The sequence below is a fragment of the Pongo abelii genome, chromosome 10 (assembly GCF_028885655.2).
Source record: "Pongo abelii isolate AG06213 chromosome 10, NHGRI_mPonAbe1-v2.0_pri, whole genome shotgun sequence".
NCBI lineage: Eukaryota > Metazoa > Chordata > Mammalia > Primates > Hominidae > Pongo > Pongo abelii.
The window spans coordinates 36,847,609-37,135,966 of record NC_071995.2 but is presented as its reverse complement, the minus strand read 5'-3'; the positions used below and the strand labels follow the sequence as shown (position 1 = coordinate 37,135,966).

General features: G+C 37.3%; 1 protein-coding gene and 2 pseudogenes across 12 annotated transcripts; all 3 read left to right on the top strand.

Annotated features, from left to right (window-relative positions):
- The first annotated feature begins 56,905 nt into the window (after positions 1-56,905).
- Positions 56,906-57,634, top strand: LOC100938219 (U1 small nuclear ribonucleoprotein C-like; annotated as a pseudogene).
- A 2,911-nt stretch (positions 57,635-60,545) lies between these two features.
- On the top strand, positions 60,546-61,319 carry LOC100432928 (large ribosomal subunit protein eL8-like; annotated as a pseudogene).
- Positions 61,320-84,612: 23,293 nt separating this feature from the next.
- On the top strand, positions 84,613-239,999 carry KIF21A (kinesin family member 21A). 12 transcript variants are annotated; one of them, XM_054527104.2, is made up of 37 exons: positions 84,613-85,344; positions 157,618-157,840; positions 157,968-158,150; positions 159,853-160,002; positions 160,722-160,856; positions 161,369-161,536; positions 164,665-164,780; positions 169,492-169,687; positions 170,403-170,592; positions 170,942-171,005; positions 175,845-176,048; positions 181,340-181,378; positions 185,715-185,805; positions 186,217-186,334; positions 186,745-186,933; positions 187,474-187,673; positions 196,683-196,790; positions 200,596-200,664; positions 200,767-200,981; positions 201,130-201,283; positions 201,466-201,660; positions 202,088-202,189; positions 202,963-203,128; positions 203,612-203,632; positions 207,624-207,684; positions 208,055-208,109; positions 211,051-211,265; positions 213,910-214,017; positions 215,734-215,862; positions 217,965-218,003; positions 222,385-222,521; positions 224,198-224,378; positions 226,249-226,413; positions 229,041-229,158; positions 230,844-231,014; positions 232,298-232,497; positions 238,716-239,999. In XM_054527104.2, exons 1-37 carry the CDS (start codon positions 85,301-85,303, stop codon positions 238,807-238,809), a joined length of 5,013 nt encoding a protein of 1,670 aa, XP_054383079.1. In that variant the 5' UTR covers positions 84,613-85,300; the 3' UTR covers positions 238,810-239,999. The 12 variants fall into 12 exon arrangements, with proteins under 12 accessions (XP_054383079.1, XP_054383080.1, XP_054383085.1 ...); XM_054527106.1 differs by lacking the exon at positions 84,613-85,344 and adding an exon at positions 115,221-115,350; XM_054527105.2 differs by lacking the exon at positions 203,612-203,632.
- The last annotated feature ends 48,359 nt before the right edge of the window (positions 240,000-288,358 follow it).

Genomic DNA, 288,358 nt, shown 5'->3' with positions numbered 1-288,358 from the left:
CAATGGTAAAAGTAATAAGCATACTTAAAACAGGTTTTAAAAAAGTCAAGATGTATAAGGAAAGCACTCATAATCTCTCTTCTCTTCAATCTTATATCCCATGTGAACAAATTGGTAAGCATTCATACCTTTCTCTATTTTCTTTTTTTTTTTTTTTTTGAGACAGAGTTGTGCTCTTGTCACCCAGGCTGGAGTGCAATGACACGATCTTGGCTCACTGCAACCTCCGCCTCCCAGGTTCAAGCGATTCTCCTGCCTCAGCCTCCCGAATAGCTGTGATTACAGGCGCCTGCCACCACCCCTGGCTAATTTTTGTATTTTTTTTTTTCAGTAGAGTTGGGGATTTGCCATGTTGGCCAGGTTGGTGTCAAATTCCTGACCTCGTGATCCACCCACCTCGGCTTCCCAAAGTGCTGGGATTACAGGTGTGAGCCACTGCATATGGCCCTTTTTCTATTTACATACAAACATGTATAGAATTTATTTACTTCTGTTTACTCCACATAATTCTGTAACTTAAAAACATTTTACCTAATATATTATAGATATTTTCTTTTAAAACATTTGTTTCTAACTTGTTCTTTTTGTAAGTGCCTACTACTTTATAAGGTGGTGCACTGTTCCACTGTTGATCGGTATCTTAATTGTTTCTAGTTTTTTGTAATACTGCTATCAAGACTGCAATAGACAGCTTTGTCTATGTGGCTTCCATGCTGCTAAGTGTATTTCTGCAGAATAGCTTCTCAAAAGTGGGATGGAAGAATTAATACACATTGCCAGATCTTCTTCCAAAAAGATCGTAGCATTTCCTACAGTAATGCATGAGTGTCAATTTGTCTCCTTTGTCCCCAGTAGGTAATATATATTATCAATCTTTTAAGTTTATCAAACTGGCAAAAAAAATAGAACCCAATTATTCTTTACTTTGTATTTTTGTGATTATTGGAGATGTTGAACAGCTTTTCAAATATCAGATGTCAGCTTCACGTTTTAAAGTTCTATTACCTAGCACAATTCTCTTTCATTTCAAGCCCTGCCACTATTCTGAGTCTTTTCAATCCACATATGAATAACTCATCTAACTACATGGGTCGTTTTATGCCTTGACCTTTTCATCTCTAATGATATTCGTCTCCACCCACATGAGCCATTCACTTCCATGGCCACAGTTGAACTTTGTCATCCTCTAGAACTGCTTGAACTTCTGAACTTAAAGTCAGATACCTCATTTTGATGCCTTCTTTCTACACTTCTCTTTCTCAGGTACTCCCACAATACCTGTTAATCCACCTAATTGAGGTTTCCAGTCCCATCCATCTATTCTCTGTAAGTAGATCATCCTATAAGCAAGAAAAAAATCTTTCAACACTGTGGCAGTCAAAGCTTTAGAAAACAGTGCTCTCCTCAATCTTCTTTGGGAATATGTAACCTTCAGCAATTTTTCAATCCAAGCACCCCGGGCGGCATTTATGAATATGTGGGTTGTTTGGGGTTGTCACAAAGACAAGAGGTTACTACTTGCATTTAAATATTGTACAGAATTCCAAAGATGCTACATGTCTTGCAAAACCTGGGATAGCCCTTCACAAAAAAGCATGATTCCACCCAAAATAGCAACAATGGCCTTAGCTAAGAAAGACTGAACTCCCTTAATAATCTGATCAAAGAGAGGAATGCAGATGTATATAAAATTTTCTTTATAATGTAAAAGGTTCTACTGATCCCTGAAGCCCAGCCAGAGAGAGCAGATTAAAAACTCCTGCCTAAACTGTGTACTGTATAAAAATATGGTTGGCAGCATTTACCTGTTTCAAAACTTCCTCCCATTAGTCTTTCTGTCATATAAGAAGCTGCAAAATAAACTGCTCCTCCTTTTCTGGTAGAAGGTCAAAACAGTCTAACAAGTTCCTTCAAGCCTCCTTCCTAAGGGCATTAATCCCATTCATGAGGTCTCTGCTCTCATGATTTAATCACCTCCCAAAGACCCTCATCTTTTAATACCATCACTTGGGTGATTAGGTTTTAACACAGGAATTTTAGAGGAACATAAACATTCAAACCATAGCAGAAACTAACTCATTTTATTAATGGACACCAAAGACAGAGCTGACCACTCTCCTGATGACAGAAAAATCCTATAAAATGCAACCCTCCTACCCGCACTAGAATGTAAGCTCAACAGGGCAGGTTTTGTTCATGGCGGTATCCCTATATATAGAAAAGTGCCTGGAATTGAAGCTTGATAAATATTTGTTGAATAATTTGATAATATATGTGATTAAGATGCTGCTTGAATCTATGTGTTGCAAAAGTAAGTTTTTATTTCACATTCAGAAGTCACTGAATTGTAGATATTAAACTAACTGTTAACCTGGCTGGGTGCAGTGGTTCACTCCTGTAATTCCAGTACTTTGGGAGGCCAAGGCAGGTGGATCACTTGAGGTCAAGAGTTTGAGACCAGCCTGGCCAACACAGTGAAACCCCCATCTCTACAAAAAATACAAAAAATTAGCTGGGCGCCTGTAATCCCAGCTACTTGGGAGGCTGAGGCAGGAGAATCACTTGAACCTGGGAGGCAGAGGTTGCAGTGAGCCAAGATCGCACCATTGCACTCCAGCCTGGGCAACAGCAGTGAAATTTCATTTCAAAAAATTAATAAATAAGTAAGTAAGTAAACGAACTACTAAACAGCCCAATAAAACTTTGCTTTAGCTTGGCAGCATGATAAAATTATTTTGACCAGGGTTTTAAAAGAACTAGGAAGGACAGTAAATTAAGGGCTTCAACAAATCTTAAAAATCTTATTTTAAAGGTTAATGTGGATTTTTTTCTGATGCAAGAAAACCATTTGCTATACAGAACAGTGAGGTATTATGGAAATTCTTAAATCTTAACTCTTAAATCCACTATTTGAATTATACAAAAACACTTACAATAACACACTTGCTATTGAATAACACTGCGAAGCCCATAAGAGAATGCATACCTTGAAAGAAGATAACTGAATCAAGGAGTTTATTATGATGATGTATTGTGAAAAAAATCAGGCAGTATTGGTTATGAATCCCATCCAGTACTGTCCATATTTTTTCCTTCAGTTAAAGGTAAATGTCTGATGAAGAATACATTTTTTAGCAAAATTTGCAACATGTTAGCATTTTAAAATATCTGACCCATAATTCAACTTTTAAAAATCATATTTTCTCATACACTTGTAGGATTTTCAGGCATGAATTTTCAAAGACACACTGTGCCACTGTTGAAAAACTAATGCTTTCCTGACTAATGTTGGCTCATTGGAAATGCTCTATTAAGAACAATGGGTTCAGGAAGGGGCACAAAGTATGGGTCAACTGGCTCTGTTCTGTTTATAATCTTGCCACCATCCAAAGAAGAAAGTAATCTGGGCTGAGTGCGGTGGCTCATGCCTGTAATCCCAGCACCTTGGGAGACCAAGGAGGGTGGATCACCTGAGATCAGGTGTTCAACATCAGCCTGGTCAACATGGTGAAACCCGGTCTCTACTAAAAATGCAAAAATTAGCCAGGCGTGGTGGCTCATACCGGTAATCCCAGCTACTCGGGAGGCTCAGGCAGGAGAATCTCTTGAACCCGGGAGGCAGAGGTTTCATTGTGCCGCCACACTCCAGTCTGGGTAACGGAGTGAGACTCCGTCTCAAAAAAAAAAAAAAAAAAAAGGAAAGAAAGAAAGAAAGTAATCTGCTTCTAATATGCCAAATGTTAACATCTATCAGATTTGGAGGGTTATGTTATCTTTGTACAAAGTGATGGAATCATGAAGCACTTAAGAACCCAAACTAGGCCAGGTGCGGTGGCTCATGCCTTTAATCCCAGCACTTTGGGAGGCCAAGGTGGGCGGGTCACAAGGTCAGGAGATCGAGACCATCCTGGCTAACACAGTGAAACCCTGTCTCTACTAAAAATAAAAAATAAAAAAATTAGCCGGGCGTGGTGGCAGGCGCCTGTAGTCCCAGCTACTTGGTAGGCTGAGGCAGGAGAATGGCATGAACCCAGGAGGCGGAGCTTGCAGTGAGCCGAGATCGTGCCACTGCACTCCAGCCTGGGTGACAGAGCAAGACTCTGTCTCAAAAAAAAAAAAAAAAGTACCCAAACTAGAGCCAAACAAGCTGCATTCAAATTCCAGTTCTGCCACTTACTAGCTGTGTAACTTTAGGCTTCACTTTCTCACCTGTAAAATGAGGAAAATTGGTGTATTAAAATGGTTATTGTAAAAATGCAGTGGCTTAAAAGAACAAAACTGGAGGCATCACACTACCTGACTTCAAGCTATACTACAAGGCTACCGTAACCAAAACAGCATGGTACTGGTACCAACACAGAGATATAGATCAATGGAACAGAACAGAGCCATCAGAAATAATGCCACATATCTACAACTATCTGATCTTTGACAAACCTGACAAAAACAAGAAATGGAGAAAGGATTCCCTATTTAATAAATGGTGCTGGGAAAACTGGCTAGCCATAAGTAGAAAGCTGAAACTGGATCCCTTCCTTACACCTTATACAAAAATCAATTCAAGATGGATTAAAGACTTAAATGTTAGACCTAAAACCATAAAAACCCTAGAAGAAAACCTAGGCAATACCATTCAGGACATAGGCATGGGCAACGACTTCATGTCTAAAACACCAAAAGCAATGGCAACAAAAGCCAAAATTGACAAATGGGATCTAATTAAACTAAAGAGCTTCTGCACAGCAAAGGAAACTACCATCAGAGTGAACAGGCAACCTACAAAATGGGAGAAAATTTTCGCAACCTACTAATCTGACAAAGGGCTAATATCCAGAATCTACAATGAACTCCAACAAATTTACAGGAAAAAAACAAACAACCCCATCAAAAAGTGGGCGAAGGACATGAACAGACACTTCTCAAAAGAAGACATTTATGCAGCCAAAAAACACATGAAAAAATGCTCACCATCACTGGCCATCAGAGAAATGCAAATCAAAACCACAATGAGATACCATCTCACACCAGTTAGAATGGCAATCATTAAAAAGTCAGGAAACAACAGGTGCTGGAGAGGATGTGGAGAAATAGGAACACTTTTACACTGTTGGTGGGACTCTAAACTAGTTCAACCCTTGTGGAAGTCAGTGTGGCGATTCCTCAGGGATCTAGAACTAGAAATTCCATTTGACCCAGCCATCCCATTACTGGGTATATACCCAAAGGACTATAAATCATGCTGCTATAAAGACACATGCACACGTATGTTTATTGCGGCATTATTCATAATAGCAAAGACTTGGAACCAACCCAAATGTCCAACAATGATAGACTGGATTAAGAAAATGTGGCACATATACACCATGGAATACTATGCAGCCATAAAAAATGATGAGTTCATGTCCTTTGTAGGGACATGGATGAAATTGGAAATCATCATTCTCAGTAAACTATCGCAAGAACAAAAAACCAAACACCGCATATTCTCACTCATAGGTGGGAATTGAACAATGAGAACACATGGACACAGGAAGGGGAACATCACACTTCGGGGACTGTTGTGGGGTGGGGGGAGGGGGGAGGGATAGCATTGGGAGATATACCTAATGCTAGATGACGAGTTGGTGGGTGCAGTGCACCAGCATGGCACATGTATACATATGTAACTTACCTGCACGTTGCGCACATGTACCATAGAGCCTAAAGTATAATAATAATAATAATAATAATAATAAAAAGAAAAAAAAATGCAGTGGCTTGATACATGTAAAGTGCCTAGGACAAAACCTGGCACACATACTGGTATGAGTATTTGCTATTATTATTATTTTACTATAAGTTTAAAATCTCTCATAACTTGAAAAATAAAAGGAAAGGAAATGCCATGTAAAGTTAAACTTTCTCCACTGACTCTGATAATTGAAGGCGAAGTTAAGTTTTCTGAGAGGAAATTTTGTGGTTATAGATGAGCACTCAAAACACATCTTGCCCTTATTGCTAGAGGTTTTAAACAAGATATAATGGATTTTTTAAAACTCAGTAAAATAATTTGTGTCCTGCATATGGAAAATGCACATGTCTACTAGGGGCTTAATATATTACAACTAAATTACATCGAAGTTTACTCAAAATATATGCTTCATCTTAGAAGCCACAAGAATTTCGGTGGTTGCATAAAAGTTTCTTATTGGCTATCATGGGCATAACTTTGTACCCCTTTTTGGTTTTGACATACCACTTCACCTTTGGTAACAACAAATATTTACATCCTATCCCCTGCAGCCCCACTTAGATTTATAAAGAATTCCTGTGCATTATCCTATAGGATCCTCAGACCACATGATGTAATAAGAGGGAAGCTTCATGGTGGATGAAAGAGTAGGGGAATTGGGTTGAAGGAAGGGGCCCAGTAATTCAACAGGGCCCCCAGTGCCAACTATGTTATGTATCAGTAAATAGCTTACGTGCAGATATTTAGCAGGACATATCTTGTTGTGATCTTTAACCTACTTACTGCAACATTTGAGGAAAATGAATGGTTAAGGAGGCTCTCCAATCTTACACAGTGAAGCTGGGCCTTAAACAGCAGTTCTTGGACTCTGAAACCAGTGCTCTTTGGCCATGTCCCCCACCCAAATCTCATCTTGAATTGTAGCTCCCATAATTCCCATGTGTTGTGAGAGGGACCCGGTGGGAGATAATTGAATCATGGAGGGTGGTTCCCCCATCCTGTTCTCATGGTAGTGAATAAGCCTCACGAGATCTGATGGTTTTATAAGGGGAAACCCCTTTCACTTGGTTCTCATTCTGTCTTGTCTGCCTCCATGTAAGACAAACCTTTCACCTTCCACCATGATTGTGAGGCCTTCCCAGCCACCCGAAACTGTGAGTCCATTAAACCTTTTTTTCTCTGTAAATTACTCAGTCTTGGGCATGTCTTTATCGGCAGCATGAGAACAAACTAATACAATGAATTGGTACTGGGTAGTGGGGCACTGCTGTAAAAATACTTAAAAACATAGAAATGACTTTGGAACTGCATACAGACAGAGGCTGGAACAGTTTGGAGGGCTCAGAAGAAGACAGGAAAATGTGGGGAAGTTTGTAACTTCCTAGAGACTCTTTGACTTGCTTTGACTAAAATGCTGATAATGATATAGACAATGAAATCCAGGCTGAGGTGGTCTCAGATGGAGATGAGAAACTTGTTGGGAACTGAAGTAAAGGTGACTCTTGCTGTGTTTTAGCAAAGAGGCTGGTGGCATTTTGCCCCTGCCCTAGAACTTTGTGGAACTTTGAACTTGAGGGAGATGATTTAAAGTATCTGGCAGAAGAAATTTCTAAGCAGCAGAGCATTCAAGAGGTCACTTAGGTGCTATTTAAAGCATTCAGTTTTAAAAGGGAAACAGCATAAAAGTTCAGAAAATTGGCAGCCTGACAATGAGATAGAAAAGAAAAATTCATTTTCTGAGGAGAAATTCAAGCCGGCTGCCGAACTTTGCATAAGTAACGAGAAACCAAATGTTAATCGCCAAGACAATGGGGAAAATGTCTCCAGGGCATGTCAGAGGTCTTCACAGCAGCCCTTCCCATCACAGGCCCAGAGGCATAAGAGGGAAACATGGTTTCATGGGCCAGGCCCAGGGACTCCTGCTACATGCAGCCTAGCGACTTGGTGCCCTGCATCCCAGCACTCTAGCCATGGCTAAAATGGGTCAAGGTGTAGCTCAGGCTGTGGCTTCAGAGAGTGCAAGCCACAAGGCTTGGCAGCTTCCACATGGTGTTGAGCCTGTGGGTGCACAGAAGTCAAGAATTGAGGTTTGGGAAGGTCTGCCTAGATTTAAGAGGACATATGGAAATGTCTGGATGCCCAGGCAGAAGTTTGCTGCAGGGGTGGGGCCCTTATGGAGAACCTCTGCTAGGGCAGTGTGAAAGGGAAATGTGGGGTGGGAGCCCCCACAGAGATTCCCCACTGGGGCACTGCCTAGTAAAACTCTGAGAAGAGGACCACCATCCTCCAGACCCCAGAATGGTAGATTCATCAACAGCTTGCGCTGTGCACATGGAAAAGCCACAGACACTCAATATCAGCCCATGAAAGCAGCCAGTAGGGAGGCTGTACCCTCCAAAGCCACAGGGCTGGAGCTGCCCAAGACCATGGGAGCCCACCTCTTGCATCAGCATGACTTGGATATGAGACATGGAGTTGAAGGAGATCATTTTGGAGCTTTATGATTTGACTTCCCTGCTGGATTTTGGACTTGCATGGGGCCTTTAGCCCCTTCATTTTGGCCAATTTCTCCCATTGGAATGGGTGTATTTATCCAATGCCTGTCCCCCATTGTATCTAAGAAGTAGCTAACCTGCTTTTGATTTTACTGGCTCACAGGCAGAAGGGACTTGCCTTGTCTCAGATGAGACTTTGGACTGTGGACTTTTGAGTTAATGCTGAAATGAGTTAAGAATTTGGGGGACTGTTGGGAAGGCATGATTGGTTTTGAAATGTGAGGACATGAGATTTGGGAGGGGCCAGGGGTGGAATGATATGGTTTGGCTTTGTCCCCACCCAAATCTCATTTTGAATTGTAGCTCCCATAATTCCCACGTGTTGTAGGAGGTACCCAGTGAGAGATAATTGAATCATGGGGGTAGTTTTCTCCATACTGTTCTTGTGGTAGTGAATAAGTCTCAAGAGATCTGATGGTTTTATAAGGGGAAGCCTCTTTCACTTGGCATTCATTCACTCTTGTCTGCCTCCATGTAAGATGTGCCTTTCGCCTTCTGCCATGGTTGTGAGGCCTTCCCAGCCATGTGGAACTGTGAGTCCATTAAACTTCTTTTTCTTTATAAATTACCCAGTCTCAGGTGTGTCTTTATCAGCACCATGAGAATCTACTAGTACAACAATATTTACTTCTCTGGTTAGATATCATCCAAAAGATAATTGGGTTAAAGGAATATGTCAACAATGGAACCAGAATGAAAATAGTTTTTCTATTATATCTGGTTCAGGCTAAGATAGCTGGTAGCTCTTGTCTAATTTATTTCCACAAATATTTTTGGGTAGCGTTATTTCATTCCCCAGTAATTTCAGTTCAAAATAGTCATTAGTACATTCTGAGAGACTTTATGGGTCACATAGAATATACATGTGTAGGTATGTGTGTTTTTACAATCTAAGATGTGTGCAAACATACCCATGTATTTGTATATGTATGCATACCTTACAATGTAAATCTCATTATTTTCTCTACACCTCTCCTGTCATCTCCTTTATTCCCCTCCATACGTATCAGAAAATAGATACATAGTCATAGAATCATGACAGTCTAGTGAATGTCTAGCAAGTTCTTAAATTAGACAGAAGAAAGGAGCTCTACATACAATGGGGTGGCATTTAAAAAAAATCAGAAATAATAATAATTATAAAACATAAAAAACAATATTTTAGCCCAAAAACTGGGATAAAGAAGATTAATGATTTCTAGGAATAACACAATCAGAGCTGTGGATTCTAATCTCAATTTTCCATAACTCACTTGTATGACTTTGGGCATGTCATGGAACCACTCTGCATTTTATTTTCTTATTGACAAAACAAGATTGACAATACTCACCCTACTTCATAGGAAAGATATTTGGATTATTTAATTAGTGATTGTAGAGTGTTATTAAGACACACTATGTAATTATTATTGAACTGGTATCTCTTCCTATGTATTCAGTGGAAATTTTATTATTACCTCTCTAATTATGGTTGAAGATTTCATATAAAGCTTTCCACTTGCTCTTCTTTCTCATGAAAGAGACTTTGCAATATGATCTTTGTGTTAAATATAGTAGTTTATTTTTTCTAACTACACCTTGAGAAAGAATTGTTGAAACCAATAAATAATACCTCTGTGTGGACACATTAAGATCTGTAATAAGATGTTCCCTCCTACTTCAGGCCTCAATTAATTAGCACCTCCACCCAATTCAGTAAAACCTTCTGTAAAGGAGCTATCACATTTGATTTTGGAAAAACATGAAAAGGTTTCAGTCAGATAATATTTCCCTACTACATACAAATTGTGATCAAATCACCTTACAGTGAAAATATTAGACTTAAAATTATGAAGTGAATTGAGAATTGGAAATCAAAATCTAACTTCAATAGTTGATATCTGTATATTTAGGTAAGTAATTTCTTAATGTTGTCCTTTTTGTTTTATTTTTGATTATAGATATCAAACTAAATAAAATAAGGTTTCTCAAAACTCGAACTTTAAGTCCACATTTGCAATTTTTTTTTTTTGAGTCGGAGTCTTGTACTATCACCAGGCTATATAGTGCAATGGCACCATCTCAGCTCACCGCAACTTGCACCTCCCAGGTTCAAGTGATTCTCCTGCCTCAGCTTCCCGAGTAGCTGGGGTTACAGGCACCCACCACCACGCCTGGCTAATTTTCTGTATTTTTAGTAGAAACAGGGTTTCACTATGCCGGCCAGGCTAGTCTCAAACTCCTGACGTTGTTGTGATCCACCCACCTTTGCCTCCCAAAATGCTGGGATTACAGGTGTGAACCACTGCACCAGGTGTGCAGTGCTTTTTATAAATTATAAAGTTTTGCATAAAGGTCACATTATTATTATTATTGTTATTGTCTTGTCATTGCTGTGCCCCAAAAAATCCTGCTAAGGGGTATAGTCTATTTCCCTCTGTCAGTCTCCCAGAGATCAATTGACTTTTTAAAATTGTGCATCATATAATGCAATGTCTTGCTCTGAATGGTAATCTGGAGTCTATCAAAGGAGGTGATGCTCCTTTATAGAATACATCTCAGAATGTGTGACCAACATTGAGTCCAGAGAATACAAGCATTACAAAAGTACCTAAAATAAATACATTACATGGACTTGGGAAGGGCTTCAGGAATCTTCACTGCCATTTCTTACAAGTGAAGCAATTTCATTTGTTTTCTCTACTTTACAATCCAATTCACGTTCATTGACACCCCAGAGCTGAGTCTTATCCAATTAAGGATGCAGGGAAGTGTCCATGAATCCACCTTGCCTGCCAGAGCAGAAAACTGCAGAGTCAGGATTAGGGTTGTGGCCTCTTGGTGGCATATAGCTCTCCAGAATAGGATTAGAGAACCACTAACGGGAACATGAAGGTAAGTGGAGTTTGCAAGTTGTGCCTCAGGTTGCACTGAGTCTCAGTTCGCTCATAGCCTGGTGATATTTTCAGAGGTTAGACATATTGTTTATGAATCAACATAGGCTTAGTTATTTGCTTTTTCAATGTGTTTATAAGTCTTACAGAGAATGTTAACACCTGTCTATTTTTTCATTAAAGAGATTATTTAAATTAGCATACTAGCTTTGTGTATAGCTGGAGGGTAACCTCTATACCAGGTCTAGAGATGCACACAGGTGTAAAGAAGGAGCTCAGGTAATGATTCACCCACAAGTTCTTTACTTGGTTACTTTGAGACATTTTGCAGTCGTGGTGTCTTTCACGTCACAAAAGTTAGTAGAACGCCAGCAACCTATACAAAATTCTAATGGCCTCAAAATTAGCCTATTAACACAGTCACCAGGACCTTTTAAAAAAAATGTACATTTCTAGGTTCCACTCCCTGGAGTTCTATCTTAATAGGTAGAGGGTGAAGCCTGAGAACTGATGAGCCAGTTGTAGAAAACACTGCTCTATTCTTGCCTTGCTTTCTCCGAAATAGTATCATCATCATCACCAAGATCAGCACCATTTATTGACAGTTTATTATATGCAATATACTATGTAAAGTACTTTTCATTTAAATACGTGAAATCCTGACTGGTATTAACACATATTTTATCCATTTAATAATAAGAAAACTGAAGAACAAAGATTAAATAATACAGAAGCCAAATGATGGACCTAGAATTAAAACTCTAGTTTGTTCAACTTCAGAGCTTTTGTTCTTTAATGCCACTTCATACTTGACTCTGAACAGAAGTTTTTATTTCATCAGTCTTGCTACTGCTCTTTTTTTTTCCAGCTTCTTTCTTTCTTAGGAAATTTTAGCTTAGCTTTTCCAAGCAGTTTTGCAAACATTTCAAATAAGTTTGTTAAAATAATTTTCTTTATATTATACTTTCTTTAAGTTCTGGGATACGTGTGCAAAACAGGAAGGTTTGTTACATAGGTATACATGTGCCACATGGTTTGCTGCACCCATCAACCCATCATCTACATTAGGTATTTCTCCTAATGCTATCCCTCCCATAGGTCCCCCACCCCTTGACAGGCCCCAGTGTGTGATGTTCCCCTCCCTGTGTCCATGTTTTCTCATTGTTCAGCTCCCACTTATGAGTGAGAACATGTGGTGTTTGGTTTTCTATTCCTATGTTAATTTGCTGAGAATGATGGTTTCCAGCTTCATCCATGTCCCTGCAAATGACATGAATTCATCCTTTTTTATGGCTGCATAGTATTCCATGGTGTATATGTGCCACATTTTCTTTATCCAGTCTATCATTGATGGGCATTTGGGTTGTTTCCAAGTCTTTGCTATTGTCAATAGTGCGGCAATAAACATACATGTGCACGTGTCTTTATAGTAGAATGATTTATAATCCTTTGGGTATATACCCAGTAATGGGATTGCTGGGTCAAATGGTATTTCTGGTTCTAGATCCTTGAGGAATCACCACACTGTCTTCCACAATGGTTGAAGTAATTTACACCCCCACCAACAGTGTAAAAGCTGTTCCTATTTCTCCACATCCTCTCCAGCATCTGTTGTTTCCTGACTTTTTAATGATTGCCATTGTAACTGGCATGAGATGGTATCTCACTGTGGTTTTGATTTGCATTTCTCTAATGACCAGTGATGATGAGCTTTTTTTCATATGTTTGTTGGCCACATAAATGTCTTCTTTTGAGAAGTGTCTGTTCATATCCTTCACCCACTTTTTGATGGCATTGTTTTTTTCTCATAAATTTGTTTAAGTTCTTTGTAGATTCTGGATATTAGCCATTTGTCAGATGGATAGATTATAAAAATTTTCTGCCATTCTGTAGGTTGCCTGTTCACCCTGATGATAGTTTCTTTTGCTGTGCAGGAGCTCTTTAGTTTAATTAGATCCCATTTGTCAATGTTGACTTCTGTTGCCATTGCTTTTGGTGTTTCAGTCATGAAGTCTTTGCCCATGCCTATGTGCTGAATGGTATTGCCTAGGTTTTCTTCTCTACTCCAGAAAACTGGTCACAAAACCTTGAAAATAGGTATTTTTTGAGTTGATGAGATGTATTCTAGGTCAGAGTTTTTTTATGCTTACTTTCCCCCAATTTTCTCCTTTGAAAGTAGTTATTATGCTAATCTCATATATATCTTAAAAGTCTCGGCCAGGCGCAGTGGCTCACACCTGTAATCCCAGCACTTTGGGAGGCCGAGGTGGGTGGATCACGATGTCAGGAGATCGAGACCATGCTGGCTAACATGGTGAAATCCCGTCTCTACTGAAAATACAAAAAAATTAGCTGGGCGTGGTGGTGGTCGCCTGTAGTCCCAGCTACTCAGGAGGCTTAGGCAGGAGAATGTTGTGAATCCGGGAGGTGGAGCTTGCAGTGAGCCAAGATCACACCACTGCATTCCAGCCTGGGCAACAGAGTGAGACTCTGTCTCAAAAAAAAAAAAAAAAGTCTCATGGCACACACAATACTTCTCTTCTGTGTATTGCATGGCACACACAATACTTCTATTCTGTGTGTTGCAATGTTAAAGCCAAAAGAAAACATTTCTGTTCATAAGTGGTACCAAAACTCAGGTTCTTTTCTGGTGAGATTTATAGTAGAGGTAGCTAATAAAAATGTGTCTTAAATTGTTATGATCATGATTAAAGTACAAATGTTAGTTACTGATATTTAACTGTGTGTTCTACTGGGCCTTGGAAGGCTTAAGCCTGTTCTCAAAAACTCCTCCCCACATAACAAATTGTATTAAGAGCAAAAGATAATAAGATAATTCTTTTTTTAATTTTTTTTATTTTTTTGAGGTGGAGTCTCACTCTGTTGCCCAGGCTGGAGTGCAGTGGCACAGTCTCGGCTCACTGCAACCTCCACCTCCCAAGTTCAAGCAATTCTCCTGCCTCAGCCTCCTGAGTAGCTGGGACTACAGGCACACGCCGGCATGCCTGGATAATTTTTTGTATTTTAGTAGAGATGGGGTTGCACCATGTTGCCCAGGCTGGTTGTGAACTCCTGAGTTCAGGCAGTCCACCTGCCTCGTCCTTCCAAAGTGCTGGGATTACAGGCGTGAGCCACTGCGCCCAGCCGGTAATAAGACAATTGTTAAACTTTTTGCTACATCTTTGAGAATTAAAAAACCAAAATACTGGTTCCAGCTTTTTGAAAAAGAAAAATAACACACACACACACACATATTGATGCATACAGAATAAGGATTTTAAACTTGTCTTTGTTGCGTAATTTTTGTTAATACATATATTCATACATATTTATGTAGTATATGTGATATTTTGTTACATGCAAGCAATGTGTAAGAATTAAGTCAGTTTTAAAAATATGTATCACTTGAATATTTATCATTTCTGTGTGCATTTACCAATTTATGGAATAAATTAGGAAGAATTCCTTCCTCTTCAATTTTGTGGAATAGTTTTGAGAATTGGTCTTAGATATTGTTCATAAGTTTGATAGAATTCAGCAATAAAGCCATTTCGTCCTGGGCTTCACTTTGTTGGGAGACTCTATTACTGATTCAATCTTGTTACTTCTTATTGATTTGTTCAGGTTTTCTCTTTCTTTCTGATTCAATCTTTGTAGGTTGTATATGTCCATAAATAGAATTTAGCCATTTCCTCTGGGTTTTCCAGTTTGTTAGCATCTAGCTGTTCATGGTAGTCTTTGATGACCTTTTGTATTTCTGTGGTATCTGTTGTAATGTATCCTTTTTTGTTTCTGATTTTGTATATTTGGGTCTTCCCTCCTTTTTTCGTGGTGGGTGTAGCTAGCAGTCTATTGATTTTCTTTTCATCTTTTCACAAAACAGCCTTTCATTTCATTGATACTTTGTATGTTTTTTAGTCTCAATTTTGTTTAGTTTTACTCTGATCTTTATTATTTCTTTCCTTGTACTAATTTTGTGTTTGGTTTTTTCTTGCTTTTCTAGTTCCTTGAGGTGCATTGTTAGGTTGTTTATTTGAAATTTTTCCCTTTTTTTTTTAAATATAGGCATGTATTACTATAAACTTCCCTGTTGGCACTGCTTTTGATGTATCCCATAGGTTTTGGTATGTTGTGTCTTCATTTTCATTTGTTCAAGAATGTTTTTAAAATTTCCTTCTTAATTTCTTCACTGACCCAATGGTCATTCAGGAGTATGTTGTTTAATTTACATATTTTACAGTTTTCAAAGTTCTTCTGTTATTGATTTCTCCTTTTATTCCATTGTGGTCTGAAAAGATATTTGATATTATTTTAATTGTTTAAAATGTGTTCAGACTAGTTTTGTGGCATAACATATGTTCTGTCCTAGAGAATGTTCCATGTGCTGATGAGAAGAATCTTTATTCAGGATATTACGGATAAAATGTTCTGTAAATATCTGTTAGGTTCATTTGGCCTAAAGTGCCATTTAAACACCATGTTTCTTTGTTGATTCTTTGTCAAGGTCATCTGTCTAATGCTGAAAGTGGGGTCTTGAAGTCCCCAACTATTATTGTATTGAAGTCTTTTCCTTTAGATCGGATAACATTAACTATATGAATCTGGGTGCTCTGGTGTTGGGTGCATATATATTTAGAATTGTTATATCCTTCTGTTGAATTAATTTCTTTTTTTTTTTTTGAAATGGGGTTTCTGTCTTGTTGCCAAGGTAGGAGTGCAACGGGAGAATCCTGACTCACTGCAACCTCCGCCTCCCAGTTTTAAGCAATTCTCCTGCCTCCGCTTCCCAAGTAGCTGGGATTACAGGCATGTGCCACGATACCCTGTTAATTTTGTATTTTTAGTAGAGATGGGGTTTCTCCATGTTGGTCAGGCTGGTCTCAAACTCCCGACCTCAGGTGATCCACCAGCCTCGGCCTCCCAAAGTGCTGGGATTACAGGCATAAACCACCGCACCCAGCTGAATTAATTTCTTTATCATTATATAATGACCTTATTTGCCTCTTTTCACTGTTTTTAACTTAAAGTCTGTTTTATCTGATATAATTATAACTACTACTGCTCATTTTTGAGTTTCATTAATGTGGATTAACTTTTTCCATCTTTAAATTTATATGTGTTTTATAGGTAAATTAAGTTTCTTGTAGGCAGCATGTAGTTCAGTCATTTAAAAAATTTTTTTAAGCCAGTTTATATCTTTTAAGTGGAATTTTTATTTACATTCAAGATTACTGATATGGGAGAACTTGTTCCTGTGATTTTGTTCATTATTTTCTAGTTGTTTTGTATGTGCTTTGTTCCTTTGTTTCTCTCTTACTGTTTATCATTGCAGGTTGGTGGTTTTCTATAGTGGTAATGGTTGAGTCCTTTCTCTTTTTCATATGTGTGTTTGTTCTACCAGTGACTTTATATTTTTGTGTGTTTTCATGATGGTAGATATCATCCTTTCACTTCCAGATATAGGATTCCCTTGAGCATTTCTTGTAGAGCTGATCTAGTGGTGATGAGTTCCCTCTGTTTTGATTGTCTGGCAAATATTTTTTTCTCCTTTATTTTTGCAGGATAGTTTTGCTGGGGATCATATTCTTGGCTAATAGTTTTTTTAATTTTAATTTTTTTTCTTTTAGCACATTGAATATATCATCCATTCTCTTCTGACCTACAAGGTTTCTAATGACAAATCCACTTTTAGTCTGATGGAGTTCCTTTATATGTGACTACTGTCTTACTGTCTTTAGAATTATCTGTCTTTGACTTCTGACAGTTTTACTATAATGTGCCTTGAAGACCTTTTTGGGTTGTTTCCATTTGGGGGATCAGATATCTGGATGTCTAAATCCCTTTTGATTGCTTTTTGGCATCCCATGTGTCACATAGGCTTTCTTCAATTTTGTAGAACCACATCTTCAATTTTGTAGAACCACATTTTCTTCATCATTTCTTCAATGTTGTATGAACCACATTTTCTTCATCTATTCATCTGTTGATGGACACTTAAGTTGCTTCCAAATCTTAGCTATTGTGAACAGTGCTGCAACAAACAGGAGTGCACATATCTCTTCAATATCCTGATTTCCTTTCTTTTTTCTTTTTTTTTCTCTTTTTTTTTTTTTTTTTTTTTGAGACAGAGTCTCACCCTGTCGCCCAGGCTGGAGTGCAATGGTGTGATCTCAGCTCACTGCAACCTCTGCCTCCCGGGTTCAAGTGATTCTCTTGCCTCAGCCTCCTGAGTAGCTGGGATTACAGGCTCATGCCACCATGCCTGGCTAATTTTTTCTGTCTTTAGTAGAGACAGGGTTTCACCATGTTGGCTAGGCTGGTCTCGAACTCCTGACCTCGTGATCTGCCCACCTCAGCCTCCCATAGTACTAGAATTACAGGTGCGAGCTACTGCGTCTGGCCCTGATTTCCTTTCTTTTGGGTATATAATCAGCAGTGGGATTGCTGGATCACATGGTAGCTATATTTTTAGTTTCTCAAGGAACCTCCGAACTGTTCTCCATAGTGGTTATACTAATTTACTTTCCCACCAACAGTGTACAAGGCTTCACTTTTCTCCATATCCTCAGTAGCATTTGTTATTGCCTCTCTTTTGGATATAAGCCATTTTAAATGTGGTGAGATGATATCTCATTGTACTTTTGACTTGCATTTCTCTGATGATCAATGATGTTGAGCATCTTTTCATATGCCTGTTTGCCATTTGTATGTCTTCTTTTGAGAAATGTGTATTCAAATGTTTTGCTTATTTTTTTAAATCAGAATATTACATTTTTTTCCTATAGAGTTCTTTGAGCTCCTTATATATTCTGGTTATTAACCCCTTGTTAGATGAGTAGTTTGCAAATATTTTCTCCCATTCTGTGGTTTGTCTCTCCACTTTGTTGATTGTTTTCTTTGCTGCACAGAAGCTTTTAAACTTGATGTGATCCCGCTAGGCCATGTTTGCTTTGGTTGCCTGTGCTTGTGGAGTGTTGTTCAAGAAATTTTTGCCCATCCAATGTGTTGGAGATTTTCCCCAGTGTTTTCTTGTAGTAGTTGCATAGTTCAAGGTCTTATATTTAAGCCTTTAATTAATTTTGATTTGATTTTTGTATATGGTAAGAGACAGATATCTAGATGCATTTTTCTGCACATGGATGTCCTGTTTTTCTGGTATCATTTATTGAAAAGGCTGTCTTTCCCCAGTGTATATTCTTGGCAACTTTGTGGAAAATGGGTTTTCTGTAAGTGTGTTGATTTGTTTCTGGGTTCTCTATTCTGTTTCATTGGTGTATGTGTCTTTTTTTATGCCATTACCATACTGTTTTGATTACTATAGCTCTGTAGTATAATTCGAAGTCAGGTAATGTGATTCCTCCAGTTTTGTTCTTTTTGCTTAGAATAGCCTTAGCTATTCAGGGTCTTTTGCAGTTCCATATGAAGTTTAGGATTGGTTTTCTATATCTGTGAAGAATATCATTGGTATTTTGATGGCAATTGCATTAAATTTGTAGATTGCTTTGGGTAGTACAGACATCTTAACAATATTGAATATTGATTAGTCCAATCCATGAACACAGAACATTTTTTCATTTTGGTGTCCTCTTCAATTTCCTTCACCAGTGTTTTATAGTTTTCATTATAGAGAGATCTTTCACTTCTTTGGTTAATTCCTAGCTATGTAATTATATTTGTGGTGATTGTAAATGAGATTACAGTTTAAATTTTTTTCAGATTGTTCACTGTTGGCATATAGAAATGCTACTGATTTTTGTATGTTGATCTTGTATCCTGCAGCTTTACTAAATTTATCAGTTCTAATAGTTTTTTGGTGGTGTCTTTAGGTTTTAACAAATATAAGATTATATCACCTGCAAACAAGGACAATGTAACTTCTTCCTTTCCAATTTGGATGCCATTTATTTATTTCTCTTGTCTCACTGCTGTAGCTAGGACTTTCCATACTGTGTTGATGTAACAGTGGCGGCATTGGACATCTTTGTCATGCTCCAAATCTTCGGGGAAAGATTTCCAGTGTTTCTCCATCCATTATGATACTAGCTGTGGGTCTGTTGTATATGGCTTTTATTATGTTGAAGTATGTTCCTTCTAGCCCCAGTTTTTTAACAGGTTTTATCATGAAGGGATGTTGAATTTTATCAAATGCTTTTATCAGCATCAACTGAAATGATTTTTATCATATGGGTTTTATCCTTCATTCTGTTTATATAATGTATCACATTGATTGATTTGCATATGTTGATCCACATTTGCATCCCAGGGATAAATCCCACTTGGTCATAATGAATGATATTTTTAATATATTGTTGAATTCAGTTTGCTAGTATTTTGTTGAGGATTTTTGTATCAATATTTATCAGGGATATTGGCCTGTAGTTTACCTTTTTTTAAATGTGTCTTTGTCTGGTTTTCGTGTCAGGGTAATAATGGCCGCATACAATGAGTTTGGAAATATCCCCTCCTTCTCTATTTTTTGGAATAGTATGAGTAGGATTAATAGTCGTTCTTTAAATGTTTTGTAGAATTCAGCAGTGAAGCCATAGGGTCTCAGGCTTTTCTTTGCTGAGGGACTTTTTATGACAGCTTTGATCTCAGTTATTGGTCTGCTCAGGTTTTGGATTTCTTCCTGGTTCAGTCTTGGTAGATGGTATGTATCTAACGATTTGTCCATCTCTTCTCAATTTTCCAATTTATGGGCATATAGTTGCTCATAGTAGCAACTAATAATTCTTTGAATTTCTGCAGCATCAGTTGTAATGTCTCCTTTTTCATTTCTGATTTTTTAAATCTTCTCTTTTTTTTTCTTAGTCTAGCTAAAGGTTTGCCAATTTTAACTTTCCAGAAAACCAAACTTTTGTTTCATTGATCTTTTATATTGTTTTCTTCATTTCAATTTCATTTATTTTTGCTCTCATCTTTATTATTTCTTTTCTTCTACTAATTTTGGGTTTAGTTTGCTCTTGCTTTTTTAATTCTGTAAGATACATTGTTAGATTTTTTATTTGCAGTTTTTCTTCTTCTTTGATGTAGGCACTTTTAGCTACAAACTTCCCTCTTAGTACTGCTTTCACTGTATCTCATAGGTTTTGGTATGTTGTGTTTCTCTTACCATTTGTTTCAAGAAATTTTTCAATTTCCTTTTTAATTTCTTCATTGACTCACTGGACATTCAGGAACATATTGTTTAATATCTATATATCTCTATGGTTTCCAAAATTTCTCTTGTTATTAATTTCTAGTTTTATTCTATTGTAGTCAGAGAAGATGCTTGATATTATTTCAAATTTTTTGAATGTTTTAAAATTTGTTTTGTGACCTAACATATGGTCTATCCTTGAGAGTGATCCATGTACTGAGGAAAGGAATGTGTATTCTACAGTCATTGGATGAAATGTTCTGTAATTATCTATTAGATCCATTTGGTCTATAAGTGCAGATTAAGTCCATTGTTTCTTCACTGATTTCCTGTCTGGGACATATGTCCAATGTCGAAAGTGGAGTGTTGAAGTCTACAGCTATCACTGTGTTGGGGCCTATCTCTCTCTCTTTAGCTCTAATAATATTTACTTTATATGTCTGGGTGCTCCAGTGCTGGGTGCATATATATTTAAAATTGTTATATCCTCTTGCTGAATTGACCCATTTACCATTGTATGGTGACTTTTTTTTTTTTTTTTGCCTCTTCTTTTAGTTTTTGTTGTGAAATCTATTTGGTCTGATATAAGTATAGCTACTACTGCTCTTTTTGGTTCCCATTTGTATGGAATATCTTTTTTCATCCTTCTCTTTTCAGTCTATGTGTGTCTTTATAGGTGAAGTGTTTTTCATGTAGGTAATACATCAATGAGTCTTGATTTTCATCCATTCAGTCACTCTCCGTCTTTTGATTGGAGAGTTTAGTACATTTACATTCAATGTTATTATTGATAAGTAAGGACCTACTTCTGGCCATTTTGTTGTTTTCTGGTTGTTTTGTGGTGTTCCCTCCATCCTTCCTTCCTTCCCTCCCTCCTTCCCTCCCTTCCTTCCTTCCCTTCTTCCTTCTCTTTTCTTTCCTTCCTTTCTTTCTTTTACTTTCCTTCCTTCCTTTTTCTTTCCTTCCTTCCTCCCTCCCTCTTTCTTTTTTCTGTTCTTTTCTTTTCTTTTCTCTCTCTCTTTCTTTCTTTCTCTCTCTCTTTTTCTTTCCTTCCTGTCTTCCTTTAGTGAAAGTGATTTTCTCTGGTGACATGGTTTAGTTTCTTGCTTTTTACTTTTTGTGTATCCATTGTATGTTTTTTGGTTTGAGATTACCATGAGGCTTGCAAACACTATCTTATAACCTATTATTTTAACCTGATAGGAACTTAACATAGTTTGCATAAAAAGACAAACAAGTAAAAAGAAAATAATAAAAATTCTACACTTTAACTTTATCCCCTCACTTTTAAACTTTGTTTTTTCTATTTATATTTTATTGTATGCACTATGTCTTAAAACCTGTAGTTATTATTTTTTATTGGTTCATCGTTTAGTCTTTCTACTTAGGATAAAAGTAGTTTACATTGACAATTACAGTGTTATAATATTCTGTGTTTTTCTGTTTATTTACAATTATCACTGAGTTTTGTATCTTCAAGTGATTCCTTATTGCTCACTAATGTCCTTTTCTTTCTGATTGAAGTACTCCCTTTAGCATTTTTTGTAGAACAGGTCTGGTGTTGATAAAACCCCTCAGCTTTTCTTTGGGAATCTCTTTATTTCTCCTTCGTGTTTGAAGGTTATTTTCACTGGATATACTATTCTAGTGTAAAACTTTTTTTTTTCCTTCAGCACTTTAAATATGGCATGTAACTTCCTCCTGGCTTATAATGTTTCCACTGAAAAGACTCCTGCCAGATGTTTTGGAGCTCCATTGTATGTTGTTTCTTTTCCCTTGCTGCTTTTAGGATCTTTTTTTCTATACTTGACCTTTGGAAGTTTGATTATTAAATGACTTGAGGTAGTCTTCTTTGGGTTAAATCTGCTTGGTGTTCTGCAACCTTCTTGTATTTGGATACTGATACATTTTTCAAGATTTTGGAAGTTCTCTGTTATTATCCCTTTGATTAAACTTTCTACCCCTATCTCTTTCTCTACCTCCTTTTCAAGGTCAATAACTCTTAGATTTGCGTGAGGCTGTTTTTTAGATGCTGTAGGTGTGCTTCATTGGTTTTTATTATTTTTTATTTTGTCCCCTCTGACTGTGTATTTTCAAATAGCCCGCCTTCAAGCTCACTAATTCTTTCTCTTTTTTTTAAATTTTACTTTAAGTTCTGGGATACGTGTGCAGAATGTACAGGTTTGTTACATAGGTATACATGTGCCATGGTGGTTTGCTGCACCTATCAACCTGTCATCTAGGTTTTAAGCCCCACAAGCATTAGGTATTTGTCCTAATGCTCTCCCTACCCTTTCCTGCAAACCCCCAACAGGCTCTGGTGTAGGAGATCTGTCAGAGTAGTGGGAAAAATTGCAGAAAGATGCAAACCTTCTCGGAAGGCCAGAAGGTTTTACAAAAGCTTCGGAAAAGGATTTGGCTGAAGGCAGCCAGATTCTCTTATCAGAAGCCTAAAAGCTTAGGGCATAGACACAAGGGAATGTAGAGGAGTTTTTCAAAAAAGGTTGTTTACTCATGTTGTCTCTACTTTGGGGGTCGGCAATGTTATTAACCCACAAAGAGTGTTGACTCAAGCCTTTGTCATTAAATCTGTACTAAATAAATGCCCACAGCACCAGCTAGTCAGGGCTGCTGCTGCTGAGTCTTTACAGCACCCTTCTCGGTGTCTGTAGGTGGCCCGGTCCCCTAGCCCGCTCTTTCACTAGGTCTGTGTCTGAGTGCATTTGTTCATCTGTCATTTGGCCAGGGTCTGCTGGTCGGACCTGGCACTCCAGTGTGTGATGTTCCCCCCTTGTGTCCAATTGTTCTCATTGTTCAACTCCCACTTATGAGTGAGAACATGTGGTATTTGGTTTTCTGTTCCTAGTTCTTTCTTAAGTTAATAAATTCTGCTATTAAAAGACTCTGATGCATTCTTCAGTATGGCAATTGCATTTTTCAGCTCCAGAATTTGTGCTTGATTCTTTTTAATTATTTCAGTTTCTTTGTTAAATTTATCTGGTAGATTTCTGAATTCCTCCTCTGTGTTATCTTCAATTTCTTTGAGTTTCCTCAACACAGCTATTTTGAATTATCTGTCTGAAAGGTCCCATATCTCTGTTTCTCCAGGATTGTTTTCTAGTGCCTTATTTAATTCATCTGGTGAGGTCATGTTTTTCTGGATGGTGTTGATGCTAGTAGATGTTCTTTGTTGTCTCAGCATTGAGGAGTTTGGTATTTATTTTAGTCTGCACTATCTGGGCTTCTTTGTGCCCATCCTTCTTGGGAAGGCTTTCCAGATATTGTCAAGAAGTTGGGTGTTGTGATCTAAGCTGTACCTGCTTTAGGGGTCACCCCGAGCCCAGTAATGGTATGTTTCTTTCAGACTCATAAAAGTACCACCTTTATGGTCTTGGACAAGGTCCAGAAGAATTTTCTGGATTACCAGGCAGAAACTCTTGTTCTCTTTTGGTATTTTTTTGTTGATATCTGCACATGTTGTGTAATAGTGGCTTCTTTCAATTTTTTGAAGTGGCTTTCATAGGGAATGATTTTTTCCTGAAGATCTATCTATGGTGTTAGTTAGTAGGACACTTTAACTTTGATTCTGTGTCTATATAGTCATGTAGTCTCCACACTATTTCTTCAGCTGTAAATATCATTAGTGGTGTCTGTGATTTCCTCAGTGGCTTAGGCTGCAGTTGTTAGCAGAGGCTGTAGTGAGTCTTTGCTGGGGACAGGGATACCAGGTGGGTCAGTCCTCAAGACTCAGTGGTGACAGGGCCAAGTGTACCTGTCATTGGGCCTCCAAGTGGTGTATGCAGGCACCAGTGTTAATGGGTTCAAGCAGACTAATTCTTGGGCCTCCAGACAGCTTGCTTGGATTCCAACAGTCATATTGGTGGGTTTGGCATGTGGGTGGGTCCTTGGGTACCTGGACAGCAGGTATGGCATGGGCAATGGCAGTAACAGTAGCAAGACAATACTAAGGCTCCCAGGCAGCATATGCTGATGTTATCAATGGCTGCAATCAAATGGGCAGGCCAATGTTCAACCCCCCCAGGTAATGTGTATGGTGGCAACAGGCTGGGTGAACCCATCCTCAGGTCCCTGGAAAGAGTGCACTGATGCCAGAGGTGGTAGATGGGGTGGGGAGATCTCCAGGCCTCCAGACAGCAGGCTTGGGTCTCAGCAGTTGTTCTGGGCCTGTTGTAAGGTTTCCTGGTGGTCTGCGCACACACCTGACTCAACCAATGGAATTGGGAGATCCCCAGGTGGCATGCCTGGGCACTGAGGGGTGGTGCCAGGCTGAGAGGGCTTATTCTCAGGTCCCCTAGTGGTGCACATGGGTTGTGTTGTGCAGAATGGGGCTGTCCCCAGGTTCTTGGGCAGCAAGTTCAGGAGGCGATGGGTAGAGGGAGCCTGTCCTCAGGGCATGTACAAGTATACTGCAGCTGTCTCCTGTGGGAGGTGAGGGGCAGTGTTACTGTCAATGGCAGTGGTCCTAGGCAGGTGGCTTTCAAGCTCTGGAGAGCAGGTACTTCTGCTTCCAGTGGCTGTGATGGCAGCAGCAGCAGTGGGTAGGGCAACCCTGTCCTTGGCTCTCTTTGTCCCAGGAGCAGCCACAAGGTGTGCTGCATCACCCATTTCCCAGAATGTAGGACACTGTGTGGGAGAGAGTGCTGGGGACCAGGCCACACTACTGGGTCCAAACAGCATCATGCTACTGCAGCCCTCCAGGTAGACACAAGGGGATGTCAGTGGGGCTCCAAGGATTAGTACATGCAGGAGATGCTGGGCCTCAGGGGAGATGCAGCCTGGTGGGAGCTGGGCTCTCAAAATGTTGGTGTGCTGCAGCTGTTTGGGTCTCAAGGCATGTGTGGGACCTAATGTGAACTCTCTATCTGGAGCAATGCTGTCATGCAGACTCCAGGCAGCTTCCTATACTAGCCTCAGACTCCCCAAAGGTCAAGGAGCTCTCCCATGGCTAGAAGTGCAAGAGTCCATAGTGGGAATGTAGACCACTGGGGATCACTCACTTACCCTTTCCCTGTACTGAAAAGTCTCTCTGGATCCCAGCTGATCTTGCCCCAGCAGACTTCCTTACTTCCCTCTCCTTCCTGGTGTCAAGTGTTTCCTCTGCTAAATTCCAGTGTTCTCCCTTAGATTCTCCATTTGAAGCATAGTTATTTTAGTTCTTATTTGTGCAGGAGGTGAGTGTCAGGTACCTCTAGTCAGCCATTTTCTATGTAAAATTTAAATGACTGGATTGTTTGTTTGTATTATGGCTCGTATAATATGTGAATGTAATAGAACTCTTGAAGCAATGGCCCAGAAAAATTGGCTGTTATGACAGAAGAGCCATTGAATCAATGAAAATTTCTTTTAAATGGGAAGACATCTTTTCCATTCTGGCTTTCATGACCCTGAACTGTCCTTATAAGCCATTTTTTTTTTTTTGGTTAAGAAGTATTTATTAATCTCTATGTATGAAGCTTTACCATAAATTCTGCTTAAATTAACTAGGTCAGTAAAAAAAGGAACAAAACTTTGCAATTCTTATGTTGTTTTTAATATTAATCTAAAGCACAATGACATGGTTAAAGGAATGTCTTTTTTTTCTATCTACTTATCCTACTTATTTTTTTCTATATACTTATCTACTTTATAGCTTTTTAATTTTTTTGTACAAGGACAAAGAATTCATTGATTAGTGTAAATCTAGTAATAAAATATCATTTCAGTAGAACAAAGAATTTTAAAAGTAGTCATTTCAGCAAATGGCAAAGAAAGAGTTGCTGTACCTGTCAAGGCTTCCATCTTATTTCTCAATGTTTTTACCTTTAAGACCCCAAAGCAAATATCACTTATTCGAATAACTGAAAATTAAACAATAAATTTTCATCAGATGTTTTCTGTTTTAGGTGAGCACTAGATAACATGTATGGAAGAACTATCTGACATTATTACTAGATAATTTCTCCATAGTTTGCCCACTTTTGTCTACATAGTATAATTTGAAGGAAGGAGCCTGTATTAATTGGGGTTCTTTGTCACAAACAACAAAGCTCATTTTAACCATTTTTTTTTTTTTTTTGAGACAGAGTCTTGCTCTGTGGCCCAGGCTAAAGTGCAGTGGCACAATCTCAACTAACTGCAACCTTGGCCTCCCAGGTTCAAGCAGTTCTCGTGACTGAGCCACCTGAATAGCTGGGATTACAGGCGTGTGCCACCATGCCTGGCTAATTGTGTATTTTTAATAGAGACAGGGTTTTGCCATGTTGGCCAGGCTGGTCTCAAACTCCTGACCTCAGGTAATCCACCTGCCTTGGCCTCCCAAAGTGCTGGGATTACAGGGTGAGCCACTGCGCCAGGCCCATTCTAACCAAATTTAAATAGCAAGAAATATATTAACATATCTTAGAAAGGGCATAGAATCTCTATGACAGTCAGAGAGCCTAAATCACATTGTAGAGTTACGCCAATAAAGATCCCATGGCTCTCTTATTGGGCATAGACAACCCCAACTTACACTACTGACCTTGGACACCATATACCCGAAATTCTATAATTGCTAGCCCCAAAAACCACATGCTTCTGCAACCATCTTCTCTAGAAAATGTATTTTAAGTGGTGCCTGCCACTTCACATTATTCTTTTCCAACTGAGAGTTTCACATAAGTACACATGATTAGCAAAGCCAAGGTGGCTTGGCTGTGACCTAGATTTCTAACTTGAGGAAGGATGTCAAAAATAATGAAGGTCAAAACATGGGAAGTATATATTATAGACCTTTTCCTGACCTGCCTGTCATAGGCTGCATTTATTGCTTTGTGTTGAATATCTTCTTGACATTGTTAGGTCCTCTTTCCAAAGCAAACACCCATTGAAGAGGTAACATAAAATCATGTATAACTTAGTGCATTTTTTTCTCAGTTTCCTTTGCTTGAATGAGAAATTCTGGATGGTATGGGAACAAAGAATATATGAGAAAGAATGAAAACCCATCCACTGGTACAGAATAGTAAGGCAGGATAAATTTTGATTTCCCAAATTGTTTAGAATCTTGGATCCTAGAAGGGTGAAGGAAGCCCTATAATCTTTCTCCCCATATCATTTGAAAATGTATCAATGTATTTGTGCATTCAGTTGTTAGAAAATATTCTTCCAGTGGCTTGTAAAGGTTATACCACTTTCACATCACAGAGCAAGTAGCTGGTTTTTTGTTTAGGTAACAACAGATAGTAAGATCTTGAGGAGCCCACTGAGTTACAGTGATCTTATAGTCCTAAACTTTACTAACTATAAAAATTCTATTCATAGGCTGGGTGCAGTGGCTCACACCTGTAATCCCAGCAGTTTGGGAGGCTGAGGGAGGAGGATCACTTGAACCCAGGAGTTTAAGACCAGCCTGGGCAAAATAGAGAGACCCCCGTCTCTACAAAAAAATTTTAAAATTAGCCATTCATGGTGGCCCTCAGCTGAAGTCCTGGATACTTGGGAAGCTGAGGTGGGAGGATTACTTGAGCCCAGGAGTGAGAGGTTACAGTGAGTTTTAATCACATCACTGCACTCCAGCCTGAGTGACAGAGTGAGACCTTATCTCAAAAAAAAAAAAAAATTCATCCACTATGACTGTAATAGCAGCAGAATATCCATTTTTCCAGGAAACTGCTGAGTAGAGCTCTGTGCCACAGTTCAGGCTCCCCAAGGAAGCCAAGGACAGCCAAGAATAGCCACAGAACAAATTGTGTCCTCTGATGCCTTCATCTCCCTTTCTGCATCCTTAAAACCCAGAGATTTCTCTTTTATCCATCGGAAGCACCCGGTGGTCTTTCACAGATATGTCCACCACAATCAAAAACACATTTTCAGGGCAGGATCTAGTGTTCATTCTATGGCAGTGACCTCCAAACTTTTTGACTGTGTTCTTCAATAAAGAATATATTTTACCTCATGTCCCAGTATATACATATGTAATTTAAATTAAAATATCATTAAATAATACCTTCCCTTACTAAGAAGGAAAAACACAAATATTTTCCATTCCATTTTATTTCATTTATTTTGTGTTTAAGCCAAGACCCAATAAATTGATTTCATAAACTTGTAGCTTAAAAACACTTGTCTCTGATGGTATAAATGCTTAATAGAATTAATGTTTCCCCATTTAGTTATATTTTCATTTTAGCAAAAGATGCAAAGTAAGGACAAAGAAATGTATCTCGGCCACATGGTGGTTCACGCGTGTAATTCCACATTTTGGAAGGCCAAGGTGGATGGATCACCTGAGGTCAGGAGTTCGAGACCAGCCTGAACAACTTGGTGAAATCACCTCTCTACTAAAAATACAAAAATTAGCCAGGTATGGTGGTGGGCACCTGTAATCTCAGCTACTTGGGAGGCTGAGGCAGGGAGAATTGCTTGAACCCAGGAGGTGGAGGTTGCAGTGAGCCAAGATGGCGCCACTGCACTGCAGCCTGGGTGACAGAGGACAGAGCCAGACTCCATCTCAAAAAAAAAAAAAAAGAAAAAGAAAAAGAAAAAAGAAATATATCTCTAACTGTGAAATTTTAGATACCAATAAACTTATTCCAAAGGTAGTTTTGGAGAAGCAGGAAAAAAATTTCACTATTTCTGAATTCCCAGCATATAAGTTATCTCTTTTGCCTGTTCTATTTTTTATTAAAGTTTTTAGTTACAAAAGTAATATATTTTTAAATAAGAAACCTAGAAAATACCAAATAACTACAAAGTTATAAAACAAAGTTCACCATAATCTTACCACCCAAAATAACCACTGTCAACATTTTGCTTTCATCTGTCTAGTTATTTGTTATATATGTACTTACATATAAAATAAAAAGTTTAAATAGCATGCATTTTAAAAGAGTATATAATAAATGTTTACGTGTTAATAATAATGATGCTAATATCCCATTACAATTTAATTTTTAGCTGATAACAGTCTATCGTATGGATATATAATGTTAATTAAGATTGTTCCCAGTTTTTGAATTTTACAAAAAATAAGCCATCAGTGTGAGCATGTTTCTGAATACTTCCTTGGGTTAAATTCCTAGAAGAGGTGCTTAGGGGTGAAGGATCCATACATTTAAAGTCTCTGACTTGGATATTGTCCTTGGGTTTGTGAGGTCAATAACACAAAATTCTTTATAGCAACTGGACCATCTTGAGTAGTGCTCAGCTTTCAAAACAAATAGTCCATTTGTTGACATTTGGATTGTTATTAATAACTGAATCTCAAAGGCAGTTCTAAAAGGTAAAAGAAAAAAATGAGAAACCACAAATCCTTAATAAGCAACTGAGATAGGCATGTGGAAAGGAGTGTGGTTGCTGAGCAACCATCAACAATGCAGAGCTCATTACAGGGGATTGGGGCTGGGAAGGTATGAGCTGCCTCTGTGGTTGTGTTTAGAAGCTCACATCAACTTTAACACCATCTAGTATTATACCTCTTAGTTTTCTTCCAGTTCCTTTCCTCACTGATTTCCATTCTAGCCCCTGCAACTTTGAAATGATGTGCCCCCCTCAATGTTCTGGCCATAGTTAATCAATTGAATTATGTCAGTTTTGCTTGCAAATTGCAACCTGATCATTGCCTCCCAATAAACATCTAATAATTTATTGGGGCATGTCAACCAGTACCTTATTATTATGACATGTTAGAAGACCAGCATCTTCTACGAGCCTAACAATTCCCCATAATCTTGGACCATAGCAGAAAAGGGATGGTTTATTTTGAGGCAAAGATGAAGGGAGCTGCAGTTAGGGAAAGGGCAAGTAATTATCAAAGAAGAGAAAAATGGGCATAATTAAGATATAGTGTCAGTAGGATTATCTTTGTATGGGAGAGATTTGAAACAGTCATTCATTTCTTATTTATTTATTTATTCATTCACTTATTGATTCACATTTATCAAATCCCCATCATAAGGCTGTCAGTCACTGGAAAGTCAAAGTTAAATATCTCATAGTCATTTTCCTTAAGGAGCTCATTGTCTGAAAGATGAGCATCCAATATTTTTAGTTAGATCAAAACTTAGAAGGGAGGGGAAATGATAGAATGTTTCTCAGTGTAAAGTTCAGGTTGAGATAGAAGAAGTAGCATGATTGGCCGGGGTATAGGTTGGAGCTGAGTACAGTAGCATGCTGTGGTGCCTGTTGGGTACCTGGACACTGGAGATCCTGGAATTGTATCCTAGAGCTGCAATTTGGGATATAGTTATCACATGCATTTACAGAGTTAACACTCAATGGCATGTCATTGATATGCCATTAAGTTAAGTGCTGCCAAGTAAGAACAATTATGCCTTGACTTCATGACATTTACATCATCGGAGCACCCAAAGGAGAGAAGTGATTTGTTTGATATTTCACAAAAGAATTATAAATAAAGCAGATGACAGATCTCTTTTTTTTTTTTTCTTTTTGAAAGGGTCACCCATTGTTTTGTCACCCAGACTGGAGTGCAATAGCACGATCATGGTTCACTGCAGCCTCAACCTCCTGGACTCAAGCAATCCTCTTGCCTCAGCCTCCCGAGTAGCTGAGAATACAGGTGCACACCACCATGCCCCACTAATTTTTTTATTTTTGTTTTTTTTGTAGAGATGTATGTTGCCCAGGCTGGTCTTGAACTCTGAGCAATTCTCCTGCCTCAGCCTCTCAAAGTGCTGGGATTACAGATGTGAGCCATCTTGCCCAGCCAGATCTTTTAAGAAAGGTTATCAAAATGGATTAGGCACAATTGGGTTTATTCTAGAAGGCATCTTCCTGGGCTAAGGAGAACTGCATAAAACACCACGAGTTAAGACTCAACTACCTTAGGTAAACAGTTAGTCTCCCTCCTTAAGTTACTCAGTTGTTCCTCTAGAGGAGCTGTACCATCTTCTTTGAAAACACATAGTGCAATGGTTAGTCTTACTGGAAAGAATAATAGTGAACACATAGTGCAATGGTTAGTCTTACTGGAAAGAATAATAGTGACAAATCAAAGGAAAATGCAATAGTTGAAATAACATTGCAAAATTATGATACGACATAAATAATCCAGATTGTGCCACCAAAACCCAGATATTGAAAAAAAATGATATCGGTAAAGTTTGTAAAGAAGCGCAGTATAAAATTAATTTAAAAAATTATACTAAATACTCGTGCTTCTTTTTGGCTGTGCTCTACCCCTAGTTTTGTGATAACCAAGGTGTCACTACCTATCTCAAAAGGTGTTATGAAATTCTGTAAGCAAAATTAGTTTACTAAAATAAATATTAGGAGCAGGAAAATATGCTTGACTGGAACTCATGAGATCTGGATCCTATTCTAGTTTGCCAGTAACTAGTGTGAATTTGAACAAATGAATTCCCTTTCTGACTCTTGATTTCTTCATATTTAAGTTAGGGATCTGACTGATTTACACAGTTCCATCCAATGATATAATTTTTTCTTTTTGCCCACCTTGGCCTCGTGTGTGTGTGTGTGTGTGGTGGGGCTTGGGGCTGGTATTAGTGACTTGGAAATCAGAGTTTGGTGTCTCTCCAATACTGGCACCTCATTATAACATGCTGAATAACCTCACACTTTCTTTGGGAAGAAAGGGAATGAAAAACTGTCTTGTAGCTGGGAAGGCCCAGAGAGTACTCAATAGAATGCAAGGAGGGGAGGATTAATATTTATTCAAGGCCTGGGGGCAGTGAAGACAGGCTAGACCAAAGAAAATCAGGGAGCTTTTCCTGCATACCTTATTGTTTACTGAGGACCCCTGTGGATTTTTTTCCCCCTTTCACACTGCTATCTGGCTTAAGAAAGTTCCAAAATATTGCTTTTTTGGGATCTTGTGACCCCTCAAGTCATGATGCTAATTGCTTTACTTCAGCCTTGGCAGGAGCAGGTACCATACCTCTGCTTTTACGGTTTACAGCTAAACAAGGCCTTTTGTTCCCCCACCTGCCCCCTGCTCAGTTCTTCATAGGGCAGAACAATTTTTTTGTTGTTTTTTTGTTTTTAATTTGAATAAATCATTTTGAGCTGCCATGAACACCCATTCCAAGCATACAGAGTCAATACATTAGCCAGTCAACACTTCAGCTGATAGTTTGGGTCAGGTATTAACCATGAAGAGGTATTCCAATATTTCATCTGTTGGATTTACATGTTATGAAATACTTAAATATGGGACACTGTGGTGAGAAGTGTGCAAATGTTTAGGTTGCCACCACTTCAAGCGGTTGCTCACAACACAAACAAGGTGTGGCACTTGTACCACACAGGTCCTATCTTGCTAATTATTTATGGTAATTACACCAGAGGAAAACACACAGAACAAGCTGGAAAATAGAGATGTGAGTTTAAGGGAGAGGTGGGGAGGGGTGGAGAGAGAAGGCAGTAGTGAATGAAAAGGGTGTGGTATATGTTCTGGTTCTGAAACCTTAATGTCTGCCAACCATGCAGTAGATATAGAGGTATCTGTAGCAAAAAAAAAAAAAAAGTTCTAGAAATCCTGTTCGAGTTTTTGTTCCTAACTATTGATTTGAAATGCACCCTCTTAAGTATACATTAAAGAATAAATAACTGCTTTTCAATTTAAAGCAAAATAAGCTCATCCATAGTTTCTGTTCTTTGAATCTTTGTGTGCTTATCAGAAACACTGGTACATCTCATAACATCATTAGTTGTTATTTCCAACATTTTTATTTATTTTTCTTCTGCTATCCTGCTGAACAGTTCTTTCCATAGCATCAGAAATTTTAAAAATATACATTAAAAAAGGTTTCTTGTTTAAAAGATTTCAAGGCTTACATTTACAATACTCTGATTTTTTAAAAATCTGATGAATATACTTTGGGTTTTTAAAAATTCATATAGGGGCCAGGCCCAGTGGCTCACGCCTGTGATCCCAGCACTTTGGGAGGCTGAGGCAGGCAGATCACAAGGTCAAGAGATCAAGACCATGCTGGCCAACATGGTGAAACCCCATCTCTACTAAAAATACAAAAATTAGCTGGGCGTGGTGGGATACTCCTGTAGTCCCAGCTACTCCAGAGGCTGAGGCAGGAGAATCACTTGAACCTGGGAGGCAGAGGTTGCAGTGAGCCGAGATCACACCACTGCACTCCAGACTGGGCAACAAGAGTGAAACTCCATCTCAAAAAAAAAAAAAAAAATCATATAGTTATCTAAGTTATCTATCCTGTAGCTTCAGTATGTATTTGGGAAATTTGTTAAACTGTCCAAACTTCAGTTTTCTCAGCAGTAAAATGGGATTTGAATACCTCCTAATGATTGTTAAAAGGATTAAATGAGATCATGTAGACAATTCACCCAGCACTGTTACAGTAGGTAGTAAGGCAGACAGGAGCAGGACAGGAGAGGGCCCCCTCACCAGAAATGTCAGGTAGCCATCAGGTGATGGTCAGATGCTGTTGAACTGCCTCTCTAAAACAATAATTTGTCGCAGCCAGCACCAGGAAAAGGAAGTCTCCCAATAGATAGAAAAAAACCTGATGCTGGTGACCAGCAGCTTCCTAATAAGATCTCAGGAGTTGGGCTAGTGAGCTCCAGTATGTGCACTAAGAGGCAAAACAGTGGAGTTTAACTGGTATATGACCTTCCTCTAGGAACACTGGACTGGTAAGGGAAAAACACCTCAAGTGAGCATGCGCACAACTTTAGTGAACACATTGTGCATGCAGCCCCTCCCAAGTGCTGGCAGGCCACTCTGCATGCAGACAGCTCACCCCAAGGAAAGAATCATGGGAGACGTAATGCAACCCCGGAAGCATGCCAACATAGAAGACCCCGAGTCAAGGGTCAAAATGTGCACTTGAACCTCTCAAGTCGCTTGCTTGGCCCTCCTCCAAATGTACTTTACTTCCTTTCACTCCTGCTTTAAACTTTTTAATAAACTTCCACTTCTGCTCTAAAACTTTGCCTCGGTCTCTCACTCTGCCTTGTGCCCCTCAGTCTAATTCTTTTTTTCTGAGGAGGCAAGAATTGAGGTTGTTGCAGACCCATATGGATTTGCCACCACTAATAGTACAAACCCCAACAGTGGTAGTTAACTCATAAATATAAGGGTATTATTAGCCTGACAAACACAATGGAGTCTTCAAAATGTTTATTACTTCAAATGGCTCAAAAAATAATTTATGAACATGAATTTAAAGATTTGTGAGAGTTCCGTTGTTCAAAACTCTACGTCTGTTCACATAACCTATTCTCTGTGGTCAAAAGGCCACAGTATAAGTGGGTTGTAAGATGAGATTTGTAGGGTAAGTAGATACTAGGCAGCTTGCAGGAGATGTGAGGATCTAAGAATAAACAAAGGTGGAGGTGCAGATTTGGTCAGGGAGAGAAAGTAAACATATGCACAGAATTGCAAAAGTCCCCGAATTGGGCTGCACATCAGAATCATCTTGGAGCTTTAAAAACTTACTGATGCCTGGGTCCTCCCCAAGAGGGTCTGATTTAATTGGTTTGGGATGGCCTCGGCAGTGGGATATTTTAAAGTCTCTATGTGATTTTAATGTCTAGTCAAGGTTCAGAACCAGCACTCTACAAACAAGAAATCAGGGAGTTAGAAGAAAATAGAGAGAAAGGTTACTGAGGGAGGAGAATAGAAAGACTAGAATGGAAGAAGCAGACAATTCGTGAAATGCCTTTCAGGCTATGCAATGTCATCCTATGCTGTGCTATGCTAAGGACTTTAGGCTTTATTCTGAAGAGAAATTAGTTGCAAAATAAGGAGTGAAGTGATCAGTTTTGCTAGCACTGGCTGCAGGGTCAAGAATTGATTATAGGGAACAAGACTAAAGGCAGGAGCTGAGTTAGATGAGTAAGAGGTTGTAATTGTCTAGGCTAAACAAGGGCAGTTATAATGGGTTGGAGAAAAGTGAAGCGATTTGAGATGCCTTAAGGAGGAAGAGCTGACAGAAGTTGGTGACTTGATTGGAAGCAAGGATGAGAAAGGAATTGGCCGGAGATGCTGTTAGTTGAGGTAACCCAGAAAAAGTGAAGTCTGTGAGAAGGAGATAAATTCAGTTGGAAATGCTGATTCGAAGTGTGTGATGCTGAGGTTTGGGCTTCTATTGATCCTGTCACCCAGATAGTGAACATAGTATTCATTAGGAAGTTTCCAGCCGTTCCCTTGCTCCCTCTCTCCTCCTTTTGGAGTTCTCAGGGACTGTTGTTCCCATCTGCTTTTTTGTTTCGTTTTTGAGACAGGGTTTCAGGTGGTTCGCCCAGGCTGGAGTCAGTGACATAATTATGGCTCACCACAGCCTTGACCTCCTGGGCTCAAGTGATCCTCCTGTCTCAGCCTCCGAATAGCTGGGACCACAGGCATGCACCACCATACCCAGCTATTTTTTTATTTTTTGTAGAGACAGGATCTCACTATGTTGCTCAGGCTTATAAGTAAGGACATGTTATATTTGGTTTTCTGTTTCTGTGCATTTTTATACAAATTTTTATAGTAGTTACTTCTATGAATTTGGAATTGCCAATTGAGTATATAATATGTTTCTATTTTTATTTTTAAAGTTTTTTTAAAAATTCCTTTCCTCTTAACCTAGTTTGAATTGATTTTTCTAACTCATAATCAAAAGAGTCTTCACACAACAGCTGAAGGCATGGAAATAAAAAACATCAAGCAGTTTAATATTCATCAACTATGGGATGTGGAAGGTAACAGGCATTAAGTTGAAAGGGCATTAATTAGGAAGGGTAATCACATTCTAGATTATGGTGGGTTTGGTATGTATCCAGGTCCACCTCCTTATGTATATTATCTTATGATATATATATATATATATATATATATATATATCTCAGGTTTTAGAAATAATTGAGTGGGAATCATCCTTCTTGCTGTACAAGTATCTGATTGTTAAGCCTCTAAAACCTTCCAATTTATAACAGCACAAAAGATTGTTTTGAGTATCTGAAGCATTTTCTGCTTAAATTTTTAAACCTGGTTTGAATTTAGTGCTGGTAGGAGAATGTTTGTGCTAACTTGTCCTTAATAAGTGCTTCCAAATGATCAGTATCAGCCTCCAAATCTACAAACACCTCCATTAATCGTTTATTTGACATGACATGTAGAAGGAAATGACAGCACACTCAGAAAAGATATTTAAAGCATCTAAGCCCTTATGGAATGTCATCTAGTTTATGCAAACCCTCAGGGAATAAGTGATTTTGTTTTTAAGTTTGTTTACCATAAACTACCGCCAACATTTTAAAATTAAGGACTTCCTCTCATCACTAAAAGGTAACACCCTAGTTTCCTCACTAAAAATCTGCACCTTCACATCTAGATTCCATGCATTTATGAACAGTCTCAATTGTAACAGTTTTAAAATAATTTGATATTTTCAAAAAAGTAGGTACCTGCAATTAACTACGACAGTTATTTTTAGCACGTTTACTGCAAAATAAAATACATTCAGAAATGTTTAAAGAACAATGCGAGATAAAATGAAAAGTTACAGAGTAAACACTGATTGTCACCACCATACAGGTTAGGAAATAGAGCGCTGCTAGCAACCTAAGAGCCTCCCATCCTGTAGGAGGCTTCGAGACTCATTCTCCTCCCCTAAACTTAACCGCTATTGTGACTACATGATAGCCACTTTCTTGGTTTTGTTATGGTATTTTTTACCACCTACATACATGCCTCTTGTATTAGTCTGTTCTCACGCTGCTAATAAAGACATACCCGAGACTGGGTAATTTATAAAGGAAAGAGGTTTAATGGACTCACAGTTCCACATGGCTGGGGAAGCCTCACAATCATGGCAGAAGGCAAAGGAAAAGCAAAGGCACATCTTACATGGCAGCAGGCAAGAGGGCATGTGCATGTGCAGGGGAACTCCCCTTTACAAAACCATCAGATCTCATGAGACTTATTCACTATCACGAGAACAGCATGGGAAAAACCCGCCCTCATGATTCGATTACCTCCCATCGGGTGTCTCCCATGACATATGGGAATTATGGGAGCTACTATTCAAGATGAGGTCTGGGAGGGGACACCATATCACCCCTGTTTCTGAACTATATAATGAGCTATATAATGTTCTATATAGTTCATTATATATAATTCTATATTATATATAATGAACTATATAACGTATATAGTTCTATATACTATATAACATATATAGTTCTATATAGTTCATTATATATAATGAACTATATATAATGAACTATATATAATGAATTATATATAATGAACTATATAAAGTATACTAATAGTTTTCTTTGGTGTCTTAATACTTTTGCTCAACATTGTGGTTATGAGGTTTATCCATGTTTATATGTACTTGTGCTTTCTTTGTTTGCAATGCTGAGTAATAGTCCAGTATAAGAAGACACTACTTTAAAAAATTATCCTTTTGATAATTATCATTCTGTGAGATTTTATAAGTTTTTCTGCCTTTAGAAATCGGCTACTTTTTATTACTTTACACAAATTTTAAAAGATGGCAGGCAGGATCGAGTCTCTCACTAAAAAGTTCACTGAAGATATTGTTAGGCCTGATACTTTGCAGAGGAATTCTTGAACCAGCAGAGCATGTACACCTTATGTACAGCAAGTAATTGCTGGGCATAATTTCTGCATGCTTTGTCCCTGTTAAACCGTCACTACAGCTGTGCAACAGGTGCACAAATGTATTTTTCTTCCTTAAACCGTTGAAAATAATATTCCTGCATTCCCCCACTTCTCAGTAGGTGGTCCTGAGACTTAAAACACTGCCACAAGTAAATTGTCTCCTTCTCACTGAATTCTACTCATTAGAAATGGCTCCTTTCCAGAATTAATGCACAAAACAATTGCCATTTTCTAGCATTGCGGAGTTGAATGATCTACTGCTTGGTACTTGGGCAAAAGTGAGTGAATAAAACCATAAGAGAATTTGTTTGACATACTACTGAGAACACTAATCAAACTCTGGAACAAAGAAATTTTACAAACTTAGGAGCAAAGGCATAAAACATGTTTGACTACCTAAAAATGTTAAATTCCATATTGTATATATAAGGTGCATCTGCAACGATAGGTTATACTGTATATTATGTAAGGAGAAATTTTTAAATCAATTCATAAAAACACTAAATATGCCAGGAACAGTGGCTCATGCCTGTAATCCCAATGCTTTGAAAGGCCAAGGCAGAAGGATCACTTGAAGCCAGGAGTTCAAGACCAGCCTGGGCAGCATAGTGAGACCACATCTCTACAAAAGAAAAATTTAAAAATTAGCCAGGCATGGTGGCAGTAACCTGGTAGTCCTAGCTACTTGAGAGGCTGAGGCAGGAGGATCACTTGAGCCCAGGGGTTCGAGGTTGCAGTGAGGAAAAGAGCAAAAATGTTTTATATTTACATTTATATTTATAAATGTCTTACAAACTGAGCTTTAATCCCACCTAAATATCTGGAAAGCATTTTCACTCTGAGCTGGCCAATTCCCTCTGCAAAGGCTGAACAGACCCATCTCAGGCCTGATTGACTGAGCAAAGTGATTTCCAAAGCAGGAAACAATCTGACTGAGACATATCAACATCTGACACGGAAATTTCCTTTTCTGAATGCATGTATTTGTATTAAACTGGGGAACATTTCTGTACCTGGTTTGTTAGCTAGAAAACTGCTCTTTGGTGGTGTTTTCACAGTTGGATAGCATTAAACGAGTGCAAGTATGAGCTGTACACAGCACTATTTCAACTTGTTCTTTTTTCTCATCTCAGTATTTTTGAATAATCAAAAAATGTTTATGTATAATCAAAATTGAATTTCATCCCAAGGAATAAATAACCACAGAAATTCTTACAGGCTTGTCATTAAACATATACCCAAACAGTGAAATGAAATTGATTATATATTAGAATAGGTAGTTCAGAAACTCCAAACCACTAAGCATGAATGGTGTTATTTTTAGATTAAATTCTCCTTTTTATTCCTAGACTGAAGATAAACATAGTATAGTGTTTGAAGGATTTTGTAAGATAAGTAAGCTGAAGATTAAGATAAGTAATAATAGCAGAACAGCACCATCTCTTCCTTTTTAAAAATACATATTTAACAACTGAGCTTATACCAGAAGCAAAAATATTTTGAATTATTGAAGAGCTCAAATTCAAAGTGCCAAGATAATGATATGTAAACCCTCATAGGTATGATATCTTCATAAGCAACCTAAATCATAGGATTAAATTTTGCCTTAATCCAAAATTTACCTTAACCGTTTATTTTACACATACACACACACACTCACTCATATAACAGTATAGAATAATGCATATGATGTATATATTAAACTTGGTAGATGAGAATTTTTCTTTATTTAAATATTTCTCTCACTCTGATTAATAACTTTCAAATATTAAAACATTACATTGGCCAGGTGTGGTGGCTCACACCTATAATCCCAGCACTTTGGGAGGCCTAGTTTGGAAGATTGCTTGAGCTCAGGAGTTCAACACCAGCCTAAGCAACAAAGTGAGACCTCATCTCTACAAAAACTAAGAAAATTAGATGGGCATGGTGGTGCATACCTGTGGTCCCAGCTACATGGGAGACTGAAGCAGGAGGATCACTTGAGCCTAGGAGGTAGCTGCAGTCGACTGTGATCATGCCACTGCATTCCAGCCTGGGTGACAGAATGAGGCCCTGTCTCAAAAAAAAAAAAAAAAAAAGAACTTTAAAACATTATATTTGTAATTTCAGTGAATGATTTATAAGGGATAATTCGTTCTGGACTTTTGCACAAAACTGTATCACTAAAGTAAAAGACAAAATCATTTATTAATAAAAGGATATATTTTATCTCCCTCTCAGCCTCCATGAGGAAACAAAAACAATAAGTCACCGTGTACTGAAGAATATGGAGATATTTTTATTCATATGAGAAAAAGCAAACTGTGAGCCAGATAACTTTTGCTAATGATGTGGGAAAATAGGCAAAATTAGGTCATCTAATGAAGTTAAATTCAGTTGGATAATTATTACCTCGTTTATTTCTGAGCAGGCAACCCACTCCGTAAATATGAAATGGTTAAGCAACATGGACGCAGTGCTGTTTCTGTAGGAAAGCTAGGAGTGAGGGCAGTTGTTGGTTGACTTGCCCTTCTTAAGCAGCATGCCAGGCTTCCCTTTTCTACAGTTAAAGTCAATGGAGAATTGTCTGAGTGTGCGGACGCATCATATCTCAGTACAGGAAGGTGTTCTCGTCTCTGGTCAAATTCTCACTAAGGTATTGTTGAAACCCCAAAGAAGAGGAACTCAATCAATGGAAGTCTTCTTTCAGTGTCACAAAGAGCTGGTAATCTAGCTTGTTGGCTTGCACATCCACATTTGCCAATTATTTGCTCTGTGATAAAACGCTTAGCCCTCATTTCAGCAGTCTAAAATAAGGAAGCTCTGCTGCAAGGATGGTAGTAGGTTTAACTCATCTTAAGGAGCTCTGAAATCCCTGTCTACATGGTTAAAGAAATAATACATTAAGGATTCTGGTCTTCTAGAAAGCGAAAAATAGGCTGGAAAAGTCTTACTGTAATGAACACATGCCACAAATGTGATTAACTAAGGGTTACTTGCAAAAATTAAAAAGGAAGGTAAATTAGCTTAGAAAGTAATCCTGACAAAATATAACCACCTAATGGTCAGCATTGTTTTGGTCATTTGAAATGTGAAAAACTGTCAGTACCTGAAGAATTGGAAGGAGGGAGTAACATGTTGTTTGAAGGGAAATAATGTAAGTAATGCCACTTATTCAGAACTTACTATATTTTAGGCATTTTCTGGGACCAGTGTATACATATTATTTTATGTAATCGTTAACAACACCCTTGAAAGCTAGGTGCTACTTTCTGAACCAATGAGCACTACGAGTTTCCCTAACTTGCCCAAGTTGATGAGCTATTAAGGGGCAGAGTCAGCATTTAAACCCAGGTGTACTGTGACTCTGAACCTATAGTTATCACTCTAGGTTACAGGGGGATGAGCTAGACTGAGTTTCAGTACTATTCCAACAGGAGGACTTGCCTGATAGTGGCTATGCACAAAGAAGATAATTAATTCCCTGGAAGCTTTATCCAGTGAGATTTTGCTTGTCTCTTAGGATGAATTAATAAGAAGCTGTTCATAAGTGGAGAGCCCTAGAAAATTCCAAAAGACAGAGAGTCATTTCGGGGAAAATACTGGACTTTATATGAACAATCCTAAGAAATAAGATGGAACTGATTTGACGGCTAATGTTGCACAAACTGCTTATGAGGAACAAAATTATATTTACCACAGTCACTGGAAGAAGAAGGTTGTTAGTTTACTGTACAATAAAAAAGTTACCAGTGATGATTTAAAAACATATAGGTATTTCTTAGTGTCCATATGTTTCATGCTATGTCCTACTTTACAGTAGGGGTCTTAAGCTATAGTCCCAAAATGAGTAACTGACATTTCATTGAGTGAAATTAATTCCACTTTGTTGTAGTATTTTTAAAAACTTAAGTGCAATAAATTTTTACCAAATGACAATTTTCCTAGAAGAAATTCTGAAAACTTTTTTTACATATTTTTTTAAAATGGATAAATATTATAATATCAAAAAAGAAATATGAAACTGAAGAACTTTCTGGCATGAGAGCAATTGTTTGGAAAGCACATCCTTTATTATATTACAGATGGAGGAGGAAAGTGTTCTTAAATAAAAGTCATTTTTTGATGTTAAATAATTAACAATCAGTGTCAGGCAGTAGAAAGAGCAGGATACCTGGTTTTTAGTTCCAGTTCTTTCACCAACTACATCTTGGATTAGCTGCAAAAACAAAGGGGTTGAACTTAATGATCTCAAGTGTCTTGTGCAGCTCAAAATTCAATATGTCTATATTGCCTAAGAGCAAGATGAATAGCTCACAAAATATTTTCTCAAGCAAGGGTAGAATCATTATGGCTTTGAGTCATTGAAATGTTCCCTGGACAAGCTACTCTGGAGGTACCATATGAGAACATCTTTCGTTGGCTCAGTGTGTAGAGATGATGTAATGTTTTAAAAGGCCCCACCTTGTTTGGTGAAATCACTGTATCAGTGGAGTACTGGCCGGACAGCTCTGAGAAGAGTTGCCAAAGTGGGCTGCAATGTGAGGTTTTAAAGTTCTATTATCATGCTGCATGAGGAATTTGGAAAAATCAACATTCCAATATATTTAGAATGAAAAATATTACTGTCTACCCCCATTTACGGCACTTACTATGGCAGGGTCTGTTCTGTGTAAAACATGCAATCGAGCAGATAAAGTTATATAAGCTTATGAAGGAACTTCATCAAGGAAGAGAGAAGTCCCAACAATCTCACTACCCTTATCATCTGGATTTACACAATGGGTTTCTTTAGGGAAACCATCTTGAAGCTTCTTCCAAGTAATGTGGAAAGGTTGGCACTTAGCCATGGTTAAAGAATCACCAAGTTTTTCTATGTGGGTGGGGGAAATTGCTTTGCTACACAGAAAACAGGAATATTCTCTCAATGTAATAATAGGGTAAACAGAAGTAAATAAGCTTCTCACTTCTCTGGCACTCCCTCTGTTTCTTCCCGATCATCTCTTTTTCTTACTTGTATTCTTTTGAAAACCAAGAGGTATATGAAAGAGCAACAGATCAAAGAGACACATAAGTGTCCTTGCTTAGCTTTTGCTCAAACTTTGATTTTTTCTCTTTGAAGTCATAAGCCAGTTTTTTCCCTTTTAAGGATTTGGGCAGTTAATTTTTAGTTTAGAAATCTAGATCAGGTAATCATCATTTATGGTTCACAGGCCAAATATATTGTGTATTTCCTAACTTCACCACCCCCAATAAATCAGAAAAAAAATGAGGCATATTTATCCTTGCAATATCTATCTGTAGATCATAAACACAGTTCATATACAAAGTACTATGCTAGGTACTGGGGGTACAAAGCCTAGAAAAATGATTATGGATCTTATAGTTAAATCAAAATCAATGAATAATGGATGTGGATATAAGGCTGATTTTTCTTCAACAACCCAATCAAAACATAAACATTCAAATATACATTATTCTCTTTCACATGATCACTGTATATCATCAGGCTCAATTACTTAATCTATTGAGGTCACTGCTACAAATAATTTTCAAAAAGCTGTTTTGATAATAGCCTTCAAAATTGGCATTACATTTTAAAATGTTTACGATTCATCAAAACTTCACCCTTTGAATGTAAGTCTAATTTTGGGGGTAAAGCTGAAGCCATTCAGCCAAGTCTTATAAATAAGCACTGCTTGTAATAAGGATTGTAGTAAGTCAAACTGAGCTATGTCTCTAAAGTAATAAGACTAATTCTGATATGAGACTTGTGGAAAGTAGAGGAGTGATGATAGGGGAGGCATGTTGCAACGATAATTTGCTTGGTTAACTATCCTGAAAGGCTGATCAACTAGATTGCTAACTGAGGGTACAGGTGATTTGAGTAATTTGCTCATTGTGAACTCAGTAGAACAAATAGTAGAATCCATAGTACAGCTTTTATGTGAGGATGTACTCACTGAGATGGAGCAATCACAGCTTGTCTAGGCTGAACTAACCAAAATGGCAGGTTTTTAAAAAAAATTTTATTATTATTATACTTTAAGTTTTAGGGTACACGTGCACAACGTGCAGGTTTGTTACATACGTACACATGTGCCATGTTGGTGTGCTGCACCCATTAACTTGTCATTTAGCATTAGGTATATCTCCTAATGGTATCCCTCCCCACTCCCCCCACCACACAACAGTCCCCAGAGTGTGATGTTCCCCTTCCTGTGTCCATGTGTTCTCATTGTTCAATTCCCACCTATGAGTGAGAACATGCGGTGTTTGGTTTTTTGTCCTTGCGATAGTTTGCTGAGAATGATGGTTTCCAGCTTCATCCACGTCCCTACAAAGGACATGAACTCATCATTTTTTATGGCTGCATAGTATTCCATGGTGGATATGTGCCACATTTTCTTTATCCAGTCTATCATTGTTGGACATTTGGGTTGGTTCCAAGTCTTTGCTATTGTGAATAGTGCCGCTATTCACATATGTCATTATAGCAGCATGATTTATAATCCTTTGGGTATATACCCAGTAATGGGATTGCTGGGTCAAATGGTATTTCTAGTTCTAGATCCCTGAGGAATCACCACACTGTCTTCCACAATGGTTGAACTAGTTTACAGTCCCACCAACAGTGTGAAAGTGTTCCTATTTCTCCACATCCTCTCCAGCATCTGTTGTTTCCTGACTTTTTAATGATCGCCATTCTAACTGGTGTGAGATGGTATCTCATTGTGGTTTTGATTTGCATTTCTCTGATGGCCAGTGATGATAAGCATTTTTTAATGTGTTTTTTGGCTGCATAAATGTCTTATTTTGAGAAGTGTCTGTTCATATCCTTCTCCCACTTTTTGATGGGGTTGTTTGTTTTTTTCTTGTAAATTTGTTTGAGTTCATTGTAGATTCTGGATATTAGCCCTTTGTCAGATAAGTAGGTTGCAAAAATTTTCTCCCATTCTGTAGGTTGCCTGTTCACTCTGATGGTAGTTTTTTTTTTTGCTGTGCAGAAGCTCTCTAGTTTAATTAGATCCCATTTGTCAATGTTGGCTTTTGTTGACATTGCTTTTGGTGTTTTAGACATGAAGTCCTTGCCCATGCCTATGTCCTGAATGGTATTGCCTAGGTTTTCTTCTAGGGTTTTTGTGGTTTTAGGTCTAACATGTAAGTCTTTAATCCATCTTGAATTAATTTTTGTATAAGGTGTAAGGAAGGGATCCAGTTTCAGCTTTCTACTTATGGCTAGCCAGTTTTCCCAGCACCATTTATTAAATAGGGAATCTTTTCTCCATTGCTTGTTTTTGTCAGGTTTGTCAAAGATAAGATAGTTGTAGATATGCAGCATTATTTCTGAGGGCTCTGTTCTGTTCCATTGGTCTATATCTCTGTTTTGGTACTAGTACCATGCTGTTTTGGTTACGGTAGCCTTGTAGTATAGTTTGAAGTCAGGTAGCATGATGCCTCCAGCTTTGTTCTTTTGGCTTAGGATTGACTTGGCAATGCGGGCTCTTTTTTGGTTCCATATGAACTTTAAAGTAGTTTTCTCCAATTCTGTGAAGAAAGTCATTGGTAGCTTGACGGAGATGGCATTGAATCTATAAATTACCTTGGGCAGTATGGCCATTTTCACGATATTGATTCTTCCTACCCATGAGCATGGAATGTTCTTCCATTTGTTTGTATCCTCTTTTATTTCATTGAACAGTGGTTTGTAGTTCTCCTTGAAGAGGTCCTTCACAACCCTTGTAAGTTGGATTCCTAAGTATTTTATTGTCTTTGAAGCAATTGTGAATGGGAGTTCACTCACGATTTGGCTCTCTGTTTGTCTGTTATTGGTGTATAAGGATGCTTGTGATTTTTGCACATTGATTTTGTATCCTGAGACTTTGCTGAAGTTGCTTATCAGCTTAAGGAGATTTTGGGCTGAGACAATGGGGTTTTCTAGATGTACAATCACGTCATCTGCAAACCGGGACAATTTGACTTCCTCTTTTCCTAATTGAATTCCCTTTATTTCCTTCTCTTGCCCGATTGCCCTGGCCAGAACTTCCAACACTATGTTGTATAGGAGTGGTGAGAGAGGGCATCCCTGTCTTGTGCCAGTTTTCAAAGGGAATGCTTCCAGTTTTTGCCCATTCAGTATGATATTGGCTGTGGGTTTGTCATAGATAGCTCTTATTATTTTGAGATATGTCCCATCAATACCTAATTTATTGAGAGTTTTTAGCATGAAGAGTTGTTGAATTTTGTCAAAGGCCTTTTCTGCATCTATTGAGATAATCATGTGGTTTTGTCTTTGGTTGTGTTTATATGCTGGATTACATTTATTGAACCAGAAAATGGCAGGTTTTATAGTGAAATAAAGATGAAAGACTAAAAGATGGATTATGTTAATGAAGGGGAAGGTTCTGTGTATCGTTAAACGAATATTATACAATTTCAGTTTTACTGAAAGGGTTGACAACAAAAGCATTTTGCTAAAATCAAAATAAGCAATGTATTCTAATTATATTAAATGATAAAGAGAAATAGAGGTTGGCACTATTCTCTTTCACCTCTGTTGCAAAATTAGTATTCATAAAGTAATTAAAAGCAACTGTTCATAAACATCATTCAACTTTTCCTCACTATCGTCCCTTTTGAAAACTGGCATTTCTGGGCAATGTATTATTTACAGAGTCCTTTTATAAGAAGGATTTTATTAAATTGTGTAATAGATACATTTACACTCATCAATCCAAATTAAATACTTGAGATACTTTTGGGATGATACAACTTAAGTTGGCATGGCATTTTTTCAGTTTTCAAATAACTTTCATAGTAATTTGAAATAGAGACAGGAAGGTGTATTATTCAGGGTTCTCCAGAGAGACAGAAACAATAGGGGAGATATATATATATCTATATATATAGGAATATATATATAATATGGAATATATATATATACATATATATATAGAGAGAGAGAGATTGAGAGAGAGAGAGAGAATATTGGCTCATGCAATTGTTGGGGCTGGCAAGTCTGAAGTTTGTAGGGTAGGCTTGCAGGCTGGAAACCCAGGCAGAATTTCTGTGTCTTAAGGCAGAATTCCTTCTTCTCAGGGAAATCTTGGTTTATGCTCTTAAGGCCTTCAATGGATTGGATGAAGCCCGCACATATTATCAATGGTAATCTTTTTTACTTAAAGCCCACTGAAGAAAAATCTTAATCATGTCTATAAAATACCCTCACAGGTTTTTTGCCTCCATTTTTCAAATGAGGAAACAGAGGCTCAGTAAAGTTAAGAAATTCGATTAAGTGACCCATCTAGGAATCGACAGAAGCCAGGTTGGAGTTCATATTCTGCCTCCCAGATTAGGATTTCACCAATTCCATTCTATCACCCCTCTTAAATGTTTGCAGTGGGGCCTATGGCTCTTAGTTTTAAATTGGTTAATTATTTCCTTAATTACAATGAATTTTTAAAAAATGTTTTATGATTATTTAGCTAGCATAAATTTTTGCTCTTGATCAAAAAGGTTATCTTCTTCGTTTGTGTCATTTATTCTTTCATTTAGTCATTTCACCTAAGCTATATGAATCCAAATGGTTCAATAGAGCCTATTGCTCTACTTGTCACATAGAGAATTACTTTGGTGCAATGGTATCCTCCAAGTATACTATCAGGCAAGACAGCCCAGAGGTCATAGAACAGAAATGTTCACAGGCACAATAAAGATGCTCAAATTACAGTTTATTAAATCATACAGTGTGACGAAACCCGGGAAAAGAGATGGAGTGGGTTAACACACTTAGAACAGGTTATAAGCGGGGGTACCACACTACCTGAATCCCTTATGCAGAGTTCATATGTCCTGCCTCTCTCTTTGCTGCATCAGGTTTCCCAACTTTTGACGTGACTATGAGAATCATAGTTCAGACTTGAGTAAGCAGCCCGCCAGTGGGAGATGTCCAGGGCCAATACACACTTGCTCTATTAGAAAATGCAGGGGCAAGTACACCAGACCTATTAGCCTGCTGAGCCACTCTGGTTTTTATTTGTATTTCTTGGGTTAAGAGCATGTGGGGCCGGGCGCGGTGGCTCACGCCTGTAATCCCAGCACTTTGGGAGGCCGAGGCAGGTGGATCACGAGGTCAGGAGATCGAGACCATCCTGGCCAACATGGTGAAACCCCGTCTCTACTAAAAATACAAAAATTAGCCAGGTGTGGTGGCACGCACCTGTAACCCAGCTACTCGGGAGGCTGAGGCAGAAGAATCACTTGAACCAGGGAGGCAGAGATTGCAGTGAGCCGAGATTGTGCCACTGCACTCCAGCCTGGGTGACAGACCAAGACTCCATCGCAAAATAAAAAAAAAAGAGCATGTGGGACAAGAATAGGATCATATGTTCTCATGGCCCAGCTCTATCATGATTATGAATTGGTCTTTACATGTCTTTCTATCTTTAAGTAACATTTTCCCACCATATTTTTATTAACTATCTTTGGCAGTTCTTAGGGATTATTAATTTACTCTTAATATTTTCATGTTCTGATTTTTCCTGTCTTTACATGCTACTTGTTTACTCGTTATCTATCCTTAACACATTCTGTGAGCATCACCTCTAAATCATAAGCTCATAGTTTAATTACTGTGTATACTCTGCTTTTTATGAGTTTCACCCATACCACTTGTTCTCTTGTCTTTTATAGCATAATTAAATATTCTCAAATAATTTACACATTACAGTATTGGAAGAAATAGTAACAACTTTTATAAAGCTGAAGATCAGTAGAGAGTCTTAAGAATAAATCATAAATTACAATGTCACTATCAAATTTTACTGATAGCATCAAATCAAATTAGATTTTTATAATAAGGAGGGCATGCACCACTAGACTAGCAGAGGACATGAAGGCCTGCCTTTGAGATTTACTTCTAGAGAATCCAAATGATAAATATAGCTTCTCATGGATTAATCCAATTTCTCAGATCCTTAGTTTTTAAAGTGAAGTATTATGACTGTAAATACAGAGACCTTTCTATCATATGACTTGAAACCAAACACAAATATAAATGTGAATTAGATATGGTCTTTGAGTTTGAGTAGCTCCAAGTAGAGAGGGAAGGGGACCCATAAATAAGTAATTACTATCAGAATGAACAATGTCACAAAATCATGGAAGAGGAAATGCCACTCCTAGCCGAATAGCATAAACTTCCTAAGTGGAGTCATTGAAGTTGGATTTGATAAATAGAAGTTTGCAAGGTGGTTAGCTGAGAAGGAGAAAAAGGCAGTACAAACTATGCAAGACAGATATGAAGGAATAAAAGAACATAGCATGGAAAAGGCATTGGGCAAGTTTGGAATAGCTGCAGTGTAGGTTTTCTTAAAATTAGAAGAAGAATATATATGGAAAGGAAACGTGTGTCCGTGACATAGAGGGCCCCACAGGACTTTGTTAAGGGGTTTGTACTTTATCTTAAGATAGTGATGAATTATAAAAGAAGTTTAGGCTTGGGTATGACATAATCAGATTTGTCTCCCCAGATATCATCCAATTTGGGTCAGACAGTTCAGATTCTAATACTGGTTTTGACCTCAAGGCTTTGGGTAACTATTGTTTCCTGTCGGCCTCTCCTGTTCTGTCTAACAAGCACCCATGATTCATCAATAACTTTTTTTTTTTTGAGATGAAGTCTCGCCCTGTCGCCCAGGCTGGAGTGCAATGGCGTGATCTCGGCTCAATGCAATCTCTACCTCCCAGTTTCAAGAGATTCTTCTGCCTCCGCCTCCTGAGTAGCTGGGATTACAGGCACGCACCACCACACCCAGCTAATTCTTGCATTTTTAGTAGAGACAGGGTTTTACCATGTTTGTCAGGATGGTCTCGATTTCCTGACCTCAGAATCTGCCCACCTCGGCCTCCCAAAGTGCTGGGATTACAGGCATGAGCCACTGCCCCCAGCCTAATAACATTTTTTTATAGTTCCCAGCCAGCATTCCTCTTCCTCCTTCAATCACACATAAAGCATCACACTTTGTACTTTTTGGTTATACTCCAGGTTGAAGTTTTCCCTTGTATCTATGTGCACAAATGTCAACTATCCCTTTACATAGACTGAGTCCTATTCTTTCCATGAAGTCCTCTTGAATTGAAAAATATTTTGTAGAGCATCGGCTTAGAAATCATAGTTCCACTTCCTCATTCAGTTCTACACTGATTCCCTATAACAATTTGGAAAATGTCTTTCATTATTTAGTTTTTAGTTATATCTTAGGCACAGTTCCCTTATAGTTTTACTTGTAAGTCTTATTGCCTGGAAGATATTTTTTATAACTACATGCATTTAGTGTATCACTTAATTTTAACAGCAAAACTCTAAGAAATAATATCACTAACTTCTTATGCAGCTGAGAATAGCAAACCACGGATTTTTATAAGAGTAATTGTAGGAATTAAGACATACACTGAAGGATACAGAAAAAAATGGCTGACTTTAGTTATTGTTGTCAAAATTGTTACGGAATATGGCTTAAAATAGAAAACAAGAAAGAAAGCAGACTTCTGGTAACAGATTAAATTAATTGACCTCCAAATTGTAGGCACTTCTGTTCATTTCTGAAAAGGCTGTTTAATCTCCTGCCTGAACACATTGAAACTCTCCTTTTGTTATGAATGACACGTATTCAGCTGTCATTCAGGGATGGAAAACACCCCTTTTGATTGGTACCTGGAAACTTTAGAGCTTCTGGACTGAACAAAAGAGTTTTTTTCAAGTACAAAGGTTCAAATGTCTGTTGTTATCTCTCAACTTTTCAGGAAGCAACTGCTACTCTACCAGTGACTTATTTTTAATGCTTGAAACCTGCTAATGAAATGTTAAGAATTATATAAAATTTGTTATGATTAAAACTTCATTCTGCATTAGCTTTATTCACTAGTGAGATGCGCCAAAGCAAATTTGATTTTAAGTTTTGAGTTAAAAAAAATATTCAGACAACCTCAAATGGAAAAGAGTAAAACTGGAATATGAATTTGAAAGAGTTTTTTTTTCAGTAATACTCAGTGCCTTATGTACATGACACTATTCTAGGCAATATACACAATTAAATTTTCAAAGAATCATGTGCAGTGGTTTTATAATTAAATCAATGAAAAGAACAGCCAACAATTCCAGACTCAACAATTTGAAGTATAAGGGAAAAATGCTTAGAGAAAATAAAGAAAAAAGAGTGGTAAATTCAAGTACATAAACATCATTTTTTTTTTTTTCCTTGAGATGGAGTCTTGCACTGTCACCCAGGCTGGAGTGCAGTGGTGTGACCTGTGTTTACTGTAACCTCCACCTCCCGTGTTCAAGCGATTCTCCTGCCTCAGCCTCCCAAAGTGCTGGGATTACAGGCCTGAGCCACCGCGCCTGGCCGTACATAAACATCTTAACTTCTATACAACATAAAGTCCATGAGGAAATTCAAAAACAACAAAATAAGAAAAATATTTACTGACAAAAACTCTGAGTGTATTTTACCATAACATTATATTTTTTAAATTAACATCATTTTTTGAAACTTTTACTCATACCTAAGGCTGTAGCTCATTTTTAAAAATTTCCCTACAACATCCTAGTGTACCGTAATTTATTTATTTGAGTCTCAATTAATATTTAAGATGTTTCCAGATTGATGTTATATAAGACTTACTCATATCTTTTGATCATTTTTCTATGTATAATTTTCCGGCTTTTTCTAGGTAATTTGTAAGAATATGTTTTCTGCATTCTAATCTATTGTCAGTTTTATGTATACAAATAACTTTCTCCAAGGTTTTTCTTATCTTCACTCTTGATATTGTGGGGTTTTTTTTAATTTAACTCAGCAAAACTTTAAACATTTTATTTTGAGATAAAGGTAGATAAACTGATGGTGTGTTTTGATGAACAGAAGTTAATAATTGTAATGTAGCTTAATTTATCAGCCTTTTCCTTTCTGATTACTACTTTTTAGTCTTATTTTAAAAATCTTCTCTATTTGATGTCATGAATACTATCTCTTATCACCTAAAATGTTCATAATTTTGCCTTTTATATTTAGATATTTAATCCACCTGGATTTGTTATTATTTTTTAGTATGATGTGAAATAGGGGTCCAATTTCATGGGTTTTTTTAACGTTTTCTTCTCATTCACAGTTTTTCTAGAGCCATTTATGGGAAAGTTCCTCTGTTCTTCACTTAGCTCCTGGACCATCTCTGTCACAGATAAATGTCTATAAACTGTGAGTCTTTCTTTGAGGCCATATATTTCTTTCTCCTTAGTAAAGATTTTTATCTGTTTTATCATACATGTTGCCAGCATGTAGAAAGGCAATTGACTATTTAACAATTATTTCTAGCTGATAACCTTGTTAATATTAATACTTCGTCTAAAGATTACCTTATGTTTTCAGTATCAACAATCAGCTCCAAGTAATGAGAGTTTTATTTTTTTCTTTCCAATCTTGCTAGGTTTTCTTTCTTTTTATGTCCTGATTACAGTGGCTAGGACCTTCAGAATAATGTTGAAAAGAAATGCCATTCATGGGCATCCTTTCTTATTTCTAACTTTAAAGGGAATGCTTCCAATGTATCACTGTTGAGTATGATACTTGCTGTATTTTGTGTTTGTCTGTGTGAAGATACCTTTAACAAAATTAAGGGAAGTTTCTTTCTATTTCATGGAAAGCATTTCTCAAGAATGTTTGCTAATTGTAATAAAATGCTTTTTCTGCATCTATCATGATAATAGTAAGTTTTCCTACAGATATTCGAATCAAACAAAGCTATTCTTGTCTAAACCAACTTTAACTTGATATATTACCCTTAATTATACATCATAGGGCTCAGTTTGCTATCTCATTTAGGAATTATTCTTTAGTCAGAAGGGAGATTCAGCCTATCAATTCTCTCTCTCTTTTTTTTTTTTTGGTATTCACATCTGAATTTGCTATCAAGCTCATACCAATTTTATTAAAGAAGTTGGGGAGTGTTCCTCCTTTTTATACTATCTGAAAATATGTATTTGTAAATCAAAATTGTATGTTCCTTAAATGATCGGTAGAACTTATAAAACTGTTTGGGCCTGAAGTTTTCTTTATGGGACTATTTCAATCTAGTGATTTGATTTTTTTTATTGCTACATTGCCATACAGATATTCTATTTCTTGCCATGTAATTTTATAGAGTTCTATTTTAGATTGGTAACTTGTATTTTTCTAAAGATTAATCTGTCTTACCTATATTTCAATATTTCAAATTTCACACCATAAAGTTGTTTACAATATTTTAGAAATATCTGCTATATTTTTTGTTAATTTATTAATTCCCAATTTTTTAAGTTGTGTCCTGTATCTTCTCTATTAGAAGTTATCAATAATATTAATCAAGCCAGGCGCGGTGGCTCACGCCTGTAATCCCAGCACTTTGGGAGGCTGAGGTGGGTGGATCACCTGAGGTCAGGAGTTTGAGACCAGCGTGGCCAACATGGTGAAACTACATCTCTACTAAAAACACAAAAAATTAGCCGGGCATGGTGTTGCACGCCTGTAGTCCCAGGTACTCAGGAGGCTGAGGCAAGAGAATTGCTAGAACCCAGGAGGCAGAGGTTTCAGGGAGCCAAGATCGCACCCCTATACTCCAGCCTGGGTGACAGAGTGAGACTCTATTTCTAAAAAAAAAAAAAAAAAATGTTAATCATTCCAATTTTGTCTTTGTTAAAATTCTCCATTTTCTCTTCTATTTTCATCTATGTCTTGTCTTACATTGATCATATTTTTTCTGTTACTTCTTTGAGTTTATTGTGTTGTTCTTTTTCTAATTTGTTAGATGCATATGTCATTTTCAACTTTCCTTCACTATAATAAACATTAAAATTTAAAATAAATTTACTTGTATTAATTCTGATATTATATCAGAATTATACTATAATATAAATATAGTATTTATATTACTTATATTATTATTCTAAGTATAATGTTTTCAAATTTCTATTAGAAGTGTTTTAAAATTTCTCAATATTTGAAAATATTTTAATTATATTTTTAATATTATTTTCTACTTAATTGCATTATAATTAGAGAATGTGGTACAAGAATTTAATTCTATCCTGGCTTTTGAAATTCCAACAATTAGACATTTGATTTTTTTTACTGTAATTATGTTTACTTTTTTCTTTGCTCACCATTCCTCTCACAACACAGAAATTTCTGAGATCACTTTCCTCCCGTTTCTTTAGTGAGTTTCTTTTGTAATATCATCACCAAAATATGATATTGAAAGTAGAGGAAAGAAAGCCAAGCTCACCTACAAATGAGTGACACTTAGACTAGCAGCTGCTCCAAAGAGCAATAATGGAAACGAGATACTGGAATGACATCTACAAAATGCTAAGAAGAAATAACTGTTGTATTAATCCATTTTCATACTGCTATGAAGAAATACCTGAGACTGGGTAATTTACAAAAAAAAGATTTAATGAACTCGCAGTTCCACATAGCTGGGGAGGCCTCACAATCATGGCGGAAGGTGAAGGAGGAGCAAAGACATGTCTTACATGGCGGGAGGCAAGAGAGTGTGTGCAGGGAACTGCCCTTTATAAATCCATCAGATCTCATGAGACTTATTCACTATCATAAGAACAGTATGGAAAAACCTGCCTCCATAATTCAATTACCTCCCATGACATGTGGGGATTATGGGAACCACAACTCAACATGAGATTTGGGTGGGGACACAGCCAAACCATATCAACTGTCAAATGTTGAATTTTATATTTCAGTGAAACTGTCTTTCAAGGGAAAGGGAAAAGAAAAAAGAAGAACATATTTCCAACAAATAAACACCGGAGAAAATTACTACCAACAGAGGCAATATTTGAAAAGACAATGGATGATAATTTCCATGAATTATTGCAAGACATACAATGCTTAGATTCAGGAAGCCAAAAGATCATAAGGAAGATAAATAAAAATCAATCCACAACTTTCTCATTCTCCCTAATCATTCTGGACCCTTGAATGAAACATACACAAGGTCTTCTCACTCTATCCTTCACATCTCTTAAGATCTCTTTAACTATATTTCATGTCTTTGTCTTTTTTGTGCTATATTGTATGTTATTCTTCTAGATCTATTTTCTAGGTCCATCCCTCTTTCCTCAGCTAGGTATAATTTACTATTTAATCCATACACTGGGTTTTTAATATTAATTATTATATCTACATTTCTAAATCTCTATTTGTTTCCTTTCGAAATCTGATTGGCCACTTTCAATTGTCTTTTTTTCTGTCCTCCTATTTTCATTTCCATTCCACCAAGGTGTTGAGAATGGGAAAAACTGGGAGTGTGGCTGTGATTTCCAATAAGAAACTGTCTGTTCTGCCCCGGTAAACCTATTCTATTCCACTGGTAAACCTCTTGCATCATGAAGATATTGAAAGGCACTTTCCATAACAAAATGGAAATCTCTCCACTAATGGCATAGATTTCTGTGATAGCAAAATAAAATTGTCAAGCCTTTCTCTATCATATATGTGCCATACAGATGTCAATATTTGCTTTGTTTTCTGCACATAAGTAATTTCATTCAATACTCTCCACATCAGTAGTTTCACTTACTGCTCTTTGCGATGATATTGATATTAAGTGACATCTCCCTTTTACTATTTATAAAGTGAATTTCCTAAATTTCAGTGTTTTTTGTTTGTTTGTAGTAGCTGGCTACATGGGTTTCTCAACAAAGATGTGATTTACAGATATTTTGCTTCTAAAAATCTAACTTTCTGGACAAGGCAAAACTATAGACAGTTTAAAAAGATGAGTGGTTAACAGGGGTTCAGGGAAAAGTAGGGAAGGATAACGAGATGGAGTACAATGGATTTTTAAGGCAGTAGAACTGTACCATATGACACTGTGAACCCCGAATATCTGAGACAAGTCTTAGTTAATTTAGAAAGTTTATTTTGCCAAGGTTGAGGACGTGCACCTTTGACACCAGCCTCAGGAGGTCCTGAGGACATGTACCCAAGGTGGTCAGAGCACAGTCTGGTTTTATACATTTTAGGGAGACATGAGACGTAAATCAACATATGTAAGAGGAACTTGTCTGAGAAAGGCAAGACAACTTGAAGCAAAGGCGGGACAACTCAAAGCCAGGAGGGGACTTCCAGGTCATAGGTAGATAAGAAACAAAAGGTTACATTCTTTTGAGTTTCTGATTAGCCTCTCCAAAGGAGGCAATCAGATATGCATTTATCTCAATGAGCAGAGGGGTGACTTTGAATAGAATGGGAAGCACGTTGGCTCTAAGCAGTTCCCAGCTTGACTTTTCCCTTTAGCTTAGTGATTTTTGGACCCCAAGATTTGTTTTCCTTTCACACACTGTAATGTGGATACATGCAACTGGACATTGTCAAAGCTCATACAAGGTACAGGCATACCTCAGAGATATTGTGGGTTAGGTTCCAGAGCACTACAATAAGGTGAATATTGTAATAAAGTAAGTCACACAAATAGTTTGGTTTTCCAATGCATATAAGTGTTATATTTGGGCTGGGCATGGTGGCTCATACTTGTAATCCCAGAACTTTGGGAGGCCGAGGCGGGCGGACCACTTGAAGCCAGGAGTTTGAGACCAGCCTGGCCAACATGGTGAAACCCTGTCTCTACTAAAAAATACAAAAAATTAGCCAGGCATGGTGGCATGTGCCTGTAATCCCAGCTACTCGGGAGGCTGAGGCAGGAGAATCACTTGAACCCTGGAGGTGGAGGTTGCAGTGAGCCGAGGTCACGCCATTGCACTCCAGCCTAGGCAACAAGAGTGAGACTCCGTCATAAAAAAAAAAAAAAAAAAAAAAAAAAGCTATATTTGGCTGGGTGCAGTGGCTCACGCCTATAATCTCAGCACTTTGGGAGGCTGAGGTGGGTGTATTACTTGAGCTCAGGAGTTTGAGACCACCCTGGGCAACATGGCAAAAACCCATCTCTAATGGAGTGGCCAATGGCTTGCAGAGCAACATGCCCAAGTTTTATTGTGACTACTGTGATACATACCTCACCCATGACTCTTCATCTGTGAGAAAGACACACTGCAGTGGAAGGAAACACAAAGAGAATGTGAAAGACTATTATCAGAAATGGATGGAAGAGCAGGCTCAGAGCCTGACTGACAAAACAACGGCTGCATTTCAACAAGGAAAGATACCTCCTACTCCATTCTCTGCTCCTCCTCCTGCAGGGGCAATGATACCACCTCCTGCCAGCCTTCCGGGTCCTCCTCGCCCTGGTATGATGCCAGCACCCCATATGGGGGCCCTTCCATGATGCCAATGATGGGCCCTCCTCCTCTGGGATGATGCCAGTGGGACCTGCTCCTGGAATGAGGCACCCATGGGAAGCCACATGCCAATGATGCCTGGGCCCCCAATGATGAGACCTCCTGCCCATCCCATGATGGTGCCCACTCGGCCTGGAATGACTTGACCAGACAGATAAGGATAGAGGGGAGGCCTCATTGTATCAGTTTTATATTACCTATTCTGCTTCACCAGGAGATCATGCTGCTGTGATATTGAGTTTTCTAAACAGCATAAGGAAGACTTGCTCCCCTGTCCTATCAAAGATAATAGTTTTGGAGGGGAGAAGTGGGACAAAAAAGATGCAGTTTTCATTTGTATTGGGAAATGTGAAAATAAAATTATCAACTCTTTCAGTTAAAAAAAAAAACCCATCTCTAAAAAATAAAAATAAAAATTACCAGGGCATGGTGACACATGCCTGCAGTCCCACCTATAGAGGGATGGCTGCAAGGGGCGCTGAAGTGGAAAAACTGCTTGAGCCTGGGAGTTTGAGGCTGCAGTGAGCCATGATCACACCACTCCAACTTGGGTGACAGTAAATCAATGAATAAATAAATAAATAAATAAATTTTATGTTTATCTGGGTGTGGTGGCATGTGTCTGTACTCCCACTCCTACTTGAGAGGCTGAGGCGGGAGGATCACTTGAGTCTAGGGGTTTGAGGTCAACAAAGTGAGTTGGTCTCTAAAAAAAATTATTTTTACACTATACTATTGTCGATTAAATGTGTAATAGCATTATGTCTAAAAAATGTACATACCTTACTTTTAAAATATTTTATTGCTGGGCATAGTGATACATACCTGTAATCTCAGTTGCTCCAGAAAATTGCTTGAAGTCAAGGAATTCAAGGATGCAATGTGCTATGATTGCACCTGTGAATAGCCACTGCACCAGCCTGGGCAACATAGTAAGACTTCATCTGTAAAGCAAAAACAATAACAAACAAATAAAGAAATAAAACTCTATTGCTAAAAAATGTCAACAATCCCCTGACCCTTCAGTATGTTATGATCCTTCTGCTGGTGGAGGGTCTTGCCTTCATGTTGAGGGCTGCCAACTGATCACACTGCTGGCTGCTGAAGTTTAGGGTGGCTGTAGCAATTTCTTAAAATAAGACAAAAATGAAGTTTGCCACAATGACTTTTCCTTTCATGAAAGATTTATCTGTACTTTGTAATGCCATTCAATAGTTTTTTATCCACAGTAGAACTTCTTTCAAAATTGAAGTCAATTATCTCAACCCTGCTGCTGCTTTATCAACTAAGTTTATGTAGTATTATAAATCCTTCGTTGTCTTTTCAACAGTACTCACAGCTTCTTCACTGTCTTTACTTATCCATAAGAAGCAACTCTTCATCCATTAAATTTTTATCATGAGATTGCAGCAATTCAGTCACATCTTCAGGCTCCACTTCAAATTTTAGTTCTTTTGCTATTTCCACCTTATCTGCAGTAACCTCCCCCACTGAAAACTTAAACCCCTGAAAATCAACCAAAGTCCTGTCGATGTTAATATTTTGACCTCCTCCCATGAGTCATGAATATCCTTAATGGCATCTAGAATGGTGAATCCTTTCCAGAAGATTTTCAATTTATTTTGCCTAGATTCATCTGAGGAATTACTATCTATGGCAGCTATAGCCTTACAAAATGTATTTCTTAAATAATAAGACTTAAAAGTCAAAATTACTCCTTGATCCAGGGCTTCAGAATGAATCTTGTGTTAACGGGCATAAAAACATTAATCTCCTTGTATATCTTCACCAGTGCTTTTGGGTGATCAGGTGCATTATCAATGAGCAGTAATATTGTGTAAAGAACCTTTCTTCTGACTAGTAGGTCTCAACAGTGGGCTAAAATATTCAGTAAACCGTGCTATAAACCAATGTGCTGTCATCCAGGCTTTCTTGTCCCATTTGCAGAACACAGGCAGAGTCAATTTAGTATAATTTTTAAGGGCCCTAGGATTTTTGAAATGGTAGATGAATGTTGACTCCAACTTAAAGCCACCAGCTGCATTAGTCCCTAACAAGAGAGTCAGCCTGTCCTTTGAAGTCTTGAAGCTAGGGATTGACTTCTCCTCTCTGGCTATGAAAGTCCTAGATGACATCTTCTTCCAATAGAGAGCTGTTTCGTCTACATTGAAAATCTGTTGGCCGGGCGCGGTGGCTCATGCCTGTAATCCCAGCACTTTGGGAGGCTGAGGTGGGTGGATCACGAGGTCAAGAGATCGAGACAATCCTGGCCAACATGGTGAAACCCCATCTCTACTAAATATACAAAAAATTAGCCGGGCGTGGTAGTGGGTGCCTGTAGTCCCAGCTACTCGGGAGGCTGAGGCAGGAGAATGGCATGAACCCAGGAGGCAGAGGTTGCAGTGAGCCAAGATTGCACCACTGCACTCCAGCTTGGGCGACAGAGCGAGACTCCGTCTCAAAAGAAAAAAAAAGAAAGAGAGAAAATCATCCATTGTTTAGTGTAGCCACCTTTATCAATTATCTTAGCTAAATCTGGATAACCTGCTGTGGCTTCTACATCAACACTTGCTGCTTTGCCTTGCACTTTTACATTATAGAGATGGTTTCGTTCCTTAAACCTCATGAACCAACCTCTGCCAGCCTCCAGCTTTTCCTCTGCAGCTTCCTCACCTCTCTCAGCCTTCATAGAATTAAAAAGGAATTTGTGTCTTGCTCTGGATTAGGCTTTGGCTTAAGATAGTGTTACGGCTGGTTTGATTTTTTAGCCAGACCATTAAAACTTTCTCTATATAAGCAATAAGGCTTATATGAAGCAATAAGACTGTTTCACTTTCTATTTGTGTGTTCACTGGAGTAGTGCTTTCAATTTCCTTCAGGAACTTTTTCTTTGCATTAATAACTTGGCTAACCATTTGGTGCAGGAGGCTTAACATTTGGCCTGTCTTCGCTTCTAACATGCCTTCCTCACTAAACTTAAGCATTTTTAGCTCTTGATTTAAAATGAGAGATATGTGACTCATTCTTTCACTTGAATGCTTAGAAGCCATTTTAGGGTTATCAACTGGGCTAATTTCAATATTGTTGTGTCTCAGGGAATAGCGAGGTCTGAAGAGAGGGACAGACATGGTGGAATGACCAGTCAGTGGAACTGTCAGAACACACATTTACCGATTGAATCTGCAGTCTTATATTGATGTGGTTTGTGGCAGCCCCCAAACAACAATAATAACATCAAAGATCACTGATCACAGATTGCTGTAACACACATAATAATAATGACTCCTTCCAGTGCTCAAGATGCCGGAATGAAAGATGGCCAAGGGGAGGAAGGTGGCTCCAGACCCTGCTGTTGGGAAGAAGCAGGAGGCCGAGAAAGGTGTGAATCTTTGGACAGGACATCCAGCCTAAAAGGCATTGGACAGGACATCCAGCCTAAAAGGGACCTCACCCCCTTTGTCAAATGGCCCGGCTGTATCAGTTTGCGGTGGCAAAGAGCTATCCTCTATAACCCACTAAAAGTGCCTCCTGTGATTAACCAGTTCACCCAGTCCTTGGACTGCCAAACAGCTACACAACAGCTTAAGCTAGCCCATGGGTACAGACCAGAGGCAAAGCAAGAGAAAAAACAGAGGCTGTTGGCCCAGGCTAAGAAGAAAGCTGCGGCAAAGGGGACGTCCCCACTAAGAGACCACCTGTCCTTTGAGCAGGAGTTAAGACCATCACTACCTTGGTGGAGAACAAGAAGGTTCAGCTGGTGGTGACTGCAAACGACTTGGATCCCATTGAGCTGGTTGTCTTCTGGGGGTCCCTGACTGCATTATCAAGTGGAAGGCAAGACTTGGATGTTTAGTCCATGGGAAGACCTGCACCACTGTCGCCTTCACACATGTTAACTCGGAAGACAAAGGAGCTTTGGCTCAGCTGGTGGAAGCTATCAGGACCAATTACAATGACAAATATGATGAGAGTCACCATCGCGGGGAAGGCAATGTGCTGGGTCCCAAATCTGTGGTTCACATTGCCATGCTAGAAAAGGCAAAGGCTAAAGAACTTGCCACCAAACTGGATTAAATGTATGCTGTTGAGTTTTCTGTATGTGAAAATAATTAAAATAATACAAACTCTCAAAAAAAATAATGAAAAAGCTTTAAAATATTGGAAGAATTACCAAAACCTGACACAGAGACATGAAGTAAGCACATGCTATTGGAAAAATGGTTCCAATAGACTTGCTTGACACAGGGTGGCCAGAAACCCTCAATTTGTAAAAAATGCAGTATCTGTGAAGCACAATAAAGCAAAGTACAAAAAATGATGTATGCCTGTACAATACAAAGAATTAACACTAATGTAAATTATGGACTTAAGTTAAAAATAATGTATTAATATTGCTTTATCAGTTGTAACAAATGTACCACTAATGAAAGGTATTAATAATAGGAGGAACTAGAACGTTGAGGGGGTATATGGGAACTTGGTCCTTTCCAATTTTTCTGTAAACCTAAAATTGCTCAAAAAATAAAGTCAATTAGTTTTTTTTAAAAGGCAACTTTGAATTTAAGTTGCTCTGAAGTTCTGCTTGCTGCTTTACCTCTAGATAGAAAATACTTCAATTTAATAGTAGAAAGCATCCATGTTGCCTTTTCTGTGAAAATCTGATTTTTTTTTAAATCAGAGAGGTTATCATTCTTTTTTGAAAGTGTGATGAATTTTATAACATTATGCACTGGTATGTAGATATAAATTGATAGCTGAAACAGTGCAACTTACTTTTCCTATATTCATTATCAAAAATCCTATTCTTTTTAAATTTTGGCTACTGGTGTGGTTACCACACTCTCGGATTAATTTGTCCCAGCATATAAAGACTCCCATGCTAAAAGCAAGTATTTTGGAAAACGTCATTTCTTCTTTTTCTCTTTTAAGGCCTGTGTGAAACATATTTCTTTTAGAAAATGTTTTCTCACACTACACTTTACTAAATTACTGCCTGATGTTCTGAACTGTGCTCACTCTTCTCTCTGACTTCTCTTTGCAGCCAATAATAGCAGAAGCTCTTAACTTTATGGCAGACACTGTATGTGTTAACCATTTTATTTACACTAATTTGATTTTGAGGATAATCCTTCCTGGTAGGTAGTGTAATTTCTAGTTTATGAAACTGAAGAAGCCAGGATTATGAATTAGGTCTTATTGGACACCAAAAGCCTTCTGCTTTCAAGGACTTTGCTGTATGTGTTTTGTTCGCACTGAACCCCCACAGCATCTCTACTATTTTGTAAGTGTTAAGCTCTTGCCTGTGTGCATGTTGTGTAACCACAAGGAAATGGTAAACTCGGAAGGGAAAGCACTATGAGTCCTATTTCTTTGTCATCTGCCACTCCCAGTGCCTGCTGAATTCTTAGTCTAGTATTTCATCCTGAAAATGCTGATGACCAACTCCAAAACTGATTTTTTAATTTTTTTAAATTACAGGCTCATCAAATTAAGAAAGACTGGCTGGGCGCAGTGGCTTACGCCTGTAATCCCAGCACTTTGGGAGGCCAAGGTGGGCAGATCATTTGAGGTCAGGAGTTCAAGAGCAGCCTGGCTAACATGGTGAAATCCCATTTCTACTAAAAATGCAACAAAACAAAACAAAACAAATTAGCTGGGCGTGGCAGCGCATGCCTGTAATCCTAGCTACTCTGGAGGCTAAGGCAGGAGAATTACTTGAACCAGGGAGGCAGAGGTTGCAGTGAGCTGAGATCACACCACTGCACTCCAGCCTCCATAACAGAGCAAGACTTTGTCTCAAAAAAAAAAAAAAATTCAGAAAGACTACTAGCTTTCCACTGAAATATTTTTATTCAGTAAATTCAAAAACTCAAGCACCAGTGCTTTCTTAAAGTACAAAAATTCAGTAAGATGAGAGAATGTCTTAAAGTGTTTTTGATTTGCAAAGTGTTTCTAATATATAATCTCTTAATTTTCACAATGCAACCATATAGAATTTTCATTTTAAAATGAAAATTATTATGCAAATATCTAAGTAACAAACCTGTACTTGTACTCACTAAATCTGTAAAAATAAATACTATAAAAATTCTGAAACTCAGAGAAGTGAAGTGACTTGTTTGCACTTGGCAGTAATTAGGTGGATTCATACTCCAACCTAAGTCCTCTGATTCCAGAGAGCAGAACTGTCAATTCTTAAGAATTGACAGTTCATGTGTCTGAGTGTGTATTTACTTAAAAGTTTTTATTACAGCCAAATTATCATCCAGAAAGGTTGCTACCAGTTGATACACAATGTAATGAAATGGTTAGAGCATTGACTCTCGAGCCACTTATTAGCTGTGAGACCTCAATATAAGTTACTAAACCATATTGTGCCTCAGTTCAACTGTAAAATGTGGATGACAATATAGCACCTAATCATAGGGTTACTGTGAGGATTAAATGAGTTAATATATTTAAAATGTGGATGACAATATAGCACCTAATCATAGGGTTACTGTGAGGATTAAATGAGTTAATATACGGAAAACACTGAGAAGTGTCAAGCGTTGCCAACATTTGTGATTCTATCAGAAAGCCGTTATTAGTAACAATCTAAAGAGTCAAAAATGCCGTTGACTTTTTGCCTTATTTTGCATTTTCCTAATTACTACTAAGGTGAGCACCATTTTGTGTTGTTGTTTGGTATGATCTCTTCTCTGAATGGTCAGCCCATATCTTTTGCTCATTCTGTAAACTTTTTTTGGTCTCTTCATTTTGATTTGTAGGAGCTTTATAACATATTCTGGGACTGGGTGCGGTAGTTTACATCTGTAATCCCAGTACTCTGGGAGGCCAAGGTGAGAGGATCGCTTGAGCCCAGGAATTCAAGACAAGCCTGAGCAATATAGGGAGACCCCTTCTCTACAGAAAATTTAAATATTGGCTGGATGCGTGGTCCTAGTTACTCAGGAGGCTGAGGTTGGAGGATCCCTTGAGCCGGTGAGGTGGAGACTGCAGTGAGCCATGATTGCACCACTGCACTCTAGACTGGACTACAGAGTGAGAGTCTGTCTCAAAAACAAAACAAAACAAAACATATTTTGGATGTGAATCCTTTGTAATACATATATAGCAATCTTTTGCTTTGTCACTTATTTTTAACTTTGTTCAAGTTGTCTTTTTTTGTAGCAGTTTAAAACTTTTATGTACTCAACTTGTCAAGCTTTTCTTTTATAAAACTTTTGATTTGTATCATATATTTTGTATTTACTTCTAACACTTGCATAGTTTTGGTTTTTATATGTGGGTATTTTATACCCTAAAAATTAATTTTTGTGTATGGAGGGAGGGATCTCCCTCTTTCCCTCCCAAATGAGTAGGCATCATCACATGAATAATTTGGAGTTTGATAATCTGTTCAAGCTTTAGCACTTGCAGTCCTCACCCCTCAAATCTGCTCTCTGGTTTCCCCTCTGACCTGTTTCTAAAAGATAGGGATATTTTAATATCCTGATGATATTTTCTATCATCAGAGAGGGAGAGTGAGAGAGAGAGAGAGAGCTGGTCTTCCTTCCTTTTTTTTATAAGGGCACTAATCTCATTATGAGGGCCACATACTCATGACATCATCTAACGCTAATTATCTCCCAAGGGCCCCATCTTGAAATATTATCATATTGGGGGTTAGGGCATTAACATGTGAATCTGGGGGGGGGGCACAAATATTCAGTCCCTAAATTCCATCCTTGGTCCCCCAAAATACATGTCTTTCTTCCATGCAAAATACATTCATTCCATCCCAGTAGCCTCAAAAGATTTAACTAATTCCAGCATCAACTCTAAAGTCTAAAGTTCAAAGTCTCATCTAAATATCATCTAAATAAAATATGGGTGAAACTGGATGTATGATATATAGTGAGGCAAAATTCATCTCCAGCTGTGAACCTGTAAAATCAAAAAAGTTACATGCTTTCAAAATACCATGGTAGAACAGGCATAAGATAAACATTTCCATTCAAAAAGGGTCATTTCAGAAGAAAGAAAGGAGTGACAGGTCCCAAGCAAATCCAAGTCCTGGTAAGGCCAATTTCATTAGACCTTAAGGCTTGAGGATAATCCTCTTTTGCTTGATGTTCTGCTCTCTGGATACACTGTGGTGGCTGCATTGCTCCTTGGTTCCAGGTCAGGGTCCCACCCCAACAGCTTCAGGCAGAGGCTGTTTGGCTGGTTAAAACTAAGGTGGTGGCCTTGATCACCTTCTTAATCACCTTCAGGGTCATTGTTGCCTCTTAATGAACAGTGCATGTTCTCAGCCAAATGGCACTATCATCCCATCCTATCAAATCCAAGAGATCTAAAAGCCTTCCTTTATTTCATCCCATCTCAATCCCCTTCAGCTCAAACTTGCAGTGTTTCTCGTTGTATAATTCCATAAACTCTTTAACAAGTGACAGTCTAGCAACACCTCTGGTGTGCTTTTCAGAATATGCTCTCTTATTTTTGCAATATGGTCAGCTGAGAACTTCCTAAATCTTCAAGTTTTGGGTTTTTTTGTGTGTAACAATTCCTTCTTTAATTCCTCTCTCTCCATTCACGTTTTACTATAAGCAATCCGGAAGAACTAAGCCACTCGTTCAACACTTTGCTTATATATCTCCTTAGCTAAATACCTAGTTTCATTGCAAGCAAGTTCTACCTTCCACAAAACACTAGTACACAATTTAGTCAAGTGTTTGTCACTTTATAACAAGGATTGCCTCTCCTCTAGTTCTGATAACAGGTTATTCACTTCCATCTTAGACCTCAAAAGAATCACTAATGCCCATATTTCTAATATGTGCCTCAAAACCCTTCCAGCCTCTACCCAGTACGCAGTTCCAAAGCCACTTGCATAAATATGTTTAGATATTTGTTACAGTGGTACCCCACTTTTTGGTACCTAAATCTGTTTTAGTCTGCTTGGGCTGCCATAGCAAATACCTTAGATTGGGTGTTTTAAACAATGGAAATTTGTTTCTCATTATTATGGAGGCTGGAAAATGCAAGATCAAAGTGCTGGCCTATTCATTTCCTGGTGAGGGCTTGCTTTCTGCCTTGCAAATGGCCACCATCTCACTATGTCCTTACATACCTTTTTGTGCATGTGCAGGGAGACAGAGACAGAGAGAGGGAGAGCAAGCTCTCTAGTGTCGCTTTTTACAAAGGCAATAATCCCATCATGAGGGCCTCAACCTCATGACCTCATCTAACCCTAATTATCTCCCAAGGACCCTGTCCCTTCATACTATCACACTGGGTGTTAGGACTTCAACATATTAATTGGGGAGGTGGGGGAGACACAAACATTTAGTCCGTAACAGTTACTATTACAGGGCATCAGGTCACATGTTGCTCGTGCCTTTCCAACTCAGACAGCCTTAGGACTGGTCTGAGTTTCAAAGGAGAGAACAAAGGTCTTCTTGACCCTTCAAAGCAACATTGTGCAGTCTGGAGAATTTGTCATCATCTTCCCCCTTGAAGTTAAGCCTATGAGAAAGCAAAAGCTTTCTCATAGTGTACCTGGTGTAGGCAGTAGCACTTTGTGGATTTGGGAATACCAGTAAGTAGCACTTTGTGGATTTGGGAATACCAGTAACTTGGCTCTACTTTCCAGCAAGAACGGCACATAGAGTAGTACCCATTGTGGCTGGGAGAGTAAGGAACATTGTAACCATTCTTCTTCATGGTTACCAAGTGGATTTCCCTCTCAAAGTCCATCTCCTTCAGTGTCTGATGCATGCCACATTCTAGAGATAGCACCAGAGACCTCATGTACAGGGCCTGGGCACTGCCATCCGGGCCTTGGCCTCTATCTCAGGCTTAGAGTCCCAGGTGGGAGGTAGGAGGCCCCAGCCTGTCAAGACATGACATTTTTAAAGCACTCCACCCACCCACCAGTAAAAACAAAACAAAATAATTAGGTGTTTAGATTAACTAGGAAATTAAAATAATTAGAGAATATCATTATTGATGCATGATGTTGCCAAATAAAAACATCAAATATGCATTAATGAGGAGTATAAGAAGCTGTGACAAGCAATAAAAAATAATAATGCATCATGGTTCACATGTTTGCATACTCTTCTATGTAAATCCATAGAATTTTATTTATAAATTTAGAATTTTATTTATATTATATTTATTTATATTTAGACTTTTTCTGAGTCTAATATGTCACTCCAGAATATGATAGATATTTGGTATGGTGAAACTTGCCTTTTTTTTTGTATGTTACTCTGAACTGCTTCACAGGTTTAAAATAAGCAGGAACAAAATAAAACCTATGGGCACGTCTACATACCCTGGATGTGCAGTAAAACGTGCTGCCACTTAATTGATAAAACTGTGTTCCAAGAGTAGCTAGTGTTTCCTTAACTAATATTCATGTTAGTTAATGTTTGGGCTTGAAGATGTTGCCATTTATTCATCCTTTTGTTCAGTAAACAGTTATCGAGCATCCTCTTTGTGCTGCTGCTTTATGGTAAGCACTGGACATGAAGTAGAAAACAGGATGTGGAATCCATACTTTGCTAGAGGTTATAGTCAAGTGAGTGGACTTTACTGCCAAGTAGGACAGAAAAAAATAATACATTGAGGAGACATGAATTTAATAAAGAACAAGAATTATGAAAGTGATCCAAGTAGGGGTAAGTTTAAACAGGAGGCTCAAACTGTTACGAGGATAGGGAAACTGTGAAAATAGCATGGAAATTTCAGGTATGGAGATGGCAAATACAGTGTCTTAAAAACATAGGTAGCAAACTATACTTAAACTATACTTTTTTTTTTTTTTTTAGAGATGGGGTTTCACCATGTTAGTCAGGCTGGTCTCAAACTTCTGACCTTGTGATCCGCCCGCCTCGGCCTCCCAAAGTGCTGGGATTACAGGCGTGAGCCACTGCGCCCAGCCTTGCAAACTATACTTTCGTTTCAATTTTGAAACTACACTATTCTATGGATTCCTTATCAAGTTAGTAGGAGTAGTAAGGAATGGATATTTGTGGAAGTGTTTTAGGGAAATGCGTGTGTATATAGCAATGACACCATTATAGTAGGTAATCAAGCAGACATGAGCAAGGCAGGAGAGAGCACCACCCGCCCCACCAGGAATGTCAGGCGACCATCAGGTGATGGTCAGGTGGTGGTTAAACTGCCTCTAAAATAATAATTGGTTGCAGCCAGCAACAGGGAAAGGCAGTCTCCCAACAGACAGAAACAACTGAAACTGGTAATCCACAGCTTCCCGATAAGATCTCAGGAGGTGGGTGAGTGACCTCATGCATACACACTAAGAGGCAAAATGGCAGAGTTTAACTAGCATATGACCTTATAGGAACACTCAACTGGTAAGGGAAAAACGCCTCAATGAGCATGTGCACAATGTCAGTAAGCACACTGTGCATGTGGCCCCTCCCAAGAGTTGGCAGCCCACTGCACATGTGGACAGCCACTCCAAAAAAAGAATCAGGGAGAACAGATGAGGGAAGAACCCGAAAGAATACCAATGTATAAAACCCCAAGTCAATGGTCAGACTATTCACATGAATCTCTCAAGTCACTGGTTTGGCCCTCTTCCAAGTGTACTTTATTTTTATTCCTGCTCTGAAACTTTTTTTTTTTTTGTATTTTAGTAGAAACAGGGTTTCACCATGTTGCCCAGGCTGATCTTGAACTCCTGAGCTCGGGCAATTCACCCACCCTGGCCTCCCAAAGTGCTAGGATTACAGGCGTGAGCCACTGCACCTGGCCCTGCTCTGAAACTTTTTAATAAACTTTCACTCCTGCTCTAAAACTTGCCTTGGTTTCTCACTCTGCCTTATACCCCTCGGTTGAATTCTTTCTTCCAAGGAGACAAGAATTGAGGTCGCTGCAGACTCGTGTGGATTTTTCACTACTAACAACACTACTAGTATTTTGTTTTTTTTGAGACAGAGTCTCGCTCTGTCACCCAGGCTGGAGTGCAACAACACTGCTAGTATTTCGATTTTATACAGTCACTAAATCGTTTTTTTTAAAACCAAATACTCAGATAAATATTTCCAAAATCTTGATGATAGAAAAAGAATTCACAGATAACTTGATAGTTCTTCTGGTATACAGATGCTAATGTGTGGGATGAATTAAGGATAGGACAGGCTGGAGTCAGGCATTTCCTGGGAAGGTAATGCATTAGTTTTGGCAACAGCTTAAGGTTTGAGTTAATAGTTCTTTTTATGTCCTACAAAAATAAAATTTCTATCTTTATATTTTAATATTGAATAACCAAAATATGTAAGTACTATTTAAAAACTTACCATAGTTTTATGTTCTTTCTAAAATTCTAACATATTTTATCATAGTACAATACTTTTCATGAATAGTTTTCTGAGTTTACAATATTACTAGTATGACCTTTGGACCATATTAGTAATATTCTGAGGAAAGACTAGCATTGTCTTTCTTCACTCTCCTTTTCCCTCCTTCTTTGCTTTTTCTTTTCTAATGCCTTATAACCAATAAAACAAATTAATATCCATGAGCCCATACTAATATAAATAAATCATGGAAGAAATAAATAAATGAGGGAGAAAGGGTAGCTATTTCTTCGAATAAGAGTATACCAATTAATAAATATAGAAGGTATGATGGAAATAGAAAATCACTATTAGGTGAACATCCCAGTAATAATTGTTATAGACAAGAAATAATTGACAAATATTACAATTAGTGGATGAAAGTATGATGAGAAAAAAGATTATCATACTGTCAACATATCTTCCCTGAGATGTTTCAATGAGCCCAGATCAAAAAAATAATTTTCCAGTGGAGAAACCTGGCAGACATCTCAGGTATGAGATCAAAGTTAGTATCATTGGTGATGTGATAAGACATATGAGCATCATGTGCCTCTTAATAGGATGCACTTTGAAGGATACAACATCACTTCTCTGATATTCTTGCAAAAAAATGCATAACCTCAAACAAATCTTGAGAAAACATCAGAAAAGCTCAAACTAACAGACCTTCCACAAAATAAATGGTCAGTACTCTTAAAAGTGCCAAGGTCTTGAAAGACAAAGAAACAGCCACAGATAGAAAATTAAGAGGACATGACAGCTAAATGCAAAGGGGGATCCCAGATTGGGTCCCCTGGAACAGAACAAGGACATTTTGTAAACAAATGCTAATATTCTGGTTTGATAATTGTGGTATACTTACATAAACTGTTATATAAGGGATCCTGGGCATATGGGAACTGTGTGTTCTATTTTACAACTTTTTGAAAGTCTTTTTTTTTTTTTTAATAAGTTAAGACTGGGTGCAGTCACTCATGTCTGTAATCCCAGCACTTAGGGAAGATGAGGTAGGAGGATTGTTTGAGGCCAGGAGTTTGAGACCAGCCTGGGCATCATAGGGAGACCCAGGACCCCCGCCCCCCCCGTCCCTCCCTCCCTCCTTCCCTTCCTCCCTTCTCCCTTCCTTCATCTTGCTCTGTCACCCAAGCTGGAGTGCAGTGGCCCAATCTCTGCTCATTGCAGCCTTAACTCCCAGGATCAAGCCATCTTCTCACCTCAGCCTCCAGAGTAGCTGGGACTACAGGCATGTACCACCACATGCAACCATTTTTTTGTTTGTTTGTTTGTTTGGAGAGAAAGGGTTTTGCCATGTTGCCCAGGCTGATCTCGAACTCCTGAGCTTAAGCAATCCACCTGTCTTAACCTCCCAAAGTACTGGGACTACAAGTATAAGCCACTGCACCTAGCCAATACAAAAAATTTATAAAAAATTAACTGGACATGGTGGGGTGCACATGTAGTCCCAACTACATAGGAGGCTGGGGAGGGAAAATTGCTTGAGCCCAAGTATTTGAGGCTGCTATGAGCTGTAACTGTGCCACTGCATTCCACATTCCACCCTAGGTGACAGAGTGAGACTCTGTCTTTAAAACAAACAAAAAAATAATAAACTAATGTACACACCTACACTTGTGTGTGTATGTGTGTGTGTATACACAGTCATGTGTCACTTAATGATGGAGATACATTCTAAAAAATGCATCTTCAGGTGACTTTGTCATTGTACAAACATTACACCATGTACTTACATAAACCTAGACCATACAGCCTACTACACATCTAGGTTGTGTAGTGTAGCCTATTACTCTTAGGCTACAAACTTTTTTAAAAAAATTTTTTAATTTTATTATTATTATACTTTAAGTTTTAGGGTACATGTGCACAATGTGCGGGTTAGTTACATATGTATACATGTGCCATGCTGGTGTGCTGCACCCATTAACTCGTCATTTAGCATTAGGTATATCTTCTAAAGCTATCCCTCCCCACTCCCCCCACCCCACAGCAGTCCCCAGAGTGTGATGTTCCCTTTCCTGTGTCCATGTGTTCTCATTGTTCAATTCCCACCTATGAGTGAGAACATGTGGTGTTTGGTTTTTTGTTCTTGCGATAGTTTACTAAGAATGATGATTTCCAATTTCATCCATGTCCCTACAAAGGACATAAACTCATCATTTTTTATGGCTGCATAGTATTCCATGGTGTATATGTGCCACATTTTCTTAATCCAGTCTATCATTATTGGACATTTGGGTTGGTTCCAAGTCTTTGCTATTGTGAATAGTGCCGCAATAAACATACGTGTGCATGTGTCTTTATAGCAGCATGATTTATAGTCCTTTGGGTATATAAGCTACAAACTTGTATAGCATGTTACTATACTGAATGCTGCAGGCAATTGTAACAAAATGGTAAGCATTTGTATATCTAAACACATCTAAACGTAGAAAATATACAGTAAAAATATGGTATAAAAGATAAAAAATGGTACACTTGTGTAGGGCACTTACCATGAATGGAGCTTGCAGGACTATAAGTGAGTTGCTCTGGGTGAGTCAGTGGGTGGTGAGGGAATGTGAAGGCCTAGGACATTACTGCAGAATACTGTAGACTTTATAAACATTGTATTCTTAGGCAACCATAAATAAAATTTTTTCTTCAATAAATTAACATTAGCTTATTGTAACTTTTAACCTTATAAATGTTTTAATTTTTTAGAACTTTTTGACTCTTTTGTAATAGCATTTAGCTTAAACAACAAACACATTGTACAGCCATACAAAAATATTTTTCTTTCTTTATGTTTTTATTTGAGCAGCTTTCTGTTCTTAAATATTTATTTCTTACTTTTAAGCTTTTTGTTTAAATAGAAATATGAATGACTGGTAACCCCCATACAGACTGAATTTGAGCTATGGGAGAAAATGTAAAAAGGAAAAGAAAGAAAACTTTGGACAAGACCTGGGAGTTTCAAAATTTAGAAACTGGGAAGGGAAGACCTACAAAGAAGTCCAAGATATAGTTATCTAAATTGGTGGTCTAAAACTAGAGAGTATCTTGGGAAAATCAAGCACAGTCAACTCTTTTTGTTCCGTTTTTGTTTTTTTGAGACAGAGTCTTGCTCTGTCACACAGGCTGGAGTGCAATGGCACAATCTTGGCTCACTGCAACCTTCACCTCCCGGGTTCAAACGATTCTTCTGCCTCAGCCTCGGGTGTACCTGGGATTAGAGGCGCACACCACCACATCTGGCTAATTTTTGTATTTTTAGTAGAGATTGGGTTTCACCATGTTGACCAGGCTGGTCTTGAACTCCTGGCCTCAAGTGATCTGCCCGCCTTGGCCTCCCAAAGTGCTGGGATTACAGGTGTGAGCCACTGCGCCAGGCTACAGTCAACTTTTAATAGCTATTTGTACTTCAAAGACAACGTTGCCAGAAGAGGGATTTTTAGGTCATCCATAAAGATTTGATACTGAGTATCAAATGATATGCATTGTATTTGGAATTGTAAGTACAATGTATCAGGCATGGTATCTACTTTAAAAGTTTACAATCTAGCACAGAAGCCATGTTTAAACAAATAAATTTAAAATAAATTAATACTTTAATTATGCCCATATACAATGTGAGTATCCAAAATGTGTCCTTGGTCTAGCATAACAAGAGAGGAGTCTAAGAATACTTTCAAGATTGTGTAGAATTTGCCCAAAGAAACAGGGGGTAGAATGGAGACAAGCCGATGAAAGTAGTTTTAAATATGGGATCGTTTATGCGCTAAAACACTTAAATTGATTTAGTAATTTACAAATGGAAGTGGAATTTAGACTGATACCTTTTGTACATTCATTAGTGAGCTTCCTGAAATTGTGAACTGTCTCCTTGCCTTCCTACTACCAATTCTTAGTTCCCTGGACACCTGGCTTTTCTTTTTCTTCTTTTTTTTTGAGACAAGAGCCTCGCTCTGTCACCCAGGCTGGAGTGCAGTAGTGCAATCTTGGCTCACCGCAACCTCTGCCTCCTGGGTTCAAGCTATTCTCCTGCCTCAGCCTCCCAAGTAGCTGGGACTACAGGCACGCACCACTATGCCCAGCTAATTTTTTTTTGCATTTTTAGTAGAGGCGGGGTTTCACCATGTTGGACAGGCTGGTCTCGATCTACTGACCTCGTGATCTGCCCGCCTTGGCCTCCCAAAGTGTTGGAATTTCAGGCATGAGCCACCACGCCCGGCCAGACATCTGGCTTTTCTTTCCCCTGTCCTATTCAAACTACTCTCTCACAGTTATAATTAGCTTTGCTGATGTGATAGATTCATTGATTCCTTCCCTGTCTTCATTCCTTTGGGTTCGTCTAGTGCCTTGATGCTCTTGTTCTGCCTTTATTTTTGTCATGTTACTTCCAACCCAAGTGTTCTTTCTACCATGTAGTTTCTGTTTCCTATCAGATGAGCTTTCCTTTCTTCCCACTCAACTTGCCTGTTTCTGCTAATAATATCGTTATTCTCTCAATTGCCTAGATTTAGGAATATTTTTTAAAACCACTCATAAATTCGTAATCTCCGATTGGCAGGACTTCAAGAGGCCCTTTAGTTCACATTTCCCCCTCATTCTTCCTAGTTGATGCTTTCATCTTTTTGATGATATCTTCAGGGAGTGTTTTTCTAGCCTATGACTGAGCATTTTCAATGGCAGGAAGTTTAATACCTTAACCTCCTATTATTCTTCTCCTGTGTTGCTAATTCCTGTTCATTTTTCCTTTTAGAATGTCTTTCATTTATAAGTTCTACTTCTCCATTTTTACCATATTCACTATTAAGATGCCTAGTTCAGGCCGAGCGTGGTGGCTCATTTCTGTAATCCCAGGACTTTAGGAGATGGAGGAGGGCAGATCACTTGAGGTCAGGAGTTTGAGACCAGCCTGGCCAACGTGGCGAAACCCCATCTCTATTAAAAATACAAAAATTACCTGGGTATGGTGGCGCACACCTGTAATCCCAGCTACTTGGGAGGCTGAGGCAGGAGAATTGCTTGAACCCGGGAGGTGAAAGTTGCAGTGAGCTGAGACTGTGCCACTGCACTTCAGTCTGGGAGACAGAGTGAGACTCCATCTCAAAAAAAAAAAAAGGAAAGAAAAAGAAAAAGCCTAGTTCAGGCCTTACCATATCATAACTAAAAAAGTATGACAGTATGATCTGGTGACCTGACTGAGTGTCCCCAGTCCATCTCATAGACTTGGACCAGATTCATAATATTTTTAAAAATCTTATTTTACTTTACACAGTTAAAAAATCCTGCCTTTATCTTATCACTCTTCCACTCACAAAGTTTAAAGCATTTCCTGTATTTTCTATTAAATTCCTGTACTATCCTGTACTATGAACACTGTACCTACACCCCTGACTTCTCGTTGACATCAGAAAAAACACCTTTTTGTTGTTGTGGTGGTGGTGGTGGTGCATGCATAAGCAAGTGTGTTCAGGTGCTGCCATGATCTTGTTAATTTATTGTCCATCAACATCTTACTGTGTCCGTATCTTTTTTTAATCCCTATTGTTAACATCAGATTTAGAAACAAGTCCTTTAAAGAGTCATTTGGGCCAAAAAGGGAGTTTAACAACAATTTTTCTATCAGAAATGGTTTTTCACTTTGCACTACTGCAAAAATTAGAGGAGTAGTTTAGCATTATAAAATCAATACAAATGTCATCAGTTTCTCCCGTCTGGGAAGTCTTCCTTGGTAGAGCCTACTGTGAAATAACTGGTCTCTGAACCAATCAAGGAGATTAAAGCAGAGTTTTACTTTGATTTAGGTAAAGCATCTTAGAAAGGTAACATGCATATTTTTGCTTAAAAAGCATCAATTCTACCAAATGAGCATCTGCATAGGGAATACTTAGGTATCTAGATGTTAGGGCTTTGTTACTCTACTGTAGCTTTAAAAAAAATTTTTTTTTTGAGGGGAGGTAAATCTAAGCACATGTTCAGTGAAGAAGTTAGTGAAATATATATTATCCCCAACTTAAAAAGACAACTTCATATTTTTAATTGATAGAGGTTTATGGAAAGAGAATATGGATGAAAAATTCAGGGCTTTATTAATCTTTTGGCTCAGGGTGTCCAGAACCATGAGAATTTGAAAAGTCTCCATGTGGTGGTAACAAGAAAAGAAAATGGTTAGAAAAAAAAAAAAAAAGGCAGGAACTCCAATCAACAGATGGGGGAAAAGAATGGTGGCATTGATGAATAAATAAAAGATGAGGGGGTGTTAAATGGTGAAATGTTGTCTCTTAAAAATGGCTAATAAAATTATCTTTCAGTGATTCAGTTCTATAATACTCTAAAATAAAATTTAAAAAAACACACACACACAAAGAATGAGGTTCTAATGAATGACTATCCCAAACTGCCTATCAAGTTTGGTCCTGCACAGTTAGGAAAAAACATACTCCTCTTACAAATTTGGCTCCAGATTTTGGCTCAGAACCAGCATGACTTAATAGCTGTAATTTGCATTTGAATGCAATTAACTGGGCCAGTACTTTGAGGGTAATCAAGCTGTCTGCAATACGCATATGCTGCAAACTCAACAAATGTCCAAAGCACTGGAGGGGAGGCTTTATTCTTTGAATTTCCCTTATGCAGGGAACTCAGGTCCAGGTCCTTAAATTCAGTTAGATTTCAAACTCTGATCTTAAATGTGAACGATGAAATCTAAATTTTATCTAATTGTTTATTCTTAACGAATAAAAGTTGAGCTTCTTGTCTTTTTTTCTTAGAATTTCACTGCTTTTCAGAAGTGATTTATATCATTTAAAAAATTTCAACTAGTATAAAAAGATACAAAGAAGGAAAATAAATTTCCTCAAACCCTTACTTCCCACCCAGAAATAACTCACACCCTATTCAAAATAAATAAAAATAAAAAGAGAAAATATGCATATAGTTAAAAGTTTGATTTTTCAGTAATGTTATGAGTCATTAAAATGAGTTTATAAACTGTTAAACTGCTTTTATTATAAGATAAATTACTACTATTAGAATTTAAGATCATCTCATTATTTCAGCACATATTCTTCACATGCAAACACTTGTTGTAGCGCAGGCTGAGATTTTTTTCTAAGTCCCAAAAATAAAATGATAGTGAAACTAACAGTGAAGGACTAAGAGCTCAGAAAAGGGAGTCAAGATACCTGAATTTTAATTTATCTCTACCATTAACTTACAGTGGTGGTGGTGGTGGTGGTGGTGGTGGTGTGTGTGTTGGGAAGTAGGTGGAACTGGTGTGGTGGTGAATTCTCCTCTTCACAAAATTAATAAACTTCCTAACCTGCAAAATTAATAGGATGGAGTAGAATTGTAAAATATCTTTTATCTCCAAAATTACAGGAGCATTGCTTACATTTGCTGGTTTACAGAAACTCAAGTGGTGCTCTACTTTTCTTCCTGAGTGTTTGAAAGCCAATTTTAATAGACATTATGGTCTGGAAATAGTCTATCTGAGAACTATAACCAGTAGGCTATACTAGTTATCTACACTGAAAACTTGCTTTGTGTGGAAACCAAAGCATAGCATGCCCTTCTGCTGGTAATCACCAATTTATTTATTCAACAAGTAAGTATTGGCTGCCCTTCTGGGTTTTCCACAAATACTGCCTTTTAGGAATTTGCAGTCTAGTTACTAGAGTCAGAAAGTGATTGTCACCACAACAAAAACATAAGCAAGATGCACTGGAGTTTTGGCAGAAGGAAAAGAAACATTCGGTCCAGGAGAGGAGTAAACTCAGGAAAAGGCTGAAGAAAGAGGTGGTTTTGAATTGGGCTTGAAATGTACATAACATTTTATCAGAGATTATTGGGAAGGCTTCTAGTTCCTCTTATGTAAAATGGAAATAAAAATCCTACCAATGCTGGGTGCAGAGGCTTCCATCTGTAATCCTAGCACTTCGGGAGGTGAAGGCAGGCAGAACGTTTGAGCCCAGGAGTTTGAGACCAGCCTGGGCAACATGGCAAGACCCGGATCTAAAAACCTTAAAAAATTAGCTGGGCATGGTGGTGCACACCTGTGATTCCAGCTACTAGGAGGCTGAGGCGGGAGGCTCACCAAACCTGGGATGTTGAGGCTGCAGTGAGCTGTGATCATGCCACTGGACTCTACCCTGGGCAATAAAGCCAGAACCTGTCATAAATAAATAAATAAATAAATAAATAAATAAATAAATGTACCCACCTTCTAGGCTGTTGAGAGAATTAAGTGAAATAACACTTGTTGGGCACTTAACTCCATGCACTGGCATGATGAAAGAGCCCTATGCATGTAAATACTTTTCATTATTATTGCGGAAAATGTACACACACACACACACACACACTCATAAATAATCACTGCAGGAAAACTGATATTTCTGATTGTGGCATTAAGGGTTAGCTTTCTAAAGATTTTTCCAAAAATATTTCTGAAGGGATGGTTGTCTAGGCATGCTTTTCCAAAGCCAGCTGTTTGCATACAAAATTATAATCAGATCTTTTTCTTTTCATCTTTTTGCTAGCAGCCAAAAGGAAGAGTCAAATAACTTTTAATGACTGATTAGAATGTGGAAACTAGAAAACATAGGGTAGATGGCCTAGAGGGAGAAAACCAGTGAGATAGTTACACTAATGCATGCTGTAACTTCTTTTCGGCTGCCTCTTTTTGGCTTCCTTACAGTAGGTGCTGTAATGAATCTTTCTTCCAAATGTACCTTAGACAGGTGCAGCTGCAGCATCAGTACCTGCTTTAAAAAACAATGTATTTATACAAATATTTATTTATTTATTTATTTATTTTAAGATGGAGTTTTGCTCTTGTTGCCCAGGCTGGAGTGCAATGGCGCGATCTCAGCTCACTGCAACCCCTGCCTCCCAGGTTCAAGCAGTTCTCCTGCCTCAGCCTCCGAAGTAGCTGGGATTATAGGCATGCGCCACCATCCCCGGCTATTTTTTTGTATTTTTAGTAGAGATGGGGTTTCTCCATGTTGGTCAGGCTGGTCTCGAACTCCCGACCTCAGGTGATCCACCTGCCTTGGCCTCCCAAACTGCAGGAATTACAGGCATGAGCCACCATGCTGGGAAAAATAATTATTATAAAATTAGTTTTGATGTGCACTTACTGGGAGCTGGTGCTGTGATTTACATACGATAAGCAAAGCTCTTTAAACCCCTAAACAACTCAATAAGCTTGGAAGTACATTACTTACTTATAAAAAACTGAGACTAGAAAGGGCTCATATTTGTCCAAAGACATATAGTCATTCAGCTAATATTTAATGACCCCTAATATGTGTCAGACATTAAATTACATGTCAGACTGTTGAGGGAACTACAGAAATATCTGTGAATAAAGCAGAAATGTTCTCTGCTATCTTGGATCTCATATTCAAATGCAGGGAGGCAGACAATAAACAAAAAATAAGACAATATCAGCTAGTGATAAGGGCTATGAAGAAATAAAATACTGATATGATAGTTCGTAACTGAGCGTACAGGGTCAGAGATCAGTACAGTTACACAGAGCCTTCTGTTCAGAAGGGCCACACTCTTGGTTTAATAATGTTCTGCTGTCATTGTCTTGAAATTCTTAATTTTATCTTCTGACTTGTGTTTTATAAGTGTGGTTTGATAAGGCACTGTGACATATGAATAAGCAGAAGACAGATGTGTGACATATGAATAAGCAGAAGACATATGTGCAACATGCATGTCCTCTGTACCTTGCATGCCATTCTTATGTAGCATTTGTGATCTCTCATGAGCATGGAATTCAGGTTGAATCACCACCCTGGAGAATTCAGTGAGATTCAAAGCCAGTGTGAGATAAATGTTCTATGTCTTCCATGGAGGAAGCAGGGATGCTGATATGTTTAGAAGCCATGCTTCTCTCAAACCAGAACTTGCTTCTGATGAAAGAAAAACTTCAGCCGAATTAAATTTAAAGGAGTTTAATTGGGCATTGAACAACTTGCGAATTGAGCAGCCCTCAGAATCACAGCAGATTAACAGAGACTCCAGGGATGCCTCATGTTCAGAACAAATTTATAGACAAAAAAGGTAAAGTGATGTACAGGAATCAGAAGTGAGGTACAGAAACAGTGAAATGGGTTACTACTCGGTGTTTGCCTTATTTGAATGCAGTTTGCACATTCTGCTGTCTATGAGTGGTTGAAGTATGGCTGCTGGGATTGGCCAACACTCAGCTATTGTTACAGGTACATGCTACTAAGTTAGGTTTTCAATTTTGTCTATTAAGCTAGGTTACAGTTCATCCACAAGGACTCAAATATAGAAGTACAGAGTCCTTCTCAGACCATAGTTTACTTTAACACTTCCAATGCAAAAAGAAGGCAATGACATTCTGAAAGATGACCAAAGAACCCAGTCTTATTCTTTTCTTCTTTCATTACTTCCTGTAGCAGCCAGCCATTAACTCCAAAGTGATGATGTAATGTATTAGTCCCTTATCATGCTGCTATGAAGAAATACCAAAGACTGGGAAGATCACAAAGGAAAGAGGTTTGACTCACAGGTTTGCATGGTTGGTGAGGCCTCAGGAAACTTAAAATCATGGTGGAAGGCACCTCATCACAGGGTAGCAAGAGAGAGAATGAGTGCCAAGTGAAGGGATAAGCCCCTTACAAAACCATCAGATCTCATGAGAACTCACTCACTATCAGAACAGCATGGTGGAAACTGCCCCTGCAATTCAACTATCTCCACCTAGTCCTGTCCTTGATGCATGGGGATTATTATAAACAAGGTGAGATTTGCGTGGGCACACAGAGTCAAACCACGTCAGTAAAAGGAAAGGGAAAGACGGGACAGAGTAGTTTCCTTTCTTTTCAGTTCTTCCTTATTAATCTGTAAGCCAGAGGTAGGAAATGTTATTAGCATATGTGTGTATGAAATAAAAACAGTTGAGTTAGTTTTGTGCAATGTTTCTACCGTTAAGAATAAAATGCATGTATGAACTATGAAATAAGTTGTATAATTTTTATAATCCCATGTAAGAGTTAAATGCTCTTCTATTGATACTTAAAACCAGCGTTGCACACTATAAAGATGAATGGAGAAAGTCATGGAAATAATCTTAAACTTTAACTTTTCTTTCTGGAGAATGACATTAAATAGCAAATAAAAAACACTGTGACATGAGACAGCTTAAAGGAAGGGGAAAAACTTGCTATTTTCATACCTTTCATATCATTTTTATCCTCCTTTTCTTACAAGATCCCTCACATCTTCATTTTGTACCGGGTGGTGCAAATCAGGTAGCTGGTCTTTGTGAGGGTGCTATTTTAGACCTGGGTGATCAGGAGAGGCCTCTTTGAGAAAACAGCATTTAAACTGATAACGTAGAAATTAAAAAAAAAAAAAAAAGCCAACGATGGGAAGGTCTGGGGAAAGAACATTCCAGGGAGACGGTATAGCTAGTGCAAAGACCCGAAGGCAGGAAAGAACTTTATGAGTTCCAGAAATAGAAAGAAGACCAATCTCACCAAAAAGTAGTTGTTAGGGTATAGAGCGGCAAAAGGTGAGGTCAGAGTTGGGGGCAGGGACAGCATGTGAAGGTCTTAAAGTCTAGAATAATTTATTCTATTTGTGTTAGTAGCCATTGGAAGATTTCAGGCAGAGAAATGACATAAATGACTTATGTTTAAAAGGACATTATTCTGGCCAGGCACAGTGGCTCACACCTGTAATCACAGCACTTTGAGAGGCCAAGGCAGGAGCATCACCTGAGGTCAGGAGTTCGAGACCAGCCTGGCCAACATGGCGAAACCCTGTCTCTACTAAAAATAAAAAAATTAGCCAGGCATGGTGGTGGGTGCCTGTAATCTCAGCTACTCGGGAGGCTGACACAGGAGAATCATTTGAACCCAGGAGGCAGAGGTTGCAGTGAGCCAAGATTGCCCCACTGTACTTCAGCCTGGGCAACAGTGAGACTGTCTCAAAAAAAAAAAAAAAATTATTCCTGCAATATGAAGGCAAGAGTGGACTCAGGGAGACCATCCTGTGCAGTTTATATCTGAAGAATTCCTTACCCATCCAGGTAAAATTCATCATATTTCTCTCGTAATTTCTGTTATTCCATTTATGTATTTTCAAATATATCTTCCTGTGCTAGACAGTAAACTCCTTGTAAGCACTGACATTGTCTTATTCTTCTCTAAATCACTGTTGTCCCTCACTTTGTTTGCATATAATCACTTAAAATATTTATTGAGTCAATGATTGGAATAGGACTTAAACCACTCTTGCAGTAAAAGCTCTGCCCTTGGAACTTTCTTGAAATTAAGATTATTTAGAGGAGTCATGGCCAGGCGCGGTCGCTCACACCTGTAATCCCAGCACTTTGGGAGGCCGAGGTGGGTGGATCGCGAGGTCAAGAGATCGAGACCATCCTGGCCAACATGGTGAAACCCCGTCTCTACTAAAAATACAAAAAATTAGCCAGGCGTGGTAGCGGGCACCTGTAGTCCCAGCTACTCGGGAGGCTGAGGCAGGAGAATGGCATGAACCCAGGAGGCAGAGGTTGCAGTGAGCCAAGATTGCACCACTGCACTCCAGCTTGGGCGACAGAGCGAGACTCCAGAGCGAGACTCAGTTTCAGAAAAAAAAAAAAGAGGAGTCATAAAGAAAGGTGTTATAGCAGCTATAAATGAATTGGAACTAAATACAAAATAGTATGTTAATTTTAAAACTTTAGAGATTTGGGGAAAAATTACTGACTAGGTCATTAATGAGAATTTGAATTAATACACTACCTCTTCCTGAAACCGTGTGCAATATGAACCCAAAGCCACAGCTGTTATTGGTGCTAATATTTTGTCCAGAAGTTCCAGCCTGGTGTCTTGGGACTAAAGTTGGCCTGAGACATATTTTGACTGGTTTGCAGCATATGTAAATATTGTGCTGAATTAGTTGTTGGTGTTTAAAACTAAGGAGTTTTTGCATAAAGATCTGTTTTTCTCTTTTTCTTGAGAAGCAACATACATACAAGAAACAAAAATCTTGGCAGCATTGGATTTGCATTTCATCAAGGCAATATTCAGCCAGAGCTGAGGATGGCCACCGCCTTTGGAAGGGGCCTGTGTCTCTATTTTATCATAGTCCTCACCTTTATCATAGTATTCATCTTGCTCTGCTCTTTTGAGCTACCTGCCTGGCTCCTGTAGGCATTTGTGCTTGTGACTCCCCTTACTGAGACATATATGTATACTATTGTTATTTAAAATGACAACTTTTTTTTGGCCAGGTGAGGTAGCTCATGCCTGTAATCCCAGCACTTTGGGAGGCTGAGTTGGGCAGATCACTTGAGGTCAGGAGTTTGAGACTAGCCCGGTAAACACGATGAAATCCCATCTCTACTAAAAATACAAAAATTACCTGGATGTGTTGGCACATGCCTGAAATCCCAGCTACTCTGGAGGCTGAGGCACGAGAATCCCTTGAACCCCGGAGGAGGATGTCGATGTCGCAGTGAGCTGAGATCACACCATTGCATTCCAGCCTGGACGACAGAGCGAGACGCTGTCTCAAAAAATAAAATAGGCTGGGTGCGGTGGCTCATGCCTGTAATCCCAGCACTTTGGGAGACCGAGGCGGGTGGATCACAAGGTCAGGAGTTCGAGACCAGCCTGGCCAATATGGTGAAACCCTGTCTCTACTAAAAATACAAAAATTAGCTGGGCATGGTGGCGCATGCCTGTAGTCCCAGCTACTCAGGAGGCTGAGGCAGAAGAATCGCTTCAACCTGGGAGGCAGAGGTTGCAGAGAGCCAAGATCACACCACTGCACTCCAGCCTGGCGACAGAGCAAGACTTTGTCTCAAAATAAAATAAAATAAAAAAGAACTTTTTTTAAAAAAGAGGGTCTTGAATTATACAAATTTCTCTTTAGTTTTCTTGCTAAATGTGCTGGGCCATTCTTGCTTTCATTGCAGCTTTCATCAACAAAAGAAGCAAGGTGGCCAGCCCAGATCCACCCAGATATGGGCTTGCCAGGGCAGGGTGAAATGCAGCTCTGATTTGTTGATGGATAAATTTTGAGGCTAGGAAAGGCCCTCCAAAGAGCAGCCAGAGGAGAGCTTTCCCACCAATTTGATCTATAGAAGGATACTCAGCATCTCTGCCCTCTTTACCTCCCAGTTACATGTCTGTTAAGATTTAGGGGTAGTGAGATTAAGGGACAGAATAAATTTAAAACTATAATTATATACCCCATCGGCCTTCCCATGGGTTTAAATCATCAAACACTTCTTGTTTTTCCCAAAGTGTTGCAGCCTTCTCTGAGCCACACTGCTGTATCACTGCTGAACAAGATGATTAGGTATGTGATTGTAGATTGCAGGCATTTGAGGTAGTGCCTTTATTTGGATAGTGCCATTTAATTTGTGATACTATTTTGTATGAAGCCACATGTTTGTTTATAGAGATGTATGGAGCAGTCCACAAAAGATACTCTGTGGCAAAGCTAATAAAGGCTGTTTCCACAGAGCTATCTGAAGGCATGTGGAAGCACAATAGTGACAAACAGAAACCACAATGGGTCAATGTTGAGACAATCCTGGGATTGGGAGGTGCTTTTTAAAGGCCAGAAGGGAAAGAAAATCAGTTTGGAAGGATTTACTACACAGCAGGTCTTGGTGGCTATATTCAGTTCTGGGAACACTTGGCAGTACCAGGGTGCAGTTCATTTACCAGTGTACAAATGATTGAACAGAAACGCATTCAGGAGTCTCGAGTAAATCATTTCCATATCTCACCCGAGCTGGTAAACGGGCGATGAACTGTAGAACAGCCCAGCTGTCCAGAGACAGTGGACAAACCCGGGAGTCCGTTTAACATGAATGACCGACTCCGGGGAGGGAGGAGAGAGGGCGTTCAGCTGGGGGCTAGGGAAGGGGGTCAAAGTCCAAGCTGCAGAGAGGACAATAAAGCTATGCGTGGGACACAAAGCCGAACCGCAGCAGCAGCTGGCTGGCTCCCGGCGCGCCGCTGAATCAAGCTTCGATTTGAGAAGGGACCTGGCAGCAGCGCGTGCACTGGCTGCTTCCTTCTCCCAGAAGAGCCTGGAAGGGCGCACAGGCTGGTCGCCCTCGGGCGAGGGCAGCCGGCGGCAGGCATCCCTCCCCCTCGCCTCCCTGCCCAGCAGCGCCAGGCAGTGTCCCGACGAGGGCAGGGCGGGGCGCAGGCTGGGGGAGGGCGAAGTGGGGCCGAGCCGCGCGGCCGCGGCTGACGCAGTGCGGGGCGAGGAGCCCGGAGCGCCCTGGCGGGCGTGGAGTCCCCAGCCCGGCCGCTGGGAGGCCGCGTCCCCACCGGAGGGGGCAGGGCGCACTCACCCGGCCGCCCTGAGGCCGCCGGCGGCCTGTTGGCTTCTCCACAGGCGCGCTCGCCGTTCAAGCGCGCTTCGTCCCCGCCCCAGATCCTGGGGGGTGAGCGGGGGAGAAGGGGCGGGCGCCCGTGAGCCGTGAATCACCTCCTCCTCTTGCTGCCTCAGCGCCGCCGCCACCTTTCCATTCAGTCGCCCAACATGGCTGGAGCGCGGCGGAGGTGAGCCGGCCGCCTGCAGACGCCCCAGCCTACTGCGCCCGAGTCCCGCGGCCCCAGCGGCGCCTCAGCTCTGCGGTGCCGAGGCCCAACGGCCCGGTCGCTGCCCGCCGCCAGCATGTTGGGCGCCCCGGACGAGAGCTCCGTGCGGGTGGCTGTCAGGTGAGGACGGTCTGCCGGCGGCGGGTGGCGGGCGGCGGGTTGAGGGCGCGGCAAGGACCTGGCTGTGGCCCGGAGCACCGGCTACCGGAGTGGAGCGAACTGAGGGGCGTCCCGGCCGGGGTCTGCGGCTGAGGAAACTGAGGCAGTGAGTCCCCGCCGGCCTGGCACGCGCGGCCGGGTGCGGGCAGGGCGACTGTGCCGCCCTCACGCCGTCTGTGTTTGCAGGTGGCTGGCGGCTGCGCGGCGCCGGGTCCCTGGGGGGCGTCTTGACTTCTCTGGGGGAAAAGCTCTCGTCACTCCCCTCCGTCCCCTCGCCGGATCTGTCGCCTCAGTTCTGGCAGCCTTGGGCTATCGCCTGTCCGGGAGGAGCTGCCTGTGCGCGGGGCTGTGGTGTTCTTTTTTATTAGTTCTAGAATGTCTGTCATACATGTCCATGCAGCTCCGGCCTTCCCAGGCGGGAGACAAAGCATCTGACTGTCAGCGCCGGCGACCGCAGGGCCCGCCGCGCGCCCACTCGGGTTCTGATGTCTGTGCAAATGGGACATCTTTTTCAGCATCACGGGGAGCTAGACATGCCCCCGCGTGTGGGTAGAGGAGACAGATCTGGCCTCTTGGGTGTTGGAATGGGAGAGGTCCACTGGGGAGAGGTCTACAGAAGGAAGAAAACTCTTTAGCCAGAGGAAGGGTGAAATGGGTGACTGTGTGAAACATACTGACGTTAGGCAGGGTGGATACAATGTAATCGTAACGTTACACAGGCCAGGGTGTGAGTCTGGAAATACTAGGTACATCAAAATTATATTTCGGCCAATGACAGGCACGAGTATTCGATGTAATTTCGGCTGTTTTGATACTTATCAAGAAGGAAAGCTCTGATAGTTGCTCATGGAAAATTGCAACATCATCACACTGTGTGAAAAATTAATGAAGCATTCATCCTAGAGTAAGTGCGTGGCTTTCACAGCTCTGAGAGTCTACTGTTAATTCACTTCTCTTTATTTATGCTTTAAGGATTATAAAAATAATCTACACTCCAAGAAATTAGAAACTATGAACAATCTCCCAGTCTTGTAGTCTTCCCAGAAAATTATTCTAAAAGTTCTCCCCTCTAAGCATTTCTATAGTTACTATTTTAGTGACACATCTTGGGTCAGGCATAGTAATGGCTGTTTTGTATACTTTGTATCTTTAATTAACTTAAATAATAAAATGAGTTTTTAAGTTTTTTTTTTTTGTTTCTTTGTTTTTACCACCCAGGGAGGTGACAGTTTTATGACTGGTTAGAATCACCTGTTATAAGGCTTTTGAAGTTTTAATTAGGCCTTCTTCGTTATTCTGGGGCTACTTATCCAATTGTTAGATTAATCTGTTTCTCCTATTCACTGCTACTACCTCTCTTTTGGCCCTTTAATACCAGTTAATGACTGCACCAGGGCGGAGAAAGGGGAAGGAAAAAGACAGAAAACCCAATAAGAGGCAATTTTGTTAGGAGATCTGATCAAGGAAAGTGAAGAAGGTGCATAAAATATTACTGAAAACAGAAAATTTGTCTGTTTTTAGACATTTGAGATTTTTATATGTGAATTCTCTAGACTATCACAAGGCAGTTTGTTGACCATTCTGTTAAATCCTATGCTTCTTTGCCTGTAGAGCCATGGATGACCCTAAAGTGATGTTGACTGATAAATAACTTGTATTTTGTTTTGGTGTGAGTGTTAGGACTTTTTAGGTGAATGAATGTGGGTTTGAATTTTGGGGAAAGGCTTTATAAAAACTTCAACATAACTTAGTAAGCCACATTGTAAAGATTCAATTTGTTGAATTCAGGATTCCTTCCTTCCTTCCTTCTTTCCTTCCTTCCTTCCTTTCTCTTTCTCTCTTCTTTCCTTTCTTCTTTCTTTTTTTGAGATAGGGTTTTGCTGTGTCACCCAGGCTAGAGTGTCGTGGTGCCATCATAGCTCATTGCAGCCTCAACCTCTTGGGCTCAAGCAATCCTCTAATCTCAGCCTGCTGAGTAGGTGAGATCACAGCCGTGTGCCACCCTGCTTGGCTAATTTTTATACATTTTTGTAGATATGGGGCCTCCCTATGTTTCCCAGGGTGGTCTTGAACTCCTGGGCTCAAACCGTCCTTCCCAAATTGCTGGGATTACAGGCATTAGCCACTGCGCCTGGATAAATCGGGGATTTCTTTCATTAAATACATTGTTCTCTGAACAGAGCTACCTTGTAAACTTACTTTATATAGGATAAAACTAGCTTATACTCGTATAGCACTTTAGTATTTATAAAGTGTTTGGACTTATATTGTTCATTTATAACCATTATTTATTGAAGATATATCCCCATCTCTGTTATCCTGATTTCTGGGCTAAAAGTAGTGATAATTGTTTGACTTATACTGTGTGCCAGGATTAGTGCTGTGTTAAGATGGTTTATCTCATGTAAAGTCTTATTTATTCCTCATAACAATCTGTGACTTAGGTCCTGTTATTATTATGGCCATTTACAGATGAGGCACAGAAAGATTAAGTAAACCATCCAAAGTTAGATTGGTAACAAATGAGAGAGCCAGGGTTCCAACCCAGATAGCTTGACTCAGTAGCCCAAGTTCTTAACCATTAACCCTGCAGAAGTGAGAGGCAAGAACATGGCTTTGCAAAGTTTCACTTAGCTTTGGGTCAGTTGCCTGTTCTTAATTTTGTATTAGTTCATTTACAAATGAATGGCTTTCACAGGTTATTCATATTTTGATATTGCTAGAAAAGATAGAGCTAAGACAGGACCTGAACTTACTAAAATATTTCCTCAAATTGTTTAATCTTTCCAGTTTCCTGTTACCCTACCCTTCAGTTTGAGAAGGGTTCCTCAGCAGAATAAATAAATCAATACAAAATTGTGTGTCTATATTCAAAATCAACAAAAGCATTTGACCTGCTTTTTTCCTTTAATGAATAATATAATTGTGGAAATGCATCCTAGAGGTGCTTATGTTTTATTAGAGGCTTATCAGTATGTTAAAGCTGATGACTCTATTGTAGATTTCTCAAGATAAGTGAATGGGTCATTTAAGGCTTTGGGAGAAAGATGTTAAACAGAAAGATTCTCATTTAGGGAGAACAATTTTTATTCAATTTCCAAAAATACCTTTTTACAGTATATTTGAGATGTTCTGTGGGGTTTCTTTCATTGAGATAGATATGGATTTGGATAACAGCCCTTGGTATCCAACCCCATGTGGCTGTTAAGCGCTTGAATTATGATTAATGCTACTGAGAAACTAAATTTTTAATTTAATTTAAATGAGTTAAAATTTAAATTTAAAAACTGGTCTTTCATCCAGTTATCATAAACTTTTAAGTATGTTTCGAACAACTTGGATCTACTTTTTCAGCTGTAAAGTTTTGAAATCGAAATAGTGATACAGGTATTTCTGATGAAAATTTAGTGTACGTATTGAGTAGAACTGTAAGTGTAATAGATATACATTGGCTTTCAAAGACTTACTCTGAAGAAACAAATGTAAATATTTCAATTCTTATATTGACTGTATGTTGAAATGATAATACTTTGCTTACATTGAGTTAAATAAAATATAATTAAAATTAATTTTCACATTATATGTGTCCATTGGATAACTTAAAAATGTGAGGAATACATTTAGAATAAAACTTTTCACAGACACCCCATCATGGACTAATCACATCCTTAGATTAAGAAAATACTAAAATATTGGGTATCTGGTTTTAGAGTGGACATGCATGTACGCACACAAGTATATATATACATGTAAGATGTAAGATGTGATTCAACAGCAACACTTTTTTTCCTCTGAGTGTGTGGGTGTAGGAAGGTATGGATTTTGACTCAATAATCAGGTAGCTGATTTCCTAGGAAATGTGGTAAGTTGAATGGATGGCTTAGATAGATGTCGCCAACAAAAATGAACAATAAAGTACAATGTAGAATCTATTCTATCTAAGTATACTGAATTGAACCAAACAGTTAACTCAAAATGATGAAGTCAAACATTTCACATTCTAAATCTAATACATTATGAGAGGATGTGTCCCTTTCTCTTCCCTATCTCTGCTGACACGATAACTTTGAAATGTTTTTCCTTTCCAAGAACTTTAGCTTGCAAAATATGTCAAGAGTTTGGTGAAAATGGGAGATACAGAAAGGACCTTTGTGTTTTTATGTTATTCTCTGTATATAGAAACTAAAATTTCCTTGCCTGGCTTTATCAGAGAACTGTACCTATCCTTGACAGTGAGTTTGGATTAGTGTGTAATGTGGTCTAATTTGTGTTTTGGTTTGCTAAGTTTTCACCTTACCAAAGCACTTTAAGGAGTGGCATTGCTCAGCAGGCTTAGGGGCTATTTGGACATTCAGAAGCTCAGTTTTAGGTCTGTTACTGGCACTTATTTGCAATGTGAGCTCACTATACTTTTCTTTTTCCCAATGCTGGTTTGTCAACCTAAAGATATTAAAAGTTGTAAGAACTTTTCATGTGCAGTCTGTTAAATATGATTTTAGTTGTCATTAGTCAAACTGCAGGCACTAATGATGCCTCTATATTAACTGGAAGGAACTGTTTTAATATTTCAAACTTGACTTTCCTAATAATATAATTTCTTTAGGTGTCCTTATTACTGAAGAAGAAACATGTAGGCTGTAATGGTCTCTTTGTCCCATTCTGGTTATAATACAAATGAACAATATTTTATTGGCTCTACATTAAAATCCTATGAGATAGCCTGGGCAGCTATTATTATCTCTGTTTTACAGAGGAGAAAAATGTGTCTCAAGGTTTATTCACCACTAAGTAACAGAATTGGAACTCAAACTCAGGTTTCTGATATGTATTGCTGTGCTCTGAAACATATTTCCAAATATTTTAAAAATTTTTACTTAATATTTTCAATGTAATAAGGATCTTTTAAGTTGAAACTCTAGATATACATGTGAGGTAAATTATTTGAAACAGTTTAATGTTAAAAAAATATGGGAGCAAATGAGTAAGACCTCTGAGAAACATTTATTTTATGGAAATAGATGGTTATTAGGTGTTTGGTTATTTATTCCTTTCATCCTTAATACAACAAATCTTTAAGTGCCTATTACATGCCAGACGCTTTCCTACCACAACACACATGACATATGTTGTCCTTGCTTTCATGGAGCTTAGATCTAGCAGTACAATGCTTTTTAAACACAAGAAATATGTGGGAATGAACACACAACAGAATCAATAGCGCATACCAGAAATGAAAGATAATTGTTAGATTTGAGTTTTTGTTTCTCTCTTATTTTTCTCAATGACATTTTTTAGTTCATACATTTCTCATAGACAATGATACAAAATGCCCATGCATTAGGAGGATATTCCTTATATCATGCCCGACTTATATGTCTTTGTATTTGGATGAGGAGTAATGGAAATGAAAGAGAGTAGACTGAAAAGCCAGCAGATAATGCAAGTAGAAAGTCAATGAAATAATTTCATTTACAAAATGTGGGTTGATAGTCATTCTTCAGATATAGTTTATTAAGTAGTGGACCTGTTTGTTATTTGAGACTCAATGGAACTTCAGGTTTCATGTCTAATTATTACTACCCCTTGAGCTCTTGCCGTCTTACCTGCTAATTGGTTAATATTTTGATGCCTAATTACGGGGTAGTGAATAATGCACTAGAAATTCCAGTTTAGTGAAACCATGAAAGCAGAAATGATCGTTAGCAGTTAATACTATAATATGCCCAATCTTCCAATTCTCATCAATTTCTCCTCAAATAAATTGACTTGGAATATGCATTATTTTAAGTGTTTTTCCCCAAGACATGTTATAGCTGAAAGATGAGTCTTGGAGTTATAAATAGTTGCTTTCTGTCAAAATCACATGTGGCCTGACATAATCTGAATTTCAGATTAGGAAGAAAAACATATCAATAAAAATGCATGGCAGATGATAGTATTTGTTTACTGTATATCATTAGAACAATTTTATTCAAAATAAAACAAAGTTGTTTGTTGTTATTTTCACTGCTTCTCTTTGGAAAGGGGATTTGTGGATTCAACTTGGTTTCCCAATGGATTAACTATTTAATCTTCTCAGAGTGTTAAAATAGTTTTCCTGTGGCTCAGGCATTATTTGAAGCAAATGACAGCCAAGCCAAAGGGACAGTTTTCATGATACCATACAATTATTATGAGATCTTTCTGAAGGTTTCAGAATAATTTTTGAGGTTACCTTGTTCTTTTTTTTTTTTTTTTTTTGCAATTATTAAAAATGTTTAAAGCTGGCATTGTGGTGTGTGTCTGTAGTCCCTGCCACTTGGGAGGCTGAGGTGGGAAGATTGCTTGGGGCTAGAAATTCAAGGCTGCAGTGTGCTGTGATCACTCCTGTCAATAGCCACAGCACTCCAGCCTGGGTAACAGTGAAACCCTGTCTAAAAATACATATATATATATATATATAAAATATAGTAAACCCTTATAATTATTGACGAGATAGGTTTTAAAGTTGAAAGGGATCTTGAAGGGATTAATTGGTTGACGCCCCTTCTTTGAGATAGTTGAGGTGTTAGAGGCCCAGAAAAGTTAAAAGGAATTGATTGAGGTCACATGACTAGTAGCTCAAGTCTTCTTGATTAGTGCTGTGGATTTTCTAGGACTTCGTGTTTTGCTAACATACATCCAAGAAATAATTTTTATATTAAAATAACCTACAATTTTAATCCCTTAAGCATTCCTTATATAATTTTAGTTTGACATTTAGATAAGGTCGCTCAGTGTCAACCCATTATTTTGACTTTAGAAGCACCTCAGTAGTAGGAACTTGATCAGTGATTCTAACAAAGACCTCTCAGAAGTAAAGGGAGAGGAACCACAGGGGTGGAAACCCAGGTCTAAATTTTGAGGTTTCTGGTATATTAAAATATAAAGAAATGCCAGAACTGAGTTATAAAAAAAGTAAACTGTTTTTAACATTTGCAAGTAGCACATTAATGCTTTCACAACAACCACAGAAATAAAATTCATATGTAGTCTAATTTGAAATAATTTTAAACATGTAAATAGAAATTCTTTTGTGAATTCCAGGCCTGAGACATGTGGCTTCCCTGCTTCCTCCCACTTTGGTTCTTAATACTTTACTCCAACAGACTAAAGGATTATGGCACATTGCAGTAATAACAACCTCACTAAAGGGAAGGTGGCTGGAGTGTGGGGTGGGGGTGGGGTGGAGTGAGGCGTATTTTTTGGCATCTGGAATGGAAGATGGAGGCAGAAATCTGAGGGGTTTAAAAAGACCTCCTTTTGAGTGTTACTTTACTAATTAGGTGGTTCTTAACCAGACCCATTTCAGAAGGAAATACAGAGTACATTTTGATTGTAATGGAGGCCTGTCACCCCAAAAGCATCCTAAATCCCACATCTACACAAAGCTTTTCTAGACTGGTGTCATGCAGAAAAATTTCTGCCATTTGGGGTCTTAGACCTGCCATATATGATTCTTCTTTCTCTCCCTCTGAAATTCCAATAGGAAATGGCTTGAAATGTTCAAAAACTCAAAGAATATTTAAGCACGATTACAATAGAACGTTTGAAGGACATTGGATTATTGACTTGAGACAAGTAGATATCTGAGTTCCCAGACTGTAATAAAGGTCATTCAGGATTTAACCCCAGGGTCAATCTACTTGGGTACATCCATCTGCTTCTTCATTAAGAGGAAAGAACCAAGAAAAATGTTCAAACTTAGTTGTGGAATGGTGGGGATCATGGACTCACCCAGAGGCTAAAAACATCAAGGACAGCTCAAGGTTTATTCCCCAGTTTTTGGGGTATCTTAGTGTGTAGTAAGATGTTACCTTTTGAGACTGGATTTGAATTACTCTCAACTTTGGAGAGTTGTGTCTGTCACGTAGGCCTGATAATATCATAGATCTCTCAATATGATGAAGGAATTACATTTTTTTCAGAATAGATATCCGCATTATTTGATACAACTACTAAGTCAGCTAGGAGTTGTTCTAAATAAGTCTTTATCTTTCAGCAAATGGAGCAAGAGACCTTGGAGAGTCATGCTGTAGTTTATTATGATGTGGCATATTGATCACATGGTACTAATGAGGCACAGGGCATCTCTAGCCTCAATTGTATTCCTTCTTATTTACTTTTTTGGATCAAAATTCATTCATATAATATATAATTAATGAGTGTTCATTGTGTACTGGAATCACATAAGCTGGAGACATTAAAGTAATTGAAGGCAATGTGCTGTAATAGAATGAGCATTGCATGGTTAGAAAACTGTTTTGGTTTAGACTCTTAACCCCTGATAAATTTGGTTTTCCCTCAGTAATTCTCCCCTGGATTTGAGAAAGGATCATGAGTCAACCGTGTGAAAGCACTTGAAAAATGGTTTTTATACAAACATAGGTAGTAATATTATTAGATAAAGTTGGTATAACCAACTGTTATGGTTTGAATGTGTCCCTCCGAAAGATCATGTGTCGGAAACTAATCCCCTATGCAGCGATGTTGGGAAGTGGAGCCTAAGAAGGACTGATTAGTTTATGAGGGCTCTGCCTTCATTAATGGATTAATGTCATTATTGAGGGAGTAGTTTCATTTTTTTGAGAGGGGCTTTGTTATAAAAGAGTCTAGTCCCCTCTTGTTCTCTTGTGCATTCTCTCTTTCCTTCTGCCTTCCGCCTTAGGATGAGGCAGCAAGAAAGACCATGCCAGATGCAGGCCTCTTGACCTTGGAGTTGCCAGCCTCCAGAACTGTAAGAAATACATCTCTGTTCATTATAAATAACCCAGTCTGTGGTATTTTGTTATAGCACCACAAAATGGACTAGGTCACCAACAACGATGGGCATGTTGATTATATTCCAAACTCTAGCAATTGGATTAGTTATTCTCTGATGTACAGCCTATAACTTGAATTTGTAAAGTGCTTTAAAGATGTCTGTATCTGGTATCTGTTCTTTTGCTTTTTGAGTATCTCTTACTTACACCACTATAAGTGATATAACAGTATATATAAATACTTCCAAGATCCTTATTCTATCTAGTCTCCCCGTTTTCTTTCGCTTTCAATATATAAATTACATGCCATACTGTTCTACTCTATCAAATTCATCCTTTTATAGTTTATTAGAATTCACTACTTTTATTCTTTCTTTTTCCACAAAGCCTTTTAATTAGTATAGTTCTTAGTGTTTGTAAAGTTACTAGCATATACTTTGTGAGATTAACAGTAGTTTTGAGTTATATTTTTTACTAGTTGCTTAACCTAATGTAAGAGAATGGTAACTAAAGTGGATAGTAAAAATGGTTGCACCAGATTTTTGGAAATATTGCTAATGCTTCCCTTTTACTTCCTTTCATCAACCTTGGCAAGAAGTTATTACACTAGGCTGTGGATTAAAGAGCACTGTAAGGGGTAAACTGACTAAAAGGAACAGAAGTAATAATATAAAAATTTGAATTATACATTAACTTTTTTGATAAATATTTTTTTTTCTGGGACCTGGAGCTAATGGGGCAATGTTCTTGCAATACTCATTAATAGAACTTATATAAAGACTTGCCTGAAGGCATTTTAGAACAAGACTGATATTTAGAACCAGAAAGTATATCTTGTAAGCCTGTCTGAAAGTATATCTTGTAAGCCTGTCTAATGATCTCAAAATCAGTTTATAATTCCATAAGAAAGTTTTTTTTATTCAGTTTTTTCCTATTATTGAAATAGGTTAATCACATTAGAAAAATTATCAGGAAAAGATAAGAAAAACAATCAATCATAATTCCCTAATACAATTACTACTAGCATTTTGCTATATTTCTTTTTAGTCTGTTTTAATATGTGTACCTACAGTTTTTTGAAATTGTTGTAATAATCAGTATGTTGATACCCTTTAGTAGCTTGATATTTACCCCTCTAACACATAGCATAAGAATTTGTCCATCTTGGTCCTGGTGTGGTGGCTCACGCCTGTAATCCCAGCACTTTGGGAGGCTGAGGTGGGCGGATCACTTGAGGTCAGAAGTCTGAGATGAGCCCGGCCAGCATGGTGAAACCCTATCTCTACTGAAAATACAAAAATCAGCTGAGCATAGCAGCAGGCACCTGTAATCCCAGCTACTTGGGAGGCTGGGGGAAGAGAATCACTTGAACCCGGAAGGCCAAGGTTGCAGTGAGCTGAGATGATACCACTGCACTCCAGCCTGTGTGATAGAGCGAAGACTGTTTAAAAAAAAAACAAAAACAAAGCATTTGTCCGTCTTCGTATTAAGGAAGGGCATTTTGAGTAACATGCTAAATAAATATACACCATCTGCTTTATTTCAATAACTCAGTACAATGTGCATTAAATTCAGTATATCAAACAGTGATTTAATTGACATGACTTTATTGTTTAATAAGGGCATTAATTTCATTTTTATAGGAACTATGCTGTCTCCTTTGATTCTTTATAATGTTTCATTTCTACTGATGAACACTGACTTTACCAAAGAGTATTTATTGGAATTGATGAGAGCGAATAGTGCTGCTCACCCAGAATATATGGGTAAGCATTATGGTACTGAGGATGCTTTCCAGAAAAAGATATATTGGTATTTAATTTTAACTTTTCACCTATATCTATGTAAAGACACAATGTATTAGGATGAAGTAGATATTTTCCCAGCACATTATTCCAAGCCAATGATGGTAAATCAAACACAAGACCATAACTAGTTCATATTTCTTGAAAATAAGTGAGTTTCTAAGGTGTTTATTTTGCTTGCTTTCACCTCAGTTCAACACAAAACACTTCTCTTTGAGTAGCCTGTTGGTCTGTTAGTCTTCACCTGTCCTGTCCTAAAGTGGAGGTTGTCAACTGCTAATTAAACATGAGATTGCAGATTTCATTCCTGGTTATTTGACCTGCCATTTGAAGTTCCTTAATTCCAGTGTGACATCTGTGACATTTTCAAGTGTCAATTTAGGCAATACAATATGAGGCTTTTGAATTTTAGTTTGCTAGCTTGCCCTTAGATTGACAACAGATTCCATCTGTCCTTGATAATATTCTTATCTATTTTGTTACATGAGCGGAATTGGATCTTCTGTTGCCTCTGTAGCAGATTTGGTTTTGGTTTCTTTAGTTGGCTTTGGCTCTACATTTTTTATTAACTTTATATAACCTAATCATAATTTTTCACAAGTGTGTGTTCTATGACATCAGGCTTCCTTTGAATTCCTGTCTTGCTTAACTTTTTTCAGATGAAGTTCTTCATGCCCCAAGTGGATAAACTCAGCCTTTCCTGAGTTTCTGGGTCAGTCCTCAATAAAGCCACGAGTAAATCACAGCAGTAGTTTTGTTCCACCAACCCATTAGTGTGAAATTTTTTGGCTGCTACTCCAGACTTATTATTAATTATTACTGTGTTTTTAGGATCATAGCCTTCCCTTTAACCTCCTATTTTACTTGTCCAAACTTGGCTTTTGTCTTGGTTTCCTGATTTAGATCTCTTTCCCCGTATCTTGAATTCAAACCCACTTGACAAAGTGAAATTATTGAAAGCCCCCTCTCTGTGGAGAGGGAAACTTGTCCCCTTTTGTCCCAACTGGGGTCTCCTTCAACTCATGTGGGCTGCACAGAACTGGCAGCTGCCGCCAGAGTTATTCCACTTGTATACGTAGGCTGGCACTGATCTGTTCTAGGTCATCTCTGGACATTACTTCACTTCCATGCCATCCAGTTTAGTTGTCCAGCTTTCTACTTTACCCCATTCAACCTGGAGGCCCTAGAATGTTTTGAGACTAAAATCACATGGGATCTAGAAGCTGTGATTTCCGTGTGTGTCTTAGTCCATTTTCTGTTGCTATAACAGAATACCAACAGGGATGACTTACACAGAAAATAAATTTATTTAGCTCCTGGTTCTGGGTGCTGACATCTGATGAGGGCTTTCTTGCAGCATAGTACCATGGTGAAGGACATCACATGGCAAGAGGGAGGGTGCATGTCTGCTCAAGTCTTCTTCTTCTTACAAAGCCACTAGTTTCATCATGGGGGCCCTCCTCTATCACCTTATTTAATCCTTATTATCTCCCAAAGGCCCTACCCTCAAACAACATAATGAATTTGGGGATTAAGTTTCTAATACATGAAATTTGGGGACACATTCAAATCATAGCAGTATGGGATTGACATGAAACACACACACACACCAAAACATAAAATCCACTAAGGAGTTGAATTAATCTGCCCAATATGGTATAAAATATATTAATGTTCAAAAAAAAATAAATTGATATGTTTCTTTCTTTTTTTTTTTTTTGAGACAAAGTCTTGCTCTTGTTCCCCAGGCTGGAGTGCAATGGTGCCATCTTGGCTCACTGCAACCTCTGACTCCCAGGTCCAAGTGATTCTCCTGCCTCAGCCTCCCGAGTAGCTGGGATTACAGGCGCCTGCCACCAAGCCCGGCTAATTTTTATATTTTTAGTAGAGACAGGGTTTCACTATGTTGGCCAGGCTGGTTTCGAACTCTTGACCTCAGGTGATCCGCCCACCTTGGCCTCCCAAAGTGTTGGCATGACAGGCATGAGCCACCGCGCCCGGCCCTTAATTTTATTTTCTTTTGCAGCATGACTTATGGAAAAAAGCATGGACTTCATTTATTTACATTTTTATTTTTTTAAGGGTTTTTTTTTTTTTTTTCAGGGTCTTAGGGTTTTGCTATGTTGACCAGGCTGGTCTGAAACTCCTGAGCTCAAGTGATCCTCCTCCCTCAGTTTCCCAAAGTGCTGGGATTGTAAGCATGAGCCACCGTGCCCAGCCAAGCATGGACTTTAGAATCACAAATATTTGCGTTCAGAATTTCGGATGGCCACTTAACTTTTATGAGCCTTAGTTTTCTCAGGTATAAAATAGGGTTAATCTCTTAATCCCTATCTCACAGGGTTGTTAAGATTGTTAGAATGTTCTTTAGAAATGTTTGTGAGATGTTAGATTCTTTTTTCTTTTTTAGTTTTATTCATCTTCTTTTTTCTCCTCCTTCTATCTCCTGTTTTCCTCTTCCCCTCTCCATCTACCTGAAACTCTATTTTTCCTCTTCTAGGTAATATCTAATAACTAACCATAATTTCTTTCAAAATCACCTGAAGATAGGGTTAATTTCTTTGGTGAGTTCCTGTTTATAAAACCCCACTTTCATCTTGGTTGGTTTCTTTATCCGTGAAGTGGAAGTAATAAGAGTACTAACATAATAGGATCGTTATGAGAATTAATTGACATAAAGCACTCAGAATAATGTCTGGCACATAGTAATCCTGAAATGTTAGTTGGGATTAACTTGCAAAAATCTATTTCTTTAACAGAGATTCTTTCTAGTCTTCACTTGGGCCCCCTTTTTACAATTTATTATGTCTGCCTTTAATGATGAAGAAAAGGGATGATAATAGTGCATTTATATTTGATAATATGTGGCCATGATAATACCAGTCAAAGCTATCAGCATTGTATTTATATGATAGAATGGATATCTTGATTTATCTTTAATGAATATGTTGAGTTGTGAAAGTTAAGTCTGAGTTGATTAAATCCTCTAGAGCAGTTTGAATAAAATGTTTTCTTAATCTTTGTTCTCTGTTGGTATGTATGTTAATGGAAATTCATTCCTTTTCTGTTTATCTTTGACATGGGGGATACTTATTTATTTCCAGTTGGTTAGCAGGCGAGGTGAGCCCTTTGGCATGTTAATCCTTAAACCTCTTAAATATATTGCTTAGTATATCATTAATCTGAGCACACCTCTACTTACACCAACAAGGTTTTTACTAAGACCGCATAATTGATCACACACGCATACTTTATATTTAAACTATAAGTGAACATCTTATTTCCATGTGTCATGTCTAATTGAAGTCTTTTTTTTTTTTTTTTTTTTGAGACGGAGTCTCTCTCTGTTGCCAGGCTGGAGTGCAGTGACAACATCCTGGCTTACTGCAACCTCTGACTCCCTGGTTCAAGTGATTCTCCTGCCTCAGCCTCCCGAGTAGCTAGGATTACAGGCATACGCCACCACGTCCAGCTAATTTTTGTATTTTTAGTAGAGCCAGTGTTTCACCATGTTGGCTAGGATGGTTTTGATCTCCTGACCTCGTGATCCGCCCACCTCGGCCTCCCAAAGTGCTGGGATTACAGGTGTGAGCCACGGTAATTTGAAGTCGTTTTTAAAGATTGACTGAAGTGACAGTTCCTTTGCTAACTTAGCAAAGACATTTGATTAATTTTACTTTTCCTCTTTGTAGTTACGAGACAAGTCATATTGCATATTATAAAAATTTTAATTACCGTGGTTAAATAAGAAAAAAATCAATTAACAATTATTTGTGACCCTGTTTTTTCTAAGGACCTTACTCAATAATTGGGTCTTGATTGTTGACACAATAATAGCCACTGAAACCTTTGATTAGATAACTAGTTTTGTTTGGGTTGAAAAACAAGTTTCTAAGAGATAAGGTATCAACAAATGAGGTCTGAAACTTAAATGATCCTGAAAACAACCTTCACTTTTTAAGACAAACCTTTTTTAGAAAACAAACTTGATTGAATTGTTAAAACAAACACCTTTTGAGTCCTTCACAAAAGTTGGTTTACTGTGAAATGAAATACTGTGATGACAGATATGGACCTAGAATATTTGTGGTAGACAGTTAAGTGGACTATTGAGGATGACTAAGAAAGCCCTATTTGCTGTCTTTGACAAGGAAGAATCATCCACATATAAGCTATTAGGATAATGAACACAATAGTAGGACTAGGCTAAGAATGAATATTCTTCAAAATCATCCCTACCCATACTGCACAACAGAGGCTTATATATTTAAATTGTTTTCTGTACCTTGTGATGAGAACCATGTTCTCTGTTTACCTTTAGAAAGAAAAAGATATGGCTGGGCGCAGGTGGCTCATGCTTGTAATCTCAGCACTTTGGGAGGCCAAGGCAGCTGGATCATCTGAGGTCAGGAGCTTGAGATCAGCCTGGCCAACATGGTGAAACCCCATCTCTATTAACAATACAAAAATTAGCTGGGTGTGGTGGCGGGCTCCTGTAATCTCAGCTGCTCGGGAGGCTGAGACAGGAGAATTGCTGGAACCCAGGAAGTAGAGGTTGCAGTGAACCCAGGCTGTGCCACTGCACTCCAGACTGGGCAACAGAGAGAGACTGTCTCAAACAAACAAAAAAGATGCAATAGCAGTCATCTTTGTGGTTTGTGGTTTTCTTTTCTTTTGGACTATCAAATATATTTATTTGCACATTGCATAATTTTCTTTTTACTACTGAATATTTTTAAATGAACTTTGATGATGAAAAGTAATGCTGTTGGACTTTGAGTTCAAATCCCTTCTGTTTCACTGACTCCCTTTGAGGTAGTAGTGGTGTAAAAGTAACCCTGTGAAAAATAACGTTACCCCTCTCTATGAGTCAGGTCCTTTTGTGTGTAAAGTAGATAATACTACTGTTGAGTATATTACAGGCATTTTGGAAAGTACAGCTAGTAAAAATGTAAAAAGAAAGCTATTTGCTCCAAGTTCATTGTAGGCACAGCAGAAGTTACTAAAGTATTCCGATATCTAAAGAAACAAAATTTTTAAGGATAATAAGTAACTTCCATCCCTGACCATTCCAATTTATTTCAGCTCAGATCCATTCCATGTGTTTTAATTTAGTTCAGTTCAGTTTATTAGTTACTGAGCCCCACTAGATCAAGTGCACTCAACATAGTTTGATGCGGAAATGCAAGATGATTCAGTTAGGGGTTTTGCCCTCAGTCCAGTTGGGAGGGCCTTGCATGTCTACACAAGACCTGATGGCTCTCCCATGAAACATGCCAAAAATGAAATATGAACACATTATGTGCAAGCTATTAGTTTGCCCCTCCAGCCACTATAATCACATTAGCTACTTTCTCAGACAGTAAAATGATTTCTTAATTTTCTTTTCTTTTTTTTTTTTTTTTTTAAACAGAGTCTCACTCTGTCACCCAGGCTGGAATGCAGTGGTGTGATCTCACCTCACTGTAATCTGTGCCTCCTGGGTTCAGGCAATCCTTGTGCCTCAGCCTCCCAAGTAGCTGGGATTACCAGCATCCACCACCATGCCCAGCTAATTTTTTTTTTGTATTTTTAGTAGGGATGGGGTTTCACCATGTTGGCCAGGCTGGTCTCAAACTCCTGGCTTCAAGTGATCTGCCCACCTCAGCCTCACAAAGTGCTGGGATTACAGGTGTGAGCCACCGTGCCCGGCCTTAATTTCCAAAATAGTAATGTAAATGCTTCTTAATAATAATATAAGTCCCATGACATCTGGTCTTTACAATCTCCTTATCTTTGACATAGCCTCCTTGGTTTATTTGCTTTCTCTTCTCTAATGCTTTTTTAATTTCCATGCTCATTCCATTTTTAAAAATACCTCTCCATGAATTTATTCCTATTTTCATCACATATGTTAAATGCAAATATTTATTGACGACTGTTCATCCACACGTACAAGGACATGAGTACACGCATACATGCGTGTACATGTGTGTATACTCACACATATTCGCAACATCCTTTTCTCACACAGTTAGTTAATAACATCCATTTAGAGTGGACAGCTTGGATTTTAGTGAGGTAGAAAGCTTTTATGGAAATTTCTTAAAATATTCCAATTGTAAAAATATTTTGAATACAATTTAAGACTCCTTTGTTAACTGCTTATTTTTTTTCATATGTTTCCATTTCATCAATCTCAGTGTCTTGTGGGTACCAGCCAGTTTTGTCTTGGTAGACCGATTACCTGTTTTATCATTCAAAGACCCAAAGACCCAAGGCAGGGTAAACATTTATTATTGGTGGAGTTTTGCTGTTGAATCTTGCATAGACTTCTAGATGTCCTTGACAGCTCCATTTTTTTTTTTATTTTTTATTTTTTTTAGTTTCTAATCTTACTTCTGTTAGATGTATCTTTCAGAGTAGCTAGCTCTTGTTACAAGGAAGTGGCAGAAACATGATTTCCTGAGGAAAATGGGCTCTGACATTAGGAGACTTGCTTGAACCTGACTCCTTTCCTAGTTTTTAACCTTGGGTGGATTCTTTAATCTGCCTAAGCCTCTGTTCCCTCATCTGTAAAAGGATATTGATAATATAAGCCTCAAAAAATTATTCTCTTTTAAGGACGCCTTTCCTAATTCTATCATATTCTCAACACCCTCCATATATATAATTTATATTATATGACAGTAAGTTTATTCATAGATTGCTTTGTAAACAGTTGTCTTTTGTATCTTGGGCTTATGTTGGTTTTTTATTCCTCCTCCAATTCATTGTGAATTACTCGAAAGCAAGGATAGGCTCTTTTATTTCTTGTTTATCCTCTGTCTGGATGCTTAATACATCAGCAGGCACATCAGCTCTGGTCTTTAACACCAGAGGTGAAAAATATAATTTGCTTCGGATTTTTCTTACGGAGACTTTATTCAGTCTGTCAAAAACTATTTGACTACCACTGGTGTGCCTGGAAGGGAGTTCTGGGTATTGTGGGTACAGATGTGAGCAAGACAAGAGCTTTAATTCTCAAGGAGCTAAGCATTGGGTGAGGATAGAGACAATAAATATTTTTTTAAAATCCAGATATTCATATATACTATGGAGAGGATAAAACAATATGCATGATAGTAGTTGTCCTTGGTTGGGAGGAGTCATTTGAGTTGAGACCTGAATATTGGAAAATGAGCCATGAGAAGACCTGAGAGAACGGCATTCCCAGCAAAAGCAAGTGAAAAAGGGCTGAGAAATAAACTGGCCTGTTAGTGGACAGGTGAGAAGGACAGTATAGCCAGATATAGAAAATAGAACCGAGGGTGAAGATAGGTAAGATCGGAGAGGTAGGTAGAGAGGTAAGATCATTAAGGGCCTTATAGTTCAGGGTGGAAATTTTAGACTTCACTTTTAGTGAGAAATCTTTAGAGAGCTTCAAGTAGAGATGTGACATGATCTAATGTGCATTTCAGAAAGATAACTCTTGTCACTCGGTACAAGGTGGACTGTATTATAAGAGGTGAAAATGTAGGAGATGAGTGAGAAAGCAGTTATTATGTTCCAGGAGTGACATAAAGGTGGCTTGGGCTAAAAAAATAACAGTACAAATGATGAAAAGTAGATTTGGGGAGATAGAGCTGTTAGGACTTGCTGGCAAAGGGTGTGATGAAAAGAAAAGGATCAAGTAGATTCTTAGGCTTGGGGCTTTGAGGTGAAATTGATTTTTTGGGGGGTGAGATTAATAGTTTTATATTGTCTATTGAATGTTATGCATATTGGACATTCTAATAAAGATGTCAAGTTAGTTATTTAATATATGAATTTGGATCACAGGGAAGATGTCTGGTCTGAAGATAAACTTTTGAGAGTCAACAGCATTTAGATGTTTGAAGCCATGGCTTTGGATGCATTCATCCATGAAGAGGGAAAATTTAGAGAAGACTTATGGGGAAAGAGCTCTGGAACACTAACATTTAGAGGCCAAGAAGAGAAGATCTAGTCAAGGATACTGGAGAAGAGTGGTTAGTAGTGGTGAGGTAAGAGAAAGCAGTGAGAGTATGTCATCCTAAAAGTTGACTTTAAATGTTGCTGAGAAGTCAAGTAAGATGTGAGCAAAAGTTGGCCATTGCCTTTGGTTGGAGTTAAGTTATTGATGACTCAAATATGAGCTACTTTAGTGGAGTGCTTGATTACAGTAGGTTAATGAGACAATGCTAGGCAAGGAAGCAGAAACAGTAGTATCAAATAATGCATGTAAGTTGTTGGATATGAGAGTGGGAAGATGAAGTAGTTCTCTTCTGACTGCTTTTTTTTTTTTTTTTGAGAGAGTCTTGCTGTGTCCCCCAGGCTGGAGTGCAGTGGCGCAATCTCGGCTCACTGCAACCTCCGCCCCCCAGGTTCAAGTGATTCTCCTGCCTCAGCCTCCTGAGTAGCCGGGACTACAGGCATGCACCACCACGCCCAGCTAATTTTTGTATTTTTTTTAGTAGAGATGGGGTTTCACTGTGTTGGCCAGGGTGGTCTCGATCTCTTGACATCGTGATCCACCTGCCTTGCCTTCCCAAAGTGCTGGGATTACAGGCATGAGCCACCATGCCCGGCCTAATTTTGTATTTTTAGTAGAGACGGGGTTTCTCCATGTTGGTCAGGCTGGTCTCAAACTTCTGACCTCAGGTGATCCACTCGCCTCGGCCTCCCAAAGTGCTGAGACTACAGCGTGAGCCACCGCGCCCAGCCTGCATTTTTTTTTAACAAAAATGAGAATTATTTTAAGGAGGGTAAGAAGCTGTGGAATTGTGTTGTTGAATGTAGCACCTATGGGGATTTGAAGTTGCCAAGAATGCTGATAGGACTATCCGTGGCAAGGAGAAGACTGTGGATCTTGAGATCAGTGGATGAGGCAGTGTGTCCAGGTACAGCAATAAAGGGTTTTGAAGGGTAGTAAGGTCTACCCTTACATGTGCTTCAAAGAATATGGGATCTTTGGAGGAAAAAAGAGAAGAGAGATATTGGAAACTACATTAGGGAGCAAGAAAAAAACTCATCTCTGGGCACTGACTTATATGTGGTGTAGAAGAAAAAATAGCCTTACTTGAGAGCCCTTCAGCAGAAGCCATGTCCTCGGCGGATGAGCAGGTGAAATTTTAGGTTGAGGGTATAGATGAGTGTTCTAATAAAAAATAGTTCATTTTAATACATTTGTCAAGCACTTACTATTTGCCAGAAGCAAAACTGTCCCCAACTCTAAACACATATTAACTCATGTGATCCTCACAATAATCCTATAATATTGGTACTATTATTAGTCTCACCTTATGAATGAGGAAACTGAGAAGTTAAGAAACTTGCCCTTGGTCACAGAGTTGGAAGTGGCAGTGCTAGATTTGATTCCTTCTAGTGTTCCAGGCAATAACCACACTATACTGCTGATGGCAGATGATGATTTTCAACACACAGTGGAAGTATTTAGGAAGGAAATGAAAGATAGACGATGGGGCCAAATTAGAGGATATTTAGAGCAGTGTTGAATGAACATTTTTATATTGAAGGATGATCTTGGAAGCTTGCACTTCTGGTGGAGACTTTGGTGAACAGCAGTTTGATGAACTTTTGGCATATTTCAGACCAAAGAACAACTTGAAGGCCTTAGATGGCTAGTTTTGCTAGGGGTGGAGATGTTTTGGTAACTGGGAAAAAGTGGCTAATTAAAGTTTTGAGGTGTCCCATGATACCACGGAGAGGAGGTGGGAGGGTAATTGATGATTTATATTTTCATAGCAGTGGCCTACCGTTTTATTGTCTTGTCTTATTGACAGTCTTGGGTGAATAACATATTGACTAGTTATCTTTCTGGCCCTGAAATTCAAGGATTGTAGTCTTATCATCTGATATTATTAGCACAGCTGCTTTTGGCAGCAAAATTTAGAACAATACTAGTCACACTGAAAAGAAGATGAAAAGACTTTGTAGGAAAAATTTTTCTATTTTTTTCACAAGACTACTTGCAAGGGTTAATTATTTTTCTCTGATTGTAGAAGTACTGTTTGCAGCTGGGCATGGTGGCTCATGCATGTAATTGTAGCACTTTGAGAGGCCACAGTAGGTGGATCACTTGAGCTCAGAAGTTTGAGATCAGCCTGGGCAACATAGTGAAACCTTCTCTATAAAAAAAATACAAAAATTAGCTGGATGTGGTGGTACGTACCTGTAATCCCAGCTACTTGGGAGGCTGAGGTGGGAGAATCGCTTGAGCTAGGGGAGGCTGAGGCTGCAGTGAGCTATGATGGCGCCATGCACGCAGGCCTGGGTGATAAAGTGAGAGTTTGCCCCCCACCCCCCCAAAAAGGTACTATTTGTCCATTTTGGAAAATTTATAACAATTTCACCACTCAGATAAATTTAAAAAATGTTATTTTATTTCTGCCATATATATGTTTATTATTTATATATAAATTATATATATAATTATATAATATATAAAATTATATATATTTTATTTATATATAAATAAATATATATGTGTATATATATAAATTATATATATATATTTATTTATTTATTTTGAGATGGACTCTTGGCCTGTCACCCAGGTTGGAGTGCAGTGGCACACCCTGGCTTACTGCAACCTCCACCTCCTGGGTTTAAGCAATTCTCCTGCCTCAGCTTCCTGAGTAGCTGGGACTACAGGCATGCACCATCACACCCGGCTAATTTGTGTATTTTTAGTAGAGAAAGGGTTTTTACCATGTTGGCCAGGCTGGTCTTGAACTCCTGCCCTCAGGTTATCCACCTGCCTTGGCCAACCAAAGTGCTGGGATTACAGGCTTGAGCCCCTGCGCTTGGCCATCTGCCTATCATATTTTTAATATAATCTTATATTACAGTCATGTTTTGCTTAAACAGGGTATGTTCTTAACAACACAGAGAAATGTGTCGTTAGGCAATTTTGTGGTTGTGTGAACATAATAGAGTATACTTATACCTTGATGGTATAGCCTATTACACACTTAGGGTATATGATAGAGCGTATTGCTCCTATTACACACTTAGGGTATATGATAGAGCGTATTGCTCCTAAGCTACAAACCTGTGTAGCATGTTATGCTACTGAACATTGTACAGTAGGCAATTGTAACACAATGGTAAGCATTTGTGTATCTAAACAGATCTGAACATAGAAAATGTATGGTAAAAACACAGTATTATAATCTTAAGGGACCATTGTTGTATATGTGGTCAGTCATTGACTAAAATGTCACTATGTGACACGTGTCTTTAACCCTAAATTGAATCCTATTGTATGTACAGTTTTCCTTCATTTTTCACTTCATTTTTTTGTTGTTGTTAAATGAAGAGCGTTTCCCTAGATCATAAAGTTGTTCTTTCAAACCTGATTCCTGAAGACTGTATAACTGGTTTGTTGGGTGGGTTGAATTTGGTGGGTCACAGCTAGGAAATTTGGGTTTATGCTTCATTCAGGATTTGTCTGATTTTTTTTTTTCTTTTCAGCCTCATGGGTAGATCTCATTACTTTCAACTTACTTTTAGCTGTAAGAATGGTGTCATTTTCAGGAATTAGAGTACTGCCTAATCTAAACCAAAAACATCCAATTTGCTGTTCTTTTCTTTCCATCTAGCTCCATCCTGACTGAAGACTCAATGGCCTACAGTGGGAAAGGGGGACTCGCCTTACTGCCTCAACTTGCTCTTTCATTCCTCCTTCCATACTCACTTTGCTGTTTCTGGGTCTTCAAAACAGGGAGTGGAGACACATTTGAGGAAGAAGAGCAGATTTTTTTTTTTAAACTTAGTGTTCTTTGTAGTTCTTTGCTTGATGTTCTTTATAGTTCTCTTTTGCTTTCATTAGCTGGCCATTACACCCTTAGGTTCTTTGTAAAGCCTCCTGAGGGCAGCTTCCTTGCTACATCTGTGATGAGAGTTCTACTCTCTGTCTGACCTCTTGGGAATCCCCTGGCTCCTGTTACCTCTTTACTCTCCTCATATACCCATAGCCTCTTACAGCAAATGTACCTTTGCCCCTGTAGTCAACTTTCCTTAGCAAAATTCCAGTGAAATGGCATATTCTCGGGCCATTCTCATTTTGTCCAGTTGGGCAATGAGAAGTATCATATATCTATGACTCGTCAAACAGCAAAAGTGCAGCTTGCTTGTTGAGTTACTGCCCTCTCATTTTTTTTTTTTTTTTTTACTTTCTGTCTTCAGACTTTTCCAGGTGAGAAGCAGTTGCCATTTCTCTGTGTTTATATATACATCTGGTCTCCAGAGGACACATCAGATTTTCCCAGAACTCTCACCTCTCCTCTCCGGGTGGACACTCTGAGATGGGCCTGTCTTCTATGAGACGGACATACTGAGATGGGATGTGCTTGAGTTCTGCGGAATGGAGATGCCAGAATTCTCTTCTTTTAGGTCTTCAATTTCTGAAAGTAAAATCTTGGGCCACCCCCTCATTTGTCTTGACACAGGAGAGGTATTCTACTTCCTTATACTTTGGAGAGGAAGAGAGAAAACAATGTTCTCTATAACTTGGAATTTCTTCAAAATATCCCCACCATGAATCTTTAGCCTTATCTTATATAGCCTGAAGATGAATGATAAAGGGCTTATGGTTGAAGGGCCAGTTTGGCTACCTTTTGGTAAGTCATGTGAGACTGTGTCTAGCAACTTTCCTTGAGACTTTCATTTAAATTATGAGGCAGTAAGAAAAATCCTTTCCCTATCTTGATGTAAATGCGAGTATTTTATATATACTGATAGTTCAAGTGATTTCATAGTAAACATTACTGGTCAATATGGTTCCTTCACATAGGAGCTTCAATCAACCCTCAAGGGAGTAGCAAAAAGGAACTGTTTACACTATAGGAATGGAAATTATAGGACCCAGGGCTGAGCCTTGCATCTTACAGTAACTAGATAAGTTAACTTTAGGCAAATCACTTGCTTTCTCTTGGCATCATCTTTAAAATGAGAGAGTTAGACTAAAGGATCTCCTCCAAGATTCCTTGTGGCTCTAAAGTTTATGAATCTGTTTCCAAGGCATTTCTACTGTTAGAAATACACCTAGGAATTTGTCAACAGAGTACTCCTGTAAGTGGAGCTTTCAGAATAGAGCCACTACTAAACCATACCCTTCCATGTCATACCATTTCATGCCATTCATTCATTTCTTCAGCATTTATTCATTCACTTAACAAATACCGTATTTACTTGTATGAATCCAGCCATTGAACCAAATTCACATGCAAGTTAGATACTGTGCCTTTTCCGCTTAAGAGAAAACCAAACCAAACAAAACAAAACCACTGTTTGAGAAATTGTAATTGAACAAATAGCAAATATTAATAAAATAACAAATGTAGATTCTAAGTACAGCTCCTGGCACATAGTAGTTGCTTAGCAAATGTTAATTCCTCCCTGAAACAAAGGGCAATTAAGCCAATGGAACATGTTCTGGGGGCTGCACTAATTGTATCACATAAATGCTACATTTTTGGTAATTTGTGGGTGTTCTTATAACACAATGGTGTAACATCATCATTTGTCATAGTCATTTAGCAACTTTCTCTTATTGTAAAACCAGACTTTCCTTTAACTTATTAATGGTGAATTCTCACTGATGCTACTGTAGAAGCTTGAGTGCTCACCATTCATAGAGGAACATTCTGAATTAAATGGCTTCCGTTCTTGATTTCTGTTGCGTCTATACTTTTCTAGTATTTCCCAAACACTCTGATGTTTATGTGCCCAGGTAAAGTATCATAATCAGATATTAGGAACAACAGATAATGAACTCAGAAAATTCTAGGAAGTCGTATATTGTTTTCATGTATCAGTTACCCAAGTAACAAGAGAGGTGTTTGCATTTTTGGAGGGGATTGAACAATGTTTGCTATGTTTTCATCACTTAACATATTACTTCATGTATGTGGGTCATTCCTACCGAATTACTAACTGGGCAGGTCTCAAAAGTGTTACTAATCACCTCAGTCCAGATATAGATTAGACCTTACAAAATCAATGTTTTCTGGATGTTTTTCTGTCTATAGCTACTCTTTCCTCTTTTTTTTTTTTTTGAGTCAGGGTCTTGTTTTGTCGCCCAGGCTGGAATGCAGTGGTGCAATCTCCTCACCTGTTAGGCTCAAGGGATCCTCCTGCCTTAGCACCATGAGTAGCTGAGACTAGAGGCACACACCACCATGCTTGGCTAATTTTTGTATTTTTTGTAGAGATGGGGTTGCACCATGTTGCCTGGGCTGATCTCCAACTCCTGAGCCCAAGAGATCCACCTGCCTTAGCCTTCCAAAGTGCTGGGATTTCAGGCATGAGCCACTGCACCCAGCCAATTCTTTGCTTATTTAAATGACAGAATTAGACATTGCCCAGAAGTTGGACCAAATTGGATTCCCACTAGTAAAATTTAAGTGGTAGAGCTTCTTGTCATACTGTCATACTTGTCATACTGTCTTTTATATTAATAATATATATATTTTCCATTCCCTTTGTCGCGCCCTAGTTCAGGTTTTAAATTATTCAATACCTGACTGAATATAATAGTGTCATAATGATGTAGACCAGTAAAGTATGAGCATTCCTTGGAGCAAATCTTTCCAGGGTGATCTGACCACAGATTAAGTGTTATTGGTATTGCTTTGTTGGTTGTATAGCCTTTCTAGAACTCAATAGGTAAGAAGATGAAGGAAGCCATATCTTTTCCTTGTATGCTACATTTGCTAAGTGATACAAAGAAGCCTCACATGACTGTTCCCTTACTGGTTAAAAAGTAGCCGGCTATATATTTTCATTTCTTGTGTGTTTCATAACATGATATAAATAGTGGAAAATTTGGTAAAATCTAAAAGCTATAATTGTCAGTATCATTGATATTGGAAAATATAATCATGACTGAACAAAATTGTATCTACTTGAGAATTTTCTGTTCTCCTCACGTGATTCTGGCATTTTTAGATGTTGTATTCATACTTAATGTTTTTCAAAGTTCTTCCCCACCCCCAATTTAGTACTGCCATATTTTTCTATCATTCTCTCCCATAACACTGTGTCTTCTGATACATTTTTAAAATTTCTTTTTTTTATGTACCCCTTGTTGTAGCCAAATCCTGTTTCCTTCTCATTAATGTCTTATATACTGCACTTTTCTTCTGGCCCCACTCCTAGCCATTCACACACATGGCCTTCATGCTAGTTCTGGTGTTTACTATTTAATGATTGAGTTAATGCTATAGTCTGTTAATGAATGATAGTAATAGCTAACATTTGTATGGCTCCTTGCAGATTAGAGAGTGAATCCTCAAGGTTTTTTTTTTTTATTTATATGTATGTGTATACATATATATATATATATATATATATATATATATATATATATATTTAAGACAGATCTCACTCTGTCACCCAGGCTGGAGTGCAGTGGTGCTATCTTGGCTCACTGCAACCTCCACCTCCCGGGTTCAAGCGATTCTCCTGCCTCGGCCTCCTGAGTAGCTGGGATTACAGTCACCTGCTACTACACCTGGCTAATTTTTGTATTTTTAGTGGAGACGGGGTTTCGCCGTGTTGGCCAAGCTGGTCTTGAACTCCTGACCTCAGGTGATGCGCCCTTCTTGGCCTCCCAAAGTGTTGGGATTACAGGCATGAACCACCACGCCTGGCTGTCAAGTTTTTTTACTTGAGCATTTTAATCAGCTTATTGTTATTCCTGTTTTAAAGATGACAAACCAGAGACTTTGAGAGTATCAGAGAATATTAATTAAAAGAGCAGTGACTAGGGCCGGGTCTTGCCTTTTTGATTTTTTTCATCTCTAGTACTTGGTATAGGTATAAACTTTTTTTTTCTTTCTGAATGAATTAAAACTTTATTATTGGCTCTTCAATAGCTTGATTCCAGGAACTGAATTTTGGCCATGACTTATATCACTATTCCAGTAATTTGTACCCTGGCTTGTTGCTCCCTGCACCTTAGTTACCAGCTTTGTTTACTGGTTAGTTCATCATTAAGCTTTCCTTGAACTAATATCAACAACCAAATAACACTTGTACTTGAAAGAAGTGGTCAAAGGATGTGATGCCTGTATTTAGAGGAAGAGCTGTCTAAGCAGAGGGAATCCAAATACAATAGCCCTGGAGTGGGAAATTCCCCAGCATGTTTCAGAAATAGAAAGCAGGCCAACATTGTTGGAATAGAGAGTAGGTGGGGAGAGGGAAAGGTGGGAGGAGTTAAAGTCAAGTCAAAGAGGTAACAAAATGTGAAGCTGAGATGTGAAGCTTGAAATATCTCCTGCAGATTGGGAGGGACACTAATAAAGTGTCTTTTCTAATGACCTGCCAGGTTACAGAAGTGGAAGATGAGGTCATGGAAAGCTTCTCAGATATAAGGGAGCTAAAATCGTTTATGTTTTAAAGAAGCATTCTCAGCCGGGCGCGGTGGCTCATGCCTGTAATCCCAGCACTTTGGGAGGCCGAGGCGGGCGGATCACGAGTTCAGGAGATCGAGACCATCCTGGCTAATGCGGTGAAACCCCGTCTCTATTAAAAATACAAAAAAATTAGCCGGGCATGGTGGCGGGCGTCTGTACTCCCAGCTACTCCGGAGGCTGAGGTAGGAGAATGGCGTGAACCCGGGAGGCGGAGCTTGCAGTGAGCCAAGATCGCGCCACTGCACTCCAGCCTGGGCGACAGAGCAAGACTCCATCTCAACAAGAAAAAAAAAAAAAGAAAAAGAAAAAAAAAAAAGAAGCATTCTCTACCAGACTTTAAAAAAAATTTCCGTCCTGATTTTGAATTTAACTATAGGAACAAAACAAAACAAAAAAAACTGACTTAAGGAAAGGCCAGGAACTCAATTCTGTTGAACAGCCTTCCTAAGAAAGATTTGCAATGTTTCTCAGGTACGTTTAGACTGACTTCATTAGGCTTGTCCACAGTGACCTTTAACAGTTACTTGCCGTGTTTTGATGGTGTTTTCCCAGTCCTAGGCTGATTTTGCTTTGCTTTTTTTTTCTCTCTGATAAACCCATTCCACTAAAAAAAAACCCCAAAAAACAAAACACTTGTAATCACAGAATGTTTAGCACAGAACCTTGTATATAGTAAGTAATCTTCATCATTTTATTAATATCTAGATCTCCAGTATTCAGAACAGTGACTAATTCGTGAGGCCTTCAATAAACATTTGTTGATTGACTCTCTAAATTTTTGTTATAAATCAAAGTAAATCTTTGTGATTGGGTCTCTTATACCTGCTGACATTATTTTCCTGAGGCCGACTGCATATCTGCTTAGACTTCACTGCCTGCTGCTTAACCTTATTTTCCTAATGTTCTCTGCCTACTGCTAGACCTACCTGTTTTTACCAGCTTGCATGCATGGATTTCTTCCCAGAGTTATGGTGCTTCTGGGACTCCCTAATTGTCAACAGCTAGTGTGTCTGTTTGATCTTTAGGTCTTACGTTTAACTGGATGAGATGCTTACCAAGACTGTGTAGAATTCTTTAAGAGCCATTTAGAGCTTTAAATTCTTTCTTAAAGATGATTTTCAGACTATGTTTGTAGTACATGGTTGTCAGCCAAGTATCAGCTAGATCTTTTGATAATAAAGTATTAGAGACAGTAATGTAATAGCCATTAATGGTTTCATAGTGAGCATTTTTGGTTTGCTTTCTGCACAGCTGCCCTTTTGTCATTGAATAAATTGTGGGAGAGGAGAGAGTAAAAAGGACAATTGGGTAAAACATAATCTTTATATGACCATTCCTGATAACAGCAAGAATAATTATGCCTAATTCCTTGAGTGAAACATGTTAAGTATATAGAATGATTTTGAATATTTCTGCTAATATATAAAGGAAAAGAAAGAATCAAGTGAGATTTCCAAGCTTTTAAACTAGAGTACATCTGAACCCTTTGTGAAACCGAAACATATGTTTATGCCCATTTTGTGGGTGTTGGTGCAAAACTTTCACTAGCTGCAACAACTAAATTTTTTAAAATGGTATTTTGTTGATCTTATCTGTCAGGACTGTAGGCCTCAAATATTACATTTTTTGTGGGAAAACAACTTTATGAGATAACTATTTACACTTAAAATAGCTTTAATTCCATATGTTAAATTTGATGGTCATCTTATTATGGCAAAAAAAGAGGAGGCTACCTGAATACATTTTTATTTTATTTTTATTTTTAGAGATAAGTTCTTGTTCTGTCACCCTGGCTGGAGTACAGTGGCACAATCATAGTGTACTGCAGCCTCCAACTGCTGGGTTCAAGCGATCTTCCTCAGCTGGGTTACAGACATTAGTCACTGTGCCTGGCCCTGAGTACATTTTTGTATTCTATGATGTGTGTATCATTTTTTAGTTCCTATTTCACAGTTTTGAAGTAATTTGAATTAGTGATTCATTGTAGAACTTCAAAGTTATTATCTGTCAGAATTAATTTTGTTCTTTTAGAATAAAGAAGTGAGATATGACAGTAGGCATCTATCTGACACACTTTCTTGTTGTCCCCAAGGAACCTCTTTTAAGTATTTCACCTGGTCAAGGAACGCAAAGGAGTAGGTGTTGATGTTTTGTTTAAGTGGAATAGCATTCAATAGGTAGGGGCAGGAGGGAAGAATTGACCAATTGTTTCCAAAATGGATGTAAGAACCTAGGCATGCAATATAAGCTACTAATTTATCTGTTTAAACTGGAAACAAAGATTTTTAGATACTACAGGGTCAAGATAACAAAATTTTAGTTATTCTTAATGGCACCTTCTCCAGTGCTGTATTCTTTTTTTATAAAGAAGAAGTTCAGTTAGGTAATTAAAATTAAGTGGATGTTTGACCTGAAAAAATAGAGGAGGCATTCCTAAAAGATTTGCTGTGTTAATGGTTTCAAAACAAAAAAGAAATACACTAAAACAGGTGCTTTCAAATTCAAATTTCAAAATCACTGGGATAGGTCCTCCAGAATGATTGAAGGCTGAATTCATATTTGTTTGTTTTAAATGAGATTGTTAAAAATTTCATAAATGCATGAGAGATTTTTGGTACTCTGGAAAACTGTATAACATTTATTAAAATCTAGAAGTAGTTTCAGTGCAGCATTTTGAAGCAAAATTAAGTATCATATCTTTGAGGGCTTGACGTGGGACTCAGGTAGTTCAAAAGTAGGTATTTGTAAAGAGTTATTGCTCTAATTATGGAGATGCATTAATTGTAATAGATATATTGCTAATTAATTTTTTTTCTATTTTTTTGAGACAGGATCTGGCTCTGTCACCCAGGCTGGAGTGCAGTGGTGCAACCTCAGCTCACTGCAACCTCCATTTTCTAGGTTCAAGCAATCCTCCCACCTCAGTCTTCTGAGGAGCTGAGACTACAGACACATGCCCGGGTAATTTTTGTATTTTTGTAGAGACAGGGTTTCACCATGTTGCCCAGGCTGGTCTTGAACTCCTGAGCTCAAGCGATCTGCCCACCTTAGCCTTCTGAAGTGCTGGGATGAAAGGCATGAGCCACCAAACCTGGGCGCTAATTACTTTTCAACAAGTCCTTTCATCCACTTGATGGTAGAGTAGGCATAAACAACCATTCAGTTTGTTATTCATCATGGGTCATTATTCTTAGTGACTAGTCAAACATTTAAATATCTTTTGCATCATAATGTCTAGACAACAGGCAGGAGAAACATCATGTTGCCATGTGCTTGGATTTTACAAGTGTCTATTAAAATACCATTAATCATTGTACTTATTGAGAATATACATTTTTTTTACCTTAAATTTATTATGTGTTCTTTGGATGTTAAAAATATAGCAGCATGCAGGGAACTGGGGCTCACGCCCCCGTGTAATCTCAGCACTTTGGGAGGCTGAGGCGGGTGGATCACCTGAGGTCAGGAGTTCGAGACCAGCATGGCCAATATGGTAAAAACCCTGTCTCTACAAAAAAAAAATTACAAAAATTAGCTGGGTGCAGTGGCATGCACCTGTAGTCCCAGCTACTCAGCAGGCTGAGGCAGGAGAATCTCTTGAACCCAGGAGGTGGAGGTTGCAGTGAGCTGAGATCGTGGCAGTGCACTCCAGCCTGGGTGACAGAAGGAGACTGTTTAAAAAAAAAAATTAGCAGCAGGCCAGGTACAGTGGCTCATACCTATAATCCCAGCACTTTGAGAAGCTGAAGAGGGAGGATTGCTTGAGGCCAGGAGTTCAAGATCAGCCTGGGCAACATAGCAAAACCCCATCTCTAAAAATAAAAATAAAATACATAAAAATTAGCTGGGCATGGTGGTGCATGCCTGTAGTCCCAGCTTCTTGGGAGGCTGAGGCAGGAGGGCCACTTGAGCCCAGGAGATTGATGCTGCAGTGAGCCATGATCACGCCACTGCACTCTAGCTGGGGTAACAGAGGAAGACCCTGTCTTTAAAAGAATAAAAAATAAATGTATACGTGTTATATTTTTAAAACAATTTGAATGGTATTTATTAAATTGCTTACAATGTGCAATATATTGTGGTGGATTAAAGAGAAGCACTATAAGGCATAACATTTCAAACTTAAATATGTATTCCGGTCACCTATGGATCTTGTTAAAATGCAGATTTTAATTTATTAGGTCTGTGGTGGGGTCTCAGACCACCGTTTCTAACAAACTCCTTGGCTGATGCTCCTGTTTCTGGTCTGTGTATCAAGGCTATAAGGTATAGATTATATCATTAAACAGTTGGCATTCTTATTAAAGAATTAGTGTTTACCCACATAAAATATTTAAATAAGACTTTAGGATAAGAGGTGGTTGAGAGCTAAAAGAGGCATGGACAATATCTAGTTTAAAAGTTGAGGGGAAGCTGAGATCATTATGGACAAAAAGCAATTAGGGCCTGCTTTATGGCAAAGGCAAGGTTTAAGTTAGGCCTTGAAGAGAGGCAGGAATTGGTGGAAGGGCAAAAGGAAAAACTTTACAGAGAAGGCGAGCAGTGGTAAACACCAAGATGAATCTGAATGAGGGTGGTGACATTTTAGGACAGGGAGAATTCTCTCTCTTTCCCTCCCTCCCTCCATTCCTCCAGGGTATGAGAACATTGCAGGGGAGAATTTTGCAGGGGAGGAGGAAGAGAGAGAGAGAGCTGTCTTATTTTCCAGTATATAGAGGTTTTTTGTTGTTGTTTTTTAAAATTTATTATTATTATTATTTAGATGTTTCTATTTTTATTTCTAGTTTAATTCCTCTGTGGGCAGCAAAAAAACTTGGTATAATTTCAGTTCTCTGAATTTGTAAGACTTGCTTTATGGCTCAGCATATGGTCTGTTTCAGTAAATGTTACTTGTGTGCTTGAAAAGAATGTGTGTTCTACAGTGGTTGTGTGTAGTGTCTTATAAAAGTCAAATAGGTCAAGATAGTTAATAGTATTGCTTAAATCTTTCATATCTCTTCTAATTTGTTTTTTGGTCTGCTTTATTAGTTACTAAGAGTAGTGAGTTAACATTATGCAACTATGATAATGGACTTACCAGTTTCTTTTGTTCTGTCAAATTTTGCTTTTTAGATTTGATATTATTAGGTGGAGATAAACTCAGTTTCATTATATTTTCTTCTTTTATTGATCCTTGTATTAGTTTCCTACTGTTGTTGTAACAAGTTACCACAAACTTAGTGACTTAACACAAATTTATCTTATAGTTCTAGAGGTCAGAAGTTCAAAATTGGTTTTACTGGGCCAAAACTAAGGTTCTCCAAGGGCTCTATGGGAGAATTCCTTTCCTTTCCTTTTCTAGCTTCTAGTGCTGCAATTCTTGCATTCCTGGGCTCATGGCCCTTCTTGCATCTTGAAAGTCAGCAGAGGATGAGCGCGGTAGCTCACGCCTGTAATCCCAGCACTTTGGGAGGATAAGGCGGGCAGATCACCTGAGGTCAGGAGTTCAAGACCAGCCTGGCCAACATGGTGAAACCCTGTCTGTATAAAAATACAAAAATTAGCCGGGCATGATGGTAGCCTGTAATCCCAGCTGCTTGGGAGGCTGACGTGGGACAGTCACTTGAACCTGGGAGGCGAAGGTTGCAGTGAGCCAGGACCGCGCCATTGCACTCCAGCCTAGGCAACAGAGCGAGACTCTGTCTAAAAAAAAAAAAGCCAGCTTCTTCAATTTTTCTCTATTTCCAGATTCACATTGCCTTGTCTTTTATAAGGACTCTTGTGATTAGATCAGGCCTACAGAGATAATGCACGATAATCTCTCCATCTCAAGATCCCTAATGTAGTCATATCTGCAAAGTCGCCTTTGTCATATAAATTAACATATTCACAGGCTCCAAGTATCAAGGCATGGCCATTTTGGGGCTGGGATGAGATGATAGACATTATTATCACAATTCTGTTATCATTATGAAATATTCCTCTCTATCTTTGGTAATATTTAATACTACTTCTTCTTCTTTTTTTTTTTTTTTCTGAGACATGGTCTCACTTCATCGCTCAAGCTGGAGTTCAGTGGTGCAGTCATGGCTCACTGCAGCCTCAGCTTCCCAGGCTCAAACAGTCCTCTCACTTCAGCCTCTTGAGTAGCTATTTTTTTCTGTTTTTTATTTTTATTTATTTATTTATTTATTTATTATTTTTTTTGTGTGTAGAAACGAGGTCTCACCATATTGCCTAGGCTGGTCTTGAACTCCTGGGCTCAAGCGATCCTCCCAACTCAGCCTCCTAAGGTGCTGGGATTACAGATGTGAACCACCAAACCTGGATCTTTCTTATTTGCTTAAGGTTCATTGATTCTTACATCTGTAAGCTTGTCTTTCGTTAGTTTTGGAAAATTATTGGCCATTGTACTTTCAAATACCGCTTTTGGGCTGTATTTTGGGCTGTGATTCATACCTGTAATCCCAACACTTTGAGAGGCCAAGGCAGGAGGATTGCTTGAGACCAGGAGTTAGAGACCAGCCTGGGCAACATAGGGAGACCCTTAAGACAACAACAACAACAACAACAAAAAATAAAAATAAAAAAGATTAGCTGGGTGTGGTGGCACACACCTGTAGTCCCAGCTACTCAATAAGTTGAGGTGGGAGGATCACTTGAGCCCAGAAGGTTGAGGCTGCAGTGAGCCATGATCATGCCACTGTACTCCAGCCTGAGTGACAGAGTGGGACCCTGTCTCCAAAAAAAAAAAAAAAAAAAAAACCAACAAAAGCCCCCACAACTATTGCTTCTGCCACATTCTCTTGTTCTGGGACTCTAATTATACATGTGTTATATGTTGAGAGCATGCCACTTCTCCCTTATGCTCTGTTCTTCTTCTTTCTCTCTGTGCTTCATATTGGATATTTTCTATTGATCTGTTTTTGAGCTAACCAAACACATCTTCTTTGTCCAAGCTGCTATTAAACCTATTCAATGAGTTCCTGATTTCAGATACTTTATTTTTTATTTTGAGAATATGCATTTAACTATTTTTATAGGTTCAAATTTTCTCTTGAAATTCTGTATCTCTTTATCAGGGGTTCCTCAATCCCTGGACCACAGACTGGTAACAGTCTGTGGCCTGCTAGGAACTGTTACCAGTCTGTGGCCTGCTAGGAACCAGGTGCACAGCAGGAAGTGAGCAGCGGTTGAGCCAGCATTGCCCCCTGAGTTCTGCCTCCTGTCAGAACAGTGGTGGCATTAAATTATCATAGGAGTATGAACCTTATTGCAAACTGCACATGTGAGGGATCTAGGTTGTGTGCTCCTTGAGAATCTAATGCCTGATGATCTGAGGTGGAACAGTTTTATCCCAAAACCATCATCCCCCTCCACCCAACCCCCCGACCATCCCTGGAAAAATTGTCTTCCACAAAACCAGTCCTTGGTGCCAAAAGTTCGGGGACTGCTGTTTTAATAAACTTTTTATATTTTTTTCTTCTCCATTCTTTAATGTATTTGTAAGTTTTTTTAAAATCCTCACTAGCTAACTACAGCATCTTGATCATCTGGAGATTTTTTTTCCATTATCTGTTTTTTTCTCTTGATTATTTGTCACGTTTTCCTTTCTCTATTCATATGCCTTGATGCTACTGATTTTATGCTAAATATAATATGTAAAAGGCCAATTGAGAGAGATTTTTGTTTGTTTTTTGGAATGGGCATGGGTTAAGAGAGATTGAGAGTCATTGTGAATAGGAACATGAGGATAGCACCTTGTTGCTTGTGAAGAAATTGAGTAGGGGAATATTTGTTAAAATGATAATGGGATTTTCTGTAGGACTTTCTGAGAGATTGAGCAAACTATATGATCTTGAGCAAGTTACTTAACCCCTAGAAGCCTTGGTTTTATCTTCTGTAAAATGAGATAATTATAGTATTTATCTCACAGAGTTACTGAAAGGAATAAATGAATATTTCTGGTAGCATAGTAAGGGTTTGATATATTACTTATTGAGGATTGAGAGTAGACTATTGGATTTGGTTATATGATAAGTTGTTAATGTCTTTGACAGTGGGTTTTCAGGGATGGGTAGAGACAAAGGCCTGAGTAAAGGAGGTACAGGAGAGAATGAGGAATTCAAAACAGCAAGAATAAGCCATTGTTTTGAGATTGTCAAAAAGGATATTAGAGAAATCTGGTAGCCAGAGAGAGACATGAAGTTCAAGGATAAGTTTGAAACATTGTAATAATTGTAATTACAATAAACTTCACAGTAATTTTATATAGTAGTACTATTTTGACCCCCACTGTAAAAATGAGAAATCTCTAGCATAAAGAGAGGAATGCAATTCTAAAATGTTTGTGTGCTGAGAATGATCTACTGGGATGGGAAGAATCGACAATGCAGGAGCTGGAAGGAATAATTCTAGGAGCAAAATATCAAATAAGTGGGAAATTATGGAATGCAGTTCACAAGTGGGGAGAGAGTGACCTTTAACAGGAGCAGGGAGTGTGCATTCATTTTAACAATATTGAAAGCAAAGTATATGAGTAGATTTTGGAGTGGGAAGATGAAGTTTTATTCTGGTAGTTTGTATTTGCTCACTGAAGTAAGAAACAAGGGAATGAGCTGAGCATGAGTTTGGAGGTATTGTAGAAGAAGCAGTAAATTAGTTATTTTGGAGAGTGGGTTGATTTGAGATGATGAATGAGTCTTTCAATAGTGCTGAGGGCCCATTCAAGTTTGTGGTCATACACGTAAAGTGGAGATTGTGGAGGCAGGAGAGAAAAGGGAGGCAGGAAGCTTGACATCTTTGAGAAAGAACAAAAGATGAATTAACATGGTGAAGCCAAGAAAGGAAGAAAACAGTCCTTCCCTTGAAAAGGTTAAAGTATACCTGCCAAGTTAGACGATACACAGGGAAAAGGATACATAAGTAAGCAAATGATAAATGCCAAATCACCTAGAACACAGGCTTTGTTCCTTCACAGGAGGGAGTGAACATTTTGGGTGACATGGATGGCTTTAGTGGGAGGTAAGCATTAATTGGACATTAAAGTATGTGCAGATGCCAAAAGAATAGAGAATCATTTACCAACTCCCTGGTTCCAATACTGTGCTTTCTTTTATTTAGAGCCTTTGAATTTCCTATCTGTTGATTCTACTTCTTGTGGCATTGGGCAGATAGAGACACTGATGCGTCCGTTTCTGTCTGAAGATAATACAATGTTATGGTTACCCACAAAGGAGGTATAATCACACTGTAATGACCTTGAAATGTTTTCACTTTTAAATAATGTATCAAATATATTGCTTGAAAATTTGTTAAAACTTGAAAGTATTATTTTGTGTTTGTTTGGCTTTTTTTTGGAGGAAGTGGGGTGCTGTTAGAGAATAGAATAATATTTTTTGGTTTGTTTGTTTTCAGACTCTGTTCTGTTACTTCAAATTTTAGTTGAAATTTACAGATGTGTTTTGAATGTTCTAAGCTTTCTTTGACTTGAACATGAAGGGTGGGAAGGAAGGAAATCTGCAAAGACATGCTTTATATATAAGCTAAAGGGGAAATTTTCTTCTACACAAAATAAAATGTTAGTCACACATATAATGATGGGTTTGTAACTGTCTTGTTACTATTTTGTCCACTACTGAGTGACTTTATTATTTTTCTTATTGCATTTTTTTTTCTTACGGCCTAGTTAAGAATGACCAACTTCGTGTTTTTAGTCATTTCAGTGAACAGGCAGTCTTCTGTTTCAAACAGAGAAATGTCTGTTAGTAAGAAACTTGCAACAATAATGTAGGGCTTTTTTTAGTGGTTTGTTTTGGAACTTTATATACACTTTTTAAAAGCAGCTGCAAGGAAAAGTGTGTGTAGGTTTTTGTTTCTTAAATGTTAATGTAAGGGATATTTAAAGAACTATATGAAGCTTTTTAACAGTGCTTTATTTGACTTTTACTAGTTAAATATTTCCTGCACTGTAGTTTTACTGTAAGATGGCAACAATTTTACATAAACAAAATTTTTCTTACAAATACTTTTTTTAATGTTGCAATTATTTTGGCAAAGATACATTTTTGAAAAATAAATTGCATTTATTTTTCTAGTTAATCTCTTACTTTAAAAATAGCATTTAATATTAAATTTAAAAAATAAATTCTCTCTTTTTTTTTTTTTTTTTTTTTCTGATGGAGTTTTGCTCTTGTCATCCAGGCTGGAGTGTAATGGCGCCGTCTTGGCTCACTGCTACCTCTGCCTCCTGGGTCCAAGAGATTCTCCTGCCTCAGCCACCCAAGTAGCTGGGATTACAGGCGCCCGCCACCACGCCCAGCTAATTTTTGTATTTTTAGTAGAGACCTGGTTTCACCATGTTGGCCAGGCTGCTCTCGAACTCCTGACCTCAGGTGATCCATCTGCCTTAGCCTCCCAAAGTGCTAGGATTATATGCATGAGCCAGTGCCTGGCCTTCAAATATATTTTTACCACATGAATAGCTTTAAATTCTCCATTATACACTTTAATGGCTATTCTACTATATATTTTTTTAGTTTGAAAAAAAAAGCCTTAGGAAAATTTACTTTCCATAGACAGAATTTGTTTAACATTGTGCATTTGAAATTTGTATTAGTTCAGCAAGGAATGTATACTATTTGAAATATTATTGATACTGCTGAAATAGTATGAAGGTATCACTAATTTTATATTTAATTTGCCAAGACAAAGAACTCTTAAAATTCCATTATTTTCTTGATATAGTATTTATATAAAATTCTGTTTTGGAACATGTTAGAAGTCTCATTTACTATTAAGTTGTAGAAAGCATATTTGCATTGATTATGATTACGTGTTTTTACATTGCTACCTATATAATGAAACAGGATGGTAGTATTACATTGCAAGTAGATGGCATTTATGCTAAATAGCGTTATCTCAAGGGAAAAGAGGATTTTTATATTTAATGTCCCCAAATTCTTACTGTATATTTCTCAACTGCTTGTGGATGTGTTTTTTACTTATGAAAAAGAGTAACAACTCAGATTATCTTAAGCACTACTTACAGTAGTGAAATGAATACCCCAAATATGTTACTGTTTCTTATTAAAAAATATTTTGAGAGGAGCTGGAAAATGCAGTAATTATTCCACATTATTTTTATTTCTAATCAAGTTACCATTATTTTCTCATCTTATTTGTTAATAAGGTCAGTTGGAAAAGGTAGTCTTTCACCATATGTCAGTGGCGCCTACATTTTAGTGTGTCTAAGAATCTCCTGGACCTAGGCATGGCAACGCATGCCTCTTACCTCAGCTACTTGGGAGGCTGAGTCAGGACCATTGCTTGAGTCTGGGAGTCAGTAGTGCACTTGGAGGTAGTAGAGTAGCATGATTTTGTCTGTGGATAGCCACTGCACTCTAGCCTGGGCAACATAGTGAGACCCTGTCTATAAAATGAATGAATAAAAATAAAAAAGAATCTCCTGGGTGCTTGATAAATATGTGGATTCCTAAACCCACTAGAAATTCAGAATTACCAGTCTATATGATTAGCAAGCTCGCAGGTGATTAAGATGCATTTGGTCCTTTGAGAAACTTTTGACAGGTAGCAGTTCTTTAACATTAATTCAGTTCTCATTCATATTAACTCAACATTAATTTCAACATTAACTTAATTTTCATTAAGTCTTCAACATAGTCTTAAAGAAGTAAGACTTTGCTACTAAGCTGAGATTGTTTCACTTAAAAACTTACATGAAAGTATTCTAGCTACTTTAATAGCTTTGAAAGTTAAAATAATGAGTTCTCATGTTTTAGATTATAATAACATGTTTGTGTAGAGTTCTACAGTTTAATAGTCACTATTACATCTATTGCCATTTTATCTTCATAAAAAGCCTGTAAGGTAGGTAAAACAGGTATTATTACTTTCATTTCATGTACTGGGAAACAGGCTAATGAAAGTTAAGTAACCTGCCCTAGGTCATGTAGCTAATAAACAGCTGAGATTCACTAGAACATAAGTCTTGACTCCTAGACCCGTGCTCTTTCCATATCAAACCATATTAAGTTATCTAAAATTGAAGCATTGAAAAAATGTGTGTGCATGTTTAAATATGTATGTGTATATGTATCACACTCACATGTATATACAAATGTATCATCAGAAATGATTAAACTTTTTGTAATTAAAAACTTAGTATGCTGATTAGATTTTGACATTTTTAGACAGTAAACATGCTTTGTCTTACAAACTGTAGACTGTGAGTTCCATAAGGGCATGTACCGTGTATTGTATATCTTGGTATTCTCATTGCCTAGCCTAGTGTCTTGCATAGAGCCCCCAGGTGTTCAACGGTTTGATGAATGAACAAATGGGTAAATGAATGACTGTTAGGTTTTTTTTGTCAAGGGGTGTTTAAAGGTTTTTGATGTGTATTTTTGTCTCAAAGTGGGAAAGGTTCATTACTGAGCTCTTGACTTTTAAAAAGTGGGGATGACACACATTCTTGAATTATGAGGACATGTAGTGCCAGTTCTCACAAGCAGATGCCAAACACTGCTTCATGAACCAGCACAACAATCATATGATGGTAGTAATTTCTTCTCTTGCAATGTGTTATGACATATTTTACAGTTTTTAGTTATATACAGGTACTTTTTTTTTCAGTAAATATAATGCAAGGGTGTCCAGTCTTTTGGCTTCCCTGGGTCACATTGGAAGAAGAAGAATTGTCTTGGGCCACACGTAAAATACACTAACACTAATGATAGTTGATGAGCTAAAAAAAAAATTGCCAAAAAAACTAATAATGTTTTCAGAAAGTTTATGAATTTGTGTTGGGCCACATACAAAGTCATCCTGGGCTGCATGCGGCCTACATGTTGGACAAGTTTGATATAATGTATGTTACTGGGTAAAATTAAATTCTGAGTAGAGGAGAAAGGGGCTCCTCTTATTTTATTATTTTAAAATTATTTATTTATTTGTATAGGTATGTATAATACAGGTGTCTTGCTATGTTGCCTGCCTAGGCTGGTCTCATACTCCTGTCCTCAAGCAATCCTCCCACTTCGGCCTCCTGAGTAGTTGGAATTATAGGCATAAGCCACCAAGGCTAGTGTACTATTTATTGTAGAAATACTTTAGAACCCTTTAGAGGACATCTTAAAAAATGTTTCTAAACCTAACAAACTTTTAAACTACCATTACGGCTTTCTCCTTGCCTTTCTTTCTAGAAATACATTGATCCAACTCCTGTTCTACCCAAGTTGTGGTGGTGGCTCAGAAAGATTTTCATTATTCTGTTATCTGTTTAGAAGATATCCTTTCATGTAACACAAAATAAATCTGTTGGTGTCTCTTCCTAATTGTATAAAATTTCCTAAGAGGCACAGTCACCCTTTTTATCTTAGAGCCAGATTATCCCTTTTTCAATTACCCAGAATGTCCAAATATACAGTTTTGATAGGCCATAGTTTTGTTTGATTTTGTTTTTGTTTTATCAATATATTTAATTTTCCTGTCTGGTAGGAGTAGGAAGAATGCATGAATGCAGTCTAATTTAGTCTATTTCTCTGCATACTTGCAACTTGTAACTAGTTTGGTAAGGAATTATATTGAATCAGTGGTTCAAATGAAGTTTTGGATAAGCTGTGGTTTTCATGTATTTCTACAGTTCTTCTTTTTTAAAAAATATTACATATAGTTGTTAAGTGCATTCATTACCAATCCTGAAATCCCATTTCTAAAAGGCAAATGTCTAGCAAAATACTTTTTCTTGAAAAGATTGGAGAAGAATTTAAGTGGAGGCAACATTAAACACTCCTCATGAAGACATGCCTTTGATAGATGTTCTGGGTACTGGTTTTGATTCAGTTTTTGGTGCTTAGCCAAGCATTCCTCCCATGTACTTTCAAGTTCTTTCTGGCCACACTGTGATTTTGCCTCAGTAAGTATCTGTAGAATCATGGGAACTTGGCCTTTACTGTTGTTGATAACATTTTATTGTGAACACCCTTTAATCTTTGGCATACTAAAATTTCATCTAAAGCATTTTTCAGCCTAGAAATGTTTTTTGTTTTTCCCCCAAATATTGTCTTTTTAAAAGACAAGACAATTGGGTAAAAAATTTACTTTGAGAATTTTGTTTCCTTACTGCTCCATTTTCCCATTCATTATTTTTGTTGCTTTTGACCCGGAAACAAGTTCTTTTTCCTGTATCCTTCTCTAATCGTTTAGCTCTTTTGAAAACTGAAGCTTTCTACTGTTACTATTCCTTATGAATGTCTATTTTTCCCTGCTTACTATATACTGTCTGGCCTTTACCCCATTTCCTTTTGGTTCCTAGAGCACTTATGATTCTCTTTTGTGGTACTTATTTTATCTTGCATTTTTAAAGGAACATGTCTGTATTCTCTGAAATGCAGACTCTGTGAGAGTAAACTCTTAGCTTATTTACATTTGTGTCTTACAATTGTCAAGCATGGGGTTTTTCAATGAGTGGATGCTCAATCAATATTTATTCTCTTGGATTAAATTAATCTTCTAGTTTGGCTTCCATGAGTATAATTATATAAAAATCACTTGTCTCTAGGATCCTTTGTGAAACCTGAGCAGAAGATAGTTTTCTCCTTTGGTATAATTGGTCATTTTCTGCTTTAGGTTTTTTTTGTCCTGATTTCTGATGCATTATCAGAACTACACATCTTGGCAGTACATGTCTCTTTTTTGTGTTGGTTAGAAATAAGATAGTCACGTTCTAGAACTTCAGCCTAAATCAGCCTTTCTCTATTTCTGGACCTAGTGATAGTTCTTGACTCTATCAGCACATTGCTGGAATTAGCAAGAAAGAGCAGCAGTTAAAGACCCTTCGCTTTCTTTTTATGGCTGCATAGTATTCTATGGTGTATGTGTACCACATTTTCTTTATCCAGTCTGTCATTAAGCTGGAAGCCGTTATCCTCAGCAAAGTAATGCAGGAACAGAAAACCAAACACCTTATGTTTTCACTCATAAGTGAGAGTTGAATGACGAGAACAAATGGATACATGGAGGGGAGCAACACACACTGGGGCCTGTCGGGGGTTGGGGTGAGGGGAGGGAGAGCATCAGGAAGAATAGCTAATGGATGCTGGGCTTAATACCTAGGTGATGGGTTGATCTGTGCAGCAAACCACCATGGCACATGTTTACCTTGTAATAATCCAGCACATCCTGCACATGTACCCCAGAATGTAAAATAGAAGTTGAAGGAAAAAAAGAGACTCTCCCCTTCTGGTATTTAAAAGATCTTGGACTCTCAGCTCTCCTTCTCATCACCTAAAGTAGAGGCTGAGCATTAATAACTTTCAACCATAAGTAAAGAAAATTGTAAACAGTGGAAAATAGCTTTAAAGCCTTGGGACTAGGGATTTTCACTAAACCAGGAAGAATTTTTTGTGTAGCATTCTCTCGGGTTTGTTTCCGTATTAGTGTTTTCACTTATTAGCAAAGAGCTTTGCGTCAATGTTATACACATGAGGTACATGTGGTAAATGGAATAAATATATAAATGATAAATGATGGCAATTTATTCCCCTTCTTTCCCTTTAATCTCAGTAAGATGTAAAATAAATTAATTGGGGTGGAGTCACATAAAAATATATTTTAATTCCTTCAACTTCTGGTAAATAAATGCTTTCTGCCTCTGGTTGTCAGAAGTGTGAAATCCATCTTTTCAGCAGGGCCAATTATCAGCAGAGAGGATCAGAATTGAGGTGAGTGAGAGGCCCAATCACATGGAAGATGCCTAGGGGCCTATCAGAGAGGCACAGGGGCAAGTATGCCTGGCCTCAGCTGTAGCTTGCCAATTAGCCTGCTGAGCAGCTGTGGGTTTTATTTGTTACTTGGGGAGAGAAGATGTAGGATAACCAAATTAAGACCTCGTGCATACAGAGTGCCTCATATGTCTCATGTTTATATAATGTATTATGAATGTTAAATGCATCAGATACCTCATTATATTTACAACTTCATGAATATTAGGTGCTTTTTGCATATTTAGTGCCTCATCTATGTAGATTTCTCTTGGTCCTTCCATTCTGTCTCTATTTAGGGATAGATACTAGACTTATTAACTACAAATGTCCCAAGGTATCCCTGAGGAATTGGTTCCAGCCCCACCTCATTGCCCCCTGTGGGTACCAAAATCTGTGGATGCTCAAATCCCTTACATAAAATGGCATAATATTTGCATATATACTCACACATCCTCACATATACTTTAAATCATCTCTAGGTTACTTATAATACAAAATATAATATAAATGCTATGTAAATAATTGTTATACTATATTTTATTTTGATGGAATCTTGCTGTGATCTTGGCTCACTGTAGCCTCAACATCCTTGATTCAAGTGATGCTGCAGCCTCAGCCTCCAGAGTAGCTGGGACTACAGGTGCATGCCACCATGTCCACTTTGTATTTTTTTGTAGAGATGGGGTTTCTCTATGTTGCCTAGGCTGGTCTTGAACTCTTGTGCTTAAGTGATTCTCCTGCCTAAGCCTCCCAAAGTGTGGGGAGTACAGGCATGAGTCACTGCTCTCAGACATTATACTGTATTTTTAAAATTTGTATTTTTATTGTTTTTGTTGTGTCATTTTTAATTATTTTGAGTATTTTTGATCCTTGATTGGTTGAATCCGCAGATGTGGAACCTGGGGATATAGAGGGCTGACTGAATTTTCCTTTATACTCAATGCATCTTACGAATTCTGCCTGTCTCACAAGCTACTTATTTACTGATTACTTTTCTATGGTAAAGTGTTACCTAGGTCTTGTAAACTATATACTTATTCATCTTCTATAGCAGAATTACATATTTTCAAAACCAAATTCACATTATAGGGCCTTTGAAGTTGTGGTTCCCTCTCTTTCTGTAACCCTCTTACTCCAAGGATTACTTCTGTAATCCTCTCACTTGGGCTCTTCACCTACCTTCTATTGATCTCCTTTTTGATTTCCCAGCCTAAAACAATTCTCCCCCCTCACCCTCCTGAGTAGCTGGGACTACAGGCGCATGCCACTATGCCTGTTTAATTTTTAAAATTTTTAGTAGAGAAGAGATCTTGCCGTGTTGCCCAGGCTGGTCTCAAACTCCTGAGCTCAAGCGATCCTCTTGCCTCAGCCTCCCAAAATGCTGGGATTACAGGCATGAACCACCATGTCCGGCCTATTTTTTGTGTGTTTATATCTTTGGCATGAGTTCATGTAAAATAACTTCTTCATGAAGTATCATTCAGTGCGAAAGATGGCCACTTGAAACCAAGATTCAATGACGTTTCTCCCTATGATGGTTTTTAAAATGTAGAGTGTAAATTTCCTAGAACACTCAAGTACATATTTAGCATAGTGTATACAACATTGTTGTACCATAGATAATAAGAGTGTGTCAATTACTTTGAATTTGCAGACAGAATTACAGTTAGAACAATCATTTTTGATGTCAATTTTACTTGTGGTTATAGAAGAGGCCCTGGGGATACAATTTAAAAGTCTGGCTAAGAATATTGTGTCAGATTTGTGTGGCTGGCTGTGGTTGAGGCAAAACTTTGTAAGTCATACTCAAAATCTGAGGAACACAATCTACCATTGTGTTAAGTCTGTAAGCTCTGAATTCAGCTATTTACATGTTTCTGGATAGTGCCTGTCATTAGATTATTTTTGCCACCACTTGAGTTGCTATGACCATGTGTGAAGAGCTAGACTCTTTGTAGGCCAGTGGATCCAAACGTTAGTGTTATTATTTGGGGGAATTGGTGAAGATGTAGATCCTAGGACCCTGCTACTCCAACAGTCTGGCTTCCTTCAGTGAGGCTCAGGAACCTGGATTTCCCTCATTCAGCAAATGCTTGAGTACCTACAGTATGTGCCAGGAACTGTTCTGGGTCATAGGAATATGTCAGTACCACTGTCTTGGAGCCTTGGGAGTCGCTGCTGAGAAAAGGGCAATCACATATTAAATAAGTTAATTACATAATATATTAGAGGGTGATAAGTACTGTGGAAAAAAATAGAGTTGGTTAAGGCGAATCAGCACTATGGGGGGTGGTTTGGATGGGAGCTAAGAATGAACGTGGAAGTGGGAGTGTAGTTTTACCTAGCTCTCAATATTATTCTGATATGTGTTTCACTATATTTTGAAAAACACTGCTGTAGACATTATAATTTAAAATGATAATTTAGTATGATTTCCCATCAATTGTGGTTCTTCAAATAAAAAAAGTATTGAACACAAACATTATGCTATGCATTATGAAGAACCAAAGCAAGTATTTTAGCAGTTTTACTGGGGTATAATTTATAGACCATAAAATTCACCCAATGCAAGTATATAGTTCAGTAATTTAGTACATTGATGCAGTTGTGTGACCATCATCACGATCCAGTTTTAAAACACTTCTCAAGAAGTTCTGTTGTATTTACTAATAAATAGTCGGTCTCAGGCAACTACGGATCCTGTTTTCTATCTATGTAATTTTGCTTTTTCTAGAAATTTTTTAAATAAATAAAATCATACACTATTTATTTAGTCTTTTGAGTTTGGTGTGTTTCACTTAGCATTATGTTTTTGAGGTTTATTCACGTTGTTGCATGTGTCAGTAGTTTATTCCTTTTTATTGCAGAGCAGTGTTGGATTGTATGGTTATACCGCACTTTATTCATTCACCAATTGATAAATATTTGCATTGTGCCTAGTTTTTGGTTATTTTTGAATAATGCTGCAAATATTTACATATTTCTATGTCTACCCAAAGACATTACATATGTCTTCCCCAGTTTTGGGAACTTGGGCAAATTACTTTGTTTCTCCTGGCTTGACTTTTCTTCTCTATAAAATGAGGGAGTTACAGTAAGTATTCTTTCAGACCCCCTCAATTTCTATTATATAATAATTTAGTGCACAAGTATATATACGTGTGTACCCATATAATTATTTCTTAACCATTTTAATTCATTATCTGAGGAAAACATTATGCTTCCTGCTTAGAGATGTAAAAATATAACGTTTTGTTTAGTAAGATCAATTGTTGAATTGTTCATTCATTTACTTTCACATTTATTAAGTTTTGGCTGTTGCTTTGTACTGAAGATAAAAGATGAAAACCCTTGGGGACCTTAGGGATCTCATGGTGTAACTGAATCCAGATTTGACTGCTCACTGCTTAAAAACCAAACACAAGAGGTGAGGGTTGGGAAGAAAAGCAGGTTTTAATTAGAGAGCCAGCAAACCAAAAAGCATTTTAAAGTACAATCTTACATTTTAAAATTTACCATAGGATTTTTAAAGGGCAACTTGGTATGGGATATATGTGGGTGTGGTACAGGGCCGGGGGTCTCTGTGTCTTGTTCTGATGGCTATCTTAGGTAATCACTGGTCTGGAGGTCAGGTTGGCCTTATGTTGACTTTGTCCCGATGATGGTGGACTAATTGTTCGTGACTACCCCTAAGCGGGAGGATTCCACAGGGGCCCTGTGCCTGGTTTGTTTCAAGATTAGCCTCTGGAATTTTTTAAGAGCATAATTAGATAAGCATGTATTGCTGGAGTGGGGTGTTTAGAGACAGAAGGAATGAAGAGGAGAGGCGGGGGGAAGGAAGAAAAAGAAAGTGGGTGATTTTTCGTCTTCTTCTTCTTCTTTTTTTTTTTTTTTTTTTTGAGACGGAGTCTCGCTCTCATCACCCAGGCTGGAGTGCAATGGTGCCATCTTGGGTCACTGCAACCTCCACCTCCCGGTTTCAAGCAATTATCCTGCCTCAGCCTCCCGAGTAGCTGGGACTACAGGCGCCCGCAACCACGCCTGGCTAATTTTTATATTTTTAGTAGAGATGGGGTTTCCCCATGTTGGTTAGGCTGGTCTCCAACTCCTGACCTCAGGAGACCCGCCCGCCTTGGCCTCCCAAAGTGCGGGGATTACAGGCGTCAGCCACTGCCCCCAGCTGAAAGTGGGTGATTTTTATAACTGAGGACATAGGTTATGGTCGTATAACACAGAAAATACACAGCTAGATAGATAAATGAAAATGCTATGGAAATATGGCGGTACGAAAACATGGCAGAAGAAGCCTTAACCTTAGGAGATGAGAATTGGCCTCCTAACGGAAGTAATGTGGTGAAGAAGGGGGTGGGTGGGATGAGCGGGGTGGGGATGGGCATTTCAGGCAGAGGATAGAACAGTTCTAGAGCAATGGAAGGAGAAAGAGCTTGAAGTATTTGAGGGCAGAAATGAGTCAGCCTAGCTCTAAAGGTAATGGGGAGCCACTAAGAGAATTAAATAGGAAAATTAGAATTTTTACTAAATTTGATGTATTTAAAAGGTTGCTCTAGCAGGTTTATGGAAAACACTTTAAAATATATGTATGGTAGTGGACAGGGAAATGGGCTGAGCGGAGGTAGTGAGAACAGTGAGAAGATTATTGCTATTATCTAGGTGAGACATGGCTTTGAACTGAGCTAATAGTTGGGATGGGGAAGATGGTTTGAGAGATTTTACACAGACTCAACGAGATCTTCATAATGGATTAGGTGTGAGATAGGTAAGAGAGAAGAAGGCTAGGAAGACTGGCATTTCTCGTTAATGGAGCTAGGGATTGGTGTGGGAAGAGCAGAGATGTGTTGTTGTCTTTTGATATATATGGGGGTTTCAGGAACTCCCCCGCCCCCCATCCCTTCTTTAGAAAAGAGATTGGGATGGAGATGAAGATTTCAGAGCTGTAACTATATATAAGGTCGCTGTGAGAATCAAACGCAATGACACCTGAAATTGCCATGCCAATATTACATAATCATCTGACAAAAAGTGGTAGATCTGGGTTTTCTGACTTCAGTGCGGGAGCTCTTCTACTCAGTGAAATATATTCTTGTGACGTTATCATGGAGGGGATTTAAGCAGTCACTGGGGTTGTATTCCAAGATCTTTAAGATCTTTTCAAGTCTTGAGATTGTAACTAATTAGTTCCAATCTTGAGATTGGAACTAATGTAAACTATGTAAATCAGTGCCTGGTACATAGCATGTGCTATGTCAGTGTTTGTGATTATTCTGTAAATCTACAGCAAAATTAACAAAAATGCAAGCCAATGTTTTATTTATGTCTAATTATTTATAAAGAAGTTTGCCGAAAGCAGTAAGACGGATTGCTTGGATAGAGCCACATGCAGTTTCTTTAAAGATTTGGTTAATGAAAATGAAGTTTAAATTAGGTGAAGTTCAACAGGTTTTCTGCTTCAAAACGGTAAATAGACAAAGACTGCAGCATTTGATGTGAAGATGACCTATGTATTGCATGCTCTGCAAAGCTTTAAGAAGAATTGGCTTAGAAAAAGCGCTGCCTGGCTGCTGCAGAGCTTTGATTAGCATCTGAATGGAGGAATGAAAAAGAGATGAAACCAAGCATTCAAAATGAGGAGGACTAATGGATTTCCTGCAGATTGGTTTAGTAGTATAGATACTTGAGTTCCGGAATATGCCTGACCTGGTCTGGCTGACTACAACACTGAATCCAAGCTGCAATGCTTGTATTGCTATGCTGAGCTCAGCGTTCCAAGTTAAAAGCCCACCTACTTCTATTTATATTTCCTTGTTCTTCATCAATAAAATTGGATGGTTTATTGTGAGGGTTAAATGACATTACATGAAATTACATGAAAACCCAATTGTGATTTTCATGTTATTTCATGTCATGTTATTACCCTCAGTGCCAGGCACATTGTGAATGTCCAACCTGTGTTAGTTCCCTTTCTCCTCACTCCACTGCAAGCACAGAAATAGTTAAAAATTTATTCCTTTTCTCTTAATACTTTTGGGAAAGCATTAAAAAATTGCCTCAGTTGGTTTAATACTGCCTATCTTAGGCTGGGTTTCCTACACAACAGTGCCTAGAAACTTGTGCTCTACCAAGTGGGGAAATAACAGTGTAACAGGAGTGAGGGAAAAACGAAGCAAGGCAGAGAAGACGGAATGGCAAATACAAGGTGACATATAATGGAGTTGCGAACACAGCCAAGTCACCAGGGGTGTCTCTGGACAACCCATATGGAAACACTCATTAGGGATTAGTCCATTGGAGGGAGGAAACGGAGATAATTTATCTGTGCCTTTTTCTTATCTCTTGCCTTCCATTGGTTAGCATTTGCCTGCTGCCCTGCTGGGTTCTGCTACTCATTCCAGAAGCTACTGCGAAGCCAGATACTGCAACCCCATGGAACAGCCTTCATTTGTGTCTAGAAATGGTGGGAAGTGCAAGGGCTTTTGTGAGTCTAGTCAGACCAGGTCTGGTGCTATACTGCTGCAGGTCTTGCACAGTGCCAGGAGCTCAGCCCTCCCTCCAGGCGAGGCTGAGACAGCTGACAAGGTTAGGAGGTGGTGCAGGTGGGGCTGAAGGATCTGCAGAAGACCAAAAACTGGGTTCCCTACACAGCAGTTTCCTTAGAATGCTATTTATTTCAGAAACATTTTCTTTTAAAATGTGGATCCTTGTTTTATGTAAACATCTAGTATGGCTCATTGATAGTATATATTTTCCCACAATCTGAATTTTATTTTATTGTCTTTATTTTATTTTATTTATTTATCTTTTTATTTTATTTTATTATCTTTTTATTTTATTGTCTTTTTCTTTTAAAAAGACAATAAAAATTTGTAATTGTCTTTTTCTTTTAAAATTTCTTTTAAAATGTTGATCCTTGTTTTATGTAAACATCTAGTATGGCTCATTAATAGTACATATTTTCCCACAATCTGAGTTTTATTTTATTGTCTTACCAGTGACAGCCAGTGTAACACATGGTGCTGAATTCTCTCAGCCCTTGGACATATGAGTGCACAGTGCTGCAAATGCTCTCAGCCAACAAGAGCACCAACTACCTCCTTGTCCTGAACTGAAGAAGTTTTTCTAACTTGCATGCACTTCACTTTGGCCTTTCCATTTATTTTACTGCCATTTATTTCACTTTCTGGCAAACATAAGTGGTTGACAAAAGGTATGCAAGAGCTGGGTTTGCCACAAAGAAACAAAGGAATGACCACTGGATTATAAAAGAAAATGTTCTTGTGAAAGCTCCTTCAAGGAAACGCTGAGCAAACAGAGTAATCTCCCTTATGTGCAGCAAAAAGCACCACACACATCACTGCAGCCTGATAGGACTGGCTGGTGGTTATACAAACAGGTGTTGGGAGAATGATGGTTGAGGCATGCTGTGGCTGCAGGCGGTGTGAAGAGCCAGACATATATTTATGTCACAATCTTCTTGTCACTCTTTCTTTCATTCTTCATGTCACACTCTTCTTGTCACTCTTTCATGAAAAGCCAGGCAGCACTTTTTCTAAGCTCTATTAATTAGCTCTAACTAATGTTGCTCTCTCTTCGCTGGAAATATCCTTTTAATACCCAGGTCCTGCTGATTTTTCCTTCCGCATTTACTGTGTCTTATCCCCTGACTTGTGCTTTTGTGATTATTTCCATCTTTATCAATCGCTTCTTTTAAAAAATTGCAGTTTAAGGCTGGGCGCGGTGGTTCACTCCTGTAATCCCAGCATGTTGGGAGGCCGAGGTGGGTGGATCATGAGATCAGGAGTTCAAGACCAGCTTGGCCAAGATGGTGAAACCCCATCTCTACTAAAAATACAAAAAATTAGCCGGGCATAATGGCGGGTGCCTGTAATCCCAGCTACTCAGGAGGCTGGGGCAGAAAATTGCTTGAACCCAGGAGGCAGAGGTTGCAGTGAGCCGAGATTGTGCCACTGCACTCCAGCCTGGGTGACAGAGCAAGACTCCATCTCAACAACAACAACAACAACAACAACAACAACGACAACAAAAATTGCAGTCTTTAGCATTTGACTTAGCTTTTACTTCATACACTATTGTAGATTTAATATATGTGATTACATATACATAGGTGTGATAGAGTTGTTTCTCCAAGTAGATTGTAACTCTTTGGAACCAAATTCTTTTTTATATTTTTATTTTTTATATTTGAGACAGGGTCTTCCTATGTTGCCCAGGTTGGTCTCAAACTCCTGGGCTGAGGCAATTCTTCCATCTTGGCCTCTCAAAGTTCTGGGATTACAGACGTGAGCCACCATGCCCAGCTATGAACCAAATGTCTTAAACCTCCTCTGTATACACCACTAAATTTAGTTCAGGATGCATAGGGAGCACACTATAAAACCCATTTAGATAGATAGTATCGCTTGTGAACTGAACTCTAGCTATCTGAACTCAGGAAGTGAAAAAAAAATTTTTTTTATTGAATCCTTCAGTATCCAAACTTGCTATTTGCTACCTAAAACTTAAGAACCAAATAGATTTGGAATTTCTTGCTATTAGAGCTTGTTATTGAAACTCTATCTAAGCTCAGGAACCAAATAGATTTGCACAGCATAGGATACTTGTCCTTCCAGATTTATGTTGTGTTTCAGTGATGGAATCAGCATGTGTTACACTGAGACTCTAGCTATGGCTCCTTCTATCCTGACTTCAGTATAATAATTACACTCAATTATTTTAATCATAATTACTCAAGTATAATAATCATACTGTTACCACTATTGTGAGGGCTGTGGCTAGGCAGGAAGTGTGACCTAGAGAATACTCACAGGGTTTGGAATAAGACATGCATTGGCTTGAATTCTGGCTCTCTCTGGCACTTACTTGTCTATGTTTTACTTTTGTCACATGTAAACTTGTAAAATTAATACCTACTTCTTAGGATTATTGTACAGAATAAAAATAATGCATATAAAATGACTGGCATGTATGGTAGGCACTTGTTGAATGACATATATTGTTGTTTTTTTCCAACAGTGCTATTAATCATCTCTTTCAATTCTGACAAATATATATATATATTTTTCCTTCTTTAAAGCAATCAGTCAAGTAGTTTTTGTTGAATATCTTTTGTAGGTTATACATTACAGTGTATATATGACTTTATATATAATACTTTTTAAAATATATTTTGGTATAACATAAATGAAGTTTATCCCACAATGTTGTGGTGGAGCAAGGTTTAGATCTTAGGTTTTCATTGTTTTTAATTTTTTTTTCTTTTGAATAAAGTTTAGTCTCCTAAATAAAGAGTACCTTCAAGGAAACAAAATCTAACATCCAGTAATCCTGTTTGTCTCTACTTTTCCTCGTAAACCTGAATCATTCATCTCTTATTAGCATAAATTGAGTGCTATTGTCTTTTTAAACCAGAATTTTCTCCTTCCGTTAAAAATTCTTATTTAAATCATTCACTTCTATGAAAATATAATGGGAATGATCTGAATACTCATACTTTGTAAAGGTTTTACAGTGTGTGGATTGCACAAGTGAGAAAAAACCTAGGTGTTTTTTTGTTGTTGTTGTTGCCATTTTGAATAGTTTCCATAGTCTTACTTCTCTCATTTTCCTAAGAACCTGCCAGATGGGAAGCATAGTGCTATATATAGGAGGTTAGGTGTATAGGAGAAGAGATACAAAGATGAATCAGGATGCAAGTAGTGTCCCTAAAACACAATTTGGTTGAAAGTGTGTGTGGGAGACAGACAAATGTACAGAATGAAGGGAAGGTGTATAGTGTGTGGGGTAGTATGGGGAGAAGAGGAAGATGTGAACATCTCACATCCCACATTGCTTGACATCCCAGCAGATCTGGAGCAGAGGGATAGGCTGTTGGGTTGACACCATTTAAAAATCTTCAAAATATGTAGTCATTAATGGAACCTGAATTAAATTATTGAAACTACTGTGAATTAACATTTTAAAAGATATCCATCTTCATAACAATAGATACCTCAGAAAAAAAATGCCCTGCACTCCAAAAGAGTAATGGATAGGGATATATTGTACTGCTCCTAGAAGAAGGTGGTCATTCTCTCAGTTGGTCCCAAAATCTTGGCATGCCTTGGAGCTTAATGGAAAAGATATCTGATTACGGTAAATGTGTCTTATCTTCCAAAGTTCTTTTATGGTTTAAATTGCTCACAAATTTGATTTGGGTTTTGGGTATTATGGACTGGTGGCAGTGGCAAGCAGACTCCATTGAAAATAGATGCATGGGAGCCTATATTTTAATTGCCAATTAGGGCATCTAGCAAGTTCACCATGGTGCACATTATTTATCAATTTATACCACATGTTGTTCCTTTGAACAAATTTGTATTATGGATGATTCCATATTGCCCTTTATTGATTTCAGACTCTTAAATGGACAAAGCAGGTGTTCGTATATTAGAGGTACATAAAAGCATATGTGAACTGTGAAACATCAAGGATATATACAATATTATTTTATTAACTATTTTTCTTTGTTCTTAGGCTTTCAGGAGACATCATGTATGTATATATGTGTGTGTGTGTGTGTGTGTGTGTATTTACTGAATAAATATTAAGTAACCAAATACCTGTATTGAGTAAATATTACTCTGTATGACAGGTATTTACATTTAAAGTTTTTTTTTTAAATAGTGGAAAATTAACTGATGAAAAGTTTCAGTTCTAACAAACTCTAAAACACATATGTACTAATACAAAATTTACATATTAAGAAGTGCTACATTAAAATTGGACAATTCCCAGATTTTAGAATTCAAGGCATTTTTACCTGTGTTTACAAATTTCTATTAGAGAATGGATTTCTTTCAGTGAGGTTTCAGTATGTTTAGAGCTTTCCTATTTTTTAAAATAAGGGGTAATTTAGCACTGTATCTGGTAGTAAATGGTTTTACAAAACACTGATTTTTGCGTAGTGAGTCACAATCTAAACCAGAAGTTTAGTTGGAATAGGATTTTAAAGCCATTCTAGAGATATATCTTTACAACAAATTTAAAAGTTTCTTGTCATAGTTTTATAAGCATAAGTGAGATTATAGACTTAGCTGCTCTGAGATCCAGAACAACAGATGTGTAAATAAGAGAAATTATTATTGCAGTCCAGGGCTAGTAAGGAATCTGCAGTGTTGGGGACTAAGGCTCCTTCTATCTTGTGGCTTTGTTGTCCCTAGGATATTGATATAATGTGTATGGATGGAGACTGCCATGTTTACAGCCTAGCAGGAAGAGGAACAGAGAGAATGTCTTTGTCCATTTCTGTTGCTATAAACAAATACCTGAAGATGAGTAACGTATGAAGAAAAGAGATTTATTTGGTCATGGTTCTGCACGCTGTAAGAAGCATTGCTTCTGGTGAGGGCTTCAGACTGCTTCCACTTATGATGGAAGGTGAAGGGGAGCAGCATTATGCAGAGATTATAGAGTGAGAGAGGAAGCAAGAAGGGAGGAGATTCCAAGCTCTTTTTAACAATCAGCTCTTATAGGAACAAATAGAGAACTCACTCACACTGCCTCCGGTCCCCGCCACGGAGGGTATTAATCTATTCATGAGGGATCCACCTCCATGACCCAAACATCTCCTATTAAGCCTCACCTCCAACACTGGGGATCAAACTTCAACCAGAAGTTTGTGGGGGACAAACATGCAAATTCCAATAGAGGACATGCTGTTTTCTTCAAAAGAACTGACCTGGAAGTAGCACACATCACTTTTCTTGCAGCCTTTTAGTCAGAACTCACTCATGTCACACATGTTACAACCTATAGCAAAAGAGAGTACCATATACCTAGCTAAGACCCCTATTACTGTGGAGGAAAAAGAATATGCATTTGGGGAGACATCTAGCAGTTACTCCATGTGCACTCTCTTTTCCATCCATGGAGCATCTCTACTCCCTCACCACGTTTCATCCATCTCATAATTTGTTGTATTTAGGAGATGGGAAGTCAGCTCTCTCCCCAAGTTCTGATGTGGATTCTTGTGGTTGGAACATCCAATCTGAAAGCTAATTTGTTTGCCATCTACTAATGGCCCACATACGGATCCAATATACAATGGATACTGTATCCATTGTATAAGTAGGGGTGGGATAACACATCCAAAAGATAGCGGCAGAGGAGAAGCAAGATAGACACTCCATTTGGAAAGGGGAAGATAGGAAACCTAGCAGTTACTTGTCCTTAGCAACTGTCAAATCCTGTATGTGGGAATCATGATGATTTTTATCCTGGCAGTAGAAAAAGGTCTTTGTTAGCCTCCTGGCAAGCTTGCCCCACTGTCTTTGGGGAGGAGAAAATCACTTGTTCTCCATGGTTCTGGTTATGTCCTTTGGGAGGTTCTTTATTGTCTGTTGTTCTCCATGGCCAAATTTAAAGTGGACATTGGAAAGTGTACTGTTTTCTTGGGGTTGGATAGCTTTCAAAGCTGGCCTCCTGCTGATACATGTAAGGGGGCCTGAGAGGTTGTCTTTGAGTTGAACAGTCATAGGCTTTTACAGTCCAAGCTTGTGTGTGTGTGTGTGTAACTACTGCACGCTTTCAAAAACTCATTGAGTTTTCTGCCTATTTGTGCAGATTAACTCCAAATGCAAGTAACCATGGCCAAAGATAGTTTTTTTTCTTCCAAGCTAAAAATTCTGGATTTAAATTGTTGGACTTTGTGTTGTGCAAATTCTCCAGTGTCTTAATCAATGACAGTTACCTCCATGCTTAGGTGAGAAGGTAATACCTTTACCATTTTGATTTCTGGGCAGGCTTCCATTGTCTGGCTAGAAACTGTTAGGGTCCCAGGATTATATCAGTTTAGGCTGTGTCTTCTGAACCTCTTGCTTTAACTGTGTTAGTAAGGAATATAGAAGAACCTGGCTTTTAAACCCTATAATGCCTCACAGTGAAGTCAACCTAGATTTCAAGCTGTATGTGGTGTGGACTTTCCTCAGTAGAGCTGAATTCACTTCTACATCTGCCTAAGACTGCTTTATTTAGGCTGAGGTTATTTCTCTTGAAGGACTTTGTTGAGAACAGCAAGAAGTAGCCAATCCATACTAAGTGTTTTGGTGTGGCTTAGAAAGGGTCAGTAGCTTTTCATCTTACTGTTTGTTTTGTCAGCACCTGCCGTTCAACTTCCAAGTCAATGTCACATATTACAGGTTCTGTTAGGTGGCAACTACTTCTGGCTGTCAAATTTTGTTAGGACATGAGTTGAGCTATTCTAACAAAGACCCAACTTTACAAGGGCTTAATAGAAAAGTTTACATTTCTTCCACATTACAACCAGACTATAAGCAGCCCAGAACTGGTAAGTACCATTGTGTTGGTGTCCCGGGATCTTTCTATCTTATTGATTCACCATCCCTCAGGTATTACCCCCATTCACATGATCCGGAATAGTGCACCCTGACCGCCCTGCATTCCAGCCAGTGAGAAAAGAAGAAAAAAAGAGGAGGCCCATCCTTTCCGTTTAAGGACTCTACTGTTGACATTGACCGGAAGTTGGACACATGACCACATCTAGCTGCAAGGAAGCTTAGAATGTGCAGGGTGTCCAGGCAAAGATTTTGTTAATAAGGAAAAAAGAGAGAATGGATTTTGGAGTACCATTAGCAGTTTATTCCACAAAACATAGGATACACATTGGAGCTTAAAGGACAAGAACAAAAACAAAACCCAGAACAAATAAACAGAAAGCCTTTGTCACCACCCTGAAAATTAATTATTGGATGGGATAATTGTAAAGTACAGTAACCTAGGCATCAATACCTGACTGCACATATATGTATATATGTATTTAAACTGCCTTTATAATAATTTAGTCTGCAGTTTGCCTTTCAGAGACTACAGTGAAATGCTTATGTGCATTACATTTGATACAATGTGTTTAAAAATTTATGTCTTCACCTGTGAGTTTTTTCCCTCATTAATACTTAATGAGGTATAAAGTACAGAGTAGACTCAAAATAGCATAGTCTCAAGCCTTTCTAGCACAGCTTCCCTAACTACAGTGAGAGAAATGTGTAATGTACTCTCAAACTGGAAATTTCTTTAAGTCTTCAAGTCTTATCTAAAAAATTTGTATAAATGTTGTATTCTTCATTTGTATACACATTCTATAAATATATTTGTTTTTAAAATAAGGATATTTAAATTACTTATTAATTTTACCACATATAAACTTGACACTCCAGGAAGATATACAGTATTTTTTTGTCTTTCTTTCACACTGATGCATACCTCTTTGGGTATGGATGAAATGGTTGAGAAATTTGGGTAATTGGGCTTATAAAACTTATGTGATGTATTTTGTTCATATCCATTAACATCGAGTGATGAATTAAAAGATATCTGATATTGGTCCTGGTGGCAGGCATTTTAAGGGCTACCTCCTTCCCTATTTTCTCTGCCCTTCCTTCTTTCTCAGTGGTTGCTTCCTCAGTCCACTGCCTTCACATAACTGATTCTTCATTCTACCAGTCTCCAATCAAATGTCACAGTTCTTGAGAAAGAAACTGTCTTGACTATGGCAGACGGACCCCAAGGTGACACCCAATGATCCCTGCCTCCTGGTTACTTCCTTTGCTTGAGTTAAATAGTACCTGTGAATTGCTTCTAATTCATAGAAAACAGCAAAGGTGATGGGATATCACTCCTATGATTACATTATATGAGACCAGATTTTAGCAAACTGGAGAAAGAGATTCTCCTGGTAGTTTTCAAATAGTAAGCTGACACACTATGAGAGGGTCACATGGCTAGGCCCTGAGAGTGGCATTTAGGAGCTGAGAGCTAGCATTTTGCCAGCAAGAAAAAAGGGCCTTAGTCCAGAACTGCAAGGAACTGAATTCTTCCAACAACTTAAATGAGCTTGGGTGAGGACCCTGAATTCCAACTGAGAATGCCACCCAGCTCTTGCATTGATTTTAGCCTGGTAAGACTTTGAGTGGAAGCCCTAGCTGTGCCATGCCTGGATTTCTGACTTACAGACACTGTGAGATAGTAAAATGTGTATTATCTAAGGTTCCAAGTTTATAGTAAGTTGTTTCGCAGCAATAGAAAAAATGTAGAGATTAAGAGTTCTTTGCTGCTTAAGGGGGAAAAAAGCCCTATATTCCTATATTCTATGTCCTGCCTCCCTTCTTCATGGATGTGGCTGCCAACATTTGGAGCAGCCTTGTCCAAGGATGGGGGAGTGGGAGACATGATCCAGAATCAGGGATATAATCCAGAATCGGGTCTACAAGATTCAGCTTCCGTTGAGCTTTCTTGTCTGAGCTCATGCTGTGAACCACTGATTTAAAAATTGTAGTTGTGTGAAGATATTTGACTTTGCAAAGTCTAGAAACCACCTAAGTTATTAGAAATGGCATATTAATAAAATTCTATTCTCTCTGTACAGATAATGTTAAGATAGCTCTTTTAAAACAATAGACTTAATAATCATTATTAAGATTTACCTTAAGTGAAAAAACTCCATGAGTTTAAAAGAAAAAAAGCAAAGCACATTTCTTTGGTTGATTTATTTTACATTTTATTTCCTTTTCCTCAAAAATCCCACCTATTCAAGAGTCCTCTGAAATACCATGTTACCTCTTCTTGTCATGACTATACTTTTCTTCCCTGTTCTTACTTGGGCTGATGTCTTCCATCTATTTTACCTTAAGGCTTTGAAACTCAGAATTCAGCGTCAGCATCATCACCTGTAATGTATTAGAAATGTAGAATCTCGGCTCCTAGACCACTCAGACCCTTAATATCAAAATCTATGTTTTTAAAACTGTCTATTTACAGTAATTCATGTACACATTAAAGTTTAAAAAGTACTGCTCTAAGCCTCTTCATGGTGTTTTAATAATATACATTTTTAATTACAGTTATTTATTTTTTATTTTTTTGAGATGTCTCATTCTGTCACCCAGGCTGGAGTGCAGTGGCACCATTCTAGCTCACTGCAGCCTTGAACTGAGCTCAAGCGATCCTCTCGCTTCAGCCTCCGCGGTAGCTGGGACTATAGGTGTGACCCACCAAGGCTGGCTCATACAGCTATTTTTGTATTTGCCTCCTTTTTTATTATTAGATTATAAATTCCCAGTTGTCAGGAGCTTAAGGTTTATTCTTTATTTCTCCTGCAGTGGCTAGCCTGGTTAACTTACATATAGGGGTACAATAAATTATTTGTTAAATTGAATTGACTCTAGAAGGATTTCTTCCTATTTTCTGGAAACAATTTTTATAGTTAGTCTCAAATATCTGTCATTTAGGATATCATTTTGTTGATATAGCAGGAACCTTTATAATCTACTTACAGACATTAGGCCTTTGCCGGAAGGGGAAAGCTAGTGGCTTAGACAACTCATTAAGGTTCAAAAATCTCTAATGACATTTTTATTCAATTCCTAATACTCAAATTGTTCTTTCAGAATGTACAAATGTAGTTCCTAACTCTATTAGTATTCATGCTAATGGATCACATTTATCTATTTCCTTTGACCTTCAATTCAAGAAGAGGATTAAGTGCATTTTGCACATTTGTCAAAGATACTTTGTCCTCTAATGTTTCTCTAGTACATTCATGCATTAAAATGTCTAGAAGAGCAAGCCAAATTTCCTAAATACCTGCTCTTGCCCACTTGCTAAGGATCTTTTCACTTCCCTCTGATTTTGTCCTAAAAGTAATAGACCAAATTAAACTGGCCAGAATTGTATGAGAAATGCTGTTTGTATTCTCCATTTCTGATACTTCATGCAGTAATGTAACGCTCCATGGATGACATTCAGCTAGCTTTCTAAAAGGCAAACAATCTGTAAAAAAAATGTTGAAGCAAATGTATGCAAGTTTATTAGAAAGGTAATTTCATTGACAGGTAAGTTCACTCCACATGCTGTTTTGTGTGCATTTAGGAAAATATGCCTTGTTAATTGTTTATTTGGGAGGGGGGTTTGTTAATTGTTCATTTGGATTTTAAATACAAAAAATCTATTTGTATCCTGAGTCTTATGGAGATTCTTCAGTTTGCCTTAGTAAGCATGACAGTAAGATACCAGAGTTGTTTCATATAGCAAATTCAAATACACTATAAAGATAATTTAAAAAGTCTAAGTCTGCTGAAACTATTGAAAATGCCCCATTGGAGTAGATTATTTTTTTCTAAATTAAATTCATGTTGACCTGAGAAATTAAGACACATATGCAACGTTGCCCTTTCAAACATGACTCATGTTTTTATTTTATTGGCAACCAGATTACCTGTAATTGTTCTTAGAATCATCACAATATAAAATTTTCATAATTTTAGAGTTGATGCTTAAGAGAACCTTAGGATCATCTTATTTCATCTTATCATGTGCAGGAATTTTTTCTATGGCAATGGTTTTCAGTCATCTTTTTTGAACACCAAATTATCTTTTCTTAATATAAAATCTTACAAATATATAAGAGCTGAATCTTCTGTGTTTTAAGAGAATGATGAAAGACAGATTGATTCTCTATCTCCCACCTCCTGACCCCACAACTTGAGGTAACTTTTGGCAGAGAAACTGAAAATCAAAGAAAGGTAATTTTTTACAAAGTTGGTTGACAAGGTCAGACATCTATTAATTGAAACAATCTCCAAATACATAATTTTAAAAGATGGTTGCTGCACTGGGTGGAATTCAGTTTCTTGTGCTCATATGACTGAGGTCCCCATTTTCTTGCTTGCTATTGTCTGGGGATTGTACTCAGCTCTTAAACATAGTCTTCTCTGTAAGTAGTTCACAACATCACTTGCCTAATTACATCAGGCCCACCCAGGATGATTTCTCTTTGATTAACTCTAACTGGTTAGTAACTAAATTGGAAGTGGTATCTCCTCATAATTACAGGTTCCACCACACTTATGGGGCAGGAATTGTATGAGGGTGTGGATCATTGGGGATCATCTTCAAATTCTGCCTACCACATTTTCCTTACAAAAATAAAATGTTCCTTATAGTCTAATGTCTTGGCTTTGAGCTGTCACTTGTAGTTATTGGGAGATGACAGAATTATGGCTTATTTTAATGTTTGTGGTAGGAGTTTTTTTTCCTTGATGGTAAAAATTGGTATCAATAACATGTTTGTTACTTTAGGACCAGATTCTTAATCTGCACAATATCATCCGTATTTTTAAAATGTTATTTTGATTTCTAGGAAGCAAGATGAAATAACAAGTATTTTTTTCCTTCCCAGAGTGATTGTAAACAAAAATAATATACATCGGGTCAAGGATGTATTACTATCATTATAGAGTCAGAATGCTAGCTTTCCCCATAATGAAATAGTTTTGTTTGTTTGTTTGTTTGTTTGTTTGTTTTTGAGACAGAGTCTCGCTCAGTCACCCAGGCTGGAGTACAGTGGCTCGATCTCGCTCACTGCAAGCTCTGCCTCCTGGGTTCACGCCATTCTCCTGCCTCAGCCTCCCGAGTAGCTGAGACTACAGGCACCTGCCACCACGCCCAGCTAATTTTTTTGTATTTTTTTAGTAGAGACGGGGTTTCACCGTGTTAGCCAGGATGGTTGCGATCTCCTGACCTCGTGATCCACCCTCCTTAGCCTCCCAAAGTGCTGGGATTACAGGCGTGAGCCACCACGCCCGGCCATGAAATAGTTTTAATAAAACATATACTATTATGAAGAGTATAATGAGACCCTTCCCTTTCCCCAAAGAACATATGTAAATTTAGAAAGAACTTCACAGGAGAGTTTTGAAAATTCTGTATATAATTGGTATAGGAATGTAATAAGAAAAAAACAGAAGGTGCTAGAAACTAATCTGAGAATGAGAGTTGAAATATCATCTAGTTATTACTTTTATTCTGAGATTACATTTTCCCTTTTACTCCTCCTTTCTTGAATTTTCTCCTGCCCTTCCTTCAACCAACCTTCCTTCCTTCCTTCTTTCTTCTTTCTTCTTTCTTTTCTTTTTTATAAAAGATGGAATCTCAGTATGTTGCCCAAGCTAGCTTCAAACTTCTGGGATCAAGAGGTCCTCTCCTCTCCAGCCTCCTGAGTAGCTGGGGCTACAGGCTTGAGCCACCACACTCAGTTTCCTTTCAGTTTTAAAAATGAAACTGAAGTGTTAATTAAACCTTTTTTATTATAAGAATTTATAAAAGTCATTCGATTGACAACAAAGATGATACTTTATAAACTTTGTATTATCATTTATTACATATTTAACAACGAAAATCTATTGAAAACTCCCGCTGTATCCAGGAAAGAGACTGGGTCAATGACTTGTTTGTGAAAGGCTGGAGAATTGTAGGGACCTATATTCTAGGTCGATATTGACTTCAGGAATAGGAGTGAAAGGAATGATGACACAGTGGTAGTGCTTTAAAAAAGTGTTGTTAGGCCGGGGGCAGTGGCTCACGCCTGTAATCCGAGTATTTTGGGAGGCCTAGGCAGGTGGATTGCCTGAGCAGAGGAGTTCAAGACCAGCCTGGGCAACACAGTGAAACCCTGTCTCTACTAAAATACAAAAAATTAGCCAGGCATGGCGGTGTGCTCCTGTAATCCCAGCTACTCAGGAGGCTGAGGCAGGAGAATTGCCTGAACCTGGGAGGCGGAGGTTGCAGTGAGCAGAGATAGCGCCACTGCACTCCAGCCTGGGCAACAGAGGGAGACTCCGTCTCTTAAAAAAAAAAACAAAACAAAACAAAGTGTTGTTACCATTTCCTGAGACTAACCCTGATTTGATCAGGATCTCGATAGGAAACATGATATATCGAAACAACATAATTTAGGAGAGTTTGGGGGAGAACAGGCAGCCTCAAGGCAGGCAACAAGAGATGAGGCAGTGCTCTGGTGTTAGTAACAGAAGGTGGACTACTATACCACTGGCTATGGTATAAGAAGTGGCTGCCTAATAGGAGCTGTGGCCTTTGGGAGAGGGGCAGAGCCCACCAATGGGACCTGGCAGGGAAGGAATCAGGACAGTAAACTTTCTGACCTTATTCCTCTCCTCCCCTTAATGTCCTACTGATACCTCCCATTGCTGAGCTTTGTTGGAAGCCTGAGGGCAAGGGAGCCCATTTTTGACGCCCATGAACATCAGTCTCCCAGGGTACAGGGTAAGTTGAAGATGGGTGAAGGATCAATCAGAAGGAAGAAACTAAGAAATATTTGGCAGAGATCTCTAGTATGCCTTTTGTGAGACTTTTGGTAGCATCTTTCATCATGTGGAGACCAGAGTGAGTGTTCATTTTAAAGGATAATGTGTTAGCTGGTATGCCTAATTAGGTGGTGTCATAACATTCACAAAACTTCCCTAAAGTCTAACAAGGTTTTTTTTTTTTGAGACGGAGTCTTGCTTTGTTGCTCAGGCTGGAGTGCAGTGGCATGATCTCGGCTCACTGCAACCTCTGCCTCCTAGGTTCAAGCAATTCTCAAGCGATTGTCCTGAGTAGCTGGGACTACAGGCGCCCACCACTATGCCCGGCTAATTTTTGTATTTTTAGTAGAGATGGGGTTTCACCATATTGGCCAGGCTGGTCTCGAACTCCTGGCCTTGTGATCCGCCTGCCTCAGCCTCCCAAAGCGCTGGGATTACAGGCATGAGTCACCACACCCGGCCAATTCTAACAACTTTTATGCTAGTGCTTCTGCCCCTGAGGACTGTGTCATAACCAGGGAACAAATGCACCTCAAGAAGTTTTGACTTGTTTTCTCCGAACTGACTTTTTCTCCCTTCTCAGTCTCGAAAATTTTAATCACCCTCCAAAACCCAGGTCAGATATAGTTTCCTGTATGCAGTTTTTCCTGTTTCTCCCCCATTACCCTCTGGCTACTCTTTATTCCGTTTATCCTTTGTATACAATATTTCATTGACCATATGTTTAATTTACTTATTGTTCCCCTACCTCTGACTATGGTTACACTCAAGTTTTTGTTTTTATTTAAAACATTTTTTGCCTTACACACTGTTTGACATTTAGTAGGTGCTCCACAGGGCACTGTTGACCAAATGAAATTTTCTGTGGGCCTTGGGTTATCAATAGGCCACCACATACAGCCACCAGCATCAACAGAAATTTTATGAGCACTTTGGAAAATAGGCAGATGGTTCCTGTTGTCATTTAAAGTACTCCCTCCCCTCACTCCCTCAGTTTTGTGGGAGTAGAGGCTTTCTATTTCCGGGAGAAAGGCTAAAAAAGCTCCGGAGTTTCCAGAAGAATTAATTACAGTGAGGCATAGGATTGGACTTTTATAAAAACCCAGAATTTGACTATTTTTTTATTTTGTCAGCCCATGTGCATTATTTCAATGTAGTTCTTTGAACATCTGCTATTCAACAGAGAGAGTGGCACAATGTTACCCCTCTGTGAATGATACTGGTTTCCTCAATTGAGAGAACTTTTATCAGTGTTCTGTGTCCTTAGGTGAACTGTGGGATAAAAAGTAGGAGACGCTAGAGTGGAAGTCAGAGGAAGATGGCCCAATAGCTCATCATCCTATTTTTCCTGCTTTCTTTTTCTGGTTAGCCACTACAGAACTGTACTTGAGGGAAATAAATTTTTATTTTTCCAAGGGGTGTTGTAAACCAGAGACTGAGTAGTGTAGTCTAGAATTGCAGCCAGAAGCATTAGCTATGTATGCTGTATATTAGGGATTTTAATTGAAAATATATAGTTTATGAATATCTGTTTATTAAGAATAAACTTCATAAAGTTTATGAGTCCAGTGGACCACACAGAGATGAGACAGTAGAATACAGAGCTAATTGTATAGATTAGGATAAGATTTCTGGATTGCTTTTAACAGCTGTTCATCATTAATGGATTAAAAACAGGTTCTTTTCTTCATCTTTGTCATTCATAAAAGTGTGTACTCCCTAGTCCCTGGAACATGTTACTGCGCTTTATTGTCTTTAGGCTTTTCACTCAATTAATAATCTCTTTAATGGAGTTACTGAGGTGTGTTTCTTTCTTGAATGTCTTGAAGAAATACCTTTCTTCTCATCACCCATCATTGTAATTAAAGATCCATTTTAGGGAGAGGAATTTCTTTTTATGGACTTGAGTTACTTATTATTTATGCGGTGCCCGATCTCTTAGGAAACAATTCAGCAAGTCCACAAATGGCCTAACAAGTTCTTATGGTGTGTCAGAAACTCTTTTCTAGAACAGAAGGTGGAGAGTTAAAGTAGGGCAGATGCTTCCTTAATGTGGTATCTACTAACTGGAATGAACTAGAGGAGGATTTAAAAAGGGACCAGAAACCCCAGTGGCTCAGTTGTGATGACAAAATGATAGCTGTCCTAATTTTGGGGAAATGGAAGGAAGGAATTTAGTAAGAAATAATTAACATCAAGAAATGAAATTGAACACCAGTAAGTAGCTTCCAACATAATGATCATCCAAAACACCAACAAATGAGAGAAAGAAAGGCAAAAGACCTGTACAGAGAATAGATTTATTGGTGTTCTCTAGGAAGAACAAAGGTATTACCAAGGTGCCAAGTGGGCTAGTTACAGATAGGTTTAAGTAAAAGAACTACACAAAGTGGAAATCAGGTCAGATTATTGAATAAATTGGAGAACTACCACAATCTTGTGGGGATGAGATCAGAATAACTCAAGCAAAAGAGGAGAGACAGTTTACAAAGACATTTAGGTAATGGAAAAATTTGTCACATGTATGAAACCATTGATTAAGGACAATAGTACTTTCTAACAGGACAACAAATCAGCAATGGCCAGTGGCAAAAAGGAAGACTTGTTATATGTTATTCCTCTTCTATTTGTAGGAAGAAATAACTTGACCAATAAATGAGCAAAAGAAAGGCTTATCCCTTGTGATGTTTTTAATAAAATGGGGAACAGAGGAATAGAAGGAGTGGGAGTATAAGAGAGAGTCTGAAAAGTACCAAAAAACCACATGCATTTAAAAATTTAAGTTTGATCGTTTGCATCATTGGATTGAGTGATGTTGGTGCTAGTCTTATAATTTTGAAAAAAAAGTATGGGTTCCTGCACACATAAGTTATAGAAAGTTGTAAACTATAATAGCATAGACTTATTTATTTTTCTTAGGTCAGCATTCCTTCAGTAGCTCATTTGTCAACATTCTAGTCACTAGCATTTAATTCAGTATAATTCAGTATAAGGACAAATTGTACCATAACAATTTAATCCCCAGCTTTGAACAGACTTGTTACTCAGGACCTTAGTTCTATTCCTTTCTGAATGAAATTTCCTTACTGGTTACATGTCTATAAAAAATGATAATAATATTAAATTATAAGAATTCTTATTTTGGCTCCTATTGTATCCTATACTGATAAAAGTAGAAGGATGATTGTGACTTGATTATTTGTTACTGTGAAAAGGCTAATTTTGGGATTATGACTTTTTATGAATGGAGGTGTAAAGATATCCAGCTTTATTGTCTTTGCATAATATATGTATGTATATCTGTAAGTATATGCATACATGTATGCAGGAATGTTAATTGTTGTATTACACTTCTATTGATGATGCAGGGGTTCTATATTTAATTTTCTTTGGGACTCAAGGTATCCAAAGGGCAATTTAAAAAATACAGCAACAGTTTGGGGAGTCAAAGAGTAAATTATGCATTCTTTAACACATTGGAAGGCCCAAGCTGAGATGTTAGGGTGCCTCATGAGGGAAACGACTTAGAGAATTTTCAGGTGGTGTTGTAACAACACTTTATAGCTAGGTAGGCTCTCATTGTCACATATTATCTCCTTTCTGCAAGATGCTATCATGTGGATATGGCAATAATATTATAATATTTAATAGATATTTTATAGATAAGGAAATCAAGGCTGAGAGAGTGACTTGCCAAAGGTCACTAGTATGTATTAAGGCCTGTGAAGGGACTGAGTTTTCACTCTATTTACAAGCTAACAAGCTAACCCATTACTGTATCATGAATAGTGACAGAAGACACAAAACTCCCGATTGGAGACTAAGGACTTTTATTGCTTATGGTACAATAAGTAATGTGAGCTTCATGTTGATTTGACCTGGTGCTCTGTTCCTTTTCAATCCATTGCAGGCAGTGCTGATACCCCTATTATATGGGTGCTGTGCAAGCAGGTGGGCATTGAGAAACATTGAGCTTATGGATTAACCACTTTTATAGTAAGCAGAAGCAAGCCAGGTCTGTCATGAAGACATTACCTTATCCTTAAAGTTTGCTTGTTCCCAACACAACCCTGAGAAATGATCCATGAAAAGAGCAGCCTGGGTCTTGCTTCTTGGCATACCCAGCAAGAATGTGCAGGAACTCTAAGGTTGTGGTGAATTGCCTCTTAATAGCAGTATGTGACAGAACTAATGTATAAACTCAGTTTTGCTAAGTTTCATGACTAAAACTCTAGTTGAAAAGGTAGCAAGTATAAGCCTTTCCCCTAAAATACTTTATTTTAAAATTTTTGTTTTATTTAGGACATCTCAAAACATGTCCTCTTGGCTTATTTAAATATATTCAATCACTAAAACCAGTTTTGGTTATTACAAAGGCAAAGAGCAGAAGGCAGGGCCCACTTTTAAGACATTTCCTGAATTTAGTCTCAGAATCTCCCCTAATCTTCACTAGTTCCTTCCACAGCAATGAGCCCATGATAATGTTTTCATAAATGAAGTAGTCCCTTGCCCTATGTCCACAGCAGCATTTGTTATACAATAGGAATCATGAAGAAATAAGGAACAAACAATAAGAAGTACTGGTGCATAGTGTATGGCAGGGGAAAAAAATTAGTTTATTTCAACCTTTTAAAAGCCAGCATAGGGAAACTTTGTTTTTCTATGCTGGCTTTTAAAAGGTTGAAATAAACTAATTTTTTTGTTTTTCCTTGAAGGATTAATTAAAATAGAATTTAAACTTGGAATTAGTAAAGCCAGGCTCCTTATAGATTAGAAAACAGACATGTAGCATGGGTAAATGCTTGTTCAAGAACGAGTTTCCAGTGACAGAGTAAAGTGATGTTATATTATTGTAATTATCATATATCTTGCATTAAAATACTCTTTTTTTTACCTAGTGTAGTTTATAGGGGCAAGTCAGTAAACATTTCTGGATTACTTTGCTTTAGGAATGAATAAGATATATTCTCTGTCTTCAAAGAATCATTTGCTAATGGAGAAATAATAATTCAATTTTTGTCCATAATTGTTTATCTTTAAGAAGCAGTTTTAAATAAATCTAGTTGTAGAATAATACATTTTTAAAAATCTACTTGGCTTTGTTATTTATTAGTGTTAGTCAGTTTGATTAACATTAGTTAATCCAAACGTTAAGACTGATGATTTCTTAGTGTTGGGATTAGATGCATGTGTTTAATGATCTTATTTTTTACATAAAAATACTGAGAAAGAAGATATTTCAAAATATCCAAAGTTGTAAATGTTATATTTCTAATTTTCTCTTTTACAGAAGGATAGGTATATTTTATCTATATAGAACCTCAAGTAATAGTTTTGGAAATTGAGGTTTGTAGCTAGGTTTCAAATTCATCAATTATAAGGCAGGTGAATTGGCTTGGGTTGGGTGTTCCTGTGAGAATTATTGACTTGAGTATTAATTTAGGGATTTGGAGATTTTAAAATACTAGTTTTTTCAAGAGGAATTAAAAAGGTGAACCTATCCCTAGTCTTTGAAGTGTAGTCAGCTTCCAATTAATCTGCATGTGTGGGACACCATCCCCTCCTAGGTGTGACTTTCTCAGACCTGCTGGAAAATTGCCATTGCTTGGATCCAGTGGAAAAGTTTTCACCCATCTTGTTGGCTTTTAAAACCACTCTCTCTCCTCCACCCATGCAAATGGATGAAATTGGGTGTCATCCATGTTTCAAACAGAATCCTCCTTGCCATTAGCAAGAATAATAACCAGATGAGTAGAGGTTAAGAGAATAAGTTAAAGACATTCTGAGTGACATTAGCATTCTAAAATTGGCTATCATATCTGCAATTCAAATGGCACCTAGTTTTTCTTTGTTATGTTGAAATGAAATTTAAAGTATCTTAACAGCCAAATAAGTTAGCCTATGGTTATAATCATTTACCTAAAATTAATGGCACACTGATATTAAGTAGTAGCCCAGTACTCATTTTCATTAGAGTGTTGCATTTATTATTTTTATCTTTTTTATTAGATGGGATTTGTTAAGTTTCACAGAGTACTATAGCAGCCATAAAGCTGGTAGAAAAAGCAGAGACTTGGAGTTAATGAGGTAGCTTTCAGGAGAGAGAACAGCCTGAGCGCAGACAGGACTTTATGTTGAAATGCAGAGTTTGTGTGAGCTCCCAAAACAAGTGATACTGAAAGAAAAATGTTCAGGCAGGTAAAGGAGTTGGGAATTGAAAGGGTGGAGAAGAGTGTCTAGGAAAAGGGAATAATGTAAGTTGGAGGCATAGAAACAAGAGAGAGCATAGCTGGTAGTGAAACTGCCTAAAATAAACCATCACCACGGCTACTAGTGAAAATCCTTTAATGCAAAGATGTAGCATGGCAAAACAGAGGGATTTAGAGATGCACTGAAGGGTTTTATGCAGGGTAGTGAGCTGACCAACATCCTGTTTTACAAATTACTCATATTACAGTGTGTGGAACAGGTTGGTGAGGGCAAGAGTTGACACAGGAAGACTGGTTAGAAGACTTTTGCAGTATTCTAAGTAAGAGATAATGATGGCCTTCATTAGGGTGGTGTTGATGGGGGAGGAAATAACTTGGTGGGCTAAAGTATTTCAGAGAGAATAGCTCTTAGATTAGATAGGTGGAATAGGGAAGAGGGAGGAATTGACATGGAATTGAGGTTGTTTCTGACTCTCCTATTTCTGGCATGGCAACAAACAAGATGGTGATTTTTCCTAAAGAGGATTGGGGTTTTTGCTGTGGTAAAAGGTAATGTGGTAGGAGAAGAGGAGTTTGGAAACAAAAAATTATTAATTTAGAGAAACACCACTCATCTAGGTTATGTGGAACCAGAAAGCGAAAGCTGCTACTACCACGGGCTGTTTTTGTAGTCTATGTGCATAGCTACAAGAAATTACAAGAAATTCTTTGTTTGTTATAATATCATTTAATATGTATTACAGTATACAATATGATTTCCATCTTTCCCTTTTCTATAATACGGTATCTACAGTTAAGTAGTATTAGATCTAAAAGGAATCTTGGAAATTATAGTTTTCCGCCACAGTTGAGGAAGCTGGTGCTCTGAGAGAAGACCACATAATACTTATGGAGTGACAAGTAGTAAAACTCAGGTCTGCTACTGGCCATTCCATTGCTCTTGCCTCATTACCTGGACAGCTCCACATTGATTAGTACATGCCATTACAGCAAACAAACAAAGCTGAAGACTTTATTAAAGAAAAATACCAGTATCATAGAGGAGAAAAAATAGTTGCGTATTCTTAACTTGACATATTATTTACATGACATATTTTTGAGGCATACAAAATTCTACTTTAGAAAACCACGTTTGCAGAAATTCAATCCTTTCTCTCTATTGTCATTCCTGTTCTTCCTGTTGACCTTTTATTTTAATGAACTGGAAAGAGTTAGACTTGGGGGATCTAGACTTGGGCTTGGCTTTATCTCTAATAAATAGATGAACTTGTTTTACCTCTATTTTACCTCTATTGACCTAAGGTTTTTTTTTTTTAATTTCAGAAAATAAGGCTATGAGACCAGATTCCTTTAAAATCTGTTCCTTGACCTGTCTTGATCATTTTATATTTTTCTCTTTTTTTTTTTTGAGACGGATTCTCACTCTGTCGCCCAGGCTGGAGTGCAGTGGTGCTGTGTTGGCTCACTGGAACCTTCACCTCCTGGGTTCAAGCGATTCTCCTGCCTCTGCCTCTCGAGTAGCTGGGATTACAGGCTGCACCACCATGTTGGGCTAATTTTTGTATTTTTAGCAGAGACCAGGTTTCACCATGTTGGCCAAGCTGGACTGAAACTCCTGACCTCAAGCTATCGGCTTCCCAAAGTCCTGGAATTACAGGCGTGTCACTGTGCCTGGCCTCATTTTATATTTTTCATCTGTGGTTGTCTTGCCTTTCTTCCTTAAACTGCTTCTCTTTCTCCATGGCAAGTAGGGAATCTCTTTAAAAACTTTGGTACAGTAAGTGAGTGGTGTATATTCCAGAATAGTCTGTCCTGTTTATAGAGCCTATAGAATAGGACTAGATTTTGGGTTGTTCTGTTATGAACATATCTTCTTATTTACTTTTCTTCTTTGAAAATAGGTTTTGGAATTTGAGAGAGAAGACAGATAGGATGGTGCTGGATTCAAGTGGATGTGTGAGGATGTGGGGTGGGTGTAGTGCAGTGGTCTTCTAATGGAGGAAAGGCAACTCATAATAATTCACTAAGTTTTGGAGAGAAGATATTAGAACTTTCACTTATATTTATTTTTAATTTATTTCTTTTTAAAATTCTGCTTTTCTATACACAGTCGACTCTCCATATTCAGGGGTTCCACAACCATAGATTCAACTGACTGTGGATTGAAAATATTCAGAAAAAATAATGGATTGTTACATCTGTACTGGATATGTACAGACTTTCTTTTCTTATTATTCTCTAAATAATGCAGTATAACAACTATTTACATAGCATTAACATTGTATTAGGTATTATAAGTGATCTGGAGATGATTTAAAGTATACAGGAGAATAAGTATGTAAGTTATATGCAAATACTACATAATTTTATGTCAGGGACTTGAACATCTGTGGATTTTGGTATCCATGGGGAGTTGTGAAACCAATCTTTCATGGATACTGAGAGATGACAGTATTTCAATATATGACAAATCAATATAGTAGAACATGAATATTATTTATAAGTGAATATATATATACATATATATTGTGGGAATATGCTTAACATGTTACGCTGATAGAACATAATGGTCAAATAGGTTCAGAAACCACTGGTGAAGAATTAGCAAAAAAGACGAGTCAAGGGCATCAAGACATTAAGATAAATAAATGTCCTTGCTTTTTTATTTTTCCATACTATCATCACTGGAAATAAAGAGAAAAAAATCTAAAACAATAATAATAGCAAATAGCATTTTGGTAGCAGAATTTATTGGACTGAGTGTCTGCCTCTTACAGAGTAGAGGAAAAGTATCCACTTGGGTAAGTATCTAATTTTAAGATGGATTTTACTTTGTTCATGATTTTGGGGGATTGTTAAGTAACTCATTGGGATTAAGAAAGTCATCTCATATGCTGAAATTGATTCATTATAATTCAATTTATTTAAACTTTTCAACTGAATAAGCATTAGGTAATTACATTAGAGTTTTAAAAAAGATTTGGCCAAGAGTTTTTGAGTCCTATTTTTTGAGAGTTTTTTTTTGCCATTTATTTTATTTTTTTCTTTTCTGATTATTTCTCACAGAATAAGACCACAGCTTGCCAAAGAGAAGATTGAAGGATGCCATATTTGTACATCTGTCACACCAGGAGAGCCTCAGGTCTTCCTAGGGAAAGATAAGGCTTTTACTTTTGACTATGTATTTGACATTGACTCTCAGCAAGAGCAGATCTACATTCAATGTATAGAAAAACTAATTGAAGGTTGCTTTGAAGGATACAATGCTACAGTTTTTGCTTATGGACAAGTAAGTGCCATATTATTTTCATAGGAGTTGAAACTTTTCAGAAATGTTAATTCAGTTGCGCTTTCATTTTTGTTTCTTAAGGTTATGTTAAGGTTGAACACTAATCTTTCTCTGTTCTTTTGTTTAGACTGGAGCTGGTAAAACATACACAATGGGAACAGGATTTGATGTTAACATTATTGAGGAAGAACAGGGTATTATTTCTCGAGCTGTTAAACACCTTTTTAAGAGTATTGAAGAAAAAAAACACATAGCAATTAAAAATGGGCTTCCTCCTCCAGATTTTAAAGTGAATGCCCAATTCTTAGAGGTAATAATCCAACTTTGGCATTAATTTCTTTTAAATTTTGTTCTTATAGACCGTGTTTATGATTTTATACCGTTGGCTTCAAGTACAGTGCTTTGAAGATAGTACTCAATAAATGTTGTTTGAGTAAATTAACATTAGATAATAGAAATAAGTTTTCCTTACTTGTAGGAAGTGATATTTGAGTTTAAGATTATAAACACTTGACCGATGTCCATAGAATAAAAGAACAATTAATGTTGTTTATTTAAGAACCCCCCTTTTTTTTTTTTTGGAGATAGAGTCTCATTCTGTCACCCAGGTTGGAGTGTAATGGCACCATTTCGGCTCACTGCAGCCTCTGCCTCCTGGGTTCAAGTGATTCTTGTGCCTCAGCCTCCTGAGTACCTGGGACTATAGGCATACATCACCACACCTGGCAAATTTTTTGTAATTTTAGTAGAGATGGGGTTTCGCCATGTTGCCCAGGCTGGTCTCGAACTCCTGGCCTCAAGCTATTCACTCGCCTCTGCCTCCCAAAGTGCTGGGGTTACAGGTATGAGCCCATCCAGGAACTTATTTTTATCAACAGATAAAGGTTAATTTCTGTTGTAATTTAGACAGGCTTACAAAGTGGTGGGAACTTAATGACTAAGTCCAAAAGTAGGGGAAGTATGTGAGAAATAATAGGTCTGAGGTTGTAGCACTTATCTGGCTGAAGAAATTGTTATCCTTGAATAGGTAGACAGATGTTTTGATATAATGTCCAAAGGTTGTGGTGGATTTGGATTAATTTAGGCTGTGTAGCATAGTAGAAGGAAAGTAACACTAAGAGGACATCTAGGATTTGAGCAATATTGCACTTTGGTGGACAGTGGCATAATTCTAGGTTCTTGGTGCAAAGAGAATTTAGTCTAAATTACCTGATCCATGAGCTAATCATTTTCATCATTGATGAAACATTTTCCTCAGCCTTATGTAGCACAACATAGAAAAATTAATATCAGTTTTGTTTTTACTGCTGGTTTTAATGGATATTCTTATTTAGTAAAAACCAAAGAGAATGTAACTATGTATTCCTAAGGAAAGTAAATGATGGTAGAAAAAGAAAAGAAACAGTGTTATTCCATCTTCCCTTTCACCCTCCAAAATGTTGTTAGGCATTGTAACTTTAAAACATATTGATAGAAAAATAGGTGTGTGTATTCTCTTCTATGGAGGTATCTGGATTTTTTCAGCCACTATTGATGCAGGAACACTAGAATTGTTGCTGACCTTGCAAACATGCTAAGTGTTAATTTTTCAACATGTTAAGAAAGGTTTCAGGGCAACAGGAAATATGTTTTTAGCTCAAGTAGTAAAAATTATTTAAATATTCTGAAGCTTAAGATTTGTCTACATTTGGCACATGTTTCTAGGGTTTGCTTGTATTTATTTGTAAATATTTGATTATCTCTTGCAAAGGATTAGTAGATCATTTTAGCTAGTCCTCAACACATTGGTCATGATTAAGTCACTTACTGTTTTTACTTTTGTAAATAAATCTGGCATTTACTTATAATTGTTATAATAATAGCCTCATTCATTTTTATGTGTTATTTTGAAAAAATATGTCATTTTGAAATACTTTAAAAATCTGTATGAAGGAATCATTATGTAATGTGTTGTTATGACAACTACCCAGACAATTTCTGCTAAAATTAGATTTCTAATATTTTTTTGATAGCTCTATAACGAAGAGGTCCTTGACTTATTTGATACCACTCGTGATATTGATGCAAAAAGTAAAAAATCAAATATAAGAATTCATGAAGATTCAACTGGAGGAATTTATACTGTGGGAGTTACAACACGTACTGTGAATACAGAATCAGAGGTAATATTTATATTGTAGTTAAAACAGAGCATGGTTGGCTTTATTTAAATAGTGAGCTTTGCTGATAGTCTGCTTAAGATCAAGATATGAAATTTATATCCTGAAGCATGACATGGAATTAAGATCTTGTCTTCTTTCCTCACATTTTAAGAATCAGAATATTAGTATAAAAATATCAGGATTATTATAAAGTCAGCATATTTGTCATAGCATCAAAAGAATCTAAGGCAATTTATGAATAGTTTTCATTCACAGCTAGAGAAAGAGGGTTAGACGATTGATGGTGAAGAATGATACCACAATCCTTTTGTACTTTTTGCTTTAACCTATATAGAACTGTATCACGGCTCCTAGAAGGAGATTGTTGAGAAAAATTACAAAAAATAATTTTAATGGAATATAGAGAAGAGTCTGAATAATTCAAGTTATTGCTCAGTTTGTACCAAAGTGTTCTACTATAACAGTTTTGGAATGGAAGTTGCAAATGTCAGCAAATGGCAAACAATGGAATCTCAGTGTTTTCTTCTATTTAAAAAATAATACACTATTATACTGAGAAGTCCATCTCAAAATGTGCCTGTTACTAAACTAATAATGTGAAATTCCACATCTTTTATATCCCTTAACATGGTGGGTTTTAGCCATTACCTCAGACTTTGGATTGTACAGTATCTTGTTTATTGTTCAAGTAAAGTCCTTTGTTTCTTCCCCTTTTTCAGATGATGCAGTGTTTGAAGTTGGGTGCTTTATCCCGGACAACTGCCAGTACCCAGATGAATGTTCAGAGCTCTCGTTCACATGCCATTTTTACCATTCATGTGTGTCAAACCAGAGTGTGTCCCCAAATAGATGCTGTGAGTTATTAATTCTAATTTCTTAAACTTTCAATTTTTGTCTCCCTAAAACCACATGAATTCTGTGAGAATATATTTGAGCCAAATTCAGTTCATTTAGTCATTCCTTTTTCTAATTTCCTCTTCTGATCCTAGTTAAGTTGAAGCTGGTCAGCCGTGTAAGATTTTGAAATAAAAAATTGTATAAATGGCTGAAAAACCAAAAAGCATGCTGTGGCCATATGTTGTTGGATGTCATCCCCTGAGACCCTTTGCTTTTGAGGATTATATGCTGTAGGTTTCCCTTCATTAGCATAAGCAAAGCCTCAGTTGATAATAGTTGAGTTCTGACCATCAAGGCTTTTTCTGACTTTAAATTTCTAATTGCCAGCAGACATTTTTGAATTTATTTGGTTTTATGCCTGTTTCTTTGGTTGTGCCTATATGTGTACATGGGATAAGTGCAAGGTAGGTTAGGAGGATATTTAATGTTACATTAATAAAATATTTTCAATTATTTTTCCTAATTTCAGGACAATGCAACTGATAATAAAATTATTTCTGAATCAGCACAGATGAATGAATTTGAAACCCTGACTGCAAAGTTCCATTTTGTTGATCTCGCAGGATCAGAAAGACTGAAGCGTACTGGAGCTACAGGCGAGAGGGCAAAAGAAGGCATTTCTATCAACTGTGGACTTGTAAGATTAAGTCTTTGTACTGAGAATATATCAGAGCTTTTCTATTGTCCTTTTGTCTTTTGTAATTTATAATATCCATATGGAAATCCTTCAGACACTGAACTGAGAAATGAAAATTATAGAACAGTTATTAGTAATGCACTGAATCTCCAATCTCCTCACGTTGTAGGCTTTTTTCTGTTTTTATATATTACAGATTTTCTTCATGTGTATAAATTTAGTTGTACTAAAATTTATATGTGCAGAAAATTATAGATACACAAACTATTTGAAAAATTCTTTCCACATTTAACAATATACTGTCAAAATCAACTTATTTATTTATTTTTATCTTTTATTTTTTTAAAACAGAGTCTTACTCTGTCACCCACTCTGGAGTACAGTGGTGCGATCGTGGCTCACTGCAGCCTTGACCTCATGGGCTCAATTGATCTTCCCACTTCACAGAAGCTGGGACCACAGGCGAATGCCACCACACCCAGATAATTTTTGTATTTTTTGTAGAGATGGGGTTTTGCAACATGGCCCAGGCTAGTCTCAAACTTCTGGGCTCATGCGATTCACTCACCTCAGCCTCCCAAAGTGCTGGGATTACAGGCGTGAGCCACTGCACTTGGCCCAAAATTTAATATTAAGTTATTTAATGGGTGAAGACCTTCAAAGTAGCCTTTTGATAACATTTTGTGACAGTCATTTTATTGACTTTGGAAATTGTAATTTTTTTTGTAATGATTGTTTCAAAATGATAATTTTTCTAGATTATATTAAGAATTAACTTCAATACCATGCCACCTAGTGGCATTTTGATTGGAAAACTCCTTGTGATTTAGTTAGCATAAAGCTTCATTACATGGAAGGAAATATTTTAGAGCAAAGTTTTGTGTATTAAATTTGTTCTTATTATCTTCATTACAAAACTGGATATTTGTACCTTCACAAATGTAATGACTTCCCTAAATTTCTGTGACACCAATAGCATCAGAGTTGTAACCACCCAAGGGATTCTTTTTGCCTGCTGCCCAGATAGAGCTGATTTATCAAGACAGGGGAATTGCAATAGAGAAAAAGTTTAATGCACACAGAGCCAGCTAAATGGAAGACTGGAATTTTATTACTCAAATTAGTCTCTCCAAAAATTCAGAGACTGCGGTTTTTAAAGTATAATTTGGTGAATGAGGGGGCTAAGGGAGTGGGGAGTGGAGGTGAAATCATGTGGGGTCTGAGTGGATTCTTCTTGCTGTCTTCTGTTCCTGGGTGGGATTACAGAACTGCTTGAGCCAGATTACCAGTCTGCATGGTGCCAGCTGTTGCATCGGAATGCAGGGTCTGAAAAAATATCCAAACACCAATCTTAGGTTTTACAATAATGATCTTATCCATAGGAGCAACTGGGGAGGTTAGGAATCTCGTGGCCTCTGGCTGCATGACTCTTAAATCATAATTTCTAATAATCTTGTGGCTAATTTGTTAGTTTTACAAAGGCATGCTGGTCCCCAGGGAAGAAGAAGGTTTGTTTCAGGAAAAGGTTGTTATCATCTTTTCAAAATTCTTTAAACTATAAATTCCTCCTTTAGTTAGCTCAGCATAGGAATGAACAGGGCAGTTTAGAGATTAAAGGCAAGATGGAGTGGATTAGGTCAGATCTCCCTCACTGTCATGCTTTTCTCACTGATATGAATTTTGCAAAGGCAGTTTCAGAGTGTGTGGTGTCTGCTTTCCTCCCATTAATCACCCCCCAATATTTGCTCCTGTATGGTTATGACCCTTCTATGGGGAAATTATCAACCAAGGCTGATTAGAGAGAGCCAGAGCTTCCAACTCCAATACTCATCTTGATGGTCCAACATGTGGGTGAATGTTGTATAAAACGGCATGCCTGGATTCTGGACTTCTTGTATTGTTTTGAGTTTCTTAAGAGATATAGTCATGGTGGTATTTACATTTATGTTGTCAGGAAAAGACAAAAGCCATTGCTTTGTTTTCCTCTTTAGGCTCTTGAAGCATGTTGAGACATATCTAGTAGAGTTTCAGTATTACCATTGTTTATGACAGCTGCTCTGGAAAGGGGGAATGATGAAAAAGTGTGATCCTGTTGCCACTCCCTGCATGATCTATTTTTCCTAACAAAGTCATGGTTATAGGTGTTTGCATTACTGATGGCTAGTGTGAACAACATTTTGGATAATGTTTATCTTGTAGGTGATAATTCAGTGACAGTAGGAAAAACAGCAGGGTGGCAGGAGTGACTACAGAGTTCTGTAATTTGACTAGTTTTTAAATAATTGGATGCTGACACATATATTATTGTATTTATTTATTTATTTTGAGTCATGGTCTCACTCTGTTGCCCAGGCTGGAATGCAATGGTGTAATCCCGGCTCACTGCAACCTCCACCTCCCAGGTTCAAGCTATTCTCCTGCCTCAACCTCCCAAGTAACTGGGACTACAGGCACACACCACCACGCTTAGCTGATTTTTGTATTTTCAGTAGAGATGGGGTTTCCCCATGTTGGTCAGGTTGGTCTCAAACTCCTGACCTCAGGTGATACCCCTGCCTTGGCCTCCCAAAGTGCTGGGATTATAGGAGTGAGCCACCACACCCAGCCCATCTTATTGTATGTCTAAGGAGAGATATACTTGCATAGGAATACCTTGTTCAGAGAAATAATACTGATTTTTTTGTTGTAATTAAAGAAGGTTTTCTTTTCCCGTGGGAACTGTATTGCAAAACGAAAATTTGCATCAAACCGTTAAACTAACTAAACATTTTATTTTTTCATTGAGTTGAGAAGAAGAATGTGTAACATGAATGGACAATTTTTTGGGGCCATAACCTGATGCTCTGATAATTCTAAGGATAACTGAAGTTGTCAATCTTATTTCTGTTTCAAAGAATTAGTACTATTAGTACTATAGTGCTAATACATACATATGGTATTATATATAGTACTAATATATATGTACTAAATTTTCAGTGGCGTTGGTTACAAATGTAAAACAAAACCAAACACAAATATTCTTAATTATATTATGTCTCTATATTATTCTCTGTAAACTTTCTTTATTTAAAATTGTTATAATTAGTAAATTTGTATCATTTTGCTGTCTTTCTTTCTCTTTCTTTTAGTTGGCACTTGGCAATGTAATAAGTGCCTTGGGAGACAAGAGCAAGAGGGCCACACATGTCCCCTATAGAGATTCCAAGCTAACAAGACTACTACAGGATTCCCTCGGGGGTAATAGGTATGCATAGATGATTATCCTCTACTCAGACTTTTGATTATTCATTATTAAGTAAGCTTGTAAGATGATTTATAAGAACTACTTTTATTATAAAGCAAACTAATAGGATGAGGAACTAATCCTTATACTGTTAAGGATCTCAAATGTGTGAATAATTTTGTATGTTATTTCACATAATCCTTCTAGCATCCCTTGAGGTGTAGGTGTTATTATTCTATTTTCTAGATAAGGGAAATGAATCTAGAGAGGTTAAGTATTTTATTCAAGGCCACTTAGCTTGCATATGAAGTCAATAGTATGTGGACTTTCTCTCTTATCGTAGCTTCTGTTTTAAGTACTTAACACAGAGTAGATACCTAATAAAATTTTGTTGAAAAAGTAAATACTGTTTCCTAAGTAATTACAAAGTAATTTAAATATTATTGGTACTTTTTTTTTTTACAAAGTCTTCTAAAAATTCAAATTTTTTTTATATGTGGAAGAATCTTCTTAATGTCCACTGAATGAAATACAGAGTGTTGGCTGGTTATTAACTTTGCCAATATCACTGACATTCTTGCTTTCTCATACTTTGCATCATTCTGATATGTTTTTTCAGCTTTTTTTTTTATGGTAATGTATTCCCCTCTGTAAACATGTTGGCTTTACAAATGGAAACATTTTTGGCATTTAAATTCAATCATAGCACAATTCAACAAGTTACCAACAACCACAGTGAATCTATTTTACAGTGTTTGCAATAATGTAACATCATATTTACTGAAAAGATTATTAGATGCTATACAACAAATCTAGTATTTAAACTAACAAGCTTTCTTTTTGAACAACTGTGTTCATTCTTGCACTGCCATAAATACCTGAGACTGGGTAATTTATACAGAAAAGAGGTTTAATTGTCTTACAGTTCTGTAGGCTCTACAGGAAGCATGATTCTGGCAGCTGCTTGGCTTCTAGGGAGGCCACAGGAAACTTACAGTCATGACAGAAGGCAAAGGGGGAGTGAGCACTTTATAGGGCTGGAGCAGGAGGAAGGAGAGGGAGGTGCCAAACACTTTTAAACAACCAGATCCCCTGAGAACTCTATCATGAGAACAGTCCCAAGAGGGAAATTTGCCCCCAACATCTAATCACCTCCCACCAAGGCCCCACCTCCGACATTGGGGATTACAGTTTGACATGAGATTTGTGTGAGGGCACAGATCCAAACCGTATCAACAACTATTATCCAAATAATTTTGGATAATATTAAATCCTTTTAAGTTTATAATCCATTTGGTTTAGAAATAAAGTTCTGTTTTGGCCGGGCGTGGTGGCTCACATCTGTAATGCCAGCACTTTGGGAGGCCAAGGCGGGCAGATCATGAGGTCAGGAGATCAAGACCATCCTGGCTAACATGGTGAAACCCTGTCTCCACTAAAAATACAAAAAACTTAGCCAGGCGTGGTGGCGGGTGCCTGTAGTCCCAGCTACTCGGGAGGCTGAGGCAGGAGAATGGCGTGAACCCGGGAGGCGGAGCTTGCAGTGAGCGGAGATCGTGCCACTGCACTCCAGCCTGGGAGACAGAGCGAGACTCTGTCTGAAAAAAAAAAGAAAGTTCTGTTTTGTAGAATACAACATTGTCATTTTTATGTTTCTTCCTTTTATGTACTATTAGCATTTGTCTTAACTCATGTCTCTTCCAGCACATCCTATGTATGGATGCAGTTTTCCTTCCACTATCATGTATTTCTTGTGTTCTATATTTTCAGTTTGATCTTCAGTATCAAGAGGGGTCTTATTATAACAGAATAAAAATTTTCATTTTTTCAGCCAAGTGTAAATTTTTTCAGATTTTCTAAATTGTAGCTTTTTCCTGTATTTATTTCTTAACTATAAAACAAAACAGAGATGATATATGTCCTCCCCTTACAAGTTTAACTCTTGAAAACTTCAATACTTTTGAAAGTTTGCTTACCTTATAAGTGGTCTAAGATATTTTCACTGTGGATCTTGAATTTCTGTTGAGTTTTAGGCTACAGCTAAATAGTCTCATGTTCCTCACCCATTTCCTTAATGGGTGGTAACCCCTCAAAGGAGATGACCCCTTCTAATTCCTTTCTTCGTGTGCCTCAATTTTTGCTTAAAATTTTAGGATTGCATTCCTAGTGCAAAAGCACTGTACTTTGTGTAAGCCTTGGAGAGCAAAATATCTTCATTTTTTGAAGTTTATACAAATTAAACTTAAAAGAAAAATTAGACCAAGGATATTTTTGAAAATAAGCTCCATATGTTTATGTGCATAATTTAGCATCTTTTAAAAAAATCGAGCCGACTTTTTTACATTTACAGTGTTTAATAAATATCATAACCAGTTTATGGCAAAAATTCTGGAAAATACAGGAAAGTATAAAGCATGAATAAAAATCAGTTATATTTATAGCTGGGCACAGTGGCTCAAACCTGTAATCCCAGTACTTTGAGGCCTAGGTGGGCGGATCACCTGAGGTCACAAGTTCAAGACCAGCCTGGCCAACATGGCAAAACCCCGTTTCTACTAACAGAAACACAAAAATTAGCTGGGCATGGTGGCGGGCACCTGTAATCACAGCTACTTGGGAGGCTGAGGCAGGAGAATCGCTTGAACCCAGGAGGCGAAGGTTGCAGTAAGCTGAGATTGTGCCACTGCACTCCAGTCTGGGTGACAGAGTGAGACTCCATCTCAAAAAAAAAAAAAAAATCATATTTCTAATACCTAGAAGTAACTACTGCTAACATCGTGATACATTTTCTTTAAGATGTGTAGTATAACTTAATTTGTAAGAAATATAATATACAATATAATAAAATATTTAATGATACAGTTCTCTTTAAAACAGAATTGTGGTTTTTATATGAACTTTTAAAATAAATAGCTTTAATATTTTCTTTGAGTTTTTCATAAATAGAATCATTCTTGAAATTTATATATTTTGGGTTTTGTTTAATATATGATGTTTTCCCTATACAGTTGATCCTTGCCAGTTACTCTTATTCCTGACTTTCACTATTCTTCTTAAGCCCTTGATCCCAGCACTTCTCAAAATATTTGTTAAAGGCGAGTCCTTCCCTTCTTTCCAATTTGTGGTGGGTTAATATTGTGCATGACCATACAGAGCTTGCCCCATTTGTGACTCACAATGGGAGTTTGAAAACACTTGAACTGATCTATATTCAGTGAGAGGGGGTCATTGATTACAGGAAGTTCAAGTGTTGTGGAAGTTTCTAAAGTGCTTACTTGCAATTTCTGCATTACTTTAAACATTTTTTGTAAATAAGTAAGAAATGGATGTATGTACCTGTGCTTACTCAAGGTGTTATGGGTCAAAGAAGGCTAATATAAATTTATTTTCCCCAATTTTACGTAAGTAAAAATAATCTGCAGACTGGCGCTAGACTGGGGACCACACTTCAAGTTGCTCTATTCTCTAATCAGCATCCATAATCCTCACGCTTACTGAATTACCTTATTTTCTTTATCAAAAGAGAAAACTAAAATGGCATGAATTATTTTAACTTTCTGACCCCCAGTAAATATTATGTACACATGACACACATCACAATTGTTAATGACCTAATATTTGTTCAAATGTTGTGTTATATATTTAGAAGTACGCTGATAAATACAACTTGATAATCCCTGTCCTTTAGGAATCTAAAGTCTAAGAGTTTTGGGGTCTATAAAATTTCAATATAATAATAATATAATGAATGCAAAAGAGATATCCAAAAGGTGTGAGGAGGCAGAAAGGGTACAGACAAACTGAGGATTTGGTTCTTGGATTAGGTGATACCTTAGTTGATTGTTGAATAATAGTAACAGTAAGGGTAAGCAAGAGTTGTAGGAAAAAGGTGTGGAATGGGACAAGGGGTACCTACGAGTACTGTGTTGAGATTATCGTAGAAAGAAAAGATTGGAAGCAGGAGACTAGGAGGCTAAGATTATGATTGATAGGCATTGATTTTTCTACCAGGATAAGTAGACTGCTCCTTAATTGCAGTTCCTGCACATTTTTTAGTTAGTTTGTGAGTGTCTATTAGAATCTCCATGTCTGCTTTGTTTACAAACATAATAATTGGGGCATACTTAGCATTTCACTATCCTAATCTTTGGTGGCTAAATCAATTTATCATGACCGTAAAGTAATGTTTCCCACTTTTCCTATATAATCTGGCCAGAAACTGTAATTCTGATCATTCAATCACAAATGACAGTTTATATGATGAAACACAAGAATATACTAAGTACTCTTCTTGTTTCAATGTGATTGGATTTTGTGTACAATTCTTTGCTGGCATCAAAAGTCAGGATACAGGTGATTAAGAATAAATTTTTAAAATACTGAAAGAAGAAATAATGAAGTGGTTTTTGATTTTCAATGTAATGTATTGTAGTCAGTTTAATTTTAGAATTGCTGTGTGCACTGCTTCAAATCTTTTTAGCAAAGAGGTAAGAAATAAATGTATGTGCTTATGCTTTCTTAAGGTCAAAGGTGAATAATATCAATTTATTTCCCCAAAGTAAACAAAAGCTTTTTCTTAAGATAGTCTTAAAGTACAGGGGCTTTTAAATTTGCTCAATGTTTTGGTATCTTGAAGAGAAGATACTATTCAAATGTCAGGAGTTTAAAAATGATTATTTTAGCATTTTAGGTGCTTTTATGTGTAAGCCTAACTATTATTTGTAACTTTCAGCCAAACAATCATGATAGCGTGTGTCAGCCCTTCAGACAGAGACTTTATGGAAACGTTAAACACCCTGAAATATGCCAATCGAGCTAGAAATATCAAGAATAAGGTGATGGTCAATCAGGACAGAGCTAGTCAGCAAATCAATGCACTTCGTAGTGAAATCACACGACTTCAGATGGAGCTCATGGAGTACAAAACAGTAAGCTAATGAGTTTGACTTTGCATTTTGTGATACATCTAAGGCTGGCACTTTCTGAACACAATAATGCCTTACACATACGTGTTTCTGGAATCTCTTGGTTGTCATAATAGTGTCCTCCTTTCTTCTGGAGGTAGGAGTCTCTAGTTTTCCTTGTGGACAGTCTTTAGCTATGTTCAGTCTAACCTAACAACTGTTTGTTCAAAAGCTTTCCTACCCAATTTTTTTTTTTTTTTTTTTTTTTGAGATGGAGTCTCCGTCTACCACCCAGGCTGGAGTGCAGTGGCGTGATCTCGGCTCACTGCAATTTCCACCTCCCAGGTTAAATGATTCTCCTGCCTCAGCCTCTGGAGTAACTGAGATTATAGTCACCCGCCACCACACCTGGCTAATTTTTGTATTTTTATTAGAGATGGAGTTTCACCATGTTGGCCAGGCTGGTCTTGAACTCCTGACCTCAGGTGATCTGCCCACCTTGGCATCCCAAAGTGCTGGGATTACAGGTATGAGCCACTGCACCTGGCTAATCAATTTCTTTAGTAACAAATGCATTGTGGAGTGTTCTTCTAGAGGTGAAAGGATTTCTTTTGCCTTGGGGTTGGTAAGATAAAAACACTCTTGGTTAGAGAATTGTATAGTTATAGAGTATCCTTAAGCAAAACTCTTGTGTTTTTAAGACTCCTCAACCAACAAGGACATTATTTTCCTTTACTAGGGTAAAAGAATAATTGACGAAGAGGGTGTGGAAAGCATCAATGACATGTTTCATGAGAATGCTATGCTACAGACTGAAAATAATAACCTGCGTGTAAGAATTAAAGCCATGCAAGAGACGGTTGATGCATTGAGGTCCAGAATTACACAGCTTGTTAGTGATCAGGCCAACCATGTTCTTGCCAGAGCAGGTATGTGGGTAGGGCGGGATAAGTGAGGGATTAACTTCTGGAGGGGAGGGAACATTCTTTGTGTTCACTAATTACCTAGCATAGTTGAAATAGAAATGCCAGTCTCTGTGTATACAGTCTGTGGTTTTAAGTTAAATACCTAATTTCAAAAAATAAATTCTTATATAAACAAAATATTCCCTTTGTAATCATATTATCTTATGGTCTGCTCATGTAATAAAGGGTAGAAAATTTGCTGTAAGAATTGTGTTTTAAAAAATTATTGTTTTGTTTCCTGACTTTTTTTTTCTCCTGTTTTGTTGAAGTCTTAATTTAAAGGAAAATTTTTATTTCATATTTTGTCTTTCAGGTGAAGGAAATGAGGAGATTAGTAATATGATTCATAGTTATATAAAAGAAATCGAAGATCTCAGGTATAGTTCATGTTCTGTAACATATAATGCACACGTTTGTTTTGGATTTTGCAATGTTATAATATTTCTATTTGTTGGGCTTATTGTTCAGCAGTTGTCCATGGTGATATTTCAGCCTTTTGGTTAGGTTAACTTTAGGAGACTGTTTACTCACCTTTCCCTTGATGTCATATTCCAAGCTCTTTTCCTCCCTTCTCTTCCCATATTATTCTCCTACTCTTACTGCTATATCCCAATATTGGGTACTTACCTAACTTGACATGTAAAACAGGCAAAATTTATGTTGCTGAAGTTATCTTTGATGCCTTTCCTTCGTATGCCTCTTCCCCCATCACTTGGGAATAGATCAATATCTACACATCATCTCCAATTTTTTGAATCTCCTGTTCTCTTTTATATCTTCAGCTATTCTTACATGTAAATCATGGCATACCTACTAATTTGCCTGCCCCTCTGTGGTACATCCATTCACATTTCATAAAACATGCCACACATACTTGCATATGTCAATACCATGACTGGGGCTGGGGGCAAGCATGACATGAAGAGTTCACACTCTAGGTTGGGCAGCATACATAAATCATCACATGTAGTAAACAGAATGACAAAATTTAGTTAAATGATGCCCATGCCTGGTGTAGGAATGTGGAGGGGACTAGACTTGGGGAATAGGGTTGGGAAAGAAGGGTAAGTCAATAATATTTTCAGGTTCCATGGTTTCCCATGATTACTGAGCTATTTTTTTCTTGAAGGAAAACTCCAGTCAGCTCCATGGGGGAGCATCTAAGTAGTTCAAATCTCACTTCTGCTTACCATTTGCAGAACATAAGCAAACGGGAGGCGATCATCTTTCACAGTTACCCTGACTTGTATTTGTGTTCTCTTTCTCTTTCTCTGGCTATTCTAGAGGTTCTCAAACTGTGGCAAGTACTATCTCCACTGTTTCTGGCTCCACAAAGCACACTGGATCTCTTAAATGTTTCAAAAAGCAAAAACAAATAAAAACACATCCCGATGTGGCAATATAGTTATTCAAGTATGATTTTATTCTGTGTATGTGTGTGTGTACATATATATTATATATGTTATGCATATAACATATGTGTATATAATTTTTCATGCTTCACATTTTTGGTAGAGACCTTTGAGGCACTGCATCCTGGTTCTGCTCAGCAACCAACCTGGACTTGCAGTTTCTACCCTGTGTTGACAGTACTGTTCCCTGCCTACTGCTAAAAATTTGTTCTTTGACCAGTCTTTCCTGATTTTGTTGACCCCATCTTTACCACTCCTTGAGACACAACTGATAGCTCTGTTTTTTAATTCTTGAAGTTTCTCTTTCTGCTCTTAGGCTGCTTCTCTTTTCTCTTTTATTTCTTTGGCACTTGCCAATTGTTAAGGCCAATTGCCTATACGAGTTCTTATGCTCTCTTTGCTTTCCTCCACTCTGTATTCTAAGTTTGTACCTCAGCTTTATGTCACTATTAGGCAAATTGCTTGACTAGTGTCCTTATTTCCTAGAAAACTACCAGAATCACTTCCACTCCTTCTGGTGGCTAAAAGCAGTATCTAATGTCTTCCTTCTTCAAAGTCTTGAGTTAAGACTATTCCTTCCTTAAGCCATTTAGAGAACAGAGATGACTCATGGGCCCTGAGTTCAGTCGCTGATCAAATCTTTCCTGGTGTAGGTTAATACCTTGTTCCAGATTCTCAACTTGTCTCTGATGGCTCTTTAATTAGGTGTGTCCCACCCCTGGGGAGTAGCCTTCTAGAATGCCAGGATTATAATTTACATATGGGATAAGCATAAATGAACCTTGAATTCAAATTGGATTACCTGGATTGAAATTTAAGCTTCTTTTTATTAATAAGGTGTATGACCTTGGGCAAGTTACCCAACATCTCTGAGTTTTAGTCTATTCATCTGTAAGAATGAGATAATACCTGCTAATCTCAGAGAGTTATTATGGGGCTCAAATAAAATAATAGTATATATATGCTCTTAAATATAAAGGTATCATAAAGGTATAAAGTGTTACGAATATTTAGGTCCAAATTCTCACGTTCTGTTTTTACCTGCTAAACCCTACTTCGACCTATATTTCTGTCAAAATTAGATCTTAGGAAGACATTTTTTCACAGCTCTTTAAACTTAATGCAAATTTATGTTTGTTTATTGCCATTTGGGAATATTTCTATTTCATCTTATCATTTTATTGTAAATGAATAGTAGTTACCTTTTAATAAATTTACGTGTCACATTACTTGTGAGATAATAATAATCACTAATTAATTAATCCTTGTGTTTTTTGGGGCATGAAAAATTTTGCAGAACATTTTGAAAATATAGGAAAATGTAAGAGAAAATTAAAATCATGTGTATTCCCATTATTCTAAGAACTGATGTTAACATTTTGATCTATCTCTTCAATATTTTTCCAATGAATAACGCAAATGACATCAGAGTGTATATTTTGCTTTGCTATCTATTCTTTGAAAAGCAGTAATATATTATGAACATTTTTCAATGTTAAAAAGTTTCTACAATGATTTTTGCATGGCTTCATATAGTACTGTCTTGTTGTAATTCACTTATTTAACTCTATGCTGTTAATGATTATATTATTTCCAACTTTATGATAAGAATACTTATTATTTTTTAAATACCATCTTAGTCGGGGGACTTTTAAATTCATTTTATCATTGATTCTCAAAACAATCCTAGGGAAGTATATATTTTTATCTCAATTTTACAAAGGGAAGAGTGGGGGCTTTTAGAGACTTGATGGTCCAAGATCCAATGAATGACAGCTGGCATGCAAGCCCTCAGTGTGCTCCTTCCCAAAGAAGTTTGTACACTTCCCCTCATACCTCACTCTTTAGTCTCTTATTAAATGAAATGCAGGAAGTACCAAGTGGGTGGGTGAGTGAACGGGAAGAGAGAGAGAGAGAAAGAGATGGGGAAAGAGAGATGTTCTCCCCGTAGGCCATACAAAAAGTAGATTCTGTTAATGTGGAGTTTGTGGAGGTAATCCCTAAAAGGCCTTTATCAGCACTAGGATCAAAGAATCATTGGATATGCCCCTACCAAATGCAGACTTTTAACATTATGTAAAAAACATAAATTTTAAAATAAAATACCTACATTATTTATTACTTAATAATAAAGGAGACAATTAAAATATAGATCATTATGGTTAGCTGATTTATTATATTTTCATTCATTCTTAGCATTCATTATTAGGTACCTAGGCTTTGTGCTACAAATTAAAAATATTGAAAAGTATAATATATTGTTTGTACTTTTCTATTGTTTGATAATCATGAATTTTAACTTTGAGTTTTTATATGAATTTTCTCTAAAACAATTTTGAAGTCATTTAATTAACCTAGAAGTTTGTACACAGCTATTTAACCATCTAAAAACACTGTAATTGTTCTGCTCACATATGGTATCACATATATAATAAAACAGTTTCATTAAAGAATGTGTAGGACCAGGTGGGGTGGCTCATTCCTGTAATCCCAACACTTTGGGAGGCTGAGGTGGGAGGATCACTTGAGGCTGGGAGCTTGAGACGAGCCTGGGCAACATAGTGAGACCCCGTCTGTCTCAACTATTTCAAGAGTAGAATGAATAATTTTGGTAGGCAATGGAAAAGCACTGAGCTGACTGTGTCTTCCAGAGCTTAGTGTTGCAAATAATCTAGCATCTTTCTCTGAAATATTTGAACATATGGCAAAGGTGCTTAGTAATATAGTGTTGAGAGAGAGATAGGTTGTGTTATCTTCTTATTTTTCGGTCTCAATCACTGTTGTGCCAAACTAACCTTGAAAATCTATTATATGTAAGTAGATAATTGTATTTTTGATGGTTTAAATCAAATAGAAATAAGGGAATTGGCCTAGAGGACTCTCTGAATCCTTTTAGTCTCAATAGTCTAGGCTCTTTTAGGATTTCATTGTTTGATGTCTTCATGTGTTAGGATCAGTGTGTGCGTTATTCTCCTGTCATTATTAGGACTGCTTGAACAAACAAAAGAATTTTTTCAATTATCAAACTCAAGTTTCCTTGGAGATACTGTCTTTTCCCACGCTGTATTCAGGAGCCAGATGTCCATCAGCCAGTTTGGGGCAAATTTGACAAATTATTCCTTGCACAGTTTTGGAAATGCTACTATTGTGTGATGAATGAGGAACTGAAACTAAGGGGAGCGTGCTGCTTGTGTATTTTTTAAGTTTAAATAATAGGTTTACAAGCAAGGACAACTGATGTCCACTGGCCAGAATTCAAGTAATCTAATTACCACTGGCATCTGAATATGTAGAATTCTTTTGAGTATTAAGATTATGATTACAAATGTATAATTATTCAATCAGGAAATATGAAAAAATTGTTAAATGTTAATGTGTGTGAGCATTCTTTTATGATTATTTTTATTATTTTGTGAGAATTTTATTTAGTTTAAAAATCCTTATCTTGTAGCCATGTTGAAATGCATTTTGGAAAACTTTTTAGCATGCAGACTAACTCATTTAAAATGTTCCTGCCTTATTGCTAGAGCAGTTAGATTCATAGAGACAGAAAGTAGAATGATGGATGCCAGAGCTGAGGTAGAGGGGCTGAGGGGAAGTTAATATTTCATGGGTATAGAGTCTCAGTATGGGAAGATAAAAAATTTCTGGGGATGGATGGTGGCGACGGTTGCAGAACAATATAGATTTGCTTAGTGCTACAGAGCTGTACACTTAAGAAATAGTAGTGTGGTACACTTTATGTTATGTATTTTTATCCACAGAGAAAAATGCTCCCTATTTAAATATATTTTTAATTGCTAGGGCAAAGTTATTAGAAAGTGAAGCAGTGAATGAGAACCTTCGAAAAAACTTGACAAGAGCCACAGCAAGAGCGCCATATTTCAGCGGATCATCAACTTTTTCTCCTACCATACTGTCCTCAGACAAAGAAACCATTGAAATTATAGACCTAGCAAAAAAAGATTTAGAGAAGTTGAAAAGAAAAGAAAAGAGGAAGAAGAAAAGGTGGGATTATAAAATCACTGCTAAATGAATCTTTATTTCCTTTTCAGGGTATTTTAATTTGCAATTATAAAGAGCATACATAGTCTCATGAGTACCTTAGTATATGAAATAAATCACTATGTTAGCTGAAACTACAACTATCTAGTTTTTAATGGTTTATCTCTACTTATGTGTAAGAAAAATAGATTTAATTGTAATAACATGGTAATGAACTTTATTTAGAACATGACAATATAAAATTACTATTGTAAATTATTTTATTATTTCTTCAAATAGCTGCTTTTGCATTCCATTCATTTTGCTTTTCAGCAAAGCTTGCTGTACCGTTACAATTCAGTGTTTTCATATTTTCCCCATTTCCTAATGCAATTAAATAGTCTCATGGATATTTTCATCCCTATCTAGATTAGTTTAACTAAAGGCTAAACTAATCCATCAGAATGTCATGTAATGTCATTTGGTCTCTTAAATATTTTCTGCAGGGCTTCTAATTTGATTATGTGAAAATTATTTATGCTATTTCAGGCTTTTTGAATCTTCCAACAAGGAGTTACTCAGCTTTTCACCACTGTTCTGGGCTTTTTCTTCCTTGCATCCTGATAGTATGTCCCTCTGAAATCAACTAGGTGCAAAGGAGAGGAAGAAAATGAAAATTTAACCACTTGTAATGTGTAAGTGGTTAAATACTCATAAATTCTTTACATGTTTACACACTGATTCTATGGTGCAGTCAGATTACTTACAAAGACTATATTTTGAGCATGCCAGTCAAATTAAATTTAAACATTTTTGGCTAGATATTCAAAAGGAAGCAAAATCATCTTATTTGCCACCTGGTTTGTTACAGGAGGAATGCTTTGTAGAATTGATGTAGACGTTTAGCCTACCTGCCGCTTTGCTCAGTTTATTTAAAAATGTATTTAGGTAGCCGGGCATTTCTTCCTGGAGCAGCCAGTTGATCAAAGTCATTGGAAGTTTAAATTCTTCAAATTAACTCTGCTTTGTGTTCCTGAGTTTAAAAAGAATAATTAAAGCAAGGAATTATACATTATGGTTAGTAGGCATTGCAATTGAAATTGCATTCTTGAGATATTAATGTCTTAGATGTTTTCATGGATCATTGATTATGGCAGCATTAAGAAATGTATAATGATTAGCTCTCCCCTTATGGAGGGCAATTGAAACTGAAGTAATGATCATAGGATTATCGAAACTAGTGTTACCGAACTTACTGCTTGAATTAGCATGAGACTTTTGCACATGACTTATCACTTACTTGTAAAATCCGCTTCTGTAGTTGGTCAAAATGTCAAATGGTATGACTTGTTTTTAAAGGTCTAGGTCATTTGTATTCATAAATAATAAGTAAGTATAAGCAAAGTTTATTTTTTAAGGTCCCAACTGATACTGCTTTTTCCTTTTGAGGTAAATTTAGAGATATTTCCTTAATCACCTGCTGAATATGACTAATGAAAAATAAATAAGGATCCCAATAGAAATCTAGGCTCTTTTTAACATTTTAATAGCGGTTGTGACTCATTCAGTGATTATGTAGTTGTAATAATTATTACAATAAAAATAATAGATGTTAATACTAATAAGAACTCACCAAACAACTGGATTTAAACATAAAAGCCTAAGTGAAGAAAATAATTTATTTCCTAACAAAAAGACACATAATTAGAGATAAAATATTTGTGAGTAAGCCAGATAAGAAATGAAAGATAGCTTAGAATGAGAAAAACAAATTAATACTTTCTAAAAATTAATACACCTATAGAGTGCTATATACAAACATTTTTTAGAGCATTTTCACACATGCTGTAGTGTACCTTTGTACACTGACACCTATATAATTTTGTAAAACTGACACCTACATAATTTGTGAATCTAAAAAATTTTTCTTGTGTACTATACCATATAACTGTAAACATTTTTAGAGCCAATTTATAAATTTTTATTGCTACATATAAAAATTTATAAAATTTAATAGAATATATCTTACCACACTATAATCAAATGTTTTTTTGAATTAAAAAATGAAAACCAATCCTGTTTTACTTAGTTTGATAAAGCATTTTGTTCATCACACTTGGATCCCAATAACTTTTAACTGTATGTAATGCCAATTTCTGTTTTTAAAATGTAGATAAGCCCTCATTTAGCTAAAGGATTCCCTACAAGTTGGAAAAAAACCAGCATACAATAAACCTAGAGTTCCAGAAATGTTTAGAAAGACAGCAGCTTTACTAAAGTGCTCAGTTTTCCACAGGAGCTCCTTGGAAGTGATAGCTCCTGTTTGGGTGCATTGATTCTGGTTGAGTTGCATTCCATGCTTCATGTTTATCTATTTTATTTGTCAGAGAGGGCATTGCAAAATGTGGGTCTACCTCAACCTTACACATACAGGAGGTTCAATTAAAAATTAATTGAAACTTTGGACTGATTTTTCTCTAGCAAGTATTGTAAATATATGATGTCCAAATTTCCCAGCTCACTCACATAAAATGATTTCTGCCCATTTTATAGTATGGTAAGAATAATTCAGAAGGAAGCAAGAAAAGGCAAGACAGGGGAAAGAACCTTCTTTCCCTCTCATGGGTGTAGGCTGATCTTTGGGGGAAAAATGGGAATTTCTGCTTTAGCCATTCGTTCTTACTGACCTCCCTGTGTCCCCATGCTACCTTGATCCATGCCTCCCTTATGCGGTCCAGTTCTCACGTAATTCTGCCCTACCCTGAAGTACTCCCAATTTCAAAATTATCTATTTTTTTCTCTGATCTCCTTAAATTCAAACTCAGGAACAAAGCCATTTGACTAAAGGAATTCATACCAGTGGAAATGTCTGATAACCAACAAGCTTCCTTTGTAGGGGTGTTTGGAATTTTTAAAGAGGATACATTAATGCATACAACAAAATATGTTAGGCAGAATAATCTAATGAAAAAAAGAGTAGGAAAGGTTTTTTTTTTTGTTTGTTTGTTTGTTTGTTTTTTTTTATCTTGTTGTGGCTGTGAGTTTCTAAAACCTGTCTGGGGCTTGCTTGACCTTTGGATTCAGCTCTTCTAAGCTGTCCTGGCTTCTATAGCTGCCTGCTTTCCTTGTCACTGAATTCACAAATTCTTTGGAAGCTGTGTGTCTTTTAATTTATTGTTTTGTGTTATATATTTTTGGTTGCAGTGGCTATAGGGCCTCTGACAATGTAAGAGTTGATAGGAAGAGTGGTAACTGGATCATTTTAATGCCAGAAGCTGCATTTGTGTTTAAGAAGGATGCCACAAATGCTGTTTGAAAGTTTCACCTTCTTCTGCGTCAGTCTTTATCAGAACTATAACTAATAGCTAATATGTGAGGTTTTAAGGTTTGCTCTTCTACCTTTTTGTGCTTATTTTCTGTTGAGCTGTAGAATAATCCAGAGGTGTAGATAGTAAGAAAATAACAATTAAACTATGTTGCATATCTTTCAGTTACACAAATGTTAGAATGGTTGGCAAGAATTGTCATTCTCTTTAACTGTAGAAGAAGCATTGTAGGGGAACTAAGTGAAGTAAAAACTAAAGTTTTCCTTTAAGTTATGGAGAGGTGTTAGATTATTAGTTTATTTCTCTGTCCCTTCATTGTCTTTTTGAACTATTGATTGTAATGGTTTTTAAAAAGGCAATTTAGGAGGCATCTAAAGTTTATGTACTTGCTAGCTCATGTCAGCTATATATTTTAATATAGCTTTCTTGTATAAGCTAACAAAAGTCTCTATATTGAAAATAGAAAATCTGGGTTCTTCATGAGGGAACCACATTCTCTGAGCCATTGTAGCTCGTTATCATTAGTATAGGCGTAGAGTAGACATAAAAGTTTTTTGCATTTTTTGTGTATGTGGACAAGGAAAATTTACCATTCACACATTAAATCCCATATTTTTGGATATCTAGCTTAAAATGACTTGCAACATAAAAAACTTCACTCATTGATCAGACTGCACTGATTTGTATTTAGTGGTGTTGGGTTGAAACTCTAGAAACACACAGATTTCTTAGGCAGTGGCTTTACTTTGCTTTTTCTAATCACTATACTGGACCATTTGATTACTGGTATATATTACTTTGTAGACTTTTTCTCAGAAAGATTGCTAGTCTCGTCTTATAATGGCGGCATATAAGTTGATGTGAAAACAATCACAGACCAATAAATAAGAATCACATGGGAGCACTTATGTTATGAAATTAAAATGAAAAGAACTGGCTTGATAAAATAACTCATACCTCTGATTCAATCTCTTCATTTTAAAATATTGATGATTTTGAAAAATATTCTGGGCAGAAGTGTTCTATATCAAAGTTGCCATATGCTTAATCAGAGCCTAGCACATCTGTCTTTTTGTCTACATGACAAATACTGGTATACAGTACATTCCATTGAGTAAAGATCCCCAAGTTTTAATATTGAATATTCTTTATCTTTAAAACCCTTTACACATGATATTTCTTATATGTTTCTGGTTAAAAAACAATCTTACTAATGGAAAGTACTACTTTTCTCCCCACCCTTTTTTTTTTTTTGCCACTGTTGCTTTATAGATATGCCGTTTCAGTAGTTAGTTTATAATAATTAGTAAACTCTTTAATCCCAGTGTGAAATTTTATTTTCAATTAATAAAATTATAGTTTTTCACAGATATCATAACAACCATATTCATTTGCCTGCAATACCATTTCATGTATAACTTTGAAATCAGATTTTTTTTTAGATTTAGTGATATTCATATGTAGTATATTAAAACAGAAAGTATGTTTTTAAAAGTAGTATCCTAGAATGTAGTATTAGTGGTATTTTCATATTATGGTATAAAGGCATTACTTGGTGAAATTCTTTTAATGATGCCATTAAAAGGTCTTCTGTAAAGGCTTGAAAGAAAGAGATTATTGAAAGTGGTCTTTTTTGGGGGAAGCTGAGTAAATTGACCCACTTCAGACTAAAAAAAAAGGCATCCAAGCATGCCTAATCCTTATCAACTTTTATAAATTGAGACTGTACATTTTGCTACTGCATAATTTCAACTGATAGTCTATATACTCTTCTTAGATATATTGCTGCTTGATTTTCTACTTACTTTTTATTCATACAAATGTATTGCCTTTTTACTGTGTATTGTCCTTTGATGATATCTTTTAAAATTTATTTTAAAGTCTTCAAGCTCATGTGTCATTTTTACCTTCTTATCACTTTCGCTTTTTACTGTCTGGTTTGTCCTTCATTGGCTTGGCCTTCCAATACTGTGCCTCGTGATTTTGAAGGCTACAGAAACTTGAGGAAAGCAATCGAGAAGAAAGAAGGTTGGAATATTTCCCAGGTTTTTTATTAAAATGTCGTTTAAATACTTAGTTGCCATTCACAAGGAAATGTGTTATAGTATTATAGATTGTTTCAGACTAGATAAGCTGGGGTGCTCCTAAAAGTAATGCTGATTTTATAAAACTAACAAGAACACTGTAATAAATTTTTAAGAAAATACTTTTTAAGAATAAAATCTTCACTAGATACTTGAATTAAAATTCAGGCAGTTTCATGTGATTACAGAATAAACTATGATAATTATGATGATGACTTACCTTTTGTAGGATAAAAATAACCCTAAAACCCCTGCCATTTGATTTATTAAAAAAAGAAAATCAACAGTAATTCTTTGTCTTACAGAAACTTGTGAGCAGAGCAGAAATTGACATTTTGTTGTAGCACATGCTGAGTCATGGGTGGGCCTCTGTCTCTCTCTTCTTTATTTGGTATAGTCTTTACTGGAAAAAAAACCATTAAAATGACAACAAACAAAAGGAAACTGTGGCCTTATTACAAATAAGATTTATAAGACATTCTTAAGGTTGAAATAGAAAAAAAGTTTTTGCTTTTAAAATGTATTTGAAGTGGACATCAAAAACAGGATAGTTGCTTTTTTTTCATTTGAAATGAGCAAAATTTAGAATAATATTCTTGATTGCATTTTACTGATTCAGAATTATGATTATTGAACCAAAGATCAAGTGGTATTTTCCTTCTTATCAGAAGTTTTCTTCATAGATTTTCCTAAAGTCTCTAGATTACATAGTCAAAATGATTAAGAAAATATACTAGTTTCAAGGTAATATTTAACTATTTCGGAAGCCCTACTTTAGACATTCATCTTTTACTTAAGAACTTGAGAACTTATACTATGCAATTAGTTAAATGAATATCTTACTTTAAATATCTTAAAGCTTAAAATGTTTTTCTTTAAATTACCTTATAATTTATATTTTATAATTATATTTAGTATGTTATATAGTATTCTAAAGTTTTTATACTTATATGCCATAAGCCCATAGGTTCTTTAAAGTATTCTGTACTTAGGCTATAATTTTAATTTTTTATTGGTCATACTATAACTCACCTAAGCAATACATATTTAGGACAACATGTTTATTATTGGAATTAAATTAAGGCATTAAAATTGTGAAATTTCTTCTATTCTGAAAGGTCAAAATAAGATGCATCATTAAAGTTGTTTGTGGAAGCATTTAATCACCATAAAATATTCAAGTCCTTTAAATGTACTCAGTGAAAGGAGTTTACTCCCATCTTTACATGATCCCTGAAGGATAGCAAAAGCAGAGTGGTTTGGTGGTTACAGAACAACTTCTCAAACATAGTCGTGTGTACAGATCTCCTAGGGATTTTGATAAAATGCAGATTCTGATTCAGTAGGGCTGAGGTGGAGCCTGAGATTCTGCATAAGTAATAAGCTTCCAGGTGATGCAGATGCTTCCAGTCTGTGAGCTGAACTTTGAGATGTTCTGGGAGTCAGGATAACTGGTTTTAGTCCTCTTGAGGGGATTCACTTCTCCAGGCCATAGTTCCCTTTTTGTTTGTCAAATGAAGGGATTATTGCTAATGTTCCTTCCAGCTCCCAAGCTTCTGATTCTATATAAAGTACAAATTTAAATATCTTCCATTGCTACTTAGATACTTATTTTAGGTATCAATTTGCCTCAGTTTACTGAGGAAAACTTCAATATTTGAGGTATAAAAATTATAACTATCAACTTGTATTTTAAAAGTTTAAGGCTTTAAATTAGTAATGTAAAGTTATGACTGCTGATTTTTCCACATCAGAAGTGGCATGAATGACTTATATGAGTTAATGTAGAAGTGAAAGAACATTTGTTTAACTGGATATCAGTGAGTTGGAGCGGGGAGTAGAACGATATGTTGGGTCAAATGTTTGGAATAAGGTGGCTGTATGGCTGTAAACTTAAGTTTAATGTGATTTGGCTGGAACTTGAAGTAATACAAGAACAGAGAATAATGAAAACTGTATTCTGTAGCAGTCACAGGTGAGAAAGGGAGACTGCCCAGGAGAGGGAACAGGAAAACCTGCTGGGAGATGTCTCCCTAACAAATTGTCCTTTCCTAGCCCTACACCTTAGACCTAAACCTCAAGTATTAGCACTGTTTGAGTACATGCTGCTGGCCTTTTAATTGATGATTGGATGAAAGGGGAATTTCTTTCTAGATTTTCAGCTTGAACTGCATGATGGTGGAAAATCAGCAGTCCTAGTATATTATAAGCAACCTAGGAGAGGCATTCAGTATATCACATAAAATTATTTCTTGTTTATCATAAAAGTTCTTTCTAGGTGGTTCCTACTTTTCTTCAAGCACATTTTTCTCCATCCAAATGATTTAACAACACTCATGGAACCCTGTTCCAATTTACTTCATTCGTTTCCAGTTAAGACTGTTGTATTGGTACTCCTACTTGTACTTTCTTCTCTCTCCATATATATGCTGTCTCTCATGCATCTTTATGCATCTTTGAAACTGTACCATTCTGCTCCAATCGAGCTAGTGCATGAGACACATAGGCATGTTCAAACAGAGGTGCTCATGCATAGTCACAGGGATTGGTTTATTTAACAAACACTTACTTCACATTCGTTATGTGCCAGGACCTGGGTACTAGGAATGTAATGTGGAGGCAAACAGACACAATCCCTTCCCTTAGGAAGCTGACTGCCTAGTGAGAAATACAGACACTAAATAAATAATAACATAAACATAAATGACAAACTCTGAAAAGCCCTTACAAGGGAAAAGTATTTATATTCATAGTGCTCAGTACAAAAATATCTCTAAGAATAGAAACCTAGAGTTAATCATTAAAGTTATAGTTATAATAGGGCCTAAATGAGATTAAGTTTTTAGCCTAGAAGCTAAAAACCAATCCATGTATTAGGGAAATTATTTAATATAGAAGAATATATGAAAACATGATAGCTGTTATTAAGCTATTCTGATAAAGTTGTAAAGTTTTTTTTCTAGAGGAATTTTACTTGGAGAATATTGCATTATTTGAGTATTCTATTTATTTTTTAAATTTATTGTAATTAATTAATTAATTAATTTTTGAGACAGAGTCTCGCTCTATTGCCTGGGCTAGAGTGCAGTGGCGCCATCTTGCCTTACTGCAACCTCTACCTCCTGGGTTCAAGCGATTCTCCTGCCCCAGCCTCCTTAGTAGCTGGGATTACAAATGTGCATCACTATGCCAGGCTGTTTCGTATTTTCAGTAGAGACGGTGTTTCACTATGTTGGCCAGGCTGGACTCGAATGCCTGACCTCATGATCTGCCTGCCTCAGCCTCTCAAAGTGCTTTTTAATGATTTTAAAATGCTGCTATAGCACAAAAGGAAATAGTTCATATACAGATTCATTTAAAGTTCACTTAATGTTATTTAGCTTAATTAAATATGTGAGTCTAGTGATCAGTAGTGTAATTTCTGTGCATAGTTGATTGCTAAACCTACAAAGGATTAGAGTTATTTGGGTATACAAAACTTCTCTCTTTTCCTCAGGGCCACCAGGGCTGAATTAATTTAGCTATAATCATTCCCTGGTATGTGTTATGGCTGTAGGTACTAGGTAACTTAAGAGGAGAGCTTCCAATTATAAGGTGAATCTTGTGGCAGACCCTGAAATTTTCTATTCAATCAAAGGGAAGCCTGAACATTAGACAGTTTTTGGTATGCAAAAACACTTTGTGTGAGACCATAATGAGAAGTAGTCTTGTGCTGTACGGGCTGCCTAAGAAAAAAGAGCCTGTGCCACTACCTGAAGGAGACCTGAACATACTGATGGATATAGCTAGTGTAGAGAAGCTTACTGTGGGCAGATTTAAACTGGAACTTTAAATTTACTCTTAAATGTATTAGGACATCAGTGAAAATGTAGTTTTTTATATCTTTGTATTTACATTAGAGAAGTTTTTTTGTATTCAGATGAGAAAACAAAAATGTTTGATTTCTTTTGAATTTAAGTTGCCTTACATTCTAGTTAACTGGCTGCTACTGTGACTAGTTCTTAGGGGTGTCGAGGTCTCGTGCTTTCAGGCATAATCTATTCCTCAGTGTTTTCTGAAAATAAGCTTTTCTCCAGTGATATAAATCATTACACTATTGATTGATTGGCAATTTCCATTTTTCTCTGAAGCATCAGATAGAATAGCTTTGCTCAGTTAAGTGACCAACATTTAAAGTTTGTTTTCACAAATCATTGATGGCTTTTAAAAATCTGAGGGAAAAAAAGTGAATAATTTTCCTTTCTATTTTAACACCATGCCCTTATGTTCCTTTTTTTTAGTGTGGCTGGTAAAGAGGATAATACAGACACTGACCAAGAGAAGAAAGAAGAAAAGGGTGTTTCGGAAAGAGAAAACAATGAATTAGAAGTGGTAAGTATGAAAGAATGAACTTGTCAGTTTTAGTCACCAGGTTTGGTTGTTCTTGGTTGATGATAACTTACTAACTTACTTGTAGAAAAGTGAACTGCTTATGATGCATTCTGTTTAATCTATTTCTTTGAAGATGTTTCTTCAGAAATGCGAGCTGTAAAATATTGGCAACTCTCAATCTTATGTTTTGTGAAAGCATTGTGTTGGGGAGTCAGGGGTAGAATACTATGAGAGATGAAATACTTTTTGATTTAAGACAAAATTACTATGTAATAACCTTAACATTTTTATACTGATGAAAAGTGAATTTTTTTATGTTTCTGTACTTTGTACTCCAGCAGCCTCTCTCAATGAAGAAGTCAGTTTGTTTTTCCAATATTGTGCTATTAATTTTCACAAATCACATTTTAGGAAGAAAGTCAAGAAGTGAGTGATCATGAGGAAGAAGAAGAGGAGGAGGAGGAGGAGGAAGATGACATTGAGGGGGGTGAAAGTTCTGATGAATCAGATTCTGAATCAGATGAAAAAGGTACTTGCCCTTTGGTATAAGGGCAAAAATTCATTTTGGGAAGTTGTTTAAACCATGACAGAAAACTCTTAACATTCTCCATTTCATACTTGATGAAAGCAACTTTCGTGACCACTGACCTACATTTGCCTTCCAAGGCTTATGTGCTAAACAAATGAGTTACTTCTCTTACTGGATTTAGTCATTGTGTGATTTCCATTCTTACCTGATACAAATAGCATTGTCCTTGACCAAAATGAACACTCTTTATCTCATTCACCTTTTGGTTTTTGGTTTTTCCAGGAAATTTTTCTAATAACTACTAAGTGAATAAAAATACCTAGTTGATGGTTTTATGGTCTTGCTTGAAAGCTAGAATTCTGATATTTTGGCCTAGTACCAGGATTTTTATTTTCTTCTTTTATAAATAGCCAATTATCAAGCAGACTTGGCAAACATTACTTGTGAAATTGCAATTAAGCAAAAGCTGATTGATGAACTAGAAAACAGCCAGAAAAGACTGCAGACTCTGAAAAAGCAGTATGAAGAGAAGCTAATGATGCTGCAACATAAAATTCGGGATACTCAGCTTGAAAGAGACCAGGTGCTTCAAAACTTAGGTAAGAATTATATTTAATTCAAATGAAAGTTCAAGCTAAATCTTCAAAATGGGTTTTTATCTTTTCCTTTAGAAGAAAAAAAATAGAAGCCATATTAAACCCTTTTTTGTTATTTATTTGTTTTGTTTTTGCAAGTCACAGTTTGTGCCTTTTATTTAAAAGTTATATGTAGCTTGTAAATACTTTTTGGCCACATTATATGTTAATTTGTCTCATAATGTTAAATATTGTTATTTGTTTTGTTTTTTCATACCGATATCTGCCTAGGCTATTTACTTACTTTATACAAATTTATGGTTGTTTTAATGTTTTGATTTATATTGGGGACATTTTAACATAACGTATTAATAAATAAGCTTCAATAATCATTAAACAGGTTAAGAGTAGATAATAAAAGAGAGAATGATTGAAAGACACCCTCGTCTTCTGAGATGTGGGTGTTTGGGAAGTAGCTCTTCTCTTAGGATATGGACTGTAAATCTGTGAAATAAAAATCTGTGTCTCACAAAAAACATATAAAAATGTACTCTGGTCATTTAGGCTCGGTAGAATCTTACTCAGAAGAAAAAGCAAAAAAAGTTAGGTCTGAATATGAAAAGAAACTCCAAGCCATGAACAAAGAACTGCAGAGACTTCAAGCAGCTCAAAAAGAACATGCAAGGTTGCTTAAAAATCAGTCTCAGTATGAAAAGCAATTGAAGAAATTGCAGCAGGATGTGATGGAAATGAAAAAAACAAAGGTATTGATTATTTTTTCCATTAACGTTTGATGTTCAGTATGATTTTGTCATTTGGGACAAAAAATAAACAACTATTGTGGTTCTTTCCATATTCGATAAAGGTAACCCAATCTTACAAATGATGTACTTTCCTTTGGCAATTAGAAGTTGTTTCTGATAGTCATTCCTCATCAAAACCTTTCTTCAGAGTAGCTGAAAATCATGTGCTCATCAGGGCTTCTTAGACATTGATAGGTATTTCTTCTCTTAAAACTCTTATGCAAGCTTAACAAAAGTATAAAATATTTCAAATATGCAAGAAAGCATAGATAAAAACACTGTATCCACAGTCTAGTTTAAACTATTAAGCATTACAGATATACAGTAAGCCTTCTGTTTATCTCTTCCTGATCATATTCCCCATTCTCCAATAGCTAATAACTGTCTTAAATTTAGTGTTTATCATTCCTATACTTAGAAAAGCACTAATTTTCTTCACCTGTCCAAAGAGAGTGTGCAAATCCTGATATGTTATCTGTTTTTGTTGTGGGATTAATTATTCTTTACATCTTTCACGAAAGTCAATGTAGTTTTCTTAAAATAGCAATAAAATAGCAAATATGGAAGCGATTTAGAAAGTATAATCATGCATCGCTTAATGATGGTACATTCTGAGAAATGCATTTTTAGGTGATTTCATTATTGTGCAAACATCATGGAGTGTACTTATACAAACCACGATGGTATAGCCTACTACACACCTAGGCTATGTGGTAAAGCCTGTTGCTCCTAGGCTACAAACCTGTACAGCATGTTACTATGCTGAATACTCTAGGCAATTTTAACACAATGCTAAATATTTGTGTATCTAAACATATCGAAACATAGAAAAGGTATTGTAAAAAATACAGTATAAAAGATAAAAAATGGTACGCTTTTTTTTTTTTTTTTTGAGAGGGAGTCTCGCTCTGTTGCCCACCTCCCAGGTTCAAGCAGTTCTCCTTTCTCAGCCTCCCCATTAGCTGGGACTACAGGTGCACACCACCATGCCCAGCTAATTTTTGTATTTTTAGTAGAGACAGGGTTTCACCATATTGGTCAGGCTGGTCTCAAACTCCTGACCTCAGCTGATCCACTTACCTCGACCTCCCAAAGTGCTGGGATTAAAGGCATGAGCCACTGTGCCCAGCCAAAAATTGTACACTTTTACAGGCATTCCTGATTTTACTGTGATTTGCTTTATTGCCCTTTGCAGATATTGCACTTTTTACAAATTGAATGTTTGTGGCAACCCTGCCTTGAGGATGTCTGTTGGCACTATTTTTCCAACAGCATTTGCTCACTTCATGTCTCTGTCAGCATGTTTGTTTGTTTATTTATTTATTTATTATTATTATACTTTAGGTTTTAGGGTACACGTATGCAATGTGCAGGTTAGTTACATATGTATACATGTGCCATGCTGGTGCACTGCACCCACTAACTCGTCATCTAGCATTAGGTATATCCCCCAATGCTATCCCTACCCCCTCCCCGCACCCCACAACAGTCCCCAGAGTGTGATGTTCCCCTTCATGTGTCCATGTGTTCTCATTGTTCAATTCCCACCTATGAGTGAGAATATGTGGTGTTTGGTTTTTTGTTCTTGCGATAGTTTACTGAGAATGATGATTTCCAATTTCATCCATGTCCCTACAAAGGACATGAACTCATCATTTTTTATGGCTGCATAGTATTCCATGGTGTATATGTGCGACATTTTCTTAATCCAGTCTATCATTGTTGGACATTTGGGTTGGTTCCAAGTCTTTGCTATTGTGAATAATGCCGCAATAAACATATGTGTGCATGTGTCTTTATAGCAGCATGATTTATAATCCTTTGGGTATATACCCAGTAATGGGATGGCTGGGTCAAATGGTATTCTAGATCCCTGAGGAATCGCCACACTGACTTCCACAATGGTTGAACTAGTTTACAGTCCCACCAACAGTGTAAAAGTGTTCCTATTTGTCCACATCCTCTCCAGCACCTGTTTGTTTCCTGACTTTTTAATGATTGCCATTCTAACTGGTGTGAGATGGTATCTCATTGTGGTTTTTGATTTGCATTTCTCTGATGGCCAGTGATGGTGAGCATTTTTTCATGTGTTTTTTGGCTGCATAAATGTCTTCTTTTGAGAAGTGTCTGTTCATATCCTTCACCCACTTTTTGATGGGGTTGTTTGTTTTTTTCTTGTAAATTTGTTGGAGTTCATTGTAGATTCTGGATTATTGTAGATTAGCCCTTTGTCAGATGAGTAGGTTGTGAACATTTTCTCCCATTTTGTAGGTTGCCTGTTCACTCTGATGGTAGTTTCCTTTGCTGTGCAGAAGCTCTTGAGTTTAATTAGATCCCATTTGTCAATTTTGGCTTTTGTTGCCATTGCTTTTGGTGTTTTAGACATGAAGTCCTTGCCCATGCCTATGTCCTGAATGATAATTCCTAGGTTTTCTTCTAGGGTTTTTATGGTTTTAGGTCTAACATTTAAGTCTTTAATCCATCTTGAATTGATTTTTGTATAAGGTGTAAGGAAGGGATCCAGTTTCAGCTTTCTACATATGGCTAGCCAGTTTTCCCAGCACCATTTATTAAATAGGGAATCCTTTCTGCATTGCTTGTTTTTCTCAGGTTTGTCAAAGATCAGATAGTTGTAGATATGTGGCGTTATTTCTGAGGGCCCTTCTCTGTTCCATTGATCTATATCTCTGTTTTGGTACCAGTACCATGCTGTTTTAGTTACTGTAGCCTTGTAGTATAGTTTGAAGTGAGGTAGTGTGATGCCTCCAGCTTTGTTCTTTTGGCTTAGGATTGACTTGGCGATGCGGGCTCTTTTTTGGTTCCATATGAACTTTAAAGTAGTTTTTTCCAATTCTGTGAAGAAAGTCATTGGTAGCTTGATGGGGATGGCATTGAATCTATAAATTACCTTGGGCAGTATGGCCATTTTCACGATATTGATTCTTCCTATCCATGAGCATGGAATGCTCTTCCATTTGTTTGTGTCCTCTTTTATTTCATTGAGCAGTGGTTTGTAGTTCTCCTTGAAGAGGTCCTTCACGTCCCTTGTAAGTTGGATTCCTAGGTATTTTATTCTCTTTGAAGCAATTGTGAATGGGAGTTCACTCATGATTTGGCTCTCTGTTTGCCTGTTGTTGGTGTGTAAGAATGCTTGTGATTTTTGTACATTGATTTTGTATCCTGAGACTTTGCTGAAGTTGCTTATCAGCTTAAGGAGATTTTGGGCTGAGACAATGGGGTTTTCTAGATATACAATCATGTCATCTGCGAACAGGGACAATTTGACTTCCTCTTTTCCTAATTGAATACCCATTATTTCCTTCTCCTGCCTAATTGCCCTGGCCAGAACTTCCAACACTATGTTGAATAGGAGTGGTGAGAGAGGGCATCCCTGTCTTGTGCCAGTTTTCAAAGGGAATGCTTCCAGTTTTTGCCCATTCAGTATGATATTGGCTGTGGGTTTGTCATAGATAGCTCTTATTATTTTGAGATACGTCCCATCAATACCTAATTTATTGAGAGTTTTTAGCATGAAGCGTTGTTGAATTTTATCAACGGCCTTTTGTGCATCTATAGAGATAATCATGTGGTTTTTGTCTTTGATTCTGTTTATATGCTGGATTACATTTATTGATTTGTGTATATTGAACCAGCCTTGCATCCCAGGGATGAAGCCCACTTGATCATGGTGGATAAGCTTTTTGATGTGCTGCTGGATTCGGTTTGCCAGTATTTTATTGAGGATTTTTGCATCAATGTTCATCAAGGATATTGGTCTAAAATTCTCTTTTTTGGTTGTGTCTCTGCCCGGCTTTGGTATCAGGATGATGCTGGCCTCATAAAATGAGTTAGGGAGGATTCCCTCTTTTTCTATTGATTGGAATAGTTTCAGAAGGAATGATACCAGTTCTTCCTTGTACCTCTGGTAGAATTCGGCTGTGAATCCCTCTGGTCCTGGACTCTTTTTGGTTGGTAAGCTGTTGATTATTGCCACAATTTCAGCTCCTGTTATTGGTTTATTCAGAGATTCAACTTCTTCCTGTTTTAGTCTTGGGAGGGTGTATGTGTCGGGGAATTTATCCATTTCTTCTAGATTTTCTAGTTTATTTGCGTAGGTGTTTGTAGTATTCTCTGATGGTAGTTTGTATTTCTGTGGGATTGGTGGTGATATCCCCTTTATCATTTTTTATTGCATCTATTTGATTCTTCTCTCTTTTTTTCTTCATTAGTCTTGCTAGCGGTCTATCAATTTTGTTGATCCTTTCAAAAATCCAGCTCCTGGGTTCATTAATTTTTTGAAGGGTTTTTTGTGTCTCTATTTCCTTCAGTTCTGCTCTGATTTTAATTATTTCTTGCCTTCTGCTAGCTTTTGAATGTGTTTGCTCTTGCTTTTCTAGTTCTTTTAATTGTGATGTTAGGGTGTCAATTTTGGATCTTTCCTGCTTTCTCTTGTGGGCATTTAGTGCTATAAATTTCCCTCTACACACTGCTTTGAATGCATCCCAGAGATTCTAGTATGTTGTGTCTTGGTTCTTGTTGGTTTCAAAGAACATCTTTATTTCTGCCTTCGTTTCGTTATGTACCCAGTAGTCATTCAGGAGCAGGTTGTTCAGTTTCCATGTAGTTGAGCGGTTTTGAGTGAGATTCTTAATCCTGAGTTCTAGTTTGATTGCACTGTGATCTGAGACATAGTTTGTTATAATTTCTGTTCTTTTACATATGCTGAGGAGAGCTTTACTTCCAAGTATGTGGTCAATTTTGGAATAGGTGTGGTGTGGTGCTGAAAAAAATGTATATTCTGTTGATTTGGGGTGGAGAGTTCTGTAGATGTCTATTAGGTCTGCTTGGTGCAGAGCTGAGTTCAATTCCTGGGTACCCATGTTGACTTTCTGTCTCGTTGATCTGTCTAATGTTGACAGTGGGGTGTTAAAGTCTCCCATTATTAATGTGTGGGAGTCTAAGTCTCTTTGTAGGTCACTCAGGACTTGCTTTACGAATCTGGGTGCTCCTGTATTGGGTGCATATATATTTAGGATAGTTAGCTCTTCTTGTTGAATTGACCCCTTTACCATTATGTAATGGCCTTCTTTGTCTCTTTTGATCTTTGTTGGTTTAAAGTCTGTTTTATCAGAGACTAGGATTGCAACCCCTGCTTTTTTTTTGCTTTCCATTTGCTTGGTAGATCTTCCTCCATCCTTTTATTTTGAGCCTATGTGTGTCTCTGAACGTGAGATGGGTTTCCTGAATACAGCACACTGATGGGTCTTGAGTCTTTATCCAATTTGCCAGTCTGTGTCTTTTAATTGGAGCATTTAGTCCATTTACATTTAAAGTTAATATTGTTATGTGTGAATTTGATCCTGTCATTATGATGTTAGCTGGTTATTTTGCTCGTTAGTTGATGCAGTCTCTTCCCAGTCTCGATGGTCTTTACATTTTGGCATGATTTTGCAGTGGCTGGTACCGGTTGTTCCTTTCCATGTTTAGCGCTTCCTTCAGGAGCTCTTTTAGGGCGGGCCTGGTGGTGGCAAAATCTCTCAGCATTTGCTTGTCTGTAAAGTATTTTATTTCTCCTTCACTTATGAAGATTAATTTGGCTGGATATGAAATTCTGGGTTGAAAATTCTTTTCTTTAAGAATGTTGAATATTGGCCCCTACTCTCTTCTGGCTTGTAGAGTTTCTGCCGAGAGATCCGCTGTTAGTCCGATGGGCTTCCCTTTGAGGGTAACCCGACCTTTCTGTCTGGCTGCCCTTAACATTTTTTCCTTCATTTCAACTTTGGTGAATCTGACAATTATGTGTCTTGGAGTTGCTCTTCTCGAGGAGTATATTTGGGGCGTTCTCTGTATTTCCTGAATGTGAATGTTGGCCTGCCTTGCTAGATTGGGGAAGTTCTCCTGGATAATATCCTGCAGAGTGTTTTCCAACTTGGTTCCATTCTCCCCGTCACTTTCAGGTACACAAATCACACGTAGATTTGGTCTTTTCACATAGTCCCATATTTCTTGGAGGCTTTGCTTGTTTCTTTTTATTCTTTTTTCTCTAAACTTCCCTTCTCGCTTCATTTCATTCATTTCATCTTCCATCGCTGATACCCTTTCTTCCAGTTGATCGCATCGGCTCCTGAGGCTTCTGCATTCTTCATGTAGTTCTCGAGCCTTGGTTTTCAGCTCCATCAGCTCCTTTAAGCACTTCTCTGTATTGGTTATTCTAGTTATACATTCTTCTAAATTTTTTTCAAAGTTTTCAACTTCTTTGCCTTTGGTTTGAATATCCTCCCGTAGCTCGGAGTAATTTGATCGTCTGAAGCCTTCTTCTCTCAGCTCTTCAAAGTCATTCTCCGTCCAGCTTTGTTCCGTTGCTGGTGAGGAACTGCATTCCTTTGGAGGAGGAGAGGCGCTCTGCTTTTTAGAGTTTCCAGTTTTTCTGCTCTGTTTTTTCGCCATCTTTGTGGTTTTATCTACTTTTGGTCTGTGATGATGGTGATGTACAGATGGGTTTTTGGTGTGGATGTCCTTTCTGTTTGTTAGTTTTCCTTCTAACAGACAGGACCCTCAGCTGCAGGTCTGTTGGAGTACCGGGGCCCTGTGAGGTGTCAGTCTGCCCCTACTGGGGGGTGCCTCCCGGTTAGGCTGCTCGGGGGTCAGCTGTCAGGGACCCACTTGAGGAGGCAGTCTGCCTGTTCTCAGATCTCCAGCTGCATGCTGGGACAACCACTGCTCTCTTCAAAGCTGTCAGACAGGGACATTTAAGTCTGCAGAGGTTACTGCTGTCTTTTTGTTTGTCTGTGCCCTGCCCCCAGAGGTGGAGCCTACAGAGGCAGGCAGGCCTCCTTGAGCTGTGGTGGGCTCTATGGAGTTCGAGCTTCCCGGCTGCTTTGTTTACCTAAGCAAGCCTGGGCAATGGCGGGCGCCCCTTCCCCAGCCTCGCTGCCGCCTTGCAGTTTGATCTCAGACTGCTGTGCTAGCAATCAGCGAGACTCCGTGGGCGTAGGACCCTCTGAGCCAGGTGCGGGATATAATCTCCTGGTGCGCCATTTTTTAAGCCCGTCGGAAAAGCGCAGTATTCGGGTGGGAGTGACCTGATTTTCCACGTGCCATCTGTCACCCCTTTCTTTGACTAGGAAAGGGAACTCTCTGACCCCTTGCGCTTCCCGAGTGAGGCAATGCCTCGCCCTTCTTCGGCTCACACAGGGTGCGCGCACCCACTGACCTGCGCCCACTGTCTGGCACTCCCTAGTGAGATGAACTCGGTACCTCAGATGGAAATGCAGAAATCACCTGTCTTCTGCGTCGCTCACGCTGGGAGCTGTAGACTGGAGCTGTTCCTATTCGGCCGTCTTGGCTCCTCCCCAGCATGTTTCTTTTAACAATTAAGTTTTTTGATTAAGGCATGCACATTATTTTTTTAGACATGATGCTATTGCACATCTAATAGACTGCTGTATAGTATAAACATAACTTCATATGCATCGGGAAACCAAATAAATTTGTGTGACTTGCTTTAATGTGATATTCACCTTTTTGCGGTGCTCTGGAACCAAACCTGCAAGGTCTCCAAGGTATGCCTGTAAGGTATGCACTTACCATGAAGGGAGTTTGCAGGACTGTAAGTTGCTCTGTGTGAGTCAGTGAGTGAAAGGTGAATGAACGTGAAGTCCTAGGACATAGCTATACACTGCTGTGGACTTTATCAATACTGTATACACTTAAGCTACACTAAATTGATTTTAAAAACACTCCTCAGTGATAAATTAACCTTGGCTTACTGTAATTTTTTTACTTTATAAATATTTTAAGTTAAAAAACTTTTTGACTCTTTTGAAATGTCACAGTTTAAAACACAAATGCACTGTATAGCCATACAAAAATATTTTTTCTTTATATCGTCATTCTGTAAGCTTTTATCTATTTTAAATTTTTATATTTTTTACTTCTTAAACTTTTTTGTTAAAACTAAAACACAAACACGCACAATAGCCTAGGCCTATGCAGAGTAAGGATCGTCAATATCACCGTCTTCACCTCCCCATCTTGTCTCACTGGAAGGCCTTCCGGAGCATTAACACACATGGAGCTGTCATCTCCTATGATAACAATGCCTTTTTCTTAAATATCTTCTCAAGGGCTTGCCTGAGGCTGCTTTATGGTTAACTATTTTTTCATAAGTCCAAAATATCTATAAAAAGTATAGTGTAGTAAATACATAAACCAATAGCATAGTCATTTATTATCCTTATCAGGTATTATGGACTATACATAATTGTGTGGACTATACTTAATATGACTAGCAGCACAGTAGGGTTGTTTATAGCAGCACTACTGCAAATGGGTGTAGTGCTTTGTAATGTGATGTTATGACATTATTACATCACTAGGCAGTAGGAATTTTTTAGCTCCACTATAATCTTATGAAACCACTGTCTTAAATGTGGTTCATTGTTGAGTTAAATGTTGTTATGAGACACATAACTGTCATTTGATTATTATGTTGTGTAGTTGCTGATAACAACAGTAGCTAAAATTATTAAGTTGTTGAGAATTCAAGTGCCAGGTACTGTTAAAACGCTGTGTGGGTGTTAACTGGTTGAATTCTCACAAAAATCCAGTGCTGTGGAAATATTATTTCCATTTTATAGATGAGCAAACCAAAGCCTAGAGAGGTAAAGTAATTAGATCAAGGTCACACAGCTACTGATAGTAAGCTAAGTATCAAGATTTCAAGTTGCAGAACAACTGAATATTGAATACAAAAAGCATAGAATACGAAGCAATTTAATAAAAATGTATTAGAAATAGAAATATATGAATCCCACAGAAATAAGAATTGCCCATTTTAAATGTGCAGCAAAACTGCATGTTTCCATGTTAAGTATTTGGAATTCTAAGAACTTACTTCCATATATGTGGTTGATTTAATGAATGTTGTGACAGAGTAATTTCAATAGATGTATATACCTAATTGATTAGGTTCGCCTAATGAAACAAATGAAAGAAGAACAAGAGAAAGCCAGACTGACTGAGTCTAGAAGAAACAGAGAGATTGCTCAGTTGAAAAAGGATCAACGTAAAAGAGATGTAAGTGGATTTTAACTCTCAGTTATATAAGAAAATTGTACATTGAAAAAGATTGTTTAATAAATGGAGCAAAAATTTCTGATAACTGTAACTACTAATTGCAGGTTAAGGACAATAGATAAGCATACATTTTATAAAGTGTCATTTATTACAGTATGTTGATTATGGTAATTCAGTATAAGAGTTCATAAAAAACACTATAATATTATATATTTTATTTGAGGCTTATTTTCCAGATGATGACATAGAAGTAAATGGCAAGAATGACTGGTTATCTCTAGGATGACCAAGGAACTAGTTGCAGTATTATATAAGATAGCAAGTTTAGGATGGTTCTGAAGAATGTTTTATCACTAGAGGTACTTATAAATAATCCTAGAGTAACAACCAGCCTTTATTAGAAGAGGCTTTTCTAAGGACTATCAAAATTTTTGTATCCTTTGACTAAAGATTCTACTTCCATGAATTTAGATGAAGAAAATAATCTAAAATAAGTAAAAATACTATGCATCAAAATCTTCACTGTAGGATTCTTTGTAATTGTGAAAAAAGTAAAAACAACCAAGATCCCTGGCAGTAGGAGGAATGGTTAAAGAAATTATGGTTCATTCCATTTATATTTTGAAACTGTATACTTATCTGAAAAATGACCATGCATTAAGTGTAAATCATGGTCATTTTACAAATAAATGTATGCTTGATTTCAATGCGGGAAAATTCAAAGGATACATCTCAACGTGCTAATTGTAGTTGTGTTAGGGTTATAAGTTATGGTTGATTTTTTTTCTTCTTTCCCAAATTTTGGCAATATGATTATTTCTTTTAGGTGAAAAATTATAGTTATGATTTTTTTTTCTTAAAAGGAGAAGCCGGGTACAGTGGCTCATGCTTATAATCCCAGCCAGCACTTTGAGAGACTGAGGCGGGAGGATTGCTTGAGCCCAGGAGTTCTAGACTAGCCTGAACAACAACACAGCAAGACTCCCTCTTTGAAAAAGAAGAGGCCATCACTTTTTCCCTTATTATTGGTTAGGTTGCAGCCATTATTCCTTTTTACTTGCTCAACTTTTCCTAAATCCTCCCTGGAAAAATATGAGCATAAAGCATATTTTAGAAAATGGAAATCTATTTTGGGTTGTAAAGAGGAAAGGGGATGGAGAAAAGGGGGTAGTGAGGTAGAAAAGTGGATAGTGGATATTTTGTCCAGATGACTCTCCTGTTTTGGTTATGTTTATTTCTTTTGTTCTCCTACAATGTCAGTGTATTTTAATAATCAGTGTATTTGTCACAGTTAATTCCTGGGCATTTAAAATTGTGTTTTTATCAATTTGTTCCTACTGAAATCAAGTAGAAGCACATTCTAACATATTGCCTATTCTTTTTTTTGTTATTGTTTTAAAAGTTGAGTTATATAATTCACATATCCTAAAATTTACCTTTTAAAGTGTACAATTCATGTTTTTAGTATATTCACAAAAGTGTGCAATGATCACCACTATCTAATTACAGAAAATTTTCATTACTCCAGGAAGATACACTATACCCATTGGTAGTCACTCACCATTGCCCCGGCCCCTGGCAGCCACTAATCTACATTTTGTCCCTGTGGACATTGCAGATAAATGGAATCATACCAGATGTGGCCTTTTGTGTCTTGCTTTTTTTTTTTTTTTTGAGACAGAGTCTTACTTTATCGCCCAGGCTGGAGTGCAATGCGTGATCTTGGCTCACTCTAACCTCCGCCTCCCAGGTTCAAGCCATTCTCCTGCCTCAGCCTCCTGAGCAGCTGGGACTACAGGCATGCACCACCACACCTGGCTAATTTTTGTATTTTTAGTAGAGATGGGTTTTCACCATGTTGGCCAGGCTGGTGTCAAACTCCTGACCTCAAGTGATCCACCCCGCCTCGGCCTCCCAAAGGGCTGAGATTACAGGTGTGAGCCACTGCACCCAGCTGTGTCTGGCTTCTTTTATTTAACACGATGTTTTCAAGGTTCAGCCATGTTATAACATGTATCAGCACTTCATTCTTTTTTTATGGTTATATAGATAGAATATGTTTTGTTTGTCTGTTCATCAGTTGATAGACGTTTGGGTTCTTTCCATTTTTTGGCTGTTTATTTTATATTTAATGAAAACCTTTGGACAACGGGAATAATTTCTTTACAGTGTATGCTACCTATTTCTTTATTACTAATTCATATAAGATATAGAGAGATCAATACTGAACTCCTGGGAGGAACTTTTTGAATCTTTTCTATAACATATGATGCCTATATTCTATTATAAAGACACAATGCTGGCTAATCACATATAAAGCTAACATTCATACTCCCTCTCCCTTTTATTTGTTGCCTTGTGTACATATTGACCTCCTTTTAAAATTGTTCCTTGTCATATTCATCTTTGAACCCTTAGAAAGTTCAGGGTGATATTTACATACCATATAAAAATACGAATGAGCTTGAGATTTGGTTTTTAATAGTAAGAAATTTAATGTAACAAGTTTCAAACTATATGATAATTTTAATTTTTGATAATTCATTAATTAAAAAAACATATTAATTTTGCTTTTATATCAGTCATTGTGGTAGGCAATTAAGATATGGCTGTGATAAGATAAAGTCATTTTCTCAAGGAATTCCCATCTGATGAGACAGAAATATACATAAACATAAAATGAATGATCTTTTTGAATTTGAATGCAAAACACAAGTGATTATTTGTTAAATAACAGAATTTAAGTACTAGAAAGGAAGTTTGTAGTGAACTGTCATTCCTAAACTTTGTCCAAGATCACAGAATTGAATAAATGATAGAACTGGAATTAAGACCTAAGTTCTTTCTTTCTTTTTTTCTTTTGTTTTCTTTCTTTCTTTCTTTTTTTTTTTGGGTTAGAGTCTCACTCTGTCCTCCAGGCTGGTGTGCAGTGGCACAGTCTTGGCTCACTGCAGCCTCTGCCTCCGGGGTTCAAGTGATTCTCCCACCTCAGCCTCCCGAGTAGCTGAGATTGGAGGCACTTGCCACCATGCCTGGCTAATTTTGTATTTTTAGTAGAGACAGGGTTTTGCCATGTTGGCCAGGCTGGTCTCGAACTCCTAACCTGAGGTGATTCTCCCACCTCGGCCTCCCAAAGTCCTTGGATTACAGGCATGAGCCGCCGCTCCTGGCCTCTGAGTTCTTTTTAAGTCCAAAATTTTTTCTTAAATTATATGCCTGTAGAATGGCTCGAAGTAATCCTAATTAGTCATCTTTATTTTGAGAGTACCTAGAAACAAATTAATAGTCAATGCAGACATGTTTTATTGTCCATTTACTTTATCCACCATAAGATCCATAGTTATTATAAGTACTAATCAAATTAATATATATTCCTATGTCTACAACAGTTGATAATTATTGTATATATTATAAGATGACTCTATTGAAAATATTCTAAGCTTTGTTCCTTCCTGTTTGTGCTTCAAACAGCAACTAAAACAAAATATCTAACAAAATTAAATAAGATAACATTTGTAAAGCATTTAGAAAAGTACTTGCACATAGTAAGCACCAAATGTATCAAATTAAAGTATGTAACAGAGATAACCTTTCATTTTTTCAAAAAGGGATGGGGTATATCTGTATTTATTTGTGTTTGTTGGAATAAAATAGCTGTACCTGTAATAATATATACAAGGTTGTTGACTCAGATTCTGCTAAGAACTCATAGTTCCCAGGGGTACGGGGAAATATATTCATATAGGAATAGGAAATATTGTATCTTTCACTTTACTATTTCCACTTATTTAATATTATTTTATAGCATCAACTTAGACTTCTGGAAGCCCAAAAAAGAAACCAAGAAGTGGTTCTACGTCGCAAAACTGAAGAGGTACAGTAAGCAAGCTGACCATTTGGAAGAAACATTCTGACTGAGATAAATGATGTATTTCTATAGACTAAGAGAATGAGTCAACCTTTGCTGCAATTTCAGGTTACAGCTCTTCGTCGGCAAGTAAGACCCATGTCAGATAAAGTGGCTGGGAAAGTTACTCGGAAGCTCAGTTCATCTGATGCCGCTGCTCAGGACACGGGTTCCAGTGCAGCTGCCGTTGAAACAGATGCATCAAGGACAGGAACCCAGCAGAAAATGAGAATTCCTGTGGCGAGAGTCCAGGCCTTACCAACGCTGGCAACAAATGGAACCAGGTCTACATAATTCTGTTCCTGCTGATGTAATCTTCTTGGCCGTTAATACTGAATGTTGTACTTAAATGAAAAAATGGCTCATTATTTGGCAGTGCACAATCAAATAAGTGCATAAGTAATTGAGCTTGTCTGTTTTATATGATTATAGGAAAAAATATCAGAGGAAAGGATTGACTGGCCGAGTGTTTATTTCCAAGACAGCTCGCATGAAGTGGCAGCTCCTTGAGCGCAGGGTCACAGACATTATCATGCAGAAGATGACCATTTCCAACATGGAGGCGGATATGAATAGACTTCTCAAGGTGTGGAAAATAGAGAGTAGATATGCTCCCCCTTAGCTGACTGTTAATTTTACTCTTCCAATTTTGTTCCCTGGGTAAATTTAACACTTACCAAGTTTTTTTTTTGGGGGGGGGGGGTTTGATGGTACTGTATATAAATAAATGAACATAATTTCTTAAAATCCAACCTGCTTTCTCAATAGCAACGGGAGGAACTCACAAAAAGACGAGAGAAACTTTCAAAAAGAAGGGAGAAGATAGTCAAGGAGAATGGAGAGGGAGATAAAAATGTGGCTAATATCAGTGAAGAGATGGAGTCACTGACTGCTAATATAGATTACATCAATGACAGTATTTCTGATTGTCAAGCCAACATAATGCAGATGGAAGAAGCAAAGGTTTGTAATTTTTAAAAAAGCGTAATGGTTTAGTGAAAAGTACTTTTGTATTGTTTATAGTTCAAAGCACTTTCAGTTTTTACATGAAGGTATTTTCTATTTCTTGGTCTAATCTAATGCTTAGGTTTTACATGTATGCCACTTCCTGCTTGCTTTTCAGATTTCTCTGCTGATTGTGTGATAACATTTGTTGTTTATATAACACATGGGTCATCTTTACATCCCACCTTGAATTCTTAACTGCTTAAATGTGTCTTATCTTTTCAACTAAACCCTATGTTTCTTGGGGTAACGATCATATATTGCACTTATCTGAGCATCTCATTAGCTAACCCAATACCAGGAAATAAATATATGAAACAATAGGCTGTTGCCTTCTGTTTTCAGCTCAAAGTAATGGTCATCATATTATGCTGATTTTATACAGGAAGAAGGTGAGACATTGGATGTTACTGCAGTCATTAATGCCTGCACCCTTACAGAAGCCCGATACCTGCTAGATCACTTCCTGTCAATGGGCATCAATAAGGTAAGATACAACCACACTGTTACTGAAAACCTAAGTTTTGACTAATTCATTGTAGTTTTATTTTTCTTTCTGTAGTAACCCTTTGCTTTGTAATAAGGAAGAAGATTATTCATAATTGGAAAGTATTTCTTTTACCTTTCTTTAGAGTCAGGAAGAGTGAGAAATATTTAGATCAATTTCATTAGCATGTCATCCATTATGTTTGTTTATTAGATCAGATAAACAACTTAAAGAAGAAATAATTCCCCTTTTGCTTTAACAAAAGAAAAATTAGAAAAAATTTCTCAGCATGCAAACAAATTTGGTATCATAACTAATTTAACATTGATTCTTTACAGATCAAAAGCAAATCAGAAAAAAAAAATTTAATCATTCGCTTATTTTGAATGTAAATACTCTAATTTGTCACCTGTAAGAAAACCCTGCCCAAATGTTGAAGGTGATAATGGTTTCTGACTCACTTTTTTTTTTCCATGTTGGGACTGTTAGACTCTTTCTGTTCTTACGCCATCTCACTTAATTTTCACAATGTGCTAAGAGGTAATTATTATTGATCTCATTTTGCATATGAGGAAACTGAGAATCCAGAAGATAACATCTTGGACAGGTGAACTTGTACATGATCACTAAGCCAGTTACTGGAGGAGCTGGGATGACTCAAGGTCTATCTGATGTCAAAGCCCATATATCATATTCATTTGCTGTTTGCTACAGATCTTTGTGTGGTAGATCCTGTTTCGTATGACCTAAGATAATTTTTTGTTGTGTTTCAGGGTCTTCAGGCTGCCCAGAAAGAGGCTCAAATTAAAGTACTGGAAGGTCGACTCAAGCAAACAGAAATAACCAGTGCTACCCAAAACCAGCTCTTATTCCATATGTTGAAAGAGAAGGCAGAATTAAATCCTGAGCTAGATGCTTTACTAGGCCATGCTTTACAAGGTAATTTGCTCTCGATTTTAGTTAAATGAATTTGCATGGTAGCTTTGCTTTTTGAACATGGTATAGTATATCCCTTTCCCCTATGGCTTGACTGAATAGATGCTATGTTTACTCATGCTTTTAATAATTATTCTTTCTTTAATTTGCATGTGTACATTTTGGCGAGGTAATTATTGTCATTCCAAGAAATGGTTACCAACTTAAAATGGCGTACTTAACCTTATTAAGCAATTAGTTTTTATGGGCAAAGAAGACCAATCAAGTTTTCGTATTGGTTATCTAAATTACTTAAAATATTAACCAAGTTTCATTACTTTACTCTGCGTATCTCACTGCCTTAAAAATAAATTTATAAGTGTTTGCTATGGCATCTATTCTACATGTAAATGGTACATAATCTTGTTTTATGTGGGAGTTTTTAACATTGGATCTGTTTTGATTGGAGTATTGCTTTTTGTTTCCTTTTTGCTGTTATTTACACAGATCTAGATAGCGTACCATTAGGTAAGTATGTTTAGCTTTCTGTGTATCCTACAGCTGCATGAATTACTAATTGTTCATGTACACTAATTGTGGTACATCTTATTTTAAAGATTTTTATTGGTGGTCAAGTGGTTTTTGCATGATCTTTTTTGAAACGTATCCATGCCCACAAACACACCAAGTCTTTTATCTTTATTAAACATTCCTGATTTTAAAATCCTTAGATGTTTAAAGAAGTATGCTTTTGTTAGTTGTCTCTTTTATTATCTGAGTTCCGGTTGTGCCTCCAGTTTCATAAACCCCCTATGTTCTTTCTCTTTCTTATAGAAAAACATAATATATATGTTCCGTTAAAATTTTTAAATGTATCTATTAACATGCATCTATGGTTTTAACCTCGTAAATAACTTTCTTCTGTAGAAATCTTTGGTATATATATACATGTACACATGTGTACATGTATATATATTCTTATCTGTTTTGTTTTTGTAAATTTAAGCACATACTTTTAAATATTGTAAACTGAACAAAACTATCCAAAGGATTTTACCTGAACAGGTTGAAACAATATTGGTCAGGCTATTCAAGTACCTGGCATTGTAACTAGCACTTTTCCATTCCACGTGTTATCAAGCATGTTTCTTTGCCTCCTCCTTCCTCTGTCCCTCTCACTCTTCCTCTCCCTCCCTCTCTTGCTTCTCCTCCCCAGTCCATCCTCCTCTTCTTTCCCTCCTCCTCTTCTTTTTTTTTATTGTACTTTAATTTATTGTGCCTCCTCCTCTTCTTTCTCTTCCTCCTTCTTTCTCTCCTCCTCCTCCTCTTCTTTATCTTTCTCCTCCTTCTTCATCTTTCTCCTCCTTCTTGTTCTCCTCCTCCTTCTCTTTGTTCTTCTTAGTGGCTCAATTCATAGAAATATATGCTGTCTTTTAACTCAAAAGATAAATTATTTGATGTCTTTAAGTGCAGAAGAATATTAAATTGCTAATTTGATGAGCAGAGTCACTGTTTTCCAACTTTCAAACAAATTTCAATTTTCTATAGCTTGAAGGGTCAGAAGCAGAGAGTAGGAACTCATTCAGCTAATGTATCCTATGACTCATGGCAGAAATTTGCTCTAGGGACTGGGGCTCTCTCTAGACGAAAGGAGCTAAATAAAAAGCATGAGATGAGAAAACAATGAAATTTAAACCACAGAAGCTAGAAAGTTATAGGTACATTGCTTTAAAAATCATTTAGTTGTTCTCCAGTTTTATCACAATCATTGGGCTGGATGCTGGGATTCAAAGATGAGTGAGATGCTGATCTTGTCCTTATGGACTTGATGCCCTACTGAGGAGGAGAGACTATGATCAGATTATGATATATTGCAGTGAAGGCAATGATTGAGATCTCCAGAGTTATGGGAGCACAGAGTGGGACCACCTAACAAGAATGGAGGAGTTAATGAAGGCTTTCTGAAGGAGATGACATTTAAGCTAAAACACAAGTGAAGAAAAAGAGTTAGCCAGGAAAAAAGACAAGGTTGAATTGGGGCCAGAGAGTCGCAGGTAGCAAAAGCTAAGGCATTGGAATTTAGCCGCACTTTTGTGTGCCTGAGGCCTACAAACAGGTTGATGCTCCAGAGCAGCAAGTTCATGACATGGAATGATGGAACTGAAGGGTAGAGGATGAGCCAGGGCCAGCGCCCCATGCTCACAGGGTTGTACTTTTGTAGCCTTTAAAGAACATCCTTATTTTTCTATATCTGTGTTGGGATCCCCAAGGTCACCACTATCATCAGAGATTTGCTAGAAGACTCACAGGGCTTAGCATATGGTTGTATTCATGACTAAGATTTATGATATCAATGTTCATAAGGGGAAAAGACACAGATGGACTCTGGAGGAATCTGTGTCCAGGCATTTGTATCTCTCTCCCTCCGATAAGAGATCACACAGAGTGCTTTCTTTCTCCAGAACAAAAAACGCAGCAATATTTGTGCAATGTTTATATCCAAGAAAGTCCAGTAGATGCTCAGTGCCCAAGGGTTTTACTGGGGAGGGTGACATATGTACCTTCTGTCAGTCTAGACTTCCAGAAGGAAAGCAAGTGTTCAGCATAAGCCATATTATTTGCACGAAGTTTCTAGTGTACAGTGAGCCACTTTTATTGGCTAACAGTTGACTGGGGACGCTCTGAGAGCTGTTTTCAGCTGTCAGCCAAAGTCCAATTTTCCGACTAGGCCTTTCTAAGGACAGCGGTCTCAGGGACTGCAATGTTAAATTTTTAAATATATAATTTAAATTTTTAAATATATAATTAGTATACAGAAACTATATATATATAAAACTTTTTAGAAGAATAACTTTAAAGGAAGACTTTTAAAAATCCAACTGTTTGGTTAACTTCCAGTGAAGTGAGACTGTGAAACTTTACAATGATATAGATTAACTTTAGGGTATTTGGGAGTTTTGTTTTGTCTTTGGCTTTAAAGCTACTGTGATAAGAAAAGAAGCTAACCTTGGGCTAGAGTTGTGTTCTTAGAGTTGAGAGTACAACAGTGAGTTGTTGGTGTGTCCTGCTGCCCAGATAACCATAATGCTTCAGACCAAACTTGGTCCTGAAGAGGGCCTGAGTTGGTGACCATCTGAGTGGGATCCTCTGGACTCTGGCCAGACTGGTTCTGTCAAGACACCATTATCTCTAACTAAGGCATACAGACATAAGCAGGAGTTAAGAGCTTTTTACGAAGCACTTGCATGATGTTTAACATTTAATTTCATCACACTGTGCAAGAAAAATACTAGCAAATCTTAGCCTGCTGTTAAAACACATGGAAAACGAGGCTAGGTTTGTCATTTCTTTATAACATAATTTTCTATGTTACTGACTAATTCAGTACCTTAGAACTCAGTTATCTTTTCTGTGAAGCAAGTCCTTGAGCCTTCCTCTAATGAGATACATATTGCCTTCAAAATCACCACTTTTTTCACTTCAGAAAGTAAACCCCTTGGAGTGAGTCCTAGATATGATTCTATTTTAGGTAATAGTACCAAGTATTACTGAACAATGAGAAAGGAAGAGAACATTTGTGGAGAGAAATGAATCAATTGACTAATGGTGCCATAGTCTACCTGTATTATATAAAATTAAAAATTAAAAGGGGATGAACCCTATATATTTTTCTTTAATGTATATGTTGCTCATAATTTTGTCTTTAGATTTATTGAATGATTTTTATAATAAAATGTGTACATTAAAAAAACCTACACCTATGTTAGGGGCTCGCTGGCATTTTAAGTTGTTTACTTTCTGTGGCTGTTTTATTTACTGACTTCCTAACAGTTTTATATGTTTAATTCTTCTCCCTTTTCACTAGTCTGCTACAGTTGTTCTGAAATAGCAGTGGTTTATTTGTATTAGTTTACAGAGCTGTTGCATGCAAGCCTATTGTTTTTGTCTTCTGTGTTCATGTGAATGAGCTGCATGCTTATGTGTGACTTCTGAACACCCTCATACACACCTTCTCTCTTTCTATATGAAGGCAAAAATACAAAAATTAAAAAAGGAAAAATATTTAAGTACATTGGCAAAACTGATAAAGTATAACAACTATATTTACACTTTATGTAGTATTCTTGGTTGACTCAGTACATTAAAGGAGGCTCATGTAGCATTTACTTTATATTTTTAAACAGTGGATTCTTGTATGTTTGGATGGTAAAGGATACGTACATGACTCTGCAGTATTCATATGTACCCATCTCATTCAGAAGGATGTTATTCTTCTACAGTTTACCATTCAAAGTCATGGTTTTCCTATTTGAACATGTTTTACTCATTCTAGAACACACAATCAAAGGAGAGTTTTTAGAAATACTTTTCTACAATTCTGTCTATTTAGATTCAGCTACTAAAACCATTGTGCCCATATTGAGATGTTGAGCTGTTGTTTATTACAGCCTATGGATTGCAGTCACCATTCAAACTGTGACATGGGGATAATGCTTACATTTTAAACATTTTTTTGTAGAAAATGTAGAGGATAGTACCGATGAGGATGCACCTTTAAACAGCCCAGGATCAGAAGGAAGGTAAGAAGGCCTTTAGAAACAATAGAGTTGACTTATTTACATATTTTAAATACTTTTATCTTGTATCAAACAATTACCATAAAACAGAAATAATTTTCAATTTAATGGCCTAGTGAATAGCACTTAGAAACAGTAAATAGAAACCAAGTTAAGTTACGCTTAACCATCATAAATTTTAAAATGAAAATATTGAAATATTTAAGGAACATAAATGAATTATTTTTAAATTAATTCATTTTGACTTTAAATATTGTCTTTCTGTATTTCCCATAGGCATATAAATTTTTTGTAGTCATTGATATAGAGGAGCTATAGTTTTCTATAATAATTTTCTGTTTAATCTTATGCTTAATTATTTATTTGCATATAGCACGCTGTCTTCAGATCTCATGAAGCTTTGTGGTGAAGTGAAACCTAAGAACAAGGTAAGGAGAACTAAAAGTATCAGGTAAATGTGTTTTACACCGTTATTTGTTATCACTATTTAACACATAAGTTCAGATTTGACACTTAATAGATTAGCAAGAGGGCATGGTTTTACTAAAGCTCTTCTTTATTTAGTTTTTTTAATCATATTTCCCTTTAAGTGGTAACTGAAAAAATTTATATTAAAAAATTTCTCTGGCCAGATGCGGTGGCTCATGCCTGTAATTCCAGCACTTTGGGAGGCCAAGGCGGGTGATCACGAGGTCAGGAGATGGAGACCATCCTGACTAACACCGTGAAAACCCGTCTCTACTAAAAATACAAAAAAAGAAAAATTAGCTGGGCGTGGTGGTAGGCGCCTGTAGTCCCAGCTACTCGGGAGGCTGAGGCAGGAGAATCTCTTGAACCCGGATGGTGAAGCTTGCAGTGAACCGAGATCGTGCAACTGCACTCCAGCCTGGGCGACGGAGCGAGACTCCGTCTCAAAAAACAAAAAAATTCTCCTTGGTGGAAATTGGGCTTTACTGTATTCTTATATTTTTCCCACTAGATAACACAATTATGGAGGGTGATTCTTAAGCTGCGATTAACTAAATTGTAGACTCTGTAGTGGCATACAATCTCAGTCATTTAGATTGGCAGGAGATTTTTTAAATTTTAGCATTCTAGTGTGTTCTTAAGTGTTTCTTATTTGTTTAACTGTGCCTTGAGGTGGCTTTAATAATAATCTAATCTGTAATTATTATGTGTTAAAAATTTATGAAGCTATGATGCATATTTGTAGGGTTTTAAAAAATGATATAAATTATACATGCAGTTAAATGTGTGAGATAGCTGTGGTACATATCAGATTGAATGTGGTAGCATTTGATAGTTTGATGACTAACAATCATACGATGTTTGAAAACAGAATTCTTGCAGTGCTTATTAAATATTGTTGAATGAATGGATTGAATCAGGACCTGAAATAATAATACTGTGCAATGGATAGTATATATTTAAGGCCCACAGTAGTTAATCAGGTAATGCAAATGACTAATTTAGCTGGTATACAATGAACGGTTCATCATTATGATTACCTGGAGAGTACATGCCCTATCTAAAAGGAAATAGCCACCATCAAGTTTTGCTCATTTTTGCTGTGTGGGAATATGGGCCTAAGGCTACCAGATCCTTTGTTTTTTCAAGAGAATTCTTAAATACGGATTTTTACATAGATTTCACAGATTATTAAAACGCTGGTCAAGCCAATCAAAAAACATCTCCAGGCTCTTACACATAGTCTTTGAGCTATTGGCTTGGCAACATGTGGTTTGTGTTTTATTATTCTAAGTGTCTAAACAGAAGTTACCAAAACTCAAATAAAACATCTGCTATGGTTCGGATCTAGTCCTAAGCAAAGAAGAGAATCTTTTAAGATAAATTTTATCTTTCAGGCCCTGAGAAAGCCTATTTAGTTATGCCACTGTGGGACATTAGAGAGAGATGTGAAGTGGTGGCCTAAAGGTCATCTCCTGAAAGAACCACCTGGGTTAAGAATTCCCAAGAAAAATTTCATCTCTGCTCTAGGTTCTTGGCTGTGGAGAGAATTAAGAGTATAAAAAATGGCTACAGGGCTTTCTCTTTTAAAACATTTTCTGAAGTGCTACCTGCTACTCCGTTTGAACTGCTATGATGCCTGAAAAGGATCTTGTATCATTTTTTTTTTTTTTTTTGAGACAGAGTCTTGCTCTGTCGCCCAGGCTGGATTGCAGTGGCGTGATCTCGGCTCACTGCAACCTCCACCTTCCGGGTTCATGCCATTCTCCTGCCTCAGCCTCCTGAGTAGCTGGGACTACAGGCGCCCGCCACCACGCCCAGCTAATTTTTTGTATTTTGGTAGAGATGGGGTTTCACCATGTTAGCCAGGATGGTCTCAATCTCCTGACCTCGTGATCTACCTGCCTCAGCCTCCCAAAGTGCTGGGATTACAGGTGTGAGCCACCGCACCCTGCTGGATCTCATATCATTTCTTTTTCATTTATTGAAAAAAATGAAGTTGATTATATATTTTAAATTTGTGTGTACCAGCACTGTGTTAAGAGCTGGGGCTATACAGCTGAAAAAACAGGTTTGCTCCTTTCTGGAGGCTTATAATCTGGTAAACCACTTGATTATCTGTTAGTACTTTAGTGACATTAACAACTAACTGAGCAATAACCGGATAGTCACTTGGTTGTCAAGAGTAAGGAAAAGAATGCTTATAGTGAGTTTAGATTCTAGGAAAATAACCTTTACTTGCCTCAGCAGGCTGCCCAAAGCTGATACTAGCTGGTGTTGTCCAGTGGGCAAATTAAACATATATTTAAGGCACCATGGGAAGAGGCTTACAATAATTGAAAAAAAATTGTATTAGAAAAAGAAATTAAGCATGGGAAAAACCAGGATTTAGTTGAGCTTCCCTGCAATTATCTTTTGGTTTAATGTCCTTCTTCTTCTTCTTCTTCTTTTTTTTTTTTTTTAATTATATGTTGAGGGAGCTGGCCGCAAGTGGCAGAAGAGCACAGTAATGTTGGAGGCAGACAGCCTGGCCTTGAATCTGGCTTTGCCACTTACTAGGTGTATGACCTTGGCCAAATTACTTAGCTTTTTTGCCTCAGTTTCCTCAATTGGGAATTGAGATAATGATATTACCTATCTCCTGCTAATATAATAATGTATTTGGAACAGTGCCTGGCATATAAGTACAATACAAATGTTGGCTATTATTTTGGCATCTAAAGGTTTTATCTAGCTATAGCTCTGGCTTGTCACTATCTCACATGCTATGTTTGGCACACCTTCTAGGAAAAGACATGCTAAATGTTTTACCTATTTCAAACTCATATAAATCTCTGCTCTCTAATCAGCTTCTATGCAAGAGTTTGCTCCTGATTGCTTTTCCTTCCATTCTTTGACTAGGCCCGAAGGAGAACCACCACTCAGATGGAATTGCTGTATGCAGATAGCAGTGAACTAGCTTCAGACACTAGTACAGGAGATGCCTCCTTGCCTGGCCCTCTCACACCTGTTGCAGAAGGGCAAGAGATTGGAATGAATACAGAGACAAGTGGTACTTCTGCTAGGGAAAAAGAGCTCTCTCCCCCACCTGGCTTACCTTCTAAGATAGGCAGCATGTAAGTTTGGCCCAGCTACACTAACTTCTTTTCTTTTGGCTTTTTAAAAAAAGTATGCATGTTGCTGATTTCTTATTTCTGTTATTTAAAATTTATATAAATTTGATCTCTGGTTTTCAAAATAATTTGTTAGGTGTTGTCTCCCCTAAGGTATTGGAGTTGAAATAATTTAAGATGAGATGTCCTTTGTTGAATTGGTTTGTCTTGTCTCCAAGTTTAAGATCATTCTTAAGGTTTATAATTTTTATAAAGGCTGACTTATGAATTACAGAAAATACTTACATAGAAATACCTAAATTAAAGTTATACCTATAAAACCATTATACAACTATTATGTATAAACAGAAAGTTTACACTCTTAAATTTGCTCTAAATTACCTATATCCTAGTTTTAAGAGTCCTGTCAGGATAGTAAATGTTTGCTGACTTTTAAAGAAAAAAGAAAATACCAATTACAAGTTTAATACATTTTGAGCTTTCCTAATTTTTTTACCTTGAAGCATATTGCATATTCTGGGATGAGTGTATGCCCCAAAAATGTTTTTATTGGTATTATTAAAGATTTGAAGGAGGAAATATTCTCTTTCCTATGATAATCTGAACAAAAAACCTTCTATTCAAAATAAATCTTGCATAGACTATTTTTAATTATTATCTTGACAAAGAAGATTTTCCCACATAGTCCTGTGTATGTATGCATATGTGTATGTGTGTGTGTACATATGTGTACCATGTGTGCATGTGTGTGTTTTGATAGTTATATTAATATTAGATTAGTCATTCACTGGTAAAGATTTTTAACATTATTTTTCAAACTAATCTTCACATGTGATCTAGCAGATCATTTATGGAATGAATACATCTCTGCACCGAGGAATGTTGCCCCCACAAAAGTGGCACACACTATATGATCTGTAAATAATACAAAATAACAAACTTTCCAACCTTAATGGCCATTTTTCATAATATTCTTCATTTTATGAGGATATTTCCATTGTTTTCCATTCAGTAATCCCATCTTCTACCTTTTGTTCCAGAATTAATTTTAATGATGACAGAACTTTCTTGCATGTGCTTGAGGTGGCCTATGTAATTAACTGTTGGATCTGCTGTTAGAGATTGCTAACCAGCATAGTTTATGGCTTCATTGCTTTTGTGATAAGATGAGAATAGAAGAAATGCTTTTGGTGAAGGTAGTGATATAGAACTGAGGTCAGATTTTAGGAACTAGCATGTGTTAGGTATTTAGTCTGTCAGATGAGTGAGACTTTTGGAACTTCAAGACTAAATCTGTGGCCTGGAATCCAGATTCAGGTAATCTCTTCTATTTGTCTTTTTACATTTTAAAAATGTATCCTTTATGACAGGTTGTAAAAAATATCTTTTGGGCTCTGCCTCTAAATAACTTACTTTAAAGTTTTCATAAATTCACATGCTTATACTCATATATTTGTAATTCTTTATACATTGTGAGAGTTTGGTCACTCACTTGGTGCAGTAACTCTTATAAGCCATTACTGCGTAACTTTTACTCAAGTGATCCTTATAATTTAAATGATACAGAATTGCTAAAATGTGATTTCCTGATTAGAAAAATCAAGCACACAAAATTTAATTACATTTAGTTTTCGCTTTTAAATAGGAATCATGCAAACCCATTCTGGAAGTCTTGCTGTCTAATTCCTTAGTGTTTTTTTTTTCCCCAGATTTTTTTTTTTTTTTTGGCAGAGTCTTTCTCTGTTGCCCAGGCTGGAGTGCAGTGATGTGATCTTGGCTCACTGCAGTCTCTGCCTCCTGGCTTCAAGCTATTCTCCTGCCTCAGCCTCCCCAGTAGCTGGGATTACAGGTGCCTGCCACCACACTCAGCTAATTTTGGTATTTTTAATAGAGACAGAGTTTCACCATGTTGTGCAGGCTGGTTTTGAACTCATGACCTCAAGTAATCCACCCACCTCAGCCTCCCAAAGTGTTGGGATTACAGGTGTGAGCCACCATGCCTGGCCCAGACTTTTTTTTTTTTTCAGTTAAAATTCATTACCACCATATACAAAAATTATTTTCTTAAATTTTTAATTACAAGCAGACATTTGGCATTTAAAATATTTAAGGCAAGAATACTTTTATTACTAAAATATACATAGATACAAATTAAATACTAGCTAAGTAAAATAATTTTGTATTTTTGTGTGTGTATGATTACCTATAGAACTATTTTGTGATTGTGTCTCAATATTAATTCATTAAATCTCATTGTTTCTCATATTCTGATATTCTAATATTTTTGTTCTTACAAAACTATAAAGATAATTTTTCTTCATCTGAAATAATTACCAATGAAATTAAAACACATCTAAAATATTTGTTATAGCTATTTGGCAGTATATCATTGATATTTATATTCAAAGATAGTAAGTTGTTACATATTTAATAAGATCACCAATTTAAAAATTATAGTTGCTGAGCTTCCGTCAACTAAAAATAACTCATGTAATATTTTCCTATGTTAGTTTTATTTTTTGTTCTCAAGTAATAATCTTTCTCAGGTTCCAGTTATTAACCTATTACAAATTTTGGATTGACTATCTACCAAAGTTGTATGTGCAAATTTAGAATTAGGTAATTAAAGAATCTTCTTTTACTTTAGTTCCAGGCAGTCATCTCTATCAGAAAAAAAAATTCCAGAGCCTTCTCCTGTAACAAGGAGAAAGGCATATGAGAAAGCAGAAAAATCAAAGGCCAAGGAACAAAAGCAGTAAGTGACTAATATTTTTTATCTGCTAGACTGTATTAAATGCCTGCTGCACTTAGATGCTAAAGACAATCATGAAATTATTTTCCAGATTTAGGCTGGCGCTGTGGTTATGACTATTTGACTAATCAAGACAGTCAGGTCAGCTTTTGCCTTGGCTCGGTGGTCTAATATTCTTGGTCATACACATACCTGTAAAAATATTTGAGCACTTGTCCCTGATCATGTCCACTTACTTACTTGCCAGTTATTTGTGTATATCATTTTAAGAGTTAATATATACTTGAGGTAAGCTTTATTAAGTCTGTATTTCAGATAGTCTTCTATTAATAGGAAAATTTAGAATTAATTTTGACCATCATTGTCATGTCAGCTAAAACTGATCTTGACCGTACCTCTTTAGAGTGGCTGACAGAAAAACTAATATTAATCATAGGGTGTGTTATTGTGCCATTTTCTTGTTGCTCTCTCTTGTTTACATTGTTGGTATTATCCTCAATGTTTCTTCTGTGTGTTTTATGAGGGTTAGTTTACTTAGCAGTACATAATATAATCTGATTATCCACTTAACTGGGCATTTACAAATTGCAACGTGACAGCATGCAGAAGTTGATTGGATTAGAACCACTGTTACCCTGCCACCCCTCCCTCAGTTTACCTGTTCTGCGTGTGACAAGCAGATCTCAGACATGTCCTTGAAAGCATTTATGCAAATTTACATTTAAATATTAGTGAAGTGAATTACTTTAATTTCTTTGACATAAAAATAAATGTGAATATATTTAAAAAGAAGTGTTCATTTATTTTCCGTGCCTAAATGGACAATTCTATACCATCCCCTACCCTGTGCCAAGATGCACGTTCTCTTTTTTGACCACGGGTTTAGCTGACTTGAATGTCATAGAAATTATCCTTTTTTTTTTTTTTTTTTTTGAGACGGAGTCTTGCTCTGTCGCCCAGGCTGGAGTGCAGTGGCGCTATCTCGGCTCACTGCAAACTCCGCCTCCCGGGGTCACGCCATTCTCCTGCCTCAGCCTCCCAAGTAGCTGGGACTACCGGCGCCCGCCACCACCCTTGGCTAATTTTTTCGTATTTTTAGTAGAGACGGGGTTTCACCATGTTAGCCAGGATGCTCTCGATCTCCTGACGTCATGATCCACCCGCCTCGGCCTCCCAAAGTGCTGTGATTACAGGCGTGAGCCACCGTGCCCAGCCGAAATTATCCTTCTTATCACCCTTGCTTCCTGTACTTAAAGATGTAGTTGGCCTGTTTCTACTGAATTAAATCTCTCGAGAATAATTGGGAAATGGGGATGGAGCACATAAATGATTTAAAAATAGATGAATGAGTCAACTGAATAAGCAAACTTCTCGTAAGCTCTCTGGGTCTCTTTCCTCATCTGTAAAGTGAGCAACTTTCTCTTGATTCTAAAATTGTATAATTTTAAATGTGGCTTGCTTTATTTTTATACTGACTTCTGATTTCAGCAGACAGAATCTTCTCTTTAGTGCCATCTTGTGGCCAATGTAACAAAATCCAGTGAAAGGAAATTTTAAAAATTGTTCAGAATGCATTTTATCTTACAAAAAAGGAAGAAAGGAAAGAAGGAGTTCTCTAATAAAAAGCTTTTTTTTTTTTAAAGAGCATGTTTCTTACAACTTTTCTAACAAATCATAACCAATTAAAGCCACCTACTTAATGTTCTTTTTTTCTTGTAGCTCAGATTCTGGAACTTCAGAGGCTAGTCTTTCACCTCCTTCTTCCCCACCAAGCCGGCCCCGTAATGAACTGAATGTTTTTAATCGTCTTACTGTTTCTCAGGGAAACACATCAGTTCAGCAGGATAAGTAAGTCATTATGGAAAAGAGCCCCAATTATTTATATAATATTCTGAACCTGTCAATACAGTCTGTAGAAAACATGTAGTCATCTCTGTGTAGGAGATGGAGCCTGACTTGTGAACTCTTGCCATATTTTATGCATCTTTCCAATGGGAAAGGAACCATGCAGCCAAAATTAGAGAAAATTATTTTCCTGCTGAACATTATTCCCTGTTGTAGATTTGTATTGCTATGCCTTCAGCACTTGTCTTGCCTTTTCTTTTACAAGTAAATTAGAACTGAGAAATCTTTGAGACCACTTGATGTTTAAATTTTTGGAGATTCTTCAGCTTCTGTGAGCCCACAAAAGCCTCTAATTTAGATAGCCTGAGTTGGAAAGAGGCAAATTACTTTACTTCTGGGGGATATAACAGTTTACAAAGACCATTGTTACATGTGCAACACGTTATTGTCATCTGATTGTTCTAGAAAAGTTCACCACAAAATTTCAATAATTGTGTTCTTGGAATAAAAAATCACCTTTACGGATGGAGAGAGTAGGACTGGGAGTGGGTTGCAGGGGTGGAGAAGTTGGAGGGATGTGGAAAATGTAAATGTCATCAAATTTGAAATGACAAAGTATCCACACATTGAGCCAGAATCTCTCTTGCAAGAATGCCATACTAACAATACTGCCATAAGGTATTTATTAACTCTGACTTGTCTGCTTGGACTTGGAATGATAATGATTGTTTTCTGCTATTGCCATCCTGTATATATCAATAATCTCTAAAATTTATAGGATGCCATTTAAGATCTGTCTGTCTGGCATGTTTAGATCATTTTAAATGGCTCTATAAACTTAGAGAATCATACCATAATTTTTAAAGAATTATAAATACACTTAATTTATGGATAATTCTTTTATTTATGGATCCTTCATTAGATTTTAATGTGGTTTAATTAATAGAAGATATGTTCTTTAAATTGATATAGGTAAGTAAATATTTTCATGTGCAATTAAACAGAATACTCTTTAACATTGTCAAACTATTTCTGTCATTGACTGAGAAAAGTTGAACATTAGGAATACTTCTGGGAAGTCAAGTTTCACTAGGTATATGAAGAGTTGCTAAATTTGTGTCTACCTTGCCTTCACAGTCAGAACATTTTCTGTCAATCTTTTGATAATCTTGACAACCTAATCACAGTTCTATATTTTTACTGAAATACTTTATGAGCTACCAATAATTTGAATCTGTTGTCATCTCTATAAACTAAAATGTAGAATAACTGACTGCTCTACACTTTCAAAAACTTGCCTACCCCTTTACATTACTTTCTCTGGGGCTCCTTTTTGAAGCTACCATATGCCACTAGCAAGACGCAGATCCCACACATTGTTTCTGGTTACATTCTATGCCAACACTCACCATATCCTCATTCTCCGCAAGCCTGTTGTACAATCTAAATAGATTTTCATAATAACCAGACTCACTGCAGTCTTGGAGGCCTCAAGGTAGGGCTAACAGGAATCACTTGTCTATTTTAAAAGCCCACTAAAGTACCCCAGCTGTTACTAAGATGCTCCCTAGTCAAAAGAACTCAGTGTTTTTGAGGTAAGTTTAAAGCCAAAAGTTATTAAATTTTGAGTGACTTGCTTTCTATGTGAAAACACAATCTATTTGTGTAACTTCAACATTAGAGTCTATATCTAAAGTAATAATTATCAAGGTGAATAAAATTGATCAACAGTTATTGAAATGGGAAAATTTTTCCAGGACTAGTCAAATGAAATGGAGCAAACCTTGAGGTGCTATATCTCATGTACTTGATACTGTTCTTCTCCAAGGCCTAAATTTTAGAAGTGAGGATAGATTTTGTATATCAGTATTAGAAAATTTTAGCCCCCAAAGTCTTGCTAGAAGACATAAATATCAAACTTTTTACGTGACTTAGCTATACTTTAAACATGCTAATATCCAGTGCAAGTAGAAAAGCAGGGCACTATGAAGGAAATGTTTGCTATATATCTGTTATTCATGCTGTTGATTTTGAGTCCAAAGTCAGTGTCCTTACCTGTTGACATCTGTATTCTTTCTCTCATAATTCTAACTCTTTCACTATAGGTCTGATGAAAGTGACTCCTCTCTCTCGGAGGTACACAGGTACTTTCTTTCCTGCCTTTCCTACATGCTGGAATTTCATTGATGTTCTAAAGTGCCTTCCTAGAAATTCTAAGCAAGTCTCATTTTTGTTGCATGCATCACTTGTTGTAAATCATATAAATGCACTAATATTTCTAAACATGATAATTTTAATACATTTTTGTGGTCATGCCTTTTAGATAAAGTAGTGGTTTTTTTTTGTATAATAGTTTAAAAATTGTGATACCTGTTTTCTGTCTGTAATCTGAATCTTTTCTTTAAAAGAAACCAAGTTTTATGAATATTGATGTCGAGAAGATTTCTTATTCTCAACAATTAGGTATTTCTAAAGCCTCAAAGTATGTGAGGTAGATAAGGTATTTTTTTCTTGTTGGTTTAGCAATTTTAAGTAAAAAGATTATATGATTAAAAATAAAAATATGCTAGAGAAAAAAGGATACTATTATACCAAAAATTAAAAAGAATAAGAAATAAACACTAAAGAAGCATTTTTTAAAATGAATATTTTTAAGAATAGGTGCAGCTTTAAAAATAACTGTTATTTTTTTTCATTTTATGGATTTTTCTGGGGGTCCTTAACTTCTCTTTCTCTTTCTCTCTGTGTCATTCCCTTTCACCATTATCATTTTATGTCCTCCCTCTTTGCACTTGTTTTCCTTGTTTTATGGCCATTTTGCTGATCATCAGCAGATCCTCCAGAAGGTAGGCAGGGGAAGGGAGAGGAAATTAATTTCATTTCCAGTATCAAAAGGCCTTACAGGTTTGCGTGGAACAAAAATAAGTGTTTATTTTTTTTTCCTCCTTCAGATCAAGTCTGTTGTACAAATTTGCCATATTTAACCTTAAACTCGTTTAAAGTTGATTTTATATTTCAAAATGTGAATAGATTAATTCAAATAGAGAAATACCATGGCTGTATGTTTCTAATATCTGTAAGTTTCTATTATCTTTGGTAGTTTATATAAAATATTAATCCTAATATTCTGAATATTTAAGAACATTTTAAAGTATCTAATAAAACACTATGTTTAATATTGAGATTTTTTTTTCTCAAAAGACTGAATAACCAATGACATAAAAATACATAAGAATGACAAAAAGGCATCCTGATCTCCTGGAAATAACTGTGCCATACATAAGTCACTGGGGCAAATATTTACGGAGTATTTTATGATACTATAACCTTTGACATGACAGAATTGTGTTGAATATTACATCATCAGGGAAACATTTAATAGATTCTTAGGATAAAGTTTGTAATCTGAAGGAAAGAAACCTTTGGAGACACAGTATTACATCTGAGGGTACTGTTTAGCTTTTTTCTTAAGAAGATTTGTTATTAAATGCACATTGAAAATAACTCTTAGGCTGTTAACATGAATTGTTTTCTTACAATCAGCTTTTTGACCTATATATACATATATATTTTCTGTTTGAGAATTAACAGTAGCAACCTACTATTCTTTAGAATCATACCTTTTCAATATTTGAAGCAATATGTGTAAATTCGATGGCTTCAGTTCATATCTATGAACCTTAAGGCATCAAAATTTCCAAATGGCAGATTCAGACTTTTGAGTGGGTTTTGCTCCAATTTCAATTTTAATCTGGTTAAATCGTTAGATTACAAATTACTGAGCATTAGTTTCAGTAATCTCAAATTGACACACGTATGCAAATCATGGCATCAGATTTCATAATTATATATCCAGAGATAATAATTCCTTATATCATTTATAGGGATAAGAAACTCCTGTTGCTTTTGTGATCATTATAACCAGACCCTAAAAATAAATGTTTTTTCTCCCCAACTCTAAATTTACCTCCTTTAAATTTCCATTCATTAGTCTTCATCGGCCCTTTTTTCCCTTACCAGAATTAATTTTATATATCTTTTTGTTTATATATGACAGCTCTTCAAATATTCAGCCCTTTTAAATTATGCTGTTGTATCCTCTCTCCGGTAAATGTTCTTTTATCAGCTCAATAGTTTCATCATCTGTTCCTTATGTAATATAGTCTACAGATCCTTCATTCTGCTTCTACTGTTTTGTAAAAGCTCCAATTTTTCAATGTTCTTCTTAAAATGGGACATCTAAAACTACACCTCATTCCATATATGGCCTACATAGAATGCAGTAAGTCTTTCGCTGTCTTTCTCCTGAAATATTTATTTCTATTAAACAAATCATTGATAGTGAGTAGGCATATAAAATAAATGAATTTTGTTTCAGTGATTTTTTTCAGGCAATATAATGTCCAGTTCTTTAATATATCCATTTAATAAGCATGCCACTTCTCCCTAGGGCTAGGTAAAGATTGACTAGATACTAAAGATCTTCCAGATCAGCAGTGACCTTGACTCGTTAGGTGTGACTCTTCAACTACCTGTGGAAATAATTTACTCTAACAGTTCCATACTTATTCACATTGTCCACAAGGATATCATTTAAAAGCCTTATTGTATGGGCTTTATTAGAGTCAACATATATTGTGAATATGACATTCCCTTAAATTGGTATCTATTAACCCTACAAAAAACTTTCCCCATGAGATGATGAGCCCATGTTATCTTTTGTTGGTGAACATTTATTTTTAAGTGGATAATGATTTGCTTAATGTATTCCTCTTTGAGACTCAACAGGAAGTTGAGTTTCTGAATTCCACATTTTTCCTGCTTTTTGGAAGATCAGGTCTACATGTTTTGTCCCTTTTTTTGATCTTTGTGATTTCTTAGAGTACTGACAAGGATTTTGCCTACACAATGGCATATACTTTCAAAACCCTATGATATAATGATTTAAAAACAGAAATACTTGAATTTATTGAATAAATCTCCATTGTCAGCTCTAACTTATCTTGGGCTCACGTTTCTTAATCATTTCTGCCCTCTTGCATCTCGAAGATTATTCTCTTTCATTAAGAAGATGGAAACAAAACAGTTTTCCTTTATCCCTATATTTGTCCTAATATGCCATTTGTCTTACATAATGGACATAATTCAACATAATTTGAAGCATATAATGCTTTGAGCGAAGGTACATTTGACTGTTTGTCATGTCTTAATTCATTATCATCTTTAGCCTCCCCAACACCATTATTTTAATTCAGACTCTATATTAAACTCTTCTGGGAGAGGGACAATGTTTTGATAATCTTTATATTTCCATAGTACATAGCCCAGTGCCATAAAGCAGAAACTACAAAAATATCAAATTTATGAGAAAGCTCCCTAAAGAGCTTCACTGTTTTTAATTTTTTTATTTTAAATTTTTGCAGGTACATAGTAGATATATATTTATGGATACATGAGATGTTTGGATACAGGCATGCAATGCACAATAATCATTTCATGGAGAGTGGGGTAGCCATCCCCTCAAGCAATTATCCTTTGTGTTACAAACAATCCAATTATACTCTTTTAGTAGTTTTAAAATGTACAATTATTATCAACTATAGTCACCCTGTTGGGCTATCAAATAGTAGGTCTTACTTTATTCTTTCTATTATTTTTGTACCCATTAAACATCCCCACCTCTCCCAACCCCCACTACCCTACCCAGCCTCTGGTAACCGTCCTTCTACTCTCTATGTCCATGAATTCAATTGTTTGATTTTTAGATCCCATAAATAAGTGAGAATATCCAATGTTTCTCTTTCTGTGCCTTTCTTATTTTACTTAACATAATGATCTCCAGTTCTATCTATGTTGTTGCAAATGATAGGGTCTCTTTCTTTTTTTATGGCTAAATAGTACTCCATTGTGTGTATGTACATTTTCTTTATCCATTCACTGTTATTTTAAATTCTCCTTCTTTTAAAATTTTCTTTGAGATTGTCAGTTCTTTAAGTTTTTGATCTTTTTAAGCAATTATCCCTTGTCCCTTTAGAATTTCTGTTCATTCAATTATTCCTATCTCCAATTTTTGTTTGAAATCTTCTTTCTTAGTATTTTAGGTGGCATATATGTTACACTTTCTCCAGCATGTTGCTTTACACCCCAGCTTGACATAGAATTATGTCTTCCTGTTATTTGTCATTTCTGCTTCTTCCTTATTTGTCAGAATTCAGTACACTCAAATAATTCCCATTGTGGCTTCATTAAACCTTGGAGAGATGAAATTATTAATAAGAAAATCTAGATGTATTGTAGTCTTTGCTCTTTGCAGAATGCAGCTGTTAGCAGATGGCTGATTAGTTGATATACTCCATCACTATTATTATTTCACACTTTGTCCTTTTGCTTAAAAGAGAGCAGTCTGGATTTTATTACTTATAAAGACTTCTTAAAGTTAGGGAAACAAAAAACAAAACTAGTCTCATGATATAGTCTCATGATATTGAAGTGAGTCTTGGTTTGTTTGTTTTTTCCCCACCTTAGGGGCATAATCAACCCATTTCCTGCTTCAAAAGGAATCAGAGCTTTTCCACTTCAGTGTATTCACATAGCTGAAGGGCATACAAAAGCTGTGCTCTGTGTGGATTCTACTGATGATCTCCTCTTCACTGGATCAAAAGGTGCTAGTAGTTATCTAATGCAGATATTTAATAGCTTTTTTTTTTTAAAAAAAAAATTACATTTTTAACATGCTCTAGAAAACTGTCAAACTATTTAAGACCGGAAAGAATCGGATAATCTGATTAAACCCCTGAATCTAAAATATATAAAATTATTGCACAGTTGAGCAGCAAGTAAAACCTCTGTTGATGTTTTGTGAATACAATGGTGGCAGAATACATCTCTCTACAGTATTTGGGCATGTACTGCATGTAGGGTCCTGAATTTTGAAACGCAGGTTATATAAAAATCTATAAAAGGCTATTTAAATATACAATATGGGAAAGAGAATAAGATGCATAGCAACCACTATTTCTGCAACACTTACTACATATCGGGGCTATGCTAGGCAGTATACTAATATATCTCACCTAATTCTCACAACAATCTCAATGAGATACGTGTTGCATCCTCATTTTGTAAACAAAGAAACTCAGGATTCAAGTGAATAAATACTTTTCTCAGGTAAATTTAGCTAGTAAGCAGAAGAACCAGGATTAGAAACCTAGGTATACCCTTCTCCAATCCTGCACTCTTAACCCCTTTGGTACAATTGCAAGTAACTGGAAACCAGCTATAAATGCTTTGAAGAGTTATAGACTAAGAGTTTTGGGATTCTGGAAAAGGGAGGAATTATGCCCAGCTGTGAGGAACAAGGAAGGCTTTGACAAGGAGTCATTTAGGATGTACCTTATAGGATGGTTTGGATATTTACAGGTAGGAATGAATAATCAAGATTACAGAATAACATAAGCAGAGACATGAAGATAAAAGTAGGGCATGTTTGGAAACTAATTCTACTTGAGTTGAAAAATGGAATATGTATAAGAGAAGTGCTGGTCATTGAGGCTAGAAAGGTGAAAAGCAAGCATGTACAGGAATTCAGGGAGCTAGTGAAAGTTTTTAGCATTTAGGGATAGTCCAAGATTCACTTTAATCAGCAAATATTTATTGTTCATTGTCTATGAGGGAAGTATAAGATCCCGGCTAGAACTTATGAATTGAGAATAAAAGTAAAGAAATTCCCCAATTAAAAAAACATATGTTCTTTGAAAATACTGTATTTTTCTAATGATTCAAATTAAATGTTTCTCTCCAGTATAATTAGATATTTAACATATCAGAAAAAGAAAAAGAATAGTTCTGTGATTATGTTTTTGGGTCAAAAATAAAAATATAATTTATCAATCATTGACCCTTGGGGGGAAAAATGTGTGTATATTTACTAGTGTAGAGAATGTTGTGAGGAGGTAGGAATATGATCAGAGAAGAATGTTTTGAAGAGGCTGATCTGAGACTGCCATTCTAAATTCAGCGGCAATTTGAAGCAAGACTCTTTTGACCATTTCAGAATTTTTCATAAATATTTTTTCAATACCACATGATACGTACACCAGACAATACCACATGATACATACACCAGACATCCCAGACTTTTATCTGATCCTTTACATATACCTTGTCTTTGAGCCTGTTGCAGAGGGTCAAGGATGAAGTTAGGATCTTTGTTGTGTGTTAATTACTATTTTCATTTCCTTCCCATAGAAGATAAATTATTTAAATAATTTTTATTGTTAAGAGAACCTAAAGTAGTTCATATTAACAGTGTTTTCTTTTTTTTATATGTTTGTTTTAGATCGTACTTGTAAAGTATGGAATCTGGTGACTGGGCAGGAAATAATGTCACTGGGGGGTCATCCCAACAATGTCGTGTCTGTAAAATACTGTAATTATACCAGTTTGGTCTTCACTGTATCAACATCTTATATTAAGGTGTGGGATATCAGAGATTCAGCAAAGTGCATTCGAACACTAACGTAAGTAACTTGAAGACATATAGCATAAAGGAGGAATAGCTCTTCTTTTTTTGTTTTTTTACAAAATATAAGAAAAGAGAGGACTATAAATGCATTTTAATTTTTGTATACCTGTCCACTTCCCAGAGGATATTAAAGTGTTCACAAAGAAAAGCACAGATAAAATAAGAGGGGGGAAAATTTGACAAATGAAATATAAGAACCTGGTATTAAACAGAAAGGGATAAGCCGTATTTGATCGGTGACTAAGTATACGTTTCATATTTTATCCCTCCCAAATATAAGGTATTACATTTTCATACTATTTCTTACTTGATAGAGTTCAATGTTTTATATTACTTGCTTCAAATAACTACCATTCCTTGGGAAATGGCTGAAATCACCATGGTAGGCAGTGAAGAAGTACTTATAACTTTTAATTAACAGAGATTGAAAAGCTGAGAGTGTTTTTTAAGGACTGAGACTGCTTTGGTGTGAGTACAAATTTCATAACTGCAGGTTATGTTGGATAATTTGAGGATGAATTTGTTTTTTCTGTGCTCGTTATTGTATTTGTCTTTGAAAGTGTAGAACAAGTGATTCTTTTTGCTGTGATATTGATAATTATTTTAATAATCAAAATTGATGTAAACTCGGTAATCATTTAAATGAGAGAAGGGAGCATAAGAAAGGTTCATTTTTACTGATTTGTAGAGACAGTAGAGACTATTTTTAAGTGCCGTTTTGTAATTTGAGAACTACTTTATTATTCTTTGTACTGAATACAAGTCTTGAAACTCTTGTAGAAAAATAATACTATTATATCATATATTAAGATATAATATATCTTATGTTAGAATTTACCAATTCAATTGAATCACTGAAGTTAAATTTGAAAAGATTGATTATGGCTTAATATTTTTGAAGTTAGCTAAGAAAATGTTTCAAAATTAAAAAAAAATTTCACCTAGAATTTATCTGAAGAAATAGGCATACGTTATGTTTAAGGCCTTAGATACTCCATCTATGATTGGGTTAAAGTAAATGAAAACTGCAAATAATTCAAAAGGTCTCCATTGTCTTTAATCCAGAAAGGCAATTCTTATACACAAAAGAGTGCTGGTAAAGCCTGGCCCTTGGGTGGAGTAGGGTGGTGCTTCTGGAAGCTGTAGGAAAATAAATTACTTTTGTGGCAATGTATCATTTGTTGATTTTTTTTTTTTTTTTTTTTTTTGAGACGGAGTCTTGCTCTGTCTTCCAGGGCGGAGTACAGTGGTGCAATCTCGGCTCACTGCCACCCCCACCTCCCAGGTTCAAGTGATTCTCCTGCCTCAGCCTCCTGAGTAGCTGGGATTACAGGCACGCACCACCACCCCCAGCTAATTTTTGTATTTTTAGTAGTATTTTAGTATTTTTAGTAGAGACGGGACTTCACCATGTTGGCCAGGCTGTACTCAAACTCCTGACCTCAGGTGGTCCACCCACCTTGGCCTCCAAAGTGCTGGGATTACAGGCATGAGCCACTACACCCAGCCATTTGTTGATTTTTTTATGTTTAACATTAAAAAAAATCTAATCTTCTCTGCAAGATATTTTAGCCGTTTCTAACTTTGGGCCTGGAATTACTAGTATACCAAGTAAGAGTTTTAAACCATGTAATCTTATTTTATTCATCCATAATCTTATTTTATTTATTCATCTCTTCACTTACCAGATAATTATTTATATGCACCAACTCTGTGTTAGGTGCTGTGCTAGGTAGTATACATATAGTGACAAAAGGACACTGTTCTTGTTGTTGCCTACAGCCAGTTTCCTGGGAATTCAAGGAATTCTAAGCCAAACCCAAGTCCAGAAATGTGACTTTTTTGCTTTGTTTGTATCTCTTAAGGTCTTCAGGTCAAGTTACTCTTGGAGATGCTTGTTCTGCAAGTACCAGTCGAACAGTAGCTATTCCTTCTGGAGAGAACCAGATCAATCAAATTGCCCTAAACCCAACTGGCACCTTCCTCTATGCTGCTTCTGGAAATGCTGTCAGGATGTGGGATCTTAAAAGGTAGATATTTTTAAGAAAACATACCTCTTGCCTATGGCAAATACAACTTCAGACATTAATAACATTAGTGCATGTGAAATCCAATTTTTATGACCCTAGAAGTTAATGTAAAATCATAGGCTTTTTTATTCAGCATAGTACCTCTAAATGTGTCTTGTGTCCTTATTAATAAACTGATAATTTTCTCTTTTTTTTAATCTCCGTTGCTGGGGAAAATAAGTATATGGGGGAAAAATAAAATTGAAAGAGTACAATTTCTTAATATTTGCCTAGAAGTCATGTTGTTTACTAGGAAGAGGCCAAGATTCTCATCCTAGTTTCACCAGCACTCTTGATAGAGTTATTTCTTGCAACATCATTTAAACATCTTATATCTTAAGTTTTTTCATTTATAAAATTAATTTAACAACTTTGGGCATAAAGTCCTCACAGTATTTTTGTGAATATAAAATAAAATATATGTAAACTATGAAGTATTAAGAAGATAAAATAGTTAAAAAGAAAAAAATGATAAATTAAAATTTAAGGCATTACATCTTTCATTCAATTTTTATTTCCTATGAAGTGTGAACTCTTTTCCTTTAGTTGAGTGTTTATGTTAGCTTGTTTTCTAGTTCTTAAAATTTTGGCGGCAAGGAAACATTCACTTATTAGTTAACAAATATTTATTCAACCCAAATATGTCAGGCATTGCACCAACAGTGTGGTGAGTACTAGGAATAAAGACAGAGCAAGACAAATGTTGCTGGTCTTGAACTCCTGGGCTCAAATGCCCTTGCCACCTAAGCCTCCCAAAGTGCTCGGATTATAGGCAGGAGCCACTGTGCCCAACCTAGATCTACCTTCTTAGAGCTCATCTTATAATGGAGAATAAAGGCCATTAAACAGGCTATTACAGGATTCTTAGTAACATTTCCAATTCAGGTAATATGGGGTACCTCTCATCCAGAAGGGATTTGCCAGTGGTAAATCAAATGGATGTTTTTTTGAAAAACATTGAGAAAAACTAGTGTTATAATTTATAACATTTAAAGCATGTTAAAGTATGACTGGCAAAGTATAATAAGCATAATTTATAGATAAATAGATAAGAGAAAAATCAGGGTCCTAACTACTGTATTATAAATAAAATGTAGACAATTAAAAACAGTACTTTTTTAAGAAAATGAGAAAAGAGGTGAGGACTTGGTTTATTCTTGAAGATATTTAATCTGACTCATAGTAAGAGCACCATAGAAGAAATAGTCAAAATCATGACACAAGGCAGAAAAGATACCAGCTTTTGAAAATCTTTTGCACTTTTTCATTTGCTGATAAGTTTGACTCTTGGAAACCTGGTTGATTTCAGCAAGATACTACTAATTAAGTGTAGATCTTAACAAAGGAACTAAGAGAATAGTTTTCAAGAAACTGTAATATCTTAGAAGCTAGACACATGTCTTTATTCCAGCAGCTTGATTTGAGGTAGGACTGTGAAACGATGGTTCATTGTTACTCTCTGACAACTGACATCACACAGTTTTCTACCAGCCGCATAGCTGGTCATTTTCATGTCTTTATAATAATTGATGAAATGGACCACTTATTGTCTGATGTACACATCCACACAGATATGTGTGTACATAGATATATGTATGTATATATGTGCATATATTGTATATATGATGTACTTGCACTTATGTGCATTTGTGAAAATGTGTGTGTAATAAAATAATTTTACTTTCTCAGTATTGTTACTGATTTTGTAATTACATCAGTGATATCGTCATTTTATTTGAAATTCAGATTGGACCTAATCAGTCCTATGCCTATCACATATTCAGACATTTAGCAGATTAATGTTTAGGTGAATTTAGGTTGGAGTTAAAATTAATCATTTTTTGCACTTCTGCTGCTTTTTTGCTTACCTAAATGACATTAGTCAGCTTTGGAATAACTTATTTATGACTCTCCCGTTTGCATCATAGATTATATTAGTTTTGACTAACTTGAACAGAGTTTCGTAGATGTGGAGCTAAAATGAAAAAAGCTGGTGATGCACACCTGTAAGTCCCAGCTACTGGGGAAGTTGAGGTGGGAAGATTGCTTAAGGCCAGGAGATTGAGACTGCAGTGTGCCATGATCATGCCTGTGAATAGCCACCGCACTTCAGCCTGGCAACATAATGGAACCCCATCTCTGTTTTTTTTTTTTTTTTCCTTGAGTTGGATTCTCACTCTGTTGCCCAGGCCGGAGTGCGGTGGCTCGATCTCAGCCCGCTGCAGCCTCCCACTCCCAGGTTCAAGCGATTCTCCTGCCTCAGCCTCCTGAGTAGCTGGGAGTACAGGACCCACCACCACATCCGGCTAATTTTTGTATTTTTAGTAGAGACGGGGTTTCACCATGTTGGCCATGCTGGTCTCAAACTCCTGGCCTCAGGTGATACGTCCACCTCGGCCTCCCAAAGTGCTGGGATTACAGGCATTAGCCACCGCACCCGGCCCAAGATCCCATCTCTAAACATATAAAAAGAAAAAAAAAAGTTAGTGAATTATTTTATGAAAGAACGTAGATTGTTTATGTTTTGGCTTAGTCCCATCATACTAAGAAATAATTTTAAACAAAACTATTTTTCTTTATTTTTAAAGGTTTCAGTCTACAGGAAAGTTAACAGGACACCTAGGCCCTGTTATGTGCCTTACTGTGGATCGGATTTCCAATGGACAAGATCTAATCATCACTGGCTCCAAGGATCATTACATCAAAGTATGTATAAGAGACTTTCTGAATTATATTTGTCTATTAAGTGATAATTTTGAAGTATTCAGATTTATCTAGGACCTCTTTCTCTTATTTTCTTTTTTCCTTTCTAGTCTTTGCTTTTTCTTTTTAATCTTTTCCTCATTCATAGTTAGTGGTTTTGTTGTCTTATTATTCAATCATGCAGTCTCACTTTTCATAGAAGAAAGGTTGGAAACCATTTTAAAGCTCTTTTAACTCAGTCTTCCAACTCATACATGAGTCTTATTGTCATGATCTTTTATCCTGAAAATATTATGATCTTCAGAATTTTATGAAATTAACAGGTAAGGTTAGGAAAGATGCGTAGTTTGATTCTAAAAATGTTAAATTTAAATGTTAAATGAAATACTAATAAAGGACATTCACATGGCCAGAAGGCCATTAGAAATTCAAGTCTAGAGTTTAAAATAAGTTGTGACTAGAGATGTAGGTTTGGGGAGCCATTCAAAGAGAACCAGATGTTCAAAGAGTTAAGAGTTGATGATGTGGCCAAGGTGGAGAGAAGTTGACTGGGAACTCAGCCTTGGGGAATATCTGTGAGAATCAACAGGAAGAAGGTAAGAAAGAGAGGTAGGAAGAATGTAAATACTCACTCTAGAAACTTTGATTAAGAAATGAGAGATGGGTTAATGACTTGAAATTAGAATGGTTAAGAAAAGAGGATTTTATATCCTAGAGACATGAATGTATTTATGTACTTAGGAATTGGACTTAGTGGAGAGGGAATGAGTGAGGAGAAAACTGAAGTGGTGGCAATTGATGAAGGTGGTAGGAGGAGTTAGATCATAGATGTGAACATTGAAAATAGGTAAGTATACTTTAGCCTCTGATAAAGAAGGGAAGGGTAAGAAGAAGTTTGAAGATAAAAAGAAACTTTTAGAATGGAGGAGAGTGTCTAAAAGGTGTATTTTTTATGACACTAGCCTTTTCAGGAAAGCACAAGGTTACGGGCTAAGAGAGATGAGTGCAACTGAGGAAAGTGAAAAGGTTTTGAACAGCAGCTTTGGGGAATTGGAGATGACCTCTGGGACTGCAGAGTTACCTAATAGTCATTAAATAATAACCATATTGTTTATTTGAATTTCAACTGGATTGATATGTAATATTTTTATTATTGAACATATCATTTGTGTACTTATACATGAAAAAAATCTGGTTTCCTTTCTTAAAAGCCTACAGACACAAAGCGTGTAACATGCAAGCAAAAGTAGTGTGAAAAAAAGGGCACAGGTTTATCTTCAGTTGTCAATCATGCCAGGTTAATTTAATTAACTTAGTAAAACATACATATCAACAAATAACAAAACAAAACAATAATTAAGTGCTGGTGCCATGATGCATGCCTGTAATCCCAGCTACTCGGGAGGTTGAGGTAAGAGGATCGCTTGAGCCTGCAGTTAAGGCAGCTGTGCAGTATGATTGCACCTGTGAATAAGCACTGCACTGCAGCCTGGGAAACATAGTGAGACCTCATCTCAAAATAATAAATAAAATAAATAAAAAGAAAACATTTAACAAACCAGAAACAATAGGTAACAAAACAAGTCATGTCTGATTAACATACATGTGTATGTGTTTCTAGGACTGTACAAATATTGGTGTTTATTTGCAAGTTAAATAGGATAACTGCTTTGTTTCTACCTTTTTAGATGTTTGATGTTACAGAAGGAGCTCTTGGGACTGTGAGTCCCACCCACAATTTTGAACCCCCTCATTATGATGGCATAGAAGCACTAACCATTCAAGGGGATAACCTATTTAGTGGGTCTAGAGATAATGGAATCAAGAAATGGGACTTAACTCAAAAAGACCTTCTTCAGGTAATGCAGAACCTTTTCATGGTATAGAGTGGGCATTTCAACACAATCCTGTAGCATGTAGAAGAACTTGAAGAGCTTCTATGTAGATTTTTATCATTTACAGATAATATTAATCAGGCCTTTTTCTTAAAGAATGTTTCATCCTCCCCAGAGTTCTTCACTGGGAGAAGGGAAACAGTCAACATTGAATAATACCCACTAGATAAGAGAAGAAGAGATGCTGATAAGAGTTGAAAGATCTAGGGTTGCTCCATGCATGTGTTTATTAAATAAAATCAGCCTGGAGTAGTGCAGTTGCAGTTTCTCATTTTGTTTTGCTTTTGTTTTATGTACACCTATTCCAAAGAGTTCCAAGTTTAGCTAAAGTCAAGAGTAATATAAATAATTCCTTATCTATAAGAGCATTTTCATGCAGCTAAGAGTGGTGGTTCTCTCATTTCCTACAAAATGATAGTTGGGTTGAAGTGATGTATCAGTAAATTCAAATATTGCTGCCTTTTCCTAATTCCCTGGAAAAGAAATTAGTTAACAGATGAAATTCTTTTCAATTTCAAGTTTTTCCTTATATATATGTGTGGGTATTTATATGTCGTAGTTGCTTCCACTTTCCTGCTTATAATCAGCAGATGAAAACCAAACAAACAAGAAACATAAATATTAATAGAAAAAACTTGGCAATAGATGCATATACAGTGTTGCATTCAAAAGCTTTTTAAAAATAAACATACGTTCATGATTATAATTTTATATTGTGCATACGCTTATGCATGAAGTATAGTCATATAGTCTGATCTTGTAATTACTGTTTACTCATCATGAAATATATAGATTATCTCTGGTCTTCTGCAGAAATCTTCAGGCCTCTATATTCTCTTGAAAGTTTAAACTGGTGGTATTATGAGCCAGTCCTTATAGTCCACATACCAGGCTGCAGTTTTCAAACTTGCTTTATTTAATACATTTTGGAGAAAGGTAAGATATTTACTGCCCATGAAGAGGATGTGATGCTCGAAAGTTCTATATACTTTCAGGGTCTTTTACCTTCTGTAGATTATAGCCCTTAAATGCTGATAACAATGATGAAAATTAGTGAGGCAAGTTGGGAAGCAAATTATCCATTTATTTCTTTAAATCACTAAGAGTGATTGCATAGAAAATAAACTTTCTCCAGGCAATTCCAAATATTAAGTTTTGGCAATAAAATGTTTTTCAGTTTATTTTCATGTGAAAATGTCAGTTTGGAAGCCCTCCTTAAGCTGCTGATTTCACTTTTTTTCTTTTAGCAAGTTCCAAATGCACATAAGGATTGGGTCTGTGCCCTGGGAGTGGTGCCAGACCACCCAGTTTTGCTCAGTGGCTGCAGAGGGGGCATTTTGAAAGTCTGGAACATGGATACTTTTATGCCAGTTGGAGAGATGAAGGGTCATGATAGTCCTATCAATGCCATATGTGTTAATTCCACCCACATTTTTACTGCAGCTGAGTAAGTTTTCTTATATGATTTTTCTCTATATTGGTTGCTTCTGTTCAGATTTAATTAATATGTTGTAAATATCTAGAAACATTAAATATACAAAATCCTTCTTATAATCGTTCTAATGTCTGTTTTAAGATGTCTTTTTTATATTTTCTGATGTACATGTGGGCACTGAATTTAGGCACCCCAGGTTACATGACAATACTGTTACTCCTGTATAGCACTCTGCTTATTTTAGGAAGTGTGCTGTCACATGTTTCCTTGATGATTTTGACTTTTAGAAAATAATGACTAATTTCTAATGATTTTTATTTTCAGAAAGGCAATAAATTTGCCATTCTTCATATTTGGAACAAATTATTTAAAAACTCTCTGTGCTTCCTCCTCCCTTTAAAGTATAAGTACATAGTAATAACATCTGCTTCCTCCCACTTGTGGATGGCTGGATTGATTGACTCATTTGTTCATTCACAGTGAATCTTCTAAGTGCTGGGAATTGTTCCAGGCTCCTGGGAATAGAGCAGTGAGCAAAACAGATTCCAAACCCAGTCTATATTCTTATGAGAAGAAATGGAAAACACATTAAGTAGAATGTGTTAGATGGTGACAAGTGCAATGGTGAAAAAGAAAAGAGAGAAAGGGGATGGGATTTTCCTAGGGCAGGGTTACAAAATAGGGTGGTCAGTGAAGGCCTCATGGAGAAAGTGACATTTAAGATACATGAAGGAGGTAGAAAGATGTTGTGACCGTAAAATGACAGTTTTTATATATAAATGACATTATATATAGTACATATATATATGTACTTTGAAAAGGAAAGTGTACGTATTATATAATGTGAAGTGTAGGTCTCATTCAAATAAAATGTAATTTCTTATGAATATCTATCTAAAACACCGCCCAATTTTGTTTGTGTACCATTTATATCTATTTAATTTGAGCACTGCCTTTATTCAGTGTATCTCAAATGCATGAACACCCTGATTTTATTTTGAAGCCTTTACTTTATTTCTGTGTCATTTATTTTTATTTGTGCGGTTTCCATTGAATTTCTCCTTTCATTTAGATTTACTTTCATCTTTAAGTTGCATCAGAGCCGATTTATTTTGTTTTTCTAAGGTGCTTACCTTTGATGCTTCATTGATGCTATTTCCAAGATGCATTACTTTCTGAAAAGTCACCACTTTTGCTTACTTCCTTGGAAACTTGTGTCCTTGAAAATCTACTGGATATATCCCACATTGGCTGTGGGACACCCAATACAAGACTTACTATTATGTATCAGTGAGGCCTGGGGATTGACATGTAATGTAATTGTACTTACTTACCTTCCAGTATATGGTCTCAGTTTTGAAGAGCTAAACTTTTTTTTTTTTTTTTTTTTACTTTTATTTTAGGTTCAGTGGTACATGTGCTGGTTTTTTATATGGGTAAACTTGTGTCACCAGTGTTTGTTGTTCAGATTATTTCATCACCCATGTACTAAGCCCAGTACCCAATAGTTACTTTTTTCTGCTCTTCTCCTTCCTCCCACCCTCCACCCTCCACCCTCAAATAGGCCCCAGTGTCTGTTGTTCCCTTTTTTGTGTCTATGAGTTCTCATCATTTAGCTCCCATTTATAAGTGAGAACATGTGATATTTGGTTCTCTGTTTCTGCATTTGTTTGCTAAAGATAATAGTCTCAGCTCCATCCATGTTCCCACAAAATACATGATCTCATTTATTTTTATGGCTGCATAGTATTCCATGATGTATATGTACCACATTTTCTTTATCCAATCTGTCATTGATGGGCATTTAGGTTGATTCCATGTCTTTGCTATTGTGAATAGTGCTGTTATGAACATTTGTGTGCATTTGTCTTTATGGTAGAATGATTTATATTCCTCTGCTATACACCCAGTAATGAGATTGCTGAGTCAAATGGTAGTTCTGTTTTTAGCTCTTTGAGGAATTGCCACACTGCTTTCCACAATGGTTGAACTGATTTACACTCCCACTAAACAGTGTATAAGTGTTCCCTTTTTCCACAACCTTGTTGACATCTGTTATTTTTGACTTTTTAATAGTAGCCATTTTGACTGGTGTGAGATGGTATTTCATTGTGGTTTTGATTTGCATTTCTCTAATAATGTTGAGCTTTTTTTCATATTCTAGTTAGCAGCATGTATGTCTTCCTTAGAAAAGTGTCTGTTCATGACCTTTTTCCACTTTTAAATGGGTTGTTTGTTTTTTTCCTTATAAATTTAAGTTCCTAAGATGCTGGATATTAGACCTTTGTCAGATTCATAGTTTGCAAATATTTTCTCCCATTCTGTAGGTTGTCTGTTTACTCTATTGATAGTTTCTTTCCGCTGTGCAGATGAAGAGCTAAACTTTTTCTCAGCTTACTCAGTGTATATCACATGCAAATATATCTACAACATATTTTCAAAATCACAGGAAAATAACCAAGAAAATCAGAAGGAATTTTAAAAAATTAGTTCTACTTATTTATTTAATAAATATTTATATAGTGCTTACTATGTGCGAGGCATTGTTCTAAGTGCTTTGCAGACATTAACTCATTTAGTCCTTAGAATAACTCTAGAAGTTAAGTATTATTATTATAATCTCTATTTTACAAGTAGGAAAACTGAGGCACTTTATAACTTACATAGATAATTTCCTCATACCTGTCATTTCTGGATCTGATATCATTGATTTTTCTCACAATTACTGGTCTCATTTTCTTCTGCTGCTTTTCATGTCAAGTAATATTTTATTAAATGTTAGACATTGTAATATTTTGAGTATCTCAATTTTGTTGTACTTTTTATTCATTTAAAGAATATCAGGCTTTGTTTATCAGGCAATTGGATTACTTGTGGTTCAGTTTTATGTTTTTAACACTTGTTTTTAACCTTTGTTAGGTAGGTCTAGAGTAGCCATTACTCTAGGGTTAGTTGGCTCTCCTACGAAAGTTTAACTCTTCCTGCAGTTCTACTGAATGTCCCAGGTGTTCAGTGGTATCTCTCTACTATACCGGTCAGAAATTGAACATCTCATAGCCCTGTATGAACTCTGGGAGGTTTTCAATACATAGCTCCCTGGTAGCTGTTTGCTGTCTGACCTTATAGTTGCACTCTACTCATGTACAACTTAACATTCAGTCAAAGACTTTAGGGGACCCTATGTAGATTTGTAGAGTTCTTTTCTCTGCATAGATCTCTCCTCTTCTCTACTTTCTGGATTTTGTTTTCTGTCTCTTCAACTAAGCACTCCTGTGATTCTCTGCTTGGGTTCCCTCTCCCTTTGCTGTGGTGTGGAAAATGCTTCCAGGCAGATAGCTGGGGCTATCACACAGTTCATCTTCTTTGTTTCCCTTTTCTCCAGGATCACAGCCTCACACTGCCTGTTGCCTAGTGTCTGAAAACAGCTGCTCCATAAATTTTGTCAAGTTTTCTCTTTGTTTACAATAGGGGGGTTAACCTGGTGTGAGTTACTCTGTCATGGCTAGTACTGGAAATTTAATCATCTCAAACTTAACACATCCAAAATTGAGCTCCTGATCTTTTCAAGAAACCTGCTCATTCTACAACCTTCTCCATCACAGTTGATGGCTTCCTTGACATTTCTGTGCTCAGGACAGAACCTTTCATTCCTCCTCTTCTTTTGTACTCCATATCTAATCCATCATCAAGTCCTGTTAGTTCTACCTTTAAATTATATCTAGAATCTAACCACTTCTTACCACATCGTCTACTTCTTCACCAGACTTAATCACTGTCAACTCTTGGATTACTATAATAGACTTCTAAACAAAGTCCTTTGCTTATATGTAGTCTACACTCAACACAAAATCTAGAATAATCCTTTAAAAGTATAAGTTAGATGATATTCCTTCTCTATTCAAAACCCTACAGTGGTCCTCCATTTCACTTAGAGTTGAGTCCATACTTGATCTTGCCCTCTGAACATCTGTTATCGCCCTTGCCTTATCATCTGGTACCCTCTGGCTTGTCCTTTTCTTGCAACCCCAGTAACCTCTTTGCTGGTCCTTGAACATTCCAAAGCCACTCCTGCCTGAGGGCATTTGCCCTAGCTGCTCTTTTGGCCTGGAATGTTTTTCTCTCAAATGTCCTTATCCTGCAAGTCTTTCTTCCTCAGTAAGAGTATCCTGGCCATTTTATTTAAAATTCTAATCTGTCCTATCACCTAGCACTCTGGGTCCCCTTGGTTGTGCTCTCCTTTCTTTTCACCCCTGTGGCACTAGTCACCTTCTAATATACTCTATAGTTTAATCATTTATGATGGTTTATTGTCTGTCTCCTTTTGCTAGAATATATGATCTACAAAGGCAAAAGATTTGAGCTTTTAAATTTTATTTTTGTTTTTTTAAAACAGCATATCCTGGCCAGGCATGGTGGCTCACGCTTGTAATCCCAGCACTTTGGGAGGCCGAGGCAGGCGGGTCACGAGGTCAGGAGATCAGGACCATCCTGGCTAACACGGTGAAACCCTGTCCCTACTAAAAATACAAAAAAATTAGCCAGCCATGGTGGCAGGCGCCTGTAGTCCCAGCTACTCAGGAGGCTGAGGCAGGAGAATGGCGTGAACCCAGGAGGCGGAGCTTGCAGTGAGCCGAGATCAAGCCACTGCACTCCAGCCTGGGCCACAGAGTGAGACTCTGTTAAAAAAAAAAAAAAAAAAAAAAAAAAAAAAGCGTATCCCAAGCACTTAGAATGCTTTTTTTTTTTTTTTTTTTTTAACAAACAAAAAAAGCATATCCCAGGGTGGGCGCAGTGGCTCACTCCTGTTATCCCAGCACTTTGGGAGGCCGAGGCAGGTGGATCACGAGTTCAAGAGATCGAGACTGGCCAACATGGTGAAACCCCATCTCTACTAAAAACTCAATAAAAATTAGCTAGGCATAGTGGCATGCACCTGTTTTCCCAGCTGCTCGGGAGGCTGAGGCAGGAGAATCTCTTGAACCTGGGAGGCAGAGGTTGCACAGAGGAGCCGAGACCGTGCCACTGCATTCCAGCCTGGCAACAGAGCGAGACTCTGTCAAAAAAAAAAAAAAAAAAAGCATATCCCAAGCATGCTTGGCATGTAGCAGGTTCTCAGTAAACATTTGTTGAGTAAATAGTTGAATGAATAAATGCAATGCTTGAATGGGTGGATAAATGAAAATATTCCATTGCTGTTATCAATGTATGTGTGCTGTGTGGGATGGTGAGAAGATAACTGATTAAAATCTAGAAAGCCTGGGTTCTAGAAAGCCTTTGCTGTGTTACACTGGCACTCCACTAAACCTTTTTTCCCTTGGAATGGAATACATAATCTCTGAAGTGCATTTTAACTATTAAATTCCATGGAAACTCTTATTTATGAAATTGGAAAAAGAAACATTTCTTTAACCATGAGAGATATGTTAAGAAATGTGATTATCTAATGACTGGTCCCCAGTATTCACCTGCGAGGGCAACAGAAATATGTTTTCTCAGAAATACTGTTTCTTTCCTTTTTATAAACAATTTCAATTTCAATGAACAATAACTGTGTATATTTACAGGGCATCAGAATCGCTTTTAATCTTCTACATTCTGTGCTAGGTGGAGTATTAGTTCACTTCTCAATAGCCTCTTGCTTTTTCTGTAGGCTTATTTGCTGAGTTTACCCAGAGATAATTCTTCATGACTTTGCCAGATTCGCTAACTCCCTAGAAACCCTGCCCCAGCTTTCTCCCCTCCTAGAAGCCTCACTGTGACCTGCAGGCTGTTTTGCCTGAAGACTTCTGACACTATGTCAAATCACATACTGTTTTTTGGAATAATGAGTGCAGACCCAGTGTTAAAGAGATAGGGCTCTGGAGCCAGACTGCCTGGATTCACATCTCAGCTGTGTCACTTACATGTGATTTGGGCCTCAATTAGCTCTTCAATAAAAAGAGGATTATAGCAGTAACTATTGCTAATGGTAGTTAAAGGGAATTAAATGTGTGTTAACATATGTAAAGGGCACATGGTAACAATGCCTGGCTCACGGTAAGCCCTTGATAATATAAGCTGTTATCATTATTAAGGTATGTGTTTGCTATATAAATGAGACAATGCATATTTGTACTTGGATTTCTTGAAGACCTATGTAGAAAATATTTCCATGATAAATAATTATAAGAGCTATTTCTTTATCTTTCTGCCCTTGTTCATATATCCATGTTTTGTTTATTTTTTTGTAGTGATCGAACTGTGAGAATTTGGAAGGCTCGCAATTTGCAAGATGGTCAGATCTCTGACACAGGAGATCTGGGGGAAGATATTGCCAGTAATTAAACATGAATGAAGATAAGTTGTAAACTGAATGCTGTGATAATACTCTGTATTCTTTATGGAAAATGTTGTCCTGCACTTATTAGGCAAAACATATGAATCAGATTAACTGGAAAATATATCTGAATTCAACTGCTGACTATAAATGGTATTCTAATAAAATTGTGTACTATCCTGTGTGCTTAGTTTTAAGATCAACCAATAGATATATATCCTACAATTGATATATTGCTTTATTCGCACTTTTATTGTGGCTGAATTTTTGTGGCTATCTATAAAACACACTTTCAAATTATTTGAATTACCCAGACATCTGCTTTTGTGACAGTCAGAAAACACACCTGGAATACGATGCAGCCCACCGTTAACTCATTCATATAGTTTATTCAAGTGATTTATGTATTTAAACATATTGAAAATGTTAGTCAAATTGTGGTTTGCTTGTCAGGTATTTATATCAGTCTGTAGTGGGTTCCCAAATTTCAAAGCTCTTTTAATGTAATGGACAAAAATAAGATATGAGAATATTATTGATGAATTTTCATAAGGTGGAATTGATCTTAATCTACTAACAGAGAAGGGTAGACAGTTTGTGTTAAATTTTGGCATTTACTTGTATTGACCAAAGTTTTGCAGCTCTACTATATTCTGTGCTCAGGACTAAAATGCTGTTAATTTTTTTTTTTCCAGTGCTGTGCATATATTCTGTGATGGGAAACATTGTTGATGTCCTAACAGAAATATATTTTGATCTGTTTTCCTATGGAGTTGTTTCTATTATGACCATTTAATTTTGTTTTTATTTAATAGTAGTATTTCCTTCCCTTTTATCTAATTTTTTATATGCTGCTAAATATATTTTAAATATACTATGTTTGCGAACCTTGGTAGCTATGATGAGAGCTATTATCATCTGTGGTGGGAAAAGCTATGTAAATAGGTAGATTGTATAGAGAGACTATCTTGTGTGGTACCTGTATGAATTTTTAAAAGTTGTTGACTGGATTTTGCAAAAGGATGTATAATATTTCTGTCTGCTCAGAATATTAATTTGTAAATTCTGCAAGTTTAATTTTTATGTAGATGGTATAACATTTGAAAATATTGTCTTATGTGATTTTTTTCCCCTGAAAATATTTGCTTGTAAATGAAAACTTAGCTAGGGCTTAAATAAACATGTTGCTACAAAATTATTTTTACTGTGTTGTTCTTTTTCCAAATTGCAAGAGAATGGCCAGTGTTTGTAAAACTTTGTTTTATCTTTGTGTGATGGAAGAAAAGGCATGTTTTTGGTTATCTGGCAATCCATATGCATTCCTTTCTTTGCTTACTAGACGTGAAATATCTTTGAGAATTTTAAACAGTAACCTCATCTTGATGAACCATGGAAACTCACTATTTAAAGCAATTAAGTTCAACTGTGTAATTTAGGAATTTGAGCATGGATGATGAAACAAAACAAAAAAAATTCCTGTAAACATTAAGATAGTGGTGACCTTGTTTTCTAGAGAAGAGAAGGTGTGGCTGGTGACTGGCAGGTGTCACAGCAGATGAGTTGGGAGGGTTGGGAGGGTTATTCTGGGATCCTAGCAATGTTGTAATTTTTGACCTGGGTCCTAAACTTAAGCATTCACCTTCTACGTACATGTTGAACTGTATGTATATTTCTCTATCCTCTTTTATGTATGTGCATATGTTCTAAGTTTCATAGCAAAATAATTTTTGAAAAAAGTTTTAAGGAAGAGATTTTCCTATAAGGACAAAACTCAACTCCTTTGTAATTTTGCCTCCTTCCCTGAAAGAAGGTACCATGCCAAGATCTGAAAGAGACTTCAAGACTATTTTAATTTCAAGTCTCTTGCAGTGTTTCTTTTTTGCAGGATTATAGCTCAATAATTCATTAGTTTGATAATTGATTTATTCAATAAATGTTTAGTGAGCATACACATTGCCAAGTATTGGGGGTGAAAAAATAACAAAACTGAGATGACACTTGCCCTCTGAGTAGAGTGAGATAATAAAACCAGCATTTACATAATAGCTTGGTAAGTGTTCAGATAAAGTCCAGGGTGCTTTAGCACCTATTAGAGGTATCCAAACTTAACTGCAAATCCAATGAGAGGTCCTGAGCACTGTGTTTGGTTGTGCAAAATACAAAGCTCAGTGTCTAATTTTACCTTTTAAAATGCTGGAGGCTCAGCTAGTGTGGATCTGATTTAAGAAATTCAAAAGCATATGTAAAGAGGCAGCCTTCTTTAAAAAATTTACATTTTGAAACATGTTAACCCCTAAAGATCCCATTCAGAAATGTTAAAATAACTCTTAAAGCAGTTGAGATAGTGCCTGTAAGATTTAAAATGGATTACTCCACACTATGTATTAAATATATGTTCTGTTCCCCCATACACACAGAATAGCCTTTTCTTTTTTTAGAAGATATGTTTCTGGTTTTAAATCCAAATCTCTAAAAGTTAGCTAAGAAATAATTACAAGATTTTGCATATTAATTCAGCTCTACCTTACAGCTTCACATTTATTATTTAACTCTCAGGTGATGTGGAGTCTTTCATAAAAATTTAAATTAAAATCATCAACAAGCAACAGCTTGTTTCATGCTGCTATTTGCTACTTTTCCCAAGTGTTTCCCATACCTTAACTCAAAATGATTTCAAATTCTGTTTTCAACCTCATAATAGATTATTTTTCTGCTTTGTTATTGGGGATTTTATTTGCCAACTACTGTGCAGATGCTAATGGCTTGGATTTTGTATTTACAAATTATAAATATAAAATGTACAGATTGCTGTGTGTGAGCTTCAGTATACAAAAATAAGAGTTGTCTATCCTTTCAGTTTTTAATCATAGCAAGATGCTTAACCACTTTTAAAATATGTTGCCACTAATCTCTCCTTTTATTTTTTAATATCTTGATGAAGATAATAATTATAATAGCCAACATTCATTGAGCATTTACTTTCCCCTTTTGTTTGACTGGACATCCCCTAAAGTAGGGGAATTTAAAATGCCATCTCCCAAGTTCGGAGATGTTTAATTGTGAATAAATAGTATGCATCCTAGAATTGATTAAATATAGTACTACATATTGCGAGGATTTCTGCCAAACAGATAAAAATAGTGACAAATGTTGTCTATATCATATATGGTAGAGAATATGATTCCAAACCACTTCTAATATGCTTTAGTGTATGTTAGATTTAGGAAAAGCAAAGACCACATTTCCCAGACTTGCTTCCAACTGTGTCCCACATTTAACCTGCCTTCCACCAAACATATAAATCCAGGCAAGAGGTAGAGTGAGGAGGAACCAGTGTTTCTGCAGCGCAATTTTACAGGCTTTTTTTTTTTTTTCCCCCAGTGGCAACAGTGACAGTGTCCCAGCTGGTTACTAGCTGTGGGTGCTTTGAGATCAGGCATAAGCGGGTCTTTTTGTTGGCACCCAGCTGAGCTGCTGGTCTTGGAGTCAACAGGGGAGAGGGGCAGTGGCTCCCTAGTTCCCCATCATCCTGACTGTGGTGGGAGCACTAATTTGATAGACTAATTCTGGGAGATAACCTACCACTTGCTCCTCTAGTCCTAAATATTTTGTAAGCACCCACTTTGCTAAATTCCTTCCTGCTTAAACCAACTGCAGTGTTTTCTGTATTTGCAATTGAATTTTAAAAGATATACTATCCCTTTTTATTTGTAACCTGTGTTTTAAGATACATCTTCCATTTATTTTTTCCAGACTCTAAGTTAGTTCTCAAAAATGACCATCCTCTTTTCTCATTAATCTATGTAGTTGTTTTCACTTTGAAATCAATACTTTTCAGTTGTCTGGAGTCTTCTTATGTTGTAATAGAATCTTGTTAAGTACTATGATTCTTTATGAAAGTCATTGTCTTCGCTCTTCTCTGGCAGGTCTATGTTCCGGAGCCCCCAGGAATTATTCTGCTTTGTCCTTCATCCTCCAGTCACTCAGTTCTTAGGTGTGCTGTGCTGTCTTCCCCCCAACCCCCCACTTATAGTTCTGTTTACCCTGAGTGGTCGGGGCTGGCTGGTGCTGGGAGCATAGTACTCTACTCTGATCGGTCTGCAATTTACAACAAATTGTCAGTCCTCTATTGATGCCCCAGGAGATCCCTTCTGCTCTTTCTTGTCTCCCAATCTGTAGTTGTCAGCCTTCTCCAGTATGTGCAGCTGCCTCGGAGTTCTGCTGGGCCCGCAAGACTTCGCACACCCTCTCAGGACAGCAGGCATTCGGAGATGCCGCTGTTCCTTAAAGGCATCCATAGTGCTGCTGTCTCTGTCTACCCTATTAGACAGGCTCCTCAGGGTTTTGGCCCTGTCCAGTGTTTTATTCAGGAGAGTTGAGTGCAGAGATCATAGATACATTTTCATGCTTCCTCACTCATGGCAACGATTTAACGCCATCACTGAAAAATATGCAACAAATAAAAACTGAGTGATAGGAAACCTAATTTTGGTTAGGACTGCATTCACCTGCATGTACCAGGAACCTGATTAGGATGTGTGTTATCCTCTGACTGGACTATTAGGCAGTTTTTATAATTGGGAGTCTCCACCAGAGGTAGGCAACTAGGGGTGTCTTCTACAAGCCTCCTCAGGAAAGACAGGAAGTGGCTGAGAAAGTTAGTAATTTTCAGCTGCTTTGGCTGTTAACTGAAGGATCCTAAAACAAGGTTGGTGCAAAAGTAATTGTAGTTTTGGACAATGAATTTTAAGTCATGATAACTAAACTCAAACACATTAATTACAAAAAAATAGGAACAATTACAATAGACACATGAGAAGTTCGTTTATTCCTGTAGCATAAAAATCTGTGCTTCAGGATTCTTCAAACTCTTGGAAAGAATTTTCTACATTCTGCTGGTTGTGGAAGGGTTTTCCCTGCAAAAACTTATCGAGATGCTTGAAGAGCAGTAGTTGGTTGGTGAGAGGTCAGGTGAATATGGCAGATGAGGCAAAACTTCATAGCCCAATTTGTTCAACTTTTGAAGCATTGGTTGTGTGATATATGGATGAGCATTGTCTTGGAGAAGAATTGGGCCTTTTCTGTTGACCAATGCCAGCTGCAGGCACTACAGTTTTCGGTGTGTCTCATTGATTTGCTGAGCATATTTACCAGATGGAATGGTTTCACCAGGATTCAGAAAGCTGTAGTGGATCAGACTGGCAGCAGACCACCAAACAGTGACCATGACTTTTTTTGGTGCAAGTTTGGCTTTGGAAAGTGCTTTGGAGCTTCTTCTCAGTCCAATACTGAGCTAGTCATCACGAGTTGTCATATAAAATCCACTTTTCGACGCACATCACAATCTGATTGAGAAATGGTTCATTGTTGTTGTGTAGAATAAGAAGACAGCACTTCAAAACAATGATTTTTTAATTTTTGCTAAGCTCACAAGGCACCCACTTTTTGAGCTTTTTCACCTTTCCAGCGTGCTTCAAATGCCGAACAACCGTAGAATGGTCAATGTTGAGTTCTTCGGCAACTTCTACTGTAGTTATTAGGAGAATGGGCTTCCATGATTGCTCTCAACTGGTCATTGTCAACTTCTGATAGCTGGCCACTACATTCCTCATCTTCAAGGCTCTCATCTCCTTTGCAAAACTTCTTGAACCAGCACTGCACTGTATGTTTGTTAGCAGTTCCTGGGCCAAATGCATTGTTGATGTTGTGAGTTGTCTCTGCTGCTTTACAATCCATTTTGAAATCAAATAAGAAAATCAACTGAATTTACTTTTCGTCTGACATCATTTCCATAGTCTAAAATAAACATAAGGTAAATAGCAAGTAATAAGTCATTAGCAAAAAAAATAAAGTGAGAAATACCCGTTAAAATGATGTGTAACATAACCATATTTATTTAAGAATGTATTCCAATATCAAATGGCACATTCCAACAATACAAAAACCACAATTACTTTTGCACTCACCAAATACTTCACTTCTTATCTGAAGAGAGCCATATCCCAGGCTATTCCTACCTCCTTTTCCCTAGACCTTCCTTTCCTATCTTCTTTTTTCTTTCTTTTACTTTTTGGAAACATTTGTGTTGATTGTTGTCAGGGAATCCCCCACAGACAAAAAACATTCCGTGAGAATTATCCTGCCACATGGATGGAGGAGATTTTAATTGTTTGAGACAGCTCAGCACCAACCAAGGAATCAGGACTCTGTAGTATATGTGGCAAAGATGTCTAATTTCTCCTACCAATCCTCCTTTTCCTTTTAAGTAATAGAAGCCTGGGGATTCTAGCTGAGCACTTGCTGCCCAGCCAGAGATTACATTTCCCACCTGACCTTGTAGTTGACCATGACAGTGTGCTATCGTTCTGTCCATGAGATTTATGTGGAAGTAATTACGCAATCTCTGGTCCTACTTTTTAAACAAAAAAAGAGAAGTGCTTGCCCTTTACTTTCTCTTTCCCCTTTGCACTAACTGGGATATGGAAGTGGTGATGATGAACCAACCATCACAATGCAGATGAGGACAATATCTGGCTGATGTTAGAACAACATGATAGAAGGAACCCAAGACCCTGTGTGGCCTGGTGAAACAGAAATTCCTCCCTGTCCTGGAGGAATCAAACTTGGAAGATCAGCGAAGTTTTTTTTCTGTAAAGGGCCAAATAATAATTCAGGCTTTGTAGGTCACATATTGTCCCTGTCATACATCCTTGTTTTTACAACCATTTCAATATGTAAAAACCATTCTCACCCTGAGGACTGTACAGAAACAGGGTGGCACCAAATTTGGCTCACAGGTTATAATTTTGTTGACTTCTGCTCTGGATAATGTTACATGGGAGAGAGATAACATCTATCTTTTCTGAGCCACTGAATTGTAAGATCCTTTGTTACAGCAGTCTAACAAATATGGCATATAGCCATGTAGTTAATGATTTATAACAAAATATATTCTAGGAAAGATTTTCCGTGGAGAGGGAGTGCATCTCTCCTGCACTGCACAACCCAGACATATAAAGCATCCCTCGTCTTCAGAGCTGTCATGTACTGCACAACTCAACAAGGTACCACTCACCTTTCAGACATTGTACATTTATACTTGTTACAAGTTTAAGGCAGATGGCAGTAAATCATCTTGTGCTAAAAGATATAAAAAATACAATGACAGATTTTCAGCCTATGGAAGTAAACAGTGTATTCAGAAAGGCGATTTTTCTGAACAGTAGTGCCCACGGCTGGTAGAAGCCAGCTCTGATAGTGAACTCTTTGATCTCCATTGCCTAAGGTTAAAACAGTCCCCATTAAGTAAGGTTAGTTTAAAAATAATGTATTTCTTCCCTTAAACACATAAGTTGCTTAGGAAACTCCAGCTTCAGGTAATTTTTTAATTAGAAATTCCAAATTTTAAATACCGCAATATTTTATATCACAGATGCCTCTTTAAAAATAAATTTACACGATGAGACCCTGTCTCTAAAAAATAAAAATAAATAAAAATAAAAATGAGCTATTTTAAAAGCTAGTTATTTAAATAGAAGAATGTGGACAAGATATACCAACAGTTTCTCTAGGACTGATCACCCATTATTCCATGAATAATAGAAATTTCTGATAAGAATGTTGCTTAATAGAGATTTTCCTATGTTATATCTGCAGTTCTAGTGGGTGGCAAAGGCAGCTATCCGGGTAGGGCACTGTAAAGGCATGGCCTTAGTCATTTACACTAGGACAATAAGAGACCCTCCGCAAGTGTGTAACTGGATGATGTGTAATGGCTGCCCTTGATGCCTTCTCCACTCACACTTCATTGCAAAAAATTGAATGAGGCAGGGTGCGGTGCCTCATGACTGTAATCCCAGCACTTTGGGAGGCCGAGGTGGGCGGATCACGAGGTCAGGAGATCGACACCACGGTGAAACCCCGTCTCTACTAAAAATACAAAAAATTAGCCAGGCGTGGTGGTGAGCGCCTGTAGTCCCAGCTACCCGGGAGGCTGAGGCAGGAGAATGGCATGAACCCGGGAGGCAGAGCTTGCAGTGAGCTGAGTTTGTGCCACTGCACTCCAGCCTGGGCAACAGAGCTAGACTCCGTCTCAAAAAAAAAAAAAAAAAATTGAATGAAATCCAAGTATAAACGCATAAAGGACACAAGTCTGGATCTAGTAGCTATTTGCCAACTTTTTGGATTTCTTAGCACCCTTGAACAACTTTCTGTGTTAGGGGTATGTTCACCTTATGAATTCCACATCTCACTCCAGATGTCTGTTGCTCATTTCCCCACCTTCCCATGTGGCCAGGTTGGCAGGTGACTTAGACTCAGCCCATTAAAACCACAGGCAACAGACTTTGAATTGGAAGCTAGTGACACAAATATTGGCACCTCACTGAATCCCTTTGATAGGGGTGGTAAGAGCTAAGGCCCATTTCTTCATGGAAGCAGTGGCAGTTCCAGTGTCAGGATCCATGCTGCAAACCACGGAGTCTGTGCCTAGTGGAGGAAGACGCAACCAGTTATGAGGTATGATTTTGGGCATTGTTCCTGGCTCTCTACCCCCCAAAGCGTTCTCTGGCCATTCAGGAATTGTACACGTTAACTAACAACCTCCAGTAAATTCCTTTTCTGATTGAACTAGTGGAGTTGGTTACTGTTATTTTCAGCTAAGTCAAAGGATGAGAATCTGCTGGAAACTGAGTTACCACTTCCTAGAAGTGACACAGATATCAGCAACGTAAACAAATGACTATAATAGATCATTTTCCTATTTCTGACACATTCACTTTAAACATCTCCCTAGAATAAAGCAGACTCCTCTATTTCACATTTCTATTAAAGGACCACAGAAAAATCTCTAGAAGGGGTCTGAGATTCCAGGTCCTTACATAATATTCTTTTATCTCATGGATTATTAATATGACTATTTTCCTTAGGCAATGCATGTCAAAGTTATTGTGTTCCTCTTAGATGACCAGCTGCTTGAACTGAAAATAATTGCATCTGCAATCCTTTGCTTAAACTGCCTTTACTTAGTATTGTTGCTTTTTTCCTCTATTTGATATTCAGTTGTCTATAAACAGGTCAGGAAAAACTTGTCCTTTTGTATTCCAAATAAGGCAAAGGTTGTAATTGGATTTCTCTGAGCCCATCATTTCTGCCTTAAGGAAAGTATTATATAGGATGGGAGCACTCCCTCCGTTTACTGGAGTGTGGTCTGTTACAGGGGCTGGCTGCAGGGTGGGGATGAGAAATGGCCAACCGCCCCCATCACCAAGTGATCAATAACATCTTGAATAATTAAAGATTCCCACCTTCAGGCAGAAGGCTGAAAAAAGAGTAGGTAATATCCAGTAATTGTTATGCATTGCATTTGATATGGAATAACCAACATGTAAGAACTGTCCAGCTGGTCTCTTTCTCTTGGTGTCCTGAAAAGTTTCTTATTACAATAAAAAATTAAAGTACAATTTAACCTGAAGAGGAGTAGTCTCAAATTGGGAAGACCCTCAAACACAAACACACACTCTGTTTTTCTCAAACTGCAGTTTAACAGTTCATTCTTCCCTACGTAGTCCATGTGATTCAGAGAAACCCCATAACTAGTCCTGATTAGTCTAAGCCAGTGGTTCTCATTTTAGAATGCACCAGTCAGAGTCACCTAGCGGGGTTCTTACATCACAGATCACCTGGTCCTACCTTCAGAGTTTCTGGTTCACAAGAATTTGCATTTCAAGCAAGTTCCCAGATGACAGTGGTGCAACTAGGGCAGCATTTCAGAACACTTTGAGAACCACTGATCTAAGTTGATTCTATTCCCTTTTGTAGTGGTTCAGGAACTGGTTAAGGAACAGAAGTTTTGACCAATTAAAATCCAGCATCTCCCTGGCAATGGTTATTCATCTAGGTATAGACTCCTGACCTAGCTCTTAGCCTGTATGAGAGGAAGTGTTACTATACCATGACTAGGAGAAACCCACTGCACACTCCCACTGGGCCGATTTAGCAAGTGTATGGTTCCAACTGCTACTGGAAGTCATCTTTGACCACAAAGGAATCCATCTTTGGAATGATTGCTTTGGTAGGGATGTCAGAGCAAGCTAACCCCAAGCTAACCCCAAGTCTGCCCAAACTTGGGACTCCTCATTATGTGAGATGATAAATACTCTTCTTGGTAAGCATGTCTGGGCTGGGGTTTCTTTCCCAGCCCTCAAAAGCCCTCTATGGACTCAGTGTTACCCAGGAGAGATGTGCCTATATGTGCAGTTCAATAAGAAACAGTTTGAAGAAATTTGAGGGGTGGGTCAAAGAGTAGTTTTCTTGCAAGTACTTTGGTTGAAAATCCTAGACTTGCTTTCATCTACCTTTATCTTAGGTAAACAGAAAACTAAAAGTTATTTTCTTTCTTTCTGTCTGAGGGGTGATGTTTAAATTTCTGTTTAGAGAGGCAGTAGTAAGGAATAAAAATATCCAGGAGAGAGAGAGAGAGACAGAGAATTCCAGACAGAAGAATGAGTAATCAATCAGGGGCTAGATAATAATAAATCTGTCTGCTGAGTTAGGGAATCTGAACTTCGATTCTCCACGGTGAAGCCAAGAAAGGCTTCTAAAGATGGCTGCGACAAGTTACTCTGGTGGTAATGGATTGAAGGAGACAGATATTGTACACAGGAATACTCATAGGAGGCTGTGAGAATAATCTAGGTGGGACGTTCTAGGGGTATGAAGTAGGGCAGCAACCCCAAAAATGAAGAGGAAACCTGTGGATGTGAGACAGAAAGGACTCTTTAAAGGACTGTTGAGATGTGGGAGTAAAGAAGAAGAATCTTGTGGATTTGTGCCTGGTTAATTGGATTCATGTAGTGCCAGGATAGGAAGGAGGAAGTAGAAAAAGTCTAGAATCTCATTTTTCTCAAGCTTCCTTCATCTCTACTGTTACTACATACCATCATCTCTGACCTGGGCTTCTGCCATAAACCACCCTTTGATTTTCTCTCATCTTCTCTAATCCACCTTCCAAACTGTTCCCCAGAGTGACATTTTCCAAGTAAAATTGTATTCCAATCACCTGCTTAGAACAATCCAGAGGATTTTCATGGTTCTCCCAACAAAGACAAATGGCTTTGGGGGATCTCTATGCCCAAGCCCCTCATGCACTTTTGTTCAGATTCACAGAATCTTTGCATATGATATGTCTTCCATTTGTTCAGTTAACTGTAACCTGTTAGATCTTATTTCAAGTATGACTCTTAGGAAATCATGATCCTCCAATAAAAAGTAAATTCCTTTACAACAAAAAAATTTACAACTGATATAAATTGTGTGATCCCTTTGCTTCACACAATTTATATCAGTTTGTAATTCGTTATCGTGTTTATCTGTGTGCCTTTCTCACTTGACTTCCAACATCTTGAGGAAAAAGTCTGTCTGATTTTGTTCACCCTGTATCCCTTGCATCTAACACAGTGCCTGCCATGTAACAGGAGTTCAATAAATATTTGTAGGATGAATTTATTTTAGGGGCAAGATTATGAGGGTTTTTTTTTTTTTGTATGTTAGGGACTGACATGCTTGCAGGGAACCCAAAGAAGTAACTAGTAGCCAGTTTTATATGAAGGCAGCTTCAAAATGTCAAAAATGAAGAAAAAGGTTGACAATAGTTAGTTGAATATTTGAAATAGGGTTTCATAACTTTGCTTGAAAATAAGCAGTTATTAATATTAGCTTAATCTGCCAACAAGAGTTTTTTTAAAATGAAGCAAAGAAAATGTCAAGATTAATTGAATACTTTACAAAGAAGCATACTAATAAGCTGGCAGAGATTTTATACTTCTGAAATTTAATAGGAAAGTTTAAACATGGTAATCCTGTCACTGAAATGTTTAAAAAATATGATCTGAAGAGAGATGTCGTGTTTCAAAAAAAGTGCACAAATGATTGCAAAATCTGATGAACTGAACAGTAAGGAAGAAAAAAATTAACCTAATCCTCTATACTGGAAGTTATTAGTGAATAATGTGAAGAATTTCAAATGAATTAATTTCTTTATTCCATTAAGTTATGATATGGTTTGAGAAGAGTAAATCAGATAACAAGAATGTCAAAAATCAAGAGACTGCTTACCACAAGAGGATAAAAGCATCAAGAAATGGACACTTTCCTGTTAACTCATTTAAGTTTTATTTTTTTTAGAAAAGTCCCCCAAACAGGGGAATGATGACAATATAGCAAGAAAGTAGTGGTGATTCAGACATATACTTTATAATCCATTTCCCACAATTAATTAGAAATGTTAACAATATAGAAGGACCTAAGGGAAAAGCTGCAAACCCCACAGCAGTTGGTATAATCCTTTCCTTAAATACTTGGTAGAATTCACCAGTGAACCTATTTTGACCCTGTGTTTTCCGCTTTGGAAGGTTGTTAATTATTGATTCCATTTATTTTATATATATAGGCCTATTCAGATGGTCAGTGTCTTCTTGTGTGAGTTTTGGCATATTGTGCCTTTCAAGGAATTGATCTATTTTTTTCTAGGTTATAAAGTTTGTGGGCATAGGACTGTTCATCGTATTCTTTTATTATCCTTTTAATGTCCATGGAATCTGCAGTGATATTCCTCTTTCATTTCTTATATTAGTAATTTTGTCTTTTCTTTTTTTCCCTTAGTTAGCCTGGCTACAGGCCTACTGTTTCAATAATCTTTTCAAAGAACCAGCTTTTGGTTTTGTGATTTTTTTCCCTATTGATTTCCTGTTTTCAATGTCATTGATTTCTGCTAATATTTTATTCTTTTCTTCTGTTTATTCTGGATTTAATTGCTCTTCTTTTTCTAGTTTTTAAGGTTGGTGCTTATATTATTGACTTTAGATCTTTCTTCTTTTCTAATATATGGATTCAATGCTACAAATTTCCCTCTAACCAGTACTTTTGCTGCATCTTACAAATTTTGATAAGTTGTATTTTTATTTTCATTTAATTAAAAATATTTTAGAACTTCCTTGGAGATTTCTTCTTTGCTCCATATGTTATTAGAAGTGGGTTGTTTAATCTCTAAGTGTTTTGTGATTTTCCAGCTGTCTTTCTGTTATTGATTTCTAGTTTAATTCCACTGTGGTTGGAGAGAAGATACTGTATGTTTTGATTCTTTGAAGTTTGTTAAGTTGTTATGCCCCATGATGTGGTCCATCAAAGTAAATATTCCATGTAAGCTTGAGAAGCATGTGCAACCTGCCCCTGTTTAATAGAGTAGTTTATACATGTAAATTATATCTATTTGATCGATTGTGTTGTTGAGTTCAACAACGCCCTTACTGATTATCTGCTGCTGGATGTGTCCATTTCTGATAGAAGGGTGTTTAAGTCTCCAGCAACAATAATGTATTAATCTGTTTCTTTCTGAAGCGCTATCAGTTTTGCCTTACATATTTTGACACTTTGCTGCTAGGTGCAGTTACATTAAGGATTGCTATGTCTTCTTGGAGTATTAACCTCTTTATCATTAAAGACGTAATGCCTATCTTTATCCTTGATAATTTTCCTTGCTCTGAAGACTTCACTGAAATTAGTGTAGTTACTTACACTTTCTTTTGATGAGTAATAACAAGGTATCTCTTTGTCCATTGTTTTACTTTTATTATATGTTTTACATTTAAAGTAGTTTTTTATAGCAACATGTAAGTAGGTCTTTTGATCCCATTTTAACCATTGATGTTTAATGTGATTATTGATATAGTTGCATTAATATCTACCATATTTGTTACAATTTTCTATTCATTGCCCTTGTTGCTTGTTCTTTCTTTTTTTCTTTTGCCTTTTTCTGTCGTTTTTGGTTTTAATTGAGTATTTTATATGATTTCATTTTTTCTCCTTTATTAGCATATTAATTTTTTTTTTTTTTACTTTTTTCAGTGGTTGCCTTAGAGTTTGTAAATATACATTTACAGAGAAGCCAAGTCTGGTTTCAAATGAAATTATACCACAACACCTATAGCGCAAGCACCTTATAATAACAAGGTATTCCTAATTTCTCCCTCCTGTCTTTGTATCATTTCAGTCATTCATTTTACTATACAGAATCTATCATTAGCAATACTTTTTCTTTTTTTTTGAGGCAAGGTCTTGCTCTGTTGCCCAGGCTGGAGTGCAGTGGCACAATCTTGGCTAACTGCAACCTTACAGGCTCAAGTGATTCTTATGCCTCAGCCTTCTGAGTAGCTGGGATTACAGGTGTGAACCACTGTGCCAGGCTAATTTTTTGTAGAGATTGAATTTCGTCATTTTGGCCAGGCTGGTCTTGAACTCCTGGCCTCAAGTGATCCATCCACCTTTGACTCTCAAAGTGCTAGGATTATAGGTGTGAGCCACCATGCCCAGCCTCATCAATACGTCTTTGTTACTATTATTTTGAACAAACTATCATCTGTTAAATGAATTAACCATAAAAAAAAAAAAGGGATTTTTTTTTTTTGAGACGGAGTCTCACTCTGTCGCCCAGGCTGGAGTTCACTGGCACGATCTTGGCTCACTGCAATCTCCACCTTCCAGGTTCAAGTGATTTTCCTGCCTCAGCTTCCTGAGTAGCTGGGACTACAGGTGCATACCACCATACCCAGCTAATTTTTGTATTTTTAGTAGAGACAGGGTTTCACTACGTTGGCCAGGATGGTCCTGATATCTTGACCTTGTGATCTGCTCACCTTGGCCTCCCAAAGTTCTGGGATTACAGGCATGAGCCACCAGGCTCGGACAAAAATAAGAGTTTTTATTTTATATTCACTTATTCCTTCTTTAATGGTCTTCCTTTATGTAAATCCAAGTTTCTAACCTAGTTTATTTTCCTTTTCTCTGAAGAACTTTTAACATTGCTCTCAAGGCAAGTCTACTGGCAAAAAAAAAAAAATCCTTCAATTTTTGTTGGAGAAAGTATTTCTCTTTCACTTTTGAAGGACCCTCTTGGAGGATATAGAATATAAGCTTGGTAGCTTTTCTATCAATACTTTAAATATTTCTCTTCACTGTTATTACTCGCATGGTTTCTGAGAAGTTAAGTATAATTCTAATTTTTGTCTTTCTATAAGTAAGCTGTTCTTTTCCTTTGAATTCTTCAAGATTTTTTTTTTCACCTATGATTTTCTTCAGTTTGAGTATGATATGTCTAGGTATAGTGTTGTTTTGGGATTTATCTGACTTGGTGTACTCTGAGCTTTATGGATCTGTGGTTGGGTGTCTGATATTAATTTAGAGAAGATTCTCAGATATTATTGTTTCAAATATTTCTCTCTCTCCTCTCATTCTGATATTCCCATTACATGGATGTTACACCATTTGTAGTTGTTCCATTGTACTTGGATATTTTGTGGGCCTAATTCCAGTCTTTTTTCTCTTTGCATTTCAGTTTTAGAAGTTTCTATTGACATGTCCTCAAACTTAAAGATTCTTTGTCTAATAAGCCTATTAAAAACGTTCTTCATTTCTATGATCATGTTTTCGATCTCTGGTATTTCTTTTTCATTCCTTTTTAGAATTTACATACCTCTGTTCACATTACCCATCTGTTCTTGCATGTAATCTACTTTTTCCATTAGTGCTCTTAGCATATTAATCATAGTTGTCTTAAATTCCCTGTCTGATAATTCCAGCATGCCTGCCATGTCTCACTCTCTTTCTGATGCTTACTTAATTTCTTTAAATTGTGTTTTTTGTCTTTTAGTATGCCCTGCAATTTTAGGACATGTTGTAGTGGGTAAAAGGATCTGCAATAAATACAGCTTTGCTAATGTGGTAGTAAGATGTTTGGGGAAGGGAAGTGTTCTATAGTCCTATGATTAGGTCTCAGTCTTTAGGGAGCCTACTGCCTGGCTCAGGCATGACAGGATGGCCAGAGGAAGCTGGAAGTGGGTATTTCTCTTCCTCCACATGAAATGCACCAGTGGGTTGGAGTTAGGTATTTCCCTTTCTTAAGGTCAGTTGAGTCTAATAAAACCTCAACAGGTTAGGCTCTGGTATCTCTTGAGGGCAAGCCTTGTTAAGAAGAATAGAATGCTCTGGAGTGTTTCAAAATGGCTGCTTTTCTTCTGCCACTGTTGGAAGTCTGAGATCTTTCTCTGATGTTACTGCGAGAGCCTGGTAGAGCTCTTGGAGGTAAAATTCACAAAAGTATGAGGCCCTGAGACTGGGTCCTCTTGGAGTTCTTAGCTCTCTGACTCGTCCACACCTAGCCTCCAGATATTCACCAATTACGGCTTTGGTTTTTCTGCCTTACCACTGGTTCCCAAGGAGGTTTCTGCCTGTGAGTTTCTGCTTTAGTAAGTTGTAATTCTCTGTATTCTCCTGTTGTTTCTCCAGTTTTGGAGGCATCAGTTTGTCCTGCGACCTCATTTCTCTGGCAGATCTAAGAAGAGCTGTTCATTTTCTCCTGACATGCTGTATTGAAAGCCAGAAGCCCCTATTTCTCTATATATAGTAGAACATTTGATATTATATAATAGTATAGAAAATATCAAACAGCATCTTTCTGATTAAGAGTAATTTTTTGAGGCAGGGGTGAAGCATGTGCTTTATGTATGTGTATCTGTATCTGGGTAGAATTGATATGTAAAATATATATCTCACAGTGGGTCATGGTCAAAACATTATTTAACCCTAAGAGAGGATACAGTGATTTGAGCCAAGGACAGGTGATCAGACCAACTGGGAGAAGAAACCTCAACAGAGAAATTGCTGATGATGTATCTGGGGAAATGAGGAACCACAGCTCTCTGGCTTAGGGCCTTAGAAAACCAGGCGCAAGTCATCTCCATACCCATGGGGTGCTGAACTGATACCACCTTTTCTTCCTGGATTTCCTACTATAAGTCAGACCAATAAGGATATGAGCACAAAATGATGCAATATCTGTACCATTCTGCATAAATGAGAATACTCTCACTAAATCACAGTTTAAAAACAGGTTGTTACTTTACAATCTCATCTTACACAACAGGAACCTATTTGGAATCTAAAGCAATAAAATCTTGATTTATGAAATCATCAAAATGTCAACATGCGAGGAATTATCAGTTATATAATTTGATTAATATTGCTTAAACAATGTACTTGACATTCATTTGTAAAATTCAATACTTTTGAGAGTTGGCCAGCACTAAAAGGAAAACATATATTCCTATCAATTTTTTCTTCTTATTGAAACCAAAATAGACCCATTAGACCCATAGGGACATCTACCAGTTATGCCTATTTTGTAGTCTTTTTGTTTTTGAAGGAAATAAAGAATGCCAGTATTTTGCTATTTAACAAAGATTATGACATAAGATTACTAGAGTGATAAAATGGCACCTCTGTATGTAAGCTAAACTCATATTAATTTGGGGTTTTATAGTCTCATATATATATATAGGGTTTTTTGCATAAAATCTTCCAGAAAAGACCTTATTAATATTAACATCTGAGAATACCTGTTTTGTCCTGCTGCTAAAACTGATGTAGTCATTGCATTATTGTATCTGTGGGGAAATATAGCAAGAGATACCTTTAGGTTTTGAATTTTGAAAACCTATTATTTTTTTCCTTTATCAGAGCTGGCTGTTTTAATGTAGACATCTTATTTCTTTTCCTCTTGTAGCTCTGATACTTAGATAATTACCTTAACTGTATATGTAAATATGTCTCAAGAAAATCTGATGCTAATGAGGAAACTGAGGCATGAGAAAGCTAAACAGGCTAATTATGGAAGTCAGATAGATCTCTGAATGGCCAGCTCTCCTAAGCTGTTACTTGCTAGGTGGGGTCAGGTAGGGAGGGAGGTGAAGAGAGAGAGATTTGGTTTAACTCATTCACCTGATAGAGATTTCTTCTAAGCCAATACTGTCTAATAGTAATATGATATGAGTCACATAAAAAATTAAAAATTTTTGAGTAGCTACATGGAAAAAGGTAAAACAAAATAGGTAAAATCAATTTTAATACATTTTACTTAACGCAATGTTTCCAAAATATTATTTCAGCATGTAATCAACATAGAAATTATCCATGAGATTTTTTGCATTCTTTTTTGTACTAAGCCTTCTAAATCTAGCATGTATTTATACTGACAGCATATCTCATCTCAATTCAGATGTTAGCTTTTCATTAGATATATTTTTATCTGATTTTAGAGTTCATAAAATTTAAAGTGGAAAAATTCATATGCACAAGTTGATCCAAACATACTTAAAAGTTTTCCATTGATGGAACTGAGTATCAGTTTTACAGCTTAAATTTAGTTTAATTAAAATTAAAAAAAATCTGAAACTAAATTCCTCAGTTGCACTAACCACATTTCAAGTGCTCAGCAGCCACACATGGCTAGAGGCTACTTTCTTGGACAGCACAGTTGTAAGCAGTGGTAATCTTAAATTATCTCCTCCAATTATCTCCTCAATTATAAAGTCAGAATTGAGAATATTCTCTAGAAACTAACCGAAAAAGATGAGAGATAAAACATTACTTTTTTGAAATGAGGAAAGCACTGGAATTAGGGGAATTTAGGTCTGACCTGAGCCCTAAGGGCAATTAGTCAATGGATCTGTGGAGGCCTAGAGTCCCAGCTCCATAGCTGTATGAATGTCCCTACCTCACTGGGTAGTTATGCAGATTGACAGAGGATGTGGTCAAGATGGAACAGCTTTTTAAATATTATTTATTTTTTTTAATTAAAAGGATTGCAATTAATTCAAAGTCAGGCAGTTGGGCATCTTTCTTTCCTTCCTTCCCTATTTTCACTTTTCTTTCTTTGTAAACTGAAATTTAGGTCTACTTTTACCAAAGAAGAAAGAAATTATTTGACTTACTGCTTAGGTTATTTTAGGAAGAGAGAGACCAGAGAACTATTCCAAATGTGGATGAAGGACAGTATCGGCATTTCCTGCCTGGCAATCTATTTAGTTTTCATTTTCCTCCTTCGTATTTCTTTATGCAGAGAGAGGACTATGAAACTTTGATTGATACACTTTTCATTTATTGTCGTATACTACACTGCTAAAGACTATCTAAAGGATGAAAACTGAATCTACTTATTTAATAATGATTATACATGCATGCAGTTGCACGTTAATATAGATGCATTATGTTTCCATGGGTTTAAAAACCTGGAAGGGCAATGTTTATTTATTATTATTGTTTTGTATTAAATTGAGTGCTCAAAAACATTTATTTTGTTTTCTTAAGTATAGGCTTACATATCAAGTTGATGTACTCATGCAAGTAAAATCATGATTCAAGTAAAGTAAATGCTGATGATTTATTAAGTAATATAATTAAATATACATTATAGTATGGGCGAATCAAGCTCTTACAGAATCCAGGGGAAAGGGGCAGTGGCTACTCCAGGACCTAGCTCCTTCAATGTGAGCTGATTTCTCCCAGCTGTGCATGGGGATATTGTGACCTGTCAGATGAAACTACTCATTTCACCTTCTGCCTGAGGAAGGGCTCTTGGGTGCTGAGTTTTTAATCATGTCTGCTCAATCATATGAGTTTACACTGTTTTTTTTCCCCATCAGTTTGGCAATGGAGCAATGTAAACTGAGTCAAATATGCTCTTGTGTATGTGTTGGGCATTTTTATTCATTCCTTCACTCATTCATTCAACAGTAATTTGTTCTAGATACAAAAATCATTCAGGCATAATTCTGTCACCCTTATGGCCATTCTAATTATCAGAGGGAGGTGGACTAGCAAATACTGTCAAGTGTTATAAGTACTATGGTAAGTTCTACATGGGAAGAAGAAAGAGGTTAGGAAAGTGCTTTAAAAAGAGGGAAATTGCGAGTCTGGAAACATAAATGTCCTGCAGAAATGGGTAGAAATGGGTAGAGATGGGGAAAAAGCAGTCTAAGCAGGGCTTTAGGCAAAGGTTAAGAGGCTTGAAATGGTATGGTATATTTGGGGGAACTGTAAGTTTTTGGTCATGGTCGAAGCATAGACTTAAAAAACGTTTTTTGATTGATATATTAGTTGTAGGTATTGAAACATAGCTTTTGTATGTCATGCTAAGGAATATGAATTTGATCTTATGTTTAATGAAGAGCCATTGAAAGGTTTTATTTAGGGAAATAACAGGATCTATTTGGTGTCTAAAAATATGACTCTGAAGGTGGTGTTGAGGATGGATGGGAAGACAATCTCTTGTGTGCCATAATATATTATGCCCATTGCAATAGATCATGGATGATGCTGGTGTATAAATGAAAGTGGTGGCAATTGGGAAAGAGAAAAGAGTTAATTTGTATAAAGTCAGTTATGAAAGAAATATTGTTCTAAGAAGATTAGGGTTTACTTAGAGACTTCACTCATTCATGAAAACAATTTTGTTCCCCATTCTCTGAAATAACAATTCAGCAATTAGGAATCTGTATCAAACAATAATATAACACAACAGCTGTAAGAAAAAAATGACAAACTTTTCAGATGATTTTGATGAGCATCCAGGATTAGCATCCATGGTTTTAGAAAATAAACTCTTGGAGTTCCAAAGAGTAAACAGGAGTCATTGGGGAGGCTTTTTTTTTTTTTTTTTTTTATGACAGCAGCTCCTACACTGTTTTCTCTGTCTTACACTGGCAGGGGAAAATAAAAGGCCCTGAGGCTCACTCACCTCATTCATTCAATTTTTTCAACAGAAAAAAAACCTAGGCTTTTTTTCCCTAAATTTGGGGAAATCCTCCTCTACCTACAAAAAAAACTGGGGAAGAATTAAGAGGTGATTTGCAAATTTGCCAAGTATACACAGAAGCCAGGTTTTTCAGTAGCTGCATGAACTAGAGCTCTCCTAAATTTAGACAACGTTACGCTACATGAAGACAACCTTTTGATTTGTCTTGAAGTGGTCACTGGTGTTTTGGTAATGCACATCCACTGAGGAGATTTCGTATTCCAGTGTCACCGGGAGACCATCTGATGATGCGTTGTAGATGCCTGAAGCAACTTGAGCTACGAATTGAGAAATTAAGGAGGGGAAAAGAGAGTAGGATAATAACATGGTCACTGGGACGTCATGACCTTTCAATGTGCAGATTACTAACAAGTTAGTTTTTTCTGTAATACACTGAGGGACATTCTGAAGATTTTGATCTTTCCGGGAACATTCCCAGAACAGTTTTTAGTATTTCCACCAGGGGGCAGTGATGTCCTCTACAACGTTGGTGACTGCGGCTAGACAAATTTATCATTCTTTTTTTTTTTTGGACTTGGAGTGGGTTTGAGTGGGAAGCATTGATTAATTCTAACTGCCTATGGATATTAGGGTGGATTTGGAGTCAAATTCAAGCGGAAGACAGAATCGTTAAATAGCATCTGAAGAAGTGCAGAGCCTTAAACCAGAGTGACTACTTAATTAAATCAGTTGCTACAGTTGGTTAAATTGAAGAGCTATCTTCAGACTCTGAAAACTCATAATTCTTGAAGCTCCTGTCCAGCAGCCTTAGGGGGTTCAAGGAATTTGATTTGCCAAGAATTATGTGCCCCATGAAACCACAGGAGCAAATTCGAACAGATGACAAGGGATAGAGTATTGCTTCTGAAGAGCTGAGACCCTTAATGAGTTCAGGCTGTGCCTTCTTGTCGCTAATTCCACCTTAGCTTGTCAGAAGAGATTTGGCTGCTGGAAGAATATAACTGTGTTTCCACTGGGTAAGTTTAATACGCATGGCTCTTAGCAGGACTGGAGGAGCAGGGCTTTATGGTGGAAAAAGGAATGGACCCAGGGTTAGAAGGTATTTGAATCCTGGTGCCCACCTTTTAATTACAGTAGAACCATGGCTTACTGTAATAAGTGTTGATTAGGACCCTTCAATCTGGAGGGTCTGGCAGAACTTTGAGGAATCTTGACTAAATCACTTGGCCCCTCTGGTCTTAAAAGTTCATATCTGTAAAATGAGTCGGTTGATCGAGGCGAGCTTTTGGATCCATCACAACTATAACATTCTAAATTCTAAAAAAATACAGATTCATTACCACTTAGCTGCCATCTAGACAGTGCCAAGTAACTGTGGACAAAAAAAAAGTTTTTCAGCATGACCAACTTTACCTGGCGGCACAGAATTTGAATGTATTTATAAAAGAAGGAGGTTTATTAGTGTATACAGTGGGCAAAAAATTGGGAGAAAGGGATCATATAAGGTTTCATCTAGGAAGGCATTAGCATATCATTTCTACCCCATTATTTTACAAATGAGGAAGAGGCAATAGGCCAAAATTCTTCAAGATTCATTCATCCAGACATTTTTCCGGGTGAATGTGCAGAAGCAAACAAAGCAAAGTTTCTGCTCTCTTGAGCTAATGTTGCAGCCAAAAGACAACTAACTGTGTAGCATTACAGATGATCATATATTGAAGAGAGAAGGTAGGATAAGGGGAAAAGGAAGTGCCAGGGTTCCCTTTCATCTGGGTACTTCAGAGAAGGCCTCTCAATAAGAGAACATTTGAACAGAGACCTAGAGAAGAGGCAGAACTAGGCAAATATCTGGGGAAGATTGTTTTAGGTGGAGAGAGCTGCAATTTCAAGGACTTGGAGACAACCCAGGAATAATGGGCAGGGTCAGGATTTCTCATTCACTTATTAATTTATTCATTCATTCAATAGATACTTATTCAGTACCTATGCTGTGTGACATGCTATTTTGGCTACAGGATTGAAATCTTGTTTAATTCCAAAACCTTTGTTTTCAACCATGGCAAATGATGCTTCCCTGGTACACTGACCTTTTCCCGAATACTCACTTGTTGCTAAGCACTGTGGTAAGCACCTTATGGGCATCTTATTGAAATTAGTTTTCAAAACCATTCCATAAAATTGTTATACAAAAAATAATACAAAAAAGATTCTAAGGAAGGCAGAAAAATGAAACTTAATGTTATTTATTTCAGATCTTATTGAATTAGATGGGAAGATGTACTGCTTTGTCTCATGAATAACTACCATAAGATAGCTACCTGAATGACCCCATTGATATTATTCAGCTAATTCATGTGAACATTTATTGAGCTTTTACTTTGTACCTGGTGTGGTGTTAGAAAGATGAATAAAATATAAACTCACAGGAGGAATTACAATAGAGTTGATAAATCCTTTATGTGTTAGGGCTAATTCTAAGGGAATAAGCAAGGTGCTGAAGTTGGGGGAGGAACAAAGATCTTAGTCTTGCTGGGGAAGTCAGGAAAGGCTCTATAAACCAAGGAAGGCTTAGACAGGCAATCGAAGGCGTGACATACACTCTAGCACTGCATGGAGCAGATGTTTTAAAGGGTATATTGGGGGAAGAGTTACAAGCAGAAAATTAATAGAGCAATGCAATCCCCTACTTTCTCATTGTTCTACAGCTTAAGCCAATTTTAGGCTGGATACACAATTGTCAATGTTTTAGTTGAAAGGGGCCCTACATATTTATAGGATCAGAGAAATGAAGGATATATCTGTGACTATATAACAATGAGTGGGGAAATGACATTGTTAGAAAGGGGGAAACTCCAAAGCCTAGCTGTTGGTGTCATCCCATTTGTTCCATTTGTTTTGAGCTAACTCTGACTTGCTATAGAGACTTCTTATAATTTTACGTTGTCTTTGCATCCATTTTGAATATGAATTTAACTTTATCATATCAGAAGCAGGGATCTGTCACCCTTGACACCATTTCCAGTTTACACCAAACACACATGGCTCCAGAAGGGTGGCCAGAGATAAGAAATTCGAGGTATCTCTCCCGCCTAGCAGATGGGGCTCCCAACTTTCCTGCCATTTAAATGGCCCATTTAGGTATTTGCCCATTAACTCACAGTGACTCACAATCTATTCCCTTATATTTCCTTTATATATGCTGCCTCTCTCTCTCTCTCTCTCTCTCACTCACTCACTCTCTTTGCCTGACTTCATTTCTGCCTCACATGAACTGGAGAAAGAGAACTGCCCTCCAGACTCACTACGTTCTCTTCACCCAGGATCTGTAAGCGAAATCGTTGAACTTGTCTCCTGTTGGGGTGGTGTATTAAATTTGCACCTTCCATCTGAAGAATGAGGGACTGCCCCAGCTAGTTTTTCTCTGGGATGAGGGATGGGGTGTGGATGGGGGAGACGCAGGGTTGGGTTCAGCCTGAGCCATGGTCAGGCAGGGGTCAGACAAGACCCAAAAGGGTGTCTGCTATTATAACTAAGTTTCCCATGGGAAGGAACTCCCTGGTCATGGGTTGGACAACTAGGCATTAGGCCATCCACCAGGTAAAAAAGTATCCCTGTGGAAGGCACACTGTAAATACCCATATCTAGCTACCCATCATTTCCTGTTAGGGCAGGATTGCTAGATGCTCTGCTACTAGAACCCCCGTTTGGCTGAGGGTTGTCAAGACACCTGCTGAGCCAGCTGTCTGCTAGTCTTCCCAAAAGGGAGGAATTGAGCCTGTAGGCCCATCAAGATCTGTCTCTCCTTGGATGCATGAGAGGGAGTTTAAAGGGGCTCGAGGGCATTCCTGATAGAGGGAATACCATGTGTGACTGGAGGAAAACTGGAGATTGTGGTGTGATTGGGAAAGTGCGAATATTTTGACCTGACTAAAGTATACTGTGTGAGGCCAGAGGGGAATGGGTATTGGAAAGTGAGAGTCTGTGTAGAAGGGCAGGATTCCAAAAAGGCTGCCTGGCAGAAGCATGTGCAGAAGGCTTGATATGCCATGTTTTGGTGTTTGCAGCTTTCCCTCCAGGCAAGTGGATCCAGTCATATAGCCCAAATGAAACGCGAGCTGGGTGGCATGTCATAAAATGCAGCTGCAGACATTCCCAGTCCACAGGAACTAGGTGGTGGAAGTAGGTGGTATTCAGCTCCATCTTGTTGCTATGTGGAAATTTGTGTCCAGTGTCACCAGAACTTTGGATTTTTTAGGTGGAGCTAGAAATATGGGTTTATGCACAAAATATTCCAAATTTTAATGTTGGAAACAAATTCAAATTTACTTAACAAATGTATGGGCCAAAGTAAACATAGACTACCTTGGTTTCCAATCCCCATGGGAGATGAAAGGGACCATATAAGATCTTAAAAGGGTGACTGATGGGGTCAGTTTTGCTTTTTAGAAGGATTATTTTGGAAACAATTTGCTGAATAGATTGGAGGAGATAGGATAGAGTCAAGAAGAGTAATTTGAAGCTTTTGAAATAAAAATTGAGAAGCTGAAAGGCAACAAGGATAAAGCTGAGGGGCACTTAGGAGAAGAATGGACAAGATTTGGTACCACTGGGATATAGATACTGAAGACAAAGGGGTTTCGAGTGACATTTATTTTTCTGATTTGGAAGACTAGGTGAATGATCTTTTCAGTCACTGAAACAGGAAATGAGGAGGCAATGCTGGCTTCCAAACAAATACTGGGAGTTCTTTTTCCATACATTGAGTTTGAGTATCTGTGGGAAATTCAAATTAAAACCTCAGAGCCAGTTTGGTGAATTCGATAGCTCAGAGAAGAAGTCAGATTAGGATTATGTACTGGGGAGTCATCTGCAAATGGCTCCTATACATTCTTTCAACAAACACAAATATTTTTCTTTGGTATGCCAGGCCTTGCGCTTGTTCCTGGGAATACAAATTGTTCTCCAAGCTCATGAAACTTGCAGGCAGATAGTACACAAGAAATAGCTAAGCACTATAGCTAGCACACAAATATAATAAATACAAATTGTGATAACTGCTAGACAGGCATAACTTGGAGATATCATGGGGTTGGTTCCAGACCATTGCAATAAAGCGAATATCACAATAAAGTGAGTCACACAAAGTTTTTGAGTTTTCCCAGTGCATATAAAACTTATGTTTACACTCGCCTATTAATATTATAGTGTAATAGACTAGTTAACACTGGTTTAGTAGGTGTGCAATAGCATTATGCACACTTACAACACTAGTTTATTAAGTGTGCAATAGCATTATGAACTTATTAGCATTACTATTAATAGTATAGTGTAATAGACTACACTAGTCTATTAAGCGTGTAATAGTATTATATCTAAAAAAAGTAAACTGTTAATTTAAAATACTTCATTGCTAAAAATGCTAGCAATCATCTGAGCCTTCAGTGAATTGTAATCTTTTTGGTTGTGGAAGGTCTTGCATCAATGTTGATGGCTGTTGACTGATCAGGGTGGTGATTGCTGAAGGTGGGGGTGACTGTGGCAACTTCTTAAAATAAGACAATAACGAAGTTTTCCTCATCAATTGATTTTTCCTTTAATAAAAGATTTCTCTGTAGCATGTGATGCTGTTTCCTAACATTTTGCCTACAGTAGAACTTCTTTCAAAATCTGAGTCAGTCCTCTCAAAGCCTGCCACTGCTTTATCAACTAAGTTTATGTAATCTAAATCTTTTGTTGTGATTTAAGTGATGTTCAGTGTCTTCACAAGGAGTAGACTCCATGTCAAGAAACCACTTTCTTTGCTCATCCATAAGAAGCAACTCCTCATCTGTTAAAGTTTGATCATGAAATTTCAGCAGTTCAGTCACATCTCCAGGCTCCACTTCTAATTCTAGTTCTCTTGCTATTTCACCACATCTGCAGTTCTTTTCTTTACTGAAGTCTTGAAACCCTCAAAATCATCCATAAGGGTTGGAATGAACTTTTTCCAAGTTTGTGTTCATGTTGCTATTTTGACCTCTTCTCAGGAATCAAGAATATACTTAATGGCATCTAAAGTGGCAAATCTTTTCCAGAAGATTTTCAACTTACTTTTCCAAGATCTATCAGAGGAATCACTACTGATGGCAGCTATAGCCTAATAAAATGTATTTCTAAAATAATAAGACTTGAAAGTAAAAAATGATTCCTTGTCCAGGGGGCCAGTGAAAGAGCAGCTGTTTGAAGGAAAACTCAATTTCAAGGACATAATGTCTAAAAATCTCAAACGAACAAAAATGTCAAGAAAGAGAGGGCTGAAATATGGTTGTTGGATTTGGCCAGCAAGAGGCAGCATAGAAGAGAGAGGGTGGAAGTTGTTAGGGTACAATGATGAACTGAATCTTGAAGAGAAGTGGAGTAGAGATGAAACGTGCAGGTCTTGCTTGTGAATCAAGCTGGGGAATTAGGGCAATAGCTAGAGAGTTGCTGAATAGAACAAGAGAACACTAGAGACTTGCAAAGGCCTTAATATTTCCTACATGTTACTAAGATGTGATCTTTCAGCTTTAATTGTGTGGAACTTTATAATTGCTCACATTCTCCAAATTTGTGCCTGTAGCAAGCTGCAGTGCTTTCAGTGCACATGTTGGTCCATCCGTTGTCATATATTCCAGAAATATGTTTGCACATCCCAGGAATTTTGAGGTTTGATTATGTTCGATTTAGTATTTTAGTCTTTGATTGTCCTTCACTTTTGTCAGCATATAAGTAACATCTTCTCAATAATGCGTTAGTCCTTTAAACTCTTTCTTATGCTCGTTGGATGTTTTCCTTGCTCAAGATGTTTTTTGTTTGTTTTTTGTTTTTTGAGACGGAGTCTCGCTCTGTCGCCAGGGCTGGAGTGCAATGGGGCAATCTCGGCTCAACTGCAACCTCTGCCTTCTGGGTTCAGGTGATTCTCCTGCCTCAGCCTTCAAAGTGGCTGGGATTACAGGCGCCTGCCACCATGCCTGGCTAATTTTTGTATTTATAGTAGAGATGGGATTTCACTATGCTTGCCAGGCTGGTCTCAAACTCCTGACCTCAAGTGATCCACCTGCCTCGGCCTCCCAAAGTGCTGGGATTACAGGCGTGAGCCACCGCGCCGGGCCTGGTCAAGACTTTTAAGTGAATTTTTTCTTTGTTCAATTGAAGGACTTCACTTGGGTTGATTAAAAACCTAACTCAAAAAAAAATCCATTGCTTACTGATAACTACTCTTTTCAATCTCTTGTGCCAGAGAATACTTTTCTTTTGGCCTATGTTGGTCATTAAAAGTCACTTTCTAAACCCTGAAATATCAAGGTGCATAACAAAAAGACCAGACTGCTTTTGTGATCTATGATATTTTCATTGCAGAGTTTAATTGACTTTTATCTTTTTTGTTTGTTCTTTTACTTTTTTAATGTCTAAAACCCCATCTGTGTGTGCTGTGCTATACTGCTTGATAATATGGCTCTAGATAATAGAAATCCATTACATCCCTCAAAGGAAATAAAAAACCTACTTTCCAAGGAGTAGAGGGGAACACAAGTAGAAATTCAATCTCTGACTAAGAATCAGCATGTGTTTTTTTTTTTCCCAAAGAAAGAAAGAAGAAAATAAATAAAAGGTAGAAAACTAGACCTCAGAATTGTAGTATCGTGCTGCTGCATAAAATAAAGCCCATATGGTAGAAGAAAGGCTGTCAATAATCCTACGGAGCAGAAGGATTTTGTTCTTACGAGTAAAAAAAGAACTTGCATCCTTGTTCCTAAAATACCTTGAAATTGAAGCAAGCAAGGTTTATTTTCACAGCCATCATTTTCTATTTTAGACTGATATTTCTAACAATCACTAGAAATCAGCAGGAAACTCTTAAAGAAATTATCATTAAAATGCAAAAGCTCTGTGTCATCCACCCCATAGGAAACAATGATTTTTTTTCTTTCTTTTTTTATTATTATTATACTTTGAGTTTTAGGGTACATGTGCACAACATGCAGGTTTGTTACATATGTATACATGTGCCATGTTGGTGTGCTGCACCCATCAACTCATCATTTAGCATTAGGTGTATCTCTTAATGCTATCCCTCTCCCCTCCCCCCACCCCACAACAGTCCCCGGTGTGTGATGTTCCCCTTCCTGTGTCCATGTGTTCTCATTGTTCAATTCCAACCTATGAGTGAGAATATGCGGTGTTTGGTTTTTTGTCCTTGTGATAATTTGCTGAGAATGATGGTTTCCAGCTTCATCCATGTCCCTACAAAGGACATGAACTCATCCTTTTTTATGGCTGCATAGTATTCCATGGTGGATATGTGCCACATTTTCTTAATCCAGTCTATCATTGTTGGACATTTGGGTTGGTTCCAAGTCTTTGCTATTGTGAATAGTGCCGCAATAAACATACGTGTGCATGTGTCTTTATAGCAGCATGATTTATAATCATTTGGGTGTATACCCAGTAATGAGATGGCTGGGTCAAATGGTATTTCTAGTTCTAGATCCCTGAGGAATAGCCACACTGACTTCCACAATGGTTGAACTAGTTTACAGTCCCACCAACAGTGTAAAAGTGTTCCTATTTCTCCACATCCTCTCCAGCACCTGTTGTTTCCTGACTTTGTAATGATCGCCATTCTAACTGGTGTGAGATGGTATCTCATTGTGGTTTTGATTTGCATTTCTGTGATAGCCAGTGACGATGAACATTTTTTCATGTGTTTTTTGGCTGCATAAATGTCTTCTTTTGAGAAGTGTCTGTTCATATCCTTCGTCCACTTTTTGATGGGGTTGTTTGTTTTTTCTTGTAAATTTGTTTGAGTTCATTGTAGATTCTGGATATTAGCCCTTTGTCAGATGAGTAGGTTGCAAAAATTTTCTCCCATTGTGTAGGTTGCCTGTTCACTCTGATGGTAGTTTCCTTTGCTGTGCAGAAGCTCTTTAGTTTAATTAGATCCCATTTGTCAATTTTGGCTTCTGTTGCCATTGCTTTTGGTGTTTTAGACATGAAGCCCTTGCCCATGCCTATGTCCTGAATGGTATTGCCTAGGTTTTCTTCTAGGGTTTTTATGGTTTTAGGTCTAACATTTAAGTCTTTAATCCATCTTGAATTAATTTTTGTATAAGGTGTAAGGAAGGGATCCAGTTTCAGCTTTCTACACATGGCTAGCCAGTTTTCCCAGCACCATTTATTAAATAGGGAATCCTTTCTCCATTGCTTGTTTTTGTCAGGTTTGTCAAAGATCAGATAGTTGTAGATATGTGGCATTATTTCTGAGGGCTCTGTTCTGTTCCATTGGTCTATATCTCTGTTTTGGTACCAGTACCATGATGTTTTGGTTACTGTAGCCTTGTAGTATAGTTTGAAGTCAGGTAGCGTGATGCCTCCAGCTTTGTTCTTTTGGCTTAGGATTGACGTGGTGACGTGGGCTCTTTTTTGGTTCCATATGAACTTTAAAGTACTTTTTTCCAATTCTGTGAAGAAAGTCATTGGTAGCTTGATGGGGATGGCATTGAATCTATAAATTACCTTGGGCAGTATGGCCATTTTCACGATATTGATTCTTCCTACCCATGAGCATGGAATGTTCTTCCATTTGTTTGTATCCTCTTTTATTTCATTGAGCAGTGGTTTGTACTTCTCCTTGAAGAGGTCCTTCACATCCCTTGTAAGTAGGATTCCTAGGTATTTTATTGTCTTTGAAGCAATTGTGAATGGAAGTTCACTCATGATTTGGCTCTCTGTTTTTCTGTTATTGGTGTATAAGAATGCTTGTGATTTTTGCACATTGATTTTGTATCCTGAGACTTTACTGAAGTTGCTTATCAGCTTAAGGAGACTTTGGGCTGAGACAATGGGGTTTTCTAGATATACAATCATGTCATCTGCAAACAGGGACAATTTGACATCCTCTTTTCCTACTTGAATACCCTTTATTCCCTTCTCCTGCCTGATTGCCCTGGCCAGAACTTCCAACACTATGTTGAATAGGAGTGGTGAGAGAGGGCATCCCTGTCTTGTGCCAGTTTTCAAAGGGAATGCTTCCAGTTTTTGTCCATTCAGTATGATATTGGCTGTGGGTTTGTCATAGATAGCTCTTATTATCTTGAGATACGTCCCATCAATACCTAATTTTTTGAGAGTTTTTAGCATGAAGGACTGTTGAATTTTGTCAAAGACCTTTTCTGTATCTATTGAGATAATCATGTGGTTTTTGTCTTTGGTTGTATTTATATGCTGGATTACGTTTATTGATTTTTGTATGTTGAACCAGCCTTGCATCCCAGGGATGAAGCCCACTTGATCATGGTGGATAAGCTTTTTGATGTGTTGCTGGATTTGGTTTGCCAGTATTTTATTGAGGATTTTTGCATCAATGTTCATCAAGGATATTGGTCTAAAATTCTCTTTTTTTTTGTTGTGTCTCTGCCCGGCTTTGGTATCAGGATGATGCTGGCCTCATAAAATGAGTTAGGGAGGATTCCTTCTTTTTCTATTGATTGGAATAGTTTCAGAAGGAATGGTAGCAGCTCCTCCTTGTACCTCTGGTAGAATTCAGCTATGAATCCATCTGGTCTCAGACTTTTTTTGGTTGGCAAACTATTAATTATTGCCTCAATTTCAGAGCCTGTCATTGGTCTATTCAGAGATTCAACTTCTTCCTTGTTTAGTCTTGGGAGATTGTATGTGTCGAGGAATTTATCCATTTCTTCTAGATTTTCTAGTTTATTTGCATAGAGGTGTTTGTAGTATTCTCTGATGGTAGTTTGTATTTCTGTGGGATCAGTGGTGATATCCCCTTTGTCATTTTTTATTGTGTCTATTTGATTCTTCTCTCTTTTCTTCTTTATTAGTCTTGCTAGTGGTCTATCAATTTTGTTGATCTTTTCAAAAAACCAGCTCCTGGATTCATTGATTTTTTGAAGGGTTTTTTGTGTCTCTATTTCCTTCAGTTCTGCTCTGATCTTAGTTATTTCCTGCCTTCTGCTAGCTTTTGAATGTGTTTGCTCTTGCTTCTCTAGTTCTTTTAATTGTGGTGTTAGGGTGTCAATTTTAGAACTGTCCTGCTTTCTCTTGTGGGCATTTAGTGCTATAAATTTCCCTCTACACACTGCTTTGAATGTGTCCCAGAGATTCTGGTATGTTGTGTCTTTGTTCTCTTTGGTTTCAAAGAACATCTTTATTTCTGCCTTCATTTCGTTATGTACCCAGTAGTCATTCAGGAGCAGGTTGTTCAGTTTCTGTGTAGTTGAGCCGTTTTGAGTGAGTTTCTTAATCCTGAGTTCTAATTTGATTGCACTGTGGTCTTAGAGACAGTTTGTTGTGATTTCTGTTCTTTTACATTTGCTGAGGAGTGCTTTACTTCCAAGTATGTGGTCAATTTTGGAATAAGTGTGGTGTGGTGCTGATAATAATGTATATTCTGTTGATTTGGGGTGGAGGGTTCTGTAGATGTCTATTAGGTCCGCTTGTTGCATAGCTGAGTTCAATTCCTGGATATCCTTTTTAACTTTCTGTCTTGTTGATCTGTCTAATGTTGACAGTGGGGTGTTAAAGTCTCCCATTGTTATTGTGTCAGAGTCTAAGTCTCTTTGTAGGTCACTCAGGACTTGCTTTATGAATCTGGGTGCTCCTGTGTTGGGTGCGTATATATTTAGGATAGTTAGTTCTTCTTGTTGAATTGATCCCTTTACCATTATGTAATGGCCTTCTTTGTCTCTTTTGATCTTTGTTGGTTTAAAGTCTGTTTTATCAGAGACTAGGATTGCAACCCTTGCCTTTTTTTGTTTTCCATTTGCTTGGTAGATCTTTCTCTATCCCTGTATTTTGAGCCTATGTGTGTCTCTGCACATGAGATGGGTTTCCTGAATACAGCACACTGATGGGTCTTGACTCTTTATCCAATTTTCCAGTCTGTGCCTTTTAATTGGAGCATTTAGCCCATTTACATTTAAGATTACTATTGTTATGTGTGAATTTGATCCTGTCATTATGATGTTAGCTGGTTATTTTGCTCGTTAGTTGATGCAGTTTCTTCGTAACCTTGATGGTCTTTACAATTTGGCATGTTTTTGCAGTGGCTGGTACCAGTTGTTCCTTTCCATGTTTAGCGCTTCCTTCAGGAGCTCTTTTAGGGCAGGCCTGGTGGTGACAAAATCTCTCAGCATTTGCTTGTCTGTAAAGTATTTTATTTCTCCTTCACTTATGAAGCTTAGTTTGGCTGGATATGAAATTGTGGGTTGAAAATTCTTTTGTTTAAGAACGTTGAATATTGGCCCCCACTCTCTTCTGGCTTGTAGAGTTTCTGCCGAGAGATCCACTGTTAGTCTGATGGGCTTCCCTTTGAGGGTAACTCGACCTTTCTCTCTGGCTGCCCTTAACATTTTTTCCTTCATTTCAACTTTGGTGAATCTGACAATTATGTGTCTTGGAGTTGCTCTTCTCGGAGTATCTTTGTGGCATTCACTGTATTTCCTGAATTTGAATGTTGGCCTGCCTTGCTAGACTGGGGAAGTTCTCATGGATAATATCCTGCAGAGTGTTTTCCAACTTGGTTCCATTCTCCCCATCACTTTAAGGTACACCAAGTAGATGTAGATTTGGTCTTTTCACATAGTCCCATATTTCTTGAAGGCTTTGTTCCTTTCTTTTTATTCTTTTGTCTGTAAACTTCTCTTCAGCTTCATTTCATTCATTTCATCTTCCATCACTGATACCCTTTCTTCCAGTTGATTGCATCGGTTACTGAGGCTTTGCATTCATCATGTAGTTCTCATGCCATGGTTTTCAGCTCCATCAGGTCCTTTAAGGACTTCTCTGCATTGGTTATTCTATTTATCCATTCATCTAATTTTTTTTCAGTGTTTTTAACTTCTTTGCCATTGGTTCAAGCTTCCTCCTTTAGCTCAGAGTAGTTCGATTTTCTGAAGCCTTCCTCCCTCAACTCATCAGAGTCATTCTCCATTCAGCTTTGTTCCATTGCTGGTGAGGAGTTGCATTCCTTTGGAGGAGGAGAGGTGCTCTGATTTTTAGAGTTTCCGGTTTTTCTGTTCTGTTTTTTTCCCCATCTTTGTGGTTTTATCTGCCTTTGGTCTTTGATGTTGGTGACGTACAGATGGGTTTTTGGTGTGGATGTCCTTTCTGTTTGTTAGTTTTCCTTCTAACAGTCAGGACCCTCAGCTGCAGGTCTGTTGGAGTTTGCTGGAGGTCCACTCCAGACCCTGTTTGGCTGGGTATCAGTAGTGGTGGCTGCAGAACAGCGGATATTGGTGAACTGCAAATGCTGCTGCCTGATCGTTCCTCTGGAAGTTTTGTCTCAGAGGAGTACCCGGCCGTGTGAGGTGTCAGTCTGCCCCTACTGGGGTTGCCTCCCAGTTAGGCCACTCGGGGGTCAGGGACCCCCTTGAGGAGGCAGTCTGCCCATTCTCAGATCTCAAGCTGCATGCTGGGAGAACCACTACTCTCTTCAAAGCTGTCAGACAGGGACATTTAAGTCTGCAGAGGTTATTGCTGTCTTTTGTTTGTCTGTGCCCTGCCCCCAGGGGTGAAGCCTACAAAGGCCGGCAGGCCTCACTGAGCTGTGGTGGGGTCCATCCAGTTTGAGCTTCCCGGCTGCTTTGTTTACCTACTCAAGCCTGAGAAATGGTGGGCGCCCCTCCCCCAGCCTCGCTGCCGCATTGCAGTTTGATCTCAGACTGCTGTGCTAGCAATGAGAGAGGCTCTGTGGGCGTAGGACCCTCTGAGCCAGGTGCGGGATATAATCTCCTGGTGTGCCATTTGTTAAGCCCGTTGGAAAAGTGCAGTATTACAGTGGGAGTGACCCGATTTTCCAGGTGCCATCTATCACCCCTTTCTTTGACTAGGAAAGGGAGTTCCCTGACCCCTTGTGTTTCCTGGGTGAGGAAATGCCTCACCCTGCTTCGGCTCACACACAGGGCACTGCACCCACTGTCCTGCACCCACTGTCTGGCACTCCCCAGTGAGATGAACCCGGTACCTCAGTTGGAAATGCAGAAATCACCCATCTTCTGCGTTGCTCATGCTGGGAGCTGTAGACTGGAGCTGTTGCTCTTCAGCCATCTTGGCTCCACCAGGAAACAATGATTTTTTTAAAAAGTGCATTTACTCTTGGTTTGCTCTTTCATTTCTTCAATTCATTTTCATTTTCTTTTTTCCTCTTGACTGATTTTAAATTTTCAAAAATGTTGATTTCTTATTTAGTTCTTTATATAACGAAAGGCAATAAACTCTTGTCTATTCATGCCTATTCTCCAAACATACACCTTAGAGGAAAACTCTTCTTATAACGTCTACTTTCATCTTGTGACATTTACCTCAGTGAACCAGAAAATATGATGGTCTCTCTATTTTTATGTTCATCAGTAGATAATTATCAACTTAGGTAAAAGTGTAAAATAGATAACATCTACTGGGTTTCTATTAAGAAAGAGGAGGCTTTGGCTTCACTAATCTCATATTTCCTTGCCTCTGTTCTCCCACCCATGTCTGATAGCTGTACTAATTTTAGTTCCTCAATTCCTTAACTTTGTAGTTTGCAAAAGTAACCTTAATTCTTTTTTTTTTTCTTTTTACTTGCAACAGGGTGACTGGACTTGACTGTCCACTATGTGAAATAAAAATATCAGTATTCCTCTTCATTTATCTCTCCAACAAGTAGAGGGGAACACAAGTAGAAATTCAATCTCTGAGTAAGAATCAGCATGTCTTTTTCTTCCAAAGAAAGAGGAAAATAAATAAAAGGTAGAAAACTAGATTTCAGAATTGTAGTTTTGTCCAATTATTACAAAATTTGTAGATCTCCTCTCTTTATGATCTACTTATTTCAATCAGGGTTTTGGTTTTATGTTATCAAGTTTATTAAAACTTGCAGTCTGTTCAGAAACCACACCCAATTCTTTCATATTTTGTCCATGCATTAATTCTAATGCTGGAAAAAGATACATAAAATAATATTATCACAATTTAAATAAAATTCGATTGTGACTAGGGAATGCTAAGATTTCATTTCTTCTCTTCTATTGCAAAGATATTGTATTAACCAGGTTCTCCAGAGGAACAGAACCAACAAGATGTGTGTGTATATATATACACACACACACATATCTATCTCTCTCTGTGTGTGTGGATAGGTATGTGTATATATATACATACATACACATCTTGTGTATGTGTACATATACACACAATATACATATAAATGTGCATATATGTACACACTCATATAATATACATATAAATGTATGTGTGCATATGTTATATATATCTATATATGTGTATTAACTATAAGGAATCGGCTCATATGATTATTGAAGCTGACAAGTTCCAAGATCTGTGGTCAACAAGCTGGAGACCCAGAAGAACAGGTAGTTTAATTTCTGGTCTTAAGGTCTGGCAAGCTCAAGACCCAAGAAGAGCCAATGTTTCAATTCAAGTCTCAGGGCTGGTAAAGACCAATGTCCCAGTTCAGACAGCCAGGTGAGAGGAGTTTCCTCTTATTCATGGGAGGGCCAGACTCCTTGCTCTGATTCAGGCCTTCAACTGATTGAATGCCCACTCCTATGAGGAAGAGAAAACTGCTGTACTCAGTCTTCCTGTTCAAATGTTAATCTCATCCAAAAACACCCTCACAAATATACCCAGAGTGTTTGATCAAATATGTGGGCATCCCATGGCCCAGTCAAGTTGACACATAAAATTAACCATTACAGATATGATCCTAATTATTTAAAATAATGCTGCACTTTAATTTGCTTCACATTTGGACTGTGACTTTTTAGTAGTATCTTTTAAATATTATTTTATTTTTATTTTATCCTGGTGTTTCTAATTGATATGGTTTAGCTCTGTGTCCTCACCCAAATCTCATCTTGTAGCTTCCATCATTCCCACATGTTATGGGAAGAACCTGGTGGGAGATGATTGAATTATGGGGGAGGGTCTTTCCCATGCTGTTCTCATGATAGTGAATAAATCTCATGAGATCTGACGGTATTATAAGGGGGAGTTTTCCTGCACAAGCTCTCTTTGCCTGCCGCCATGCTCGTAAGATGTGACTTGCTCCTCCTTGCCTTTTGCCATGATTCTGAGGCCTTCCCAACCATGTGGAACTGTGAATCCAATTAAACCTCTTTCTTTTTTAAATTGTCCAGTCTCAGGTATGTCTTTATCAGTAGTGTGAAAACAGACTAATACACTAATGTTTGTTTTTTTCCTTGCATTTACCTTTGTTATATGTTTAATTTTTTCCAGGCTCTCAGTCATATTTTATAGCATCCTCTTTTTTTTTTTTTTTTTTTCCTGGAGTCCTCTCTCTCAGAGTCCTCTCACTTCCTCTTCAGAATAGAATGATAGTTCTCTAGGTCTCTTGTCATCTTGGTCTTTCCTTCCTTAGTCTTCCCATTTAATTCCAGTTTCCTTGCATAATATATCTTTTCATTTTCTGCAGTATTTTCTTGTTTGGCTAGAGTAAATTCTCAAATACCTTTTACAAAAATATGGATAGGAAGTAAGCTTTCTGAGTCAATTCTAACAATGGCAATCAAATGCCATGCCACTTGATTAGTGAATTGACTTGCTATAGAATTTAGCTGAACATTTTTTTCTCAGAATTTTGAAAATATTCCGTTACTTTCTTTTTATCATATTTTATTGCTGACAGGAAATATAATGCCTACCTAGTTCTTGTCACTTTGGAATAATTTGTATTTTCTTTTTGAAATATTCACTTTATCCTTGATGCTCTAAAATGTCTTTAAAATGTATCTATAGTCTTCCATTTCTATTCAGAATCTATTTTAATGTGAAAAAGGTGGTATTCTTCAGCTGTGGAGTATTTCTGTCTATTCTTTCTCTGAAAAAAGTATCCCCTCTTCACTTTGCTATATTCTCCCTTTTTAAAATTGTGATAAATAGGGGCTTATCCAGTGCCACCTGGGGACCTGCCCTGCAAGCATGGGAAGGGAGGCTAGGCACAAATCCCAGATGGCAGATCAGGAGGGCTGGGGCCCTCCAGACCCCTTTGGGTTGGGGCCCTGGAAAAAAGAGGAGAGAAGTCTCAATTTTGAGTAGGTGGCCTGTTTTCCACTTAGGAGAAAAGCATGACTGTGTGGAGCCACACCCGCTTATGCTTGCCCCTTCTGAGCTCTGCCTTCAGGGTCCCTGAGACTTGCTGCAGGTACCATGGTCTCTGCTGGGCAGGTTTCTCCTCTGGGGCTTCCCTTAGTCAGTGTTTGGAACTTCTTGCCAAATCCTATATCTGTTTCCTCATATTACCTGTCACTTTCTCATTTTGCTACTTCTTGGAAAATTTTTTGCACTTAATTTTCCAGTCTTTCTTTTGAATGTTCTATTTTGGCAAAATGGCAATGGTATTTTTCACTGCTAAGAGCTCTTTCTTGTTTTCTCATTGTCCATTTTTTTATAGAAGCATTTTCTTATTTTAGTTATGGAATGACATTTTTGCTCTTTTTCTCCACAATTTTTGGAAGATTTTCTTCTATTCCCTGAATTATCTCTGCTTTATTCAACATCAGTTTTTCTGTTTGTTTTTGTCTTTATTTTTATATGTTGCACATTTTCCTGATTCTCTTGTTGGTTCTATGTAGTAGGATCCTAGAAAAGAACGAAAGACCAAGAAGCTGGTGTGGTTTCCTCTACTGTGTAAATGGAGGGTTTCTGACATGGGTGGGAACTATATATGGAGAGTGAGAAACACATCACCATATAGATTTCACTTTAAGAACAGTAGGTGGGGGAAGAGGGTTTTTAGAATAAAGAGCTCCAAAAATACCAGAATGAAGAGGGCTTTATTATGGGGAATGGGAATCTTTGCTTTCCCCAGAGAGTTCTTTTAATTATTTAAGAAAAGGCTTTCCACACTGCTTGAGTACAAATTATTTAATAAAAGGCTTCCCACACTGCTTGAGTACAAATACCTGTTGTACTTCTGTGAGAAAAGGGAAGGGGATGGAGAAGACTTCTGTTGGTTCAGCTGCTCCAACTGCAGATCACAAAAGCAGTGTGTTAAGTTGCCCTTCTTATCCTTGCCTTCTCTCAAACCTACTAACTCTAAGCCCAGATCCCCTCCAGGTTTCAATGCATAGATTTGTTATTATTCCTGAAGAAACTCTGGGAAAGAGTTTTCACTCCCATAAAGATGCTTATATCTGTTTTCTTTTTTTTCTCAGAAAAGTTGAAATCTGCCTCCTGTTTATTGTTATGGCTTTATTTTATTTATTTTTTTCACTCTGATAATTTTATCTAAGTGGTAGTGTTGAGGAGTAAGGGCCTGTGAACCATAAGTTCACATTTTTGAGCCACAGATTTCTTCACTAGAGCAAGATGGCAGAATAGGAGTTTTCTAACATCTCTCCCCTGTAAAGAATCAATTTTTATCAACTACCCATGGGTGAGAGTAACTTTGTGGGAATCTGAGAGTTCAGCAGAGAAGTTGCTACACATTGTTAGAGCAAAAAGCCCAAGATGCCCAAAGTGGGTAAGAAAAACAGTTTCACTTTACCTGCATCACCCACCCAAGTTGGCGCAGGTTAGTGCCAAGAGAGACCTCCTCAGCCCATGATTTCTCCCCCAAGAGAAAGTGAGAGTGTAATGGGTGAGAACCTAGCTTCTCCAGCCATGCTGGATACTGTCCAAGAGATGTACTTTTCCCTGCCTTTCCTAGAACTCTTAGGTGATCAGCCCAGCTGAATGATGGGGAGATGGAGGCAGTGAAGGGAATCCTCTCTGTGGACTGCATCAGGAGGCTTGCCCATGAGCTTCTCAGGATACCTCATCTGTGGACCTCCTCCCCCTAGCTGACCCATGGGCACCCCAAACACTCTGTGTGCTTCATCCCCCCATAGGACAGCTCTCTGAGCAAGCCGTTATGGATGACAAGTACAAGTGTCTCATGCCGGCAGCTGGCTGAACTCTGCAGAATTGGGAGAAGGCACAGAATCTTGAGTATTTTAGGGAACTGCTCCCAGAGAAGACAAACAGGAGGTTCTCAGCACCTGGCCTGGCTTTGCAGAATTGAGAGAATACAATATTAAGAATTCACTGTAAGAGTAAAGAAGAGGTGTGGCATGAGTGCTTTTATTGTAATAGGTATGAATATTTAAGAAAACAATAGCTGAAAACTCCCCAGAAAACTCCCCAGATCTGGAGAGAGATATGAACATCCAGATTCATTAAACTCAAAGATCTTCACACAGGTTCAACTCAAAGGAAGCTACAGGGAGACATATTATAATCACACTGACAAAATCAAACATAAAAATATAATTTTGAAAGCAGCAAGAGAAAAGAGGTTTGTCACCTACAAGGGAAACTTCCTGAGGCTATCAACAGATTTCTCAGCAGAAACCTTGCAAAAAATGGGGGAAAAGGATACTATATTCGAAGTTCTGAAATTAAAAAAAACCTCTCAACCAAGAATATTTTGCTTGGCAAAGCTGACCTGCAGATATGAAAGTAAGATAAAGACTTTCCAAGACAAAGTTGAGGGAGTTCATCACCACTAGATCTGCCTTCCAACAAATGCCAAAGGGAGTTCTTCAATACAAAACCAAAGGACACTAATTAGTAAAATGAAAACATATAAAAGTCTAAAACTCACCAATAAAGGTAATTACCCCCATCAAATTCAGAATATTCTTGTTTTGAGACAGGATCTTACTCTGTCACCCAGACTGGAGTGAAGTGGCACTATCATAGCTCCCTGAAGCCTTGACTTCCTAGACTCAAGAGATCCTCCCATCCCAGCCCCAGAAGTAGCTAGGCCTATAGGGGTGCCACCATGCCTGGCTTAATTTTGTTATTATTATTATTATTATTATTAGTGTAGAGACAGGGTCTTACCATTGCACAGACTTGTCTCAAACTCCTGGGCTCAAGTGATGCTCCACCCTTGGCTTCCCAAAGTTCTGGGATTCCAAGTATGAACCACCATTCCCACCTCAGAATATTCTAATACTATAAGGTGGTGTGTAGATAACTTAAAGTTCTAGTAAAAAGATTGGAAGACAAAAGTATTAAAAATAACTATAGTGACAGTAATTTGTTAGTGTAGACACATTATAAAAAGATGTAAATTGTGACTTCAGAAACAAATTGTGAAGAGGAAATAAGATGTAGAGTTTTTATATGCAATCAGTGTTATCAGCTTAAATAGACTGTTATGACTATAAGATGTTTCATATAAGTATTATGGTAACCACAAATCAGAAACCTATAGTAGATATATAAAAAAGAGAAAAATTCAAAGCAAAACATCACATAAAATTATTAAATCACAAAGGAATATAGCAAGAGAGGAAAAAAAGAATGATTTACAAAATAACCAGAAAACAATTAACAAAATGGCAGTAGAATGTTTTTAACCCATCAATTGTAACTTTAAATTTAATGGGTATAATCAAAAGACATATGGTGTCTAAAAGGATTTTTATAATATCCAAATATTTGTTGGCTACGAGAGATTCTCTTCAGTTTTAAGGATGCACAGACTGAAAGTAAAGGGATGGAAAAACGTATTCTCTGCAAATGGAAACCAAAAGAGAGCAGAGTATATTTGTGTATACTTAAGACAAATAGACTTTAATTCAAAAACCATAGCAAGAGACAAGGGAGGTCATATAATGATAAAAGGATCAATTTACCAAGAAGATATAACAATTGTAAATATATATGCACCCAAATCAGAGCACCTAAATACATATGGCAAATTCTATAGATCTTAAGGAAGAAATACACAGCAATAAAACAATAATAGGGGACTTAATTACCACTTTCAACAATGGATAAATTATCCAGACAGAAAATCAATAAACAAACATCATATTTAAACTACACTGAAAACAAAATAAGGTCAAATACATATACAGAACATTTCACCCAATAGCAGCAGAATGCACAGTCTTCTCAAACACACATGGAGCATTCTCCAGGATAGATCATATGCTAGGCCACAAAACAAATCTTAACAAATTTAAGAAGATTGAAGTAATGTTTTCTGATCACAATGATGTGAAACTAGAATCAGTAAGAGGAAGAAAATTGGAAAATTCACAAATATGTGGAAATTAAACAACATATTGTCTAACAACAAATGTCAAAGAAGAAATCAAAAGGCCAACAAAAAAATCTTAAAACAAATAAAAATAAAAACACAAAATACCAAAACTATGGGATGTAGCAAAAACAGTTTTAAGAGGGAATACCTACATGAAGTAAAAAAAAGATGTCAAAAAACAACCTAATTTTACACAACAAGGAACTAAAAAGGAAGATCAAAGTAATCTTAAGGTTAATAGAAAGAAGAAAATAAGGATCAGAGCAGAAATGAATAAATAAAACTAGGAAAACTATAGAAAAGGTCAATATCAGTTAGTTTTTTGAAAAGGGTAAAAGAGTTTTTTAAAAATTATGAACAAAAGTGATAAATTTTTAGCTAAAGTAAGAAAAAAGGGAGAAACAAAATTATAAATGAAGAGGAGACATTACAATCTATGTCATAGAAATAAAAAAGGTTCGTAAGAGATTACTGTGAACAATTATACCGAACAAATTGAATAACAAGGAAAAAATTGACAAATTCTTAGAAATATACAACCTATCAAGACTGAATAATTAAGTGATAGAAAATCTGAACAGACCAATAATGAGCAAGGAGATTGAATAAGTAATCAAAAATCTCTCAAAAAAAAAATAAAAAAATCTCAGGACCTGATGGCTTCACTGGTGAATTCTACCAAACATTTAAAGAATAAATAATATAAATCTCTTTCAACCTCTTCCAAAATATTGAAGATGAGGGAACATATCCAAACCCATTTAACAAGGGCAGCGTTACTCTAATACCAAAGCCAGGGAACGACACTACAAAAAATAACACTACAGGCTAATATCCCTGATGAACATAGAAGCAAAAATTCTCAACAGAATACTAGTAAATTTAATTAAACAGTACCTTTAAAAGATCACACACTATGATCAAATGCAATTTATCTGAGGAATATTAGATGGGTTCAACATAGGCAAACCAATAAATGTGATATATCACATTAGCAGAATGAAGGATAAAATTATATAATCTAAATAGATGCAGAAAATGCACGTGCTAGAATTTAACATCCTTTCATGATAAAGACTCTCAACAAACTGGGTATATAGGAAGAATTTACATCAACATAATAAAAGCCATTTATGAGATGCCTACAGCTAACATCATAATCAATGATGGAAAGCTGAAATCTTTTTCTAGGAAATGTGTAGCAAGAGAAGAATGCTGACTCTTGTGGGAGAGGAATGCTGACTTTTAGTCAAGCTGTTACTGGAAGTCCTAGCCAGAGCAATTAGGCAAGAAAAAGGAAAAAAATGCATACGAATTAGAAAAGAAGACATAAAATTGTCTCTGTAGATGACAGGATAGCAAACCCTAGAGATTTCATAAAACAGTCATAGAACTGATTAATTAATTTAGTAAAGTCACAAAATACAAAATCAACATATAAGTAGCATTTCTTTTTATTAACAATGAACCATCTAAAAAAAGAAATTAAAAACTAAAACTAATCCCATTTATAATAGCATCAAAAAGAATAAAATACTTAAGAATAAATTTACCCAAGGAGGAGAAAGATCTCTCCACTGAACACTACAAAACATTGATGAAAGGAATTAAAGAAGACATGAATAAGTAAAATTGGAAGAATTAATGTGATCAAAATATTCATATTACCCAAAGTGATCTACAGATTCAAAGCAATGTTTATTAAAATTCTTATGGCATTTGTTTTTACAGAAATAGAAAAACAATTTTAAAATTTGTATGGAACTACAAAAGATGCTGAATAGCTACAGAAATCTTCAGCAAGAAGAACAAAACTTCAAAATACGTTCTGATTTCAAATTAAACCACAAAGCTACAGTAATCAAAATAGCATGGTACCAGACTAAAAACAGATACATAGACCAATAAACAGAAAAGATAGTCCAGAAATAAGCCAAAGATTATACAGTCAACAAATTTTTGACAAGGCCACCAAGAAGACACAATGGGAAAGGATAATCTCTTCAATAAATGTTGTTGAGAAAATGGAATATTCATATAAAAAAAGGAAACAACTCTTACACCATACACAAAATAAACTAGAAATTGATTAAAGACTTATATGTAAAGCAGAAACCATGGATCCCCTAGGAGAAATCACAGGGGAATCCTTCATGACTTGATTCTGTCAATGATTTTTTTTGTACAGAACACCGAAAGCATAGATAACAAAAGCAAAAATAAACGATGTGACCCCATCAAACTAAAAACCATATGTTCAGCAAAGGAAACAGTCAATAAAATGAAAACACAACCTACAGATTGGAAGAAAATATTTGATATATTTTCTTCCAACCATATATCTGATAAGGAGTTAATATCTAAAATATATAAGGGACTCTTACAACTCAATAGCAAAAAAATAAATAATCAAATTTAAAAAGTGAGAAAAGAACCTGAATAGACACTTTCCCAAGGAAGAGAAATAAATAGGCAACATGTACATGAAAAAGTGTTCAACATCACTAATTAGGAAAATGCAAATCAGAAACACAATAATACATTATTTCATACTTGTTAGGATGGCTATTACAAAAGAGTCTAAATATATCAATATGTCCTTTGTACACTGTTGGTTGGCTATCTATCTATCTATCTATCTATCATCTATTTATTTATAATCTATCACTTTTTCTAAAGAAAAGATAACTTTTGTACACTGTTGGTTAGAATGTAAATTGATACAGCCATTTTGGAAAACAGTGGGACAGTTCCTGAAAAAATTAAAAATAGAACTATTATATGATCCAGCAATTCCTCTTCTGGGTATATTAATATATCAAAAGAAGATATAGGTGATTTCACTCCCAAGATACTGACTTCACTATCTCGAAGAGATATCTGTATTCTTATGTTAATTGCTGCACTATTCTAGTCACAATAGCCAAGAAATGGGAACAATCTAAGTGTCTGTTGATGGATAAATGGATTTTAAAAAATGTAACACATACATATAATAGAATATTATTCAGGCTTAAAAAAGAGAAAGTCTTGCCATCTGCAACATATATATGGACCTGGATGACGTTACACTAGTGAAATAAGCCAGACACAGTAAGACATATGTTCCACTATCTCACTATATGTTGAATCTAAAATTTGAACTCCTAGAAACATAGAGTAGAATGGCGATTGCCAGGGGCTTGAGGGGTGAAAAAAATGGAAAGCTGTAGGTCAAAGTGTACAAACTTTCAGTTTTAACATGAATAAGTTCTGGAGACCTAATATGAAGCATGGTGACTATAGTTAATAACAACATATTGTATACTTGAGACCAGTTAATGAGTAGATCTGAAGTATTCTTACCACAAAAAAAGAAAAAGTAACTGTCTTAGTCCATTGTGTGCTGCTGCAATACAACAGCTGGGACTGAATAATTTATAAAGAAGAGAAATTTATTTCCTCACAGTTCTGGAGGTTGGGAAGTCCAATATCAAGGTACTGGCATCTGGTGATGGCCATCTTGCTGTGACATCCCAGGGCAGAAGGCAGAAGTGCAAGGGGGGCAATCTTAATAGTTTATAAAGAACTCACTCCCATGATAATGAACCCACTTCAGAGATAATGACATTAATCCATACATGATGATAGAGCCTTCTTGGCTTAATCACCTTTTAAAGGTCCCACCTCCTAATAATGTTACAAAACTAATTAAGTTTGCAACACCTGCTCTTTGGAAAACACATTCAAACCAGAGCAGTAATTATGTGCAGTGACTGTGGTAATCATTTCACAATGTATATATATATATATAAAAACATCATGTACTATATCTTAAATATGCATGATTTTTATTTGTCAATTATACCTCAATAAAGCTGGAAAATAGTATCATAAATGCCTTTTCTATTTTTAAGTATGTTTTTCAATTGCTCCTTTTGTTATATAATAATTTTTATAGTTCTATAAAGCTACATTAATACATAACAAAATAAAAAAATGATATGTTTACTCTTCCAGCTTATTTGGGTATTCATTTGTCATAGGTACTGGCAGAAAAATTCCTGAAGCTGTTGTCTGAAGCCACTTAATGAATGGAAAGAATCCTGAGCAGACTCACATGTCGACATTGTATTAATCTATTTCAGGCTTTGCTGTTTCATAGGTTGGCCCACTGGGTTTTTAACTTTTCCTGTTAATTTTCTATGTTTTCCAAAAACAGCAAGAAACATAAGGCCAAAGATAGATTTTTTTAAATTTTTACTTTCAGGGATAATATGAATGAGACCCATCTTCCTGCTAGTAGAGTTCTCAAATATGTAATTTTCATTAAATTATTGATATGGCTTGGCTGTATGTCCCCACCCAAATCTCATCTTGTAGCTCCCATAACTCCCACTTGTTAAGGCAGGGACCCGATGGAAGATGATTAAATCGTGGGAGTGGGTTTTTCCCATGCTGTTTTCATTATAGCAAATGGGTATCACAAGATCTGATCGTTTTTAAAATGGGAGTTTCTCTGCACAGGCTCTCTCTTTGCCCGCTGCCATCCATGTAAGATGTGACTTGCTCCTCCTTGCCTTCCACCATGATTGTGAGGTCTCTCCAGCCACATGGGACTGTAGGTCTAATAAACCTCTTTCTTTTGTAAATTGCCCAGTGTCAGGTATGTCTTTATCAGCAGTGTGAAAATGAACTAATACCATATATTTGTACCAGCAGAGTGGGGTATTGCTGAAAAGATACCTGAGAATGTGCAAGCAACTTTGGAACTGGGTAACAGGCAGAGGTTGAAAAAGTTTGGAGGGCTCAGAAAAAGACAGGAAAATGTGGGAATATTTGGAACTTCCTAGAGACTTGTTGAATGGCTTTGCCCAAAATGGTGATAGTGATATGGACAATAAACTCCAGGCTGAGGTGGCCTTAGATGGAAATGAGGAACTTGTTGGGAACTGGAGCAAAGGTGACTCTTGTTATGTTTTAGCAAAGAGACTGCTGGCATTTTGCCCCTGCCCTAGAGATTTGTGGAACTATGAACTTGAGAGAGATGATTTAGTGTATCTGGCAGAAGAAATTTCTAAGCAGCAAAGCATTCAAGATGTGACTTGGGTGCTGCTAAAGGCATTCAGTTTTATAAGGGAAGCATAGCATAAAAGTTCAGAAAATTTGCAGCCTGACAATGCGATAGAAAAGAAAGTCCCATTTTCTGAGGAGAAATTCAAGCTGGTTACAGAGATTTGTCTAAGTAATGAGGATCCAAATGGTAATCACCAAGACAATGGGGAAAATGTCTCTAGTGCGTGTCAGAGGTCTTCATGGCAGCCTCTCCCATCACAGGCCCAGAGGCTTAGGAGAAAAAGTAGTTTTGTGGGCTAGGCTCTGGGTCCCTGTGCTGAGTGCAGTCTAGGGACTTGGTGCCCTGCATCCCAGCAGCTCCAGCTGTGGCTGAAAGGGGCCAAGGTAAAGCTTGGGCCATGGCTTCAGAGGGTGCAACCCTCAAGCCTTGGCAGCTTCTATGTTGTGTTGAGCCTGAGAGTGCACAGAAGTCAAGAATGGGGTTCGGGAAGTTTCATCTAGATTTCAGAAGATGTATGGAAATGCCTGGATGCCCAGGCAGAAGTTTGCTACAGGGGCAGGGCACTCATGAAGAACCTGTACCAGGGCAGTGTGGAAAGGAAATGTGTGCTCAGAGCCCCCACAGGGTTCCTACTGGGGCACTGCCTACTGGAGCTGTGAGAAGAGGGCCACCATCCTCCAGATCCCAGAATGGTAGATTCACGGACAGCTTGCACTGTGCACCTGGAAAAGCTGCAGACACTCAACACCAGCCCATGAAAGCAGCCAGGAGGGAGGCTGTACCCTGCAAAGCCACAGGGGCGGAGCTGCCCAAGACCACAGAAACCTACCTCTTGCATCAGTGTGACCTGGAGGTGAGACCTGGAGTCAAAAGAGATCATTTGGAGCTTTAAGATTTGACTTCCCTGCTGGATTTCAGACTTGCGTGGGCCCTGTAAACCTTTCATTTTTGCCAATTTCTCCCATTTGGAATGGCTGTATTTACCCAATGCCTGTACCCCCATTGTATTTAGGAAGTAACTAACTTGTTTTTGATTTTACAGGCTCATAGGTGAAAGGGACTTGCTTTGTCTTGGATAAGACTTTGAACTGTGAACTTTTCAGTTAATCCTGAAATTTGTTGAGATTTGGGGGACTACTGGGAAGGCATGATTGGTTTTGAAATGTGAGGACATGAGATTTGGGAGAGTTCAGGGGCTGAATGGTATGGTTTGGCTCTGTGTCCCCACCCAAATCTCATCTTGTAGCTCCCATAATTCCCACTTGTTGTGGGAGGGACTGGGTGGGAGTTAATTGAATCCTGTGGGCAGATTCCCCCATACTGTTCTTATGGTAGTGAGTAAGTCTCATGATAATGGTTTTATAAGGAGTTTCTGCTTTCACTTCTGTTTCATTCTGTCTTGCTGCCACCATGTAAGAAGTGCCTTTCACCTTCCACCATGATTGTGAGGCCTCCTCAGCCATGTGGAACTGTGAGTTCATTCAATCTATTTTTCTTCCCAGTCTTGGGTATCTCTTTATCAGCAGTGTGAAAACAGACTAACAGAGTCATATATATATATATGATGCAGCAGATGGGAGAGACTCTACTTCCAGGATGTTCTGTGGTTCCTATTAATAAACCACTGGCTAGGAGAGGTTTTAACTGCTTAACACTCAGCTTCTGGTATACTTGATGCACCAATTTGGCTATATGATTCTTGTAGCTTTCTCTTTATATGCTATTACCCAAGAATCATGGAAGAACCTATAAGGTAATTTCTTTGAGTCCATCCTCCTGTTTCTAGACAAGATAATATTTTCTGAATAGATAATGATATTCTTGTGTGTAAAAAAGAATTTCCATAATTGTTTGTTAGAGTATTTCACAATTTAGGAACAACCTCCTTAGTGTTATATTTCTGTTCAAATTAATGGAAAAATAATTATCATTTTCTTGATATTGCCAATCATTTGAGGAAGTAATCTACAATGCTCTTTCAGTTAATTCATTTTTTTCTTTTTGTAGATTAAGTTACTGATTATTAAAAATTATTTGCAAAATCTCTTTTTGCAAGAGTCAATAAAGAAAATCATAAGGGAAAATATGGACATTTATGATTATATAAAACAAATATTTTCCAGGCAACAAATTCCACAAATTCAAAAGATAAAATGGAAAAAATAACCAAGTCTTACAATTTCCAATATACAAAAAAAAAAATAAAGAAATACAAAGAAGGACATACCTAACATGAGTTACTTTATGGGGATGGTAATTGAGGGTGGGGTCAGCCTGACGACTAAATATGAGGCAAAATTTCCCTATAGAACTTTGGACGGCTTTTTTATCATGGCAAATATGTATCAGTTTTGTAATAAAAATATTTTAACTCCAACACATGTTAAACTGAAAGTTTTAAGTGTGATATCAAGATATGCTACATATCTGAGTCCAAATGATTTGAGAGATAGGTGATGATGCAATAAGGATAAACACAATAAAAATTTCTATTTATCGCTATTTTTTCTTCGAACTTAGTGAACAAACAGAAATTAAAATACTGTGTAAACACAGTCAGGAATTTTATGTTCTTATATAGCTAAAGTAACATGCATATATCATATTTCAAGTAGATGTGTTTAAAACTTAACAGTTTGGAAAGTGAATCAAATGTTTGGGATGTCAGAGTTTAAGAGATTTGAAAATAATTCTTTTGGAAAGAACTTCACTGAGTGGAGTAGAGAATGTCCAACCTGAAAGTCAAGCCTAATGAGGGAG

Excerpts from the sequence above, each read along its gene's own strand:
- KIF21A (XM_054527104.2), top strand. The coding sequence starts at position 85,301 with ATGTTGGGCGCCCCGGACGAGAGCTCCGTGCGGGTGGCTGTCAG. Across the intron at positions 203,633-207,623 it reads TCTAGATAGCGTACCATTAG|AAAATGTAGAGGATAGTACC; the intron begins GTAAGTATGTTT and ends ATTTTTTTGTAG. Across the intron at positions 231,015-232,297 it reads CTCAAAAAGACCTTCTTCAG|CAAGTTCCAAATGCACATAA; the intron begins GTAATGCAGAAC and ends TTTTTCTTTTAG.